This window comes from Rhinoraja longicauda, chromosome 10 (genome assembly GCF_053455715.1).
Source record: "Rhinoraja longicauda isolate Sanriku21f chromosome 10, sRhiLon1.1, whole genome shotgun sequence".
Taxonomy (NCBI): Eukaryota; Metazoa; Chordata; class Chondrichthyes; order Rajiformes; family Arhynchobatidae; genus Rhinoraja; species Rhinoraja longicauda.
The window spans coordinates 18,192,718-18,467,608 of NC_135962.1; the positions used below are offsets into that span (position 1 = coordinate 18,192,718).

Sequence of the window (274,891 nt, forward strand, 5' to 3'; positions counted from 1 at the left end):
CTCGTAACTACATGGTTTCAGCTGGTGAATTTCATCACATTCGCATCCAAGTTTTTTCCAAGTTTTGTTTTTCTTTTTCAAATTAATACTGTCACTGAATACCAATTTTAATATCTAATAGACCAAGTGGACCCATTGGGCCCAAACCTGCATTGTTCCAGCACCCTCTCCTCCCCCACTCCCCCATTCTATCCTCCATAACCACCCCCTTGAACCCCCACTTATCCCCCCTCCTCCCCCACTCCACCCCCATTATCCCCCCCCCTCCCCTCCCTCACCCACTCCATCCCCCCTCAACCCTCTCCTGCATTGGTCCAGCACCCTCCCCTCCCCCACTCCACCCCTTCCCCTCCTCTTCCCCTCTTCCCCTCCTCCCCTCCCCTCCTCCTCCCCTCCCCCCACTCACCCACTCCATCCCCCAACCCCTTTTGTACTTCAACATTTCCCATTACATCACTCTTTAAATAATCATCAGTTAATTTAGAATTATTACCTTGGATTTCACATGCAAACCATTGATAGATACTGTGAATAGCTGAGACCCAAGGACCAGCCCATTTCAATGTCAATTCCTAGTTACTCTCAAAAGATTATCCTCATCTTCTTGAACCACCATTGTCCTTGTGGTCAAAGTGCTCCCACAATGGTCAGAAATTTAACAAAAAGGACTGGCGATGCATTTTCATTCCTGAAGGAGGTGAGCTTCCATCTTCCTGCATCCTTTTGCCTTCTAGGAGATAAAGGTTGCGAGTTCAGGAGGTGATGTTTAAGAAGCTCTGACAAGTTGCTTCAGCGTTTTTTTTGTGGAGTAAACATAGAGAAGCATGATGCGGCAGTGGAACAAGGAGTAAATGTTTAGAGCGGTATACAGGTGTCAAACAGTAGAAACAAAGAACTTCAGATGCTGGTTTATACCAAAGATAGATACAAAGTACTGGAGTAACTCAGCAGGTCAGGCAGCATCCCTGGAGAAAACAGATCCATGACACTTCAGGTTGGAACCCTTCTTCAGACTGAAAGTAGGGGGTGGGGTGGGGGAGGTTGAAGAGCTGGAGACAAGAAAAGACCAGGACCAATCAAATAGACTGTCTTGTCCTGGATGTTGGGGAGTTTCTCCTGTTGCTGAAGCTGCACTCAGAGAGCAAAGTGGAATAAAACTTTGACGGCAAGATGTGAATCACTTTTACTGTCTCTTACCATGAATTGGCCCATGTCTGAATGTTGTCCAGGCCTTGCTCCACACAAATATGGACTGCTTCACAATTTGTGGAGTTATAAATGGAATTGATTATCATGCAATTATACAGTATTATGTGAACACAGGTTCACAAACAAAGATAGAACAGTACTCCTGTGACAAACAAATTAGCAACTATTTGCCAGTTGTAAACAATTCCTGATACATTAAAGTTTAGTCAGGTCAATGTTCCAATAGATATATTTTTAGTCCATTCTTTTCAACAGGAGAAACAAGTTACTCGTGAATTTAAGAGCATTTCTCTGAACTCAAACTAATGAATTGTGAGAGAGTAAAAGGGACATGAAAATACTGAAGTGGTTTCCAAAAATATCTCTCAAACTTCTGTGTAAGAGAACTTAATGACAGTCAACCGGGACACCAATCAACAGAGCCACCTGACCCTCACTTTTCATGCAAGGATATTGTAATACTATTATTGCAATTGTTTTAATTTATAAACAACTAATTTGCCAACAACTAATTGCATGCAATGCTGAACTAACCAGCAGGTACAAAGACTGCATTTGGTCCAAGCTAGAACTAGTAAAACGTATAACCATTAAGTCCTACCTTTCCTGGCAAAGAAAGTGAAGTCAGTTTTCTACTCAAATTAAAATACAGGGAGGGATGGAGTTGCTCTCTTCTCTTTCCTTCAATGAGCTTGGAGGGGGGGGGGAAGAGTTTTGCAAAGACTGGGAAGGAGCTACTGACACCCGATCTGCATCGAGTCTGTTCAAGCAATGAGTTAAATAGCCGAGCATCAACCCCGACCCAATGTCACCGCCGCGCGCGCGTCACCCTTGGAGGCAGCGGGCGGGCGCGCGCGTACCCACTACGCGAGCGCTCCAGGTCGGATCGAGTGTGGGTCTGGCGCGAGAGCGCGCCCCATTTCCCCGGGAGCGCGCCCCCTTTCTCCGGGAGCGCGCCCCCTTCCCCCGGGAGCGCGCCCCCTTTCCCAGGGAGGAGGGGGGGGGGCGGTTTCACCGCTTCACAACTTGTTGCTGGTACCCATGAGTATCAATTGATGCAAACACTTTTATTGACTCCCCGTTGCAGTATCCTTCCTTTAGTCTGCAATGGCACCACAGACTATAACTATCACCACATTTGACCAGGTGATACAATAGACAATAGGTGCAGGAGGAGGCCATTCGGCCCTTCGAGCCAGCACCGCCATTCAATGTGATCATGGCTGATCATTCTCAATCAGTACCCCGTTCCTGCCTTCTCCCCATACCCCCTGACTCCGCTATCCTTAAGCGCTCTATCAAGCTCTCTCTTGAATGCATTCAGAGAATTGGCCTCCACTGCCTTCTGAGGCAGAGAATTCCACAGATTCACAACTCCCTGACTGAAAAAGGTTTTCCTCATCTCTGTTCTAAATGGCCTACCCCTTATTCTTAAACTGTGGCCCCTTGTTCTGGACTCCCCCAACATTGGGAACATGTTTCCTACCTCTAACGTGTCCAACCCTTTAATAATCTTATACGTTTCGATAAGATCTCCTCTCATCCTTCGGCTGTTGAACTGAGGGAGGGCTCAGAAAAGATTTGGCGACCGCAGAATACAATACCGATACATGAAACATAGAACAGTCCAAGCTTACAAAGTCCGTGCGGAACATGATGCTAAGTTAAACTAATTTCCTATTCCATTTCCTGTGCTCTGTGGTCCATTTCACTCCATTCTCTGCACGTCCACGTGCCTATCCAAAAGTTTATCAAATGCCACTCTCATATCAGCCACCACCACCACCCCTGAAGTGCATTCAAAGCGCCAAAAAATCCTTTAAAATAAATCGGCCTGCTCATCTTATTTTAAACGTTGATCCTCGCACCTTAACCCTAGTTCTTTGATATTCCCACTCTGAAAAAAAGGTTTTGACTGTCTACCCTATCTCCATCTCTCTCATAATCTTACATACTTCTTTCCATCAGCTCTAACCTCAGACTCTGACACTCCAAAGAAAATAATCTCAGTTTGTCCAATGGTAATACCTTCTAATCCAGGCAGAATTCTGGTAAACCTCTTCTGCACCATCTCTGAAGCCTCCACATCTTTCCTGCAATGGGGCATCCAGAACTGCTCTAAATACTCCAAATGTGACCTAACCAAAGTTCTATAAAACTGTCACATGACTTCCTGACTCTTATAATCAATGCCCAAACCAATGAAGGCAAGCCTACGCGATCCCTTTTTAACCCCTTGTGTTACCACTTTCACCACAAGATCCGCCCGTACATCAATACTTACGGTTAATAAACAGGTCTTTCCATTAACCTTATACTTTCCCCTTACATTCCACCTCCCAAAGTGCAACACCTCATATCTGAACGGATTAAACTCAATTTGCCATTTGTCCGTCCATTTCTGTAGCTGATCTTTATATAGATAATCAACATCACTCCAAGCCTGCAGTCGCCAACTCTTTAATACCCCATCACTCTCCATCTCTGAGCTCAGCCTCGTGCTCCATTGCAATGAGACTGAGCATAAGTTCCAGGAAAAATGCCTTTCAAGGAAGCAATTGCAATCTTCTAAATGCAACATGAGAAATGGGAGCAGGAGAGAACCATGTATACTCGACTTAATCTATCACACCATTCACGCAAGATTTTTCTTTTAGCCTAATCCATTAATTGCACGATAATCTCCAGTGTTGTCGAGGAGACTACTGAAAGGTTGAAGCAAGGTTACACCTAGTGTGTTTTTACTTCCTGAAAGAATCTCAAGCAAGATTCTCAAGCAACAGGGGGAAATAAAACATCCTCTAATTTAAAAATAGTCTGGAAATATATTTTTTCATTTAGGTGATGCAAAGAATTTCAGCCTAAAGTCTGAGAAAAATGTTTTGGTCATGGCCTGATCAAGAATTCAAAGCCAAAATATTAATCTGGACAGAAGGCAGTATTAACATTGGTTTGATCTACAAGGGAGGTTTTGACAATGTCTGCTTCTTGAATCACAGCAAAACACACAGAACAAAAAGCTTCCTTTTTCAACTGAGGCTTCTTTCAATAGCGCACTACATCAAATTCATTTTCACCTTGAGAAGACCTATCAGATGGAATAGATGACAAAATGGGTAGATGCCAAGTTCATTATCAAACTCAGTTGGAGAGATGCAAAACTTTGCATAAAAATCTAGGTTGATTCTCCAATGTACTACTGTTGTCTTTTGGCTTACGTATAGAAATGTCTGCTTTCTTACATCTATGAAATCCATTGGCTTTAATCCAAAGAAGACCAAGGGAGCTAGCTCCAATGTCCACCAACATTTAACCCTCAGTTAACTTTACTCAAACAGATGATCTAGTTAAAATCCCATTGTTTTTGTGGGACATTCAGAGAATTTGCTGCAGATTTCCTACATTACAGCAGATTTAGATTCAGATTAGTTTATTGTCCTGTACACCAGGGTGCCATGAAATTCCTGGTTCACAAGAAGCTCAGGGAATTTAAAAATAGTATACAGTAATGACAAATATGATCAGTGCAGAACAGAAGAATGGTGCAAGATGTAGTCCAAGTAGTGCAACAAAAAAAAAGGTACAATAACGGAACAGCTGATTGTGCTAGAGTTAAGAGTAAGTATGTGGCAGCACCATCAGGAATGGGTCGTGAAAGAGGTGATTGGTTCAGGTTTTGAGAAGCTGTTGTTAAATTTATCCAACCAAGCTTTCAAGCTTACAATTTTTACCAAAGCCAAATTAAACCTGTACATCTTTGGAATGTGGGAGGAAACTGGAGCAGCTGGGGAAAACCTGCGCGGTCACGGGGAGAACATACAAACTCCGTACAGATAGCACCCATGGTCAGGATCTAACCCAGGTGTAGGAAGGAACTGCAGATGCTGAAGATAGACACAAAAAGCTGGAGTAACTCAGTGGGACAAGCAGCATCTCTGGAGAAATGGAATAGCTACGCTTGCATTTTATGTATATCTTCAGTATAAACCAGCATCTGCAGTTCCTTCCTACACATTTTACCAACCTTGTCATCTTGCTGATGTTAAGGACAATTGCACTTAAATGCTATGGAACCTTCTATTGAGAGCAGTTATTATAAATTTAGTATAAATATTTCAGTGGTTATTCTTCACCATGTGTGATATACCTGTATTTGTATCGGAGGGTTGTGGATGGTACACGTGTGCGTGTGCATGTGTGTGTGTGTGTGTGAGTTTGAAAGCATTAGTGAATGTTTGTGGCTGGGGGGTGGGGGGGGGGGGGAGGAGGTAAAAGAAAGAGTCCACATTGTAGAGATTCCAGACAAACACCGCCATCAACCAGCATTAGAGGGAATGGTGTCAGTTTACCATGGTTGGATCACTTCCCAACTCTTTCATGCTGTCTTCCCCAGAGAGCGTGTAAAAAACAAAAATCACAAAACTAGAGACAAATATCATTTGAATTTTCTGCATATTGCCTTCTGCAAAAACAACTCTCCATTTAAATAATCTTCACCAAAAAGCAGACGGTTGAAAATAGTATAAATCTGGATGAAATCAAAGAGCGCTGGTAGCTCTCAGTAGCTCAGGCAGCCTCTGTGGAGAGCAAAACAATACCGAATGCTTCAGTGATGTTTTTGTATTGGAACATCAGATTTGATTATCATGTATAACTCTAATGTTACATAAATGTTAAAAAATGTTATGTTTGATCCCTTGAGTGAAGTCATGGTGTTTTATCAATTACAGAGCAATGGCGTGACTCATATTTGAGTCATTTACTGATGTATGGTTTCCTTTAACCATTCAAATGCAATTTCAACAGGTTAGTTTAATCCCCACCAGCAGGTCATCAATCAGTCCCTGTAAAAGTATAATAGCTCAGTGAAATATCAGATGAAAGATTAATGACATCTCGGAAACAACAGGCTAGGCTGAGGATTATAGAACTAAATATAAATTATTATTTATAAAACCAGCATGTACAATGATTAACGGTGTAATACTTGTGAGATATTGTTTCTTCCTAAAATACATTGGGGTAGAAATAAACATTATCATTTCCTTTGAAATAATTTCCAGAGGGTATTGCTTCTGTGAATAGAGGATTACATATTGTAATGTACAAAGAATGTTCCTGCCAGTGTTATTTATTCTATGCAGAGAAAACTGCCTGTCGGGAAATATTCGATCAGAGACTGGAAATTGGGCATAGCCGTTGGGTATTTCAAATATTGATATATATTTTGTTGCATGAATCCTCAATACTTGTCAATGTTAAATGCTGAAATTGTTCTGGAATTCTGAGATTGTAATTCTGGGTAAGGTGATTACATGGGATTGCAAAGAGAAAACATATTTATAGAGCACTTTTCACTTTCATTTCAGCAGTTTAAAGTGATTTTTTGCAAATTAGGTTGTTTGAATAGCAGTTGCTATTGAAATGAACAGATACAGCATTAACCAGAAATATCACAGCTGATTTCAGCTCATGCTAATAATATAATGATGAATGGATGGGAATGGATAGACTTGGATGTACCAGCACCTCAACCAAAGACCCACTGCAAATGAGCCCCCTGTTGCTTTTGATGGCCATTCCTCCACTTCCGTGAGCCAAGGTTGCCATGCCCTGCTTCCCGAGCTTACCACAGAACTTCAGGTTGTTTTCCAAGGCTCATTGGGAGATGGGAAACATGCTCAGTTAAAGCCGATAAAATGGAGAATTACAGTGCCCTCCATAATGTTTGGGACAAAGACCCATTATTTATTTATTTGCCTCTGTACTGCACAATTTGAGATTTGTAATAGAAAAAATCACATGTGGTTAAAGTGCACATTATCAGATTTTAACAAAAGGCCATTTTTATACATTTTGGTTTCACCATGTAGAAATTACAGCAGTGTTTATACATAGTCTCCACTCCACCTCCCCCCCCCCCCCCATTTCAGGGTACCATAATGTTTGGGACACAGCAATGTCATGTAAATGAAAGTAGTCATGTTTAGTATTTTGTTGCATATCCTTTGCATGCAATGACTGCTTGGTCTGCAATTCATGGACATCACCAGTTGTTGGGTGTCTTCTCTGGTGATGCTCTGCAAGGCCTGTATTGCAGCCATCTTTAGCTTATGCTTTTGGGGACTAGTCCCATTCAGGGTTCTATTCAGCATATAAAAGACATGCTCAATTGGGTTCAGAACGGGTGACTGACTTGCCCACTCAAGAATTGACCATTTTTTAGCTTTGAAAAACTCCTTTGTTGCTTAGCAGTATGTTTGGGATCATTGTCTTGCTGTAGAATGAATTGCCGGCCAATGAGTTTTGAGGCATTTGTTGAACTTGAGCAGATAGGATGTGTCTATACACTTCAGAATTCATTATGCTACGACCATCAGCAGTTGTATTATCAATGATGATAAGTGAGCCAGTACCTTCAGCAGCCATACATGCCCCACCATAACACCTCCCCACCATGTTTCACAGATGAGGTGGTATGCTTTGGATCTTGGGCAGTTCCTTCTCTCCTCCATACTTTGCTCTTGCCATCACTTTGATATGTTAATCTTCGTCTCATCTATCCACAAGACCTTTTTTCCAGAACTGTGGTTGTTCTTTTAAGTACTTGGTAAACTGTAACCTGGTCATCCTATTTTTGCGGCTAACCAATGGTTTGCATCTTGCAGTGTAGCCTCTGTATTTCTGTTCATGAAGTCTTCTTTGGACAGTGGTCTTGGACAAATCCACACCTGACTCCTGAAGATTGTTTCTGATCTGCCGGACCGGTGTTTAGGATTTTTTCTTTATTATAGAGAGAATTCTTCTATCATCAGCTGTGGAGGTCTTCCTTAGCCTGCCAGTCCCTAAACATTATGGAGGGCACTGTAGCTGGGAACCTCCAGCAAGCTTAAATTAATCTCCAGAAAATTACTGGGAACAACTCAGGAGAAAGAAAATCAGAGGGTTTTATGTATTTTCTATTCTCATTGTTAATTTATTAGTTATAAACATAGATGGGGAATATGTTTGTTTGCCTGACAGTGAAAATTGTCTATCAAATGATAAAGGTACTGTAAAATCAAAATTGGCATCTCTGTGGATTTCTAAGATGCTGTCGAGGTTTCATAACAAGATGTATATGTGGATGCCGGCTGAGGCATTGTTGTCAGTTCAATAAAAGTAGTAAGGTGCCCATCTGAGTTCCCGCAGGACAGGAGTGGAGATGGTGGTAGATTGGGGTGTCTGTTTTCTTTCGAATATCCCACTGCATTTTCAAAGGAAAGAAAGAATGATTTTTGTTTGCTGGATTCTTATTTATTCGTTTTTTGGGCTGTTGGTATTGTTGGCAAGGCCAGTATTTATTGATCATCCCAAATTGCCTTTGGGAATGTGGTGGTGAGTCATCTTCGTGAACCATTGCAGCCTTTCTATATAGAGTACTCCCACAGTGTTGTTGCAGTTCCAGGGTGTAGACCCAGTGACAATGCAAGAACAGAGATATATTTCCAAGGCAGAGTGGTGTATGACTTAATGGGTATCTGCATGTACAATACAATACAATATATCTTTATTGTCATTGTACCCAGGGGTACAACGAGATTGGGAATGCGCCTCCCATACGATGCAATAATTTAAGTAATTTAGACAACAGCAACCCAACGAAACAATTGTAACAGTTTTAGACAGGGTAAAGTGCAAGTTGATCTATGCGTTGTGACCATCCGGCTCAGCAGGACCGGTTCATAGCAGCTATGGCCCTGGGGATGAAGCTGTTCCTGAGTCTGGAGGTGCGGGCGTAGAAGGCCTTGTATCGTCTGCCCGATGGAAGGAGTTCGAACAGACTGTTGCAGGGGTGTGAAGAGTCTTTGCGGATGCTGGTGGCTTTTCTGAGGCATCGTGTGTTGTAGATGCCCTCCAAGTCTGGTAGCTGTGTTCCGTCCGATGGCCCTCTGAGCTCTATGGACTACCCGCTGTAGAGCTTTCCTTTCTGCCTCCGTGCAGCTGAGGTACCACACAGGGATGCCATGCGTTAGGATGCTCTCTATGGTGCAGCGGTAGAAGGTCGTCAGCAGCTGTTGGGGCAGACCAGACTTCTTCAGTGTTCTTAGGTAGAACAGTCTTTGCTGTGCCTTCTTGACCAGCGCAGCAGTGTTATTGGACCATGTAGTGGTGTTCCCTGGTAATAGCTGCCTTCGTCCTCCCCAGTGGCAGATTGTGGGCTTTGGAGGACAGAGAGCAGGGACCAAACAAGTGGCCTGTTGTGTCCTGGATGCTTTTGAGGGTTTTTTCAGTGTTATGAGAGCAGCACTCAGGCAGGGCAATGGATAAAAAAGATTTCTAACATCACTTGAACAGCTGTTCCAGGGAAATGTTGACACTGATGGAATGAATAGTTGACAGAGAGGTTTTACTTTCAAATCATGTCTGGTGAACTAGGAGGCGTAGGCAACACGTCCCCTTGAACTTGCTCTGACATCAATTTCCTGCTTCCTCTGAGAGTGCCCTGCTGCCTATTCATTCCTGGTGGCCAGGATCACATCTCTTCACTCATCATTAGTCCCCCAATTTGACACAACCAGCCTGACCAATGCTGAAAATTCAACCATCCATGCCATAACTGGGAACAGACTTTTTTTTTTTTTTTAAGAGATATGGGGTGGAAACAGGCCCTTCGGCCTACGCGCCGACCAACGAACCCTCTACACCAGTACCATCCTACATACGAGGGACAATTTACAATTTTTACCGAAGCCAATTAACCTACAAACCTGTACGTCTTTGGGGTGTGGGAGGAAACTGGAGCATGCAGAGAAAACCCACGCGGTTACTAGGAGAACATACAAACTCCATACAGACAGCACATGTAGTCTGGATCGAACCCGGGTCTGGCGCTGTAAAACAGCAACTCTCCCACTGTGCCTCCATGCCGCCCTCGGTGTTCAGCACATCCTGCTATCTTAGAAATAAACACTCAGAACCATTAAGATCAGAAATACAATTGTTTAAGTAGCAACGGGGCAGTATTCCCTAAGGGATTTCTTGAGCTGTTTTTAAAGTGCATGCTGTGCTAAGTTTTGTGTGAGTTCAGCATGGGCTTTAAATAACAAGTACCCAGCTTACTGTTTGTAAAGATAAAACTTCTGAGGGTAAATAGCATTAAGAAAGCCATATAAGCGTTACGTTCCCATGTCACCTTCCTACCTGCTCATCGCTCCCACCCCTTTATTCCACATCAGAGAATCATTGAGATGCAGCATAGAAACAGGCCTTTTAGCCCACCGAATCTGGATCGGCCATCACCCTCTTCTTACTCTTATTCCAACCGCACACTTACTGCACTGTTCCATCCCATGTACTTTATTTTTTTGTTACTTTTGTCCCTATCCTAAATTTTTTCCATTGCTCACTTCCCTGTGATGCCCCTAAACTCAAAAGTAAGCACAATATTTTCTCTGCATCTCCAATTTTCACACTGCAAACTACTGAATGATCAGCAGAAGTACCTTATTCATGAAACAATTGACAGAGGCATCATGCATGTTCACAGTGATTTTCTCTAGCCTCTGCGGAATCTTTTGTACCTGAACACCACTGCAACATAAGACAGCCACTCAGTGCACCGTGCTATTTCAGAGGACAAAAGTTTTTAAAGGGGATTTCAGAGGCAGGCTTTTCCACACTTGGTTCAATCCGAAACTTGCAGCCAGAGAAAGCCATGAAATCAGAAACAATCTCTATGTTTCCAGGCATTTAGGCAGACAAACATATAGCCATGGCATGGAAGAATATGGTCCGAATGTAAGGAAATGGGATTCGTGTAGGGCAAAAAGGTCAAAGTTAGACACAAAATGCTGGAGTAACTCAGCTGGACAGGCAGCATCTTTGGAGAGAAGGAATGGGTGACGTTTTGGGTCGAGAACCTTCTTCAGACTCGAGTCAGGGGAAAGGGGGTCAACGTGGATGTAGCTAGTGGGCCAAAGGGCCTGATTCTGTGCCATAGATCTCTATGACACTATGACAAGGCTATATGGATGTGTGGAGCCATATGTCAAAATGTAAATAACCAATAATAAGTTGGTCATTGCCGAGTAAAGACTGTTCAACAGGTGAATTGATTTTTTCCTCCCATCCCTTTGCTAATAATTGTGAGTCAGCTCAAACCACAGAATTGAAACAATAGCCATCTGAGATTCCAGTTGGAGCTGAGACTTCTTAATGCAACAAATTAAAGTAATGTTACTTTAATCCACATCCAGCTTCACATTGCTGCTAAAGCTTGATGATGACCTTTAGCACTCCTGAGAAACAACAGTGATCCTTATTATTGAATCATTAGTACAGAGGAAATCACTCAGCTCCTCACCAAGAGAGCAATCATGTTCACCTTATTTCTCTGCTCTTCTCCAATGCCCTGCAGGTTATTCTTTATCAAACGTTAGCCAATTTCGTTGACATTCCTCGCTGATTCATTTGCGACTACTCCTGCAGGAAGCAAACTCCAAATCTTAACTCTTCTTAGTGCAAAATTGTTCTTGCAAATTTGGGCTAAAATTTAAAATCAACATCCATTGTTCCTTGAACAATCCACTGATGGACCAGCAGGATTTCCTTTGCATACCTTAAATCAGTTGTTATCTTATACATCTCTACCAAATGTCCTCTAAGCCTTATATGCTACAAGGAGAACAATCTTTGATTCTCTGAGTTCAGAGGATTCTCATTCATGGAACCATTTAAGTAAATCTTTTATGCACAGTCTCTGAGACTTTCATATTCTTCCAAACTAAGGTGATCAGAATTTAATGCAATATTTTAGTTGTGGCTTAAATAGTGTTTTTTAGTTTCAACAGCCTCTCTTTCCAAACCCGAAGAATTTGCACAATATTAAGTAGGGCACAAAGTGCTGGAGTAACTCAGCGGGTTAGGTAGCATCTCTGGTGAACATGGATAGGTGACCTTTGGTGAGTTACTCCAGCACCTTGTGTTGTTTTTTTTGTTAACCAGCATCTGCAGTTCCTTAATATTGGTTTGCAATTTTGGTCACTAAAATGTGAATAAAACAATTTATGTTGTCTTAATTCACAATTCAAACTGATACAAGCACTTAGCTAATTAAAGTATTTAAGTTAGGTTTGCTTGTTGCAGGCGCAAATAAGTTTAAATCAGTCTCCCATCTTAATGTTCCATTCTCATCAGAAAATATGTCAATTGTTAAACATTTTAGAGTTTGAATGGATCTTGCATTTTCATTACTATTTGATTAGTCCTGGAATCGTAATTACACAACGTGTAAACAGGCCCTTCAGCCCAACTTGCCCACACTGACCGACATGTCCCATCTACACTAGCCCCACCTGCCTACGTTTGCCCATATCCCTCCAAACCTGTCCTACCCATGTACCTGTCTAAATGTTTCTTAAACATTACGATAGTCCCTTCCCTGACTACCTCCTTCAACAGCTCGTTCCATACACCCACCACCCTTTGTGAGAAAAAGTTACTCCTCAGGTTCCTATTAAATCTTTCTTCCTCACGTTAAACCTCTGGTTCTGAATCTCCATACTCTGAGCAAGAGACTGTGCATCTACCCAATCTATTCCTCTCATGATTTTGTACACCTCTATGTAGGTTAATTGACTGGGTAAAAGTTTTTTAAAAAATTAAAAAATTGTCCCTAGTGTGTGTGTAAGATAGTGTTAATGTGCGGGGATCGCTGGGCGGTGCGGACTTGGTGGGCCGAAAAGGCCTGTTTCCGCGCTGTATCTGAAATATGAAAATATGAAAAAATAAATATATAATCAAAATAAGAGGGACAAAAGACCTCAGAATAAGGGTGTAATTCATTTATATATCACTAGGTGGTGCCATGAGCCAGCAGAAAGGCTTTTTCTGGGAAACCAGAGGTTACATCTGGTCTGACTGACTGGTTGGTTTCACATTTTCTTGGCCTGAATAATTTGATGGAGACGTGTTTTGACAGTGCTTACTCATGTGGCACCACTTTATTCCAATGGCTAATAAATTGTCAATCACACTCACAACAAGCACTGCAAATGTCCCACATCGCTTCAGTGGGTGTTGCTGATAGGCAGAGTAAAATAGATTTAAAATGGGAAGTGGTATACCAACAACTGATGTACAAAATCAGGAGAGGAATAGATTGGGAAAACACACAGTCTCTTGCCCACAGTCGGAGAATCGGGAACCAGAGGACATAGCTTTAAGGTGATGGAGAAAGTTAATATGAACCTGAGGGGTAACATTTTCACACAAAGGGTGGGTATATGGAATGAGTTACCAGAGGAGGTAGTTGAGGCAGGTACAATCGCAACGTTTAAGAAACATTTTGATAGGACAGGTGTAGAGGGATATGTGCCAAATGCAGGCAGGTGGGACTAGTGTAGATGGGACATGTTGGTTGATGTGGGCAAGTTGGACTGAATGGTCTGTTTCCATACTCTATGACTAATTAATTTGAGTTGTTAATTGCAGGGTCAGGTGTAAATAATTTAAAGTGAAGCCAAAAATGTTTATCTGAAGAAGGTTTGAAGACATTGGTGTACACATAGTCATATCATATCATATCATATATATACAGCCGGAAACAGGCCTTTTCGGCCCACCAAGTCCGTGCCGCCCAGCGATCCCCGCACATTAACACTATCCTACACCCACTAGGGACAATTTTTACATTTACCCAGCCAATTAACCTACATACCTGTACGTCTTTGGAGTGAATGATTAAATGTATTTTGCTTTCAAACACGACATGCATAATGTGGAAGAAAAATTAATATCCTTCCTTACTTAATTTTGATTGGAATTGAACAAGGTAACAAAGGGTGCTTGGAAGTGACAATTAGCATCACTCGTCAACGAGGTGCAGAAGAGGATCATGGGAATCGGCAAAGTAAGATGAGACGTATTACCTCGTGTCTGGGAATGTGTTGAAGGGTGGATGGTAAATGTAAATAGTAGAAGAGATGTGAAATGTGAAATAGTAGAAGAGATAACGAAGCTTGTTTACACTTCCTGAGAAGTTTTAGTAGACCACCCGCATCCCCTACCGCTAGTGGCATAGAAATTTTAATGTAAATGTGGGGCTTGTGATCTCCCCATGATATCATGCAATAAAATCTCAAAGCAAATCTGCAAAGTCTCCACTTTTCATTTTCCATTAATTTCCCTCTAAATTAATTTCTTCCACACAAAAAATTAAAACTGCCCTTATAATTTTGGTCACAAAAATGTTATTAATGTTACATCTGCTAACATAATTCCCAGTTCAAAATGACCTCACAATTAAGTCGAACTTCAATTTTAACATTTAAAATGTGACCTATCTTCCTTCCCAGCTGCACGGAGCCAGAGACACACCTCTCTCCTGCACAAATGTATGGTCACTCCAGTCAGGAAAAAACAACCAATTTTAAACATTGCCTGTTTAAAACTAGAACTCCACTAATTAGCCATTATCAATTTACCTTAAGCGACCAGGAAATTATTCAGGGTATCATTTTGGATCGATAACATACTGTAACTTGACACGCACAAAAACTGAGCCAAGAATGTGCATACCTGAACAAAGATGTAGAACGGACACTGATGCTTCTGAACTGTTCCCAAGGATCAAACAGAGTAACTCTGGTGGTTTCTGTATGGCAAATGAAGTTCCTCATATGTTGCAAAACATACTTGGCTAATAAAGTATTATTGTGATTGTGATTGATTGTGATTCATGTCAGTAAAATCTTACTGCTGAAAAGATGGCAAACTAAATGCAAACTGAACGAAAACGCTGGACAGGGAGCATAAAATCTGCAAGAAGCCAAAGGATCAGGAATATCAAGATGAGTTTAGCAAAGGTCCCAGAACAAAATGATAAGTAGACTAAGACTTTGTATCCTGAGCATCCTGTGACTGTGATCTGACCATCTTCTGCCACGTATGATCCAGAATATCCTCGACCTCCCTGAGTTCCTGCAGTGATTCCAAATGTTCCTAAGAATCAAAAATCCTGAGCATGAGCAGGTGTACTTTCTACACACATGGTTGCCTTAAACATCTGAAGCATTATGGTATTCCAATATAATCCAAGAAATACAGGCATATTTAACATATGATGAGTGTTTGTAGGCACTGGGCCTATATTCGCTGGAGTTTAGAAGAATGAGGGGGGACCTCATTGAAAAGTATGGAATAATGAATGGCTTTGATGAAGTGGATGTGGAAAGGATGTTTCCCCTACTGGGAGAGTCTAGGATTGGAGGTCACAGCCTTACAATAAAGGACGTTCTTTTAGAAAGGAGATGAGGAGGAATTTCTTTAGTCAGAGGGTGGTGAATCTGTGGAATTCTTTCCCACAGAAGGCTGTGGAGGCAAAGTCAGTGGATATATTTACGGCAGACTTAGATAGATCTTGATTAGTATGGGTGTCAGGGGTTGTGGGGAGGAGGCAGGAGAATAGGATTAGGAGGGAGAGATAGATCTGCAATGTTTGAATGGCGGAGTAGACTTGATGGGGCGAATGGCATAATTAGAGTCATACAGCCATATGGTGATACAGTGTGGAAACAGGCCCTTCGGCCCAACTTGCCCACACCGGCCACAGCCCAGCTACACTAGTCCCACTTGCCTGCGCTTGGTCCATATCCCGCCAAACCTGTCCTATCCATGTACCCGTCTGTTTCTTAAGTGTTGGGAATGTCCAGGCCTCAACTACCTCCTCTGGCAACTTGTTCCATACACCCACCACCCGTTGTGCGAAAATGTTACCCTTCAGATTCCAATTAAATCCTTTCCTCTTCACCTTGAACCTATGTCCTCTGGTCCTCGATTCCCCTACTCTGGGCAAGAGAATCTGTGCATCTACCCGATTTATTCCTCTCATGATTTTATATACTGCTATAAGGTCATCGCTCATCCTTCTGCACTCCAAGGAATAGAGACCCAGCCTACCCAACCTCTCCCTATAGCTCAGATCCTCTAGTACTGGCAACATCCTCATAAATCTTCTCTGAACCCTTTCAAGCTTGACAATATCTTTCCTATAACATGGTTCACAGAACTGAACACAATACTCTAAATGCAGTCTCACCAATGTCTTGTAAAACTGCAACATGACCTCCCAACTTCTATACTCAATAATCTGGCTGATGAAGGCCAATGTGCCAAAAGCCTTTTTCACCACCTTATCTACCTGGGACTCAACCTTCAAGGAACCATTCACCTGCACTCCTAAATCCCTCTGTTCTACAACATTCCCCAGAGACCTACCATTCATTGTGAAGGTCCTGCCCTTGTTAGATGTCCCGAAATGCAACACCTCACATTTCTCTGTATTAAATTCCATCAACCATTCCTCAGCCCACCTGGTCAATCGATCCAGATCCTGCTGCAATCTTTCACAACCATCTTCACTATTTGCAAAACCACCCACTTTTGAATCATCAGCAAATTCTACTCCTATCACTTATGATATTCACTGTTCCTCCATTCTGTGTAAAAAAAATTACATTGAATAATGTAGTGTTGCTTTAACTTTATCTACTCCAGATTCTCATTTACCAAAATTTTGCAATGCTTTAGTATTATGATCTCTTCTGATTCCTGAAGATCATAATAATTTAAATTTAGTAATGACTTTATTGTAATTATTTCTCTATCTATTATTTTGGGGGCTTCCATTGGGTTTTGTATTTAATTTAAAAACACCGAACTGCAGATGCTGGTTTACAACAAAAAAAAGGACACAAAGTACTGGAGTAACTCAGTGGGTCAGGGAGCATCCTTGGAGAACATCGATAGGTGGCGTTTCGGGTCGGAACTCTTCTTCAGATTGTCGGAGAGAGAGAGAACTTCAAAGTAGGCATACCCTTGTGGAGATTTTACAATGGAGCACTCAAAATGGAAAAACTAGGAACTCCAGCTGCAGGTTTACAAAAAAAGACACAAAGGAGATTGTGATTGACTTCAGGAAGCGAACCAGTACACACACCCCAGTATACATTGACGGCTCTGAAGCTAAGATGGTCAAAAACTTAAAGTTCTTAGGAATAAATATCACCAGCAATTTGTCCTGGACCCACCACATCGAAGCAATGGCCAAGAGATCACACCAATGCCTATACTTCCTTAGAAGGCAGCGCTGCAGAAAGCATTTTATCGGGATGCATCACAGGATTTGGGAACAGCTCCATCCAAACGAGATATTGAAGAGAATCAGGGTCCCAACCATAAGCGTCCCTGGAGAGCATGGATAGGTGATGTTCTTGTAGGGACCCTTCTTCAGACTGCTAGCGGTGACCATATAAACTGTTATAGCAAAAGAAGCTGCTTAATGTGTGGCATCAAAGACTCTTTTTGGATGGAATTAAGAAAAATAATGGTGATATAATGCTGCTGAGTATCTACAAAAGGCTATCAAATAGTGGAAAAGATTTCAAGAAGCTAATTTGTAGGATAAATTACAGAACATTTCAGAACTATTTATACAGATAATGAGGTTTTAATTTGACCTTTTTCTCAGCAGGAATCTTTCACTGCCTGGAAACGAAAAATACATGTACTTGAAGATATGTTGGAAGGATGCAGAGGTGGCACAGTGGCGCAATGGTAGAGTTGCTGCCTTACAGCTGCCAGAGACCTGCATTTGATCCCGACTACAGATGCTGTCTGCACGGAGTTTGTACGTTCTTCCCGTGACTGTGTGGGTTTTCTCCAGGTGCTCCGGCTTCCTCCCACACTCCAAAGGCATACAGGTTTGTAGGTTAATTGGCTTCTGTAAATTGTAAATTGTCTCTGGTGTGCAGGATGGAGCTAGTGCACGCGGTGATCGCTGGTGGGCGCAGACTCAATGGGCTGAAGGGCCTGTTTCAATACTATGTCCCTAGGGTCTAAAGTTAAAAAAATCACCATCCCATCCCCCACACACCTTTCTTGGCTGAAATGTTGTGTTTCAAGTTACGGAATGTCAATTATTGGAAATGGTATTTCAAGAGTCTGCTGTCAGGCTCAGGAGCTACCAATTCACCCACAATGCATTCAATGTGCATTTATACGGCTGATGAGTGCAATTCACCCACAGTGCATTTAATGTGCATTTATACAGCTGATTAGTGCAATTCTGCTTCCAACCAGGTGGTGTTGCAGTAAGATTGTTTACCAGGAAAATCTGTACTGAGCAGCAAGCAATTAGGAAATCAGTATTTTCAGCCACAAGCTATTCAGGAAAAGAAAGGAAAAACACAGTGGGGGATCATATTGACAATGTAAATTATTATAGCAAAAAAAGATGGATAATGCGTGGCATCAAATAATCATTTTGGTTGGAATTAAGGAAAACAGCACTGATATTAGGCTGCTGAGTATGTACTAAAGGCGATCAAATAGTGGAAAGAATTTCAAGGAGCTAATTTATAGGGCAAGTTAGGGAACGTTTCAAGAACTATTTGTACAGATAAAATAAGTTTAGATATGCAAACATATCTACAGTGTGAGTAAAGATCCTGATGGTTGATGGGAAGAAGCTGTTCTTGAACCAGGAGATCACAGTTCTCAGGCCTCTGTACCCTTTTCCTGATGGTAGCAACACCATGAGAGAATGATGTGTGCCTTTGATAAAATCAGCTGCCTGACTCTAGAGTATTAAGGGCAAAAATAGGGCCCATGCATGGTACTTAAAAGATTTGTGGAAGGAAGCAGGGCTGGATTACGTTCTGGGAAAGAAAGTACAGAAGAGCATGTTTTACGGGTGGTGATTATGAAGAAGGGTCCCAACCTGAAATGTCACCTATCCATTTTCTCCAGAGATGCTGCCTGACCCGCTGAGTTACTCCAGCATTTAGTGTCTACTAGAAAAGGGTGGTGGACCCGTTGGGTCCAAACCTCTCCTGAGGGAGCCACTCACCCCGGCCCCGGGCTGCCATGGTCCAAGCCTCTCCTGCAAAGGTTCTTTAGTAGCTGAGCAGCAGGCAGGTCCCACCTCTACCGCTCACCCCCCCCCCCCACCTCCCTCCCTCCCCTCCCCACTTCCCCTTCCTCCTCAACCCCTCTTATCCGCCCTCTTCCCCCCCCTCCCTCCCTAGGAGATAGATTTAAACTTTAAAATGTGAGTAACTTTAAAAATATAACACCGATTTCAATGAAACTACTTGCATTATCACTAAAGTGACAACGGTAAGTAAGGTGGGCCTAAAATCGTGTACGCTATCGTGTACCGTTTTGGCTGTAGTTCGATCACAAACAAGATAACAAACGAGAGTTTTAGTATATATACTAGACCAAGTGGACCCGTTGGGCTCAAACCTCTCCTGCATTGATACAGCACGCTCTCCTCCTCTGCTCCCCCCTCCCCTCGTCCCTCCCCCACTTCCCCTTGCCCCTTCCCCTCTCCATCCCCTTCAATCCCCCTTATCCTCCCCCCCTCCACCCCCCTCCCTCCCTCCCTTCCTAGGAGATAGATTTAAACTTTAAAATGTGAATAACTTTAAAAGTATAACACCGATTTCAATGAAACTTCCTCCATTAGCACCAAAGGGACGACGGTGAGTGAGGTGGACCTAAAATTGTCGCGCTATCGTGTACCATTTTGGTTGTAGTTCAGGAACAAACAAACAAAAAAACGAGAGTTCTAGTATATAGATATATATATATATAGAGATCCTTGATGGAAAAGCAATAATCAAGGGCAAGAAGTTCTTAGCTGGAAGAGGATTTTTTTAAGCGAGCTGTGAAAGGATCTGAGCCGGTGGATTGGTATCAAAAGTTGGAAGTTAAAACAAACATTTGTTTGGAAAATCTTCATAAAACTGGGAATGAAACGTTTGCAAGACCAAAGAGCTGATTGTTGCCTTCAGGAAAGGCAAGCTGAGGATCTATGACCCTCTCTTCATTGGCAGGTTGGCAGTAGACCGAGTGAACAGTTTCAAGTTCCTGGGTGTGCACAACTCTGAAGATGTGCTTTGGCCTCAACACATTAATTCAAACACAAAGAAAACCAGTCTGAAGAAGGGTCTCAACCTGAAATGTCACCCATTCCTTCTCTCCAGAGATGCTACCTGTCCCGCTGAGTTCCTGCTGCATTTTGTGTCCATCTTTGGTGTAAACCAGCATCAGCAGTTCCTTTCAACACAAAGAAAGCTATTGACACCTCCATCTTTGAGATGATTGTGGTGATTCAATATGTTGCCGAATACTCTTATCAAACTTCTACAGTATACTGTAGAGAGGATACTGACTGGTTGTATCATGGCCTGGTTCTGTAATTTCAATTGTAATTCAAAAGGCTTTAAAATTACTTGGTATTAATACCTTATGATGCCCAATTCAAGTGTGGTTTCGAATCAAGATCACCAAATTTACTGAAGGTATTGGATTAGATAATGCAGATACTGTCAGCTTTGGAACATATCATCAAATGGGGTTAAAACCAGAAAATTGCTGAAAACAATCATTGGATTAGGAAGAATCTCTGGAAAAAAACCCAGAATTAGCATTTCAGGACAATGACGTCCTTTGAATTGGAAAAGTAAGGAAACAAGATTATTTTAATTTGCAGAGAGGGTGAGAGAGGGATGGATAAGGCAAAGGAAATATCTCTGTTGGAGTTGCCTCGGTGAGTCCACTGTTTATTGAGCCATCCGGTTGCTAGATGAGGGAGGTTAACACAAGAAAACAAATAGAGACAAGTGAAAACTGCAAAATGCAGGTCAGAACAGTTGCCGAGGCCTGAGACCCCCATAAGGAGAATTCTGGAAATGACCAACACATCAGGCAGTGTTTGTGGAGAAAGAAATGTGTCATGTATTCTCAAAACAAAACGGTACTCATATTATATTGCAATAAGTATTCCAGAAGGCTTATTTTAAATCCGGATTACAAAAGCTGCTTAAATTATGAACAATAATTAGCTTTAATTCAAGGTATAGCAAATGCTAATGTAGGTGGTAGAGTAGGGCAAGTAGTTAATGGCATTATCTCACAGCTGCAGTGATCTGGGTTCAATTCTGACCTCTGATATCGGTGTGAAGTTTGCACATTCTCCGTGTGACTTCCAATATTGACTTCCAAAATATAAAGAAATGCCACATAATCTATCTCATACAAAAATACAACATATATCCCTCCCCTACAGTAATTGGTTTCATCCCAGGTGGTCCAGTTTTCTTTCTCGGCCCGAAAGTCTGCTGGATGTTAATTGGTCACTGTCAATTAACCCTCGTGTAGGTGGATGGTTGGAAAATTGAAAAAAGTCGATGGGCTTGAGAAGGAGAACAGGCTGCAGGAAAATAGTGGGGGAATGGATGCAATGGATCTGTTGAGAGCCCACATAGACATATTTGATGTTAAAGGGTTGAATGTACAAGCTAACAATAACAAGCTAAGAATAAAATATCTACCATCGAAAGATGTTTGAAGAAAATAATAAAATAAGAAAAGTTGCCAATTTAAAATCTTTCCTTCCAAAATAGAAAAGAAATGCCACATAATACATCCCATTCAAATAAAAACTTCTAACAGTTCCCTACAGTAATCGATTTGACAAAGATTGAACAATATAATTGTTATTGTCCCCGTTCACTTTCGATATGAGACATCATGAATGAAAAGGGCTCACTTTATTATCCATTTCTGAAATATTGCAGATTGGAAAGACAAAGCTTTGAACCATTTCTCAAGGAAAGAATCAAATTTAAGGGAGAAAAAAAAGAGAGACATTGAGCTGAGCAGCTTGGCTTAGGAACAAAGGTATATCTGTAAATGATTTATGGTACAGGTGGATCTCTGAAATAACAAGCTAAGAATAAAATATCTACCATCAAAAGATAGATAATAATCCAACACATTCCAGATTTTGGTGGTGCCTGACAAGCAGATCTTCCAGACTATTTCTGCCAGCGATATTAGGTCCGTTTCCCCTCCTCCATTAATACAGCCTGATCTGCTGGACAGATCCCACAGCCACAGTATGAGCAGCACAAAACATGATCACACTATATTTGTCCCTCCTTAACCCTTCTGACCTAAACTGACAGATATTCTCTTTGTTGCACATGCCTACTGCCCTCAAATTAAAACAAGCATTTCTTTCCCTCTTTGCAATTTCTGACTGAGGGTCTCCAACCTGAAGCATTGACCCTGTTTCTCTTTCCACAAATGTTGTTTGGTCAATTGAATGCATCCACCATTTTCTAATTCAAACATCCAGCATCTGCAGGTTTTTGATTTTCATAATATAGCACACCACCAAATGAGACAAATTAACCGATTCAGCACCCGTCCACTCTGCAAATGTTTTTTTCCATTTACTAATGCTGCAGTTTGGGCAGCACAGTGGCGCAACGGTAGAGTTGCCGCCTTACAGCACTTGCAGCGCCTGAGACCCGGCTTTGATTCCGACTATGGGTGCTATCTGTACGGAGTTTGTACATTCTTCCCGTGACCGTGTGGGATTTCTCCAAGATCTTCAGTTTCCTCCCACACTCCAAAGACAGGTTTGTATGTTAATTGGCTGGTATAAGTGTAAAATTGTAAATTGTCCCTAGTGCGTGTGTAAGATAGTGTTGATGTGCAGGGATCGCCGGTCGGTGTGAACTCGGTGGGCTGAAGGGCTTGTTTCTGCGCTTTATCTCTAAGCTAAACTGTACACTTGCTGAGGGAGAAAAAGTTATTGTAATAAGTGGCTCCCAAACGCCTGCTCGACATCACGTCACAAACCCATGACTGCAATCACTTAGAGTGACAATGGTGGCAGATGCATTTGCAACTCATGGTCCATTCTGATTGAGAAACATTTTATTGTTTCTTCATTATTGCTGGGTAAAATCCCGGTATTTCCTAACAGCACTGTAGGTCAGCAGCTACTTCAGTTGTAGATTTGCCACTATCTCAAAAGCAAATTAGGATTGGGAATAAATACTTGCCTTAATAGCAATGGACATGCCGCATAAAAAAATTAAAGCCATGCAGTTTAAATACTGAAATAACAGGGTTTTTTATTTGTTTTAAACTGCAATGTTAAATAATCTTTTTTCCAATATTACAACAAATATAATATAGCACGTTACGTCAAAGTATTAGAAAAGCTATGAATTGTTGGGTAACAAATAGATGTCAATGGTACACTGCAAAATGAACTCAGCAATGAGACACAAATGGGCGGCACGGTAGCGCAGCGGTAGAGTTGCTGCTTTACAGCGAATGCAGCGCCGGAGACTCAGGTTCGATCCTGACTACGGGTGCTGCACTGTAAGGAGTTTGTACGTTCTCCCCGTGACCTGCGTGGGTTTTCTCCGAGATCTTCGGTTTCCTCCCGCACTCCAAAAACGTACAGGTATGTAGGTTAATTGGCTGGGTAAATGTAAAAATTGTCCCTAGTGGGTGTAGGATAGTGTTAATGTACGGGGATCGCTGGGCGGCACGGACTTGGAGGGCCGAAAAGGCCTGTTTCCGGCTGTATATATATGATGATGATGATGAATTATCTTAGGAATGGGAACAACCTCTTCGCTGTTGGACTTCCTTCCAATTGCAACCTAGATCACAACCTAGATTATTAATCATTTGAAACTAGGTTGCAAATTTTTAATCTTTTCTGCAATCAAACTGAGATGAAAACAGCTCAAGAGGTCAAGAAGAAGAACAATAAATTAATCGATGTTCTCCTGATGACTTGTAGGTGTAATTTTGTTTCCTTTCCTCCAAGGTCTTTCCTGACAGTTACTGAAGGAAAACAATACTTTAAAAACCAAAAACCGAAGTGTAAAATGTCTAAAGTCTCATGGTTCAGAAAATGCATCATTCTGCCCAGATGTTTTGACTAATGCAAGCAAATACCACTTCAATTTATTTTATGGTATACTTGCATGTGTTCTCTTGCAGGTAACAGGGACAAGCAATAAGCAGGACATGCAGTCAGTGTCTGGTCTGTATTAAAAACTGTTTAGGTGCCATTTGTATCAACTGTTGCAGCAATGAGATACATCTGAAAATCTTGGACATTTCTTGATACAATAAGGACCAAGAAAGGCCATCAGTGTAATTTTGTGAATCATTTTTTAATTGTTTTATGATTGCTTTAATTAAATGCTCATAATTCTAATTTAAAGCAATATTGCATTGAATTACCATATAGTGAATCATATGCGAGTTTCATTTTAGTAATTATTAAAAGTTTCTGCAAAGGAGAACAAATTTCATGATTCAGAGTGAATCAAAACCATCCTTCATCAGAGTATAAAAATGCAATTTGCTCAATTGAATAACAAACAGAAAATGCCTACCACTGCAGCTCTGAGAGACAGTATTTCATTAGCTAGCTAAAAGGAACACAATTCCCAGCCGTTGACAGCCCAAGACACACTGTCAGGTGATCTTTGTGATGCAAACTCAATTTCATTGATACAATTGTCAATTCAGCTTCAAAGGATAGAGAAATTGCCCAGAAATCTAATTAATCTAAACACAACTGTTTTACTGGAATTACACTACAGATTAGAGCAACATTTAACAAACTGCAGAATTATGTCTCAAATTCTAAAGTGTTTGTTAAATTTACCAGATTATCATAAAAACTAATCTGGGTCACTCACATCCTTCAGAGAAGAATATCTTCCATGCTTAGCCAGCTGGCCAACGCTCAACTTCAGACCCACCTGTGCAATTGACTCTTAACTGCCTCATCCATCTGGGGAACTGGGGTGGACAACAGATGCCAACAATGCTAGCAACTATCACATAAATACATTGATTTAAAAAAGCAAGATGCAATAGAAACCCATTGGTTTTGCACTGAATTCTATCTCCTGATAGCCACTAAATATTCTGGGCCTACAATCAGTCCGAAGAAGGGTTCCAACCCGAAACATTGTCAATCAATCAGTCTGAAGAAAGGTCCCGACCCGAAACGTCAGCTATCAAAGTAGTCTGAAGAAGGGCCCTGACCCTAAATGTCACCTATCCATGTTCTCCTGAGATGTTACCTGACCTGCTGAGCTACTCCAGTACTCTGTGTCTTCTCTTGTAAACAATAATCTGTAGTTCCTTGTTTCTACATTTCTAAATGTTCTGGATCTCTGTGATTAGTACCTCAGCTCACCCAATTCCCAAGGAAAAAGAAACATCTGACCTGTGGGCTCAATGGAAGGCAATTCCAAAAACAAGATATTCATCCACTGAGGAGGTAAAATATATATATAAATGGATATATTCCCTGTAAAATGAATTAAAGGCAGAAGCATTGCTTATCTCCTTTCCTAGAATGCAGATGAGCATGGTTGTACTTCGAAAGTCATGCAAGTTATACATTAGACAGAAAAGTCAGCAGTTTAAAAAAAGTAGAAATACAAGTTAATACTGTTAAATACACAACAATAAATGCAACAAAAAATTGGAAAAGGATGATATAGATTTATTTATGAAACATTCTTTAGTTACAGGTTTAAAATGAAGAGGTTTTTATTTTAGTTTACCATTCATTTCTCCAACTTGCTGCTTCATACCCTGCCCAAATATTTTCCCCAAAGTGTGCAGAAATAGAGATTTCAGAAGAGAGGAGCCATTTGCCGTGGATCATCTGGCAAGACACTGATGGAGTCTTCTGCTTTTCCACACAGCATACACAACATGGTGTATTCCTGGAGGAAAAAGGGGACAAGGCTTAATACTTCAACCAACACCAACACTGCAAATATGACACAGCAATCGGTTCAGTGTGAAAGCAGTTACTTCGCCAAATGTCAATTTGAAGCACACTTGGTCAGAGAATCATTAATAACCAACAATCATTAGGCAACAGGAGAGGCTAATTTTGGAGCCAAGTTGTTCAATACAGACGAAGAATGGTTGGATGATCCTAAAACAACGCAACATGTGTAAAACTTTCCATGGCATCTACTTCAACCATGATAATGATGCACATGAAATTCGACCTAAGTTTTACAGGTGCCTCTGATCACCTTATTTTCCATTATGCAAAAAAAACAACTTAGGGTACATTGATCTTTAGTGTCTGAGTCACAAATTGATACCCACAAATGGCATGGTCCATTTTCTAGAATGTTTTTCATGGATATTGTTCAAGAGCAGATCTGCCAATTGCTGTCATGAGATAAGTCAATTATTGTTAATTTATATAAAGAATACTGGCATACATCAACACCGGTTAAGAGGCAATGATTTAAACCAGTATTTTAAAGTTAATGTTCAAAATACTAAGAACTGCAAAATATTCCAGTTTTGCTTGTTTACCCAACACTGTCAGATAAATCATGGATTACTTGGAGTTGTGCAGCAGAGAAATAAATGTGCCCAGTTAAAGAAGGCCCATACTCAAAATGTCTGTCCATTCTCTTCACAGATGCTTCCTAACCCGCTGAGTTCCTCCAGCACTTTTTTTTTCAAGATTCCAGCAATGCTGTTTTCTTGTGTTTCCAGAGAAACGGGCCCTTTGACTATCGTGCCTCTACTGACTATGGAAATAGACTATGCTGATTATGGTCCAAGCTGCCTATGTGCCTCATTAATTCCATATCCCTCTCAGCCTTCCTAGTTCAAGTACCTGCCCGAAGCATCTTCACGTTGTTCCTGTTCTGCCTCCACCACCTGCTCTGGCAGCTCATTCCAGATATCAACTACACTTTCTGTGTAAAATCCACCCCCCAGATCCTCTTTAAAACTCCTTTCTCTCATGTTAACCCCATACTCTCTGTTTGCTTTATCTATGTCTCTCATAATATCATATACCTCTAGTGTGTCACCTTCAGCCTAATTCACTCCAGGGGGGAAAAAAACAGTCTTTGCAAACTAGTAACGTCCTTGTGAATCATTTTTGCACCTGCTCCAGCATAAACACATCCTTCCTACATTGCAGCAACCAGAACTGCAGACGATACTCCGTGCAGCCTAATCATGTTTTGTACCACTATGACATGATGGCCTAACTCTTATAGTTAATATGTTGGCAGATAAAACAAACATGCCATATGTCCTCCTCACACGATCTACTTTGTTGCCACTTTCAGATAACTATGTACTTGGACCTCTTGATCTCTCTGTTCCACACCATTCCCCAGGACCCTGCCATTCACTGTGTATATCCTGGCTTGATTAAACTTTCCAAAATGCATCATTTCATACTTGTCCAAGATAAATTTAATTTCCCATTCCCTTGTCCACTTTTCCAGTTGCAATAACTAGTTGCTGCAACCTTCAACAATCTTCTTTGGTATACCATCTGTAAACTCATAATCATGCCTCCTACATTCTCATCCAAATCATTAATCAACAGAGCACCCAGTACCCATCCTTGTGCACACTGAAGACAAATCTCCAAGCTGAGAAACAACCCTCCAATGTCACCCAGCCAATTTTGTAGCTAATCTGCTGGCTCACCCTGGATGCCAAGTGCAACTTTTCAGACCAGCCAACCATGTCGGAACTTGTCAAAGGCCTTGCCAAGATCCATGTAGGCAACATCTGTTGCCCTATTCTTGTCAATTCTCTTTGTTATCACTTCAAAAATCTTAATCATATTTGAGAGACACCATTTCATACTCACAAAGCCATGCTGACTCTCCCTAATCAGTCCTTGCCTCCCCAAATGTAAAAAAAATCTGTTCCTCTGAATATCTTCCAATAAATGTCTCACCACTAATGCAAGGCTCCATCAACCTGTAGTTCCTTCTGGAAGTCCAGAACCTACAAGCTTATCCCTGCTCCCCTTCTTCATTAAAAGCATAATAGTAGCTATCCTCCAATATTCCAGTACATCACCCAGAGAGTTGTGGATCTGTGGAATTATCTGCCTCAGATGGCAGTGGAGGCCAATTCTCTGGTCACTTTCAAAAGAGAGTTAGATAGAGCTCTTAAAGATAGCGGGGTTAAGGGATATGGGGAGAAGGCAGGAATGGGGTACTGATTGTGGATGATCAGCCATGATCACAGTGAATGGTTGTGCTGGGTCGTAGGCCCGGATGGCCTACTCCTGCACCTATTGTCTATTATCACTTGTAGCTCATCTAGAATACAAAAATCTCTGCCAAGGCCACAGTAATCTCCTTTGTTAATTCCCATAGCATCCTAGGATACACCTGGTTAATTGCCAGGGATTTATCACCTTTATGCATTTCAAGACCTACAGCACCACCTTGATTGGAAAGATGATATACTCCAGGATATCAGTGCTCCCTCCCTTGGACGCACTAGTTTCCAGTTGTTCCTCCCTCTTAAATACGAACAAAGCATTCATTCAAGATTTATTTGGATCCACACACAGATTACCATACTGTTCCTGAAGTAATCTACTCTTTCTCTTTTGCTCTTAATAGACAAAGAATCTTTGAGGATTCTTCTTTAACTTATCTGCCTGAAATATCTCATGGCTCTTTAATTCCCTCTTAATTTCCACCTTTCACTAAAACAGACTGACATGACTTATCACATTCTATGCAAATGAAACAAGTATGAAATGGGTATAGTACTACAAAAATAAATTATCTTGTGATTTTCAAGGTTTAAAAAAGACAAGACCTTACCTGGTAGTCGTCAACAACAGTGAATGTGTACTCATGTCTTGCTATTAAATGATTGCAATTCTGACATATATCTGGAAGAAATGATAGAACACTCATTGGAGATACAGATGATTCGACAATTTTATATGCAGTCGAATATAGTACATAATGAGAGACTATTTGTCTTTCAATAGGGAATTGTTTGAAACCCAAGGACCAAATTAGTGCTTTGGAATCACTCTGCATACTTTTCTACTACTTGCCGAGAACACCACAGTTATGGTTTTATTTATGTTTTTCGTTTACCCATGGTGATCACATATTGAGCACTCTCAGTCAGTAAAGATGCTGCCTGTGGCCTGTTTAAAAACAGTTAATGGCCATTGCATAATGGATGTTTACGCCAAAAATAATTACAAGAAAATAATGTTACTACATCTCGCAATATCATGATCAATAATTTTACCCTCTCGTGTCTCTTTAAGAAGTAAAAAGAAATCTGTAGGAAATTAACGTTTTATGTCATAGTGTCAATTCTTGGATGTTCACATTATAATAGGACACAAATGCTATTTCAACAATTTAAAGCAGTTTACTATCTGAATTCAAACAACTAGAATTTTGATCAAATATATCAATATTCCTTTATTTTCTGTAATGTCAGTGCTCTGGATCCATAAACTACATTTTGTAAGTCCATGTAAATATTTACAATGCCCTCATTACAGTAAACTCTTGTTTATCTGGTATTCATCAATCTGGAATTCTCTTGCAACAATGAAAACTAATTGTTTTTATGAAGATTTATAAAAATAAATTCAAACAGTGAATTCGATTCAAGTGAATAAATAAGAAATAAATAAATAGAAATAAGCATGAAGAAACTTTTTGGATTATTTATGTTTGTCCGTGAGGGAACTAGAAACGCAGACTGAACATCCTCTTTGAAGATTTGTGCGATGATGAATACAGTCATCCATTTGATTTATTTTCACTAAATTTTACATTAATACTGTTGAGGCTTAAATTCAACAACTGCAAGGTAAACTGTTGTTTAAAAGGGTAAGGAGGTGATGTATTGTTCAGTAATTTATTTGAAGCTTTATGTATAGAATACAAGTGTGTGATGTACAGTAATTTATTTAAGCAATTCTCATACAAGCAGCACACTCCGTTCCAAAGTAGACTCTTATTGTATAAATTTAACATAAATACACTGGATTTAAACTTTGCAATTCATAGGAAAATGCCAAACATTTCTCCCCACCCATGTTAATCCTACTTCATATAACGCACGGTTATTTAAGAAAAATCTGTTGTCCTTTTTTTGCATAAGAATTGTGCTCTTTAATATTGGTGTTCCAAAACTACGCATTGACAAATTTCAGATTTTGAAATACAATCTTTTTCAATGCTTGAAGACCCAAGTTGGATTTCACAGCCAGAACTTACGGTCATACGTAATAATTTCTTCTCCGTCATCGTCGTCCTGGGTTCGATTAGTTATCAGTACAAAGTCTATTTTACTGCACTCAGCACATCCTCCAAAATTCAGTAGATAGGAGCCATTCTCTAAGCATGTGTTACCCTATTGTGGAAAGAAAATTAAGTGAATTTACACAAGAACATTTTTATCAACAATATTGTAGTATTATAATAAATACATTTGCTCCATCCACAACTCTCCATTTGAGATCTCATTCAGGGCACTGTCAGACCATTCCACGACCAGCTACAAGAAGGTAAACCAAGAGGGAGGTTATAGTGACCTGCTCTCCAACTTTCTCGACAAACTACATGAACCTTCTAGCAGCACAAGAGGCAAAGTAACAAATCAGACACAGCAAGGATTTAGGTTGTGGAGGAGAAACTCTATTACAAACACATTGGTCATGGTTACAAGTCCAGGTTCACCACCCTTGGTTCCAGAGCCTTGCTGGATTATCTATTTTGCAGGACCAACAGAGGGCACTTAATAATGATACAACAATGCACCTCTGACCCACTAACTATACTCCTCCCGAGTCTCTAAAGCACCATGGACTGCAAAAAACGTATTAAAAAAAACACGTATTAAATGTAAAGGAAATTTACAGCGAAACTTGCATTCCTTGCATGGGCAGCCCAAGCACCAGTCGGTGAGTTAGTTGCCTTCAGAGGTGTCGTTGAGGGTTGGAGCAATAGCCAGCCACGGGGCCAAGGTGCACTTTCCCAGGAGGACCACCAGGTCGCACCGCCAATCCGAGATTTGACAAATCTGCGGTAATGTAGAATGGGCGTGCCTGCCATCTGAGTTGAACGGTACCAGAACAGTCTACCTAGTCTGCTGGTGGACCAAGATACTGGCTTGCAAAGTGGGCCTCAGTGGTGTGAGAATTGCACCACAACCTGTCTGCCCTTAGACACAAAAAGCTGGAGTAACTCAGCGGGACAGGCAGCATGTCTGGAGAGAAGGAATGGGTGACGTTTCGGGTCGAGACCCTGCCCTTACATTTTGTGCCTCAGCTAATAATGAAGAGACTCCCACATGCCTTTTTCAGCATCTCAATTCTCCTGCTTTAGTTACAAATTTGTGAACATAACTTTTATCTTCCACACTATTTATTGCATACTTCCTTGCTTCATTGCACCTCCACAAATGCTTTACCTAATATTTCCTGGAATTAATTCCACTTGGCCTTAATCCAGACTATCCATAAAGCTTTCCTATTCGTTGACAAACATATGGTACATTTTTGTAGGGAGAGGATGGATTGGCAGAGTATAATCCACAATTTATGGATTTGTGTGGAGGTGATTCCAGGCTTCACCAGTGTTTCTCATTTGAAATCTGTTCCTTTACAATTTTCTCCATCTGCAGCTGTCAAATGGTTCATCGGTTATCTAATAAAAACATGGGTTTCTACTGTCATTTTTGATCTGCCTTGGTTTGTGAATTCACTCAAAATGGTCTTTTGGCTTTGACGTAAGATTATTTTGTTTGAGATTCCAGCATTTGCAGTTACTTGTGTCTCCATTATTTGACATTTTTAACTGTTTCCAATTTGCCACTTACCATTACCATGACGATGCCATCCGCAAATTATAAGCACACACAACACTTTTACTTTATTATTAATGGTTGCACAGCTAAAAGTAAATTTACCTCACTGTTGGGAGAATTATTTTCCAGAGAAAGTTTAAACACCAAGAAACTTAATATCTTGGACTGATTATGTGACCCAAACAGATAGTTCAGACATCACTGCAAATTACAAGAATGGTTTAAACACGGACTACTGTAATTTACCATTGATGTCATGTTTCTCATTTTAAGCAGGCGTGTTCTTTTCCATTCTGAAGTCTGTAACTCATCTTCTCGTTTAGCTTAGTTTAGTTTAGAGATACAGCATGGAAACAGGCCCTTTGGCCCACCGAATCCACACCAATCATTGATCACCCCGCACACTAGTCCCTTGTCATCCCACATTCGCATCCTACACAAAAGGGAAAATTTACAGAAGCCAATTAACCTACAAACCTGCATGTCTTCAGAATGTGGGAAGAAACCAGAGCTCCTGGAGAAAACCCACAAGGTCACATGAAGAATGTACAAACTCCGCACAGGCAGCACCAAACCCTGTGCTGGATCAGGATCAAACCCTGGATTTTGGCTTAAGAGGCAGCAGCTCTACCGCTGCATCCTTGGGATTCTGTGCACCTGCCGCAGTGCCTACTAGACAGCTAGCATCTGAGAAATCAATCTTCTTCCACTGTGCCTCACAGGGAACATGAAAGACTTTCTCCACCACAGACCATCAACTCAATTATGCCCTCACACAACATCCAAAAAACTAGGATACGCCAATAAAACAATCAAGGTGATATCATCATGTTCCTGCCAGCTTCAAGCATGTGGCACGTACTTTCTCAAAATGAAAGGCAACCATGGCTTCAATAAGAAGCAATTATCAGTGATTCTGATAGCAGAAAGGGTAATCAAAACATTCTTTAATCTTGCAAGTTATCTAGAAAACAGATTAACCACAACCCCGATTTCAACAAATACTTGAGTTATCTTCAACACTCCTAGTTATCTTGTTTCATGCTCGTTAAATCATCATGGTTGGGAAAATAAACATGACTTTTCAAATTCTCAGACTTTGTATGCGAACCAATGCTCCAAAGACCAATTCAAATAGTTCCCCAAAAATGCCCAGACAGTAAGTCGACTGCATATTTACAAGTCCCCTTAATTTTTCATTACAGCATGAAAAACAGGCCCACCAAATCCATTCACAACAGTTCTATATTATCCCACAATTGCATCTACTTCCAAGACATTAGAGGGAATTTTACAGAGGCCAATTAACCCTCAAACCCACATCTCTTTGCGATGTTGCAGAAACCCACGTGGTCACAGGAAGAACGTGCAAATGTGCACAGACAGCATCCGAGGTCTGGATCTACAAACTGCACCACTATGCCACCCACTTTCCAGCCTTTTGATTTGCTGAGTGGGATTAATAATTTGTTCTGAATCAAGGGCAGCTTTATGCCGGAGCCCACATGATGCTGAAATTCCCGAAAAGGCATTTTAGGTCATTTGGAGCAATATACTTTCATCTTATTCCATGGGCCATCATGCAGATCTCCCAGATGGAAAAGATATATAGACACAAAGTGCTGGAGTAACTCAGGGGGACAGGCAGCATCTCTGGAGAGAAGGAATGGGTGATGTTTCCCATCCATTGAGCATGAGGGGAGAGGGCAGTACAGAGATAAAATGTAGTCGGAGACAGTAAGACTAGTCGGAGAACTGGGAAGGGGGAAGGGATGGAGAGAGAGAGAAAGCAAGTGCTACTTGAATTTAGAGAAGTCAATGTTCATGCCACTGGGGTGTAAGCTATCCAAGTGAAATTATGAGTTCTTTCCTACGCACTATGGAAAAAATATATAACTCATCACTACTTATTTAATGAAGATTTATTTAATGTCCTCAACCATTTCTGCATTTCAAATATGAATGTGCAATGTTACTTCAGAGCACCTTCAGAGGTACTTAATTTAAAACCAATCTGAACTAACTAAAAAGTCAGAAACCCAATATGATCCAATCTCTAGCTCCCAGTTTATGGCAATGTGATTAATGCCAGCCCAGATAGGAGCAGTGGGATTATTAGCATCAAAATACCTTATGGCAGCCTGGCTTTCTGCAACCAACCACTGCTAGAAACAGTAGTCTGTTGCAAATAGTGTTGGACATCAGGCTGAACTGTGATGACCCATGTCGCTAAACAACCTGCAACAAAGACACATATTTCTGAAGAGAACTGACAACTACAGAACCAAACTTCTCCGGGATTTTTAGCACCAATATAAATTCAACATGAGATTGGATTTCCACTTCACAGTCAAACATAAGAAGCCATATGACTGTACCATATGCACCATTTTACAAATGGAACTTCAAATATACAAGTTCATGATTGTAGCTCATGTCACCGACTGAAACAAATCCAGGTACACATTAACAGTGACCAATCTATGTACTTCTGAGACTTGGTCTACCCACTGCAAGTATCTCTTGGCACTGGATACCACCCATACTTTCTCCTCAAAATTCTTCAAATCCACCAAGGATTTGTGAAACAACTAAATGTTCTCACTATAGAAATATCCCTAGCAATGATGCCCTGATAAAAGATACACTTATCTCCATTGTGCAGACCATGTCATTAACATACCTGATATCAGACTTCCAAAACAGATATTACATTCCAAATGTTATCACTGAAAACAATTACAATGCAGATGGGTTAAGATTCAAGAATCCTTAAAAAATTGCCACACCTGGGAATCCCTGGGTCTTTGACTACTCAGAGCAAGAAGGAACATTTGAGATGGGATTGAAACCCTTAAGTCCATGGACAAGGAGCACACAGCTCTGTATAAGCAGAGAAAGGGGTATATAATACCCACCCACCCACCCAGTCAGCCTCTTCTGCCCCCATATTGGAAGAGTTTGCTGTTCCTATAGTGACCTTATCAGTCACCTCTGAAGGAACCTCAAAATTGAAGCATTTTTGCTGAACCCTCTTTTTCCATAGACATTGCCTAAAACTCTCAGCATTTCTCATTTTATCAGGTTTGTCGCACAACCCCACAACCAGAGTGGAACAAGGTCATCCTCATTCCTCAGAGACGGCTTGAGAAGATACGTCAGGTAATAAGTCCCAAGTCAAAGATGATTCATAATTTTCAATCAAACCCAGTAATAAATCCTATCAGCAATCTTTGGAGAGATTTGAACAGATGGCCTGAAATTAAATTACCAGGGGAAAGATTTAATAGGAACCTGAGTGGCAACTTTTTGCTCAGAGGGTTGGGGTATATCAAATGAGCTGCCAGAGAAGATTGTTGAAGCACGTACTATAACAACATTTAAAATAAACTCCGACCGGTGCATGGATAGGAAAGATTGAGAAGGATATGGGCTAAACGCAGGCAAATGAGACTAGCTTGGATGGGACATCTTGGTCGGCAAGGACGAGTTGGGCTGAAGGTTTAGTTCAGTTTATTGCCACGTGTACCGAGGTACAGTGAAAATCCTTTGTTGTGTGTTAACCAGTCAGTGGAAAAATAATACACTATTACAATCAAGCCATTCACAGGTAAATGATAAAGGGAATAATGTTTTGTGCACGATAAAGTCCAAACAAAGATAGTCTGAGGGTCTCTAATGAAGTAGATAGTATCTCAGGACTGATCTCTAGTTATTGGTAGGTTGATTCAGTTGCCTAATAATAGCTGGGAAGAAAGTATGTCTCTGAATCTGGAGGTGGAAGACTCCAGTCTTCTCTACTTCATGCCTGACGGGAGAGGAGAGAAGATGGAGCAGTTAAGGTTCAACTTGTCCTTGACTATGCTGGTGGCCTTGCCGTGGCAGGGTGAGGTGTAAATGGAGTCAATGGAACTGTTTGTCTCACATGGTTCGTGAGATGGTCCACTGTTCCCTGCAATCTTGAATGAAGCTGTTAGGGGCCTGTTTCACTCCATGGCTGCAGCCCCAATCCACCTGTGAAAACGCAACCAGTTCTCTTCCACTTTTGCACCGTCCTCGCTGCTGCGTTTACCCAGAGCGATCACCAGCACCACAGGCACAGGGCCCGATCCCTACTCACACAGCCCAGGAACTCGCCTCCTGCCCTGAACCCGCCCACTGGCGCAGCTCTGGAGAGCGGCATCACCCCCATACCACCCACCCCCAGCCCCCTTCCCCCCGGGATCCCCACCCTCCCTCTCCCTCTCCCTCTCTCACCCGGTCGGGGTACTCCCTCTGAACGCAGCCCACGCACATCGCCTCTGTGGAGCCGGCGCTTCCGTCTCCGGGGCAACGGTCTCCGGCTGATGAGCTCAGTCTGGGCGGGCCTGGGCCTGGGCCGGGCCTGGCCTGCAGCCGCCTGAGGGTTTGCACAACAAGGGGCCTGGTAGGAAACTACACCCACTTATCCACCCTCCTCTACAATAGAGACACACAAAATGCTGGAGGGACTCAGCTGGAGCCACTGCCTTCAGCATTCTGTGTAAACCAGCTTTCTCCCTACTCGTGTATAACATAACCTATATGAGTAACCTAGATAACCTATATGATGTATCTCGCTTCCACTGTTTCAAATCGTGAGGTGAGTAACAGATCGGAGAGGTGCACAGAGGAATGGGGTACTGATTGAGAATGATCAGCCATGATCACATTGAATGGCGGTGCTAGCTCGAAGGGCCAAATGGCCTACTCCTGCACCTATTGTCTAAGACGGACGGGGGGGGGGGGGGGGGGAGAGATTTGATAGGAACCTGTGGGGTAACCTTTTCATACAACGGGGTGGTGGATGTATGGAAAAAGCACCCAGAGGAGGTAGTTGAGGCAAGTACTATCGCAACGTTTAATAAACAATTAAGATAGATACAAAAAGCTGGAATAACTCAGCGGGTCAGGCAACATCTCTGGAGAAAAGGAATAGGTGACATTTCGGGTCGAGACTCTTCTTCAGGCTGAGGGTCAGGGAAGAGGGAACCGAGTGATATTTAAAATCCAGGTACATGGATAGGACAGGTTTAGAGCGATAGGGGGCAAACAGGTGGGACTAGTGTAGATGGGACATGTTGGCCGGCGTGGGCAAGTTGGGCAGAAGTGCCTGTTTTGACGATATAAGACTATGACAATTCATGACACAGTGAAGAAACCACTGGCATCTCTTAAATATATACATTCCCAGTTTGACTCAAATTCATTGGTTCAGGAAAGTGTCTGGATCCCATTCCGATTATCCATCACTTTGTGAAAAGAATCCTGTGGTTTGGGCATGTGTGAAGTCGAGGATTGAGAAATGTCCCATACAAAAGTTCCTCTGTTCCTTATTCTGCTATTTTAAGTACCATATCAAGTTTTATTTTGCATTTGCACATAACATAAAATGTAGTCAACAGGAACAGTTTATTCTCAGTGATGCCACTTTGGTGGCAAGAACAGGAAAGCAGACTATTACCTGAATGGTGGCCGATTAGAAGGGGAGATGCAACGAGACCTGGGTGTCGTGGTACACAGGTCATTGAAAGTAGGCATGCAGGTACAGCAGGCAGTGAAGAAAACGAATGGTATGTTGGCATTCATAGCGAGGGGATTTGAGTATAGGAGCAGGGAGGTTCTCCTGCAGTTGTACAGGGCATTGGTGAGACCACACCTGGAGTATTGCGTACAGTTTTGGTCTCCTAATCTGATGAAAGACATTATTGCCATAGAGGGAGTACAGAGAAGGTTCACCAGATTGATTCCTGGGATGGCAGGACTTTCATATGAAGAAAGACTGGATAGACTTGGCTTGTACTCGCTGGAATTTAGAAGATTGAGGGGGGATCTTATAGAAACTTACAAAATTCTTAAGGGGTTGGACAGGCTAGATGCAGGAAGATTGTTCCCGATGTTGGGGAAGTCCAGAACAAGGGGTCACAGTTTAAGGATAAGGGGGAAGTCTTTTAGGACCGAGATGAGAAAGTTTTTTTTCACACAGAGAGTGGTGAATCTGTGGAATTCTCTGCCACAGAAGGTAGTTGAGGCCAGTTCATTGGCTATATTTAAGAGGGAGTTAGATGTGGCCCTTGTGGCTAAAGGGATCAGGGGGTATGGAGAGAAGGCAGGTACGGGATACTGAGTTGGATGATCAGCCATGATCATTATGAATGGCGGTGCAGGCTCGAAGGGCCAAATGGCCGACTCCTGCACCTATTTTCTATGTTTCTATCATTACAAAAATGACATCCCCATGACATTGCACAAAGATGATACCCACTCATAACTTATTAACAGGACATGGCAGCATTATGGCAGGGCCGAATGGCCTACTCCTGCACCTATTTTCTATGGTTCTATGCCTAAAGTTTTTTTGAATAATGTTTAATGCCCAACTGTTCTTTAAAGGCTTAATGGTTAATTATTTTTGTACCTGTTCCCTCTTTTTTTTGTAAACTGACATTCTCTGATGAAACAAAACAAAACAAAAACTGCAACTCTTCATACATTCTCAGTGTCTAAACATTCAATAATGTCAATTTCAGTTGTGTCATACCCAGTTGTATTCAGACCCCCGCCACTCAATGGAAGGGAGAATAACCCACACCCCTGGGGTGTTACCTCTTTAATTCAATGATTTTAGAGATAGTGTGGAAACAGGCCCAACACAATCCTACACACTAGAGACAATTTACAGAAGCCAATTAACGCATGTCTTTGGAGAGTGGGAGAAAACTGAAGCTCCCAGAGAAAACTCACGTGGTCACAGGGAAAATATACAAACTCCGTACAGACAGCACCCGTAGGCAGGATTGAACCTGGGTCTCTGGCGCTGAGGCAGCAACCCTACTGCTGTGCGATTGTGTTTCCCAATCACTCAGCACCTGCACCTCACCCATGTCTAATAATGACTCATATATCAGTCAGGGCTCCTGCAATTTCCTCTCTAGCTTCCCACAGTGCACTTGGATATATTTGATCAGGCCTGAGAGATTTATCTTCCTATGCCTTAGGATGTGCAGCACCTCCTTGACCGTAACACAAATTGTCCTCAAGACATCTCCATTTCCTGTTCCAAATTCCCTCGTCTTCATGTCTTTCTCCACAGTAAAAGTAGAGGAGAAATTCACATTGAAGATCTTGCCCATCTCCTGCAGCTGCTCACATTGATAACCACTTTGGAGCCCTGTCCTCTCTCTAGTTACCCACCTTCCCTTACTGTACACAAAATATCTTTGGATTCTTCTTAATCTTATCTGCCGGTGCTATATCCTCCTCCCTTTTTTCCCCTCTTGATTTCCTTCTTAAGAATGCTCCTCAAATTACTAAAATATTCCAGGGATGTATTTGATCCCAGCTGCCGACACCTCATGCATGCCTCCTTTTTGTTTTCCTGACCAGAGCCTCAATTTCTCTCATCATCCAAGTTTCCATACTCCCACCTGCCTTGCCCTTCAGTTTAAAGAAACATGCATATTTTGAATTCTCGCCATCACACTTTTAAAAATATCCCACTTTCTGGATGTCTATTTGCCTGCAAACACCTTACTCCAATCAAAGTGTGCGAGTCCCTGTCCAATACCATCAAAGTTGTCCTTGCCCCAATTTGGAACTTTAAGTTGTCGACCAGCCATGTGCTTATCCATAATTATTTTAATGCCAATAGGACTGTGGTCGGAGTATTTCGATCCCCGGTGTCTTAAGACGCAAGCTGTATATAATGGAGGTGTGCACCCTTGCAAAATCATCAGGTGCATGAAACTGAAACGAGAAATCATTGAGATAAAATACAGCTTTAAAGCCACAATCACATGGGGTATAGTGACCATGTATTATGCAAAGCCCTTAATGCAGATATGACTGTTCAACAGGCTCTTTATAGATTGTGCATTTTCAGCACTGGTCTTGGGGAAACCCCACATTTGGGATGATAGTTTTCATCAATAATTCAGCAGCCCTGAGAAATACATCCAAATCCAACATGGTTAATAACATGGAATTTAAAATAAAAATGATGTTGTGCCCCCAAAACTATTGGCGATTAGTAAAGAACAATCAGGTCACTAAATTCCTTTAATTGTCTTCCTCATTGATTCAAAAAGTTTACTAAAAAACACAGTACATACATTTTTTTAAGGCAGTTTTATTGCTCATTGTTTTTGGTATACAATTACCATACAATTCCAAGAAATCATAAACAGTTACATCCCACAAATTCAGCAACTTTCTGTATTATCAAGTATCCTCCAGATTGGGTTTAGGAGTGTACCTTCATTCTGTAAAGTTCTGAAGATAGGAAGAACTGTTTCATAGAACTTCAAAGAAAGTATGACTGTATCCTGATTTCCCAAAACCATCTATAAATTCAGGTAAAAAATATAGGAATTTCTTTTGGAGAACAGTTTTAAAATACCACCGCGTTTGTCTGAACAGTAGAATATATTGATGGTTCTAATTTAATTTTAGTGCCTTAATGCACCAAATCTTTGGTATTGGAATCATTATTGAATGCACAAAAGACTAAATCCCAGATTGCATTGACCCCTAAGGCAGATAAATAACTTTGGAAATTTCCAGATGAAAGGCAGAAAGGAGCGAAGTAGTATGTCAAGAATGTCCAAGTATTACAAAAATATCTAGTAATCAACTTGATAGAAAGATTTACAACATGCAGCACTGATATGAATTCATCAGCATAGTTTTGCTTTGAAACAGCAGTTCAAAAGGAGTGGAAGACAAGGTAAATCAGTCTGTAATAATCATAAAAACAGAAAGGTAAGACAAAGTTTGAAAAAACTGCTCTGGGAATGGATTTAGCACATTGATACAAGTGCAGTTTGCCTAATGTTAAAGTGTAAAATGATTAGATTGAATATTATTTAAGGTTTGTGTAAATCAGGCCTACTGGAAGATTATGTAGATTTCTCATCAGTGGTAAACGTGTAGCAATCTGATAACTTGGGTTCCCCACAACTTTACTTTGTTACTTTAAGTAATCTTTGGATGTCGGTTTCAATCTGGATGGTTTCAAATGATTTGCTGTAGCGTTTGAAAGGTTCTCCGTCTGGTCCAATGAGGAACTTCTCGAAATTCCAGGAGATATCTGAGCGGCGGACAGGGCTCCATATGATGTACTTGGGATCCTTCATCAAGCTGGTGGGATCATCGGCAGGAACAGGCAGCTTCTCCTTCAGGAACGTAAAGACAGGATGTGTGCCAGCACCATTAACCTCACACTTCTGGAACATGGTGAAGTTGGGTAGATAGCCACCTCCGGGTCGCACATACTTCAGACTGTTAAGTATCTCCACATTCTGACAGTTCTCCTAAAAAGAGGGTTTTAAGAACAATGGTGAAAGTGCTCCATGAAAGCAAACTGGAAATTTGTGTTGGATTACTGCAATTAAACCGCATGGAGATCTGTTGTGGATAAGCTTTACTTCCTCAAGTAACAAAGACGAAAAGGTTAAAAATTAATGAGTTTAATTTCTGGTGTCTAGGTGGGGCACGGGACGGAAGGGGGGTGGGGTGGTCAGGAGGGAGGGGGTGTGGGGGAGATAGGGTTAATCAGAGGCACCCACCTGTCTCCCCAACCCCTCCCCCCCTACATTCTCACCTATTTCTCCCCTCCACACCCCCTCCTGCTACTTTCATCCCCCCAAGCTCCATAATTTGTAACTCTTCAATCCTGCCACACACCTACTGTTCTTATCAAAAGCCTTTGTTCCAACCATCTGCCTGTCAACCCCCTCCCCGCCCCCACGCCTGTGTCAACCTATTAGCTGCCACACTTTGTCCTGCCTCTCCTCTTTTCCAGCTCTCTTCTCCCCATCCCAAATCAGTTTGAAGAAGGGGCTCAACCCAAAATGTCACCTATCCATCTTCTCCAGAAATGCTGCCTGAGCTGCTGAGTTACTCCAGCAATTTGTCCTTTTGTGGATTAACCAGTATCTGCAGTTCTGTTTCTATACTATAACAGGTGAAAGCCTGCTTAACAATTTACCGACTTGGAGCATAAGAAGCCCGTGTACATGACATGCTGACCACATTTCCACTTCCAATACACTTTCCACACTTTACAATGTTTTATTTCTGGAATTTCAATTGATTAATATCAGCAAGAAATTTAAATTATAAAGCACCTTCAATACTGGAAAACATTCCAGGGTGCTTTATGGGGGAGTAAAAGGGTTTATCTTCAGATGCAAGAAGGAAAACAGAGGCAATGGACCTTGATGTTTCTTTTGCTAAAAAGTTCCTCTGCTGAAATAATTATTTGAAAAATGTTGAGCCATTTCAGATTCCAAACATTGTTAACTGAACAAATCTTACACTAAATCACCAAGATGAAATGCCATAAAAATAAAAATGGGTACATATTTTTTAAGCATTCAGAGAACTGGCCTCCACTGCCTTCTAAGGCAGAGAATTCCACAGATTTACAACTCTCTGACTGAAAATGTTTTTCCTCATTTCTGTTCTAAATGGCCTGCCCCTTATTCTTAAACTGTGGCCCCTGGTTTTGGACTCCCCCAACATTGGGAACATGTTTCCTGCCTCTAACATGTCCAACCCCTTAATAATCTTATTTGTTTCAATAAGATCCCCTCTCATCCTTCTAAATTCCAGTGTATACAAGCCTAGTCGCTCCAGTCTTTCAACATACAATTAACCTAGTAAACCTACGCTGCACGCCATCAATAGCAAGAATATCCTTCCTCAAATTTGGAGACCAAAACTGCACACAGTACTCCAGGTGCGGTCTCACTAGGGCCCTGTACAACTGCAGAAGGACCTCTGTGCTCCTATACTCAACTCCTCTTGTTATGAAGGCCAACATTCCATTGGCTTTCTTCACTGCCTGCTGTACCTGCATGCTTCCTTTCAGTGACTGATGCACGAGGACACCCAGATCTCTTTGTACGTCCCCTTTTCCTAACTTGACACCATTCAGATAATAATCTGCCTTCCTATTCTTATCACCAAAGTGGATAACCTCATACTTATCCACATTAAACTGCATCTGCCATGCATCCGCCCACTCACACAGCCTGTCCATGTCACCCTGCAACCTCATAGCATCTTCCTCACAGTTCACACTGCCACCCAGCTTTGTGTCATCTGCAAATTTGCTAATGTTACTTTTAATCCCTTCATCCAAGTCATTAATGTATATACTTATTCTCTTTTTTGGATCTAGAAGTTTAAGTCTTGGATTACAGACATCAGCTGGCACCTGACATGGAAAGAAAGCTTTCAGCAGCTTTAATGAATAATTGATAAACGGAAAGCTTTGAAGTGTAAAATATCCGATTGCGTATCAACCCATATTTAACGAATTGTATCTCTAAAGTATACACTTTATCTTAAGGTGGGGAGGGGCAGGTTGCTAAGGATCCTCTGCCAGACACCAGATTAATTTTAGTAATGGAAGTCATCATCTTCAAACCAACAAAATCTTTTTGCACAAACTGACTGGGCTCCATGCTGTCATCTTCATCTTCTGACTTCAAAACTTTGGCAGGATATCATGATTTCATTTGTTTAACTAATGATTTCATGATTTTATTTGTTTAACTTAGAATTATGTTCCACTCTGAAATTGGGGCCCTGTCTTTACACTGTACTGTTCTATATTCAATGGTAACTTGATATTGTGCGAGCAGTGCAAAAAAAAAAAGGAAGGGAGCCAGACAAATCATAGCCAGCAATAGATGACCTCATTTTGGGGGGAGGGTTACCCTGATAGGTAGATTGCTGGACAAAGTCTAGAAGCAGGTGTGAGCCAAAATAAATACAGTTGAGAAACTGTTGAGCAAGTTGAACTACTTTTGGTGGAAGGGGTGTGGGGGAGGGAAGAAACTGGAAAGAAAATGGTGCAAGGTCAGTCAAGTTTCAGGGGAAGGGAGTGGGATTGGGAAATAAGTAAGGGAAGGAGAGTATCGTGAGGGGAAGGGAGGTGTTACCTAAAATTAGAAAATTCAATGTACAAACAATTGAGTTGTATGCTGCTCAAGAGGACTATGAGGTGCTCTTCCTCCAGTTTGTGTGCCGTCACACTCTCGCAATGCAAGAGGCCCTGGTCCGAAAGGTCAGTATGGGAATGGGATTTATAATGGTTAGCAACCAGGAGATCCAGTAGACCTTGATGGACTGAGCAGTTGCCGAATCTATGCTTGGTCTCACCAATGTACAGGAGCTCATGTCGGAAACACCAAGTGCTGTAGATGAGGTAGAGGAGGTGCATCTCACCTGGAAGACTGCTGGCGTCCCTGGACAGAGTTTAGGGAGGACAGGTGTTATATCTCCTGTGGTTGTAGGGGAAAGTACCTGGAGAGGGGTTGATTTGGGTGTGAAGAGATGATTGGACCAAGGAGTTGAGGAAGGAGCAGTCTTTGCAGAAGGCAGAAACGGGTGGAAATGGGCCGATGTGACGAGTGGTGGGATCACGTTGGAGGTGACAGTAATGTCGGAGGATTGTCCGACCCCCTTTTCTCTCTTCCAGTTTTTTCCCTCCATCCCCCCCACCATCAGTCTGAATAAGGGTCCCAACTTGAAACGTCAGATGCTACCTGACCCTCTGAGTTACTCCAAAACTTTGTGTCTCTTTAGTATCAACCAGCATCACTGTAGTTCCTGGTTATTATCTTTTAGGTCATGTTTTTGTTCTGAAGCTCGCAAATTACCATGTGTGAGAAGAACATTAAAGAGCACAATAGACATCCATAATATTGTTTCTCAATTACAACAAAATCTATGAAAAAAAGCGCACAAAAAATGTTAATTCTCATCAAAACAACAAAAATGGAACTCATTTTGCAGGTAGAGTACCAGTGAAACAAGTGGAACCTGCATTGGACGAAGAAAATTACTTTCCAAATGTGAAAAGCCAACAGCAGTGGTGATCCAGAGACATGTGTTTCATGTCAACCGATCATTAAAATGTCTGTATCAGGAAACAATCCAAAAAGGAGACTAATGGAATAAAAACAGGAAATGCTGGAAAATCTAAGTAGGCCATGTTGCACCTGAAGAAAGATAAAACAGTCAAATTTAATGCTGGTTTTTAAATCTTGATAAAGGGATACATGACCCATTCCTTCTCGTCGGAGATGCTGCCTGTCCCGCTGAGTTACTCCAGCTTTTTGTGCCTATCCACCTGGATTAAATCCTGGTCACTGGTGCCTTGAGGTAGCATCTCAACTAACCATGCCACAGTTGACTTGTGTACTCTGGTCTGGGCTTTGATGCAGGATAATATATATATATATATATATATATATCATATCATATATATACAGCGCGGAAACAGGCCTTTTCGGCCCACCAAGTCCGCGCCGCCCAGCGATCCCCGCACATTAACACTATCCTACACCCACTAGGGACAATTTTTTTACATTTACCCAGTCAATTAACCTACATACCTGTACGTCTTTGGAGTGTAGGAGGAAACCGAAGATCTCGGAGAAAACCCACGCAGGTCACGGGGAGGACGTACAAACTCCTTACAGTGCAGCACCCGTAGTCAGGATCGAACCTGAGTCTCCGGCGCTGCATTCGCTGTAAAGCAGCAACTCTACCGCTGCGCTACACATATATGTATGTATGTATATGCATGCCATATCTCTTCAAAGCCCTGACTGTTGGGTTGTCTGAAGAAGGGTCTCAACTCAAAATGCCACCCATTCCTTCTCTCCAGGGATGTTGTCTGTCCCACTGAGTTACTCCAACTTTTTGTGTCCATCTTGGGCTTAAACCAGCTTCTAAAGCTCCTTCCCACACATTCAATCCAGGTGGTGTCTGTGTGGAATTACCCCCCAAATGTTCGGGTTTCCGCCGTCCTCCCAAAGGCACGCAGGTTGGGAGGCAAATTGACACTGAGAATTACACGGAATACGTAGATCAGTGGTGGAACCTGGGTGATTGAGGGGAGAGTAAAATTGAAGTAACTGCGTGGGCACCTAATAGTCGGCGTAGAACCAAAGCACTGTTTCCCCTCGGTATGAACAGTCCTGGTACCAGCCCTGACCTTGGAGAAAATACATTGTGAAACTAATAATAGCAGATATAAGGGACTACAGATGCTGGCTTCCATAAAAGACACAAAGTGCGAGACTCACTCATAGGTGCCTTTATCAATATTCTCCAGATATGCTTCCTGACACGTTGAGTTACTCCAGCATTTTGTGCCTTCATCCACCCCTGCCTTCATCCACCCCCACCATCGAATTGCAATGAATTACAGATGCTGTAGTGTTGAGTAAACACAAAGTTCTGGAATAACTCAGTGGGTCAGGCCGCATCTGTGGAGAGAATGGATGGGAGACGCTTCACGACGAGTGTAGTGTCTTAGGTTGTGTGCAGACGAGATGGGGATGTTAGAAAAGCGGAACTGTACTTCGGAAACCCTTCTTCAGATAGAGGCCACAATAAAGGTATATAACTAAGTCAGTAAAAAAATGTTCGAAAAATCATTCATTTTAAACCTGAGATTACTTGTCAACGGGAATATTATGAAGTGAGTTTGGGGATTAAGTAGATTTTGACGGGTTAGATCATACGGGGTTCGGGACTTAAATTTAGACGGAGACGTCGTCGAGTTACCCCAACCTAAAATGTTCTACCTCAGACAAAATAAACTGCAGATGCTGGTTTACAAAAGACACAAAATGCTGGAGTAACTCAACGAGATCAGGCACCATCCCTGGAGAACACGGATAGGCGACGGTTCGGGTCGGGAACTTTATTCAGACTGCTAGTCTGAAATTAACCGGTGTTGCAAAATTATCCACCAGTTTCACAACGCTTTGAAAACTTTTTTTTTTTAATTGCGCTTTCTCCAAGGTCAGGCAGAGGTGGTATCAGAACCATTCACATCGCGGGGAAACGGTGGGCTCAGCCGTTCGGCCACTCGTGGTCCGGTCCCAGGACCTTCGTCCTCTGCAAGTAGTTTTGAGTTGTGTGTCCCACCCCACCCCCCATTTTACACCAGTTTCCGAAGTCCACACGACCAGCGAAGTTCCTGGGATTAAAAGACGGTAAAACTCTCGCAACGTCTGAACGATTCTCGCACTGTTTAAGAAACATTTAGACTGGTACATGGATGGGGCCAGGTTTAGAGGGATATGGGCCAAACGCAGGGAGGTGCACTGGGACATCTTGGCTTGGGCGGCGTTGGAAAATTAAGCCGCGGGGCATGTTTCTACCCTGTCTGACTAAGACTCCAAGACCGGAGAGGTCTTGAAAGGCATCAGAGTCTCCACTCACCTGGAAGCCGAACTGGTTACAAGGGAAGCCCAGGACAACGAAGCGATGCGGGTGGCGCGTCTGCAACTCGTTGAGTTGGGTGTAATCCCTCGTGGTCGTGCCTCAGAGAGAAGCGACGTTCTCGATCAACACCACCCTGCCTCTGTAGACATTGAAGTCCACTTTGTCGCCGTCCAGGGTGACGGCGCTGAGGTCGTAGAAAGACTTGACTGCCTGAGACATGTTTGCGCGGCGAACTGGGACTTGCGAGGCGCTCGCAGCAATCCCACCCAATGCTAAACGTCAGCAACAAATTCTGCAAACGCTGCGATGACTTTGCACAAACCACAGTACCTCCCGAGCGCTCAATCCTGTTCAAAAGCAGGAAATAGACACTGCGCCCTTTGAAACCATGGCAATTATCCAAACTACGCATGAGCAGAGGGTGGATTGCAGACAATTCCACACATCTATCAGAAGGAATAATCCTGATTACAGTTTGTGTGGAGTGGGTGGGGAAGATGTTTTCTTTGAGAAAACCTAATAATCCCTATTTATTTTGGACAACACAGTGTAATGGCGAACACCAAAGTATATATAGACAGAGTAGAATATGTTATTTCTCTTTTTTTATTATTGACTAACTTCTGGGAACACCAGAAACTGCAGATGCTGGAATCTTGAATGCTGAAAACATAAAGTGCTGGAGGAACTCAGCTGGTCAGACAGCGTCTGTGGAGGGGAAAGGACAGGCGACTTTTCAGGACTGCGACCCTCCCTCGGACTGTTTTGCAGATGGGTGGTGTAAGTGGCGAAGACGAGAGATGAAAAAGGAAACAAAATGGTGTCAGATGGGAGGTGTAAAATGTAAAGCTGGAGGGAGGTTTGTGGGAGAAAGTGGATAGGATAGAGAGGAAGGAGGTGGGATAAAAGGGAAATGGGGTCTAGGTGATGGGAAATGAGTGTAGGAAGTAGGGGTATGGAGCAGGGTGACTGGGGTATGTGGGAGAAATAGGGGAAACATGGGGACGGGAAAGGGGGGCGGGGGTATTGAACTTGGAGAAGTCAATGTTCATACCATTCAGTTGTATGCTACCCAAGCAGAATATGGGGCTGGGTATGAGGACATGATACCTCCAGTTTGTGTGTGGTCCACTCTGGCAATTGTGGAGGCCAAGAACAGAAGGGCTGGTATGGGAAGGAGAATCAAAATGGTTGGCAATTGGGAGATCCAGCAGGCCTTAAAGGTCAGAGCGCAAGTGCTGGGTGAAATGGTCACTTAGTCTACACTTGGTCTCGCCAATGTAAAGGATCCCACACTGGGAGCACCGAATGCAGTCGACACAGTTTAAATGGGTGCATGTGAACCTCTGTCTCACCTGAAAAGGCTGCTGGAGTCCTCGCATGGAATTAAGAGAGGAGCTGTTGGGACAGGTCTTACATTTGTGGATGTGGGGGAAAGTACCTGGGGAGGTGGTAAGTTGGGTGGAAGGGTTGAGTGGACCAAGGAGTTGCGGAAGAAGTGGTGTCTACTGAAAGTGGAAAGACTTTGAAATGAATCCGTAACCAGCGGTGCTGAAAGAAAAAACAAATTCCTGAAAGACAATAGACAATAGGTGCAGGAGGAGGCCATTCGGCCCTTCGAGCCAGCTCCGTCATTCAATGTGATCATGGTTGATCATTCTCAATCAGTACCCCGTTCCTGCTTTCTCCCCATACCCCCTGACTCCGCTATCCTTAAGAGCGCTATCTATAAAGATTAGGCAGTCAGTCAGCTTCTGTAGACAAGGAAACAGCTGAATATTCAGATTGATGACCTTTCCGCAGAATTAAAATTGAACATATTTTTTAAGCTTTAGAGGGAGAGGCGGAGACCAAAAGACACTGAATGACACAAAAGGCAGCAGAGGGTGGTAAGGTGGTCTGTCTGGGGAAGGTGTAAATAGAAGGGAATGAATGAGAACGGAGGAGGAAAAAGAATTTTGGTTACTGTGAGATACAAAGATGTGCAGTTGTTGAAAATCTGAAATTCAAATGAATGCTGAAAATACCAAAAGGATCCGACAGCATTTGCAGAGCGAAACCAATTGCTAGTATTACATAATATTACATATCGATAAGCTTTGACAAGAACTCATCAATTCAGGCATAGTTCTAACATGGTTTACTGGATTCCTTTGTCCTGTTTAATCTTTTTATTTTTACCTTCTTTTAAATAATCACCTGACCTCTCATACATTCAGAAGGGGAATTGATATGTCAGAAAGAGAATAGATTGCAGTGACATTCAATGGTGACATTCAACCAGTGACCTCCAAGTTAGGAGATGGAATAGGCATAATGAGCCTAATGGCTCCCTTGACAGGTGACCAGGCCACACTAACCACTGACCAGCCATCTACAATGACCAGCCATCTACAATACACTGACCAGCCATCTACAATAATCACATTTTGTTCTTTCACATTCTCATCAAATTCCCACAGACTACTACTAACCTCCACACTCGGGACAGTTTACAGTGGCCAATTATCCTATCAACCTATACGTCTGTGAAAAGAGTAGGAAGGAACTGCAGATGCTGGTTTAAACCGAAGATAGACACAAAAAGCTGGAGTAACTCAGCGGGTCAGACAGGATCTCTGGAGAAACATCACCTATTCCTTTTCTCCAGAATGCTGTCTGACTCGTTGAGTTGCCTCATCTTTTTGTGTCTCATCTGTGAGATAAAACTGGAACCCCCAGAAGAATCCTATGCATTCACAGGGAGAACATGCAGACTACACACAGACAGCACTAGAGGTCTGGATTGAACCCTGGCTGTTCAGGCTGTGACTCAGGAAATGGTGAATGAAGTGACAATCATCAATTAAAGTAAATAAAATGGTTGATTCTGTTAAGTTGTGGGTGTGAAACATTACCTATCATTACAACGTTAATTTGTATTTTCTTGTTTGGTAAGTGAAAAATTACAACTAATCTACAGCTATCTTCCATACCAATAATTGCAATAACCAATACTCTACTGAGAGTAAACCAAGCCAAATGTAAATCACCGGCAAAGATTAGATTGGTAACTGAATTACTTGGTCATGTATACTTCACTTCTCAGATTGCAAGCAGCAGGTGCAAACATACAAACATAGAAAAATAGGTGCAGAAGTAGGCCATTCGGTCCTTCGAGCAAGCACCACCATTCAATATGATCATGCCTGATTATCTAAAATCAGTACACAATTCCTGGGTTTTGCCCATATCCCTTGATTTCTTTAGTCCGAAGAGCTAAATCTAACTCTTGAAATCATCCAGTGAATTGGCCTCCACTGCCTTTTGTGGCATAGAATTCCATAGATTCACAACTCTGCATGATTTTTTTTTCCTCATCTCAGTCCAAAATGGCCTACCCCTTATTATTAAACTGTGACCCCTGATTCTGGACTCCCCCAACATCGGGAACATTTTTCCTACATCAAGCCTGTCCAATCCTTTAAGAATTTTATATGTTTCTATAAGATCCTCTCTCATCCTTCAAAATTCCAGTGAAAACAAACCCAGTTGACCCATTCTTTCATCATATGTCAGTCCTGCCATCATGGGAAATAACCTGGTGAACCTACGCTGCACTCCCTGAATAGCAATAATGTCCTTCCTCAAATTAGGAGACCAAAATTGTACACAATACTCCAGGTGCTGTCTCACAAGGGCCCTGTACAACTGCAGTAGGACCTCCTTGCTCCTAAACTTAAATCCTATCGCAATGAAGGCCAACATGCCATTAGCTTTCTTCACTGCCTGCTGTACCTCCACAATTACTTTCAGTAACTGATGACAATACCCCCCCTCCCCTCTCCCTTACTCCCCCCCACTCCCCCTCTCCCCTCCCCCCTACTCCCACTCCCCCATCCCCACTCCCCCCTCTTCTCCTCATTCCTACTCCCCCTCCCCCCCACTCCCCCTCCCCTCCACTACCCCATCCCCCCTTCCACTCCCCCTCCCCCCTTCCCCATCCCTACTCCCTCCCCTCCCCCCAACCTCCACTCCCCCCCACCCCCAATCACCCTCCCCTACACCCCCTCCCCTTCCCCCCCACCCCAACTCCCCCTCCCCTTCCCCCATTCCCCCCTCCACTACCCACCTCCCCCTCTACTGCTCCCCCTCCCCACCCCCACTCACCCACCTCTCAATGGGCCCCAACTGCGGAGGAGCGGAGCAACAACCGCGCATACGGTAACCGTACTGATCCGTGGACCCGTTGGCGGCGAAAGCCACTTACCTGTGGCTCGTGCATTCAGCACTGTTCGTAGGCGAGCTGCGGGGAATGACGGAGAGTGGAGAGCTGGTCCGTGGACGGTAGCCGGTGGCGTGTGGGCCGTGGGCGAATCAAGCCAACCAATCCGTGGATCCGTTGGCGGAGAGCGGAGAGCGGGTCCTAGGGCGAAGTGTGGGAATAGTGGTTGCGGCGACCCTCCCCACCCCCACCCCCATGTAGGGCGCGGACCAATCGGGCGTCGCTCTTGATTGAATCCCTTTTTTTTTTAAATGGGTGGCGCTCCCCACACGTGGGACGCGGACCAATCGGGCGTCGAGTTGGATGGAAGGAAAATTTTAAAGATTTTTTTTTAAATTTGCGTCACTCCCCCCACGTGGGACGCGGACCAATCGGGCGTCGAGTTGGATGGAAGGAAAATTTTAAAGATTTTTTTTTAAATTTGCGTCACTCCCCCCACATGGGACCCAAACCAATTGGGCGTCGAGTGATATGGAAGGAAAATGTGAAAGATTGGGACGTCACTGGCGGGTCCCGCCCCCCGCTCATCATGAGCCCACCCCCCCCTCATTGGCCGTCACTCGGGCGGGACCCATTGTGACGTCACACGCTGAACATGGCAAGAAATCGTTTTTATAAGGGAATTTAAACTTTAAAATCTCTGTAACTTAAAAAATAAAATACCAATTTGAATGAAATTTGAATGAAAGGGTCCCCAGGACAAAGGTGAGTAAGGTGGCCCTAACATTGTAGTGCTATCGTGTTGATGGGGGCACAAAAACACAGCTGATAACAAACATTCTAATATATACATCAACCCTCATATCAAATAACAAACAAATAGAGTTTTAGTAATTTACTAGACCAAGTGAAACCGTAGGGTTTCCATTTTGACTTGGGGAAATCGCGTTTCTTCTTTAAAATAAATTGTATTTTTTTCAAAATAATATAAATCTCAATGAAATAAATATGTTATGTAAAATGTCCGGTGTGAAAATTATTTAGCCTGACAAACACATATCAATTGAGTGTAATTGGGGCCTCAATCGCAAGGAATATTAGTCTGGGACTCACAGCCTTCCAGTGAATTAAGAGTATTTTGTGGACACAGCATTGTTGGTATTTCCATCCCTGGTGTCTTAATACACCTGCTGTATATAATGGAGGTGTTCACCCTTCCAAAATCATCAGCTGCATGAAACTGAAACAAAATAAATCATTGAGATAAAATACTGCTTTAGAGCCACAATCACATGGGGTATAGTGACCATGTATTATGCAAAGCCCTTAATGCAGATATGACTGCTCAACAGGCTCTTTATAGATTGTGCATTTTCAGCATTGGTCTTGGGGAAACCCCACATTTGGGATGATAGTTTTCATCAATTATTCAGCAGCCCAGAGAAATACATCCAAATCCAACCCTGGCAATTGGGGAAATTAAACATGGTTAATAACATGGAATTTAAAATAAGAATGATATTGTGCCCACAAAATTATTGGCGATTAGTAAAAACCAATCAGGTCACTAAATTTCTTTATTTATCTTCCTCATTGATTCAAAAGGTTTATTAAAAACACAGTACATAAATTTGGTTTTAAGGCAGTTTTATTGCTCATTTATTTTGGTATACAAATACCATGCAATTCCAAGAAGTCACAAATAGTTACATCCCACAAATTCAACAACTTTCTGTATTATCTAGTATCCTCCAGATTGGATTTAGGAGTGTACCTTCATTCTGTAAAGTTCTGAAGATAGGAAGAACTGTTTCATAGAACTTCAAAGAAAGTATGACTGTATCCTGATTTCCCAAAACCATCTATGAATTCAGACAAACAATATAGGAATTTCTTTTGGAGAACAGTTTTAAAATACTACCGCGGTTGCCTGAACAGGAGTAGAATATATTCATGGTTCTAATTTAATTTTAGTGCCTTAATGCACCAAATCTTTGGTACTGGAATCATTATTGAATGCACAAAAGACTAAATCCCAGATTGTATTGACCCCTAAGGCAGATAAATAGCTTTGGAAATTTCCAGATGAAAGGCAGAAAGGAGCGAAGTAGTATTACAAGAATGTCCAAGTATTACAAAAATATCTAGTAATCAACTTGATACAAAGAATTACAACATGCAGCACTGATATGAATTCATCAGCATAGTTTTGCTTTGAAACAGCAGTTCAAAAGGAGTGGAAGACAAGGTAAATCAGTCTGTAATAAACGTGAAAGCAGAAAGGCAAGACAGAAAGTTTGAAAAAACTGCTCTGGGAATGGATTTAGCACATTGATACAAGTGCAGTTTGCCAAATGTTATAGTGTAAAAAAGATTAGATTTAATTTTATTTAGGGTTTGTGTAAATCAGGCCTACTGGAAGATGATGCAGATTTCTCATCAGTGGTAAACATGTAGCAATCTGATAACTTGGGTTCCCCACAACTTTACTTGGTCGCTTTAAGTAATCTTTTGATGTCGGCTTCAATCTGGATGGATTCAAATGATTTGCTGTAGCGTTTGAAAGGTTCTCCGTCTGGTCGAATGAGGAACTTCTCGAAATTCCAGGAGATATCTGAGCGGCGGACAGGGCTCCATATGATGTACTTGGGATCCTTCATCAAGTAGGTGGAATCATCCGAAGAAAGAGGCAGCTTCTCCTTCAGGAACGTAAAGACAGGATGTGTGTCCGCACCATTAACCTCACACTTCTGGAACAAGGTGAAGTTGGGCAGAAAGCCATCTCCGGGTCGCACATACTTCAGGATCTTAGGAATCTCCTCATTCCGACTGTTCTCCTAAAAGTGGGAGGGGGTGTGGGGGAGAGAGTGGAGGGTTAATTAGAGGCACCCCTCCCCTCTCTTTCCCCAACCCTCCCCCCCTGCACTCCCACTTATTTCTCCCCTCCACACACCCTCCTGCTGCTACTTTCATCCCCCTGGCTTCACAATCATAACTCTTCAATCCTGTCACACACCTACTGTTCTTATTTATAGCCTTTGTTCCAACCATCTGCCTGCCAACCCCCCCTTGCCTGTGTCAATCTATTAGTTGCCACACTTTGTCCTGCCTCTCTTCTTTTCCAGTTCTCTTAGAGCCGTAGAGTGATACAGTGTGGAACCAGGCCCTTTGGCCCAACTTGCCCACACTAGCCAACAATGCCCCAGCTACACTAGTCCCACTTGCCTGCACTTCGTCCATATCCCTCCAAACCTGTCCTAGCCATGTACCCCTGTCTAAATATTTCTTAAATGATCGGATAGTCCCAGACTCAACTGCCTCCACCGGCAGCTTGTTCCATACACCCACCACCCTTTGTGTGAAAACGTTACCCCTCGGATTCCTATTAAATCTTTTCCCCTTCACCTTGAGCCTATGTCCTCTGGTCCTCGATTCCCCTATTCTGGGCAAGAGACGTAATCTATTCCTCTCATGATTTTGTACACCCTTCTTCCCCCTCCCAAATCAGTTGGAAGAAGGGGCTCGACCCAAAATGTCACCTGTCCATGTTCTCCAGAGATGCTGATTGAGCTGCTGAGTTACTCCAGCACTTTGTGTTCTTTTGTGTATTAAGCAGCATCTGCAGTTCTCTGTTTCTGTACAGTGGCAGCTGAAAGTCTGCTTAACAAGTTACCGACCTAGATGGAGCACAAGAAGCCCGCAGGCATGTTCTACTAAATATCCACCCATGTTTAACTAATTTTATCACTAAAGTTTTGGATGAAAATTGGTGGTGAAGTTGATGAAGTCCATGAGTTCTGCATGGGTGCAGAATGTAGCACCGATGCAGTCATCAATGCAACTAGATAGATTTCGGGGATAGGGCCAGTGTACGCCTGGAACAGGGATTGTTCAACGTACCTACAAAGAGGCAGGCATAACTGGGGCCCCTGCAGGAGCTCAGGCAGTGACAGGTTGCTCAGGACCCTCTGCCAGACACCAGATTAATTTTAGTAATGGAAGTCATCATCTTCAAACCAAACAAAATCTTTTTTCACAAACTGACTGGGCTCTATGCTGTCATCTTCATCTTCTGACTTCAAAACTTTGACAGGATTTCATGATTTTATTTGTTTAACTTAGAATTATGTTCTACTCCGAAAATGGGGGCTGGTCCCTACACTGTACTCTGTTCTCTGTTCAATGGAAACCTGACAATGTGCGAGCGGTGCAAAACAAATGGAAGAGAGGAAAGGGAGCCGGGAAAATCATAGCCAGCAACAGATCACCTCATTTTGGGGGACGGTTACCCAGATAGGCAGATTGCTGGACAAAGACTAGATGCAGGTGTGAGCCCAAAAGAAATACAGCAGCGAACTGTTGAGCAAGTTGAACGACTTTTGGTGGAAAGGGTGTGGTGGTGGGAAGAAACTGGTGCAAGATCAGTCATGTTTCAGGGGAAGGGAGTAGGATAGGGAAGAAAGTAAGGGAAGGGCAATGTTATGTGGGGGAGGGGAGTGTTGTGGGGGGGAAGGGGGGGGGGATGGACCAAGGAGTTGAGGAAGGAGAGGTCTCTGCAGAAGGCAGAAACGGGTGGAAATGGGACGATGTGACGAGTGGTGGGATCACGTTGGAGGTGACAGTAATGTCGGAGGATTGTCCGACCCCCTTTTCTCTCTTCCAGTTTTTTTCCTCTGCAATCAGTCCGAATAAGGGTCTCAACCTGAAACGTTAGATGTTTTCTGACCATCTGAGTTACTCCAACATTTTGTATCTTTTTGGTTTCAACCAGCATCCCTGCAGTTCCTGGTTATTATCTGTTAGGTCATGATTTTTTTCTGAAGCTCGCAAATTACCATGTGTGAGAAGAACATTAAAGAGCACAATAGACATCCATAATATCGTTTCTCAATTACAACAGTTACTCTATGAGAAAAAGCACCCCAAAAAATGTTAATTCTCATCAAAACAACAAAAATGGAACTCATTTCGCAGGTAGAGTACCAGTGAAATGAGTTGAACCTGCATTGGATGAAGAAAATTACTTTCCAAATGTAAAAAGCCAACAGCAGTGGTGATCCAGAGACATGTGTTTCATGTCAACCGATCATTAAAATGTCTGTATCAGGAAACAATCCAAAAAGGAGACTAATGGAATAAAAACAGGAAATGCTGGAAAATCTAAGTAGGTCATTTTGCATCTGAAGAAAGAAAAATGTTGATATAGGGATATCTATATATATTATGCTATATCTCTTCAAAGCCCAGAGCAGAGTACACAAGTCAACTGTGGCATGGTTAGTTGAGCTGCTACCTCAAGGCACCAGCGACCAGGCTCCAATCCAGGTGGAGAGGCACAAAAAGCTGGAGTAACTCAGCGGGACAGGCAGCATCTCTGTAGAGAAGGAATGGGTGACGTTTCGGGTCGAGACCCTTCTTCAGACTGTTGGGCTGTCTGAAGAAGGGTCTCGACCCGAAACGTTGCCCATTCCTTCTCTACAGAGATGTTGCCTGTCCTGCAGAGTTCAGTATTTTGTGTCTATTTTGGATTTAAACCAGCATCTGCAGTTCCTTCCTACACATTCAATCCAGATGGTGTCTGTGTGGAATTAGCCCTCAAATAATCTGGTTTCCACCGTCCTCCCAAAGGCATGCAGGTTGGGACAAATTGACACTGAGAAATATTTTGACGGATTAGATTATACAGGGTTATGGACTTAAACTCAGAGGCATGGCTCCCCTTGTCTACTTACCCCAACCTAAAATGTTCAACCTCAGTCAAAATAAACTGCAGATGCTGGTTTACAAATGACACAAAATACTGGAGTAAATCAGGCAATCCCTGGATAACATGGATAGGCGACGGTACGGGTCGGGAACTGTATTCAGACTGCTAGTCTGAAATTTACCAGTGTTGCAAAATTATCCACCAGTTTCACTCAATGCTTTGAAAACGTTTTTTTTAATTGTGCTTTGTCCAAGGTCAGGCAGGGGTGGTATCAGAACCATTCGCATCGCGGGGAAACGGTGGGCTCAGCCGTTCGGCCACTCGTAGTCCTGTCCCAGGACATTCGTCCTCTGCAAGTAGTTTTGAGTTGTTTCCCCCCCCCCCCCCCCTCCACCCCCCACCCTCCCCCTTCCCTTCCCTACCCCATATATTACACCAGTTTCCAAAGTCTTCACGACCAATCGAGTTGCTGGGATTAAAAGCCTGTAAAACTATCGCACCTTTTAAGAAACATTTAAAAAAAGGTGCAGGAGTAGGCCATTCTGCCCTTCGAGCCAGCACCACCATTCAATATGATCATGGCTGATCATCAACAATCAGTACCCCATTCCTACTCTTTGCTTACTGTCTGCCAATCAGTTCTCTATCCATGTCAATACCCTACCTCCAATACCATGTGCTCTAATTTTGCACACTAATCTCTTGTTTGGGACCTTGTCAAATGCTCTTTGAAAGTCCAGATACGCCACATCAACTGGCTCTCCCTTATTCATTCTCCTTGTTACATCCTCAAAAAATTCCAGAAGATTAGTCAAGCATGATTTCCCCTTCATAAATCCATGCTGACTTTGACCGATCCTACTTTCCAAATGCGCTGCTGTTTCATTTAAACAGGTACGTGGGTAGAACCAGGTTTAGAGAGTTCTGGGCCAAACGCAAGCAGGTGGGACTAGTGGTCAGCATGAGTAAATTGGGCCGAAGGGCACGTTTCCACACTGTATGACTAAGACTAAAACCGAAGAGGCCTTGAAAGGCATCAGTGGCGGCCGGCCGAGAGTCTCCACTCACCTGGTAGCCGAACTGGTTACAAGGGAAGCCCAGGACAATGAAACGATGCGGGTAGCGCGTCTGCAACTCGTTGAGTTGGGTGTATTCCCTCGTGGTCAAGCTTCAGAGAGAAGCGACATTCTCGATCAACACCACTCTGTCTTTGTAGACATTGAAGTCCACATTGTCGCCGTCCAGGGTGACGGCGTTGAGGTCGTAGAAAGACTTGACTGCCTGAGACATGGTGCGCTGCGAACTGGGGCTTGCAAGGCGCTCTCAGCAATCCCACCCAATGCTAAACGTCAGCAACAAATTTTGCAAACGCGGCAATTTCTTTGCACAAAATAATTCCCTCGCTCACGTTACTTTTTAAAAGCACCACGCCCTCTGAAACCTTGCCAATTATCCAAACCACGCATGAGCAGAGGGTGGATTGCAGACAATTCCACACATCTATCAGAAGGAATAATCCTGATTACAGTTTGTGTGGAGTGGGTGGGGAAGATTTTCTTTGAGAAAACCTAATAATCCCTATTTATTTTGGACAACAGTGTAATGGCGAACACCAAAGTATATATAGACAGAGCAGAATATGTCATTTCTCTTTTTTTAATTGACTAACTGGAGGAGACTCACTGTGATGGATGTTTCTTTTTTTTGTTTTGTGTTGGTTTGTGATTGTGTGTGTTATTGCTTATTTCTATTGCTCTTATTGTTGGTCTGTGGGTAACGGAATTTCGTCCAAAAGACTTGTTTTTTTGGATGACAATAAAGGTTATTCTGATTCTGACTGTTTTGCAGATGGGTGATGTAAGTGGCGAAGACGAGAGATGAAAAGGAAACAAAAGGGTGTCAGATGGGAGGTGTAAAATGTAAAGCTGGAAGGAGGTTTGTGGGAGAAAGTGGATAGGATAGAGAGGAAGGAGGTGGGATAAAAGGGAACTGGGGTTTAGGGGATGGGAAATGAGTGGAAAGTAGGAGTATGGAGCAGGGTGACTGGGGTATGTGGGAGAAATAGGCAAAGCAAAGCTGTTGGGACAGGTGTTACATCTCCTGTGGATACGGGGGGAAGTACCTGGGGAGGAGGTAGGTTGGGTGGGAAGGGTTGAGTGGCCGGAGGAGTTGTGGAAGAGGTGTTGTCTACAGAAAGTGGAAAGACTAGAATGAATCCAAAACCAGCGGCGCTGAAAGAAAACAAATTCCTGAAAGATTAGACAGTCAGTCAACTTCTGTAGATGAGGGAACATCTGAATATTCAGATCGATGACCTTTCCACAGAACTACAATTGAACATATTTTTTAAGTTTTAGAGGGAGAGGCAGAGATCGAGAGACACTGAATGACACGAAAGGCAGCAGAGGGTGGTGGGGGATTGTCAGATCAGTTGATATTCGTACTTGCTCACACAAGCATTGACACACCCAATATGTGCATGCCTGTTTTACAGAAAAACACACAGTTGAAAGAGCACATCAACTTCACTGATATTAAATGCTTAATTGCTGGAGGGGCAATTCCAGCAGGTTGAAAACAGGTCGGTCGAGTTCATTTGGAATCAAAATTCGGCAGAAAAACTGTAATCAATCAGTCGATGGACCTGAAGTAATGTCAGGTAGTGGTAAAATCTGGGCAGGGAAGAAAACCTTTGACTAGGGAAGCAAAATGGCTTTGATGAACAAAAATGGTTAAAATGAAGCAGATACAGGGGTATATGACTGTTGTCAGGTAGATAGGGAAACGTCATTGGGATGATGGTGAGCCGGTCAGCACTCACTGTTAAAATGGAATGTATCTCATGGCAACCTTTCAACCATACATTTAATTACCGAACTCTAACACTGTTGCTGCTAGCGATGCCTTACTCCTTCAATGTATGTAGAGCGGCAGTATTTTCCAGGATAACTAACAGAAATCAGTGGACTTCATCAGCTGCAACTATTTAGAAATATTTCCTGTTGTTAAAAATATTAAAAATATTATGACTCCATCTACACTTCACACTGCCTCAGCAAGGCCACCAGCATAATCAAGGCAGATAGACACAAAATGCTGAAGTAAAGTAACACAGTGAGACAGGATTTTACTCGTTACTCCAGCATTTTGTGTCTATCTGGTTTAAACCAGCATCTGCAGTTCCTTTCTCAGCATAATGAAGGACTAGTCTTAACCTGGTCATTCCGTCTTCTCTCCTCTCCTATCAGGCAAGAAGTGTGAAAACACATACGTCCAGATTCAGGGATCGTTTCTTCCCAGATGTCATCAGGCAGCTGAACCATCCAACCAACAACTAGGGAGCTACCATCTACATCATTGGAAACCCTTGGACTATCTTTAATTGGGTTTTACTGCACTTTATCTTGCACTAAACGTTATTCTCTTTATCCTGTATCTGTACAATGTGGACGGTTTGATATAAATCAAGTATAGTCTTTCCACTGACTCTCCAGCATGTAACAAAAAGCTTTTCACTGTACCTCTGTACACATAACAACAAAAAATATGTCTTGTTGAATGAGGTGTGACTTGGTTTTGAAAGGTCATTTTTACTGCTGAATGACACCTCCAGACAGAGAATAATTTCATCTATATGCAGATGATAATTTGCTTGGAAAATTACTTCAAATATTCCTTGCTTTTAAAATTATTTAAAAATAATGATTTGATTTTTGTTTACCTTCATTAATCTTACATGTATGTGTATCATTATTTTTTCTCTGTAAAATGTTTCACAAATTACTTTCTGGTTTAGTTTAGAGTGCGGAAACCGGCCCTTCAGCCCACCGAGTCCGCACCGACCAGAGATCACAGCACATTAACATCACCCTACACACACTAGGGCCAATTTACACTTATACCAAGCCAATTAACCAACAATTCTGTACGTCTTTGGAGTGTGGGATGAAACTGAAGATCTCGGAGAAAACCCACGCGGTCATGAGGAGAATGTACAAACTTCGTTCAGACAACATCCGTAGTCGGAATCGAACCCGGTACACTGGCGCTGCAAGGCAGCAACTCTACCGCTGTGCCACCATGCCACACTAGTTTGAGACTTATTGAGTTTGAGACTTAATTTGGGACTTATAAGGCTTCATCAGTGTGACAGGTTGTTCGGCCCATTCAATGTTGCTGAGAGATCTTGTACATTGGACTTGCACTAAGATGGATAAGATGAGCTTTTCCAATCTTCGAGGATAGCTTTTTGGTGGGGGCTGCAAAATGTAGGCTATTGTGAAGAGGGCTTGATTATTCAAATTTATCTTGGGCCAGATCAGGGTGTTTTTTTAATTTTATTTTTCATTAGTATTTGACAAAATCAATCAATGTAATTGCTTAAAAGAACTTGAGCTCAATGCACCAACCCCTTGTCTCTGAACAGACTAATGTCAAAATAGTAACCCACAATATGTCTGGAAGCTCATGGTAAGCTCTGCAGAGATGCCTTGAAATATACTTAGCAGATTTTAGAGGAATACAGTTCTGAGAACATTAAAAGCACCATTAAACCAGCGATATTTGTCTCGACACGATTTGTGGTACAGGTCACAATTTTTTTATTTATGGGAAAGTAATTGAACTTGCCATGCATTTTAGTGCCTTATTTCAGCAGCAGAAGCAAGCTCAAAAGTCTCAGTCAAAATATTCCTTTGGTTTTCGTTTACCAAAGCTGTAACCGAAAAACTGAATACCTGAAATCACTCAAACTTTCTGCATAATGGCCCAAAAAATCATCAAACATAATAGGTTAAGGTGTTCACAACTCTGCATGTCATTGTGCATACTTTCATTTGTTTACTGCCCATTTGTGTTGCGCTTTTAGCCTTTAGTTTTTTTCCCATAAGCATCATGCTGACCAATGCTTGCCATGGTGAAATTGGTCTGTAAGCTATGTGAATGCTTTCAAAGCCATTTACAGCATCCTGAAAAGCAAAATGTAAAATCTGCAAGGCAGCCTTTTTTTCACAAAGATATTTTACTGGAACAAAAATATAAACTCTTTTTCGAGGTAGACCTTGTGGGTATTGTCTTGTTTGTGAATTAAAGCCCAAAAAACAATTATGCACAACTTGAAAAATACATTCACACTTTATATTCAAAAGATCATTGAATGAAATGACAATGGATTAAATTTGTGTAGACATAAATATTATCGCTTCCAATTGTAAATATTAATATTTGTATTAAAAATATTGAATTGCACCAACTCAGAGACCTGGACCTTAAATCACCATGGCACAATTCAAAATTCACATTGCTCCGCATGTTGAAATTGACTTTCGTTGCAATTGTACAAGTGGCATGTTTAATGTTCATGCTAGCAAATGAACCCAGTTTGGAACACATTTAGAAGATTAAGCAACAAATTGAGTGATGTCTTTACTTCAATAGATCTAATTCCAGTAGATCTCTCTTCAACATTACAAAGAACTAGAGCAAATGATCAGAAGACATTATTGGAAATATATTTTTCCTTGTATATGTAAAAAGTACACCAATGTTCCTATGTACCTCATGCCTTTTGATTCATGCCATTGATGCCATTGACGATCTGTACACTGCAAGGGCCAGGAAGCGAGCGGGCAAGATCATCTCTGACCCCTCTCACCCTGGCCACAAACTCTTCGAAGCACTTCCCTCTGGAAGGTGACTCTGGACTGTCAAAGCAGCCACAGCCAGACATAAAAACAGCTTTTTTTCCACGAGTGATAGTTCTACTCAATAACCAAAGTCTGTAGTCTCTTTTTTGCTCTGGTTTATTATCACCCACATGTTTAGACCGTAATGTTGTATCCTTATTGTTTTGATGTGGTTATGCTTTATTCTTAATTGTTAACTGTGTTGTCATTTGTGAGCGGAGCACCAAGGCACATTCCTTGTATATGCATACTTGGCCAATAAACTTATTAATTCATTCATTAAAAACCAATGTGGATTTCCACTGATCATTCCTTCAAACTGCACAGATCTATCACATCACTGTCAGAGGGCTTTGAACTTTGGATGTAAATATTACGGGAATTCAAGAAAAAGACCAGAATTATAGAACACACACTCCGCAGAATTTTCAATTTTAAAAGTAGTTTTCAGCTTTCACAATGAAAAAAAATCCTGTCCTATAATTTCACAAGATGCTCCAAATTTAAACCTGTAAGGCTTGGACTTGGAACGGAATGTTGATTGGTTTAACTGCTTAGCAAAATGTATATTGTTTTTGTTTTTGACATGTGCAGTGGTGGGATGGTAATGTTTTGAGTGGATGCCATATCAGTCTCCTATTTAATCCAAGCAGCAATACTTTCCTTATTTTCAGATCTCCAATGAAGACCAAAAATAGATGGACAAATGGCAAAATATACATTTTAAAATGAAAGCAATTTACAGCTATGATGCAAAATTAGTTATAGGTATTGCTCAAAGCTATTAATCCACAGCACAGCTCTGGACAGAAAATAAGTAAGAGAATGAGCTTGTTCATTCATGAAAGTATTAATTTAAATTAGCCTTTATTAAAGCCATCTTTTCATCATGTCTTGAAATTATTGTCATAATCCCAAACCCTTCTTGCAATTCTAAAAAGAGTCGTGTGTGTGTGTGGAGATACACTGGTCTGAGAAATTATTGGTCAAAAAAAACAACAAACAACATTTTTATTGAGCATGTTCAAAGAATAATAATAGCATTTTGCAGAAACTAACGACACAAATGGGGGATATTTCAGGAAATGGGCATATTGATTGATCTTGAGACGCTTTATCTGGAAGGGTCATTCACATACGAAACAAATACTGAAACTGCAGTCTTGTGGAAACTGGGCTACTGGATCAACATTCGGTGATCTGAACATGAATCACAGCACAGTAACTGTACAAAAAGCACAGCAGACAAGCCTGGTCCAAGAAATTGTTGAATCACAGAGCCAGGACAAAATACAACACCGATAAAAACTGACTGTAAGAATTAATCCAACTCAAGGGAGAGGCAGGATTCAGATGAATATTTGAGATGACACAGTGTAGGAGCAGGCAACCAGGTCTTGAAAGTTTGAGGCGTGACTCAGTCAGCTGAATAGGACTTTTCTTATTTGCTATATTTCTAGCACCAGCAAGCTTTTTGTGAATCATCCATCCGCTCGGTTTTGCTGTCATCTTCTTCTAAATCGCCAATGACAAGTTCATCGGGAGTTGACAGCCTAAGTCCATCAAGCTCCTTCTTGTGGGCCTGTAACACTAGTTCCGTCAGTCGAGTGAATGACTATGGAAGAGAAGCACATCAAAATACCATGGGGTTACAAGAGCAACAAAACAATGCCAATAAAAGAAAATCATAAAACAGTAGAGGCTGGAAATTTGAAACAAAAACGGAAAATGCTGATTTTTTTTTTTTAAATGTCAGGCTACGTTTGCGGAAAGAGAAACAGTTAATGCTTTGGGTCAGGGGCTTTTCATCCGAACGCTGTGCAATTTGTACTGTTCTGCCAAAGGGTCTCGGACATTAAATGTTAACTATTTCACCCTCTACAGATGCTGCCCAACAACAAGCTGAGTGTTTCTAGCATTTTCAGTTTTTGCTTCAAAGCAACTACGATATTAAATTTTTGATCTGTCATAAATACAAAAATACCTATTCATCTTTGGTTCCTGCTGCCTTATGTGTGGGACAGGTCTAACCACAGGTTGTACTTACGGTGCAAATGGGAATGAATCCAGACGTACAGAGATGAAGGTGATGGCGAAGACCTTTGTGCACAATTAGTGCACTGATGAACACATCCGCCCCAATCAGTCTGAAGACTGAATCATGCTGAAGAGGGGTCCCGACCCAAAATATCACCTATCCATATTCTCCAACGATGCTGCCTGACTCGCTGAGTTACTCCAGCACTTTGTGTCTACTTCCACCCCAAATACTTTTCTTCTCTTCCTCAGCAATCAAAAATGCTACATTTCAATATTCAAGGAATGAGCAGGGTAATGATTCAGTGCTAAGTCAACACCTATTCTCATCGGTGCTTTTAAGAATGATAACTTTGTTAACACAAAGAATGAATTGTCAACCGAGTTCAGAAAATAGAGATTGAGTGAGTTAATGGTGGTATTCTTCCTGTCATGTTCCTTGCCAAAGTCATGCCCCAAACAACATTTGGCACAGATGAGCCATAGAATATTTATTCACAAAATGCTGGAGTAACTCAGCAGGTCAGGCAGCATCTCGGGAGAGAAGGAATGGGTGACGTTTCGGGTCGAGACCCTTCTTCAGACGTCTGAAGAAGGGTCTCGACCCGAAACGTCACCCATTCCTTCTCTCCCGAGATGCTGCCTGACCTGCTGAGTTACTCCAGCATTTTGTGAATAAATCGATTTGTACCAGCATCTGCAGTTATTTTCTTATACTACTTGAGCCATATAATATGTTGGTCAAAGTTTGGGTGCTCTTAAAATTGAGATTTTTTAAACTTCAAAATATTACTCTATTCTCAGAATTGACAAAGGTTTAAGATATAGAACATTTGAATGTCACCACTTTTAGTACCAGCCATGTTATTTGTTTATATCATGTCAGCATGACATCAATTTCTCTTTAGAAACAGTCCAAGGAGTATTTGCATGGTTGCAGCCCCTCAGTACATTATGGCCAGAGGCAGTAAACTGTGACTGTTCCCAAAAGAACCTTTGTGGCAGTCACACTGAGCTTCAGCGAGTCATCAGCTAGCAGTCTTGGAGTTTAGAGTTTGCCAATCTGATACAATTGGTTGTGAACTTGATCCAGAAGACAAGAGTTCACAAAATGTATCTTTCACCAGACTGATAATTTCGAGCAGCTGATGTTTGTCTCAGTTTGTCGCTGGCAGTGGCCCAGGCAGCAGAGCTGTGTATCATGTATTTGTTTGGGATGTATCTTGAAAAAGACCATCACATTACTTTTCATATTGTTTCAGAAAAGTTGAGGACCAAAGAGCATATTGTAGCGACCATGGAGAATGGTCTAGGTCGTCGAACCCTCGGATTGGCCAGCGAGGTCACGTGGGAACGCGACCATGGGGATTGGTCCAGGGAAGGACATCGCTGATTGGTCAGCGATGTCATGGGTGCGTTTGGCGCCCGATTTAGTTAGTTCGTCTGAGTCTTCAAGGAGGACAGTAAGTTTATATTGGTTGTCCTGCGACTTGTTGTTTTGATTCTGTATTCGTGTATTGCGGTTGCAATAAACTTCATCTACAACTACAAGTCTCGGACTCGCCATATTGGTGACCCCGGACGTGATCTGGACGATCACCGACTGAGAAAAACCCGACGCCTCGTTGACGATGACTGAGCAGGGCGCACCGGAGTCAAGCGCGGCGGACGTTCATCTTCCGTTATTTTGGACGTACGCACCGCAAGCTTGGTTTATCCACGCCGAGGCCCAATTCCATATAAAGAAGGTGTCGGATGATTCCACGAAGTATTTCTACCTCGTCAGCGCGCTATCGCCGGACACAACCAAGCGCGTGATGCGGTTCATAATAAATTCACCTGCGGAAGACAAGTATGAAACCATGAAGAAGGTATTACTGCGGACCTTCGGGTTAAAAAAGCATGGTGGTGCGGCAAAACTTCTGCACCTACCGGAGCTTGGAGACAAACTGCCTTCCGTCCTCATGGCCGAAATGATGGTGCTAGCCGGTGAGCATACGGATTGCCCGATGTTTGAGCAGGCATTCCGCGAAAAACTCCCCGAGGATGTCCGATTGCTGCTTACGGATTGTTCTTTTAAGGACCCCGAAGCATATGCAGCGAAAGCGGACGCGCTCATAGCGGGAAAAAACAAGGCAGGGGATTCCATCAACAAAGTCTCGACATCGGTGACCACGCCACAGCGACGGCAAGATGGCGCCACGTCTCCCGCCAATTCTCCGAAAGCCCGCCAAAAAGATCCGCACAAGCGCGGCTGGTGCTATTATCACCTACGATGGGGTAACGAATCCCGCAACTGCCGCTTGCCTTGTACCTTCGCGGGAAATGCCTCGGCCGATCGTACATAGGGGCAGTTACGATTGGCCAGAACCGGCGCCTCTATGTCCATGATCGATTCACGGACACAGAATTTTTGGTAGACACGGGAGCCATCGTCAGCATAGTGCCGCCGACCGACCTCGAAACCAGATCGGGTAAGACAGGTCCCACCCTCATCGCGGTGAACGGCAGCCCAATTCGCACTTTCGGTACACGGAAAATGTCCCTGGGTTTAGGCCTCCGCACGTACGAATGGCCATTCATCATAGCCGACGTCAAACAAGCGATCCTGGGCGCAGATTTTCTCTGGGCTTTTTCACTGGTTCCTGATGTCCGCGGTAACGACCTCCGACCTTCCGCCGAAGACGAGCACGTCGCTCCGACAATCGCCTCCTCGCTCAGCCCTACTGTCCAGGCCGTCGTCGCGGCCCCCGACTCGTATGCTGCGATTCTGGCCGAGTTCCCAGAGCTGCTCGTTCAACGTTTCGACGCACCTTCGGCTAAACACGGTGTGGTCCATCATATCCGCACCGAAGGCCCTCCCGTTTTCGCTCGGGCCAGGAGACTGCCGCCAGACAAACTGGTGGTGGCAAAGGAGGAGTTCAGGAAGATGGAGGAAATGGGAATTGTCCGTCAGTCTGACAGCCCGTGGGCCTCGCCGTTACACATGGTCTCCAAGGCATCTGGGGGGTGGAGGCCATGTGGCGATTATCGGCGTCTCAATGCTGTCACCACGGCTGATCGCTACCCCATACCGCACCTACAGGACTTTTCATCTGGGCTGGAAGGTGCGGTAGTGTTTTCCAAAATCGATTTGGTGCGAGGATATCATCAGATTCCGGTGCGACCGGAGGACATACAAAAAACTGCAACTATAACTCCGTTCGGGTTGTTTGAATGGTTGCGTATGCCTTTCGGTTTAAAGAACGCGGCACAGGCTTTCCAGCGACTGATGGACCGCGTGGGCCGGGGTTTACCCTTTTTGTTTATTTATCTAGACGACATCCTGATAGCCAGCCCCTCCGTGCTGGAACACCAGGCCCATTTGAGGACCGTGTTCCAGCGGCTCCAAGACCACGGGCTCATTATCCAACCCTCCAAATGTCAATTCGGCCTGCCTGCCCTTGATTTTCTAGGGCACAGAATTACTCCTGCCGGTGCCGCCCCTTTACCCGAGAAGGTGGAAGCCATCCGGGCCTTTCCCAGGCCCACCACTGTAAAAGGGCTGCAGGAGTTCGTCGGTATGGTTAATTTCTACCATAGATTCGTTCCGGCAGCGGCGCGAGTCCTGCGCCCGCTTTTCCAATGCCTTGCAGGGAACCCGGTAGAGTTGTTGTGGTCCCCGGCCGCAGAGTCGGCTTTTACGGCAGCTAAGGCAGCCCTGGCAGACGCCACCATGTTGGTCCATCCGAGCCCCTCCGCCCCCACGGCCCTGACGGTTGACGCCTCTGACGTGGCGGTGGGTGGGGTTCTGGAGCAGCAGGTTGGTGGCCATTGGCAGCCTTTAGCCTTTTTCAGCCGGCAACTAAATTCGGCCGAGCTGAAATATAGTGCATTTGACCGAGAGCTTCTAGCTCTCTATTTAGCTGTCCGTCATTTTAGGTATTTCCTCGAGGGCCGCCCATTTGTGGCATTTACGGACCACAAGCCATTAACATTTGCGTTTTTGAAATTGTCTGACCCATGGTCGGCCCGCCAGCAGCGGCACCTGACTGCTATCTCCGAATTTACAACAGATGTTCGTCATATCGCGGGTAAGCTTAATGCCGTTGCTGACGCCCTGTCTAGACCTGCTTTTCCCCCTATTTCGGCGGTGGACTGCGAGGTGGATCCCCAGGAGCTCGCGGAGGCGCAGCTTCTGGCGGATACCGTTTCGGCTTACCGGTCCACCACTTCGGGATTAAAGTTGGCCCAGGTGGCTTGTGGGTCGGAGGGCACGAAAGTCTGGTGCGATATTTCTCTTCCTCGTCCCAGGCCGGTAGTGCCGCCTTCCCTTCAGCGCCGAGTTTTCGATGCCATTCATGGGTTGGCGCACCCGTCCATCCGCTCCACCTCTGCCTTGGTAGCAGCGAGGTTTGTCTGGCATGGCCTGAGAAAACAGGTAGCGGGGTGGGCACGTTCCTGCGTGCCCTGTCAGACCGCTAAAGTCCAGCGCCACGTCCAGCCCCCCGTACAGGATTTCGAGGTCCCGGCCTTTCGTTTTTTTCACATCCACGTGGATTTGGTCGGACCTTTGCCTTCCTCCCAGGGCTACACCCACCTCCTCACGGTGGTGGATCGGTTCACCCGGTGGCCAGAGGCTTTCCCATTGTTTGATATCTCGTCAGCGTCTTGTGCTAGGACTTTGGCCCTCCATTGGGTAGCTCGTTTTGGGGTCCCGGCAGTTATTACCACTGACAGAGGGCCACAGTTCACTTCGTCCCTCTGGGCCGCGCTGGCGGAACTGTACGGGTCCAAGTTACAACCCACAACTGCATATCACCCCCAGGCAAATGGACTCGTAGAAAGGTTCCACCGCCAACTTAAGGCGTCCCTCAGTGCAAGGCTTGAAGGCCCGGACTGGGTGGACCAACTCCCTTGGGTTCTTTTGGGCATCCGGACTGCTCCTAAGCCAGATCTCGGTGCGTCGTCTGCAGAGCTAGTATATGGCTCGACACTTCAAGTACCCGGAGACCTTTTTTCGGACCCTTCAGCCCTGCTCCCTTCGGTCCCATCAGCGTTAGCATCTCTCCGGGAACGGGTGGGCTCCCTGGCTCCAGTGCCGACTTCACGCCATGGGTGTTCCATGGTGCATGAACCGGCTGCCCTGAAAGACTGTGAGTTTGTTTTTCTGCGTAAGGATGCCCATCGCGCCCCGTTGCAGAGGGTCTATCAAGGGCCGTTCCGGGTGTTACGTAAGGGAACGGCTACTTTCACCTTAGACATGGGCGGCAAGAGCGAACTAGTCTCGGTGTCCCGGCTCAAACCTGCCCATTTGGACCCGGATCAACCAGTTTTGGTCGGTCAAACCCCTCGGAGAGGCCGACCTCCGTTAGTTCCGCCCAGTCCAGAAACCCCCGTTCTGACAGTTCCTTCAGGACCTCCCGTTTCGGCAGTTCCTCCAGAGCCCCCCGTGCCGGTAGTTCCTCCAGAACCTCTCGTTCCGGCTGTTCCACCAAGTCCGGAACCTCCGGCTCCTGTGGTTCAGGCTGTCCCTCTCCGTACTCGTTGTGGTCGCGAAATCAGGCTCCCAGCTAGGTTCCGCACCTCGGGTTCTGGGGGGGGTCATGTAGCGACCATGGAGAATGGTCTAGGTCGTCGAACCCTCGGATTGGCCAGCGAGGTCACGTGGGAACGCGACCATGGGGATTGGTCCAGGGAAGGACATCGCTGATTGGTCAGCGATGTCATGGGTGCGTTTGGCGCCCGATTTAGTTAGTTCGTCTGAGTCTTCAAGGAGGACAGTAAGTTTATATTGGTTGTCCTGCGACTTGTTGTTTTGATTCTGTATTCGTGTATTGCGGTTGCAATAAACTTCATCTACAACTACAAGTCTCGGACTCGCCATAATATGAGAATTCTGCATGGCTTGTTAATCAGCAGAATTTAATAGACTAGACCAAGTTGGGCCCAAACCACTCCTGCATTGGTGTAGCACCCTCGCCTCCCCCAATTCCCCCTCCCCTCTCCCCCCTCAACTCTCCCCCCCTCCCTCTCCCCCTCCCTCCCCTAGGGTTGCCTCTCCTGCATTAGTGCAGCACCCTCTCCCCCCCACTTCCTCCTCCCCCACTCCCCCCTCCCCTCTCCCCCACACTCCCCCCTCCTCTCTCCCCGTCTCCTCCCTCCCTCCACCCCCCTCCTCCCCCCCCTCACTCCCCTCCTTACCCCCTCCCTTCCCTCCTCCCCTCCCACACCCCCTCCCTCCCCCACCCCACCTCCCCTCTCCCTCCACTCCCCCATCCCCCCTCTCCCCCATCCCCGCCTCCCGACCCGGGGGGCCGCCATTGGAGGAGCTGGGGTGGGGGGTGGTGTGGGGGAGAGTCCTGTCCCGTCCCGGTGCGGGGATGTTCAATGGTAGATGGCGGCGGCTATCCCACTGTTGCTGAGCTGCTGGGCTCTGGGCGGCGTGGGAAAGGCGCTGAGCCGGCCGGGGAGAGGAGGAGGGATGGGGGAGCCGAGGGCAGGCCCAGCACCAGGCCCAGGCCTCGGCCTCCACCTCCAACAAAGCCCGGCCTCACCGCTGCCGCCGCTGCTGCCGCCTTTCCCCTTGGCCCACCTCAGGCTCGCGGTTACCTGGTCACGTCCAGGCCCAGGCCCAGGCTCCGGCTGCTTCCTCCGGCACCAGGCCTGACTCTCCCGCCCCCAAGGGACAGGCGGCCGAGCCCTGCTCAACAGGCCCCAACTGCGCAAGCACAGACGCATTCGTTCTGCGCACGCACGGATGCGGCGGCCATCTTACGTAAGTATCAGATCAATGGAGCCCCAACTGCGCATGCACGGTTTTTAAAACATTAAAATGTGAATCACTTTAAAAACAACACTGATTTCAATGAAACTTCTTCCATAGGACCACGGGACGACGGTGAATAAGGAGAACCTAAAATCGTCACGCTCTCGTGTACCATTTTAGCTGTAGTTCAGGAACAAGCGAACAAATGAGAGTTTTAGTATATAGATTGAAAGAAGAGCCTGATCAGTTGGAGGTTCCTTAGGAGCCGAGTTGCCAAGCCACAGAGTGGACAAAATAAGGAAAATACAAAGTAAAACTTTTACATGAAGCTAATAGAAAAGACAAGGTTATGAATTCTACAATATGCTTGTTTTAGACAAAATGCTGGAATAACTAAGCAAGTCAGGCAGCATGTCCGGAGAACACGGATAGGTGAGGTTTCAAGTCGGGACCCTTCTTCACCTATCAACCTATTGATGTTCTCTAGAGATGCTGCCTGATCCGTTGAGTTACTCCAACATTTGTGTCTTTCTATGGTTTCAACTAGCATCTGCAGTTCCTTGTTATTACATAATGTTTCTTTTACACTTCATTTTGTCACAGTGATCATCCCTTTGAAAGACGCTTTAAATGACTTTGCGTATCTTGACACTATATTCAATTTACATCAAACCACAGAGCTGTGGCACTGGGTCCCACTGGGTTACATTTGCAGACTTGTATCACCACAGATTGTGAACCAGAGCCAGTCCAACTGATCCATTAATCCTTTAATTCTTGGCCAATGCCACCAAATAAACAATGGATCCAATGGTCTTCTGTTGTGTAAGCCTTTACAGTTCTTTAAATATAATGTTTCCACTCACCTCTTTGATGTTATAGTTGGTGCAGGCACTTGTTTCAAAGAAGTCCATTCCATATTCTTTTGCAAGCTTTGCAAGGAAATATTGAAAGGATATTTAACAATAGATCAAACAGTGAATACACAATTACCACCCCTACTATGCTCCTTTAACAAAACACAAGGAATGTATGTCATGCTCATTTATTTTAGTACTTGGATGTATCCTTACATACCAATTCATATTGTGCTCATCAAACATACCCTAATGTTGCACAACGTTCTGCAGATATGAGTCAAGAACCTAAGACTCAGAGCAGGAGTTGGTCATCTGGTCAAACAAGCCTGCTCTGCCATTCAACAGGATCATAAGGAATAGGAGTAGAATTAGCCCATTTGGCCCATTGTCTACTCCGCCATTCAATCATGGCTGATCTATCTCTCCCTCCTAACCCCATTCTCCTGCCTTCTTCCCATAATCTCTGAAACCTGACACCAAGATAGTGGCTGATTTTCTACTTCAGTTCTATATTCCTACAAACTCCCCAGAATCCTTGATTACCTTAATATGAAGAAATTCTATCGTTCTCTAGATTGAACAAACTCAATGAATGTGCCTCTACAGCCGCCTAGGGTAAAGGATTCCAATCTTGGTTGCATTCCTTCCAAATATCTCCCTTTGTTTTTGGAAAGGAGACCAAACCTGTACATAATACTCCAGATGCAAGTATCACTTCAACAACACGGCTGGTTTGACATGCTTACATTTGGTCCCACACTTACAACAGCAGCCACGCACATTGCTCAGTACAGTGAACCCTTGTTTTAACAGACACCTTCATACGGATGTAGCAGACGGGTCTGTCGCTGCCACCCCAGGCTCTCACCACAACCCCCAGCCGCTAACTCCATTCCTGACTCGCAAGGTGCACCAGCGATCCCTTCTTCACCCACCGCACGGTCCAGTTGACGTGGCTGTTGGTGTGACTCACGATGTAGCCCCTGGAGATAGAGCTTTCTTTGGACCACCACCACTGACAGGACCTACTCGGTCACTGTAGGACTCCCTCCCCTATCACCTGCTGCTGCTTCTTCACGTTGGCCATCATTTTGCCTGCTCTCCTCCCCACCCACCCCCCCCCCCCGCCACACCCCCCCCTCTCCTCCTCCTCTTCCGGAGTCGCCGACATACTCCACCTTGGAAGCAGCAGCAGGTGAGAATGGAGGGAGCCCCATAATAACCGAGCATGTCTTGTCGGTGGCAGCTGCCTGAAGAAAGTTTTGCCCCCAGCGCTACAATGTGAGCCGCAACAATAGTGTGTCACTGGACCGTGCGGTAGGTGCAGAACGGCCCGCTGGTGCAGAACGGCCCGCTGGTGCAGAACGGCCCGCTGGTGCAGACCAGCAGCATCAGTGCCTAGTTTTAAGATGAAATGGCACAAAATGATGCAGTAACTTCGCAGACTGAATCAGTCCAAAGAAGGGTCCTGACGTCACCTATCCATGTTCTCCAGAGATGCTGCCTGACCTGCTGACTTACTCCAGCACTTTGTGTACTTATGTGTAGTAACCATCATCTGCAGTTTTTTGTTTCAACTACATACAATTATAATACTTCACTCGGTTAGAATGGACAACCAGCAATAATGGACACCATTCCCCCCTCCCCCCTTATAGTCCATTATAACGAGGGTTTACTGTAATCGTAAAGAAAGATAGCTACCCATTTATAAATCTAGTTTGGACTCTTATTCCCATAACTTATTCTTAAGGATTCAACATTTAGATTCAAGACAACCACTGCAAAAACTCCCCAACGAGCCCCTCATACCTCGAGCCCTTTAGTTCAGCCATACCAATAGACCAAGCACAGCAGATGTGGGTAGCACAATCGTGATGGTTTCTGATTGGGAAATGATCATGATTTTCTACTAGTCTTATATTTTAGACTTGTTCCTGTTATTGAACCACAATATCATCACCAGGGCAGCAAGGTGGAACCACAATATCATCACCAGAGTCGCTGCCTAACAGCGCCAGAGACCCGGGTTCAATCCTGATTGTGAGTGCTGTCTGCAAGGAGTTTGTACGTTCTCCCTGTGACTGGTGGGGTTTCTCTGGGTTCTCCAGTTTCCTCCCACATTCCAAAGATTTACAGGTTCGCAGGAAATGGTTTTGGGTAAACTGATGGGACTGAAGGCTGATAAATCCCCAGGGCCTGATGGTCTGCATCCCAGGGTACTTAAGGAGGTGGCTCTAGAAATAGTGGAAGCATTGGAGATCATTTTTCAATGTTCTATAGATTCAGGATCAGTTCCTGTGGATTGGAGGATAGCAAATGTTATCCCACTTTTTAAGAAAGGAGGGAGAGAGAAAACGGGTAATTATAGACCAGTTAGTCTGACATCAGTGGTGGGGAAGATGCTGGAGTCAATTATAAAAGACGAAATTGCTGAGCATTTGGATAGCAGTAACAGGATCATTCCGAGTCAGCATGGATTTACGAAGGGGAAATCATGCTTGACAAATCTACTGGAATTTTTTGAGGATGTAACTAGGAAAATTGACAGGGGAGAGTCGGTGGATGTGGTGTACCTCGACTTTCAGAAAGCCTTCGACAAGGTCCCACATAGGAGATTAGTGGGCAAAATTAGAGCACATGGTATTGGGGGTAGGGTACTGACATGGATAGAAAATTGGTTGACAGACAGAAAGCAAAGAGTGGGGATAAATGGGTCCCTTTCGGAATGGCAGGCAGTGACCAGTGGGGTACCGCAAGGTTCGGTGCTGGGACCCCAGCTATTTACGATATACATTAATGACTTAGATGAAGGGATTAAAAGTACCATTAGCAAATTTGCAGATGATACTAAGCTGGGGGGTAGTGTGAATTGTGAGGAAGATGCAATAAGGCTGCAGGGTGACTTGGACAGGTTGTATGAGTGGGCGGATACATGGCAGATGCAGTTTAATGTTGATAAGTGTGAGGTTATTCACTTTGGAAGTAAGAATAGAAAGGCAGATTATTATCTGAATGGTGTCAAGTTAGGAAAAGGGGACGTACAAAGAGATCTGGGTGTCCTAGTGCATCAGTCAATGAAAGGAAGCATGCAGGTACAGCAGGCAGTGAAGAAAGCCAATGGAATGTTGGCCTTCATAACAAGAGGAGTTGAGTATAGGAGCAAAGAGGTCCTTCTACAGTTGTACCGGGCCCTGGTGAGACCGCACCTGGAGTACTGTGTGCAGTTTTGGTCTCCAAATTTGAGGAAGGATATTCTTGCTATTGAGGGCGTGCAGCGTAGGTTCACTAGGTTAATTCCCGGAATGGCGGGACTGTCGTATGTTGAAAGGCTGGAGCGATTAGGCTTGTATACACTGAAATTTAGAAGGATGAGGGGGGATCTTATTGAAACATATAAGATAATTAGGGGATTGGACACATTAGAGGCAGGAAACATGTTCCCAATGTTGGGGGAGTCCAGAACAAGGGGCCACAGTTTAAGAATAAGGGGTAGGCCATTTAGAACGAGGATGAGGAAGAACGTTTTCAGTCAGAGAGTGGTGAAGGTGTGGAATTCTCTGCCTCAGAAGGCAGTGGAGGCCAGTTCGTTGGATGCTTTCAAGAGAGAGCTGGATAGAGCTCTTAAGGATAGCGGAGTGAGGGGGTATGGGGAGAAGGCAGGAACGGGGTACTGATTGAGAGTGATCAGCCATGATCGCATTGATTGGCGGTGCTGGCTCGAAGGGCTGAATGGCCTACTCCTGCACCTATTGTCTATTGTAGGTTAATTGGCTTCTGTAAAATGTCAATTGTCTCCAATGTGTAGATTAGTGATAGTGTATCAAGTGATTGCTGGTCGGCGTGGACTCACTGGGCGGATGGGCCTTGTTTCCACGCCCTATTTCTAAAGTCTAAAGTCTAAAGTTTTTTTAAAAAGGGAGAGTTCATCATTTTAACCCTCTTCTATAAATAGCTGCAGTGTGCAGCAAGAACTTACCTTGTGACCTTGCCTTGCACCTACTTGCCTCTTCTGTTCCTCGTCAGCTTTATTGGCGATGAGAATTTTCTGAACCCCTTCTGGTGCATACTAGGGGGCAAATATACAATGTCATGTTAAAATCGGAGTAATATTTATTCAAGGTGAAATAATGTAAAGCCACTCTCTTACCTCATCAACATCACTGGCCCACTTCATGATATGCTGAAAGGACCGCTCGCTTGTGATATCGTACACCAAAAAGATTCCCTGTAAGTAAAGGGCAATACAATTTGTAATACAGAGGTTCGTGGAGCACAGTCATTACTTGGATTGAGAATGTAGACCATAGTTGTAATGTTGAGATGTAAAGAGGCCTGTGCTGCTGCATCTGTCGCTCGTTTAAGACTCTCTTTAGATGGATAGCATTTTTGAGTTGCTGAATGATTTTACCTTTATTTTGTTCAAAACAGCAGTTAGTAATGATTGCAAGCAATGAATTAGCACTGCAGGACGGCACAGTGGCGCAGCAGTAGAGTTCCTGCCTTACAGCGCCAGAGACCTGGGTTCAATCCTAACCACGGATGTTGTCTGTACGGAGTTTGTACATGACCACGTGGGTTTTCCCAGGATGCTCTGGTTTCCTCCCACAATCCAAAGATGTAAAGGTTAATTTGGCTTTGGTAAAAATGTGAAATGGTCCCTAGTGTGTCGGATAGTGTGAGTGTACGGGGATTGCTGGTCGGCGTGGACTCACGGGGCCAAAGGGCCTGTTTATGTGCTGTATGTGCAGTATCTCTAAACTAAACAACACTCAACTCAACTAGATTAAAAAAAATGAAAGCACTGAGTATACTCAGCGGCATTTGCAGAGGAAGAAACAGAGTTAATATTGACCTTCCTTAAGAACCAGGAAAAGCTGATGATAATAAAGTTTCATACTGCAGAGAAAGTTGGGCTGGGCAGAGAATGGAGGGGGAGGCAGAGAGAACAAAAGGTGGGGGAAGGAGGGGCAGGAGAGACTTGATGGCGGGTGTGATGTTGATGCTGATTGGAAGCTGTTGAACAACAACAGTCTACATGGATATGGTGTAACGAGAACTCTATGAATAAATCTGAAATTACCAGAGAAAGAAAGGTAAATGAAATACGCTGGTCATGCGAAATTCAAAGCTGGATAGCTAATTAACTGAAGCTGTTGAATTCACTGTGAGCCCTCAGCCTGCAATGTCCAGTATTGGATGAAGGACATCTATTCATCACGCTTAAGTCTGAATAGGGTCCTGACCCAAAACATCATCAATCCATGTCCTCCAGAGATGCAGACTGACCCACTAAGTTATTCCAGCACTCTGTGGGGGGTTTTGTTGGTAAACCAGCAGCTGCAGTTCCTTGTGCGTCCAAGCTTATGTTCAGCTTTGTTGGAACAGTGCAGAAGGCAGAGGTCAGAGTGGGAGTGGGATTAAGATTTAAAGTGACATGTTGCTGGAAGCTCAACTTCTATTCCGTGACCACATTTTAATCATGTTTCAGAGGGGGAGAGCCAAGTGGCCAGTCATTATTCAGGACAGTGGGCTTTTCCACAGTCGGAGGCTGCAGTTACAAAGCTCAGCTCCTACACAGACAAAATAATAAGCAAACTAGTGAATTTGGGTACACTTTCAGCGCTTTGGATACATCATATTACCGTGGCAAAGACCCAATGAATTCCTCTTAAGGAACAAGGCAACCACAGCCATGCAATAAATTCAACCACAGGTAAATACACACCTGGGTTGTTAGTTTTTTTCTGATTTCTGTCCCATCCTAACTTTTGGTGCAGTTCATGAACTTGTTTTCAATTGAAAATATTCTGGAAGCCAATAGGGCAATCACTGCTACTTCCCAGGAACACAGAGAGTAACGTCGCAAAGCTCACCTGGGCCCGCCTGTAGTACTGCTTTGTAATAGTCTGGTATCGTTCCTGCCCTGCGGTATCCCTGGGAACATAATTTAAAATAACAATAATTAAATTATAATTACCAGACCCAAGTTAAATTGAAATATGTGCACACAACTCAACTGTCAATAGCTTCCAATATTTTCAACAGCCCAAGAACGCTTCAATCCCTCTGTATTTCACTCAGGTGCAATCTTCCTCCATTATGATAATAGTCTGCCTTATGATTCCTCTTATCAAAGTACATAACCTCATAATTTCCCCATTAAACTCCATTTGCCTTGTTTTTGCCCGCTCACTCAACTCGCTTATATCCTGTTGCGATGCCCAGATATGATCATCAGAACATGCCTTTGAAACTATTTTCACGTCATCAGCAAACTTGGATGCCTTACACTCTGCCCCCTCAGGTTCAGATTAGTTTATTGTCATATACTTCAGGGTGCAATGACATTACTTATTTGCATGAAGTTCATGGAGTGAATAAATAGTATATATGGTAATGATAGATATAACGACAAATGTAAAATAGTGGCACGATGCAGAAAATTGTGGAATTTTTCAACCTGATGAGGCACAAGTATTTTTAGACTTTGATATGTAGTGTTCTGTAGCAACAAATTGATTTCATCCCAGTGCCATAAGTACCTTAAGTTTGTTATATCAAAAGAGAAATGTCTTCATTAAGAGTGTTAAGCAAACCATTTTTGCTTTTTTTATGTGTGGCCAGAGGATATATTTTCATTACCATCACCACAAGGTTTTGAAAGGTAAATCTCACCACAAGTGCATGGTTTGGCTTGCCTCAATATGATTTTTTGTAAAACATACTATAAAGAGTTTCCCAAATGCACTTTCAGTGAATTTTCAAAGCTCATGGATTAGACAAGAGTGGGAAATGGAGATATTCGAGACAGGGATGGGATAAGTGGATCTGTGTTCATGGGAGAAAGGCGAGTGAGATAGAGCTCGAGGGGTTAGTGGAATCAAGGGATATGGGGAGAAGGCAGGCACGGGTTACTGATTGTAGATGATCAGCCATGATCACAATGAATGGCGATGCTGGCTCGAAGGGCCAAATGACCTCCTCCTGCACCTATTTTCTGTTTCTATGTTTCTATGTTCAGGGGGGTACAGCAACAGTGACTTAAAGCAAGCGGAATAAAGGCTGAGAGATGACCTTAAGGAGCCGTTGTAAGCATTGGCCATGGCTACTGCGGCTCCCCACAATGTAACGTGTCAGAGAAAATGCCTCACTGATGAAGTGTGGCAGTGCTGCACGTTTGCTCATGACCCCAAGCTGAGGAGGGAGGCAAGAAAGGACTCAATGTGACTGCCAACCTAATCGACACGGTGACCCCAGGTCAAAATCTGATTGCCCCACAGTGTTGAGTGACTTTATTTATTTTTCCCCCATCTAAATTCTGCAAATTTTATTCCCTATCTTGGATTACCTTGGATTCCGTCAGGGCGAATTTCCCTGATGGCCTCATAATCCCACTAAGAATTCACAATCCCACTAAATTTTATCAGAGGAAACTTGAAAACATAATTCGGTCCCGTCAGCTTAGCGTTTGTATAATTGGGGCACAAGCAGCGATTCCTATGATTTCTAACAAGTCACAGTCTGCCACCAAAAGGAAGATTCATTTTTTCCCACTCTTTGCTTTCTGACTGTTAACCAATTCTTAAACAATTCAAATCAAAAAGGGGCTTTAATCCTGACAATGCAGAGGCCGGTGCCCAGGGTAATGTGAGTCCACACAAATCTGGGAGTTGATAGGGGTTTGTGGCTGAACGCCAGCGGTGCCACATCCAGTGTGATTCAGCTCAATCTCACAGTGCAGAAGGTTTGCTCGGCACTGGGATATAGGAACCAGGAGCAAGGGTAGACACTGCCCCCTTAACCCCACATGCATACCAATCTATGGCTCCCCACTGATGATTTCACGGAAGTTAGAACGGAGACAAGGCCCTCACTTTGTATCCGAGCAGCAGAGTAAGATGGGCATTTTGCTTGGCATGGACGAGTTGTGCTAAATAGAGTCTTTTCATGCTGTATTATTCAATATCTCCGTAATCATGCCCATGTTTAAAAAGACATGCATTTATTTTGAATAGTTCACTTTAATTTCACAACTTCCATGATGTAATTTTTTAAGGGAGTGTCGATTGTAATTTATGAAACCCAGCAGCCAGTTGATGCGTGCTGAGCTCCCTCAGGCAGCAACATGTAAAGACCAAACATTTTCTGTTTTATTGAAGTTAAATGAGAGACAAACATTGGTCACATCACCAGGGATAACTCCATTGTTGTTGTTCAAAATATTGCCTGGGGATCTAATGTGGAGAAAGGGCTCTTCCATCCAAAGATTGTTCCATCCAAAGATTACCTCTGATCACGCAGCATTCCCTCAGCACTGCATTCGAATGTCAGCATACATTTTAATGCTACTGCCTTTGCATGGGGTTTGAACCTGATATCTTGAGTTACAGGAGTGCGAGTGATATTGTACCTCATCAACCATGGTGGAGTATCAGACAATTGAGTGTGACCTTTGTGGTAATATTGTGTCATGTGACACACGGTTATTACTCAAGGTTCTGTTATTACATCGTTTAGCTTGGAATTTGCCAATTGGCTTCGGTAAAGATTGTAAACTGTCCCTAGTGTGTAGGATACTGCTAAGGTACAGGGATTTTACTGGTGGGCGCAGACTCAGTGGGTCAATGGACCTGTTTCCACACCGTACCTCTAAACTAAACACAGACATTATCAATGCTTGTTGATCCCTTGGAAATTGACAGAAGCAGAATAAGCAACGATTTCCATGACAGTGCAATGTTTACCCTAGAGGTGTGCTGCAGACCCCCTGTGCAATTCCTGTGTTACTGGCTCCCCCAGTGAACTGTAACTTCCAAAGGACCTGTGCACTGTTTAAATTACACGACTCTCTTGCACGTTAATGGCAAAGATAACCCAGCCCTCCTCTCCTTTTGATGCCTCACTTCATCGGTAACCATACGTTCATCTTTTCCTTTGATCACTTTCTCCTCTTCTACCAAGTGTAAAATGTCTAGCATGGTTCAAAATGTGAACCCACCACAGACGATGGACGCATTGTGACTTAGTTGATTTAGTTTATTGTCACGTATACTGAGGTACAGTGAAAAGCTCTTCTGTTGCATGCTTTTCAGTCAGCGGAAAGACCATCCAGTTGGTGAGAGGTGGTTCAATTGCCTGATATAAGCTGGGAGGGAACTGTCCCTGAATCTGCAGGTGTGCCTTTACAAACTTCTGTACCTCTTCCCTGATGTGAGACGGGTGTGACTCGTCCTTGATTATACTGGTGTGCTTGCCAAGGCAGCGTGGTGTAGATGGAGTCAATGGAAGCGAGGTTGCTTTGTGCGATGGTCTTGTGATGCATCCACATTTCTCTGCAATTTCTTGTGGTATTGGATGAATGAACTCCCTTATTCTCCTTGAAGTCTACTGGCCATTTCGATTTACCACCATGAAAGAAACACATTTATTTTTAAGAGTTATTTTCTATTCAAATTGGTCTCATGAGGTCTCACATGTTTGTCTCACAGGTTCAGGTTCTTGCAGGAAACCTGGGTCTCCGTAACCTTAAACTGCGAACGCTGGGTTAGTAAATGAGGCTAAAGAAAGTGCTCGACCCAAAAAGTCACCCATTCCTTCTACCCAGAGATGCTGCCTGTCCCGTAGAGTTACTCCAGCATTTTGTGTCTATCTTCTAACATACCAGATACCAATTATTGTAAGAATTCATGGGGCCAAATCCTTACATTAACTTTGCTATTATTCAAGTAACGTCTTCTGTTTCTAAAGCAAAGTACAACAGCTAAAAACTGTTTTTAGAAAGCAGGCACTTGATTTGACGACAGAATCTATTTGCATTTGCATCAAATGTGCTGGCATTTAATGCCCAGGTGACTGATTTATTGCCTTCTCACCTCTTGACAGACTAGGGCTGAAATTAATTATACTTTTAAACTGCTCAACACTAAATGGCTTCAGATTTTATTTTCAGTCAGTCCTCAGCAAAGTCTGACACTGAATGTTCTAACGTATGGATCTCAGAACATATGAGCATAACAAAAATGTAAAAATATAAGAGCAGGAATAGAAACATAGAAACATAGAAAATAGGTGCAGGAGGAGGCCATTCGGCCCTTCGAGCCAGCACCGCCATTCATTGTGATCATGGCTGATCGCCCCCAATCAATAACCCGTGCCTGCCTTCTCCCCATATCCCTTGATTTCACTAGCCCCTAGAGCTCTATCTAACTCTCTCTTAAATCCATCCAGTGATTTGGCCTCCACTGCCCTCTGTGGCAGAGAATTCCACAAATTCACAACTCTCTGGGTGAAAAAGTGTTTTTCTCACCTCAGTTTTAAATAGCCTCCCCTTTATTCTAAGACTGTGGCCCCTGGTTCTGGACTCACCCCAACATTGGGAACATTTTTCCTGCATCTAGCTTGTCCAGTCCTTGTATAATTTTATATGTTTCCATAAGAGCCCTTCTCATCCTTCTAAACTCCAGTGAATACAAGCCCAGTCTTTTCAATCTTTCCTCATATGTCAGTGTGCACTTTAACCACATGCGATTTTTTCTATTACAAATGTCAAATTGTGGAGTACAAAGGCAAATAAATGAATTACGGGTTTTTGTCCCAAACATTATGGAGGGCACTGCATCTCCTCTTCTGCGATACTTCCTCACGGCCCTTAATTCCTATATATTTCAAAAGTGTATCAACTTCCTCTTTAAATTACCCAATAAAGTAGCCTTTACAACTCAGGATGAGAAATGCATTATTCTATGAGAATATTCATCACTCTCTCTGAGAATATATTCCTACAAATCTCAGTATTAAATGACCAGTATTAAATTTAATTAAGTTCGGGCAGCATAAGGCACAGCAGTAAAGTTGCTGCTTAACAGTGCCAGAGAGCCATGTTCAGTCCTGACTAAGGGTGCTGTCTGTATGGAGTTTATATGTTCACCCTATGACTGCGTGGGTTTTCCCCAGGTGTTCCGGTTTCCTCTCACACTCCAAAGATGTACATGTTAGTAGGATGATTGGCTTCTGTAAATAGTTCCTCACATGTAGGATAGTGCTAATGTACGGGGTGGTCCCTGGTCGGCCTGTTCCCATGCTGTATCTTTAAACTAAACCACCCTGTAATCTTGTAACTATCTCCCCTTGTTTGAGATTCCTGTTTGAGAACATTGGAGACTGAGGGGAGACATGAAGAAAATAGATCTAATTTTTTCGCTGCATATTCCAGGACAATCCTTTCAACCCAGAAATTGTTACTACTGGCTACTTTACAACCGGTTGGATTATGAAAATTCATCCTTACAGAATTCACAAATAGGGATACAAGGAACTCACAAATCACTTTCAAAAATTGAAATAGAGAATTATATTTGCTCTCACAGAATTTATGTGAAAAAAGTAAGTACTGTAAATCTACACAATATTAACTTTTTTTCCAACTCCCTCTTCTTGACTTTCATGCAGATAATGTTGCTACACGATGTGGAAAATTGCAATAGTCTGTATTTTAGAAATGCATTCCCCCCCCCCCGCCCTAATATGGGGGTTACGTGTAAATACATTCTTAAATAAGGGACAAAAATCATGGACAGTACTCTAGTTGCAGCCTTACCAGTACTCTGTAAAATTGTAACAATACTTTCCTATTTCTAAACACCAACCATTTCTGGTATCTTTTTGTCTGCACTGGAACACCTCTATCCCTCTGTACTTTGCGAATGTGCACTCTTTCTCCATTTGGATAATAGTCTGTCTTAAGATTCCTATTACCAAAATACATGATCTCACACTTTCCCCCATTAAACTCCATTTGCCAGTCTTTGCCCGCTCCCTCGACCTGTTGCAGAGTCCAGATATGGTCATAATGACCTACCCCAACAGTCTGTCTTGCCCTTTTCTTTCTTTATTGTTTTTTAGTATGTATTAAATGTATGTTTCAGTGTTTTTTAGCTTTGTATTATGTAGGGGGGGGGGGTCGGGGGAAACTTTTTTTGATCCCTTACCTCGACGGAGATGCGATTTTTTTCCATATGGTATCTCCATCCGCATTGCGGCCTAACATCGAGGAGTTGGCGGCCTCTTGCTGGGGATCGACTTTGGGAGCTCCAACCGTGGGAGCCTGCAGAACTTAACATCATGGAGCTTGCGGTCCCTGTCGGGGATCGACCTCGGAGCTCCAACCACAGGAGCCCGTGGACTTTAACCTTGGTTAGGGACCGACTTCTGGAGCTCCACGCTGCAGGAGCTTCGACCGCCCCGATCGCGGGAGCTTCGACTGCCCCGACGTGGGGGCTTCGATCACCCGCTGTGGGATCTTTGATCGCCCCGACTGCAGATGGCTCGACTGCCCCAACCACGGGAGAATAAAGAGGGAAGCAGATTAGACTCTATTTCCTTCCATCACAGAGGAATGTGGGGAATCCGCTATGGATGTTTATGTTAACATTTATGTAGTTGTGTGTCTTGTTGCTTTTTTATGGTATGACTGTATGGTAAATTGAGTTTCACTGTACCTTAAATGTTACACGTGACAATAAAATACCTTTGAACCTTTGAGCCTTTGAACCCCTCAGTCTACTTTTGTGTCATAAGCAAATTGGTTACTTTACACTCCTCCCTCTCAGATTTAGATGAGTTTATTGTCATATACACCAGGATGCAACAAAATTCCTTGTTTGCAGGAAGCTCATAGAGTGAACAGTAAAATGGTGATGACAGATACCATCACAAATGCAAAATAGCAGTATAATGCGAAGATGGTATTGCAATCTGAAGTTGTGCCAAATAAAATATTAAAATGTATGAGTAAGAATACGCCCCGATCTTTATCAACGGGGATAGTGTGGAGAGAGTTTCTGGGCACTCACATTTCGGAGGACCTAACATGGTCCAATAACACTGCTGCGCTGGTCAAGAAGGCACAGCAATGACTATTCTACCTAAGAACACTGAAGAAGTCTGGTCTACCCCAACAGCTGCTGACAACCTTCTACCGCTGCACCATGGAGAGCATCCTAACACATGGCATCCCTGTGTGGTACCTCAGCTGCACGGAGGCAGAGAGGAAACCTCTTCAGCGGGTAGTCCATAGAGCTCAGAGGACCATCGGAACACAGCTACCAGCCTTGGAGGGCATCTACATCACACGATGCCTCAGAAAAGCCACCAGCATCCGCAAAGACTCTTCACACCCCTGCAACAGTCTGTTCGAACTCCTTCCATCAGGATACAAGGCCTTCTACGCCCGCACCTCCAGACTCAGGAACAGCTTCATCCCCAGGACCATAGCTGCTATGAACCGGTCCTGCTGAGCCGGATGGTCACATCGCACAGTGATCCGGCACAGATCTACTTGCACTTTATTCTGTTTTAAAACTGTTACAATTTGTTTCGTTGGGTTGTTTAAATTAATACTGACTAGCTAATTAAATTATTGCATCGTATGGGAGGCGCATTCCCAATCTCGTTGTGCCCCTGTACAATGACAATAAAGATATATTGTATTGTATGTGGCAGCACCTCTGGGGTGTGAGATTTCATGGTTCTCATATGAAAAATAACATTGATTCAGAACTTTAGGCTTTAGAGATACAGTGCGGCCACATATCTGTGCCGACCAGTGATTACCCCATACACTAACACTATCCTACACACTAGGGACAATTTACAATTTACCAAAGCCAATTAACCTGCAAACCTGTACAGCTTTGGAGAGTGGGAGGAAACCAGAGAAAGCCCACGCGTTCACAGGGAGAATGTACAAACTCCGTACAGACAGTCCCGTAATCAGGATCAAATCCAGGTCTCTGGCATTGTAAGGCAGCAACTCTATCGCTGCACCACTGTGCCTCCCTTAGGAGTCTGATAGTAGTGGGGAAGAAGCTGTTCGTGAATCTCCTCTTCCCCTCTTTCCATTCCTCGCAGTCCCAACACTTAATGGCCCAGGGAATATTGCCTCATTAATAAATCCATCAACTAAATCTGCTTTGATAATAATGAAGTTATTTTGAGTTGTGAATAGATTCTGTTTTGATCTATTTGTTCAGAAAGCAATCACTGTGCAACTTTGTTTGCATAAAAACAACACATGACTCAGGGGAAAAACAATGGAAAGACAAAGGTTAAGCAAACACAATCTAACTCATCCATGACAACAGAATGACATCATTGGTTGAAACACTGGGTATGAATGGGCCTTGATAATTTACACAAAACAGATGAATCCATTTTCTTTTCCATTCAGCTCCAATCTGACCTGACTTCCTGCAACCATCAAGTTCTCAAACCAATTGCACAAACCTAATCTCAATAACAAAACACTACAGACCCTCTCTAACACTACCACGCACATGTGCTAATTGTGTTTTGCACTAATGTTATTTCTCATGTGCAGTCTTTTCCTGCAAGCAAGATTTTAATTGTAGGAAACACACAGGCTGTATCCCTGGAGAACATGACTAAGCGATATTTGGGACCCTTCTCCTATTCATTGAGTTACTCCAGCACTTTGTGCCTTTTTTGGTAAACTAGCATCTGCAGTTCCTTGTGTCTGTTTTTTTTAATGTGCATATGACAATAAACTTGACTTGACATCAGTTTAGGGTCTTCAATAATATCTTCAAAACTTATAGATACATATTTCTGATTGGATTCTTCCTCCACTTTCATGGAACTTCTATACCAGAGCTCCAAAGTTGAAGTTGCATTTAACATTGGATGCCTTCACCAGGTATCAACCCTATCAAATCCCTTAATCGCTTAAAATACTAAACATGAATTGGATCATTCTCTTCATCTTGTAATTGCAAGAGCAGCAAACCAAATCTCAGCATTCTGCTTCCAGATTTCAATTCCACAGAGATTCCAACGTGTCCAATGGAAAGGACATACCTTTGGAAAGGAGATGAGGAGGAATTTCTTTAGCCAGGGGGTGGCGAACCTGTGGAATTCATTGCCACAGAAGGCAGTGGCCAAGACATTGAGTATTTTTAAAGCAGAGATTGAAAGATTCTTGATTCGTAAGGGCATCAAGAGTTATGGGGAGAAGGCAGGAGAATGGGGTTGAGAGGGAAAGATGGTTGAGCTTTGATCAAATGGCAGAATAAACTCGATGGACCAAATGGCTTAATTCTGCTCCTAAGACTTATGAACACTTGTCCCAACTCGTGAATATTTGTATTTAACCTCACTTAAGATGTCTTCCCATTTCAACATGACATCTCTTCATGTTCTTTTCCTTAACCACCCACCTAACTTAATAATAAATATTGAGAAACTTCTGCTTCTATCACTGGCTCCAATTATATATTCTACAGATATATGATTTATCTTGCTCTATGGCTGCAGGCCCTTTTCATATTAACTCTCTATATAATTAACCTGCAATCACAATGCAAAAACCAAATCAGATGCTCCTTTGAAATTAAACAATCTCTAGTAATGGAAATTTCAGAACTATATTCCTAATTAAATTAATGTGACAAGAGAAAAAAAGTTCCAATCTGTGAAAGCCAAATTTAGGGGCAAGGTGAGAAAATGATGAACAGATGAAAGATTGGAGAAACAAGGAACATCAGATGCTGGTTTATATAAAAAGGGACAAAGTGCTGGAGTAACTCAGTGGGTCAGGCAGCATCTCTGGAGAACATGGATCGGTGGCATTTCGGGTCGGGACCTTGTTCAAACCGAAAAAGGGTCCCGAACCGAAATGTTGCCTATGCATTTTCTCCATCGATGCTGCCAGATCTACTGAGTTACTCCAGCACTTTGCGTCCTTTCAGATGAAAGACTGGTACAGTTATCTATTGTGCTGAAAGGAACCCCTGGTTCTTTAACTTTGGATTAAAGCTGAATATCTGAGAAAATGGTAAAGGTTATACAAATTAATTCATAGTCACAGAATGCTGAGACTTTGTTTGCTGATCTTGCAATTACCAGAAGCATTTGGACAATATCCCTCTAAAGTTTTCTTATCCACGTTCAATAACATTTTGTCAGGACAGGAAGGTATCTGTGGAGGGAGAAATCGAGGCAATGTTTCAAGGCTGTGGCATTTTGTCAGAAGGAAAGGAGATCAGAGATGTATATCTGATGAAACCCAAAGGGGTATAACAAGTGCAGAAAGAAGGGAAAGGTGGCAGGCTGGAGGAGTAGATGGAGGGGAGGATAGGATAGTGGGGTAGAGCGTGGTCTATGGAATCACATCATCTCATCCCTGCCAACTTGCTTTGTTTCTGCCTTTGCTCAATAGCTGCTACCTCTCGATAGCCTTCCCTTCTTACAAAATGTCACAGCCTTGAAACATTGCCTCTATTTCTGCCTCCGCACACATTGCATGACCTGGAGAATGTTTTCAGCATTAGTCTGATTACCGGAGGCATCAGCTTTGGTGACCTGTAGTCGTTGACCTACAGGAGTCCCTTGTGCCACCACTAACAGAGTGTGTTTCTCTTTAGAGTAACTATAAACATTCCACTCCCCACTGTCTCAGAATCAATTTTGATTATCTGCCACCAGCTTCAAGCAAAAGACGGGAGGAAATCATGAACACGCTAATCGTTCAGTTCAGGATTGTTGTACCAATATTACAGAAATTGTTCTTCCCTACTCAGTCTCAAGATTCCATTTATTGCACCAAAGACTTCAATAATTGGCTACAAAGGCTGCAGAATTTAGTACATTTTTCATGGTACCAAGGACAATTGATTTGTGGCAATGTGCAAATTAATTTCATGTGGCTGTTGTAAGTGATCTGTAAAAACTCAAAAACTCTGAGCTCACACAGAACCGTACAACATTGGAAACATAGAAACATAGAAAATAGGAGCAGGAGTAGGCCATTCGAGCCATTCAATATGATCATGGCTGATCATCAAAAATCAGTACCCCATTCCTGCTTTCTCCCCATATCCCTTGATTCCATTAGCCTGAAGAGCTATATCTTGAATTGGAACAGGCCTTGGGCTCAAAATGTCTGTATCAAACATGATGCCAAACTAAAGTAATCTCCGCTGCCTGAATATGTTCCAGAGCCTTCCATTCACGTGCCTATCTAAAAGCCTCCCAAATGCCACTCTCATACCTGCTTCCATCACTGCTCCTGTGAGGAACAAATGCAGACCTAAGCAGTGCCCTTCGCAATCTCACAACTTTCTAAGATGTTTCATAACCAATTGATTGTTTTCAAAGTGCCTGCAACATTTAAAAAATACAACAAGCAATTTTCACACATCAGAGGGCGGCATAGTGGCGCAGCAGTAGAGTTGCTGTCTTACAGCGCCAGAGACCCAGGTTCGGTCCTGACTATCAGTGTTGACTGTACGGACTTTGCATGTTCTCCCTCCGACTGTGTGGGTTTTCTCCGGACACTCTGGTTTCCACCCACATCCCAAGGGCGCGGAGGTTTGTAGGTTCATTGGCTTCTTTAACTGAGGATTGAACTGGTGCAGGAGTGATCGTTGGTCTGTGTAGACTTGGTGGGCTGAAGGACCTGTTTCCATGCTATATCTTTAAACTAAACTAAACTAAACAGCGTCCCAGAGCACAACGTGAAATTACTGATAAAGATACACTGATAAAGATATGCATTAAAGAGGAGGTATCACAAAATGCTGGAGTAGCATTAAGGAGGATATACTTAAAATACTGGGGGAAAAAGACAATGTGGTGTTGTAGTAGCAAGACAAAAATTCTTTCAGATTGCTGCTGAGCAGCTTTTTACATAACACAAGAAAGGAAGATCATATTTCTGCATTGCACTGAATTTATCCTGGTGTTGTTGGCTTGATGCCCAAAGGATTTCAGGTAGACTGAAAATTAATAACCGTATTTCATCAGACACACAATACCCTTTTGTTTACTTGCAGCTGGCAGCATCTGATAACCTGACCAGCAGCAGTGATGATTGACGATTGTTACTCCCTGTTGCTTTTAATTAAAAAAGATTGTTTGGGTTGACAAAAAGGCTACAATTCAAATGTGAGAGATCATGCAAAGTTTCCATTGTTATTCAATATTTATTTCTTTATCTCTATGCCAACACTGAGTTGGTAAAGTGCCCTTGAAATGACTTTAACCAGGGTTGTTTAACTGATCACACTACACATTGTCTTTTCTCAACTATTGGAGGTTCCGACAACACATCACAGGTTTGTCGTTGGCTACAAACAGAGCAACAGTAAAATAGTCTGAAGGGTCTCGACCCGAAACATCACCCATTCCTTCACTCTATAGATGCTGCCTGTCCCGCTGGGTTACTCCAGCATTTTGTGTCTATCTTCAGTTTAAACCCACATCTGCAGTTCGTTCCTACACGGTAAAATAATCTCATCAAGGAACTTAGAAGGAAATCTGAGTGAGAATTGACTAGAATCATCATAACTTGACATTGAGTTTATCATTGGAAGCTAATTAGAATGAACATTTGCAGTGGGCGCTGAGGGCAAAACATTTACTCAAAATATCTGTGTCCTAAGACGTGATTCTTGGAATTGAGAACCAGAGGACATAGCTTTAAGGTAAGGGGGAAAGATTAAATAAGAACCTGAGGGGTAACTTTTTCACACAAAGGGTGGTGGGTGAATTGAACAATCTGCCAGAGGAGGTAGTTGAGGCAGGTACTTTTGCAACATTTAAGAAACATTTGGACAGGTCCATGGATAGGATAGGTTTAGAAGGATATATGGACCAAACGCAGGCAGGTGGGACTAGTATAGATAGGACATGTTGGTCAGTGTGGGAAAGTTGTGCTGAAGGGCCTGTTTCCACACTGTATCAGTCTATGACTCTAAAGGCTTCATGTCCATCTGTGCTATTGTAAAATCACTGGATATTTTACTACGTTAGAGGAGTTATATACATGCAAAAAGAAAAACAAAGGAATTTTCATTCAGCATCACTTATAGAGATCATGCAGCAAAATTATTTTAAAATCCCTATTTTACAATTGCTCTTCTTTTCTTCGGGGGAATGTGAAAAAGACTTTGCAGACTTCATTGAATGTAATAATTTTGCTTTTATTCATTCACAGCTCATGAAGTAGCTGCCAGAGCAGCATGCATCACCCATTCTTAATTCTCCAGCTATGGCACTGGCTTTGCCATCATTGGAATAGGGGGGGGAAATGAAAATGCTGATGGATATGCTGGACAAAAGTAATAGAGTAGGAAGAGGACATGTCTTCTTCCTACTCTGTTACTTTTGTCCAGCATATCCATCAGCATTTTCATTTCCCCCCCTATTCCAATGATGGCAAAGCCATCGGCTGGTTAATTAATAATAGTTGCATTAATAATAGTAGCATTTTCATTTTTCCCCCTATTCCAATGATGGCAAAGCCTTCGGCTGGTTAATTAATAATAGTTGGCAAGTTAAATCGGGGAGCACAACATTGCTGCAGATGCAAGAGAATGCTGTGGCAATGCATGAGTAACCAATGCTGTCCTCAATTATGCCTCTTGTATAATGAATAAAGATTTCTGCTTGCAGTCAAATTACTTTTCCTGTCATTTCAGCATGATTCAGACAATATCCCACTGATCTTGCTTGATTCCTGCTTATTGTTTTGAACTGCTTATTTTAGTAAGCAATTAATTTTGAATAAAGAAAAATGTAGGTGTGTGTTTGAGACAGTGGCACAGTTAATATTTCAGCCCACACCACTGCACCACATGCAGAACATGATCCTTTTTATACGCGCTTAGTCTTCTTAGCCTTACTGACATTTGTCGCTTGCTCCCAGTTGTCCGAAGAAGGTAAAAGCAATTTGATGCAACATACTGGAACCTTTCAGGTGGCAGATCTAAGAATCAGCCACGCCAACTGGAATCAGACAGTAATAGGCTGACCAGATAAGCACAATTCATTATCATACAACATTCCAGCAACTTCAAGATCACTTTTAAGAAAAAAGAATCAATGGAGCAACTAACACATAATATGGGAAAGAGAATAAAGTAACAAATCTCACACCCTTCCTTCCGCCCATTTCAGTTTCCACTGATGCAAGCAGAGACTGGTAACAACATGGCCTCGTGTTTATTAGGAACTCTTGTTTGCCATGGATGTTTTGGACTGCTCCAGGGTCCTGGCACAGTTCCAGATCCCGATGAGAAGTTCCAAAGACTCAAAATAAAACTCCCCCAATGATATACCAAGACTGAGATAAACAACTTCTCATGACAACTGCTTAGGCCATAACGACAGTTTTAGAGAAAAAAAAGTAAAAAGGAAACAAAATTCAGACAGCTGCATCTGCTACTCTGCACGTACCAATTTAACCCGCTAGTTGCTGGATATCATGACGGTTCAAGAAACAAAAGTCAAGGGAGTTTTATTGTGAAGCTAGACCAAGTGGACCCAAACCACTCCTGCATTGGTGCAGCACCCTCTCCTCCCCCACACCCCCTCCCCTACCACTCCCCCCTCCCCTCCCTCCCACCTGTCCCTCCCACCCTACCCTCCCTCCTCTCCCTCCCGCCCTACTCCCCCTCCCACCTCTCCCTCCCCCTACCCTCCCTCCCACCTCACCCTCCCCCCCTCCCTCCCCTCCCTCCCTCCTCCCCTCCCCCTTTCCTCCCCCTCCCTCCACTCCCCTCCTCCCCCCACTCCCCCTCCCATCTCCCCCTCTCCTCCCTCCTCCCTCCACCCCCTCCTCCTGCCTCCCTCCACTCCTCCGCCCTCCATCCCCTCCCTCCCCTCTTCCCCTCCCATCCCTTTGTTAGCTACAAACCTACTGACTCCCACAGCTATCTTGACTACACTTCTTCCCACCCTGTTTCCTGTAAAAACTCTATCCCCTACTCCCAATTCCTCCGTCTATGCCGCATCTGCGCCCAGGATGAGGTGTTTCATACTAGGGCATCAGAGATGTCCTCATTCTTTAGGAAACGGGGGTTCCCCTCTTCCATTATAGATGAGGCTCTCACTGGGGTCTCCTCTATATCCCACAGCTCTGCTCTTGCTCCCCCTCTCCCCATTCGTGGATAGAGTCCCCCTTGTTCTCACCTTCCACCCCATCAGCCGTCGTATACAACAAATTATCCTCCAACATTTCCATCACCTCCAACGGGATCCCACTACTGGCCACATCTTCCCATCTCCACCCCTTTCTGCTTTCCGCAGAGACTGTTCGCTCTGTAACTCCCTGGTCCACTCGTCCCTTCCCATCCAAACCACGCCCTCCCCAGGTACTTTCCAAGAGAGACTTTCCAAGGGAGACTTGGGAGTGCTAGTGCCGAATTCCCAAAAGGTTAATTTACAGGTTGGGTCAGTGGGAAGTGAGGCAAATGCAATGCCAGCAATCATTTCGAGAAGACTAGAATATAAAGGCAAGGATGTAATGCTGAGGCTTTATAAGGCACTGGTCACATCACATTTCAAGGTTTCAAGGTCAGTTTTATTGTCACATGTACCAGTTAAGGTCCAGTGAAATTTGAGTTATTGTGAGTAGTTTGGGCCCTATATCTGAGGAAGGAAATGCTGGCTTTGGAGAAAACCCAGAGGAGGTTTACGAGAATGACCCTGGGACGATTGGGTTAACAGAAAAGAAGGCTCTCGGCCTCGAGTCTCTGGTGTTTAGAAGGATGAGGGAGGATTTCAATTAAACCTACCAAATAATGAAAGGCCTGGATAGAGTAGATGTGGAGAGGATGTTTCTAGTAGTGGGAGAGTCTAGGATCTGAGAATAAATGTATGTATGCTTAGAATGGAGTTGAGGAGGAATTTCTTTAGCCAGAGGGTGGTGAATCTGTGGAATCCATTGCCACAGATGGCTGTGGAGGCCAAGTCTTTAGGTATTTTTAAAGCGGAGGTTGATAGGTTCTTGATTAGTAAGGACATCTAAGGTTATGGAGAGAAGGCAGGGGAATGGCGGGAATGAGGGGGAAAAATAGATCAGCCATGATTGAATGGTGGAGCAGAGTAGACCTAAATCTGCTCTTATGTCTTATGGTTTTATGGCTCAGATTCATTTTGACCTGGTCTTCTACAAGGGGTGTGATGGAATCCTGATACTCTGGGATGCAACAACTGTTATTGGGTGCATCAGGAAGGTGTACCTTGGCATCACGAGTAAAGTGGAATTGATGCACTGTGGGGCACTAGCCCTAACCAAACATTTTAAAATAACTTTTCTTGCACCAGATGTCTATCCACAATGCAGATTCTGAATCGTCCAAGAGAGTGGGTGGTGGCATTTGTTAAAAGTCTATGTTGTCAGCCGATAACAAATTACCGTGTAGAACAAAATACCTTGGGGATTTTCAACCACCCACGTTATCTAGCCTCCCAATAAATTATTTCAAAGTACATCACTTTTTGCATACTACAAATAATAAACTTCTGAAGAAACTACTCGAAAGAAAATGCTGCAAGCTAACTCTTCAAAGTAGCAGCTCCATCTGCTGCACCCGTAAGAGGAGTTCATAAGTTCATAACTTATGGGAGTAGAATTAGGCCATTCAGCCCATCAAGTCTACTCTGCCATTCAATCATGGCTGATCTATATTTCCCTCTCAACCCCATTCTCCTGCCATCTCCCCATAATCCCTGACACTTGTACTAAACAAACTACTGAAGGAGTTGCAAGTTAAGGAATTGAGGACAAGAAATTCTATCATGAAAAGCAACATTCATTTAAATTCCAAAAAGATTTAAGAAAAAACCCCACACCATCTCATTAAAGTCAGGAGCTGAATATTTATTTTATTCCAGTTTGTTAACTTGCAGTGCCCTCCATAATGTTTGGGACAAAGATCCATCATTTATTTATTTGCATCTGTACTCCACAATTTGAGAATTGTAATAGAAAAAAATCACATGTGGTTAAAGTGCACATTGTCAGATTTTAACAAAGGCCATTTTTATACATTTTGGTTTCACCATGTAGAAATTACAGCTGTAATTATACATAGTCCCCTCATTTCAGGGCACCATAATGTTTGGGACACAGCAATTCATGTAAATGAAAGTAGTCAGGTTTAGTATTTTGTTGCATATCCTTTGCATGCAATGACTGCTTGAAGTCTGTGATTCATGGACATCACCAGTTGCTGGGTGTCTTTTCTGGTGATGCTCTGCCAGGCCGGTATTGCAGCCATCTTTAGCTTATGCTTGTTTTGGGGGCTAGACCCCTTCAGTTTTCTCTTCAGCACATAAAAGGCATGCTCAATTGGCTTCAGATCGAGTGATTGACTGGGCCACTCAAGAATTGACCATTTTTTAGATTTAAAAAACTCCTTTGTTGCTTTAGCAGTATGTTTGGGATCATTGTCTTACTGTAGAATGAACTGCCGGCCAATGCGTTTTGAGGCATTTGTTTGAACTTGAGCAGATAAATTGTGTCTATACACTTCAGAATTCATTATGCTACAACCACCAGCAGTTGTATCATCAATGAAGATAAGTGAGCCAGTACCTTCAGCCATAACACCCTCACCACCGTGTTTTACAGATGAGGTGGTATGCTTTGGATCTTGGGCAGTTCCTTCTCTCCTCCATACTTTGCTCTTGCCATCACTCTGATATAAGTTCATCTTCGTCTAGTCTGTCCACATGACCTTTTTCCAGAACTGGTTGCTCTTTTAAGTACTTCTTGGCAAACTGTAACTTGGCCATCCTATTTTTGTGGCAAACCAGTGTTTTGCATCTTGCAGTGTAGCCTCTGTATTTCTGTTCATGAAGTCTTCTGCGGACAGTGGTCATTGACAAATCAACACCTGACTCCTGAAGATTGTTTCTGATCTGTCGGATAGGTGTTTGGGGATTTTTTCTTTATTATAGAGAGAATTCTTCTGTCATCAGCTGTGGAGGTCTTCCCTGGCCTGCCAGTCCCTTTGCGATTTTTAAGTTCACCGGTGCTCTCTTTCTTCTTAATGATGTTCCAAACAGTTGATTTTGGTAAGCCTAAGGTTTGGCTGATGTCTCTTACAGTTTTATTCTTGTTTTTCAGTCTCATAATGGCTTCTTTGATTTTCATTGGCACAACTTTGGTCCTCATGTTGATCAACAGCAATAAAAGTTTCACAAATGTGATGGAAAGACTGGAGGAAAGACTAGGTGCTGAGAGCTCTCTTATACCTACATTAAGGGGGCAATTAAACACTTTGGAGCAATTACAAACACCTGTGAAGCCATGTGTCCCAAACATTATGGTGCCCTGAAATGGGGGGACTATGTATAAACAGAGCTGTAATTTCTACACGGTGAAACCAAAATGTATTAAAATGGTCTTTAATAAAATCTGACAGGGTACACTTTAACCAAATGTGATTTTTTCTATTACAAATCTCAAATTGTGGAGTACGAAGGCAAATAAATAAATGATGGGTCTTTGTCCCAAACATTATAGAGGGCACTGTAGAAAATATGAGAAAAGACATAAAGAATCAACAGAGGGATACTGATAGGTTATGTGAATGGGCAAAAAAAAATGCATCTGGACTATAATTTGAGAAAAAAATGAATTTACCCACTTTGTCAGAATAGAAAAATAGAATATTATTCATTTGGATAGAGATGAATGGTCATAGAGATCTTGAACAAGAAATTCTGAAAGTCAGTGTGCAGACTGTTTTCGCACTGTATCTCTAAAACTAAAACTAAAGATGAAATATATTGTCCCTAAATACAATCAAGTCAAACTCAAGTACAATAGAGCAAAGGGGAAGATACAGAAAACAGAAAATAGTTCTTAGAATTGAAGCCCATTACTTCCAAAGACAAAGTCCACTGTCCACTGTCCACAATGGGGTAGTGGTGAATTGGATAGTACCCTAACTTTTGGAAGGACCATTCAGAAGCCTGATAACAGAGGAGAAGCAGCTGTTCCTGAGTCTGGTGGCGTGTGCTTTCAAGCTTCTGAAGGATGGGAGCAGGGAGAAGGAATGACCAGGATGGGACAAATCTTTGATTATGCTTGCTGTTTTCCAGGCAGCATGAAGTATAGGTGGAGACAATGGTAGGGAGTCTGGTCTGTGTTATGGACTGCGCTACATCTATAACTCTCTACAATATCTTGCGGTCTTGGGCAGAATTGTTCCTAAACAAAGCTGTGATCCAACCCAACATTATGCTTTCTATGGTGCATTTTCAGAAGGTTGTAAGAGTCACTGAAGACATGCCAAATGTCCTCCTCAGTAGAGTCTTTGTTGTGCTTTCTTGGCTGTCGTGGGCGTGCAGTGTAGGTTTACTAGGTTAAATCCCGGAATGGCGGGACTGTCGTATGTTGAAAGACTGGAGCGGCTAGGCTTGTATACACTGGAATTTAGAAGGATGAGAGGGGATCTTATCGAAACATATAAGATTATTAAGGGGTTGGACACATTAGAGGCAGGAAACATGTTCCCAATGTTGGGGGAGTCCAGAACCAGGGGCCACAGTTTAAGAATAAGGGGAGGCCATTTAGAACGGAGATGAGGAAAAGCTTTTTCAGTCAAAGAGTTGTAAATCTGTGGAATTCACTGCCTCAAAAGGCAGTGGAGGCCAAGTCTCTGAATGCATTCAAGAGAGAACTAGATAGAGCTCTTAAGGATAGCGGAGTCAGGGGGTATGGGGAGAAGGCAGGAACGGGGTACTGATTGAGAATGATCAGCCATGATCACATTGAATGGCGGTGCTGGCTCGAAGAGCCGAATGGCCTACTCCTGCACCTATTGTCTATTGTTGTATCAATGTGGTTGGTCCATGACAGATCATTGGTAATATTCTCGTCAAGGAACAGCTTTAGGGGTTGGCCATTTTAAACAAAAATTAAAAGAAATGTCTTTTCTCACTCGGTTATGAATTCTCTACCCAGAGAGCAGTGAATGCAGAGGCATTATCTAAAAAGGAGAGGTATAATCATGGCTGTTGCTGAACTACTCCTCCTTCCTCCCTCCCTCTCTCCCTCCATTTCTTCCTCCCAATGAAGCTCTTCCTGTTTGTGTCAGAACTGGCCGGTTGTATGAAAGGTTGTCCATCTGTAATACTGGCTCCGATTTTCCCTTCCCTTTAACATACCCTGACCTACTTACCATTCTCCACAGCTCTGCATTTTGCAGATTTTGAACTTCTTTGCATCGTCTCTCTCTAACTGTTCCCATTAATTCATTTTCTATTTTTAATTTCAGATTTCCTGCATGTGCACTTTCTTGATTTTCATTTATTCTTTTTAATAACGTGTTCAGTGGCACCTTATTGAAGACCTTTTCAAAGTCTAAATACAACAGTGGATCCTGCGTATTTAATCTGCTGGTTTCATCCACAAATAGCTCCAGCTAAATTGTCAACCATGATTTTCTTTTCATAAATCCATGTTGACTCTGCTCAATCTTTTTATTACTATCTAAATGTCCTGCTATCAGTTTATAAATAATGAATTTTTGCATTTTCCTTCTTCAGTGATTCCTCAATTTTTCAAATGTTTGATTTACACATTTTTCAAACATTTTTTTACCATTTGCAGTATCTTTGATTTATGAAGCTGATTTTCTCTTCAGCAAATAATGCCTCACTATCTGTGTGCAAGGATGCTCTGTAACAATATGGCCATGACACACTTAGCCCAGTGCATTTATGAATCTTTCTCTTAGCAAAATGTTTTCCAGGAATATATTCCTTTCGTCAATTGAAGAAAGACTGTACTAATGTCAAGTTAAAATGTCGATGATTCCCCATTTTCTCTCCCAGACCTTTATTAAATAACATATCCAATTTCCTTGTTATACTTTGTCTTACATTACCATTACTCTTTGGTGTTTTACAGATAACTTTCATCATTGTTTATGCCCCTTGCTCTTTCTTTGCTGGACTCAAACTAATTCGACACCTTGGTTTTTGAAATTAATATCCATTCTCTCCACTGCTTTTATCCCATCCCTTACTCTCAGGGCAGTGCTTCCTTCTTTTTCATTTTGTCTATCTCTTCTGAAATATCACAGAATATTTCATTCTTAACTTTGACACTTTGCAACCATATCTCTGCAGTAGTTATTAGATCGCACCGATCATCTGTCTTATTAAGAATGCTGTCTGCATTCAGATAGAGTTTTCATTTTATTACCCTGCACTATTGCTTTGTCCTTTCTCTTAAACTTTCTACATTTCCCCTCACCTGAATATTCAGCTCCAGTGGCCAATTTTAAACCTTTTTGAATACTGACTATTGCCATTCACAGGGCCATTTTTCCAGGTTTGACATTACACTGTAGGATTCTGTAGTTATATTTCTTCTGCAAATATACTATATTCTGAGATATTTAATTTCAAAGAAAGCTATATCCTGCTTAGTTTCTCTTATTGGTGGTACAAGCAGATAACTGTTGAATGAAATGTGAGAAGTGTAACTTTACAAATGTTTAAACAATAGACTATCTGTTAGCAACGCCAGGTCATTCAGGAAACATTAAGCATTGTGAAACTGACAGAATTACTCAGCTTACTGCCAATCTTTATAAGCAAGACTTTTTAAAAATCAATTCTGCACACATCCATTTGTGCAGTACTGAAACGCAGCAGTGGAGTTGCTGTCTTACAGCGCCAGAGACGTGGGTTCGATCTTGACTACGGGTGTTGTCTGTATGGAGTTTGTATGTTCTCCCTGTGACACCATGAGTTTTCTCCGGGTGCTCTGGTTTCCTCCCATACTCCCAAGACGTACAGGTTTGTAGATTAATTGGCTTTGGTAAAAATTACAAATTGTCCCTAGGATAGTGCGAGTGTACAGGGTTCGCGGACTCGGCGGGCCAAAGGGCCTGTCTCCGTGCTGTATCTCTAAACTAATAATCAAAACATCAGCAGTCAGGATATTTAGGGCAGCAGAACGATTGTCAAAATTGGAAAAAAATCAGATCGGATGTGAGTGGGACAGAGATAACATCACGTATTGGGTCAGCAGGACAAATAGTCAAACCAAACTCTTAGCATTAAAATCTTATCTTCCTCTGATGCAAAGCTAGGAATGTCAATTTCAAAATGTTTTAATGGTGTAAGTTGAACCAATGACAGCAAGTCTCATTATAGTCTGTAACGTATAAGTGGAATAGCACACTCTGCAGGTCGGAAAGAAAACAGGAAATTTGTTCAAAATTGTGTGAATACAAATGCTAACAAAAGCACTGCCCAAGCGTTCACTTGATCTTGGAGAAAAATTTTCACCATCACAGGACATTTAATGCTGTGCATTTGTAAATGCACCTCAAGAACCACAGTGAATTGACCTGTGTTCCTTGATGTCAATGCTGGACTTCAGAAAGAGGTAGCGCTGAAATGCCACCATTGTTGGTCGCCATTGATGGGCTTTCGAAGAGTGGCAAGATGCGTCTGACTTCCAACGAACTGAGAACAGATCAACCCAAGAACAGGCCCTTTGGCTCACAATGACTGTGCCAATCATAATGCCGGGATCTTCACTTATCAACCTGTACATAACCAATATCCCTTCAATCCCTGCATATCCATGTGCCTATCCAAAGGTCTTTCAAATACCACTAACGTATCTGCTTCAACCATCAGCCCCAGTAGTGTATTCCAGGCCCTCCCCACCCTCTGTGTAAAAAACACAGTTCGATGCTCCTGCCTGCACAATCTCCATCCTAGGTTAAAAATGGGGCCTGAATAATAAACAATTTAGGTGCAGAAATCAGATGTTGGCAAGTAGCAGTTCATTCCACCACCCATGGTTTTGACTGCAGGGTTATGAATATTAAAAGTTGAAATCTTCATTTCACAAACTGATTTAGGGCCTAGGGTATCATCACAACCTATTGCAGAAATAAATTATCTTCTCAGCTAAAGTTTATCACTGGGAAAACAAATCTGTGAAACAATGCCAATGCTATTTCAACACATATGGCAAAACTTAGTGCAGAACATGAGGCTCAGCTCCTGAGGGGGATTTCTCACATACTGGTTAATGAGTTGGTGCAGAATCCATCCCTATGTGTACCATTTGAATCAACTCATTAACTTGCTTATTGCAAAATAACATTTCCCACGTTTACCAGAAACATTATAAGCAGCAGCACAAATAATTCTGGAACAAATAATAAAACGCTGGAGGTAAATAGTTCCAGGATCTTACACGTCATAAATGATGTAGAAAGGTTATTTATTGTGGAAATGTAAATGTCAGTATCTCTCTTTTGGCCTTGGTAGGTTTGCTTGGCATTTAGTTGGACATTAAAGCTCTACTCTACATCATCTACACTATAAAAAGGGTCCCAACACACAGTGACCCATACTCCAACAGCAGCATTTCACGTTTTAACTATGCTCTTCTTAATCTCCTCTCAGATCTGACTGCACACGGTGGACGGCTCGATAAGTAATCATTTGTAATCATGTATTGTCTTTCTGCTGATTGGTTAGCATGCAACAAAAGCTTTTCACTGTACCTCGGTACACGTGACAATAAACTAAACTGAACTAAGAAGTTGCCAGAAGGGAGGTTTTGATCAGCGTGCAAGAAAAATGATGTTCTACTGGGATTACAAATTAATTAATGCATTCATTCAAATAAAGTGTGGGGCAAAAGCTCCTGTGTAATGCAAAAGATGAACATTGCAGGAGATCAACTTCAAAGTATTTAACCAAAAGTGGGAATACCACAAATTAAGAAGATTATGGAATTACTCAACAGCTCATGCGGCATGTATATTTATGGAGACCCTGGACCTTCCATCAGAAGTTAAACGTTTTCAAGAAGAAAAGTAAAAAGAAGGGTGTCTGGAAGTTGAGCATGGCAGAAGATTTTGATAGTAAGAAATAAAGCAAAGGTCTGTGAAAGGATGGAGACGAGGAGTAATGATATGACAAATGGAATTGTAGTGTAAGGCCGAAGGTAGGTAGTAGTGGGGCATAGAAAAGGAACAAAAGTAGGTGTAAATAGTGTAACCCTAGGTTTTTGCCTTTGATTTCCTCCAGTCACTCTGGGTTGTGGGTAATAATCATTTCTTTATTTTTCTTCAAGCACAGGAAATCTCAATAGCAGGTAATTCAACAGCCTATGTCCTGCTTGTGACTTTCTTCACGACACAAAATAAGTCTCAACGTAACTATTGCCAGTTGGAACCAAAATTAAGGTGGGATGAGACTAACTAAACAAAATCCCACACAATAATCCAAAGAGTAGTTATACAATAAATATAGCAACAATAGCAACATTATTACTGTACAATAAACAATAAAAATGCAACACAATAAACTCAGATCACAATAGCAACAGCAGAATCTTTGCTTGCAACTAGTCATAGAGTCACAGAGTCATACAGCATGGATCAAACCCTTCGGCTCGATTGCCCATGTCGACCAACATTCCACCATCTACACTAATCTCACCTGCCTGCATTTGGCCCATTTCCCTCTAAACCTATCCTATCCATGTACCTGTCCAAATGTTTCTTAAATATTGTGATATTACCTGCCTCAACTACCTCCTCCGGCAGCTCGCTCCATATACCTACTATCCTTTGTGTAAAAAGTTGCCCCTCACATTCCTATTAAATTTTCCCCCCTCTCCTTAAACCAATGCTCTCTGATTCTTGTGCTGACACTGTGCATTTACCCTATCTATTCTTTCATGATCTTATACACCTCTACAATAACACCCGTCATCCTCCTGTGCTCCAAGGAATAAACTCATAGTCTGCTCAACCTCTCCATATAACTCAGGCCCTTGATTCCTTGCAACATCCTTGTAAATCTTTTCTGTACTCTTTCTCGGTTAACAACTAACAGGGTGACCAAAACTGAACAGAATACTCTAAATATGGCCGCACCAATGTCTTCTACAACTGTAACATGATCTCCCAACTTCTCTCCTCAGTACTCTAACTTCAGCACAGGCCAATGTGCTGAAAGCCTTCTTGACCACCCTATCTACTTGTGATACTACTTTCAAGGAACTATGTACCTGCACTCCTAGATGCCTCTGCTCCACAACACTCCCCAGAGCCCTGTCATTTACTGTGCAAGTCCTGCTCTAGTTAGACTTCCCAAAATGCAGCACCTCACACTTCTCTGTATTAAACTCCATCAACCATTCCTCAACCCACCTGCCCAACCGATCAAGATCCTGCTGCAATTTTTGACAACTATCTTCACTATCTACAACACCACCCATTTTATGAAATTGGAGGATAGCAAAGTACCTAATAAAGGATGAGTTGCTGTTTGTTAAGTTTCTGTTGGGTTGTATTAAACTGAAAGTGAAATACTGTATCTGGCTTACCTCACTTCAGTGTCAAAGATCGCAACGTGGAGCTGGACTGGATTGATACAAAAGTTGAGGAAATAATTATGTTGATTCTAACACGTGTAATCCAAAAAAAGCATGGGAAAAGATAGATAATAAAGAGGATTAAATGAACAAAGACGACCCTGTGTTTTGCCACCGGGACTGTTTTCAAAACAAAATGGCATACACTTGTGCATTAGAACTAAGATATAAACTCCAAACACAAGGTAATACCAAAGAAAAGTGCTTCCCTTTTCCATTCTTCCAAGTGGAAAGAATGGGACTATGGCACAGTGCCGTACTGGTAGAGTTGCTGCCTTACAGTGTCAGAGACCGGGTTCGATCCTGATTACGGTGCTGTCTGTACAGAGTTTGTACGTTCTCCCTGTGACCTGCATGTGTTTTCTCCAGGATCTCAGGTTTCCTCCCACAATCCAAAGACATACAGGGGGTTTAATAGTTAATTGGCTTGGTCTCATTGTAAATTGTCCCTAGTGTGTGTACAATAGTGTAAGTGTGGGGGGATCGCTGGTCAGTGAGGATTTGGTGGACCGAAGGGCCTGTTTCCACTGTATCTCTAAAACTAAAACTAAATAAAAACTAAAAGGCATCATGCCATTTACTGTCTTAGAACATAAAATGTAGAACAGTACAGCACAACAACAGGCCTATCGGCCCACAATGCCCGTGTCAAACATGATGCCAAGATAATCACTTATATACCTGCATATGATCCATATCCATTCATTCCCTGCATATCCATATGCCTTATCAAAAAGCCTTTTAAAGGCCACTAACATACTGTATCTGCTTCAACCATCACCCTGCCACCACGTTCCATTCACTCACCACCCTCTGTGTAAAAAAGTTGTCCCGCACACCTCCTTTAATGTTTAGTTTAGTTTAGAGATGCAGCATGCTCACAGACCTTTCGGCCAACTGAGCCTGCATTGACCAGCAATCACCCAGAAACTAGTTCCTTCCTATAACGAGGGACAATTTTACAGAAGCCAATTAACCCACAAACCTGCATGTCTTTTGGAACTTTGCCCCTCAAAGCTATGCCCTCTAGGTTTCGACTTTTCCATCCTGGGAAAAAGACACTGACTGTTTCCTTAATTTATGCCTCTCATAATTGTATATACCTTTAATTCCCTCAGCACAGAGATCTTAGCTCAATGTCAAATGGTTCAATGGTACTTAATTATCACTTGAACCGAGGAGCAGTGAAATTTATTTATTTTTGGACACAAGAGCAGGGTGACAGGGATGATGGAAGAAGTTGAGATGACATATAACTGGGATTAGAGAGTAAGAGGAGTGAGAGGAGGGGAGGGGGGGGGGGGGGGGTGCAGTGTGGGGGGTGGGGTCATACCGTAATTGATCTTGCTGGAGAGTTAGACAATAGCCAGGTAACTGGGAATGACTCCCCATGCCTTTTTCAAAATAGTGCATGACATTTTTACCTCCAGCTTGGAGAGACAGGGCCTCACTTTAACATCCCATCCACAACACAACATTGCACTCAGTGGTGCATTGGAGTATCATCCTGAAGTCTCTGAAGTAGGAATTAATCTCACAACCTTTCGTTTCAGAGACAAGTGTGCTACCAAATGAACTCTTCCCAACCTATTCCTTTAATTCTAGCATGGAATTGTCATACCAGTGAAGGTGTTTCAGAGAGGAAGGCAAAATGTCATCTCTGTGACAAAGACCAAAGGTCAAAATTCAGTTCATAATTATAATATAATTATCATAACCAGTTTAACACTAACATTTCATGATAAACAGTTATTTTTTATTTATCTACACAAGGTATCAAACCAGCTGGGGCAAAAATACTTCACTATGTGGGAAAACAAATGTTGCTGAATGTTCAGCTTAAAATTCAGTGCAAACAGAAACTAAATGATTGGTTGCGAGATGCAGCATGAAAACAGGCCCTCTCCGGTCTGCCGTATCCACATGAACCATCGATCAGCTGTTTACACTAGTTCCATGTGATCCCACTTGACTCTCTACACATTAGGAGCAGTTTTACAGAGGCCAAATAATCTACAAACACACATGTCTTGGGGATGTGCACCCCACGCTTGTAACACGGAGAATGTGCAAACTCCACACAGACAGCACCCAAGATCAGGATCGAACCTGGGTCTCTGGAGCTGTTAGGCAGCAGCACTATCAGCTGCACCACTGTGCCTATTTTCTGAGGAATCAGATAACCATGATCAATAAGAACAAACAGCCTTAAGTTGAAACCTCCGGTAACTGGTGTAGGTGATGCCAAGTGTACATAATCCTTAATTGTGGTAAGCTACACAAAGTTGACTGTGCTGGGAAGAGTCCAGGGCAGAGTTAATTATTGCTGAAAAGACCATGTCACTAAATGACAGCCATAATTAAAGCAAATTTTCTTGGACAAACTTGACTGAGATCTTTAATGAAATAAAGGAGAGGAGAGCCATTGATGCGGATCCACGTAGATTGCCTAAAGATAGACAATAACTCTGCTGCTTTAATAGACGGCAAATCCATGAGCTTCACATGTTAAAGTGCTGCTGGTAGAAAGGGCAGAAAAACCAAAAACTGGTGACTGTTTACTTGACAGAATGTAATGAAGACAAACCACAGGGATAGGCGGGGCAGTTGGAATAACCAAGTGATGCTAAAATGTCGGAGAGACCAAAACAACACTGAGCCATCAGGTACGCTGCACAGATGGGATTCAGCGTTATGGTTCTATACAATCTTTTATTCTGCATTTATATTTAGAAATTCACCAAGCATCAATTCTGTTCACAGAAATCTGCTCAACTCAGCATGTTTGGGAGAGCAAAATGAGACTGAGATAAAACTCAGAACAAGATTGTAGATTTTACAAGTTAATCCCATAGTGACACAAAGGGCAGAAAGGCACACCAAAGCCTCTACTTCCTCAGAAGGCTTAGGAAGCTCAGGTCATGTCCCCAAACAACTTTCACCAACTTCTACAAATGTGTCGTTGAAAGCATTTTATCGGCATGCATCAGAGCATTGTTTGGGAACAGCTCCATCAAAGACCGTAAGAAATTGCAGAGAATTGTGGACGCAGCCCAGACCGTCACACAAACCAACCTCCCTTCCGTTGACTCCATTTACACCTCATGCTGCCTCGGCAAGGCCACCAGCACAACCAAGGACAAGTCACACCCTGATCGCTCCCTCTACTCCCATGTCCATCAGGCAAGATGTACAGAAGTGTGAAAACCCACACCTCCAGATTCAGGGACATTTTCCTTCCCATTTGTTATCAGGCAACTGAACCATCCTACCAACAACTAGAGAGCAGTCCTGAGCTTCTACCAACCTAATTGGGGACCCTTGGACTATCTATGATCGGACGTTACTGGTCTTTATCTTGCACTGAACGTTATGAACATTATTCCATTTACCATGTATTTGTACACCGTGGATGGCTCAATTGTAATCATGTATTGTCTTTCCACTGACTAGTTAGCATGCAACATAAGCTTTTCACTGTACCTTGGTGCACGTGACAATAAACTAAACTTAAACTCAGCTTATTAACTCTGAGAAGATGCTAAAATATATTCAAATCAATGCCATTCTGGTGCTTTGGAATGGATGTAACCTCAACGGTGTGCTCTCTTGAATGCTCCCGTACTGTTTCGGAGGATATTTTCTCTTTCTCTCTCTCGCTCTCTCTCCTCAAAGCTTTTTGCATCTTTGGGGAACATGGGGACCATGGGGACCATGGGAAAAGGGAGATCCAGAGTGACTCAGGATTCAGTACTTTCTTTCTTTTCCGTAACTTCATCACACATACCCAAATATACATAACACGTATAGACATACACAAATCACAATTTTTTAATTGGCATCATCCTTATTTCTTCCCATAGGCAATAGGCAGCAGCTTCCCTGTGAGTTTAGCACAAGAAGCTGAGATGCAATCAGGTTAAACATTGATTTTACCAATACCAGTCCAAAGATTCAAATGCAGTGCTGTAAATAACACAGGAAGAATCGTGGAATGGTATGGGCTGTGCACACTGGTACAACTGCAAACTACAACACAAAAATGAAGAATCTGATCTGGTCATGGAGCATGAAAACAGGCCCTTTTGCCCAACTGGCCCATGCCAACCAAGGTGCCCCATATATACTACTCCACCCTGCCCGCATTTGGCCCATCTCCCTCTAAGCTTTTCCGATCCATGTACCTGTCCAAATGTATATAAATGATCTGCACGAAAAACAAACCTTGTTGCTGTACCTCAGTATACGTGATACTGATAAACCTAAACCTAAATATGTAAGGCCATTTATTGTTTTATTGTTTATGGAACTGAACTGGTTAGTTATAAACCTTCTGAAAGACCAGGAGACCAAAAATTCAATAAGCAGAACAATATTCCAAAACATCTTGAAATGTGAACAGGTATTTTCTGTTTCTCTTCCCTTTGTTCTGTGCAGAGAATCAGAGAATCAGAGAATCCCTGGGCCAGATTATGGGAGCACTTCAAAAATCAGTTCCAAAATATAAAATGGATCTTCACCGAATTCGCTTGTGCTGTTACTTTTGCCACAAACTATGGACCAGACCGTTCTGAAGGAGGACCCTGACCCGAAACGTCACCTATTCATGTTCTCTCGAGATGCCACCTGGCCGCTGGGTTACTCCAGCACTTTGTGTCTTTTTTAAAAATGGACTAACCTGTTCTTTACAAAGCTAATTAGCATTGAGAAAGTTAAGAGGGACTAAAAGAGATGAATGTTTTTGCTGTCCAATCTGGTAACCTAAATTTATAAAAAAGATAATCTGAGTTACAGTAACAGCAGCAGAGGTGATTAAGATTTTAATGGTAGCAAAAGTGTGAAAAAAAATACACTTGTCAAGTTGTTTAAATCCCTCTAAACCTACCCTAACAAATGTAACAAATGGGTGAATTTGAGGTGGTGTGGGTGGAGTGTGGGGGAATTTCCCACAGGGTTTGCTGGTGTCGATCTGGCACAACAGAACATGAAAGATATGGAGTATATGAGCTTACCACCAAAACTTACCTTGACCAATGCCTCAGCCAAGATGAAGAGAACACACACATTCTTGTTGACCCATTATTTGAGACCCAAAAAAGGACAGAATGATATGGTGTTTATAACATCAGAGCCAGATACCAAGGTAACCAGCCTTTAAGGTCCTTAATCTCTTCATTGAGTTTCTAATATCTACAGGAACAAAGAGTTCTTACCTCACAGATGCAACCTGAGACAGGGATCACAATAGCCTGCTTTTTTATCACGACCAAAGCATGTGTTGCATGGATCAAGTCCATTCACACCAACAATGGACTTCAGTATCCATAACAATGCTTAAAGTCCCTGATAAATGTAAAGGATCACTGATATTTTCTGAGCTCTAGCTGTCCGAATGGAACAAATTTGCACTTAATTCGCAGGGAGAACTAGAGTGTGCTATAACTGCAATGATAATCCTTTTGAAGCTCAATAATTGAATTGAATTGAATTGAATTGAATTGAATTGAATTGAATAAATTTTATTAGCCAAGTATGTTTTCATACAAGGAATTTACCTTGGTGCTTTGCTCGTAAGTAACAACATGACATACAGTAAACAATTAAGAATAAAACATTATGATTTAAACATGTGAAGAATGAAATAAAATACCAGAGCAAAAGGAGGCTACAGACTTTTGGTTGTTGAGTAGAGCTACTGCTCGTGGAAAAAAAAGCTGTTTTTATGTCTGGCTGTGGCGGCTTTGACAGTCTGGAGTCGCCTTCCAGAGGGAAGTGCTTCAAAGAGTTTGTGGTCAGGGTGAGAGGGGTCAGAGATAATCTTACCCGCTCGCTTCCTGGCCCTTGCAGTGTACAGTTCATCAATGGGGGGGGAAGTTGCAGCCAACAACCTTCTCGGCTGATCGAACGATGCGCAGCAGCCTCCGGATGTCATGCTTGGTGGCTGAGCCAAACCAGACCATGATGGAGTAGGTGAGGACAGATTCTATGTGGCAGATTGTCTTTTCTCAGCAGCTGCAGGAAGCACATCCTCTGTTGGGCCTTTTTGACTGTGGAGTCGATGGTGGCCTCCCATTTAAGGTCCTTGGAAATGAACTGACTTTCTGTGATAGGGGTATTTGGAAACATTCAGCAGGTCAACCAGAGATGCTGCCTGACCCGCTGAGTTACTCCAGCATTTTGTGTCTATCTTCGGTGTGAACCAGCATCTGCAGTTCCTTCCCACACAATCCTGATCCTATCTTGGGAAGGGAGCACTACGACCATCGCTTGCACTACCGTGGATCTGTTTTCTCTGTGTCTTTTGCACTAATATCTTATTTTTTGCAGAGTCTTTTCTTTTTGCACAATTCATGTATTATTTCTGTTGTGCATGCTTTCTGACGTGTCCATGTGCCAATGATGCTGCTGCTGCAAACAGGATTGTACCTGTACCTTACTATACCTGGGCATCTGACAATAGACTTGGCTCAATTTCGGCAATGTCACCTCACCTTTCACAGCATTCATTGGCCTCAACAAAATCATGACAATATAAAAATAAGCATTTTGCTTGGGCAGCTTAAACCCCAGCAGTATGAACATTGACTTCTCTAACCCTTGCTTTCCCTCGCTCTCCACCCCTCCCCTTTCCCAGTTCTCCGACCAGTCTTACTGTCTCTGACTACATATTACCTCTGCTTTCTTTGTGCTACCTTCTCCCAGCTAACAATGGTCTATTCTACATTTTCTTTGATCTAAATTTACTTTGTCCTATTTTCACACCTTACACTTCCTTATCTCTGTATATTCTCAAAATGCTGGAGTAACTCAGCAGGTCAGGCAGCATCTCGGGAGAGAAGGAATGGGTGATGTTTCGGGTTGAGACCCTTCTTCAGTCTGAAGAAGGGTCTCGACCCAAAACGTCACCCATTCCTTCTCTCCCGAGATGCTGCCTGACCTGCTGAGTTACTCCAGCATTTTGTGAATAAATCGATTTGTCCCAGCATCTGCAGTTATTTTCTTATACTTCCTTATCTCTGTATCCCTCTCCCCTGACATCAGTCTGAAGAAGGGTCTCCACCCGAAACATCACCCATTCCCCTCCAGAAATGCTGCCTGTCCCGCTGAGTTACTCCAGCATTTTGTTTCTATCTTCAAGCTAAATCAGGTAATTGTTTCACTTTGTTAAGATTACTCGTATAATTCCAGGAGAGCAACAAAATGCCCAGATATCGACATCCCGTTCAGAACTCACCAAATCTGTATTCGGACCTTGATTCCATCCACATCTATTGTCTTCATTTTGAAGTCGACTCCTGTGAATCAGACAAAAAGCATTTGAATTTGAGTAAGTGCTGGTAACAAAGACAAGATCAGATCAATATGACAACTGCAAGTCAGACTCCAGAGCAGGTTTACTGTGTTTGTCCTTGGTTTGAAGTAGCGCATCACTGATTTTCCATTTCCCACTTTTGCACTCTCTCTAGTCAGTCACTCTCTCACACCACCCATCACACAAAGTATTTTTTCATTTTGCAGTCATTGACTTAAAAAAAAATTAGGATCCGTTGGAGTGAATTTTGTAATCTAGTACATGCAATCAGGACTGGATCCTTTTTTTCCCCATCTGTAAGTCTATCACTACCCACAATGAGCTACAATGCTGAGAACTATATTCTGCACTCTGTATCTTCCCCTTTGCTCTATCTATTGCACTTGAGTTTAACTTGATTGTATTTAAGTGTGGTAAATTTGATCAGATTCGATAGGAATAGTTTCTTCCCAGCTTTTATTAGGCGACTGAACTGTCCTCTCACCAACTAGAGAGTGGTTCTTACCTCCCATCTACCTCCTGGGGAACCTTATCTAAATAATCTATCTTTAACTGGACATTACTGGACTTTATCTTGCACTAAACATCGTACCCTTTATCCTGTATCTGTGCATTGTGGATGGCTTTATTGTAATCATGTATAGTCGTTTCGTTGACTGGATAGCAAGCAACAAAATACTTTTCACGAGATAATAATAAACTAAGCTAAGCATGCAAAACAAAGCTTTTCACTGTACCTCTGCATATGAAACATTAATAAACAAAAATAATGCATGATTTTAACAGTTCGAGTATTATCTATATTTTTTATTGCCCTTTTGAGGCAATCTTCTACCATTTTACCTACTGCAAGTGGTGTGAACTGGATACTGATTTCCAACATTTCTTTCTTTTACATTAATGTAGAAGCTCCTTGGGGCATTGTGTAAATCCTCCTATCTTCAGCTGCTTCATCAATAGCCACTCTTCTACATTAGTCATAAGCACAGTTGTTCTTTGATGATTATACAGTGATCAATTCCATTCACATCTCTGTAAATGATGCAGTCCATGCCTGCCTGCAGCAAGACCTAGACAACATTCAGTCACAGTCAAATTCAGTCATGGCAAGCAACATTTGTACCACATAAGTGCTCTATTGTTGGAGGTGACCATCTATCAGGGAGAGTCTTAAGCACGTACTTTTGACATCCAGCTACATTACCATCACAAGTAGCCCACTGTCAATATTTGAGGAGTCATCACTGAACAGAAAATCAGCTGGACCTCTCACATACAAATGATGGCACAAAGAGCAGTTTTTTTGTCTGCTGCGAATGACTCACCTCCTCATATCTTCAAACCTTTCACTATGTACAAAGGTAAAGTCAGGGGTGTCATATAAATATTCCCCACATGCCTGACTGGATGAGCACTGTTTCATTTTCTGATATTTGAAAAATCGACACCATCCTGGACAAAGCAGCCTGCAAGACTGACACCATCCACACCATCCTAAACAAATATTCCCTTCATCGGTGGTGCATCATAGTTATCATCCACAAAATACCCAACATTTACTCAATTGGACTACTCTTACACCAGCTCCCAAACCTACTACCTGCAAGCATGTTTGATTTAAACCAATTGCACTTGTTGTTTACCACCCTGATTTGGAAACACATTGCCAATACTTCATTGGATCTGTTCCCTGGACACTGTGATCATCAATCAACACTGTAGGAATAAGTTAATGTGAAGGACTGCAGCTGTTTATGGCTCAATGCCACCTTCTCAAGAACAATTATGCTGGGCAATAATGGTCGTTCTTCTCAGCAGCACTCGGCACGGTGGCGCAGTGGTAGACTTGCTGCCTTACAGCACCACAGATCCGGGTTCGATCCTGACTGCCAGTGTTGTCCGTATTGAGTTGGTACCTTTTCCCTGTGACTGTGTAGGTTTTCTCCGGGTGCTCCGGTTTCCTCCAATGTTCCGAAGATGTGCAAGTTTGTAGGTTAATTGGCTTCTATAAATTGTCCCTTGGGTGAAGGATAGAACGAGTGTATGGGTTTCATTGATTAACGTGGATTCGGTGGGCCAAAGGGCCTGTTTCCACGCTGTACCCCTAAATTAAACTAAACTAAACCCATGTCCAAGAAATTATTACATTTTTAAAAAGCACAAGTGGTTCCTTGACATGTTGCTTCTTGACCATAAAAATACAATTGCTGTGTCGAGGGCCACGTCAGAGTTAACCATAACTTTGAGACACAAGGAACTACACATGCTGGTTTGCAGAAGGCACAAAATGCTGAAGAAACTCAGCAGGTCAGGCAACATATCTGGAGACCCGCTAAGTTACGACAGCACTTTGTGTCTTTTATTTACCGTAAGTTTAGCAGACGTCGTTTGTAAATTGGCAGTTCCATTCAAGCATGACTAATGTGGGATACAGAGAAATTCGTAAGATGCAGGATCCAAGGCACTTAGTTGCAGGAGAGTTACTGAAAATTTATTCTGCGTCTAAACTGTTTTGGACCCCAGCTATAAATGAGACACACCAACCATAATCCAAAATGTTCTGTCCAATTATAGTGAACAGAATGTTTGACATTGCATTATTTCATTTCCTTCTTACAAATAGTTTAAGTTTTACAAGGCAGCTGTTTGATATCACAATGAAGAGAATTCAGAATAACTCAGATTTATTATAAATATTCTGTGCAACAAAATTTTGTGTCACTGTTTTGTTTCTCTGGGAATAAATTATAGTGGTACAAATGACCATTAGCGAATGGTAGGCCTGGCTGCTGAGGTAAACAAACCTTCTGGTAATAACTTCCCTCAAGGAATGAAGTGAACGCTTCCACGATGCAGTGCTGAACCAATCTTTGCTTCTGAACACTGGGCTTCTCTGTGAGTGTTCAAGATGCCATGAATGTTTTATCACCTGAAGCACTGACAGGATGCAGCATTAAAGCTCACAGGGTTCATCAATTTTATTGGCAACAAAAGACTTCAGTTTAAAATACGTGATTGAAGTATCGTCATCCCTTCACCCCTCCTTGGTTCATCGATCACCTCTAGCTTCTGACTCACCACTCCCCTTCTCCTCTCTATAATGGTTATCTCCCTTCTCGACTCTCAGCTCTGATGCAGGTTTTCAACCGGAGACATCAACTATTCCTTTCCCCCCACAGATGTTGCTTGGCCCACCAAGTTCCTCCGACAAATTGTTTGTTGTCCCTGTTTCCAGCATCTGCAATCTCTTGTGTCGCCATTTTTCAACTATTCCCTTATCAGCTTGAGGTTTTTGCAGGGTAGATACAGTAGGTCTGAATCCCACAACATCATTGATAAACGCAAGCTGCTTGATCTCAGGTTGAATTGAAGAACGTATGGCAGGGTTTCGTTTAGTTTAGAGATACAGCATGGAAACAAGCTCACCGAGTCCACACCGACCATCACACTAGTTCGAAGGTATCACAAAATGCTGGAGTAACTCAGCAGGTCAGGCAGAGGGAATGGGTGACGTTTCGGGTCGAGACCCTTCTTCAGACTGATGTCAGGGGGGCGGGACAAAGAAAGGATATAGGTGGAGACAGGAAGAGTGGGAGAACTGGGAAGGGGGAGGGGGGAAAAAAGAGAGAGACAGAGGAACTATCTAAATAGACAATAGACAATAGACAATAGGTGCAGGAGTAGGCCATTCAGCCCTTCGAGCCAGCACCGCCATTCAATGCGATCATGGCTGATCACTCAATCAGTACCCCGTTCCTGCCTTCTCCCCATACCCCCTCACTCCGCTATCCTCAAGAGCTCTATCCAGCTCTCTCTTGAAAGCATCCAACGAACTGGCCTCCACTGCCTTCTGAGGCAGAGAATTCCACACCTTCACCACCCTCTGACTGAAAAAGTTCTTCCTCATCTCCGTTCTAAATGGCCTACCCCTTATTCTCAAACTGTGGCCCCTTGTTCTGGACTCCCCTAACATTGGGAACATGTTATCTGCCTCTAATGTGTCCAATCCCCTAATTATCTTATATGTTTCAATAAGATCCCCCCTCATCCTTCTAAATTCCAGTGTATACAAGCCCAATCGCTCCAGCCTTTCAACATACGACAGTCCCGCCATTCCGGGAATTAACCTAGTGAACCTACGCTGCACGCCCTCCATAGCAAGAATATCCTTCCTCAAATTTGGAGACCAAAACTGCACACAGTACTCCAGGTGCGGTCTCACCAGGGCCCGGTACAACTGTAGAAGGACCTCTTTGCTCCTATACTCAACTCCTCTTGTTACGAAGGCCAACATTCCATTGGCTTTCTTCACTGCCTGCTGTACCTGCATGCTTCCTTTCATTGACTGATGCACTAGGACACCCAGATCTCGTTGAACTCCCCCTCCTCCTAACTTGACACCATTCAGATAATAATCTGCCTTTCTATTCTTACTTCCAAAGTGAATAACCTCACACTTATCTACATTAAACTGCATCTGCCATGTATCCGCCCACTCACACAACCTGTCCAAGTCACCCTGCAGCCTTATTGCATCTTCCTCACAATTCACACTACCCCCCAACTTAGTATCATCTGCAAATTTGCTAATGGTACTTTTAATCCCTTCGTCTAAGTCATTAATGTATATCGTAAATAGCTGGGGTCCCAGCACCGAACCTTGCGGTACCCCACTGGTCACTGCCTGCCATTCCGAAAGGGACCCATTTATCCCCACTCTTTGCTTTCTGTCTGTCAACCAATTTTCTATCCATGTCAGTACCCTACCCCCAATACCATGTGCCCTAATTTTGCCCACTAATCTCCTATGTGGGACCTTGTCGAAGGCTTTCTGAAAGTCGAGGTACACCACATCCAAAGTTGGAGAAGTCAATGTTCATACCGTTGGGCTGCAAGCTGCCCAAGCGAAATATGAGGTGCTGTTCCTCCAATTTGCTGTGGGCCAAACTATGGCACTGGAGGAGGCCCATGACAGAAGGGTCAGACTGGGAGTGGGCGGGGGTGTTGAAGTGCTCAGCCACCGGGAGATCAGGTTGGTTAAGGCGGACTGAGCGAAGGCGTTCAGCGAAACGATCGCCGAGCCTGCGTTTGGTCTCGCCGATGTCAATTTCTCTTCTCTGAAGAGTGGTCTCGACCCGAAACGTCACCCATCCCTTCTCTCCAGAGATCCTGCCTGTTGCGCTGAGTTACTCCAGCATTTTATGTTTACTCATTCACATTAGATTAATATTATCCCACTCCCTCATCCACTCCCTACACTTTAGGGACAATTTACAGAGAGAATTAACCTACAAACCTACACGTCGTTGGGATGTGAAAGGCAACCAGAATACTCAGAGGAAACCCACACGGTCCCAGGGAGAACATTCAAACTCTGCACAGGCAGCACCCAAGGTCAGGATTGAACCTGGATCTCTGGCGCTATGAGGCAGTAGCTCTACCAGTTGCGCCACTGTGCTGCCTTTGAAGTACTTTCCAAGCTGTTCCCACTCACTGTACCTAACTGCTGACTCTTCTCCATCACCCAGTGCTGACTTTGATTTACATTCCCAATCTACTTTCCCAAATCTAGTCCTCATCCCACTCCACCATTATCCCTGGGCTGCCACCCCTTCTCCAGCCATCAAGAGGCTTGGTGTGTTAGGCTTATTCTGGCACCCAGGTCAACTTTTGAATAGAATCAGGCTGATGGTGGGAGTAGTAGGAGATTGCCCTTGCACAAAACTGGGATGCCTTTAACATACCTTCTCTAGTGGAGAAGAACTTCTAACCAAGGGCTCGCAGGTTGGGCTGTTTACGATACAATACGATACGATACGGTAAAACTTTATTCATTCCCGGAGGGAAATTGGTCTGCCGACAGTCACAGCTCACAAGGTACACAAAAACCTTGAAATTAAAGTTAAAACAAGAAGAAAAAGGCAAACGACTGTTGGCTGGCTGCCGCGTGCACAGCGCCTTCAAATGAACAAATGATCACAGACGTATCCCCAGGGCAGAGGATTCTAAAGCTAGTGCCTCCCTCCCCCACACCGGGTTCCCCTTTGTTCTCCCACCGCCCCCCATGGCGGTCCCCCCATGCCGGGTCCCCATGGGGGGGGGTTGTCTTCCCCTCCCCCCTCACGCTCATCGACCGTGAGGCTCCCGTTGCCCACGTTGCCGCCGAGGCCCACGTTGCCGTCGAGGCTCCTGCAACTGCCGAGGCACCCGCTGCCACCGCTGAGTCTCCTGCTGCTGCCGCCGAGGCTCCCATCGCCGCCACCGCTGAGGCTCCTTCAGCCCAGACAGGCCTCGCCACCCGGCTTCACCGCAACCCCCTGGGAGGCCTGTGGTACGAGTTGGGCCAACCGGGGTGCGTTCCCGTCTTCGGTCATCGCTACGGTCGTCGGCATCGTGGTTGTTCGGCGGGTGGATCAGGCCCACGCAGCTCCAAGGGTCACTTATCCTGACAATTATCCCTCAGCAACCTCCTAATACAAGTAATCTGATCACTTATTCATGCCATTTGCAGTACTTGTTATGCCTATATTAACTGCTGCATTTCCTGCATTACAACCCTTGGAATTCCTTTGATCGGGAAAAGCACCATGGGCGGAGTTTCTTCCCACAGGCCATCAGGACGGTCAACTTTTATAACTCCCGAGACTAAATTTTTGTCGACACTATAGTAACTTATTAACTTTATTTATATGCTGTAACTGTAATTCTTTTTTGTGCACAATCTGCAGGCATTGCCACTTTCATTTCACTGCACATCGTGTATGTGTATGTGACAAATAAACTTGACTTGACTTGACTTGTAAGTTTGTCTTCTGGAGTATATCACACTGTTTATACTGGGATAGATTCATAGTTTCAATTGCACTGCGAGGGGTGGTGGGGGAGATAGATACAACCGGGGCATTTAAGAAACTTTCAGATAGATACATGGATGGACAGGGAATGGAGAGACATGGAAAATGTGCAGGCAGAGGAGATTACATTGGTATTTTGGGCTAACGTGCCTTGACCTGCACTGCACTGTTCTATGTTCCATGCACTGTTGGCAAGAGTGGAATAACTGGTCTTGGCTGGTTGCCTGAATATCCCAAACTAGTGGCCAGGTTCTTTAAAACATCAAAGGCAGCCCTGAAGTTAATTCACTTCATAAATCCACTGCAATTACAATAAGGAGGTCATATGAAAAGGGGCGTGGCTGTGTTCTGCAGCTGCGGCTCACCGGCAGTCTCTCCGGGTTTTTTTGGTGTTTTTTTGTCATTGTTGATGTTAAATGTACGTTTTGTTTTATTTTTAATTCTGTGTATGTAGGGGGGTGGTGGGGGGGTTGGGGGAAACCTTTTTTTAAATCCCCTCCTCAACGGAGATGCGACCTTTACCGTGTCGTATCTCCGTTCGCGCTACGGCCTAACATCGTGGAGTCGGCGGCCTCCAGCTGGGATCGACCTTGAAGACTCCGGTCGCAGGGCCTGGACTTACCATCTCGGAGGCTTCGGCCGTGGGCCCTGCAGACCGCAACATCGGGAGTTCGCAGGTCCCTGGCTGGCGACCGGCTTTTGGGAGCTCCAGCCGTAGCAGCTTCGACCGCCCCGAAGCACGAGGCACGATCAACCCGCCCGCAGGCCCTTCATCACCCTGCGTGGCCTGGCCGCGGCACTTTACATCGCCCGGTGGGGGCTCAGGACTCTCATCGCCCTGCGTGGCTCGGCCGCGGCATTTTCCATCGCCCGGTGGGGGCTCAGGACTTTCTTCGGCCTGCTCGGCTCGACCCTGGGACTTTCCATCGCCCGGTGGGGGCTTCAAGGGGTTGGGAGCCTCGATCGCCTCGTGGCGCCACGGGAGAAGAACGAGGAGGAGATAAGACTTTGCCTTCCATCACAGTGAGGGTATGCCTAGAGCAATCACTGTGATGGCTGTTTTGTGTAAAAAATTGTATCTGTGTGTCTTGTGTTCTTTAATGTCTACTGCCGGACCCTGACGTGAGAGGACGCTGGCGTTGATTATTCGCCGCTTTTCCGTCAGGATAGTTTGTCTGTTTGTCTGTTTGTTTCTATGTTAATTGTATTTGTAAAGCGCTTTGTGCATGTGTTAAGGCGCTATATAAAATAAATATATTATTATTATTATTATTATTATAACTGCTGCTTATTTAATGGCTATAAGATTGTCACGGTTCAGTATTAAAATGTAAGTAAATAAAGGGAATTGCTGCACAATATGTTAGCGCAGCTAATATAGTCAAAGATAATCTTGGTGATGAACTGTCAACTTGTTTATTTTACGATTCAGTTGCAAAGCATCTTTTTATTAAATGATCTGAATCTTCCCTTGGAAAACAGCAATGCCAGACAAAGTACAGAGTGAATGAACACATGATTTGTTCTGAGGCCTCTACCAATAAGGCACACACCTCTGGGCGGCAGAAGCAAGGTGCTGAGATACTCAAGTGTTGATTTCCAATTACACCTTTATTTGTTTGGGGCTTGGAACCTTGGCATCTGATGGGTTCAGCTGTTGCTACTTTCGGATATTCTTGACATATTTAAGGGCTAATAAATGATGCAGCATGCTTTAGTTAATGTTTTTCAGCTGCTATATAGTCAGTCCCATCAATCTAGTTTATATTTTGTTGGAATCATCTCACTTTAATGGTTGGTTTGGCTTCTGGATGAGCAGAAGGGGATTGTCAAATGCAATCAAACTCTTTCCAACGGGATGTGCATTCCAATCAGCCATGCCCTCATTGAATGGTGGAGCAGGATCCAAGGGCCAAGTTGCCTCTTCCTGTCCCTACTTTGTTCGTCTGTAGGTTTTTACATATTGACCTGTTCATCTTCCCGAACGCCCCAAAGCCCGTCAGCTAATTATTTCCAATATGACCTATAAACATCACTATTTGATCCAACCAGTGTGCTCACAGCCAAGTTGGCTAAACACACATTGAAAACATTCCTTTGTCGTAATCATTTTGCAAACTGCCCTACTTTTCATTTTTACTTGGCAAAACTTTCTCTTCAATTCATTAATGAGTTATATAAGTCTAATAATAAAGTTAAGAAGTTGGAATGTAATTGCAATCAATTAAATTGCTCTCTCATTTAAAGATTAATGCAAGTCACATGAAAAGGAAAAGGAAGGTCAAAAATATTAGATTCCAATTCCTGAAACTGGTTCTATTCTATTTTATACAAATAAACTATTTAAAAAAATGTATATTCTGTTCAACACCCCAGCCATTCTTTCTCTCCTCTCCTATCAGGTAGAAGATACAAAAGCTTGTAAACAAGTACAACCAGAAGCAGGAACAGCTTCTTCCTCACTGTTATCAGACTACTGAATGATTCTCCCATAAGCCAGGGTCTAGTCCTGATATCACAATCTACCTTATGCAGACCCTGCGCTCTTTTCTATCTGCATTTTCTTTGTAACTGTAACACCATAATTCTGTAACACTATATTCTGCACTCTGGTATTTTTCTCTTTGCAGTACTTGTTGTACGTGTATATGACTCGATTGTACTCAAGTATAGTATGATTTGACTGGAATAGCACATAAGCAAAGCTTTTCACTGTATCTCGGTACATGTGACAATAATATATCAATACCAACAATGGCCATCCATCTGGTTTAAGAATATGGAGTTTGTTGTATGCTTCGATAACATTTCTGGACAGAATCCAGTGGATTGATAAAGTACTTCTTTCACTTTTACAAAGTGGTTTCAAATTCAGCATGGTTTGATAGATTTAAAATTTCCGATGTGGCTTGAGTTTTGGTGCAGTTAAACCTTGTTGACTGTGGGCAGAAGACTATAGTATTCTAAGTACCACACTGCTTACACTTATAAAGTACTTATCTACCAGTTAACAGTTTTATACATCCCAAAACACTTAAATATGTAAAATAAAACATGTCTTTATTTTCTGTGCAAAAGAACTTAATAGTAAAATATCAAGTTTGTACGAGTAGCAGACATCTTTGCACATTTCCATATTTCTTGCCTCAAACAGAATAAAAATAATTGATAACATTCACACTCCTTCAAAAAAGGATGATTCCTCTGACATTAGGAATTACGTTATTGATCAAAAGAAAGTACATTGGGTCCAAGTAAAATGAGCTTCATTTTGAATTTAATCCAAAATATAATGTAAAAATAATAAAAATCCCATCACTGTCATCATCCTTCACCTCTTGAGTACGAGGAAAATGTCATGAGAAAAAAAAAGCTTTCTGTTCCAAAACTACCGGCCACGATTTTGAAACAACTGTCAGAAGCAAGGACACCAATAAATGTCAAAGAAAGAACGTTCAAATGTATCTCATATCAGTGGCTAAAAGTAAAGAAATATTTAACCCAATACTATGAATGATATTCACTCTGGTAACATTTCAGAAAATTGATAACTATTAGTCATTAACAGGCACAAGAACAGCAGCACAATCTTGACATTTCTGACAGGTCTCCTTGTTTGCAGTCCTAATTATATTTTCATAATGTATCACAGAGTTCATGCTTATTCACCATACAGAAATTCATATCTTATTCAAACGGGTTTGTTTTTCTCCAGCTAGCACTCAAGTCTGTTCAGTGTCAAATTAGAACTTAATCCATTAACAAAACCTCAAAGAGTTATCATAGGCATTGTCAATTACAAATTTGATGATGAAAAGTTCAACTCCTGTTCTAATGTAAAGACCTGAAAACTCATCGCAGGAGAAATAAAGGATAAGTGTGTTGAAAAGTGACATTTCCTCAATTGGCCGTGTGCTGTCTCTGGATTGAAGGTGGTTAGCAATGCTCTGATGAAGGGTCTAGACCAGAACGTCACCTATTCCTTTTCGACAGAGATGCTGCCTGACCCGGTGAGTTACTCCAGCATTTGGGTCTATCTCCTGTAATCACAGGTCATATTGTACTTGTGGTTTGTGAACCTAATTCCTTTGACAAAGTCTGAGGAAAAGAGAAGCACAAAATAATATGACAAGCAGCTCGGAGCACATTGCAGTCTTCATTGCAGTCTTCTCCTGTGGGAATGGCCGCTATGGAAACAAGCCTGACTGATTGTAAGTAACTTCTCATTGCATATACTTCTGGGAACAGATTCGCACAAGCAATGCAATTGGTTCAGATAAGTGCAAGGTCAGCTTCCTACAGCAAGTGAGAAAATAGATACCTCAAGGGTACAGCACAGGCAGGTTTTGTTTTTACAGTTGATCGTTTAGAGCCATTTTCCCAAAGACGTGTTAGTAGGTTGAAAATAATGTAAGCTCATAACAATTTACATTTATTTTAAAAGGGAGGTATCACAGAATGCATCATCTCCACAGGCTCAGAGTTAAATGATCTCTGCGTGAGCAGCATTAAGAGGACTTTGATTGGAAATTAAAATAACTGCGTATGCTGGGAAACTTAAAGAAACACAAAAAATACTGGAAACACTGAGGGGTGGCAGTGACGTAATGGTTGAGCTGCTGCCTTACAGCTCCAGAGACCCGGGTTCATTCCTGACTGCGGGTGCTGTCTGTGACTGCGTGGGTTTTCTCCGGGTGCTCTGGTTTCCTCCCACACTCCAAAAATTACAGGTTTGTAGGTTAATTGGCTTTTGTAAAATTGTAAATTGTTCCTTATGTCAAGGATAGTGTATGGGGTGATCACTGGTCGGCACAGACTCGGTGGGCCAAAGATTCCATGCTGTATCTTTAAAGTCTAAAGTCTAGAGTCACTCAGCAGATATATGAAAAGTTTAATATTTCATGCTCAGCACCTTTCATCAGAATTAGCAAAAAGAAAAAAACAACAAACAACTTACTGCTGCAGAAAACTAACCTGTTTCCTCTCATTCCCATTTCTGATGAAAAGTCATGGAGCTGAAACATCAAGTGTTTCTATTTCCATAGATGTCCCCTAACTTGCTGAGTGAGTCAATATCAGGTTTGCTGCAGTGAGAAATTAACCTTGGCTCTCATTTCTGATCACCATTCACCAACATGCAAAGGAAGAGCAAGTGCGAGGATGTCAGGTAAACACAGGATTTGACCGCCAGGAGATTGACTGCCATGTTCTTGCACATCAAATAAAGCGTATTAATTGAATTGATTTAAAGCAAGAACACAAGCCCCTCAGCCCACCAAGTCCACGCCGACCATGGATCACCCGTTCACACTAGTTCTATGTTATCCCACTTTCGCATCCACACCCTGCACACTCGGGGTAATTTAAAGAGGCTAATCAATCTACAAACCGGCATATCTTTCAAATGTGGGAATAAATCAGAGCACCAGGGAGGAAACCCACATGGTCCAGGCATGTGAGTGAGGTAAAAAAAAAGAGGGGTAAAGAGCCGAGCGCTTGCGTGGGGCATACAACGGGGGTCAAAAAATTGGAAACATTTTGAAAATTTACACACAAAATTACGTTTCAAGCCTCTTTTAGTGCATTTCAAACTAATAACGGACATTACAAAATAATGTGAATATGTCACTGTATACTAATAACATTTTGAAGTAGGACAATAGACAATAGACAATAGGTGCAGGAGTAGGCCATTCGGCCCTTTGAGCCAGCACCGCCATTCAATGTGATCATGGCTGATCATTCCCAATCAGTACCCCGTTCCTGCCTTCTCCCCATCACACATTAATTGATAATCAGCTCAAAAAGGTGGTAATTGGCTTTTCTGTTTTATATTTTAACCCCGTCTTAATTATATAGTTATATAATCTTGCACTTAAATTTAATATTTACTGATTACAGTTCCACCACTGATTTTCTGGCACTCTTGGTTCCAGAGCTTTGCTGGTTTATCCAGCCTGCCAAGGAAGTCAGCTATGGGAATGGATGTGCTCGCTCCAGCTGGGCTGGAGTTCCAGAGCCCCGGCCGCAGGTTGCAAATTCAACCCACCGATCGGCCGTGGAAGTCCCGATGAGGTCGAGATTGGCTGCCTTGCCCAGCCTAGGTGCCACATTTTCGGGGAGACTTCCAGGGAGAGGGGAATTTCTCGCGGACCTCTAGTGGACCCCTAGTGTTCATTACAAGTCTATACATTGTTTATTTTCTTTTTTTTTCTGATCCGATTACTCCGTTGGTAAACGCGATTTTGGCAAAGTGAAAAACGCGGAAATCATGCAAAAAGCGCGGAAAATGGATTGAAAAAATACGGAAATCTGCGAACATTCGCATGCCTGATGGACACAGGGAGAACGTGCAAATGCCACATGGACAGCACCTGACGTCAGGATCGAACCTGAGAAATTAGATCTACTCAGTCCATGGTACCATGTTGTCATACACCAGCACAATTTAGATGGGGGCAGAGGAAAATACCATGAGCAAATATGAAAACATGGAGGTACTTGCATTTGAACAAAATTCAGCCAATTCAATGCATGCCAGCTCTCGGGAAAGCAATCCCTTTACTCCCGCTCCCTTCTCATTTTTTTCCCCTTATACCACTGCAACATTGTCTTTTGCACATGTGCCATCAATTCTCTTTCGATACTTTTAATTATTAATGTGTAGGAAGGAACAGCAGATGCTGGTTTACACTGAAGGATGACACAAAATGCTGAAGTAACTCAGCAGGACAGGCAGCATCTCTGGATAGAAGCCATGGGTAACGTTTCGGGTCAGGACACTTCTTCAGACTGAATAAGGGTCTCAACCCAAAACGTCATCCATTCCTTCTATCCAGAGATGATGCCTGCCCCACTGAGTTACTCCAGCATTTTGTGTCTATTTTCTTTTAATTATTGACCTGCACTTAATGGTAAGTTACAGTAGCCAGTTGCCCTGTGGGAGAAAACCTGAGCTCCTGGAAAAAGCCCATGCAATCAGGAAGAGAATGCTCAAACTCCCCACAGTCGGCTCGCAGGGGCAGGATTGAACCCGGATCCCTGGAGCTATGAGGCAGCACAACAAACTGCACCACCAAAAGCACATCATCTTTTCAAGTGTAGAATCTTGGTTTGATTACTGGGTTAGTTTTGCAAATTTCTGCTCTACCATTTCCCACTGTTAAATTTGCAGAAAGTGAAGATTGTTTTAGTGCTGCATTATCTACTTTAAATTTTACTGCCAATATAATAATTTCCATAATATTTTTTGAGGAAGGGTGAAATGGGAGCACAATATTACACACATTTCTGTTGAGCAAAATACTCACTGAAATTGATTTTAAGCATGCTTGAGCAATATATATATTCAGAATTGTGTTTTGCTTGAAGTACATCCTTTTCATTATTTTTACTGTATGTCATATCATCTTTCAGTTCCAGCACTCCCGCATGGTCATTTCTGCAGGGATCAGTCCTAGGGTTATGTTTTGAATATTTTTCTGACTATATTTGTTTTATAATTGCACAACTGTATTCCAGGGAAGGGAGGGGAAAAGCAGGGCAAGAAGAAGGGGAGAAACAAGGAACTGCAGATGCTGGTTTATCCCAGAAAAACACAAAATGCGAGAATAACTCAGCAGGTCAGCCAGCGTCTCTGGAGAATAGGAATGGGTGACAATTTGGGTCAGAACCCTTCTTCAGACTGATTGTACAGGTCAGTCTGAAGAAGGGTTCCCACCCAATATATCACCTATTCATATTTTCCAGGGATGCTGCCTGACCTGCTGAGTTACTCCAGCATTTTTTTTCTTTCCAATAGGAATGGGAGGCCGGGTGAAATTGTGACTAATCACCATTATTTGCTTGTTCTGGCCCCACATTTCACATATATATTTTTTCATGTATTGGGTGGCAATGACAAATAGATAGTCCATTTATGTATTTCTCAGATCTAAATTGTAGCACTGCAACATAACCTGGACAAATTTGGGTCAGAGCGTATAGCAATATTTAATATTGATAATTGGAAAAGCCTCGTCTAGGAATCATGAAATGGGTGACTCATTGTGAAACAGTTAAGGTAAAGTTCAGAGAGATCAACAGGTTTCTAGTCTGAAGAAGGGTCTCGACCCGAAACATCACCCATTCCTTCTCTCCAGAGATGCTGCCTGTCCTGCTGAGTTACTCCAGCTTTTTGTGTCCAACAAATTTCAAAAGATGTGGCACTCAACGTATCTAACCACTGTGGGGCAGCAGAGAGGATTAGCAGAAAGATCAATCGGAAAACCAGATGAAATTATCATTGATGTCACCCACTTAACAGAACCAGACTTTTCTTTTTTTAAAGAAAATCAATGAACATTTTTGAGAGAAGTGAGAGGTTTTTTTGGGAGCTTGTTTTCTTCTGTAATTACCTACTTGGGCTCTTTGGCAAAAACAGGCTTTCGCACCCAGTAGAATGGTTGTAGGAACTGTTTTGGGATTGGATCACTGAAGTGTCTACACATCATTACAGCTTTGGAATCGTCCTATCTCCACTCATGTTCAACAATAAAACACCAGCATAAACCTTCAGGCTCCCCATCGGACATATTCTGGATTCTAATTGTGCTGCCCAAGTCACTATTTCGAGCGTACGGCAATCAAAGAACAATAAGTCCATGTAAAACTAGTATTTTCAATGCGGTACATAATGTTTCTGCAGCAAAGTGCAGGTGGTGCAGATTCTACTGGCACTCCCATCCCATTACTGGAACTTGCCCACATTCCCACTCACCACTCTTCAGCAGCTGGAAGAGCACTTGGTTATGTTGTGGTATGAGCACATGGGGACTACTTTCTGAGATCTAAGTTTTGAGCTGTGGTGAGAGACTCAACCTGTAACATGCTGCTTTTGTAAAACTTATGTTACCTGAGGGAGCCCAATTGTGCGGTTTCTGAACAGCTGACACAAATTTCACGATCTTTACCAGAGTTTTTCATGCAGCTTTAGGGAGATTGTTAATGTTATGGCGAGTCTGGAGGCTTGTACTTTGTTAAAGAAGTTTATTGCGGCAGCAATATTCAATTACAAAGGATAACAAACGAGATTACAGACAACCATTAACTCAAACTGTTCACATCGAAGTTCTCTTCCCACTGCCTGGTTTTTGGGCCCCAAAACCACCACCTGACCTAGCTGGCCAATCAGCGGGTTCCTCTCTCAGGAGCAATCCCTATGGTCGCACCACCATGTGACCTTGCTGGCCAATCCGAGGGTTCGACTCTCAGGACCAATCCCTATGGTCGCTACAATGTCCCTTTAATGAAGGGATAACAATGCAGATGAATTTCTAGGTCCTTATCTCTTCCTGCAGTTACGTTACTCTTCGGATTTTTTTGCTAATGTGTTTGCCATCTATTCAGCCACATCCGACTTGCCTTTTCATGCAATAACAAAGATTTTTTCATTTTTCAAAGAAAATGTTGACTTTCAAATTTTGCAACAAAAGTTTTCTTCCTCAATTGAAGCAGGGCTTTCTCGATCTAATCAGACACATACCAACATTTTAATCTTAAATCAGTGTTTCCAGCATTTTTTGTTGTCATTTCAGACTTGCAGCATCTTCAGTATTTTACTTTCTTTAATAATTTTACCCCATGATTTAACTTTCTGCCTTGTTTGTGGCAGAAACATGTTGAAGAGATATGTGTTGCCAATACCCCTCGCTGTAATCATTTAAAAATATATACTTGTCCAAATCAACTTAACATGTGTGCTTGTGTTAAGATAACCCTCCAAGCATAGTCACATTTAACTTCTTGTGCATGCTCTTAAATTATTGATGTATTCTAAGTGGATGACTAACAACGAATGTAACATTGCTTGACAATTCAATCTTTTTAAAACCACCATTTAAAATGTAAGTGATACGCCCAAACGTGTGAAAACTATTCAATTAACAGCCAAAATCATCTTAAAATATTTTCACCCCTTCCATAAAGCATTTATTTAAAAATGTCTCACAACTATACTTCATTAGGACTTTCACTGAAACAGCTGAAAATAGACCAAACAAGTTCCAGCATTTCCATGTAGAAACAAAGAATTGCAGATGCTGGTTAATACATAAAGTGCTGGCGTAACTCAATCTGAAGAAGGGTCCCGATCCCAAAATATCACCTATCCATGTTTTCCAGAGATGCTGCCTGACCCGCTGAGTTACTCCAGCACTATGTAACATCCAGTATTTCTATAAACCACAGCCTTTACTACATGGAAGATGGAACACTTCAGAATGAGTTGTTCCAGCGCTTTATATCCTTTAGTGTGTTAACCAGCATGTGTAGTTCTTTGTTTCTACATGGAAATGCTGGAAGTTGTTTGGTCTACTTTCAGCTGTTTCAGTGAAAGTACAAAAGAAGAAGAATCTGAAGAAGGGTTTCGACCCGTAATGTCAGCCATCCTTTTTCCCAAGAGATTCTGCCTGATCCGCTGAGTTACTCCAGCACTTTGTGTCTATCTTTGGTATAAACCAGCATCTGCAGTTCTTTGTTTTTATATGAAGTAACTGATGTGCATTTGGGCTGCTCACAAATTTGTCATGATGTTGTTAGAATCAGACAGAGAGCGACAATGAAAGCCAGTCATGTGACATTGCGTGACTCAGTGCTATCTTGCAGTAATCCTTTGTTGGATTATATTCAGGGCTGAAATACCTGTATTCTTGTAAAATAGTGCACTAAACATTGACTTACTCCCTCAGAATTCCAATTTATAATTTCAAGAGAATTAAGGTGTTCATTGATGCTAAAACTATCTAATTAAATATCCTGACCCTTGATTTCTGGAAGCAACGTCAAAACTAGAGTTTTGCACTGCAGCGCTGAGTCATAAGATGAACAAGTGGGATTCATAAGATTAATACGAGCCTCATTCATACAAGCAGAGAATGCTGGAAACAGTTAGCAGGTCAGGCAGCATCTAAAAGAGTTAAACAGAGTTAGCATTGCAGTTTGTTGACCTTTCTTCCGAACATTCGCTGATGATTATTCACTCATCATCGATTTAACTTTCCTCTCTTCACAAATGCTGCATGACATGCTATATATTTCCACCATTTTCAGTGTTCTGCTTCAGACTTTCAGGAAGGCCTCAGTAACAGGAAAAATTGTCAGGATGATCATTTGGAATTGAATGGATGAAATGAAAAAAACTGCCAATGCTGAAAATCTGAAATAACATCCCCCGCAAACAAAAGGAGTTACTGTTATTGAATTCCATGAACAAAATTGTAAATACACAACCGGATCTTTATGGACCTGAGTAAACTACTGAAGGGAACATTGTGAAGATTTTTAAGTTGCGTGTCATGCGTGTGTGTTTCTTATCTTTCTAAATTTGCTTGGTCATTTTCTCAGTCTCTCCAATATTCATCCCTCCCATGTGCATCTTAACTTTGGGATTTTACCCAAATTATGCAGTATCTAACTGTAAGATGATACAGTAAGAGTCCCTTGTGATCTGAATTGGTATGTTTGCTTCTATTAAATGTGGTTTACAAAAGTTGTTTTGAAGGTAGACCCAGAGGTCAGCACAGTGACACAGCTAGTAGAGCTGCTCCTCACAGCACCAGAGACCAGGGTACAATCCTGACCTTAAGTGCTGTCTGTGTGGAGGTTGCTCGTTCTCCCCGTGACCGCATGAATTTCCCCCGGGTGCTCCAGCTTCCTCTCACATGCCAAAGGCATGCGGGGGTGTAGGTTAATTGGCTTCTGTTTGTCGGGAGTAGATGCAAAAGTTAGAAAACGTAGAACTAATCTAGGCAGATGATCGCTGGTCGCCGTGGACCTGGTGGGTCAAAGAGCCTGTTTTCCATGCTGTATCTTTCAATCAATCAAAGAGGAACTCGTGTGACATGAGGCTGGATACCAATCAACAAGCAATTTATTTCACGGTGTAAGCGATTCAGACACATTTGGTTCAATCACTGCAACTCACTCTCCTATGAAAATATGAAATGACAAACTTATCACATTTCCCTGCACTCGGGGACAGTCTTGAAAATGTCTGATTGGCGTAAGGCATTAAACCCAGGGTCCTTCCACAATATCAGGAATATGTGCAGGAATGTCATAATGCTACTTGAATAAATATAGGAATCTTTCAGTGTATTGTCAATACTGGAAATTATTTTATTGGGGATGTAAATATTTTGTCAGTATCTAGATCCCAATAAATAAATATCACAATCTACCTTATCAATTATCTCAAGAGTGTTAATGAGAGACCTTACTCTTTTTCCCCACATTAATCCAAGACTACAAGGTAGTAAAGAGAGGTGATATACAAATGTTATTTTTAAAGCCAGGCTAACGTTGCCTTATTCTGAACAAGTGAGGTATTCATTGTTGTTAAAACTATCTAATGAAATGTCGGACCCTTGATTTCTTGAAGCAATGTAAAACTTGAGTTTCACAGTGCAGTAGAAATATAGAAATATAGAAAATGGGTGCAGGAGTTGGCCATTCGGCCCTTTGAGCCAGCACCGCCATTCAATATGATCATGACCGATCATCCAAAATCAGTACCCCATTCCTGCTTTTTCCCCATAACCCTTGATTTCATTAGCCCTAAGAGCTACAACGATGAGCCAAAGCATTATGACCACTGACAGGTGAAGTGAATAACATTGAATATCTTGTTACAATGGCACCTGTCAAGGGGTGGGAGATATTAGGCAGCAAGTGAACAGTCAGTTCTTGAAGTTGATGTGTTGGATGCAGGAGAAATGGACAGGAGTAAAGACCTGAGCCACTTAGACAAGGGCCAAATTGTTATGGCCTGACGACTGGGTCAGAGCATCTCTGAAATGGCAAGGCTTTTGGGGTGCTCCCGGTCACCAGTGGTGAGTACCTACTGACAGTGGTCCGAGGAGGGACAAACCACAAACCGGCGACAGGGTGATGGGCGCCCAAGGCTCATAGATGCGCAAGGGCAGTGATGGCACCAGGATGCACTGTGGGAAGACGACAAGCTGGTGGAGGGAGTGTGATGCTCTGGGCAATGTTCTGCTGGGAAACTCTGGGTCTGGCCATTCATGTGGACGTCAATTTGACACGTGTCACCTACCTAAACATCATTGCAGACTAGGTACACCCCTTCATGGCAATGGTGTTCCCTGATGGCAGTGGCCTCTTTCAGCAGGATAATGCACCCTGCCACACTGCACGCATTGTTCGGGAATGGTTTGAGGAACAAACCAGGCCCAGGCCTCCAAATTCTCCAGATCTCAATCCGATTGAGCATCTGTGGGATGTGCTGGATCGACAAGTCTGATTCACGGCGGCTTCACCTCGCAACTTACAGGACTTGAAGGATCTGCTGCTAATGTTTTGGTGCCAGATACAACAAGACACCTTCAGGGGTCTTGTAGAGTCCATGCCTTGGCGGGTTGGCGCTGTTTTGGCGGCGCACGGAGAACCAACAGCATATTAGGCAGGTGGTCATAATGTTTTGGCTGATCGGTGTACATCTAATTCTCTCTTGAATACATCCCTCAACGCTGACGGATTATGTCTTCTGAAGTAATCTCACTGGGGCAACACCCTGCTTGATGTTGCCAATACACAAAATACATCTGCATTTAAAATGATAGATGCAGATGGATAGTTTTATGTTTATTTACAAATGTGGTCACTAATGTGATCTTTGGAGCCCTTTTTGTAATATCTGACATGACTGAAGTTGAGCATGCTTTTGTATGTTTCTTTTTAAATTACACTTTCTGGTTCTGTTACTTTTCGCATTTTTACCTATGATTCTCCACTGGCTTTGTTTTTTCTGTGTGTGGCTGTTGCCAGGGAAACACAACAAGGTATAGAATGGAAGCACTGCCAACTTAAGGGGCAAGCAAGAAATGGCACTTTTCACAAATAGCCTGAGCAAAGGGACATTCTGGGAAATTTCAAAAGGCTGGGTCAGTAAGTAAATTGTCACTTTCCAATTTTTTACCATATAGTACAGGGGTGGCCAAACTTGCTTAATGTAAGAGCCACATACGATAAAGTTCAGATGTTTGAGAGCCGCAAGACATGAACAAAAAAGCCGCAAGACATGAACTTAAATATTTTTACTAACCATGAATATTAAACTTATGTTTTATTCCAATGGGGTCTCAATTCATACCCAGTAAATAATTATAAAGCTTGAAATTTTTTCTTATTTACCTTTTATATTAACTGTGATGAAAAAAGAAGCCCAGCCAACATATTTCCACGAGCCGCATATTAAAGGTCAAAGAGCCGCATGTAGCTCGCGAGCCGCGGTTTGGCCACCCCTGATATAGTACAATAAAACAGCACACACGAGAAATGCAGGAGGTTTAATTGAAAGAGTCCTCAACTTATAATTACAATTAAAAATGTTGCATCAAACCAGAACATAAAATCATGAGAGCAATAGATCGGGTAGGCACACAGAGTCTCTTGCTCGGAATAGGGGAATCAAGAACCAGAGGGCATAAGTTTAAGGTGAAGGGGTAAACATTCATAGGGATCTGAAGGGTAACTTTTTCACACAAGGTGGTGGGTGTATGGAACGAGTTGTCGGAGGAGGTAGTTGAGGCAGGGACTATTGCAACTTTTAGAAACATTTAGACAGGTACATGTATAGGACAGGTTTAGAGGGGTGCTAAACCAAGTGGACCCGTTGTGCCCAAACCTCTCCTGCATTGGTGCAGCACCCTTTCCTTCCCCCTCCCCTTCCTCTGCCTGTCAACTGGGATGTTAAAGAAAGGCCCTGTCTGGTGGATGGAAAAGACACTATGATGTTATTTTGAATAAGAACATAGGAGCTATTATTGATGTTCTTAATGCAATACTTTAAAAAAAATCATCTGGTGATAATCACATATTTGCATGTTTCAATTAGCTGCCTCATTTTCTGCATTACAAAAGTGACTATGCTTCAGAAGCCCTTCCATGTCAGTTAGTGTAGGAAGGAACTGCAGATGCTGGTTTAAATCGAAGATAGACACAAAATATTGGAGTAATTCAGTGGGCCAGGCAGCATCTCTGGAGAGAAGGAATGGGTGACATTTTCAGTCGAGACCCTTCTTCAGTCCCCACCAGACTCTATCCCTCAACGCCTGGCAACAGAAGGACCCTAAACTGTGGTCCTCCCCTACTACATTCTGAGGCACTTTTCAGGAAAATAGCCAAAAGTCTCCTGAAATGACACAGAAAATGGCAGCCAAATGTACAGAAATATTTTGAACAAATCATGGCTGCATTATTCTCCAGAGAAAAGGATTGCATCATTAATATTGAATTCAACAAGTTTGGGTAATATTGCAGTCAGTTGCCAAATCATTTGGAAAAACTGAAGAAACTGAAGCAAAGCACAGGAACAGGAAAATAAAAATCAATAGAAAGTACATGGAGAGGCAAGTGAGTGAGGATCACTAAAAGAGGTAGTTCTTTTTCAATTGAAAAATTGCCTGCAGGCAGTCGTAAATTTAAATAAGAATAAATTTCCCCTGACATTTTGTTTTTTTCTTGATGCACTTAGAAATATCAGCCAGGCACGACCTGCTGAGCTATTTAAAGGAGGATTAATTAACAGCCCAGCTAAAGACGCCGCAATTTTCTTTGGGGAGGGAGATGAAAATGCACAACAGAATCTTGCAGCAGTTCCTGTCACCCTCATCTAATTTTTCAGAAGTTCGAATTGCATTTACAATGTGGAGTAATAATCCAGGGAATGAGATGAGGGATTAATTTATCCCCAAAGGAACTGTCACAAAAACTCCCTCCTGTTAGGTAATGCACTAATTAATATATAGCTGGCAAAGCTGCTGGTTGTAACATTAGCTTGTCACAGCGAGCAGCTGCATTGTTACTTATTCCTGGCAGGGATGCATTATATACCCTGATAATGCACACTTCCCTAATGGTTAACTCAGCCATCAGTCTCTTCAAACAGGAAAGTAATATACAGCTGGTCAATGCTCTTTAGCAACAAAGGCATATATTTAACCACCTGTCACTGAACTCATTCATAACATGTTCAGATGATGAAACTATTGAAGACTGACCTAGATTGGCTCGAGTCAGGTGACGCCAGTCCAAACATCCTCTTCATCATATATGACTTATTTCTACCTCTGCAGCACTGCTCATTAAACTCTATGCTTCAGCATTCCCATTGCCATAAATCTCACGTAGAAGCAAGGAACTGCATATGCTGAATCATTCATGAGATATATGGCAAAAAAAGACACAACGTGTTGGTGTAACTTAACTGGTCTGGGAGCAATTCTGGAGAACATGGATAGGTGACGTTTCAGGTCAGGACCCTACTTCAGACCCAACCCGAGACGTCACCCAACCATGTTCTCCAGGGATCCTGCCTGACCTGCAGAGTTACTCCAGCACTTTGTGTCTTTTTTTGCCATAAATCTCATGCAAACTTTAATTTCCTTCACAGTTCCTGCTTCTCTCTTTAACCCGCACTCTGCTCATGGAAATCTCTGCTGCCCGTCTCCAAAGGAGAAGTTGTTGAGGGTAAGAACCAGCTCTGCTAGGTGGAGGAGAGTGTTGGTCGATGGGGATTGGCTGGTTCTACGGTCGAGGAAGAAACGGAGGGCTTCGAGACCAGCCTTGTGGGGGATGGAGGTGTAGAGTGACTGGACATCCATGGTGAAAATGAGGGAGTGGGGGCCTGGGAACCGGAAGTTATCCAGGAGATGGAGAGCGTGTGAGGTGTCTTGGACGTAGGTGGGGAGGGATTTAACCAGGGGGGATAGGATGGAGTCGAGGTAGGTAGAGATAAGTTCGGTAGGGCATGAGCAGGCAGAGACAATGGGTCTGCCGGGACAGTTGTGTTTGTGGATTTTGGGTAGGAGGTAGAATCGGGCCGTGCGGGGCTGGGGAACTATGAGATTGGAGGCACTGAGGGGTAGATCGCCGGAGGTGATGAGGTCGGTGATGGTGCTGCTGATAAAGGTCTGGTGTTTATCGGTGGGGTCATGGTCCAGGGATAGGTAGGAAGAGGTGTCTGATAGTTGTCGTCTGGCCTCGGTGCGGTAGAGGTCAGCACGCCAGACTACCAGCCCCTCCCTTGTCAGCGGGTTTAATTATTAAGTCCGGGTTGTTGCGGAGTGAGTGGAGTGCTGCACGTTCAGGAGGGGAGAGGTTGGAGTTAGTCAGGGGAGTGGAAAATTTGAGGCGGCTGATGTCACGCCGGCAGTTTGAGATAAAAAGTTCTAGTGAGGGTAGTAGGCCATACTGGGGGGTAAAAGTGGAGGGGGTCCATTGGAGACGGGAGAAGGGGTCATCAGTGGGGGGTCGGGACTCCTTCCCGTGGTAAAAGGCTCGGAGGCGGAGGCGGCGGAAGAAGGGCTCCACGTCATGGCGGACGCGGAATCGTTGATGTGGGGGCGGAGGGGAACAAAGGTAAGGCCTCTGCTGAGGACCGACTGTTCGGTGTCTGAAAAGGGGAGGTCAGGGGGGATGGTGAACACCCGGCAATGGTGGGGGTTGGGGTCGGATGGAGGCAGGGGGGCAGGTGGAGGGGATGTATGGTGGGGGGGTGGTGGGTTAGCTGGGCAGAGGGGGGCATGAGGACCGATGTGGGGAGTACTGCGGGTCAACTGGCTGGAGGGGGAAGGGGGAGACCCAGTGGAACCCCTGCTGCAGTTACCTATAGTAGAGGGTGGGCAGTAGGACCCAGCAGTGCTGAGGGGCTCTGCCTGGTGGGGGCTGTGGGCCAGTTTGGATACTGTTTTGTATCTTTTCTCCAGTTTTTTTAGTGAAACAATGTTTTTATGAATAAAGTTTATTTTCAAAGTTTAAAAAATTCCGGGAATCCCTTTCAAAATAGGGCATCAGGATGAATGGATTACCTGCTTATTTGTTTTCACAGCCGTCACTGTTAAATTGAAATTTAACAACAAATTATAGGATATCAAAGATGAAGGGAAAATACATCTATGGATGTAACCTGTTGATCTTGATGACTTAAACCTTCAGGCATTTTGTCAAGATCTATTAATGTTGGATAATTTAGCAGAGGGTCTCTGAACCCCAACAAGTGATGTCAACATGACTAATACCACAGTCGGATTCTCACATTTAGGTCACTTCATGACCCCTGTGTTCTGCAGACAATTTTAGCAGGTACCCACTGCTATGTTTGTTTTCATATCAAATCCTTCTTTTCAAACATGTGCAGGGATATCAATGAAAATTGACCAGATTACCTTGTTTACAGTTGTTCCCCATAGTCACCCTGGTTTTATACCATCAGGGACATCCCCCTTACCACACAGCAGCTTAGCAAATTATTTTCTCTCTTTCCCTGTTCTGACAAAGTGTCTTTGACCTGAAACATTAGTTCAATTTCACTTTCCACAGATGCGGCCTGACGTTTTGAGCATTTTCAGCATTTTCTGTTGTTAATTTAGCATCAGGGGGACATATATTTCTAAGATGAGATTACTCAATTACAGTAATTCTGAGATATATTGATAAAAATAATAACACAATAAACAAAATATTTTGGATGTTGGAAATCTGAAATGAAATCAGAAAATGCTGTAAATTTTCAGCAGGTCAGGCAGTTGATCTGCAAGGGTTGAAGAAGGCAGCTAACTATACCTTACCAGGGACATCAAGATCCATCAGTGGCTGTCAACAAAAAAAATTCAGAGGATGAGAATTAACATTTCAGCTGAATCTTTTGTCATCATAAGATTCTGAGGTATTCTTATCAATCTTAATCACTAACTTCACTTCTCTTTCACGGATGTTGCCTCACCCAATGTCTATTTCTGGCATGTTGATTAGAAGATTGCATTTAGTAACGTCATAAAGTCATGCAGCATTGAAACAGATCCTTTAGCCCTACTTGCCCATGCCAACCAAGATGTCCATCTACACTTGTCCCACCTGCCCGCTTTTGGCCCATATCTCTCTAAACTATATTTCTCTATCCAGGAACCTGTCCAAATGTATTTTAAATGTTGTTATAGTACCTGCCTCAACTACCTCCTCTGGCAGTTCGTTCCATATACTGTCTGTGCATAAAGGTGGCAAAAATTGGTGCTATTGATAACAATATTATAATTTGCTCCTGTGGGTGTTGGAGATTATTCCATGTTCTTGAAATACATTGAGAAGTTGAATGATTTTATCCAGAGATAATATACCAGTGGGCCAGAACTTCTTAGGCCCAGTCACCAGCCAGACTGGCTACCTATGGCCACTTTCTGCACAAATTTACCCATGCGTCAGGGCAAACCTTCAGGCTCCATGTACTCCAAGTCAATGGTGAGGTTCCGGTGGCTGCTGTGCCTTAGGTGACACAGTGGGAAAGCTCCTGGGGAGGGAATAGCTTGTATGGGAAGGGCTGAACAAAACAAAGATTGTGGTGTTTATGGAAAGCAGGATGGGTGGGGACAGAAGGATGTGACTGTAAACTTTAAATGGTATTAATTTACCCATATATTTTAAATAAACAATTAAAAAATGAGCAAAATAAATCTTAAACACACTGATAGTTTGATTGTAGCATTGTTTTTCTGTGTTGAAATATACATGTTTGTCTTGGAAATGTATGCGACTTTTAAAATGGATTATGAACCCTGCAGTGATTGACAACTTTACTTAATAGTGAAGGATAACTCTTTAACGATCTACGTCTCTGGTGAGAGGTTGATTGGCAACTCCTTAGCCATGCACAGAGATATTTGCAGCTTTTTGCCAGCTGAGCTGAAGGGTGATAAGAGAATTGATGAAGATGTACAGAATTATGAGAGACACAGAGTAAATAGGAAGGAAATATTTCCCTCAGGAAAGGGGCCAAAACCTAAAGGTTCAGAGACCCTCTGCTAAATTATCCAACATTAATAGATCTTGACAAAATGCCTGAAGGTTTTGGTTATCAAGATCAACAGGTTACATCCATAGGTTTAAAGTAATTGGTAGAAGGATTCAAGGAATGATGAGGAAAATGTTTTTCCCTCTGTGAGCAGAGGCAGAAGCTCTCGAGACACTTGGACATCACAATGGCACAGCTGGTAGATCTGCTGCCTCTCAGTGACCCAGGTTTAATCCTGATTTTCGGCGCTATATGTGTGGAGTTTGCATGTTCTCTGTGATTATGTCGATTTAGCCCAGTGCTCTGCTTTCCTTATGCATTCAAAATATGTGTGGATTGGTAGGTGAATTGCAAAGAAAGGAACTGCAGATACCGAAAATAGACACAAAATGCTGGAGTAACCCAGCGGCACAGGCAGCATCTCCGGAGAGAAGGAAAAGGCGACCTTTCGGGTCGAGACCCTTCTTCAAACTGTTTGAAGTTTGAAGAAGGGTCTCGACCAGAAACATCGCCCATTCCTTCTCTCCAGAGATGCTGCCTGTCCTGCTGAGTTACTCCAGCATTTTGTGTTTATCTATGGAAGGCGAATTGCTCCAGTTGTGTTGGGTGTGTTGTGGGATATCGGGGGAGTTGAGGGGAATGCATGAATAATAAAATTAGTTTCATGTACGATTAGTGCAAATAGTCAGGGTTGACTTGGTAGACTAAGGCCTGTTTTTGAGCTGCATGACTTTATAACGATAACAATTAAAAAGTACTTGGACATGAACCTAAAGAACCCCGATCTGTAGGGTCATGCAGCATGTTCCAGAAGATAAGATTTAGTCAGATGGTTCATTTCCAATCAACACAGGCCATAAATAACTGAATAGTCTCCTTCTAGGGTAGGAAAGAAAAGGTTCACTCTCATTTCACCCCTGCCATCAGGCAGAAGGTCCATGAGTCTGAAAACCATGGCTTCCGGGATCAGGAACAGCTTTTTCCCAACGATCATTAGACTATTGAACACCTCGAACTCCAACTCCAAACGACAAACTGCCTTGGTTGCACTCAGAACTTCGGGCTTTGTTTTGTTTTTTTGTGCTATATTGGGGTTTTTCAGTTATCAAACTTTTTTTAATGTTCGTTTTCTTGTGTTATCTATTGCAAAACTGTGTTTACACACATGTTGTGCTGCTGCAAGTAAAAAATCATTGTTCTGTTTCCGTATATATGACAACAAAACTCCTTTGACTCTTGTTCATTTATGACCATGTTATGACAAGTGGTGTTACAATGGGAACAAAAGACAGACCTAGTGTGGTCTTTTTGATTCACAGTTTAAACAGAAGGACCAGAATGAAGAAAACATTTCCAAGTAAGTGACTCCCCATCCAAGAAAACCTTCACATGCGAGTTAAGAAGTTCTTTCTTTCAAGTGTTTCGGTGCACTGTCGATTTTTAAACTGGTGTCCCGTTACGAAGGCCAATGCTAAATTTCAAGCTTGGTGCAATCTGACAGTTGATGATAGAAAATACAATTTGGAAAATATCAGCAAACATAACGAGTTAATAGTAACAGAAACAAATACAAACAAAACTGGATTTGTTTCTGTTACGTTATTCAATTAAGAGAGTAAGGGCACCAAAGTGACAAAAGCCATTTGAGCAATGGACAGTTTGCTTCTCGATCAACAACTTCAATGATCATCAAGATTTAGATTTCTGCATTCTAATATCTTCCCTTCCCCCTCCCCTCCACTCTTACATTATTGTGTCCAATCATTGTGAAAGGGCAATTTATCAACTTATTTAACTGTCAACACAACCTGTCACCCAGCATGACTGTAAAGCAGTAAACATTTCCTCATTTCTGTTTGCCATTGAACATCAGACAAAAACAAAATCATGCATTTCATTTCCTGAATAAACTGATGAATATTCAAGAGTCAACTCACGGATGTATAATTGTCATATGTACTGAAATGGAATAATGAAATTCTTACTTCTCGCAGCACATCAAGTTTGTAAAACATCATACTCAGTACTCCAGATGTAACACTTGGAAGGAAGGATGTGTACATGCACAGATGTGGAAGGCAAACAATCTCCAAAATAAATTCCTTAAATCTCTCATTGTAGAAATCCTCTTCTAACTTGCAAAGTTTCAGAAAATCATGATTTTTACCTTCTGCCAAGATTAATCATTAAGTTTTTGATGTAGGAAATTCTGAAAATTATAAGAAAAATGAGCAGTTTGAATATGTTTAAACCAAGAGCATACATATTGTGGAAACATGATGGGAAAATAAGTCAACACAATGAAGGTAACTTGGAGGTCATTTTAGGAGAGGCAATAGACAGATTTAGGAGATGTGTAGACTACAATGAATGAATGAATGAATGAATGAACGAATGTTTATTGGCCAGGTATGCATATACAAGGAATGTGCCTTGGTGCTCCGCTCACAAATGACAACACAAACACAGTTAACAATTAAGAATAAAGCACAAACACATCAAAACAATAAACACATCAAAACAATAAGGATACACCATTACGGTCTAAACATGTGGGTGAAAATAAACCAGAGCAAAAAAGAGACTACAGACTTTGGTTATTGAGTAGAACTATCACTCGTGGAAAAAAGTTGTTTTTATGTCTGGCTGTGGCTGCTTTCACAGTCCGGAGTCGCCTTCCAGAGGGAAGTGCTTCAAAGAGTTTGTGGCCAGGGTCAGAGGGGTCAGAGATGATCTTGCCCGCTCGCTTCCTGGCCCTTGCAGTGTACAGTTCGTCAATGGGGGAAGGTTGCAGCCAACAACCATCTCAGCTGTGCGAACGATTCGTTGCAGCCTCCGGATGTTGTGCTTGGTGGCTGAGCCAAACCAGACCATGATGGAGAAGGTGAGGATGGACTCAATGATAGCAGTATAGAATTGGACCAACCTTGCCTGTGACAGATTGTGTTTCCTCAGTTGCCGCAGGAAGTACATCCTCTGTTGGGCCTTTTTGACTGTGGAGTCGATGGTGGTCCCCCATTTAAGGTCCCTGGAGATGATGGTTCCAAGGAACTTAAATGACTCCACAGATGTGACTATGGTGTTGTTGATGGTGAGTGGGGGGAGGGGAGGGGGGATCTCTTTGAAAGTCTACAATTAGTTCCACTGTCTTGAGAGCATTCAGTTCCAGGTTGTTGCGATGGCACCAGGACGCCAGCTGTGTCACTTCCCATCTTTAGGCAGATTCCTCCCCATCCTGGATCAGTCCAATCAGGGTAGTGTCATCCGCAAACTTGAGGAGCTTGACAGAGGAGTCTGTGAAGGTGAAATCGTTGGTGTAGAGAGAGTTAAGGAGAGGGGAGAGTACGCAGCCTTGCAGTGCTCCTATGCTGAGGGTCTGCGGGTCCGAGATGTGCTTTCCCAGCCTCACATGCTGCTTCCTGTCCGTCAGGAAGTTGATGATCCACTGACAGAGGTTCAGGCACAGTCAGCTGGGAGAGTTTGTAGTGTAGTAGCTCTGGCACAGTGGTATTAAAAGCAGAGCTAAAGTCCACAAACAGAATCCTGGCATAGGTCTCCTTGCGGTCTAGGTGCTGGAGGATGAAGTGCAGGCCTAGGTTGACTGCATCATCCACCGATCTATTGGCCGTGTATGCAAACTGCAGGGGGTCCAGATAGTCCAGATAAGGCATAGATAGCTGGAGTAATAATAATAATAATAATAATAATAATAATAATAATAATAATAATAATAATAATAATAATAATAATAATAATAATAATAATAATAATAATAATAATAATAATAATAATAATAATAATAATAATAATAATAATAATAATAATAATAATAATAATCCTCTATTCATCCCACAACGGGGAAATTTGCAGGGTTACAGCAGCAAATTGGATGGCAAAAATAAATAGCATTCATTAAAAAATAAAATAACGGTAATTATCTTTATTTACTGGTCTGCTGGGAGCAGAGCTGATTGTGCAGTCTGACGGCAGCAGGAAGGAAGGACCTTCGATATCTCTCCTTCACACACTTGGGGTGAAGAAGTCTGTCACTGAAGGAGCTGCTCAGCGCAGTGACAGTGTCCTGCATGGGGTGGGAGTCATTGTCCAGAAGTGATGATAGCTTTGCCCCCTGCACTGAGTCGAGGGGGCATCCCAGGACAGAGCTGACCTTCTTGATCAGTTTATCAAGTCTCTTCCTGTCCGCAGTTGAGATGCTGCTGTTCCAGCAGACCACTCCATAGAAAATGGCTGATGCCACCACAGTGTCGAAGAAGGTCCTCAGGCGTGCCCCCTGCACTCCAAAGGAACTGAGTCTCCTCAGCAGGTACAGTCTGCTCTGGCCTTTCTTATACAGTGCATTAATATTATCAGTCCAGTCCAGTTTATTGTTCAGGTAAACACCCAGGTACTTATAAGAGTCCACTCTCTCAATGTCCATTCCCCATAAACATAGAATATTGTAAACTAAGCTATGAGCAATAAAACTGATCATGAGCTAAGAAGGGTTCTTTATTGTACCCATTGTCAGATAATTGGGAAGATTTTTTTTTTTAATTCAAAGGGAACATAAAGTTGATTGTTACTCAAAGAGGGAGAAAACAAGGACGTTTTCCACATGTAAGCATTGAAACACAGAATATGAGAGACCTTGATAAACTGATTTGTTTGAGAAACTCACCACTGTTCTACAAGATTTATTTTGTTATCAGGTGTAATTAAGAAGACAATTGTGTCTCATGTGACAGCCAGATTCAGGGTACAAGTTAAAGACACAAATCCCTCCAATAGTTCCAAAGGCCAGTCGGATGACTGATGAAATATGAATCAAGTTGACCATTTGTATTTATTTACACCATTCTAATACTAGGCAGTTATCTACACAGCCTTGAAGCCCGTCTCAACTCAAGTATCAGAGTTCAGCTGCACTTTGCTTTTAACATGATGGTGCAACTCACTTCAACCTATGTACAAAACCCGAAGCACCAAACATTACACAGAGATCACAGCCTCCGTGACACCTTGGTCCATTCCTCCCTTTCCACCTAGATAATAAACCTCTGGTTTATTTTCACCCACATGTTTAGACCGTGATGGTGTATCCTTATTGTTTTGATGTGTTTATGCTTTATTCTTAATTGTTAACTGTATGTTTGTGTTGTCATTTGTGAGCAGAGCACCAAGGCACATTCCTTGTATATGCATACTTGGCCAATAAAGTTATTCATTCACAAGATTCACAGTTTGTCTTTCTAACACTTTCCTTCTCATTGTTTAGGGTTCAAATACTTCATCCCAGGCTAGTAGACGGTGAGATAAAAGTCAACAATGGGGGAGGAAGGAATACTTGACTGAGGGAAAAGGAAGACTTTTCAACAGCAACAGGTTCTTCCTTGTCTTGAGCAGACCACATGTAGAATGAGTGGCAACTTTTCAAATAGTAGAAAGATCCTGAGCTTCTGGTCTCATCATGTTAATTCTCGTCCCACCCCACTCTGGATTCTCTATCCTCGGCTCATCGCAGGCTGAAGAGAAAGCACCTCCTCATTTGACTGGTAACAGGTCTCTGAACTCGACACTGAGTCCAATATTTTTGAAAATCCTATTATTCCAAATTACACCTCAACACAAATCTTTTGTTCCAAACATATCTCACAATCATTCATTAACGTCTTTGCATCAAAAATCCTTTTGTCTTTTATTCTCTCCTACTTTCCATCCTTCACATTCTTTCTATTTTGTTATTTCCCTTTCTTCCCCACTGTGTGTACATTAAAACCAATCTTAACTTTCTTCTATTCTGTGGTAAGGACATCAGCCTGAAACATTACATCTTGCCGTCTGAGAAAGGATCTCGACCCGAAACGTCACCCATTCCTCTCCAGTGGTGCTGCCTGTCCCGCTGAGTTACTCCAGCATTTTGTCTCTATCTTCGATTTAAACCAGCATTTGCAGTTCCGACAGATTACATCTTGCCTGACCCTTTGAGAATTTTCAACAATTGCTGCTTTTAAAAAATATTTCAGTTTGAGTTGATATCTTTTTTTCTTCATTATGTTTCAAATTATGTAGCATTTTAAAATAATTTCAGAGTACATTTCAAGGCAAACCTCAATCATATCCCTATCCACTAATAAGACCAGATCTCTCCTGGGTATAATCTAATAATGAATACTGTATTTTTAAAATAACATTATGCTTCCATCATTTAGGCTGACGAGAAAGAGAGATTAGCAATAAAACAGGTTGTTACATACTTTACACACCTCACTCCATTTTTTTAGCAAAGTGAACTTTCAATGCCTAAATGCTAAATTTCAAGTGCTAAATTCACATTGTTTGGTTTCAATAAATTTACAATTCCAGAGAAAGCAGTTCTATTGTTACATTTATAATGCAGGTGTATTTCAAATATAAATTGTACTATATGGGTCTTTTAGCTTTTGAGGTTTTGGATATGAGTAGTCTGTGGATAATTATTTCACAATAAATTAAATTAAACTTGTTGTTCTGGCCATTATACATGCCAACCCAATGTTAATATTGATTCTGGGCACTGCACATTGGAATTCACCAAACCAGGCTTGACAATTCTCTGAATAAAAATTCAGGATAGATTTCAACAAATTGAGTAACTGTAAAGCAATATTTCCACTGATAATGATGCCCTCCAGTCCTCAAATCTTAGTTGTCAGCTGGGGCTCCAGGTCACAAGGTTCTGGATCCATGCCCATTTTAGAGGTTTGAGCACAAAACCAAAGCAGACGTCCCAGTGTTGACATGAGAGTGTGCTGCACTATTGGAGATACAATCTGTCATGTGAAATGTTTCACTGAGGCTATGTCTGTGGTGTCAGGTGAAGTAAAGGTTCTCATGATAATCTATTGAAGAAGAGAAAGGCATTTATCTCCATTATCCGAGCTGATATTTATCCCTCCATCAACATTTCAGACAAATATTTCCTAGTTATTGTAACATTGCTTTCTGTGGGAGCTTGCCGAGTACAAATTTCCCATCACTATGCTGCAAAGAGAGTAGAATGGTCTTAGACAATAGAGATCCAGTCCCCAGACAGTCCGAGCTCACAGCATGGAAACAAACGGCCAGAATAGTGCTATTGAATTGACAACCATGGCAAAGTGAAATAAAATTGTACTCTTCCATGCTGAAATGTACCTTAAAGTAGGTGTAGAATAAAGGATGTATTCTGCTCTCATTACACTTAATCTGAACAATGTCTGTAAACAGAGATGCAATAATGGGAAAAGTTGTGAACTGTAGCTTAGAGGTGTCATCTACTGGGTCAGATGATTATGGATTCAACTCTCATTACAGGCACAAAGGGCAGGTGGGCAGTGACTGTGGAGTACAGAAACAATGTTACACCAATGATCAAGGAGACAAATGGGCACTGGTATCAATTGTGATAGACAGTGGCTGTGTTAATGTATAAAACTTTCAGTACTGACCCAGACTAGATTGTGTGTTTGAACCCAGGCCCTCCAGCTTGGATATAAAAGCAAGTAAGGAAACAGAATGAGACACTAGTACATTTGTGGCTTCACAAGTAGATAGAGTGATTCAGAAGGCCTATGGTATAAGCATACCAAGTGCTTTCGTAGGTCAGGACATTGAGTATAAGAGTCAGGGAGTCATGATGCAGCTTTATAGGGCTTTGGTTAAGGCCACGTTTGGAATATTGTTGAAATTCTGGTTGCTGCATTACAGGAAGGATGTGAAGGGTCTAGAAAGGGCGCAGAGGAAGTTCACCAGAATGAAGTCTGGTTAAGGAGGTATTAGACAAAGGAAAAGGTTGGACAGACTTGGTTTGTTTTGTCTGGAATGTCAGAGTCTATCGGAGTCCTGATCGAAGTGTATAAAATTATGAGGCGTAGATGCATTTTAACTCCAACAGTGCAACTTCTAAATGGATGTTATATATTTTCAAATTTTGTCTCTACTACTCCATATATCATACTCTGTTACATTTTACAACAGCAGTCCGAGACGCAACTTGTTACAAAACCACCGCCTTTATTTTTTTCTTTCATCGCAGTTTAATTTAATTTTCTAAGCTTTATTATTTTTAAAAGACTTAACAATCTTATGTACCTGAATAAAACTACACATCAGTGCATCTTCTTTCCCAGTCAAAAAGCCACAATCTCTCCAGTCTTTGCTCATAATTTAGACTTGGACTTAGATACCAATAGTCTCCACCAAGCAACAATAACCTCTACTCTAGTTAGACACAAAGTGCTGGAGTAACTCAGTGGGTGAGGCAGCATCTCCGGAGAAAAAGGATGGGCGACGATTCGGGTCAGGACCTACTCAAGGCCAAATGGAACAATCAAGTCCAAGACAGTCTTCCTCTTTATGTTCCAGCCACTCATGGTCAGATACATCAACATTACCCTGGTGATAGACACAAAATGCTGGAGTAACTCAGCGGGTCAGGCAGCATCTCTGGAGAGAACGGACATATAATGTTTCGGGTCAAGACACTTCCTCAGACTGAGAGTCAGGGGAGAAGGAAACGAGAGGTATGCAAAGGTTCAGAACAAATCAGAGCCGGCACTGATGACCAAGGAAAGCTGGTGGTGCATTGTTGGCCATTGAAGTGGTGATAACGGATGGATACAAACAATGGATCTAGCAGGATGACTAGGGTGGGGGACGGGCGATTGCCCACACCTCCATCTTCTGCTCCACAATCTTACACTGGTGTTCCTCTCTCATCACTGTCTCCTAGTGGGGGTTATGGGAATTGAATGTGAAACTGATGACTCAGTTCCAATCCACCATGGAACAGATTTTCGATGGGTATCCCTGTGCGGTCATCGTTGACGATATCAATATTGCGGGTAAAAACACTGCGGAACATGACACAAATTTGAGGTGAGTACTTAACCATGCCAGAGAGGTGCATTTGAAGCTTAATCCTCTCAAATGCAAGTTCCGGGTGAATCAGGTTACTTATGTTGAGCACATCTTTACGAGCGAGGGCCTTAAGGCTGACGTTTCCAAACAGTCCATTATCGGTGAAATGACGGCGCTGGCAGATGTCCCTGCCTTGCAAAGGTTTCTGGGAATGGTCAACTACCATTTATTCCTAATTTCAGCCAGCTATCAGCTCCCCTGTGACAGCTCACCCTTAAAGATACTGCCTGGACGTGGCATGAGCAGCAGCAACATGCCTTTGACGCACTGAAACGGCATATGTCTTGCCCACCTGTCCTATCTTACTATGATGTCAATAAGGCAGTCACACTCATCTGTGATGCCTCACAGTACGGCCTTGGTGCGGCATGTCTGCAGGACGGAAGGCCTGTTGCGTTTGCCTCACAGATTATGATGGACACTGAGACCAGGTATGCACAAATTGAGAAAGTTGTTGGCGGTGGTTTTTGCGTGTGCCAAGTTCAACGACTACATCCATGGTGTAAATTAATACTTCACAAACTCTTAAAGCGTACAACATCTTTTAATGATAGCACAGCGTATTACATACATCTTCAAGCACTGGCTACGTTCCTCTACTGAACTGTACCCAGGAAGGGAAGGCGTTATGATTGATGTTAACTAGGCGGGGTTAATGGTACTGAGGTAACTATGTTATTGGTTGCATATAAACCATCTACATCCTTCCCCCTAGAAAATTAAACAGATTGTTGTCACAACAACAGAATTAATAACAGAATTAAGCAAAATCGCCATAGCGCACAGGTGGCTTACTAATCCGGCCCGAGCGCGTACGAATGTCTCCCCCTCCCCCCGAAAGAGCAGAAGAAACCGGAGGACACGAGGCAGCAGGGGAACCAGGGAAGGGAGGTGCGGTGGTAGAACCGGGAGAGTGGGAACCGGCAACAGGGGACCCGCGCAGAGGGGAACCGGGCGCGCGATATGGGGACCGAGGCATACAAGGAACGCTGGCCGGGACGGCAGCCGGCTGCTGGTATGAGAGCGGCGGGGCATAGGGTCCCGGGGGCTGCGGCTTTGGCTCATTAACCGCAAGCAGGTGTTGTCGGCTTCTTCGGTAGATGGTGCCCTCATGGTCCACCAGGTACGAACGAGGTGAGTCGGCCACCCCAACCACGGTGGCCAGACGGGAGTGACCGCCGGCGGTCTGCAACCGAACAACCTGTCCAGGCAAAAGAGGATCGAGTGGTCTGCACGACCGATCGTGGGAACGCCGCTGGCTGTCATGCTTCTCTTGAATACGCCTCTGCACGGAGGCAGGCTCCAGCACCCGAGGTTGCAGCTGGCGCTGGGCAATCGGGATAGTAGATCTGGTATTCCTTGACATCAGACGCTGAGCAGGTGACCCCATGGCCGGATCCCTGGAAACATTCCTGAGGTTTAGGAGATCCAAGTACAAATCAGTGTTGGAAAGTCTCGCCTGTTCCATCAGATGCTTGGCGCTGCGGACGGCCCGTTCTGCAAGTCCGTTGCTCTGTGGGTACTCAGGGCTGCTGGTGAAATGCACAAAATTCCACTTGTCCGCAAAACTTTTGAATTCTCGGCTGGTAAACTGCCTGCCGTTGTCAGTCTGCAGCCTGACAGGGGACCCAAAAGTGGAGAAGTGTTTCCGCAGCTTTCGGATCACCATCTCCGACGTGAGGGATGTCAGTAAATCCACCTCGAACCAGTTTGAGTATGAGTCGACCAGGACAAGGTAGTGGTTACCACGCCACTCGAAGATGTCAGCAGCCAACGAGGACCAGGCCAAGGCAGGGGCAGGCTGTTGCAGCAGGGGCTGTCGCTGCTGGTGTGGAGCAAGACTGTTGCACGTGGAGCAGGCAGAAACTCGGTCTCGGATATATTTGGCCATTCCGGGCCAGTAGAATTGGCACTGAGCGTGGGCGAGTGTTGCATCGACCCCAGGGTGTCCGCTATGGGCTGCGCAATAGTAAGAGTCAAACAGGGAGGACGGGACCACAACTTTATGTCCCTTGACGATGACGCCATTCTGGAGCACCAATTCGTCGCGGACCAGGAAGAAAGGCTGTGTTTCAGATGGCGCAGCGGAGCGCTTTGTTGGCCACCCTGCTTTAATCACAGTGGCAAGCCGCTGCAAAACTGGATCGGCAGCGGTGTGCTCGGCCAACACCTGTAGCTGCTTGGTGGGAATGAAATTAACGCCCAGTACAAGTAAGTCCTCTGTTTCGTAGGGGTGGCGATCACAGGAGGTCCGCGGGGCGCGCGATAGGGTGTCCGCAATGTGCATCTCGGTGCCCTTCTTGTAGATGATGTCGAATTCGAAACGCTGGAGCTGTAGCATCATACGCTGCAGCCTGGCGGGGGCAGTGTGAATTGGCTTGTTTAGGATGGTCACCAGTGGCTGGTGGTCGGTTTCGACCGTAAATCTGCTGCCGAACAGGAAATCTCTGAACTTGGAGCAGGCGAACACCACCGCGAGCAGCTCTTTCTCGATCTGAGCGTACCGCTGCTCGGTGTCCGTCATGGTGCGGGAGGCATAGGAGACAGGATGTAACGATCCATCGACAGACTGAAGGCAAGCCGCACCCAGACCGAACTTGGAAGCGTCACAGGTGACGGTGATGGGGCGACTTACATCGAAGTACCGCAACGTCGGGGTGTCAATCAATTTCGACTTGAGGCAGTCAAAGGCCTGCTGGTGATGTTGGAGCCAGGCCCAGGCAATATCCTTTTTTGTCAATTGCCGCAGGGGAGCACTCAGCTCACTGAGGTTTTGTATAAACTTCCCCAGGTAGTTCACCATGCCTAAGAATCGTTGTAGACCTGGCACGTCGGTGGGGGCTGCCATCTCGGAGATGGCAGCTGCCTTCAAGGGGTCGGGTTTTAGTCCGTTAGAGGTGAAGACGTGTCCCACATACGTGACTTCTGGGACGCGGAACCGGCATTTCTTGGGATTCAGCTTCAGATTGACCTTCCGCGCCCGATCCAGGATGCTGCGGAGGTTCAGGTCGTGCTCCGCAATGTCTTTCCCATAAACCAGGATATCATCCACGATGATGGCACATGGCAGGCCCGAGAATATCTGCTCCATAGTTCGCTGGAACACCTCGCTAGCGGAATTAATGCCGAATGGCATTCGCAGGAACTTGAATCTGCCAAACGGTGTGGCGAAGGTCGTTAGGTCAGAAGACTCTTTGTCCAACGGGATCTGCCAAAACGAGTTCTTAGCGTCTAGGACCGAAAAGATGGTGGCCTGCCCGACCTGAGCCGCCACGTCCTCAACAGACCGCATGGGGTGGTGTGGTCGCCTGATTGCAAGGTTCAAGTCCTTCGGATTGATACACACACGTATTTCATTCTTGTCTTTCTTTATCGTGGCAACCATAGTGGAGACCCAAGCGGTGGGATCGCTAACCGCTTCTAGCACCCCCTTTTCGACCATGTTATTCAGCATCGCCTCGACCCTGTCTTTCATGGCGTGAGACACCCTGTGAGCTGCGCGGGCTACAGGTTGTACGTTTGGGTCAACGGAAATACGATATGTGAGTGGTAACTTTCCCAGGTCATCGTTGAACAGGTCCTGGTATTCCACAACAGGGTTGAACGACAGTTGCACTTTGTGGACCGTGCGGTCGAAGGACACCAGGCCAAGATCTTGGCACGCACGGTTGCCCAGCAGGGTTACACAGTCAGAGTTCAAAACATAGAAAACGAGGTTTCTCGTTGCCTTTTGCAGCACACAAGTTAAAGCAGCCCTCCCCACAGGCCTTAGAATTTCTCCACCATAGGCATGCAACGTAGCGTTGTCAACAACCAGGGGCTCATTATTCCTTATCTTATTGAAAAGATTTATTGACAATACGTTGACCTTCGCACCTGTATCCAGCTTTGCAAGGAAGGACACACCATTGACAGTCAGAGCTACAGAGGGATCAGAGCGTTGGGCGGTTGTGTGTAGGAGGGTAAACACATTCGAATTCTCAGGAGGATTAATTGGATCTGCCTCGTAGGAGTCGACCAGGCTGGGCTGTAAATCGTAACAGCCATCAGATTGCCTCAGCATGTTTAGACTGGGTCTGGAAATCTGTGCCTGTCTCCCACGGGAACGGATCGAGCGACAGGCCGCAGAGAAGTGGTTTAACTTTTTACAAAAGTTACAAAATTTGCCATAAGCAGGGCAGGTAGACAGTCTATGGTGCATGTAGTTACAGTTTGGGCACCTTTTTTGGGGCACTTCACCAGGACCTGGGTTGGCACGCGGCAGAAAAGCATTGTTTACCATCCGAGGCTGGGGTCTCCTACACCCAGCCAGGTTGATAGACTTATTGGCCGAGTCTCGGTGGTCATCTGGCAATACAACGACCTCAGACAATCTGCAGGCATGCATAGCTTTTTCCAACGTTAGATCCGGATCCCTTAGAAGCTCACATCGTAGCTGCTGGTCACGCATGCCAGTTACTAAAATGTCTCTAGTGAGCTGCTCCGTCATGTCACCAAAACGGCACCGCTGGGCGAGATAACGCAAATCAGCAATAAAACATTCAACAGGTTCATCCGGCAACTGTTTTCTTGTAAAGAACCGTGCCCTCTGCAGAATGCGGTTCGAGGGCAGGTCACAAATCTCCCTGAACTTACGTAGCAGGCAAGCGGGGTCACTGGCAGATTCTGCAGGGGTAATCTCTACGTCGTCGTCGCCCAGGACCGCTGGAGCATAGGTGAAAGTTCTGGCTCTCTTCATGGCATCAGGTCCGACAAGGTTGAGTAGGAGGGAGGCTTTAAGGGAGTCAGGATCAGCGCGATGTGCGACGTTGACAAAGTGGGTGAAATCAAACTCAAACGTGTCCCAGCGCTCAGAAATGTCAGCATCAAAGACAAGCTGCGCGGGCTTTCTGCAAGAGGACGCCATGGTCAGAGAGATTAAGCACAAAAAGGCACAAATCAAAAAAAAGAAATAAAACCCGACAGACAGGAGACGCAAGTGTCTTCCACTTCCGACACCATGTAAATTAATACTTCACAAACTCTTAAAGCGTACAACATCTTTTAATGATAACAAAGCGTATTACATACATCTTCAAGCACTGGCTACGTTCCTCTACTGAACTGTACCCAGGAAGGGAAGGCGTTATGATTGATGTTAACTAGGCGGGGTTAATGGTACTGAGGTAACTATGTTATTGGTTGCATATAAACCATCTACACATGGCAAGCCGGTAACCATAGAAACGGACCACCAGCCGCTGGTCCCCATTCTGAACAAGCCCATCCATGCGGCTCCAGCAAGACTTCAGCGGATGATGCTGTGACTTCAGAAGTGCAGCATCACACTTGTTTACAAATGTGGTAAATTCATGTACTTAGCAGACACTCTGTCTCAGGTTTCCAGGAAATCTACAGCCCAGCTTGCAGCAGAGAAGGACAACTTTGATGTTATGGTGGTCAATCACATTTCTTCGTCTCGCCTGGAGGAATTGAGGGTACACACAGCAGAGGACTCGACTTTATATACGCTTCTCACCATCATCAAACATGGATGGCTCAGCTAACCACGCATGCTCCTGCATGCTATTCAGCTGTATTTCCTTTTCAGGGATGAATTGACCATTGAAGATGGAGTTATAACGAAGGGTACAAGGCGGTTATTCCGGTCTCACTACGGAAAGAGTATGTCGGCATCATGCACAGGGGGCATCCTGGGGCAGAAGCCACTGTAAGAAGAAATTGCCTGCTGTCAGTTTGATCTGATTGCAACTGGTGAACAAGCTGTTTGGGTTTCTCCCTGCGATAAGTCTGTTGTGTGGATTTGCAGCATCTCCTGAAGTGATTGCGTTTTCTACAGGCATAACACTGCTGACCAAAAGCTGGACACTTTTCCCTTTGAGCTGCATGGCTACCTCCACAATTGTCGCAGACAGTATTAAATCGTGTCCCAGCCTTTTCCGACTGGATTCCCATCGTTATCTCAGGCTTACGTGCCCTCCTGAACCCACCCTGAACAGCATCAACACGTGGCAGATCGCTGCACAATAGTTAGCGTTTCATTATGCACTTTGGTCATCTCATGAACTTGACAGGTAGAAATAGCCTTAACTAACGTCAAGTCGCAGTAACACAGAAGAATCTTCCTTAGTTTATCATCACAAATGCCACAAACCAGTCTGTCTCTGATAAGCTCTTCACAGAGCCCTCCGAACCTGCAGCTCCTCAAAGGCGTGCCCTGTAAAACCCCTCCGCAGTATCCTTCACAGGTGATATCCTGGAAAACCCTTCCACGGTATCCTTCACAGGCGATTTGACCACAGACACAGGTACCTGAACTTGCTCAGAGTCCATTGTTACTTATCCATCACCGATGAGAGCATTCTCACATAGGTTTAAGGTGAGGGAATAAAGATTTAATCGGAACCCAAGTGGTAACTTTTTTGCACAAAGGGTGATGGGTGCATGGAATGAGCTGCCAGAGGAGATAGTTGAGGCAGCTCCTATTGCACCATTTAAGAATCATTTTTACAGGTACATGGATAAGACAGGTTTGCAGGGATATGGGCCAAATGCAGCAGGTGGGACGAGTGTACTTGGGACATGTTGGTCAACGTGGACAAGTTTGGCTGGAAGGGCCTGTTTCCACACTGTATGACTCAATGAGTCTACAAAATTCACACAAAGGGCTCTGTGATCATTAGGCTTAAAGAAGACGATGACTCAGTGATGTCCTTGCAGCTTGACATATTAAGGATCCGCAAATCCTTCTCAGCTCGCCTTTACATTTTGAATGTCACAAAAAGCACTGCCCAGAACTTTCTGTCCAGAGGCTTTAAAAGATAGCAAATTAGCAAATCTGTGCTACCCGTTAACTCTGGATGTGCTTACAAGATCCCCCCTTTCCTTCAAAATTAAATTAAACATGAAAGCAAAGATCCTGAAAAAGGGTTGTGCTTGCCTCCATGGATTTGGACCATTCAGGGTCTGCTGGAAGCATTGCAGAACAAAGCTTCTGGAAAGCAACATGCCAGAATCCATGAATAAGGACATCATCACCCTCATCTGCAGATAGAAGGGATCACTCATCACACTGCTTAATGCAAATTACAAATTCCTGAAGATTAAACAAATTCCTGATTTGAGTCAAATCTTCTTGAGAAATGGAAGTTCACCTGATCCAGGTCAAGATATGACAGGTTTCAGGATATGGCAACCTATATGTGGGACACGTGGACACTTACTTCATTAGCATAGATCGTGAGAAGCATTTACTTTAGATATTTGAGATACAGTGTGGAAACTGGGCCCACGCCCACTGAGTCTAGCCGACCAGCGATCGCGTACACTACACACTAGCGACAATTTACTATTTTACCAAAGCCAATGAACCTACACCTGTACGTCTTTGGAGTGTGGGAGGAAACCAGAGCACCCGGAGAAAACTCACGTGGTCACAGGGAAAACATACAAACTTAGCACAGAAAGCACCCGTAGTCAGTATGGAAACCGGGTCGATGGTGGCGCAGTAAGGCTGTAACTCTACCGCTGTGTCAAAGCGTTGCCCTTATCAAAGGCTTTTATCAAAATATCGCAAATATATATGACATGCAGTTCATAGATGGCTTAAGGAAGGAATGTGAAAGTAGATAGCGCTGCTTTACATAGGCATCAGCAACTCAGTCCAGATTAATGGGCGTAAAAGGGAGTGAGGTCATGCTGGCCTCTCTCCTCTGCTTTGTTTGTACATCAAGCTCTCTGCTTGTCCCTCCCATTCCTTAAATGTGAGAAATAATAACAAACATCCAGTTGACCATTAAAAGGCAGCACTAGCAGGTTCCTCTTTACCTTCAAGATAACATTAATAATTAATAGAAGATTTGCCAACATTTTAACATTCAATGGGAATGAAATCCTTCTAACTTAATTGAATCTTATAGGGTGGGCAATATTTTTATTGCAAAATAATGATGCTAGATAAAAACTCATTGGATCTCTGGCCTTACGAAGCCTCCATTGTCAGTAGTCCTGGGCTACATTGGAACAAAGGGCAAAAGTGTGTATATGTGTGTAGGGGGAAATTGAGGTCTACCTTTCATAATAAGTATCACTCTTTAGTCATCTCCATATTGCATTGATTGGAGCATTGAAATCATCAAAGTCTGATATGGCAAAAAACATTAATCACGTCCTTTTCTTCTGGTTGTCTTGCAATAACAAACCTCTACATCACGGGTTTCGGTTAAAGCGGGGCAAGGTTCCTGTTGGACTTCCCCCATTTCCGCTAGTTACACAATGGGCTGGCGCCACGTGACGTGCTTCCAGTTGCGGGAGTGGGGAGAACGATCAGCATGAAGGTTGGCATGAGCATCGGACCCGTCCCTGGTGCACTGAGTATGGGATCAGGGACTCTGCGGCTCCTGGGCCTGTGAATTCTCACTTGTTAAACCCCTCCCCAACGCCACGTTTCTTCCCTCCTGGTCTTGGGATAAACTTTACCCCCCCCCCCTTTCACTTGGTTATAGTGGACAATCGGCAAAAAAGGACATCAGCCTTCCCCCCGTGGATCGTTATTGCGAGGGTTTACTGTATGAACAAGATGAAGTCATATTGCTCATTAAGCTTGTAGCATCATTCATTTAGATCACAGCCCACCTTTATGTTTCGTTAATTTATTCACCTTTTCGTTCACATCGCTTGATACCCTCAACTAATAGACACTGAATGATCACAGATTTTCATTACCCTAGAATTGAAAAGTGCTTTCTGATTTCACTCCTGAAGATCCAACTTTAATTGAATGTTTTTTGTCGTGGGAGAAAATTGCTGCGGTCTATCTTAGAAATTCAGTAAGGTCATCATTTTAAAGATATTCAAGAGATTATCTTGCTCTCATATGAGGTTTATAAAACTTGAAACAATTTTTATACAACTTATCCTCATAATTTAATTCTTTAACCTTAAGAAACTCTCAATAAGAGCCTTCCAAAGCCAACATAGTTTTTCTGAGTTATATATCCAAAATTGAATACAGTAAAGTCGATCAAGTTGAGTTTATTTTCGTATGCACAAGTTTGGTGAGGTGCAGATACAGTGAAAAGTTTCACACGGGCACATTGGCTCAAACAACATGCTAAAACATAAATTATACATAAATTACATATATATTTACATATAAAGTATCATTCAGTTTTGACGTAGGCACCACTACTGTGAAAAAAATGAATGTGCAATAAAAAGACATTTGTGCAAAACACGATTAGAAAATAAGTCCATGGTAGTGCAAGAGGTGGCCTGTGGTGTTTCATTGCTGAGGTGGGATTAAAGTTGTGCAAGTTCTCTCACGAACCTGGTGGTTGCAGGAGAGTAGCTATTCCTGAATCCTGTGAGACGTGGGGCTCCTGCCCATTGGTAATTGTGAGAAGAGGGCATAGCAGGGATGGTGGGGAGCATTGATGATAGATGCCGCCTCATGAAGGTTGTGTGGGCTGCACCAGAGATGCACTGGGCCGAGTCCATCACTCTCTGCAGCCTCCTGGGCTCCAGTGCGTTGGAAATGCACACGACCAAGGCTCTGCACAACAGTAATTATGCTTCTAATGCCTCAGTTGATTACTAGATATTCAATAGATTACACTTTGTCTGCAAAATTATCAAAATCAGCATCGACACTTTTTGTGCTATGTTTAGTAACTTATTAACTTTATTTATATGCTGTAACTGTAATTATTTTTGTGCACAACCCGCAGGCATTGCCACTTTCATTTCACTGCACATCGAGTATGTGTATGTGACAAATAAATTTGACTTGACTTGACTTGACTATCAAATATTAATTCTGATACTCCAAATATAAGCAGACCTGGCTATTACTCAATTCTTAGACAATATACCAGCTGAAAAGGTAAGATTTGCAGTTTCCATGGTAACTCATGTAATTTCATGAGTTTTGAACAGCATTTAGATATAGCATATATTTTTACACATATTCATCAACTCTATACTTTGTATGCTACAGTCAATACAAGCAAGCAGCATAAACTTATGTCAATGCATAATAAATCATGACATAGAATATTATAAATTTATGCTGGCTTCTATTGACTGTTGCATACCAAGTGCAGTCTGGTTATTTAGGGCATGCAAATTAATCCAACATCTTTAATACACAAGGAAGTACCTTTAATTTATATCCAACGGGTTTAATATATACACATGCTTGTGCACAAACTGATCTGTGCTCTCATAGCTCTGAAACTGGAAACTAACAATTGCTACATTGATCCTTGTATTTCAGTGTATTTTTCATGAGTAGCTCTAGATTGGAAACTAGATTTGAGTGGGTATTTCATTAACTTTGCTATCCTTCAAAAATATTGTGGTACACTACAATTTATTAAATGCCGAAGGAAATGAAATTAGACTTGTGCTCACCCAACTTTGCTGGATTATCACATTGAAAAAAAATCACTGAGTTCAAAAACAGTTTTGACATGGGACCACAACTGTGAAACGGTGAACAGCAGATTCCACCTATATAGGGACAACCTAGGCAGGTGTAAAAATGGCAGATGAATTAAATTGATGATATTTTTAATTCATCCATGAATATCAATTGCATGAAGTTCTCTCATGTTATCAGTTAATGATTACCAATGAGGAACATTATTCACTATTTCAAATTTGTTAACCCAAGAAATTTTAACATCTCTTACAATGCAACTTCCAAATGGTTCCTAAATATTTTCAGATTTGGTCTCTACAATTCCATAACATACTCTGTTACATTTTACGATGCCAGTCCTAAATGCAACTTGTAACAATATTACACCCTTATTTCTTATTTCATTACAGTTTAATGTAAATGGTACAGCGGTAGAATAGCTGCCTTACAGCACCAGAGACTTGAGTTTGATCTGGACTACGGCTGTTGTTTGTACGTTCAAACTTTGACTGTGTGGGTTTTCTACGGGTGCTCCTGTTTCCTCCCACATTCCAAATAAGTGTGTGTTTGTAGGTTCATTGGCTTCTGTAAATTATCACTGGTGTGTCGGATAGAACTAGTATATGGGTGATCGTTGGTCAGCGAGGACTTGGTGGGCCAAAGGGCCTGTTCCCAAGCTGTATCTCCAATCTAAACTAATCCTCTAAGATATTTTTTTCTTTTCAAAGGCCTTAACAATCTTATCTAACAATTATGTGTCTGAATGAACCCATGAGTGCATTTTTCTTTCCAGCTTTGAAAGCCACAATCTCTCCAGTCTCTCCTCGTAATTTTGCTTAGTTTACTTTAGAAATACAACGTGGATACATGCCCTTTAGCCCACTGAGTCCATGCCGACCAGTGATCACCTACACATTAGGGACGATTTACCGAAGTCATGACATTATATTTAGAATATTATACATTTATGCTGGCTTCTATTGACTGTTGCATACCAAGTACAGAGTCTGGTTATTTAGGGCATGCAAATTAATCCAACATCTTTAATACACAAGGAAGTACCTTTAATTTATATCCAATGGGTTTAATATATATCCAATGGCTTGTGCACAAACTGATCTGTACTCTCATAGCTCTGAAACTGGAAACTAACAATTGTTACATTGATCCTTGTATTTCAGTGTATTTTTCATGAGTAGCTCTAGATTGGAAACTAGATTGGAGTGGGTATTTCATTAACTTTGCTATCCTTCAAAAATATTGTGGTACACTACAATTTATGCAATGCCGAAGGAAATGAAATTAGACTTATGCTCACCCAACTTTGCTGGATTATCACATTGAAAAAAAATCACTGAGTTCAAAAACAGTTTTGACATGGGACCACAACTGTAAAACGGTGAACAGCAGATTCCACCTATATAGGGACAACCTAGGCAGGGGAGTCCAATGGAATACTTTTACAAGTAAAAATGGCAGATGAATAAAATTGATGATATTTTTAATTCATCCATGAGTATCAATTGATGAAGTTCTCTCATGCTATCAGTTAATGATTACCAATGAGGAACGTTATTCACTATTTCAAATTTGTTAACCCAAGAAATTTTAACATCTCTTACAATGCAACTTCCAAATGGTTCCTAAATATTTTCAGATTTTGTCTCTACAATTCCATAACATATTCTGTTACATTTTACGATGCCAGTCCTAAATGCAACTTGTAACAATATTACACCCTTATTTCTTATTTCATTACAGTTTAATGTAAATGGTACAGCGGTAGAATAGCTGCCTTACAGCACCAGAGACTTGAGTTTGATCTGGACTACGGCTGTTGTTTGTACGTTCAAACTTTGACTGTGTGGGTTTTCTACTGGTGCTCCTGTTTCCTCCCACATTCCAAATAAGTGTGTGTTTGTAGGTTCATTGGCTTCTGTAAATTATCACTGGTGTGTCGGATAGAACTAGTGTATGGTTGATCATTGGTCAGCGAGGACTCGGTGGGCCAAAGGGCCTGTTTCCAAGCTGTATCTCCAATCTAAACTAATCCTCTAAGATATTTTTTTCTTTTCAAAGGCCTTAACAATCTTATCTTATCTTATCTTATCTGTGTCTGAATGAACCCATGAGTGCATTTTTCTTTCCAGCTTTGAAAGCCACAATCTCTCCAGTCTCTCCTTGTAAATTTGCTTAGTTTACTTTAGAAATACAACGTGGATACATGCCCTTTAGCCCACCGAGTCCATGCCGACCAGTGATCACCTACACATTAGGGACGATTTACCGAAGCCAATTAACCTACAAACCTGCACTTCTTTGAAATGTGGGAGGAAACTGAAGCACCTGGAGAAAACCCACGCAGTCACAGGGACAACGTGCAACTCTGTACAGACAGCACCTGAGGTCAGGATCAAACCCGGTCTCTGGTGCTGTAAGGCAGCATCTCTGCATCTGCACCCACTATGCCGCCTTTGGACTCATTAAATACAAAATCAGCTTTATGTTTTTTTCATCAGCAAACTGGCCCTTCACCCACAACAGGAGTGGCTGTTAAAGTGTGACTGAGTGTGGAATAAGAAAGCTCAGTTTTAGCTACAGACAAATTTTTCTGTGTTTCTGGCAACATAGCTCAACATTGACTTGACATTTTAATGTTGTCTTCGTGAAACAACAAAGGAATTTTCCAAGTTCAGCCTCAGTTATTTAAAAAAGCTATTCAACAAGCTCATATTTTCCAATGTAGGGCATTTTACACTTATTACATTTTGTCATCATTGGTCTTCTTTGAACATATCTCATTCAACTCATTCTGCAATTTATGAATTACCTCCTTCAAGCTTTGTGTTTCTCTTGATTTGATATCTTCTGCAAACTTCTCCACAACGTATTTAGTTTCAAACAGGTCAGTTATGCAAACTTGAAATCATCATGGTTGCAACGTCAGACTCTGAAATATGCCACTCAAAAACCCTCCCAGCTTTGTTAGAATCATTGGTTACCAGAATTTATTCGAGCTGCCACGAGTTATCATTTTATTTGCTACGTGCAGTGACAATGTTATTCTCCAACAGAATGGGGATGATTGAATAATTCCCCAGTTAATTAAACCTGTTTCCTGAACTGCTGTAATAACTCAGAATAATTTTATGCACATGATTTGCATGTCACTTTCCTCCATTTGCTGCATTTTTTCCTTGTGGAGTGACCATCCACTTATTAGAAATTACTGTAATTTCTGTTCTGTTCCCACTTTCCGAGTAAATTGCCTTTATCTGCTGTGCAATTGCTGTTCATTCTCAGCCACACCTCTCACAACGCAGGGTTGTCAATGGTTACTCCTTTTTAATAAGCAGCCTTTCACTTGTTATTAACAAACGATCTATTTAAGTTATACCGTGTCACAGAGCTTTTGACATAGCACTGTTTCAGACCTGATTGACCAGTCAAGATCCTTCACTTCCACATCTGATCACAGAAAACTAGCTAAGTCTTGTAATGATGACCCTCACTACAATCCGAGCAATTTATTTCGTCATTTCGCATGGAATGAGATGATTAATGAGTGGAAATGATCTGTCACTTTTATCATCCTGTTAGAACAAGGATGCAGAGGTGCCTGTTATTTTAAATCTACTGACACCTCCTGACTTCAAGTGGTTCTCCTGTGGGTATTGTTAATGGCTAGCTTGGGAAAGGACCATTTATCTTTTTTTTTTTTTTTTAATTCATCTAATTTGTCTGAAACAGACACAATATGAATGTAACATAGCGTCTTTAAACAGGATGGGAGGAACAAACCCAGCAACAATAGACAATTTTTCTTATGGTTAGCAATGAGGAGGCTTTCAGAGACCATAAAGGGCCAAAATCAGTCAGCTGTGAACTAATAACTTAAAGGCAACGCAGATTTGTCCAAGTTCAATTGTATTTTGTTGTTTGAAATATTTAACCGAAAGATCAAAAGAGTGTTTGGCACAGCAGGTGCTGTTGTATGTCTGTTGTACATCCTCTCCAACAATCGTCAACACCGGTGCTGCACAAAGATGTGTTCTCAGCCCCCTTCTTTACTCCTAATAAACCCACAACTGTGCAGCCAAATACAAATCCAACTCAATTTACAAATTCGCAGACGTCAACGCCGTAGTTGGGCCAGATATCAAATAATGACGAGATGGAGTCATCAGGAAGGAGATTGAGAACCTCGTAACCTGGTGCCAAGACACCAACCTCTCTGTCAGCAAGACAAAGGAGATTGTGATCAACTTCATGAAGCAAAGCGGTACACATGCCCTGAAGGAGAGATTTTTGAAAGCTTCAAGTTCTTAGGAGTAAACTTCACCAACAACTTGTCCTGAACCAGCATATTGAACCAATGGCCAAGAAGGCACACCAATGCCTTTACTTTCTTTCAAGGATTAGGAATCTTGGCACGTCCCCAGCAACTCTTACCAACTTCAACAGGTGCATTGTAGAAAGCATTTTATCGGATTACATCACAGCATGGTTTGGAAACAGCTCCATCCAAGTCCATTAGAAATTGCAGAGAATTGTGGATGCAGCCCAGACCAACACACAAACCAACCTCCTTTCCATTGACTCCATCTACACTTTATATTGGCTTGGCTGGCCCTCAGCTCATACACTTTGCTCTGTTCTAGGTACCACATTTCAGGAAGAATGTCAAGAACAAATTGCTGGATAAAGAATAAGAGATTTGAGGGAATATTTAAAATCATGATTTCTTTTTGACAGCATAAATAAGACGAGACTCTCTGCAGTAGAAGAAGATTCAGTAATCAATGGTTAAAGATATCAGATGAATGGTAAAAAGCCAGATGCAGCAAGAAGATTTATCCTTCACTAGACCAAGTGGACCCGTTGGACCCAAACCTCTCCTGCAGGTTTGGTGCAGCACCCTCTCCTCCCCCACTCCCCCTCCCCTCTCCCCCTCACTCCTCCCTCCCTTCCCCTTCCCTCCACCTCCCCCCTCCCCCCACTCCCTCCCCCTCAATCCCCCCTTATCCTCCATCCTCCCCCTCCCTCCACCCCTCCCTCTTCCCTCCCCCTCAACCCCCCTTATCCTCCCTCCTCCCCCCTCCCTCCACCCTTCCCTCCCTCCCTCCCTCCCCCCTCCCTAGAAGATAGATTTAAACTTTAAAATGTGAATAACTTAAAAAATATAAAACACCTATTTCAATGAAACTTCTTCCATTAGCACCAAAGGGACGATGGTGAGTAAGGTGGGCCTAAAATTGTCGTGCTATCGTGTACCTTTTTGGCTGGAGTTCAGGAACAAACAAACAAACAGAGTTTTTGTATATAGATTGTGTCAAGGCCACTTAGTGTAATGTTCATGCTTGCTAAATCCCTTCCCTTTTTATTATGAGAGGCAAGAATGCGAGAGGCATTTCATGATTAACCCTGGGTCACAGCAGTTTGAGGATGGAAAAGAATTACAAAGCATGGCTTATATAAATAAGCAGATAATAAACTAGACAAAACTGCTGTAAGCTTTAATTACTTCTCCCACAATCGGGTCCAAAAATGAATGATTACTGAAGCTGTAATGATATCGGAAATATTAACCATCTAGGAGCATCAAAGATTTAACCAACTCTGTTATTGAAAACCTCACAGAAAATTAATGGTTTTTATTAACTTCAAAAATTAAAATATTTCACATAAATTTGTGAACTTTTTCAACTTGCCAGCATCAACAAACTTCTGAGGGGTGTTGGCTGAACTTTTAGCATCTATGAACAGCAATATCCATAACGACAGCCCAATTTTATGATTTAGTTTTGTTTAAATTTTATTTTCTCTGTTGGGTTTCATTTCCTCATGTGGCCTCCATTTTTATAGAAGCACTCGGCCAAGTGGACCTGTGGGGTCCAAGCCTCTCCTGCATTGGTGCAGAACCCTCTCCTCCCCCGCTCCCTCCTCCTTCCCCACTCTCACCCCTCCCTCCCCCTCCCTCTTCCCCCCTCCCTCCTCCACCCCTCCCCACTCCTTCCTCCCCTGTCCACTCCCCCTCCCCCCCTCCCCCCCACTCCATCCCCCCTCAACCCCCCTTATCCTCCCTCATCCCCCCCTTGCTCCCTCCCTCCCCTCTCCCTCGCTAGGAGATAGATTTAAACTTTAAAATGTGAATAACTTTTAAAATATAACATCGATTTCAATAAAACTTCTTCCATTAGCACCAAAGGGACAATGGTGAGTAAGGTGGGCCTAAAATTGTCACACTATCGTGTACCGTTTTGGCTGTAGTTCAGGAACAAACAGACGAGAGTTTTAGTATATAGATATCAAGACTTGATCTGGAAATCACTGGCTGAATGGAAGCAGGTTCAGTGATGATATGGGGAGAACTGTCAAATGCTCAAAGGGAAATGGATCACAGAGCTATGAAAATGAAGAGGATGGGGTGGGGGGCAGCAACTTGAATAAATCTACCAACAAACCGGCTGGCACAGTGGCACAGCTCATAGAGCTGCTTGCCTCACAGCCCCAGAGATCCCGGTTCGATCCTGACCTCAGGTGCTGTCGGTGTGGAGTTTGCATGCACTCCCTGTTTTTCCTTCCGGTACTCCGGATTCCTTCCGCATTCCACAGACGTGTAGATTTGGAATTTAATTTGCCTCCGTAAATTGCCCCCTAATATGTAGGGGGTGGATGCGAAAATGGGAAATCATAGATCTATCTGGCCCAGGTGTGATGGTCTATGACCCTTTGCAATATTCACTCAATTTTGGGGATAATTCTGTTTAGGAAGGATATGATGTTTAGTCCTTCCTCTGTCAAAAACTGCTATGTTCATCATTTAAAACATTTGTTATTTCATGCTTATCCATCATTTATATAAAGTCTTTTTGCAACCCAGCATTTGCTGTTCCTTGTGACTACTATTTTTCATAGCTTTCACCTCTTATCCAATTAATACTATGAAGTTGTGACATTTATCTCATCTGGATTTTTATACTTTGACTTTATTGGCCTAAAGTTGTTAGTTTGGGTGATGCTCTTTTTGAATATCGGCGTTTTTTAAGCAAGCATTGTATCTCTTCTGAGTAGGATTATTTTGTGGGTTTCTACCTTCTAAAAGGACAACATGTTTAATTCCAAGGAGTCACTGATATTGAACACTACACTGCTTCCTCTGTGTCATAGAGTCATACAGCATGGAAACTTTCCCACACTGACCAACATGTCCCATCTACACTTATCCCATCTGCCTGCATTTGGCCCGTATTCCTCTAAACCTGTCCTATCCATGAACCTGTCAAAATGTTTCTCAAATGTTGCCAAAGTACCTGCTTCAACTACCTTCTCCGGCAGCTTGTTCCATACACCTTCCACCCTTTGTGTAAAAAAGTTACTCCTCAGGTTCCTATTAAATCTTTTCCCCCTCACCTTAAACCTATGTCCTCTGGTTCTCGGTTCCTCTACTCTGGGCAAGAGACTTTGTGCGTCTACATATAGATTGGGTGAACCAAATTGGCAGGGGTGCTGAGGAGGAGGATTTCTTGGAATGTTTGCGAGATGGTTTTCTAAACCAACATGTCGAGGAACCAACGAGAGAGCAGGCCATTCTCGACTGGGTATTGAGTAATGAGGAAGGGTTAGTTAGCAGTCTTGTTGTGCGAGGCCCCTTGGGCAAGAGTGATCATAATATGGTGGAGTTCTTCATTAGGATGGAGAGTGACAAAGTCAATACAGAAACAAGTGTTCTGAACTTAAAGAAAGGTAACTTTGAGGGTATGAGGTGTGAATTGTCCAAGATAGACCGGCAATTGATGCTGAAAGGGTTGACGGTGGACATGCAATGGAAGGCATTTAAAGGTCGCATGGATGAACTACAGCAAGTGTTCATCCCAGTTTGGCAAAAGAACAAACCAGGAAAGGTAGTGCATCCGTGGCTAACAAGCGAAATCAAGGATAGTATTAAAACAAAAGATGAAGCATACAGATTAGCCAGAAAAAGTAGCATACCAGAGGACTGGGAGAAATTCAGAGTCCAGCAGAGGAGGACAAAGGGCTTAATTAGGAAAGGGAAAATAGATTATGAGGGAAAACTGGCAAGGAACATAAAAACTGACTGCAAAAGCTTTTATAGATATGTCAAGAGAAAAAGATTAGTTAAGACAAATGTAGGTCCCTTGCAGTCGGAAACAGGTGAATTGATCATAGGGAACAAGGAGATGGCAGACCAATTGAACAACTACTTTGGTTCTGTCTTCACTAAGGAAGACATAAACAGTCTGCCGGAAATAGCGGGGGACCGGGGTCTAATGAGATGGAGGAACTGAGGGAAATCCAGGTTAGTCGGGAAGTGGTGTTAGGTAAATTAAATGGATTAAAGGCAGATAAATCCCCAGGGCCAGATAGGCTGCATCCCAGAATGCTTAAGGAAGTAGCCTCAGAAATAGTGGATGCATTAGTGATAATGTTTCAAAACTCTTTAGATTCTGGAGTAGTTCCTGAGGACTGGAGGGTAGCTAATGTAACCCCACTTTTTAAAAAGGGAGGGAGAGAGAAAACGGGGAATTATAGACCAGTTAGCCTAACATCGGTAGTGGGGAAAATGCTAGAGTCAGTTATTAAAGATATGATTTGGAAAGTGGTGAAATCATCGGACAAAGTCAGCATGGAGTTACAAAAGGCAAATCATGTCTGACGAATCTTATAGAATTTTTCGAGGATGTAACTAGTAGAGTGGATAAGTGAGAACCAGTCAATGTGTTGTATCTGGACTTTCAGAAGGCCTTCGACAAGGTCCCACATAGGAGATTGCTGTACAAACTTAAAGCACACGGTATTGAGGGTTCAGTGTTGAGGTGGATAGGAAATTGGTTGGCGGACAGGAAGCAAAGAGTAGGAATAAACGGGTCCTTTTCGGAATGGCAGGCAGTGACTAGTGGGGTACCGCAAGGCTCAGTGCTGGGACCCCAGTTATTTACAGTGTATATTAATGATTTGGACGAGGGAATTGAATGCAACATCTCAAAGTTTGTGGATGACACGAAGCTGGGTGGCAGTGTTAGCTGCGAGGAGGATGCTAGGAGGCTGCAGAGCGACTTGGATAGATTGGGCGAGTGGGCAAATGCATGGCAGATGCAATATAATGTGGATAAATGTGAGGTTATCCACTTTGGCGGCAAGAACAGGAAAGCAGAGTATTACCTGAACGGTGACCGATTAGGAGAGGGGGAGATGCAACGTGACCTGGGTGTCATGGTGCACCAGTCATTGAAAGCAAGCGTGCAGGTGCAGCAGGCAGTGAAGAAAGCGAATGGTATGTTTGCATTCATAACAAGAGGATTTGAGTTTAGGAGCAGGGAGGTTCTACTGCAGTTGTACAGGGCATTGGTGAGACCGCACCTGGAGTATTGTGTGCAGTTTTGGTCTCCTAATCTGAGGAAAGACGTTCTTGCCTTAGAGGGAGTACAGAGAAGGTTCACCAGATTGATCCCTGGGATGGCGGGACTTTCATATGAAGAAAGACTGGATAGACTAGGCTTGTACCCGTTGGAATTTAGAAGACTGAGGGGGGATCTTATAGAAACATATAAAATTCTTAAGGGGTTGGAGAGGCTAGATGCGGGAAGATTGTTCCCGATGTTGGGGGAGTCCAGAACCAGGGGTCACAGCTTAAGGATAAGGGGGAAGTCTTTTAGGACCGAGATGAGACAACATTTCTTCACACAGAGAGTGGTGAGTCTGTGGAATTCTCTGCCACAGAAGGTAGTTGAGGCCAGTTCATTGGCTATATTTAAGAGGGAGTTAGATGTGGCCCTTGTGGCTAAAGGGATCAGGGGGTATGGAGAGAAGGCAGTTACAGGTTACTGAGCTGGATGATCAGCCATGATCATATTGAATGGCGGTGCAGGCTCGAAGGGCCGAATGGCCTACTCCTGCACCTATTTTCTATGTTTCTATGTTTCTATGTTTCTACCCAATCTATTCCACTCATGATTTTGTACACCTCTGTAAGATCACTCCTTATCCTCCTGCGCTCCAAGGAATAGAGTCCTAGCCTTCTCAACCTCTCCCTATCGCTCAGGCCCCTGAGTGCTGGCAACATCCTCGTAAATCTCTGCACCCTTTCCAGCTTGTCAACATCTTTCCTCTAACCTGCTGCCCAGAACTGAACAAAGGTCATTTGACCTTTCTACATATCCTGTATCACTAAACGTTACATTAATTTACAATTTGTGGATTTTGCTATGTTCCTACTATCCCTCATCTTGATGCTTCTTGCTGCATCAACTTGTTCCATTTATGTTACTTTATTTCTAATATTAATCACAATAGAAAGCCTTTTAGTCTTGCAGTTTTATGTCTGCCTGTTTCTGATGTGCCTCTGTTTGGAATGCTGCATTCCACACCTACTCCACATATTTGAACATTTGGCACCCACCCTCCATCAAAGCTTCCATTGCATTTTTATACTTCTCTTATCTGCCTTACTTTTGTATGTCATACATTTTCCATCGCCTCCATTTAATTTTAATATTCTCCCTTCGGGTAACCTCTTTGATTTTGGACCTTTAGAACACCTTTAAAAAAATTAGCTTTGTCACATATGTTCTTTTGTTTACTTTCAACTGTGGTGCTTTGCTATAAAATTCAATTATGTGCTAAATAAATGGGGTTTTTTCAGTGTTCTCTCAGCTCCTTTTAATGCTCAATAGAATGTGATGCCTTTTCTGAAAAACTGAAGCTTCTCCTCACTATCTTTCCACCACTGATAATTCACGTTCTAACATTGTGCACAAGGTAACGTTCAGTGCTGTTTGTCATTCTTACACTAAATATGTTAGTTTTATCTATTTCACACCAAAGGGAGACCAGAAGCTTGCTGTTGTGCCAGTGAACAGAAGAACGACCTTGTGCTAAACCTCATAAACCCTTTAGGAAATAACTGCTGAATTATGAAAAAGAACAAACTTGGAAAACAACAAATGCTACTGCTGCAAGTAAGAATTTTATTGTTCCACTTTGGGACATATGGGAATAAAACACTCGACTCTTGGCCTAGAAGTCAAATCAGAATATTATAAGAAAATAACTGCAGATGCTGGTACAAATCGATTTATTCACAAAATGCTGGAGTAACTCAGCAGGTCAGGCAGCATCTCAGGAGAGAAGGAATGGGTGACATTTCGGGTCGAGACCCTTCTAATATTATGTTCTACTCAATGATGGAATTTAGTATATATTTACCAACAACTCCCCGGCGGAACCATTTTGCTGCTTTAATGCCATACTCAACTCAACAAAGACGGGGCTTCTAACCATGTACCTGTACTGCCATCTGTAAGATAACTTGATTCCAATTCAGCCTCCGCTCATCTGGTGCCAAAACTCTCATCTTCGGATTTGTGACTTCTGCATTTAATTCTTCCAGGAGTCTCCTGGCTTGCATTCCAGTCCATTCACCATACACTGGAACTCCAAATTTTCTTTCGTTCCAACGGGTGAATGGTTTTCCCCTGGTTCCACAGTCTATTTAATTTATGTTAATTCCATATCTGCAACCACCAATCTATTCCTATCTGGATTTTAACCAGGATTTTTGATGAGTTTGCATCAACACAATACCAAGTAATTCCACTGAGAGTCTATATATTTGTAATTTGCACTTCAGTTTAGAACATCCTGTTCATCACTTATCATGCAATGTTAATAGCCTCCTCCTTTCCACTGCTGTTTAATACCTTTTTGTCCCCTGTTCAATTCCATTTTAGCTTTAACACAGTCTCGCTGATCCAAAAGTCAAGTACCAAGGCACCAGCTTCAACTGCTTCAGCAAAGACAACATATCAGATTTAATATCTTGCTTGTCTATTTGGCTCTGCAGCAAAGTCCACAATGCATTAAACAGTGTGATACCAAGCCAAAATATGTAGTGTATAACTGATCCAGTCACCTGGACAAGATTTCAGTGTAGATATCTGGTTTGTATTGAAGACATTGAAACCAGATGCCTGTAGAAAGGAACTGCAGATGCTGGTGTTTTACTGAAGATAGACACAAAGTGTTGGAGTAACTCAGCGGGTCAGGCCGCATCTCTGGAGAAAAAGGATGGCTGACATTTTGGGTCGGGATCCTTGTTCAGACTATTCTTCTTTTGCACTTTCACTGAAACAGCTGAAAGTAGATCAAATAACAAACAAAGGATGGATGACGTTTTTGGTCAGGACCCTTCTTCAGCTTGAAAGTAGAGGGGAGGGAACTAGTAGTGAGAAAAGAAGGTAAGAAAGAAACCAGTGGTGCCCACTTAAGTTGGACATCAGTAGGACTGTGTTAGAGCTGCAGTGGATCGAAAGGGTGAGATTTCACAATATGGTAATTGGAAAAGAAAAATATCTTAACATTGTATGATGCATTGAAAATGTAAACGATGTGCTAAACTTAAACAAAAATGGACTCCCAGCACAAGTTCTTTGTGCTGAGATAATTAACCTGTCCACCAGTTTTAAGTTGGGAAAAGCCGAGTCAAGATTGCTTGTCACTGTAGAGATCCAGAAAGGCCAGAACCAGGCTTGGAGCCAAGCTTGGTAAGTTCATAAGTCAGAATTAGGCCATTTTTCCAATCGAGTCTGCTCTGTCATTCAATCATGGCTGATCTATCTTTCCCCCTCAACCTCATTCTCCTGCCTTCTCCCCGTACTAATCAAATATCTGTTAATCTCCGCCTTAAAAATAGCCAATCACTTGGCCTGCACAGTTGTTCATGGCAATAAATTCCACCGATTCACCTCACTTTGAGTAAAGAATTTCCTCCTCATCTCCTTTCTAAAGGTTCGCCTTTTCATTCTTGGCAGCACCCAATGCTCCAACATCTATCCAGTGAGTTGGGCAGCAGACATTATTTAAAAATGCTGCTGTGTGCACACTGGTCTCTTTTCCTACTCTCTAACTGACGCATGTGAAATCAACAGTGGGAGGAAAAGTTGGCACGGGTGAGGAACTATTGTTGATTCAGAAGGGCTGTAATTCCCCCTGGCCCCTGACATTAAGATGAGAGGGTCATTCGCAACCGCCTGAAGGCAAGTAAATTGTAAAATGGCTATTGAAACAGTGGACCTTGAGAGTCGAATTCACCCCTCTCCCAGGACTTGCATGGGAAGCTAACTCTGTTACAGCTGACTGCCCATGAGACTGTGATGGTCATGGTAATCCATGAGTCAATTAACTATTTCTAAAATATGTGAGCAGACATTTTTTCTATTATTATCCTTATTATTATTCTATTATCAGGCTATTATTTCACTGTTTCTGACAATGACCCACATGGACATCGCAGTTGAGAATCACAGATCAGTGAAATTCTAGAATGTGGTACCAATAAAAATAATCAGATATCATTGCTAGAGTGAGGCCACATGCAAACTAGTGCAACAGCACCTCATATTCCACTTCAGTAGCTCACAACCCAATGGCATGAATAATAATAATAATAATAATAATAATATTCATTTATTGTCATTGCAACGAGTACAACGAAATTAAAAAACAGCCAATCCTGACGGTGCGTACAAACATATATGCAATAAATGCAAAAACAAATAAATACATAAATACAATTAAATTAAGTACAAGATTTTTTAACGGTGTTGCCTAGTGCACAGGTAGTGTTCAGTTCTCGTATGGCCCTGGGGTAAAAACTGTTCTTAAGTCTGTTTGTTCGGGATTTGATTGACCTGAAACGTCGACCAGAGGGCAGATGAACAAACAGACGGTGGCCGGGGTGGGATGGATCTTTTATTATTTTGCCTGCTCTACTGAGGCAGCGCAGGCTGAACAGGTGCTCCAGGGAGGGCAGTGAGCAGCCGATGATTTTCTGGGCCGTCGTGATGACCCTCTGAAGGGCCTTCCTGTCCTTTTCTGAGCAGCTGGCATACCATGTGGTTATACAGTATGCCAGCACACTCTCGATGGAGCAGCGATAGAAGGACAACATGAGCTTCTCCTGCAGGTTGGTTTTCCTGAGGATCCTCAGGAAGTGGAGTCTCTGCTGTGCCTTCTTTACTGTGGTGATGGTGTTGGTAGACCAGGTGAGATCCTCTGCGATGTGCGTACCCAGGAACCTGAAAGCTGGTACCCTTTCCACGCAGACCCCATTGATGTAGAGTGGGTCGTAATCTCCACTGGTTTTTCTAAAGTCAATTATAAGTTCCTTTGTTTTGGAGGAGTTCAGGACCAGATTGTTCACTGAACACCATGCTGCCAGCCTTTGGATTTCATCCCTATAGGCTGTCTCATCTCCTTCTGAGATAAGTCCAACCACAGTCGTGTCATCCGCGAACTTGATGATGGTGTTGGTGGGATGGGTGGGGGCGCAGTCGTGAGTGTAGAGGGAGTAAAGGATGGGGCTCAACACACAGCCCTGTGGTGAGCCGGTGCTCAGTGTAATGGTGGAGGAGAGGTGAGGGCCTATTTTGACTGTCTGGGGGCGGTTGGTCAGGAAGTCCTTGATCCATTTGCAGATGGTTAGGGAAAATCCAAGGTCGGAAAGTTTGGTGACCAGTCTGCTCGGGATGACCGTGTTAAAGGCAGAGCTGAAGTCGAGAAAGAGCATCCTCACATAGCTCCCCTGGTGTTCAAGGTGGGTCAGTGCAGTGTGAAGAGCAGTGTCGATGGCATCCCCTGTAGACCTATTTGCTCTGTAGGCAAACTGGTATGGGTCGAAGGTGGGTGGGAGGCTGGCTTTGATGTGCTGCAGGACCAGTCTCTCGAAGCACTTTGTGATGACCGGTGTGAGTGCTACCGGACGGTAGTCGTTAAGACCGCTGATGACAGGCTTTTTCGGCAGTGGGATGATTATGGCGGACTTCAGGCAGGGAGGGATGGTGGATTTTAAAAGGGACAGGTTGAAGATTTTTGTGAAGACCTCAGATAATTGGTCTGCACATTCCCTCAGCACTCTGCCCGTCACACCATCGGGGCCTGCAGCTTTCCTGGGATTCACTGCTCTGAGCACTCGCTTAACGTCATACTCCTGCACAGTGAAGGTGTTGCTCTCAGGTGCTGGAGAGGGTGTAATGTCTGCCACTGTAGCTTTCACCTCGAAACGAGCAAAGAAACAGTTAAGTTCCTCAGCCAACGAGGCGTCGCCGTCGGCAGTCGTGCGGTTGCTGGTCTTGTAATTGGTGATGTGCTGGATGCCTTGCCATACCCGCCGTGGGTCATTGTTGGAAAAGTGGTCCTCAATCTTCCTCTTGTAGGACGCTTTGGCATCCTTGATGCCTCTCTTCAGGTTGGTTCTAGCAGCACTGTATAGAGCTCTGTCACTAGACCTGAAGGCGGTGTTACGGTCCTTGAGGAGAGACCTGACATCCTTTGTCATCCAGGGTTTTTGATTGGGGTACAACCGGATGCGTTTGTCGACGGTGACATTGTCAACGCAGTTTTTGATGTAGCAAAGTACAGTTGATGTGTACTCCTCCAAGTCCTGATCCTCAAAAATATCCCAGTTGGTCCTTTCGAAGCAATCCTGCAGCTGCGAGGAAGCTCCTTCAGGCCATGTCTTCACAGTCTTTATGGTGACTGGAGCTTTCCTCCTGAGTGGGGTGTATGCTGGGGTTAGGAATATGGACAGGTGATCTGACTGCCCCAGGTGTGGTAGTGGTGCTGACCTGAACCCCTTCTTAATATTTGAGTAAACCTTGTCTAGTGTGTTTTTCCCCCTGGTAGCACATCTTATGTGTTGTTCAAGTTTCGGGAGAACTGACTTTAGGTCTGCATGGTTGAAGTCCCCGGCTATGATGTGGGCTGCTTCTGGATATGTGCTCTGTTGTGAGTTTATTGCACCTAGCAGGTAGCCTAAAGCTGTGCTAGCGTTAGCATTCGGTGGGATGTAGACTGCTGTTACTATAACCCCTGTAAATTCGCGAGGAAGGTAAAAAGGCCTGCATTTAACTGTTAGGGACTCCAGATCAGGAGAACAGTGGCTATCTATGGTTTGGATATTAGTGCACCAGCTGTTGTGCACATAAATGCATAACCCCCCCCCCTTGCTCTTACCGGAGTCGATGTTTCTGTCCCAACGAAACGCTGTGCGCCCGGCTAGCTCAATGGCTCCGTCTGGGATAAGTGGATGAAGCCATGTCTCTGTTACTAAGAGAATGCAACAGTCCTCCACGAGTTTGTTTGCTGATATCTGTAGTTTAAGTTCGTCCATTTTGTTGATGATGGATCTGGCGTTGGTGAGGAACATGCTAGGTAGCGGTGGTTTGTGTGGCTGTCTCTTTAGCTTGGCAAGTATACCGGACCGGCATCCTCGCTTTTGCTTCCTGTTTCTCCTCCGTCTGCGACGCCTGTTCGCGCCGACAACTATCCACGGAGCGCCCGGTGTCCTGGCAATCTCTTCCGGTATATTTCGCGGGTGTGGAAATTCGCGCACAAGGTCCCGATTGCACTGGAATCCGATGATCAGAAGGTCCTTTCGGTTGTAGGTAGGATTTGCCTGATTTTCCTGGTTTGAATGACTAAATTTGACTAACAGACATAACACAGATAACACACATAAAACGCACCGAAAGGGAGAGCTGTGAGCCGCTGCGTCCGTGCGCGCCGCCATCTTCGATGGAACATTGAATTTTCCAATTTTAGGTAACTACAAACCCTCCCCTGTCTCTCTAGCCTCACACATCTTTCTCCCGTCCCTCTACATTCCTTCCTCTAGCTTCACAATTCGCAACTCTTCAAATAATTTGTCGCACACCTTCTGCTGTTACATCTCTGGAATTTGTCCAACCAGCTGCCTCTCAACCCCCCCTTACCTGTATCCACCTATTACCTGCCAGTCTTTGTCCTGCCCCTCCTCTCTTTCAGATTTCTTCCCCACTCATCCCCTCAATCAGTGTGAAGAATGGTCCTAACAAGAAACGTCACCTATCCATAATCTCCAGAGATGTTGCCTAACCTAATGAGTTACTCCAGCCCTTTGTGCCATTTTCTAATAGGATTAAAGGTAGATAAGTTCCCAGGGCTTGATGAGATGCATCCTGGGCTGTTATGGGAGGCATGGAAGACATTGTTGAGGCGTTGACAGAAAATTTTAAATGTTCATTGGCCACAGGTGAGATACCAGATAACTGGAGGATAGCAAATGCCATGCCTTTAATCAAGAAGTGCTGTGGAGATTGTTAGTTGAATTTAGTTGATCGTCATATGTACCGAGGTACAGTGAAAAGTTTTAGCCATTTAATATAAGGCTGGTGAGTCAAAGGTTAATGATAGGGAAGATATTCTAAAAATATTCTGAGGGACTGGATTAATCTCCATTTAGAAAAGCAGGGATTAATCAAAGGTATTTAGCTTAGATATGTTTAGGGGAGATCATATCTGAACAATGTAATTGAATTTTTTGAAGAAGTAGCAAGATGCATTGATTAGGCTTGTGATGTAATCTGCACGGATTTCAATAAGGCCTTTTACAAGATCCCATTTGGGAGATGGGTCCAAAGTGTTACAGCCCATGAGATCAATGCAATTTGACAAATTGATTCGAAAACTTGCTTGCTGATAGGAAACAGAATAGAATGGTGGGTGATTCATTATCATATATATACAGCGCGGAAACAGGCCTTTTCGGCCCACCAAGTCCGCGCCGCCCAGCGATCCCCGCACATTAACACTATCGTACACACACTAGGGACAATTTTTACATTTACCCAGTCAAATTAACCTACATACCTGCACGTCTTTGGAGTGTCATTGTTTTTGTGACTGGAAGCAGTGGTGTACTGCAAGATCTCTGCTGGATTTCATTTGTTATATACATAAATGATCTGGATGTGAACATCAGAGGTACAATTAGAATGTTTGTAAATGAAAAGAAAATTAGTGTCGATGTTGAATCTAATGAGAATAAGGCTACAGAGCGAAACTGATCCATTGATAAATTGGGCAGAGCAATGGCAAATAGAATATAATCCTGATTAGTACAAGGTGATGCATTTTGAGAGGACAAATAGGATACAAAATACACAATGAATAGTGGAGCTCTTGATATTGAAGAACAGAGGGACCTTGATGTACAAGTCTCAGGATCTCTGATGGTGGCTGCACAGGTGGTGAGAGATTGCTGGACTGCTTTCTCTTTCTATTGATCCTGCTTGACAGGCTGAATTATTCAGTATTTCTGTTTTTGTCTTCTGAATCTTTCCTCAGGGCACAACTCAGGAATCAATCTAGTTAACTTTTGCTGGACTGCCATCAACACATGTATACCCCCCTTTAGACTGTACACCGTACTTCAGATCTAAGACTTCCTTATTTTCTTATTCCTAACCACTTTTAATAAAGGCTAACATGTCAGCCATGCCTCATGCCAATAGCATGTCATACATGCAGGCTAACTGTTGATGATTCTTCTCCTAGGATCATCAAATTTCCCTGAACACCAATATTTAATATCTATTCTCCTTTAAAAACATATTCTGTTTTTCTATTTTTCTTCCTAAAGTGATTAACATTATATTTGCCCTCATTATACTCACCCACTTGGTTAACCTATCTATATTACTTTGGAACCACATGTGCTTAGTTTAGAGATACAGCATGGAAATAGGCCCTTCGGCCCACTGAGTCCATTCTATCAATCACCCGTTCACACCAGTTTGATGTTATCCTACTTTATCATCCACAACATATGTAACAGAGGCAATTTCCAGAGGTCTACATATCCGCACGTCTCTGAGATGTGGAAGGAAAGGACTGTCCAGAGGAAACCCGCGCGATCACAGGGAGAACATGCAAACTCCATGCAGGCAGCACCCAAGGTCAGGATCAAACCCGGGTCTCTGGCACTGCAGGCAGCAGCACTAACAGCTGGCCATCTTATTGTCTTTCTTTATCTTTCTATCAGCTGCAAACTAGGATATATTACATTCAGTCTCTTCACCTGAGGTCCAAGTTCCATATAAATTATTATAGACACATCTGTTTATTCCTCTTCTCTTTTTTTTGTCTGTTAACATATCTATTATCCATATTATTCTCAATCCCATGAAACTTTTGCTTTGTATTACATCTTTTTATGCGGTATCTTAACTGGCCTGCGGTCTCTCTACCTCCTCTCTTGAATAGTGAAGTTACATTTATTATTTATTATTTACCAATCTGTTGGGAATGCTCCAGAATTTAGGGATTCTTCGTCAATCATAACAATGCATCCACTATCTCTGTAGCCATGCCTTCTACAATCCTAAGCTTCAGGCAATTTCATCCAGAAGAAGTGAAGTTTTTTTTAAAAAACTTTTTACGGTACTTTTCCGACACGAATATTACATTAATTTCTACTCTTACTATACTCCTTGGTTCTCCACAATATCTAGAATACTTTTGGTCTCCATTACTGTGAAGACATACAAAATACTTCATTAACATCTCAATCATTTTCTTCGTGGCTTTTACATTTTCTTCTCTCTCACCCTCTCAAAGACATGCATTTACATTCATAACTCTATTTCATTGTTTTTTTTATTATCGTCACGTGTACTGAGCTACAGTGAAAAGCTTTGTTTGCATGCTACTAGTCAAATCAAATCATATACATGAGTATAATCTAGCTGCACACAAGAACAACAACCAATGCAAAAAGAAACACAGAATATGGTGCTATAGGGTTTATAGGGTTGCAATTACAGGGGAGCGCAGTAAAAAGAAAAGCGTAAGTGTGCAAAGAGATAGTTTGGAAGATCAGGGCTACACCTTAGCTAATGGAAGCACAATTCAGTAGTCTGATAACAGCAGGAAAAGCTATTCCTACATCTGGTAGTACGTGCTTTCAAGATTTTGGATCTTCTGCCTGATGGGAGGGGTAAAGTGGGAATGACCAGGATGAAAAGAGCCTTTGATAATGTTGGCTGCTTTCCTGAAGCAATGTGAGGTGCAGATGGAGGCAATGGAGGGGAGGGGGTGGGGGTAAGGTATGCTGGTTTGTGTGATAGACTGCGCTACATCCACAACTACCTTAAATTTATTACGGTCTTAGGCAGAGCTATTGCCAATGCATCCCAATAGGAGCATTTTATGGTGTATCTGTAGCAGTCAATACAAGTTGTTGGAAGCATGCCAAACAAACATACTTAGCCTTCTGAGGAAATAGAGGCATTGGTGTGCTTTTTTTATCATAGCTTCGATGTGGTTGGACAAACTGTTGGTGGTATTTATGAATGGGAACTTTAAAGCTCTTGACCATCTTTACTGTGGCACCATTGATGTTGACTGGGGCGTCTACACTACCTTGCTTCCTTGTCAATAACTAGCTCATTCACCTTACTGATATTGTGGGAATGGTTGTTGTCTTGCCAACATGTTACCAAGTTCTTTGTCTCCTTCCTGTAATCCGTTCTCGTCATTGTTTGAAATCTAGCCCATTATAGTGGTGTTATTGATAAATTAAATGGAATGAGGCTGAATTTGGCCTCACAGGTGTGAGTGTATAGGGTGCATAGTCGGGGGCTGAGGACATATCCTTGTAGGTGTTGAGAATTATCATTGTAGACATTTGTCTATTCCTACCTATTATGGTTAATGGGTTAGGAAGTTGAAGATCCAGTTGCAGAGATGAGTGCTGACTCCTAGGTCAAGTAGTTTGGAGAAGAGTTGGGATGGGATTATGGTGTTAAAGGCAGAGCTGTAGCCAATAAATAGGAGTCAGACATATTCTCGTGACCATGGTTCAATGGTCCTACATTTGACACATGCGCAACTGCACAGTAATATTCTTTTTGCATATTTACACACGCATGCACAGCCATGTTTTGGCACCATTTCCACAGTCCAAAGTCCAGTCCGCCGGCACACTCAGTCCACTGGAGCCAGTTCCCCAGGCTCCTGCAAGGTGTTACATCGTCCGGTTCGGCCGGCGAATCAACATCCCTCTCCTCGCCCAGCCATCGTGGTGTCCCAGGGACGAGTCCTGCAGCCGATCTTGCAGGCACTCGAGGCATTGTTCCGGTTCACCCTCCTATCGGCCTTCGTTCGTCGCGTCCAACGTCTCCAGAGGTTCCTGCGGTCGGCTGAGCTTCTGCTTCTCAGGGCGGGGACTTCCTCCTCAGACATCTCCCATATCAAGGCCTATCGTGAGAGGCATTGGTTCCTATTACTCGGCTCATTGGCTGGGGACTGACCACAGATCACCTCAAAACCTGGGATTAGCAGAGAAAGAACTGATGATGAATGTCGTAGCTTTGGGTGGAACTCTTACAGTTTTCCTGGCAATTAGCAACTCGAAGATGCCAATTAGAATGCACAAGAAGGAATAGTTGCTTGCATATATGATAATTTCATGTAACATTGGGAACTGCGTGAAGGCAGGACAAGGCATTTTATGATGATCTATACAACTCAATTTTGCCAACATCTATTGCGAGTCACGTACATAAAAATAATCTACATGGGCAACATTCTACGGCCAATGGAGTTGTACATAGTGTGAAGCATGTTGCAAGATGGCTGGAGGGGTGCACAGGGAGATTGTTAATTTACAGCCAGCTCAGAGAATCTTGGCTTAATACTCCCCATCCAAGTGCCCTTCGCTGATTTCAATGGAGAACAAAATGGAGTAGAGTGTAAAGCCAGTGTAACATCCAATCCTGTCAATTTCTGAATAGGCTGGTTAACTTAGAATTGCTTCCATGGCCTTTGGGAAAAGGAAATTTGCTTCAGTATTTTCTTTAACAAATGACAGTCATATTCCCTTTATATCTGTTTGGCATCAGATCTCCTCTGAGCTTCACCATTTCTGCCTTGCAATTACACATGGTAAACTCCTCAGAATGTCAGCAAATTCGTGCGTCATTCCAGTTGCTATAACAAATCCCAGGAGAAAGGTGAATTTGTGAATGAGATCATTCATCAATTGGTCAAGTCTCATTTAAACAGATGACAGCGCAGGCACAATAGGTGGTGAGTCAGCCCTGAGTTTAAACTTGCCATTGTCTGAGTTTGTGCAGCATCTTCTTGGCGAACTTACTGAAGATGAATCTTAAATGATGAATGGGAATCCACAGTATTCAGTCCTTTGGGTTACCGTCCTAACCAATCGGCAGTCTTTTCATAATAAATCAATAATACGAAAGAAGGCACACGTTTTTATATTGACCCCCCATTTTAGGGCCAGTTACAAAGTGCCCCACTCGCCTCAATTAAAACTGACCAAAAAAGTCCAACAATCTCTGTGATATCCTGACCAGGTGCTGTTTGTGTGGTTTGCTCTGGTTTTCTCCCACATCCCAAAGACTTGCAAGTCTGTAAGTTAATTGTCTTCTGCAAATTGCCCTTCATGCGCAGGGAAAGTAGGGTAACGTAGAACTAGCGTGAATGGGTGATCAATGGTTGGCATTGTGGGCTCGGTGGGCCTGTTTCCATTCTGTCTCTCTAAACTACACATGTATATTTCCCCATGTTTGTTGTTTGGCTCTACTCTACAGAATTGGTGGAGTCCAGCAACAGTAATTCCGATTGCATTGAAGAATCTTCCCTGCAGTAAATTGGGAAGTAACAACTATCATTCTTAACCAACATTTCAAACGTTTTTGTGACAATTAAATAAAAATTGACGCAAGTTTAAGGTGGAATTTGAAATATCATGTAAAAGTAAAAAATTCTTTATATTGTGAAAACACAGAATTTTGAAATAATGAAATGAGTGAATGACAATCCACACATAAAAAAAGTTTTCTTTCAGGGCAGAGAATGTTAAGTTCACATGTTAAGGCACAGCATAAAAGGGTCCATGAAATTCATGCAAAATGCTTAAAAGTTTAGACACGATTTACTTACAATATTTCGAGAGCGATAGACACTGCCCTGTCCACCTGAAGAAGGGTCTCGACCCAAAACGTCACCCATTCCTTCTCTCCAAATATGTTGCCTGTCCTACTGAGTTACTCCAGCATTTTGTGTCTATCTTCGGTTTAAACCAGCATCTGCAGTTCCTTCTATCAAAGATATTCACCTTCCTGGCATTGAAAGGATCTATTGGAAGCACTGTCTCATAAAGGCAGTCAGTGTCATCAAAGATCCATATCACCATGATCATGTTCTCATTGCACTCCTATCATCAGGAAGAACGTATAGGAGTCTAAAAACCTTGAACACCAGGTCCAAGAATAGTTTCTTCCCAAGAGCCATCGGGCTCCTGAACACTACGCAACACTAACCTCAAATATGAACTTCCATGTACTGTCTTTGGTTGTATTAAGGACTTTGGGTTTTTATTTTGCACTAGTATTGGGGTTATTAACTAACTGATTTTTGTTTATTATGTATTATCTACAGTATATGTATTGTGGTTACAGGCCTGTTCTGCTGCTATAAATAAGAATTTTGTAGTTCCATTGTCGGTATATATGACAATTAAACACTCTTGACTCTTGAAGAGAAAAATATTCAAAATTACTTTTAGTTTATCATCAGTCTACGCATTTTTTCAGACCATGTAGAGAACATTACAGAACAATGTTCCTTCTACAGAAGCTGGGAATCTCGGACTGAATTTACAGAAATCTGGGCTCACAGTTGTCGCTGTTAGTTTAATTTGTATTTATGGTGAATACTCATCTGCATCACTAAAACTACAGAAAACAGCCCATTGTTAAGTTGAAGAACATACAGGACCATTCAGATTTTTGATCCTGAGATTATGGTCCTGTATGTTCTTCAATAAATATCCTTTAATAATGTTCCTTCAATAAATATCCTGCAATCATCTTTTGCAGACACACTCCGAATGTAACAGTAGAGCTTAAAAGGATTGACATCAAATGAAAAACAGAAATAAGCCCTCAGGAAATAAATTCCAGCCACACATTTGGATCAGGCAGTCTCACCTAACTTGCAGTTTAATGCATGGATTTCACCGTAGTAGTAGTCGTTATCTATGAGGCAACCAAAAATAATCTTGTACTTAAGGCCACATAAACCATTTACCTATCTTTTTATCTCTTTCCAAGTTCTGGTTGATGTGATCTTTGATTTTACGTTTATATATGTCAGACTTCCAGCATTTTAAGATGGGGTTTTTTAATGAGTTATCAAATGTAGAATTTGTCCCAATTGAGCTACTGACAGAATGTCATGACTTTCAGGAGCAAAGGGAAGCAAGCGATGAAAAGAAAAGCAGCGTTGTGTTACTCTCTCAGATCCTCCAAGAAATATGAATCCTGTGTTCTTTGCCTTTCCCCAAAATAACTGATATTCAGAAATTGTAAGAACGAGGCTGCATTGTTTGGCAAAATTCCTCTATAGCTGTGAGCTACAAGTAAAATGAGCTTTCCATCATAAATTATTCAAAATGGTAAATCCAATATTCAATTTGTGCCCTTTTCTAAGTGTAAACATTGCTGCTACGAGTTACTTTCTCACGGAGAATTAGCATTTCTCAAAATTTGAGCGAAGTCATCAAGAAATAAATTACGGACTAAGTGCACAGCTCTCCATCCATTTGCCCCTCACCTCACTCCGGATGTTGCAAGCATGGAAAAATTACAAGCAAATCAATCATGATCAAGCAGAGAGCAACAATAGATCAAAGGCCTACTCTGTTACCTATGTAGATACTGCATTAACGTGCTAACCTGACAGGGGTTTTGGCCACTTTAGAGAAAGGGACACAATCAAGTGGAGCAGGATATCAACATACATCAATCATGAACAACACATGTGCATCTGGATGATGCAACTGTTCTTCAATTGCTCCAAATGACAAACTATGCATTTATTTTTATGGTCAACTGAAGACAATTATTTCAAATCCAATCTCTATGGACAAGTTCAATAGCTACAGGCTTCCAAATGAGCTTGGGAAAAGACCCAATAAAGATGGCATTCTAAAATATCCCCTCACTATGATTTGAAATATACCTGTGGTTACTTTAATCACTGAAACATATAGTGTTAACTTCTTTTATCAAAATAAATGTATTGTGATGTCATTTGTTCCAGGAAGATAACTTCTTTAGTTAACTTCTTTTACACACAATAAATGCAACTAACTTTGAATGAATTACCATATTCCAGGAGACTTCTACGTCTATATGTCAAGAAAATGAATCTTGTTTGCAACAGACCCAGCCCCTCACATCTACCATCATATGTCCATGACTTGCTATGCCAGCTGTAGAGCAAACATTTATCTTGCTACCAACCGAGTGAATCTTAACTCTAGTCCACAAACACGAAAAGCAGCCTCTCAGCATTTACCCTGGCAGTTTCACTTAGAATCTAATGTTCTCCAAGGATCAGATTTGTTCTATTCAATCATTTAGAGTCAGAGTCCTACAGCATGGAAACAGGTCCTTCGGCCCAACTTGCCCACACCGACCAACATGTCCCATGTACACTAGACCCAACTGCCTGCGTTTGGCCGATATCCCTCTAAACTCGCCCTATCTTTAGATATGTGAAGAGGACAAAATATAGTTAAGACAAATGTGGGTCCCTTGAAGACCGAAACAGGTGAATTTATTATGGGGAACAAGGAAATGGCAGACGAGTTGAACAGGTACTTTGGATCTGTATTCACTAAGGAAGACACAAACAATCTCCCAGATGTACTAGTGGCCAGAGGACCTAGGGTGACAGAGGAACTGAAGGAAATTCACATTAGGCAGGAAATGGTGTTGGGTAGACTGATGGGACTGAAGGCTGATAAATCCCTAGGGCCTGATGTGCTGCATCCCAGGGTACTTAAGGAAGTGGTTCGAGAAATCGTGGACGCATTGGTGATCATTTTCCAATGTTCTATAGATTCAGGATCAGCTCCTGTAGATTGGAGGGTAGCTAATATTATCCCACTCTTTAAGAAAGGAGGGAGAGAGAAAACAGGGAATTATAGACCAGTTAGCCTGACATCGGTGGTGAGGAAGATGCTGGAGTCAATTACAAAAGATGAAATAGCGGCACATTTGGATAGTGGTAACAGGAATGATCTGAATCAGCATTGATTTACGAAGGGGAAATCATGCTTGACTAATCTTCTGGAATTTTTTGAGGATGTAACTCAGAAAATGGACAAGGGAGAGCCAGTGGATGTAGTGTACCTGGACTTTCAGAAAGCCTTTGATAAGGTCCCACATAGGAGATTAGTGGGCAAAATTGGAGCATGTGGTATTGGGGGTCGGGTACTGACATGGATAGAAAATTGGTTGACAGATGGGAAACAAAGAGTAGGGATTAACGGGTCCCTTTCAGAATGGCAGGCAGTGACTAGTGGAGTACCGCAAGGCTCGGTGCTGGGACATAAGCTATTTACAATATACATTAATGATTTAGATGAACGGGTTAAAAGTAACATTAGCATATTTGCAGATGACGCAAAACTGGGTGGCAGTGTGAACTGTGAGGAGGATGCTATGAGGATGCAGGGTGACTTGGACAGGTTGGGTGAGTGGGCATGACAGATGCAGTTTAATGTAGATAAATGTGAGGTTATCCACTTTGGTGGTAAGAACAGGAAGGTAGATTATTATCTGAATGTTGTTAAGTTCGGAAAAGGGGAAGTACAACGAGATCTGGGTGTCCCTGTTCATCAGTCACTGAAAGTAAGCATGCAGGTACAGCAGGCAGTGAAGAAAGCTAATGGCATGTTGGCCTTCATAACAAGAGAAGTTGAGTATTGGAATAAAGAGGTCCTTCTGCAATTGTACAGGGCCCTCGTGAGACCACACCTAGAGTATTGTGTGCAGTTTTGGTCTCCAAATTTGAGGAAGGACATTCTTGCTATTGAGGGAGTGCAGCGGAGGTTCACAAGGTTAATTCCTTAGATGGCGGGACTGTCATATGTTGAAAGAATGGAGCAACTGGGCTTGTGTACACTGGAATTTAGGATGAGAGGGGATCTTATTGAAACATAAGATTAATAATGGATTGGACATGCTAGAGGCAGGAAACATGTTCTCGATGTTGCGGGAGTCCAGAACGGGGGCCACAGTTTAAGAATAAGGGGTAGGCCATTGAGAATGGAGATGAGGAAAAACTTTTTCACCCAGAGAGTTGTGAATCTGTGGAATTCTCTCCCTCAGAGGGCAGTGGAGGCCAATTCTCTGGATGCTTTCAAGAGAGAGTTAGATAGAGCTCTTAAAGGTAACGAAGTGAAGGGATATGAGGATGAGGCAGGAACGGGGTACTGATTGTGGATGATCAGCCATGATCACAGTGAATGGCGGTGCTGGCTCGAAGGGCCGAATGGCCTATTCCTGCATCTGTTGTCTATTGTCTATCCATCTACCTGTCGAGATGTTTCTTAAATGTTGCAATAGTACCTTCTAAGAGGATTAGTCACCTATTCTCAAGTACTGTTCTTGTGAACCTTTGTTGCACCCTTTCGTGGATACAGAGAACAAACAGCGCACAGTCCTCCTCTAAAGGTTTGTCTTTCAAAAGTCCATGGCAACAAAATGTCTCCAACTGCTGCATGTTAACCCTAATGTAATAAAGACAGACTTTCTATTTCTGTAGAGACATCTAAATTTCTCTCTATGCCAACATTTAACAGACTCTGATCATTTACAAAATAATTGTTTTTCTTTTCTTCCTACCAAATTAAGCAAGTTCAGTTTTCCACACGATACTGCATGAGCCACCTCCTACGCCACTCTTATAATTTTTCTCCATCTATTTGCAGTTATTGAATGCACACAGCATTTTCTCTCATCTGTGTTGCATCTCTCTGTGATTCTAGATGTATCAAAGAAGCAGCAAAGGGTCTGAAACAGATCCCAGCAGAACTACTGTGAGTGACCTCATTGTTTTTATTATGCAGCCCTATCGTTTGAACGCTATCGTTTGAACGTTTGGCGGCACGGTAGCGCAGCGGTAGAGTTGCTGCTTTACAGCGAATGCAGCGCCGGAGACTCAGGTTCGATCCTGACTACGGGTGCTGCACTGTAAGGAGTTTGTACGTTCTCCCCGTGACCTGCGTGGGTTTACTCCGAGATCTTCGGTTTCCTCCCACACTCCAAAGACGTACAAGTATGTAGGTTAATTGGCTGGGTAAATGTAAAAATTGTCCCTAGTGGGTGTAGGATAGTGTTAATGTACGGGGATCACTGGGCGGCACGGACTTGGAGGGCCGAAAAGGCCTGTTTCCGGCTGTATGTATATGATATGATAACGCTTTACCAAATGCACCTTAAGCACAGATTGATGCTATTGTTATCACTATGCTGTAAATAAAATACTTTGTCCTATTTCATTGTTTCGTTGACATGCTCCAATTTAAAATAATGCAATTAACTGTGGCCAAATTCTGATCTAACTCCATTTACAAGTCGAAGGTATTTATTCACAAAATGCTGGAGTAACTCAGCAGGTCAGGGAGCATCTCAGGAGAGGAGGAATGGGCGACATTTTGGGTCGAGCTGGATCTCAAACAATGGCAAGACAGAGTACAGGATGGAGATAGAGAGCTTGGAAACATGATATCAAGACAATAACAGTTCTCTTGGCATCAGCAAAATAAATTAGCTAGTTTGTAACTTCAGGAATTGTGTACATTGTGTCAATGGTGCCAAAGTGGAGATGGTCGACAGCCTCAAGTTCCTCTGCATAAATATCACCAACAGTTTGTCCTGGTCCAGCCACATTGAAGCTACAGCCAAGAAAGGACTCCACATTGCCCATGAGCTAGGGTGCAGACCCAATCCTACAATCTATCTAATTAGGGACCTTGCATTATTCTTTATTTGCACTTTCTCTGTAACTATGCTTCAATGCTACAATACTAAATTTACACTCTGGTATCTTTTCCTTTGGACTACCTGCTATACTTGTGTAAGGTTTGATTGTCCTCATGTAAAGCATGACTGAACTGGGTAGCATGCAAATAAAAGTTATTACTGTTTCTCACTACTTGTGGCAATAATAAACCAGTACCAAAGCCAAAGGTATTTGGAAACATGACTAATACTTTAGATTTAGGAACTGAAATAGAATTTAGTCTCAATGAAAAACATTGCTGTTTTTCTAACACCGAGAACTAACAAAACTAACACCACCATAATGACTCAACTAGTGGGATTATGACAAGCCTCCTCGTGGCGAACCCCGGAAACGACGACACGATGCACTCTGTAACGCGTCGGGCGACCAATTCTGTGAACATGTTAGACGATGACAAAAGCCAACAGTGAGCTGCGTCGCCTGACACACGAGCGAACGAACAAACTCAACTAGTCATATTATGTTGCCTTTCAGAGGTTGCAAATGTACAAAAAGCTGCAGCATACAATCTACCTAATGCACTGACGACACTCTAGGGTAAAGATGATGTGTGAGGTGACTTGAGGTCGTTCTCAGATAGGATGTCAGGCGCTCACATTACAACTCTTAATTGCACTGAGGACACATGGCTTTGAATCATGGGTTTCAATTGCAGTTTCAGTTTAGTTTATTGTCACGTAGACCGAGGTACAGTGAAAAGCTTTTATTACGTGCTTTCCAGTCAGTGGAAAAACCTGTGCGTGACTGTGTTGGCAAACTAAGGCCACAGGAGAGCTTGAAATTTAGGTTCTTCTCTAGAGACTGCTTAATTTAGTTTAGTTTAGAGATGCAGCGCGGAAACAGGCCCTTTGATCCACTGAGTCCGCACCAACCAGTGATCCCCGCACACCACACACTTGGGACAATTTACAATTATACAAAGCCAATTAACCTACAAACCTGTATGTCTTTGGAGTGTGGGAGGAAACCGGAGAAATCCCACACAGGTCACAGGGACAACATGCAAACTCCGTACAGACAAAAACACCTGTAGACAGGATTGAACCCAGGTCTCTGGCGCAACTTTACCCCTGCGCCACCGTGTTGCCCTGACCACTGAGAGTCAAAGCTGCTTGTTCACACCTCAAGCACACAATTAAAAAGAATGCACTTGAGCATCATCTGAATCGACTGAAGGTCAAGAAGTAGAGAATGTCAAAATCAGATGAATCAATTTAACGTTAAAAAGTAGAGGACACAACTAAATATCAGCAGGGACTTTCAGTTGGTGGAGCCAGACAATTGACACACCAAGAAACAAATTTCATACTTGAGTATCTCTAAACCACACAAAAACCTAATTTCTCGCACAGAATTGTTATTCTCCTTTCAAAGGTAGCATATTTTGTGCAGAGCTAATATCTTTGCGAATTTGGGGAGGCTTTTGATTGTACAAGCGCTATCTAGACAAGTTGGTTTGCAATGGTGGAGTTGGCCAACTTGCAATAAAAATGCACTTGAAGAAGTGGTGGAAATCTGAAACAAACGTAGAAAACATCCAACAGGTTGTGAAGGGGTTGCTGGAAAATCAGGTAAGCTAATATTTCACATAGAGATCTTATATTAGTATTGGTAAAAATTATGGTTGCCAAAAAAAGATTTGAAATGCACACTATAAGAGAGGGAACAATTATTTCACTGGATAACAGAATGGGCTGCGAATAACTAATTGTAGGCAGGCAAAGAATTGTTTCAATCAAAAGGAAGTAAAATTGTGAAAACTGTAACCAGATAATGACAATACTGAGCATATTATAACTCTGGCAGCATATAAAATAGTCCAAAAATAGTAAGTGGTAAGATTAGGATTGTTAGACATTTCTTAAGTCCTGAGATCTTCACCAGCATTTCCTGAAGTATGGGAAGAATGTACTGTGTTAAGGTAGAACATGGTGCAAAGACATTATGGTCTTCTTTAAATAATTCTGATTAAAAGATCATCAACCTGAAATGCTAACTCTGTTTCTCTATCTACTGATGCTCCCCGATCTGCTGATTATACCCAACGTTATCAGAACACTGGGGCATTATTTCAGAAAAAGAAGCACTAACATTTAATAAATTCATAAAAATGAAGGGAAGTTGCTGACAGTAATACATAGTAGCTGTTACAGAGCAGGAATAAAGTAGAAAAACTGTTATGGTCCAGCCATGATCATGCTTGTTTTACGTGGCTCCGAGATGAGAATATATTCTCAAAGTGGATTGTCCTCTTAATACAAGGAAACATGCTGATGCAAGAACATCATCGGCAATGCCAACTCTGTATCTCTATCTCCTTAAATGCTGCTTGAACGATTGAGTGCTTTCAGCAAATTCTGTTTTTACATATACTTGAACTCTTCTATGAATAAATATTAATTTCCACATGACTTGACTTTGAAAAGAGGGCAGAGTATTTGGAAGGTAATCTATTGCTTTTTCTGGAGCCATCGTAACAGCAAATGATGCTGAAAGATTGAGATGCAGTCGGTGCAAGTTAGCATATCAGTAGCTTATAAAATGTGTAGAAAGGAACTCAGATGCTGGTACTAGACACAAAATGTTGGAGTAACTCACCGGGTCAGGCATCATCTCTGGAGAAAAAGGATGGGTGGTTTCAGGTTGGTAGAAGGTCTGAAGAAGGGTCCCGGCCTGAAATGTCACCCATCCTTTTTCCCCAGAGATGCTGCCAGACCCACTGAGTTACTCCATCAGTTTGTGTCTGTCTTCTATATCAGTAGCTGACTTCATTTACAGAGGAAAGAACAAGGGAGGCCAGCCGGGAATGCTTTAAGACACAGACATGGATGTACCTTTTGGCAGCAGATGAGCTGAGACAGTGGCAAAGTCTTGTAATGCTACTGAGACACAAATAATATTTTCCAGGTGCCCACTGCTGCACAATCCGCACTTTATCTTCGTTCAAACCTTGTCAGATTCTATTCCACTTTGTCAGGTTTTCTCAGACTCTCTGTATCTTTCAGTCATTCCTCTTGTAATCATTTTAATTTCATGCTAATCTTACTTCAACCACTTAATCAAGTCTGTCTTCACACTTGAGTATTTCACAGCTACATTCAGTCTCTCCACAAATGCTGAATAACTGATGTCCGTATCCAATAATCAAATGCTGATAAACCCCTTGGCTTGTCTCAAAGAGAAAACAAAACTACTGTTAACACTGTGCTTTACTGTAGGTTATGCTGAGTCAATTGGTAATTATGCCCAATGGCAGATCTGCTGCCTAACGGTGTTTTCTCTTATTAAACATATTTTTACTTCCACCTTGACTGTGCATTGTGTTAAAATGTATCCACTGTAAGCAGTTGAGACAAAGGAGACTGTGGAAAAAAGATGGCAATACATGCTGGTAACAAGATTCCTTTGGATAGGAGCCGCGAGCCAGAAGCTGCTTTCAACTAATAACATTCTCCCTTGACTTATCAAGGATGATGTGGAGCTATTTGAATGTTATTCGAGCTGCTGTCAGGCAGGGAAGTGGAGACTGATCTGGTACACTCCTGACTTGTTGCCTGCCAGTGGCAGAAAAGCCCTGGGTGTTAGAACATGAATCACTAAGTATCTCTGATGTATCCGTGGAGTTAATGTGTGGGCACAGTTGAATTTCCAGTAAATGGTGACCCACACAAGGTTGATGGTGGGCTAAGGAATTCTGGGCGCATAATGCAATTGAACCTCAAGGCTAGGTGGTTGCAATCACTCTTTGCTGGGGAAATCATTGCTGGCACTTCTCTGGCAAAAGAGTTACCTGTCACTTCACAACCCATATCAGAAAGTTATCTAAATCTTGCTGCATGCAGACATGGGATGCTGAGGAGTTGTGGATGGCAATGACAAAATGAGTCTTTAATCTCTAACAAGCAAAAACACTGGATATTTTTCCTCCTTGATGCCATTTGATTTCAGTTTTATCAGAGGTTCTTGATGCCCCCACATGCAGACAAACATTGGCTTGGCCAAGCACTCTCACCTCACCCCCGGAATTCAGCCCTTTGCTCTTTGTTCCAGGTTTGTCCAAGCAGAAGTTTACTGTTAAGACCTAGACTGGATATTGGTGAGCATTTTTTGCCATTTGCCATTGGGGTGTGCAATTTGATAGCACTGTCAGCAAGACCCTCCGTCACTTTGCTGATGATTACAAGTAGGCTGACTGGGAAGTAATTAGCCAGATGGAAATGGCCCAGCTTTTTGTGAACACAACCTAACATCACCACTCACGACAGGATGAGGCAGGACTGCATAGCTTTGGTCTTATCTGTCTGCCAGAGGGTCGCTTAGCCCTGTCCATTGGGTGTCACATTTGTTATTTACAGAGCACCAGCTTCAACAAGTTGGGATCTTGTTTTAAGTGTGCCTGATATTATCCCTGCCATAACAATCTGCATTTACCATTAAATTACAGTTCACCCCTTGTCCTGACTTGCATGATGGTGTGGCATATAACTGGCTGCAACATTACAGAGTATGGTGGAGTTACTTATGGTCAACAGTAAGGGGGGCACAGTGATACAGCGGTAGAGTTGCTGCCTAACAACGCCAGAGACCAGGATTTGATCCTGAGTAAGGTTGCTTTCTGTATGGAGTTTGTACGTTTTCCGTGTGACAGCGGGGGTTTTCTCCGGGTGCTCCGGTTTCCTCCCACATTCCAAAGATGTGCAGGTTTGCAGGTTAATTGGCTTCTGTAAATTGTCCCTAGTGTGTAGGATTGAACTGGTGCACGGGTGATCGCAGGTCGGCGTGGACTGGGTTGGCCGAAGGGCCTGTTTCTACACTGTATCTCTAAACTAAACTAAAGTGTCTCGTGCAGAGGTCCAGTCTTGACCTACCAAGTTTTCTGTGTCGATACCATTTTGTGCAATTGTACTATCGTCGGGCATCCTTGATGTGAAATCAGGACTCTGTTTCCTCAAGGGAGCCCTACCTTGCATATCTTTCATTCATTTGCTCTATATCTCACTACATCACCATCCGTGTCTCTTGTTTCCTTTTCCCCTGACTCTGTCTGAAGAAGGGTCTCAACCAGAGATGCTCTCTGACCCGCTGAATTACTTCAGCTTTTTGTGTCTATCTTTTTTCTCTTCACAAGGAATGGGTGGTGGTTACTGCTACTAACTTTGTCATGGATGGATGCATCTGTCATATGTGAACCAAAGTCAAGTAGGTTTGTCCCTTGTGTTGATAATCTCACATCAGATCTGTTCAGGACTCAGCCCCCTCAGTCAATGGCAGTGCTGCTAAGTACACTTGATGTTGGTCACCAAAGTCAACAAGTTGGCATCTTGTTTTAAGTGTGCCTGATAGCCAAAGCTCATTCCATGTTCTTTCAGCTTTCAAGTGAAGCGTTTTAAAAACTGCAGATAGTGTAAATCTAAAACAAAAACTGAAAATGCTGAGAATACCCAGCAGTTCAGGCCACATCTGTGGGAAGAGAAACAGAATCAATGCTTCAGGTCTGAAACTCTAGTTTCAGATGACACCTTCAGTTCTGATGAAGAGTCTCTGACCTGAAATGTTAAGTCTGTTTCTCTTTCCACTGAGGTAGCCTGACCTGCTGAGTATTTCCAGCAATTTTAGCCCCAGTTATTTCACGTCCTTCAAACCAAGTTCATCTTTTTGATATAATTTTCAGGCATCACACACACACACACACACACACACACACACACACACACACAATTTAATTACTTTAAATGTATGTTTGTTTCGCGCAAAAATTCTATCGGTCCAGGGTTCTTGCAAGCAGGTGATGTGTTCGTGGATTCACAGGGTACGTTGAGTTCAATATTGACCCCCTGGGTGTTCACAACCCGCAAAGGGAATCTCCATACATTTTACATCAAACTAGACAGGTAACTCGGCCAATCTAAAATGCAGCAAGTGGGAACTTCCAAAAGACTGCCAACCCCTCCCCTCCTTGGCAAAGCCAACACTCCTCCACTGGACCGATCCTTGAGACAAAAGGCTTGAGATCCCGGTACATTGTCTGGTGTGATAGTATCGCAACATAGAACACACACACACACACACATACATACACACTCACACGCCTTCCTCGGTCTCACTCGCTCCTACCTATAGTGGAAATGTGTGAAGCGTGGAATTCATTGTCCGTGAAGCGGCAGAGCAAGCAGGTCTTGCCCACCCCGGAGTCTCCGATCAGCAGTAGTCTGAATAACACATCGTACTGTTTGGCCATCGTGCGTCCTCGTGGGCTGGCGATGGGGCGGGCTGGATGGCCAAGTCGTTCGCTTAACCGCGCAGCGACAGCCCGCTCCCGGCACTTCTTCCCGTCCGCGCCAATCCCATATCTGCCGCGGATCCGCAGCTTTGGTTCTCTTGAAACAAAAAAATAAACCTGTGGTGATTTTTTTCACCACAACTCCCCCTTTCCCCTTTCCCCTTCTCCTTCTCCTCCCCGCTTCCTTAAACTGGAGGCACTTTGAGTATATTTAAACAGGTGTTCATGACACCCCCCTCGCCTCCGCGACTCCCCCTGCTACCTGTCAGCCAGCACACAAGGACGCGGAGAGGAAGGACTCTCCCTGCATCCAGCGGCTGGAAGATGCTCAGCGGCCGCAATCAATGACGCGGATTCTGGGACTCCACCTCATCCACGCTGCAACCCAGGCAGCAGCTCTCCACTGGCCCCCACCCCCACCTCATCCACGCTGCAACCCAGGCAGCAGCTCTCCACTGGCCCCCACCCCCACCTCATCCACGCTGCAACCCAGGCAGCAGCTCTCCACTGGCCCCCACCCCCACCTCATCCACGCTGCAACCCAGGCAGCAGCTCTCCACTGGCCCCCACCCCCACCTCATCCACGCTGCAACCCAGGCAGCAGCTCTCCACTGGCCCCCACCCCCACCTCATCCACGCTGCAACCCAGGCAGCAGCTCTCCACTGGCCCCCACCCCCACCTCATCCACGCTGCAACCCAGGCAGCAGCTCTCCACTGGCCCCCACCCCCACCTCATCCACGCTGCAACCCAGGCAACAGCTCTCCACTGGCCCCCACCCCCACCTCATCCACGCTGCAACCCAGGCAGCAGCTCTCCACTGGCCCCCACCCCCATCTCATCCACGCTGCAACCCAGGCAGCAGCTCTCCACTGGCCCCCACCCCCACCTCATCCACGCTGCAACCCAGGCAGCAGCTCTCCACTGGCCCCCACCCCCACCTCATCCACGCTGCAACCCAGGCAGCAGCTCTCCACTGGCCCCCACCACCACCTCCCCACCTCCCTTCCTCCCAACCCAGGCAGCAGCTCTCCACTGGCCCCCACCCCCACCTCATCCACGCTGCAACCCAGGCAGCAGCTCTCCACTGGCTCCCACCCCCACCTCATCCACGCTGCAACCCAGGCAGCAGCTCTCCACTGGCTCCCACCCCCACCTCATCCACGCTGCAACCCAGGCAGCAGCTCTCCACTGGCTCCCACCTCCCTTCCTCCCAACCCAGGCAGCAGCTCTCCACTGGCTCCCACCCCCACCTCATCCACGCTATAACCCAGGCAGCAGCTCTCCACTGGCCCCCACCTCCCTTCCTCCCAACCCAGGCAGCAGCTCCCCACTGGCCCCTTCCCCACCCCCACCTCATCCACGCTACAACCCAGGCAGCAGCTCTCCACTGGCTCCCACCTCCCCACCTCCCTTCCTCCCAACCCAGGCAGCAGCTCCCCACTGGCCCCTTCCCCTTCCCCTTCCCCACCCCCTCCCTTCCTCCCGACCCAGGCAGCAGCTCTCCACTGGCCCCCACCCCCACTTCATCCACGCTACAACCCAGGCAACAGCTCTCCACTGTCCCCCTCCCCACCTCCCAACCCAGGCAGCAGCTCTCCACTGGCCCCCACCCCCTTCCTCCCAACCCATTGTTAAGGCATTTCTGCAAGGCTGTCGGTATCACGTTTTCTGTTTGTAAAATCATGCTCTCGGTTCATTCTATCTTGTGTGCTCCTTTCTTGCACTTCCTTTATCCTCCCCCCGTGCTCTGATCTTTCCTCGCCTTTTGTCTTCCTGGGTACTTTTTTTTATGCTCCATCCTATTTTTTTGGCACACATTTAAGGCAACCGTGTTTAATCCCAGAGTTAAATTGGAGAATGGGCGCTGAACCTGAACCCCCCCCGCAGTCCCAGCCTGCTAATGGGGCATTTAAAGAAATCTGGAAAGCAGGGCTAAAGTCATCGCTGCCTTCCTCACCGGGAACAAAATAACCTAAATTATTGATATAATAACTTTTTTATGGCAAGTGCAGTTAATGGCCTTAAAGAATGCTCTATGATTAGCTGGCTATACAGAAAACTTGTTATCTGACATGATGTGACTTGATACAGTACAAGAGAAAAAAGAGAGAGAACTGAAACATTCTACATTACATTACAATGTTTGTAGCTGATTTGCACTCTATTTGATGTTGTTGCTTTGTACCATTCACTTAAATTGGATGGTTTGAGGAATCTGAATAAAAACATCCTTAGCTTTCAAGTATCCAATGGTTCTGTGTGGTATTTTATTTCTAATTAATTGGGCCGTTTGGCTTTGGAAATTTAAGCAAGTGGCCAAGTTTGCACTAATTTGTCATCATCCGTCATTTTATACAAAATGTTTTGGATGTGGTTTGGAGCAATGGTTTAAGATGGGAAGAGGGACCCACAGTGTTCACTCCACGCGAAGGCAGTTTGTGTGATTCATTAAAAAAAACCATTGGGATGGGGAGCTGGAGAGCTACTACAGCAGCAGAAGAATTGAAAATAGGCGATCAAATAAATGCAGTGATAAGGCAACACAAGAAAGGGACCTGCACAAGGAAAGGGCCAAGAATTTGATGTTTTGCATTCAGTGATGTTCCACTTGCCCCCCCTCTTGGGCTCATAAACAGTTTGCAAGTCATCCAAGGTCAGCTTGTGCTCCTCGGACAAACAGAAAATCTTTGTACATGATAAACATATGCTTTTAAATTGAGATTTAACATGAATGGTCAAGTTAAATGTCAAATGATCAAGTTCATTATGAGTCTGTCATCAGTCTGAAGAAGGGTCTCGACCCGAAACAACACCCATTCCTTCTCTCCTGAGATGCTGCCTGACCTGCTGAGTTACTCCAGCATTTTGTGAATAAATACCCCGATTTGTACCAGCATCTGCAGTTATTTTCTGACACAAGTTCATTATGGCAATTAGATATGCAGCTAACTATGTCAGCTATTTACTGATTGCCAAATACAAAGGAATGTTGTCTATCCTGACTGGTGTCTGTTCATACCTAACAATCCAAAAAATATCCTAATCTTAGCATGTGATGTTACTTTTTTCCCCACTGCTTGTTTTATTTCCAATTTAGAATATTAAATGCAAGTGTAGAGCAATTCTTGACCCGTTCCTGAAGTATCATAGTACTAAACAACACCAGCAATTCATTGGAAACACAAAGAACTGCAAATGCTAGTTTACACAAACAAAATGTCCATCAGAGATGCTGCCTGACAACCCTCAAGATTCTTGATAAGTCAGGGTGTCAGTGGTTATGGGGATGAGGCAGGAGAATGGGGTTGAGAGGGAACGATAGATCAGCCATGATTGAATGGCGGAGTAGACATGATGGGCCGATGGCCTAATTCTGCTCCTAGAACTTATGATGCACTCCATGACCACAGTCATTTTCTGGTCACCAGGGGAGATGCTGGCTGTGCCTTAACTTCCCCCAAGAGAAACAGTAAAGCAAGCTGAGGGATAATTATCACCCCAGATAATAGATAAGGATGTATGGAGGAAGCAATATTGCAACCATTTTAAATTCTCAATAACAAAATTCTTACATTTTGTTTTCCTTGTTCCAGGTAAACAGAACCATTGGAATTGCTACAAGATAATGATAACCATCGCTAAAATTATATTCTTGCCGAAAATCACTTTTTCTCATCTGCTTCCAGCTGCTAAATATTTGGAATATTGTGGAAATATGAGAAATTCTGTTTTCTGCATATGCTCTGCCAATAGTTTGTGAAAACCAGTTTGTAAACTCTGCGTGTGCATTGCACCCATTGAAAAATTGTGGCATGATGCAGTTACACACAAAGACTTATACAGGTTGTGAACAGAGAGATTCAACAATGTGAAACTTAACTTTTTTTCTCCCTTCACACATTGGCTGACCTGCTGAATATTTCTAGCATTTTTTGGTTTTCTTACTGATTTTGAACTTCTCATGATTTAGACGTACAGGTATGTAGGTTAATTGGCTGGGTAAAATGTAAAAAAATTGTCCCTAGTGGGTGTAGGATAGTGTTAATGTGCGGGGATCGCTGGGCGGCACGGACTTGGTGGGCCGAAAAGGCCTGTTTCTGGCTGTATATATATGATATGATATGATATGATTGCAGAGACTACAGGACATGTGGATCAGTGTGCAACACATGGCTGAATTTCCTGTTTGGATATACTAGTCCAAACACCTACTTGATGAATGATAGTAGAATAAGAGTAGAATCCTGCTCTGGGACAGTGTAGTTCAATGTACAAGTCAGTGTTCAGTGTTGTACTTCTGTAGTTGAAGTGCTCATCCCAAAGTGAAGTACTGTCAATGAACCTGCAAAGATTGCTCCATTTCCCTGGTAACTTCCACTTGATTGCTGGAAAAACTTCGACTTGGTTGCTCACATCCGATGACTCGATCATCCTTTTGGAACCATACACGTGTTTTTTGCCCCCATTAGCAACCTGCCAAAGCACCCACTTTATTTGAAGTATTGATACCTGCTTATTGCATGGCTTTGGGATTAATGTTTGTGCACACGTTTGTGCATCTGCCCCAGGATTTGCAATTGTCATGCACAATATGGATTGCATGCTGTCTGCCTTGGCAGATTGCTGAACCACTGTCTTATATAAAATTGATACAGGTCCCTTGCTCAGTATAGCTTTATTGCATACTTTATATATGGAAACATTGCTTGGCCAGTAGTCATACCTAGACTCAGATGCACAGAGATAACATTATGATTGTGCACACAGGTTTTGGTTGACAAGGGAGAAAGTCATTGTGAGCTTTTACATATGTAAACAAAATGTTCGCTATATTAAAAAATAATCACGAGTTCAAAAGTGTTTCCTTGTGATGTGCACTAGATATGAACTGGAACAATGAAATACTTACTTGCTGAAACATTACATTAGACCCATCTACAATGATAAATATACAATAAATTAACAGTTATTAACCATATAATAACCATATAACAATTACAGCACGGAAACAGGCCCGTTCGGCCCTACCAGTCCACGCCGACCACTTTCTCTGACCTAGTCTCATCTACCTGCTCTCAGACCATAACCCTCCAATCCCCTCCTATCCATATACCAATCCAGTTATTCTAAGTAAACCAAGCTGAAATAATCTTACATTTGTTACAAAAATACAAGGTCAAGCCTGTATGTAGCAGTAATTATCTCTGTAACAGTTGGTGCCCAAGATATAAGTATAACAGGCGTAAAGCCAGATAGTTCGGAAGTTAAGGAAATCTTTATTATGAATATAGCAAGTTATAGAAGTACTGGGAAGAGATATAGAGGGAAGGCCAATACTGATATTTAATGTTTCAATTAAGTTCCAAGAACAGGAAACAATTGACGATGCCCAAGCACGTTAGAAAGGATGACTCATCAAATGAGTTTTTAAGCTGTACTCATGTATTTTGCAATGCACTAGTATCGACTGATGTAATAGCACAACATTAGAGGTCATGATTCACAACATAAGGATATGACACAACAGAACTCTTTGTGGATTTCAACTTAAACTTGTTAAAACTTGCACATACAGTTAAATTTGGTAAGAGATTCATGGACAACATATGTGAAGACTAATGTAAATAATTTGAAAACAAATAAATATTGGAGGTTTCAAGGTTATCCAACGTGCCAAGAATAGCAGGTTTTGATGAGCAGATTACATTATCATTTGATAATATCTCAATCTAAGTACTTTACAAGTGCGTTACGATAATATTTTATTAAAGCTTAGCAATATTGGTCATTTCAAAACAAATATAAGAGTGATAGCTTTGAGCAAACTATCTTTGATTATTGTGCATACCTTTTCATCATTCCCAAACGAAATAGAGGTTTCTCTCTGCATTATAATCTCTTCTTTCTTTCTTGTCACAGGCAGCAGTGATCGCAACTAGATGAAAACCAAACAAAAGTTCTGAATAAATGAAAGGGAAGGAAGCAAAACTGTTTCAAATTGCTTCAAAAGTGAATGAAGGCAGCTAATGTCACACCACTTAAAGATACTGTTGGGCAGATTCTAAAATCTGGTCATGATCATTGGTTTTGAGCACAATCCTAAAGGGGAAGACAGTTAGAAAAGCAAAGGGATTTTGGGAGAGCATTTCAGAGCCTTGAATCTTGGGACCAAAAGGAAGTCACAGTCGTCAATGATGGAGAAATTAAATTCAGGGTGGCTCACTAGGTCAGAGATAAAAAGAGCAGAGAACTCAGAAGATGAAAGAACAGGCAAGAAATACAGATAAAAGGAAGGAAAAGGCTTTGCTTAACTGAAATCCATGTATGTCAGCTGGCCACAGGGTATAAAAGTGATGACAAAAGAAAATACAAGAACATGGTATTGGTCTGTCTCAAGGGAAGAACACAACTCCAACAATGAAGATGTGTAGGACAGAACTGGTTTATACCGAACATAGGCATAAAGTGATGGAGCATCTCAGGGGGTCAGACAGCATCTCTGGTGAAAAGGAACAAGTGACGATTCAGGTCAGAACCCTTCTTCAGTCTGAAGACTTGTGTCTGAAGAAGTGTTCCGACCCGAAAAGTCACCTTTGCCTTTTCTCCAGAGATGTGCCTGACCTGCTGTGTTGCTCCAGCACTCAGTGTCTATTTCCAACAATTAAGATATGAGGCATTTAGTCATTCTAGCATAACATTATGTTCCCAGCTGTTGGAAGTTACAAAATAAATACTAGGTTATCATAAAATAAATGTTTGGTAGTAGGTAGCAGAGCGACAGATTTAGATTTTTTGATGGCAAAGAGTTAGCATGAAGTAATATGGCTAAAAATGCAATCCCTGCTAAGTTTGGAGAAAGCTATTGCGTATTCCAAGTTATCAAAGCAGTTAGATTTGGTCAACTGCTGGTTGTAATTAAAACAAGAGTTAGAATGGTTGGAGAGTTTGAAACTGGTTCCTTTTCGGAGGCAGATGGTAGGGAAATCAAAATAGGAGCATCTCTTTTTTTTAATGACGACCTACCTATTGGGCTGCAATAGTGGCCGAGGATGTGTGGAAGGAAGCTACAGGGGACTATCCCTAAATGGTACATTAAACTGGTGGTTTCTTGACTTGAGTCATTGTATGAAAGGATATCTTTGTGCTCAGCTTGATGCATGCACCCTGGCAGACTACGACAAGTTCAATTCAGAATTGACCAAAAACTTCACGGATTTTCAATCATTAACCAAGAACGTCAAAAGAGGCAATTAACTGAGAGTAATTTAAAAAGGTCCAAGGTCTTCAATGGATATAAAATTAACTGAATTACAAACATCACAAAAATACAAATGAGGAAGACCATGAGACCATTTTTATTCATTAATTCAGAATAAGTTCACACTCCACCAACCTTTCCTTAAAAAGAATCCAGGACTTGCCTTCACTTTGCCCAGAGATTAATTAAAATGAGTCCAGGAATAGGCTAATATAAATTTGAACTGATATCTTTATGTCCTTGTCCCTTCATATGAAATTGGCATTCAGAATTGGCCTTCACTCTTGTCATTCAAGCTAAGATCACTGCTAAGATGCAGGAGGGACACACAGAGGACCTAATGGGAGCTCAAGAAGAGACTAGCCATGACGAGAGTCTGATTTTGTCAGCCATACAAGCACTGAGAAATGACTTTTCCACACAGTTACATGAAGTAGTTTCCTCTAACAGAGAGATTAAAGAAGCTATAGGAGCTTTCTCCGAAAGACTCACAATGGCAGAGACCCGGATCAACACGGCGGAGGACCAGATTACATCGCTAGCAACGGAGGCCGGTGCCACAGAAGCTAACCTTAAAGGTGGAAGAGATGGAGAACCGCCAACGCCGTTCAAACCTGAAACTGATTGGGTTACCCGAGGGGTCAGAGAAAGGAGATGCACTTACATTCTTAATGGAGTGGCTGCCTAAGGCTCTCAATATGGATGTGGAACCACAAGTGACCATTGAGCAAGCCTACAGGATAGGCAAGATGCTCCAGATCCAGGATGGGTCCGGTGGGACACGGCCACGGATTCTCCTCGTGAAACTCCTGATGTACCGAGACAGAGACCGAGTGATGAAAGCAGCACGCCTGAAAAATGCAGTCACTTTTGGAGACAGCTGCGTTATGTTCTTCCCGGATTTATCAGCTGAAGTTCAAAGACAGCGGAATCTTTTTGACGGAGTGAAACAAGAACTGCGCCATTTGAATATGGAGTTTGGACTTGTGTTTCCGGCGAAAATGCGGATTCTACACAACGGCTGCTGGCACTACTTCAGTTCCCCAGCTCTGGTTGAGGATTTCATCCGAAAGATACAGAATGAGTGCCCCAGCCATCATGACGCACGGCCCGGATCGTCAGTCAGCTGAAGAGCAGCGAGCAGCGGAGCTTTTGGTCTTTGTGGCAAATAAATATGTAATGGTAGGAATAACTACCAAAATAATTTAACAATGAGTCTGTTATAACTTGTATCGACAGAGGGTCATGTTTATTAATACATGTTTCGTGAGCTTTACACAACTTGATTCAGAGAGTAATGTAAACCAACGGATAACTAGTCGAGTGTATTAAGGTCTTTGTTACATTCATTTTTTCTTCGATATTAATATACAATTCGTCGGAACAAGTCCGATTATATTTCTTTTTGTTTTCAGTGTCAGTTGTTAAACTGCTCCTCTTGGAGGATCAGACTACAGTCGAATCGAGATCCTGCAGAATGGGCAGGAGGGAGGAATGTGCGCATTCAGCTGCACAGGGATTTTTCAATGTCCCATTTGGGGAGATGATTTTGTTTTGTTATTCCTTGTTCTGTTTGTTCTTTTGTTTTAAAGGCACACTCTTTATATTACCACAAGGCACAGTTGCCTTGGTAAAAGGACGGCTGCAAATAAAGTAGTTTACTGATTATATCATGAGTGGTGATACTAAAATTAGATTTTTTAGATTTAGAGATACAATGCAGAAACAGGCCCTTCGGCCCACCGGGACTGCGCCACCCAGCGATCCCCGCACACTAACACTATCCTACACCCACTAGGGATAATTTTTACATTTGCCCAGCCAATTAACCTACATACCTGTACGTCTTTGGAGTGTGGGAGGAAACCGAAGATCTCAGAGAAAACCCACGCAGGTCACGGAGAGAACGTACAAACTCGGTACAGACGGCGCCCATAGTCAGGATCGAACCTGAGTCTCCGGCGCTGCATTCGCTGTAAGGCAGCAACTCTACCGCTGCGCCACCGTGCCGTCAAATATGATTTCGTGGAACGTTAGAGGTCTTAGGAAGATAGTGAAATTAAAGCAAGTAATGTCTAGGCTGAAGCAGCTGCAAACAAAGCTGGTTTTCATTCAAGAAACTAATTTACTTTCTGGTGAATTCATCCCTTTAAGAAGGAGATGGCCAGGTCAATTCATATCCGCTTCATATTCCTCTTACACAAGAGAAGTTGCAACACTTGTGCACAAATCTGTTCCACTACGGATTCATAAAACCACACAGGACCCAGCAGGCAGGTTTGTAATCATCCAGGGCTCATTACTAAATCAAGAAATAAATTTAGTAAGTGTACATGGCCCTAATAGTGACAATACAAATTGTTATAATAATCTGTTTCTTACTTTATCAACATTACATGGTTTCATCTGTATAGCAGGAGACTTTAACAGTACATTTAATCCAAGATTGGATAAATCCTCAGGCGTGGATACTTCTCATATGCAGTGTCGGAAAATAATACAACAGTTTATGTGTGAGTTGAACCTTTGTAATATTTGGAGAAATAAAAATCCTTCAAGGCGGGAATATTCATGTCACTCTGCTACTCATAATTCCTATTCACGCATAGATTATTTACTCATCTCTAAACCAATGATAACCTGTGTGAACGATTCAGTGTATAAAAGTATTGTCATTTCAGATCATGCTTTACTACTAGTTAATTACACCATTAGGATAGCTTGCTGTGTGGCGATTAAGCCCACGAAGGTTACATGATAAAAAATTCCTCGAATTTGTTGGAAAAAATATTGATACTTATTTCCAAATGAATACAACTCAAACTTCAGCATCAACTAGACGGGAGGCATTTAAAGCCTTTATTCGAGGGCAAATGATCAGTTATACAAGCAGCAGTTCAAATAAACAACATCTGAAATTGATAGAGTTAGAAAAAGATATTAAAGAACTTGAGATAGAAATTAATCTTTACGATATAAAAGAGACCAGGCGGAAATTGGCAATTCTCAGAGCACAGTACAACGAATTATCCACAAATAAAGCAGCATCCAGCCTAATGAAACTGAAACAGACATTTTATGATCAAGGAGAGAAGGCAGGGAAGCTACTGGCCTGGCGTATAAAATCATTGCAAAATGAAAGATCAATTTTGGAAATTGAATCTTAGGGACAACAATAATAAATCCACAAGAAATTAACAATATTTTTCAATCATACTACTCAAAACTCTATACATCAGATGGTCCCATCTCACAGACCCTCCACAACTTCCTAGACCAGTTAGAGATACCTGTTCTAGAAGAAGGAGCTAAAGATGAGCTTAATTCTCCAGTTGTACTATCAGAGCTGTCTGAGGCCATTGTCAGTATGAAAGGAGGAAAGGCATCAGGACCAGATGGTATACCTATTGATATTTATAAAAAGTTTAAGGACAAGCTACTCATCCCATTATTAGACATGTTTGAAGAATCGGTTGGAAAGGGTGAGCTGCCACCATCACTACGGAATGCACTTATAACTTTAATATTAAAGCCAGGAAAGCCCTCCACAAAGTGTCAATCCTTTTGCCCTATCTCTTTGATTAACTCCGATGTGAAAATAATAGCAAAAGTTCTTGCACGGAGGCTTGAGAAACATCTGCCATCTATTGTTGCACTAGATCAAAATGGTTTTATTAAAGGAAGACAGGGCTTCCATAATATACGTAGAGTGTTGAATATTATCGATGCAAAGAAAGAGGCACCAGACGCGGCTGTGGTAGGACTTGATGCTGAAAAAGCCTTTGATAGGGTCGAACATGAATACCTATTTGAGGTGCTTAATCGTTTTGGAATTGGCAGTTACTTCCTCAATTGGATCAAAATCTTATATTATGATTCAAGGGCTTCAGTAATGACCAATTATATGGTATCAGAACAGTTTTCTCTCTTCAGAGGCACGTGGCAAGGGTGCCCCCTGTCACCTCTACGTTTTGTTCTGGCCATTGAGCCTTTAGCTATTGGAATTAGAAGCAACAGCAGGATAGCTGGTATTAAAATTAATGATATTGAGAATAAAATAGGAATGTACGCGGATGACATTGTACTTTTTTTAACGGATCTGAAACAATCTATACCCAATTTACTAGATTTAATTGAAACATATGGACGTTTTTCAGGTTATAAAGTTAATACATCTAAATCTACGATCCTATTTCTTAAAAGTTCTGAAAGACTAACCCCTCCGCTACATACTCCTTTCAGAAATGTTTTGGAAAATTTTACATATCTTGGAGTAAAAATCACTCCAACAATAGAATCCATTGTGCCCACTAACTATAATCCGGTGGTTGACTCAGTGGTAGAATCTTTTAACAGATGGAAATCCTTACCATTATCCATGATTGGACGTATTAATGTTCTCAAAAAGAACACCCTTCCTAAGTTCCTTTACCTCTTTCAGACCATCCCGCTGGCTCCCTCTTTAAATGTTTTTACTTGAATGAAAAAGCTTTTTTGTAACTATATTTGGAACAGTAGACGTTCAAGGCTTCGCTTAACCCTGTTGTACTTCCCGTATGACAGAGGTGGGTTAAAACTCCTGAACCTCCAGGGATACTATTGGGCGGCCCAGCTGAGTGCGGCCTCTTTTTGGTTTGAGCTTGAGTCACCCCTACATTGGATAAGGATGGAGGAGGCCACAACTTCTAAATTTCCTTTAAATCTTTATCTATATTCAGCAAATATATCCCCACTGAAAAAATACACTTTAATTCCCTTTGTAAAAAAGACACTGTTAGTGTGGCATGAAGTGTTAAATTATCTGAGGAAAAATCCTCCTCTATCCCAATTTTCACCAATCTGGGGAAATAGAAACTTTACGCCAGGCACTAATGACTTGGGTTTTAAGATATGGGCGGACAAGGGTATCCGTAAAATCTCAGATTTATATAATAATGATATTCTTTTAAGTTTCAATGAAGAAAAACAAAAATTCGGACATGACTTTAAACATTTTTTTAAGTATCTCCAGATTAGAAACTTCATAACAAAGACGCAAAGCTCACTAGGTCTGCCAAGTCAAAACTCTTTAGAAAAGGCGGCTTTAAACCATCATTCGCCCGACCTAAGGTCCCCGTGCCTTGCTCTGATCCCTTGACCAGGCCGCGCACACTGGTTCCCCGTGAGTGGTTCGACCCACTCACCCCCTTACGGTTCTAGACACTGGACTTAGATGCAGGAGCGTTTATAGTGCAGAAAAATTCAACCAGACCAGATTTGAAGACCAGGGTTTAAATGGAAAAGGCTTTTATTGAGCGCTTGGGACTATTGTCCATGAATACTTATACAGTTCTATAAGACATATCTATAAGACACATACCGAATTACATGAATACTTTTGACTATGAATCATAAAACGCACAGTTCTACGGCCATCATATTTTCAAGATGGCCGCGCCGTTGTGTTTGGCTGCCTGTCGTCGCTCACCTGGAGATCGTAGTGTTCTTCGAGCCACTTTGGTTTACGACCGCCGAACCCTCCTGTTGATCCGACCCTCCGTCGTCGACTTCTTCAGTCCAGGTCCCGGACAAAGTTTCTTCCAGCGATCGCTCCTCGATCAACTCCCGGTAGATGTGCGGGCCCAGCCTTACATCTACCGCCGCACGCACCGCGCTAGGAGGCGGGGTAAACGCGCGGGAACATTCGAAAATTTAAAAAACCTCGCCCGCGCTCATCCAACAGAGGCCTACCTCGCCCAGCGCTGCGAAGTCAGACCTGGTCGACCTTACAGCTCCATCCACCGGCGCTCCCTCGAGCTCAGGTATGCCGCTCTTCGACCGATCATCCCGGTCCCTGGACTGCCTGCCCGTGGGCTCCCAGCAAGGCCATCTGTGAAGCGCAGCGGCGTGGTCTCCCTGAACCTCCGCCCGCTGGCGTGGGAGCCGCTACCGGACCGAAGCTCACCTGCTGTCCCTGCTGTCCCTGCTAAAGTAGCCCTGATCAACGTAAGATCCCTACAGAACAAGACCTTCATCCTCAACGACTTCTTCATCACCCGTGGATTGGACTTCTTACTGCTCACAGAATCCTGGCTTAACCCTGGTGAGCTTGCTCCACTCGTGGAACTCTGTCCTGATAACTGTCACTTCTTCACCTCGCCTAGGCTCTCCGGACGCGGTGGGGGCTTAGCCACTGTGTTTAAGAAACATTTCAACTGCCGCCTCCTGAACGCTGATTATTTCTCCAGTTTCGAGGTGCAACTAATTAAAGTAGGCCTAGCCTATCCCCTCTTAATTGTTCTTGTGTATCGCCCACCAAAAATGCATAAGGACTTCATCACCCAATTTGCTGATCTGATTTCTAGCATTTTGCCCAAATTTGACCGGATCATGATTCTTGGTGTCTTTAATATTCATGTTTGATGTCCCACTAAGCCTCTTGTGAGTGAATTTATGCACCTGGTTGAGTCCTTCAATCTGACTCTTCACACCACGGGACCCACTCACAAGTTAGGCCATACTCTCGACCTAGTGTTATCGTCCGGATTCCCAATCAACAACATTGAAACTACTGAAGCCTGTCTATCGGACCACAGCGCTATCATTTTTGACGCATCTCTGCCTTTATCTCCCGCAAAATCTCATCTCCCTGTTCGCTACTCCCGCGACATAAATTCATTGACTGCCAGTAAATTCTCCGAGGCTCTCACAGCTGCCCCCAACATCTGCACTATTGAGGCCTCTCCCCCCCCATCTCAGCACTGAGGATCTCGCCTCTTTATTTAATATCACTTGCTCTTCCATCCTGTATTCTATCGCTCCCCTTAAAATGAAAAAGCCTAAGCCCAAAGGTCGGCCGTGGCTCAATGACTCCACCAAAGCCCTAAGAAGGGAGTGCAGAAAATCAGAAAGGAGGTGGAAATGTGACAAGCTTCAAATTTCCTTCGAAATTCTGAGAAACAATCTTCTCAAATACCAGGAAGCAGTAAAGTCTGCTAGAGCACAATACTTCTCCGACCTTATTTCCAAAATCTCTCATAACTCCAAGGTCCTATTTAGAACAATTACCTCTGTCATATGTCCCGCCCCCAGTACCAGCTTAGTTGGGTCCCCTGCTAAGTGCGAAGAATTCGCTAAATTTTTCACCAACAAAGTTGAGAATATTAGAATGAACATTTCCCCTCCCACCCGTGACCTAGCTGTCTCACTAGTCTGTTCATCTAAATTGGACTGCTTCCAACCCGTCACTCTATCCTCCCTTGCAAAGCTTGTCTCCGCTATGAAACCTGCAACCTGCCCCCTTGATCCAGCCCCCACTGCCCTTCTGAAGGATGTCATTGCAATAGCCGGTCCCAGCATCCTCTCTATTATCAACAGTTCTCTGGCCACTGGCACTGTTCCAACCAGTTTCAAGCACGCGGTGGTCCAGCCCCTACTGAAAAAACCTAACCTAGACCCCACCTTGCCTAGCAACTACAGACTCATTTCCAAACTGCCATTCCTGTCAAAAGTCCTTGAAAAGGCAATCCTAAACCAATTAGTGCCCTACCTGCACCAAAACACCATCCTGGAAAGTTTCCAATCAGGTTTCAGAGCCCACCACAGCACAGAGTCTGCCTTGTTGAAGGTACACAACGACCTGCTTCTCGCCATCGACACCGGCGACTGTGCAATCCTGCTCCTTCTCGACCTCAGCGCAGCGTTCGATACAGTGGACCACACCATCCTTATTGACCGTCTCCGGTACGCGGTTGGCATTGATGGCACTGCCCTGAGCTGGTTCGCTTCGTACCTCAAAGATAGGAGTTTCGCCATCAACATAGGCAGTTATTCCTCTGCTCCAGCTAGCCTCTCCTGCGGAGTTCCACAAGGCTCCATCCTAGGCCCCATTCTCTTCTCTCTATACATGCTCCCCCTTGGCCAAATCATTCAAAGGCACGGCATTTCTTTCCACTGCTATGCCGATGACACTCAGCTTTACCTCCCCCTGAAACCCAACAACCAGTCAAATTTAAACAGCCTCTCACACTGCCTTGAGGACATAAAATGTTGGATGGCACAGAACTTCCTCCAATTAAATGAGAGCAAGTCTGAGGTCATCCTATTCGGCCCCCCCGACTCCATCAAATTGATAACAGGCAGTCTTGGAAGCCTATCCTGCCTAGTCAAACCGCATGTTAAAAACCTCGGCATGGTATTTGACTCTGCATTAAAATTTGATAAGCAAGTCAACGCTGTGGTAAAAGCCAGCTTCTTCCAACTTCGAACCATAGCTAAAATCAAACCTTTCCTCCAATTCGACGACACAGAAAAAATCATTCACGCTTTCATTTCCTCCCGCCTAGACTACTGCAACTCCCTATACACTGGGATCAGCCAATCTTCCCTGTCCCGCCTGCAACTGGTCCAAAACGCCGCAGCGAGACTCCTGACGGGTACCCGTAAAAGGGACCACATCACCCCGATTTTGGCCTCTCTCCACTGGCTCCCTGTACGGTACAGAATCAACTTCAAGCTCCTCCTATTCACGTATAAAGCCCTAAATGGACACTCCCCCCCCTACATCAAAAATCTTCTAACCCCCCTCTCTAACTCCAGGTCCCTCAGATCGGCCGACTTGGGGCTATTCACTATCCCGCGGTCTAGGCTTAAACTCAGGGGTGACCGCGCTTTTGCGGTTGCAGCTCCTAGACTGTGGAACAGCATCCCTCTCCCCATCAGAACTGCCCCCTCCATCGACTCCTTTAAGTCCAGGCTCAAAACATATTTCTACTCCCTAGCGTTTGAGGCTCATTGAGGAGGCGCTGTGAACTGTTTGCGTGCTACTGTATGTTTTCATTTTTTTTCTATTGGAACCTAATCAAATGTACAGCACTTTGGTCAACGTGGGTTGTTTTTAAATGTGCTATACAAATAAAATTGACTTGACTTGACTTGACTTGACTTGACAAGACATATACATGAATACCTTTTACTCTGAATTCTAAAACGCACAGTTCTACAAGACATATACACGACTGTAAGATGGGGAACGTACGACACATCGCAAAATTGACCAACACATATTCCTTTACACACCCACGTTTATTCAAACCACCCTCCCCTCTACACTAAACTATGTCCAGGATATGCAGGATTGGGGTACATGCTCACCATGGGGCTATTACTGGGGTTACTGGCTGTTCGTGCTGCTTCTCCGCTGCTTTCCGTGAGGGTCGTGCTTGTCCCCTGAGTTTCTTCCTTCCGTTTCTTGCGTTCCTTGCAGGTTTTCTTGCAGTATTTCTTCTCGAGTTGCGTGCCGGTTCCTCTCTCTTGCACTTCGCTTCTTCTTGCCTGTCTTTTCTTCCTCCTGCATCCGTTTGACTTCTTTCTTGCATTATTTCTTCTTGAGTAGCTTCTTCTTGCAGTATTTCTTCTTGAGTTTAAAACCCAAAAGTCGTGGCCAGTTATACTATTCTGACCCATCCTATCTCCCGCCAGATCTCGGGATCTCTTTGTTTAAAAGATATGTATTGAGTTTTCCCTTTGACGGTGTTAATTGGTATTTCGTTGCGAGGTGATGGGTTTAACTGGTTTCCCATCACCTACCAGGTAGTTTTCTATGGGCAATTGTGCCCCCTTAACGAGATTAACTGTGTAGGTCGGCTTGGGGCATTGTGAGTATGCTGATGTCAGCGCCCCAGTGTCTGGACTTCGACCTGGTTTCGCAGGTTTCTGCATGGCCAATATCCATCCATTGTTCTGGCCGTGGCTTTGCAGAAACCTAGAGACTGGGCTGTAAGATTTTTGCTTTTGTGGCTGGTCACGAGGTCCTGTGGCCATCTTAGGACCCACGGATTGTGACATCCCTTGGTAAACTGACCGCAGCCTTTCTCCGCTATCAGCCCCAGTCTCCCGTTTAAAATGTCCAAACTGCAGCTCTTTGGTTTGGTGTTGCTTGCAGAATGAGGGAAAACTTCTCAAATCTTACAATAGCAGAAACGTGCCTTACTTCCTTTATATTTAAAGTGCCTTTAGGTGCCTAAAAGTGTCCTTGCTGTTGATGTGCCTGGTTATGTTATGTTATTTTATGTTATGTTAAATGTTTTTGTATGCTATTTGAAAAAGCAATAAAAATAATATTTTAAAAAAACTGTCGGTCAGCTGATGGACTTTCAAACAAATTTGATCACTTGACCTGAAATAAAAACGATCTGTCATTGTCACCAGTTTTCATATTTGTTTAACAGTTCGTGCCTTTACATCTGCAGTGATTTTGAAGTATTTCTCCTTGAATGTCAATCATGCTATATTCTTGAGTAATCACGTTTACTTCTGGAGTGCTGCTTGTTTTTGAAATCTTCAATTTCTCTAAATGTCTTCAGGTTCTCAACCTCTGAATGCTGGCTCTGATGTTAATTTGATTGAGTTGGAAGTTCAGTTGTAAGGTTTAGTTGGCAAGGTTGAAAGTCTTTGGCTTACCACACCGCCAATGGATTGGCACCTTTTTATTTCAATAGGCTCATTCTTCCATTTCTCATGTAGTTTTTTCTGTTTTTTCCTTAAATAAAGGATACTATTTGATACTGATAGGATTTCTTTGTACGCAGCTTTCTTTGATGCATGTTATATATTTTTGCCAAGTTTGTGTCAGTGTCAATTCCCCTTTTTTTTCTTTTTTGCTGCCTTACTTGCAGTCTTTCCAAATTTGTCACCATTGTCAATGGTGTCGATCCATCAAATTGTTTCTCAAATTCGACAACAGCACAGTTTCCTCTTCAAAGCAAATGATTTCCTGCCCTGTTTCCATTCATCAACAGAGTTGCTACTCTCGTCTCATTCCTTACTTTACCTATTGGTGGTGGCACCCACTCTTTCTGGTTAGCTGAAACTCATCTTATGTGGGAAGATTTACCTTCAAACTGTTCTCATTTGGCCCATGGAAGCTTTACATAATAATGTGCAATCCATTAAAACTCACCCATATTGCGCATTGGCAGCAGGTGATCTTTAATAAGAATACCTGATGCCATTTGGTTACGTGTATTCTAAACAGATAGTTGCAAGTACATTGTCCCATTTCTCAATCACGAGCTGGTCAGCAGACCAAAATCTTGGCCGATATTCTCTCTCCAAGTGGACAATGTTCCGTGCATTGATGAAGTTCCTCACTGGGAGACACTTTGGTACCTTCCACCAAAGGTCCAGCTTCCTCTGTAATCCATGGCCTTGCCCTCATCTTGGTAGTAGTGAGTGTGGGATTTGGTCAGAGTGCTTACCATCTCATTTTGGGATTTATTGCACTCTTTTCTCAATCTCATCTGGGCCTTAACGTTTGCCGTGAGCCTGTCCAATGTTCCAGGCAGCAAAAAATGTTGTTGAGCATATCAGTGGTATGCTCATTACATGTGGCAGCAATGACAGTCATTGCATGCACATTTCCCTTGCCATTGTGACAAATGGGGCATGCAACAAGCTGTGTATTGTCTCAGATTCTCCTCATTAGTCCGGCTGGAGGAGGAGTTTCCACCAGACCTGCAAGTAGAGAATCAGCATTTGTGTAGAGCATGCATTTTTCAGTTATATTGCAAGCATTGCTAAGGAACCAAATCTTCATCCAACTTTATGTGCATGGATTTTGACACATTTAATCATATTTTAAATGAGACATGCACTGTGTTTGTTTTGCTTTCAAGGTCTCTTCAATGACCATTACTCTTAGGGACTAATGTCTTGAAGTCATTTTTCTTGAAAGGTAGGATGAGCAGAAGAACATGGAAAATACGAACTGCCAGAAGCGAGGCAGAGACCAATGGAAAACAATAATCAGCAAGTATTCAGAAAATAAATCTGCATGAGCACCTCTTCAAGATGAACTTGCAATTTACGAAGGATACCCTCACTGAGATATGCCACAGGTTCCAACAACTATTGTACAGTAGAGTGAGGACCATATGTTTTAATTTAGTTTATTGTCACGTCTACCGAAAAAAACGTTTTTATTACATGCTATCCAGTCAGCGGAAAGCCTGTACACAATTACAATCAAGCCGTGCACAGTGTACAACTACGCGATCACCCGGCTGCTAAACACTTTAACTCCCCTTCCCATTCTCATACTGACCTTTCCGTCCTGGACCTCCTCTACTGTCAGTGTGAGGCCAAATGCAAAGTGGATGAATAGCACCTCAGTTAGCTTGGGCAGCTTACACCTAACGGTGTGAATATTGAAGATGGGCACAAAAAACTGGAGTAATTTAGCGGGACAGGCATCATCTCTGGAGAGAAGGAATGGGTGACATTTCGGGTCGAGACCCTTCTTCAGACTGGTTAGGGATAAGGGAAACGAGAGATATAGACGGTGATGTGGAGAGATAAAGAACAATGAATGAAAGATATGCAAAAAAGTAACGATGATAAAAGAAACAAGCCATTGTAAGCTGTTTATAGGGTGAAAATGAGAAGCTAGTGCGACTTGGGTGGGGGAGGGATAGAGAGAGAGAGAGGGAATGCTGGGGCTACCTGAAGTGAGAGAAATCAATATTCATACCACTGGGCTGTAAGTTGCTCAAGCGAAATATGAGATGCTATTCCTCCAATTTGCGTTTAGCCTCACTGACAATGGAGGAGACCTAGGTCTGTGTAGCAATGGGGAGGAGAATTAAAGTGTCCAGCAACCGGGAGATCAGGTTGGTTCACGCAGGCTGAGCGAAGTGTTCTGCAAAATAATCGCCCAACTGCGTTTGGTCTCGCTGGTGTATAAGTCCACATCTTGAACAACAGATACAGTAGATGAGGTTGGAGAAGGTACAAGTGAACCTCTGCCGAACCTGAAAGGACTGTTGGGGACCCTGGACAGAGTCAAGGGATATTGATATCTCTAACTTCAAATAACCCTTGCTTACCCTCTTTCTCCATCCCTGTCCCGCCCTAGTTCTCCTATTACTTTCACTGTCCTCCTGATTAATTTTACTGTTTGTACATCTCATTGTCACCTTCCCTTCAGCCAACAATGAACCATTGCATATTTCCTTGATCATCGTCTGCTTTGATCTGCCTTTCTGCACCTTACATGCTCTGTATCCTTCCATATCTCCAGTTTCCCTCTCCCCTGACTCTCAGTTTGAAGATAGGTCTTGACCCGAAACGTCACCCATTCCTTCTCTCCAGAATTGCTGCCAGTCCTGCTGAGTTACTCCAGCATTTTATGTCTATCTTCGTCCACAGTGCACAGATACAGGATGAAGGGAATAACTTTTAGTTCAAGATAAAGTGCAGAAAAGTCTGGTGAAAAATAGTCCGAGGGTCTCCAATGAGGTAGATGGCAGCTCAGGACCACTCTCCAGTTGACAATAGGATGCCTCAGTTATCTGATAACAGCTGGGAAGAAACTGTCCCAGAATCTGGAGGTGTGCGTTTTCACACTTCTGTACCTCTTACCTTATGTAAGTGTGGAGAAGAGGGAGTGATCGGGGTGAGACTCGTCTTTGATTATGCTAGTTGCTTTGCCGAGACAGCGTTTGCAGAAATTGCTCAGAAGTCCAGACAGCATCTGCGGGAAGAGGAACTGGGTCAAATCATTCTATGCACCTGTGCCGATCCAATTGATTTGATGCAGCGGCACCTCAGGTACTGTTAGCTCCACAGATGGTCTTACATTATGACCGAAACTGTGGATTTTGCTCGACTGACTTGGGTCTGTCCTCCTTCTCATGAACAGCAGCAGTCTAGATGGCTGACTAATAAGCAATATGCAACAGGGGAGGAGAATTACAATCCAAAGAGAAAGCAGCAGACGTGCTTTGCAGAGTCCTGGAGCAATGTTTTTTCAATGCTGATAATTTAATGGGGAAGAGATTGTCACAAGACTCTATGCCTTTGTAAACGTCGGTACACATGGCCAAAGACTTTTAAAAAAATCTCCCACATAGGAGATTGGTGGGCAAAGTTAGAACGGATGGTATTGGAGGTAGGGTACTGACATGGATAGAAAATTGGTTGACAGACAGAAAGCAAAGAGTGGGGATAAATGGGTCCCTTTCAGAATGGCAGGCAGTGACTAGTGGGGTACCGCAAGGCTCGGTGCTGGGGCCGCAGCTATTTACAATATACATCAATGACTTGGATGAAGGGATTAAAAGTACCATTAGCAAATTTGCAGATGATACAAAGCTGGGTGGTAGTGTGAGCTGTGAGGAAGATGCTATGAGGTTGCAGGGTGACTTGGACAGGTTGTGTGAGTGGGCGGATGTATGGCAGATGCAGTTTAATGTGGATAAGTGTGAGGTTATCCACTTTGGTGGTAAGAATAGGAAGGCAGATTATTACCTGAATGGTGTCAAGTTAGAAAAAGGGGACGTACAACGAGATCTGGGTGTCCTAGTGCATCAGTCACTGAAAGGAAGAATGCACGTACAGCAGGCAGTGAAGAAAGCCAATGGAATGTTGGCCTTCATAACAAGAGGAGTTGAGTATAAGAGCAAAGAGGTCCTTCTGCAGTTGTACAGGGCCCTAGTGAGACCGCACCTGGAGTACTGTGTGCCATTTTGGTCTCCAAATTTGAGGAAGGATATTCTTGCTATTGATGGCGTTCAGCGTAGGTTTACTAGGTTAATTCCTGGAATGGCGGGACTGTCATATGTTGAAAGACTGGAGCGACTAGGCTTGTATACACTGGAATTTAGAAGGATGAGAGGGGATCTTATTGAAACGTATAAGATTTTTAAGGGGTTGGACACGTTAGAGGCAGGAAACATGTTCCCAAAGTTGGGTGAGTCCAGAACCAGGGGCCATAGTTTAAGAATAAGGGGTAGGCCATTTAGAACGGAGATGAGGAAAAACTTTTTCAGTCACAGAGTTGTGAATCTGTGGAATTCTCTGCCTCAGCAGGCAGTGGAGGCCAATTCTCTGAATGCATTCAAAAGAGAGCTAGATAGAGCTCTTAAGGATAGCGGAGTCAGGGGGTATGGGGAGAAGGCAGGAAAGGGGTACTGATTGAGAATGATCAGCCATGATCACATTGAATGGCGATGCTGGCTCGAGGGGCCGAATGGCCTACTCCTGCACCTATTGTCTATTGTCTATTGTCTCTAACAGTCAAAGACATTCAAAATGTATTCAAGTAGATTCAATAAAATTAAAATTTTCTTTAATTTTCATTAAAACTTTGACCAATAATTCCATCAAGATAAATCAAATAAAGCATTTCACTTTATCTGAATGATTTGCCACAGATGCATGGTGCCACAGTTCATCCCTGAAATCAAGCTGAAGGGTTGGATGCAACATGCATATGAATTCTGTCTGCTGTATAAAATCGTTTCACTACTGGTTAACAGCTCTGCCCTCCAATTTCTAGTAAGTGTCAGGTTTCCACCTTTCATTGCACATACATACATGTCTATGACATGCTGAGGTGTTTGTTCCAAGATGCACGCCAATCAATAATGAATGACTGGAAGTGTGCGATTGTTGTCAGATATGGCTGCAAGGCTTGGCACAGCTAACACTTAAGCATTTAAACATTTTTTGTCACTGCTCATTGCCAAGAGATAGCTGAAAAGGGCTTGGTGCATAAAGCAGTATATATGAGGCAAGTGATAGAGTTGATGGGATGGGATAGTTGAACCTTCACTTGGTGACTTTGAGCATGTGTGAGAGATCATTGAACATTTTGTGGCATTTTGTGCCACACTCCCAATGTCTTCAGTTTTTAAAGAAAACGTATTAATCTTCTGGCATCTGGACATCGCTGGCAGAGTCAACATCTATTGTCCATCCTATTTTGCTTTGGTGGGTAATGATGAGCTACCTTCCACAACTGTTGTTGTCCTTCTCTTGAAATGTGGTAATGTACAGATTTCCTGAGGTGATGGGAGGAAACGAAATGGTGATTTATTTCAAGTGAGGATGGTGGGTGACATAGAAGGGAACCTTTTTCGCTTTGACCATTGTAGTCCACCTGTCACCTGCATCATTTTCACGCAGAGGAATGACTTAGTGAAGTACTTGCCTAACATTCAGTTTGCATCTGCTGGAATTGATAAATGATTAGAGTGATGTACAGCTGTAAAACTATATTTCCTCCTTTAATCCCAGTGGCATAGACAATTGGGCTGTCTGTTGTACTTGAGAGACAAGTGATGAGAGTGTTTTATTGTAATATGGCCCGAAACAGAACAATGAAATTTTACTTGCTGCAGCACAACAGACATGTACACATAGTACTTGATAAACACTACAACAAACAACCATAAAAGTTCAGTGTTTTATATATATCTATATATCTATATATATATAAAACAAATAAAGAAACAAACAATATTAATCCAAAGACAAAAATAATGTCCCAAAGTCTATATAGTTCAGACCTTATTTTGGGGTGGCTGTGTTTAGTAGGCTGATGGTTGTTGGGAAGAAGCTGCTCCCGAACCTGGACCATTCCATTTAAGATTTTACTCTGATTAAATGGGTAAACTAAATTACTGAAAAATGTAAGGGACAGCATTAATCTGAAAGAACTTCACGTGATAATATTAGAAATAGTTCTTCTCAAATGAATGTGTGGTATTAACAACAACCCACTCTTAATAAAACAGGTTATAAGAGGATGAATATGGGAAAATAAAGAGGTATTTGCAAAAGGTCAGCAAAATCAACACAGAATGTTTAGAATCACATGAGGAAAATGTATTCAGGAGCAATGTGGTGGTACTGATAAATCAATCCAGATATGTTACAAATTACAATTACTTTGTGCCAGAATTTAGAGTTTAGAGATACTGTCGGGAAACAGGCCCTTCGGCCCAACAAGTCCATGCCACCTGCTTAAGATATTGACAGATAAGAAGGAAATAGAGGGAGGTGACAATGGATGGGCACTTTGATGAGCATTTTTTGACTCACGGTGACTCACAAAGGTCTGTAATGGCAGAAAGCCACATACATAATGAAGACATAAAGTACAGTATAGATAAAAACATACAAGAAAATACACATAGAACAATTGTATAATAAAATTATTTCAATGTCACTTCTATTAGGTCACTTCAAAAAGGTAGGACTGAGAATTTTTTTAATAAGTGGCCGGCATGATGACGCAGAGTTTGACTTGCTGCCTTACAGCGCCAGTGACCCGGGTTTGATCCTGACCACAAGTGCTGGCTGTATGGAGTTTCTACGTTCTTCCCGTAACTGGCGTGGGTTTTCTCTGAGATCTCCGGTTTCCTCCCACACTCCAAAGACATACAAGTTCGTAGGTTAATTGGCTTGGATAAAATATAAATTGTTCCCAGAGTGTGTAGGATAGTGTTAGTGTGCGGGGACCGCTAGTCGGCATGGATTTGGTGGGCCTGTTTCCGCGCAGTATCTCAAAACTAAATGAAACAAAAAAAACAACAACGGGCAAGGTCACAGACAGGTGCAGAACATGATCAAACAGGCTGATAGAATGCTGGCCATATATTTGTGGGACAAGAGGACATGCAGTTAGGGGGGAGGAGGGGAGGAGGGGCATGGCATTTCACTGTTTGAGCTTACATTTGTAGAAATACATTTGAGTAGTGTAAAAACGGGGGTTTGGACTGTTATGAAAACTAATACGTTCCATCTTATGACTGCATGACATTAATGGAACCGCATGACATCCATAACTGAGATCGCTATCAACCTCAATACATTGATTCTCATCCCCGGTATCACAAGTTAAAGAGCTGCTGAGCAAAGAATGCCCATGTCAACCGGATTCAGTGGCTGGTCTGCTATGACTGACTGCAGTGAGTATTTTAGTTCATTAATTGAAATGCTATCAATAAGATTTGTTTCCCTTGGGCTAGTAAAAGATGAAAGTGGGAGAGTAGGTCAGCCAAGAATCTATTCATGATCACCATCTACTTATCACCATAGGTAGCTGGATATTCAGTGAGAACATGATCATCTTTTATTGATATTTTCATGATGGACTTTACAACCAAGCCCATTGCATGGACTCCCTGACATGTGCACAGTTTGTGGAGATATGTGAAACTATCTAAGTGTCTGCGGGAATCCAGGGTTGTCGGCCCTCTGGCATGGACTGGAGTTCTCAGGAATTAAAAAGATAACGATGCACCGTTGTGAGCATCCCAGGAGACAAAAAAACATTGACTTCTACAAAATAAAGCATTACTCTCTTCCCTTCTTTCACTGAGACAATTTGTTTTATTTGCTTTAAAAAATCTGTTGAGATTGAAGACTATTGACTGGGTAGAACAGTTGGGTGGATTTAAGATTTAGAAACATAGGAAATAGGTACAGGAATAAGACATTTGGCTCTTCGATTCTGCTCTGTCATTCAATATAATCATGGTTCATCATCCATCTCGGTACAAATTCCAGCTCTCCCCATGTGTCCCCAATGCCTTTTCAGAATGAGGAAATTCTCCTTGTCTCAGCCCTAAATTTCTCATCCTATAATTTGAGACAGTGAAAAACAATTTCTTGACATTGTCCATCCCTTTCCCTATCATTAGTTGGACTCATCACATCCCTCGCCCTATCTGGTCCAACTGCCCATCACTCACAAACCTGCCTACTTGGGTTTCCCATCCCCTTCCCCAGCCAGTTCTTTCTGCCCATCATCCCTGCTTTATCTGGTCCCACCTGTTACCTACGAGCTCCTTACTTTCACTTCTGTATACTCTCCATCTTCCCTCTATTTCACGTTCCCGAAACAGGATACTGGCCCGAAATGCCAACCATCGCTTTGCCTCCATTGACACTGCTTGACCTGCTGAGTTCTTCAGCAGTTTATTTATTTTTGCATACCATTTGCCTTCTTAATTGCTTGCTATACCTGCATGTTTACTTCCAATGACCGTTGTAGAAGAAAAGTCATGTTTCTTTGCAAGTAAACAGTTCCCTATCAATCCCTATTTAAATAATATGTTGTCTTTTGGTTTCTCTTATGAGAGTGGATAATGTTACATTTATCCAACTGAGACGGTGTTTTTGACCAATCATTAAACCTATCTCAATTGTCTTGAAGCATCTCTGCTTTAAGACAATCCAGTCTCTCCTCATAACTGATACATTCCGGCCTGGCGATTCTCTTCTAATGATCTAACTAAAGTTTTATATGGTCAAACTATAATAATTATAATCCGAATAAAACTTTGGGAGTTATTATAATCGGAATAAAACTTTAGTCACTTTCTTGGGCAGTATGTTCCACAGTGCAACCACCCTCTGAGTGAATATTTTTCTTTCTCTTCAGATTCCCTCTAACCTTCTTATTGCTCACCTTAAACCTACGTCAATCTGAATGGAGAGAGGACCTCAGTTAATGGCTTTTCTGAAGGTCAACACTTCCACCAAACAACTTACTGACTCAGAAATGAGTCACAGAACCACAAGCAACATAATGTGCAAAACACGAGCAGTTAAGCACATATCCTTTGCAATTCTTTTCTTCATGCAAGGATCTATTTAACCATAAATTAGCAATTATTTTTCCTTCAGTGAGATTTAACGGCAAGCTGAAATCTCAGACTTTGCTCATTAGGTTGCAAATGCAATTACAATGACAAATTTGTAGGATATCTCAATGTTAAAAGAAATTATAAAAATTATCCTATATCATGCTTGAATTCAATTAACTTTCATCAATATTGCTCTGTTGTTTCCAATAACGCAAACTTCACTATGAGTAAGGTGAGTAGGTTTCCTTCCTAACTCTGACATGAAGAATGGCAGACGGTTGCAGATTTGATCCATGAATTAACTGACTTCAGTCAAGGCAGACAGTATGATTACTGTCACATTCTGAGATGTGGGAGAGACATCAGTCGGAGATACTGCTCCGAGTCAGTCAGAGATTCAGCCCATCCTCGCTCAGCTGTAGAAATCCTTCAAACAAAACCTTCATGGTGTGCTGCTTCCGTGAAATGATTCTTGTCTCCATTCTCCAAGCAAGGCGATGATTTATCTGTTGAGCATCAGTCACTGATTTACGTTGTACTAATTTGAACTTCCTCAGTGTGGAATACATCTACTGTATCCGTTGTTCTCGGTGTGGACTCCTATATATTGGCGAGACCATGTGCAGACTGGGCGATCGTTTCACTCAACATCAAAGCTCAGTCCGTCTTGACCGACGCCATCATCTGGCTGCCAAACATTTTAACTCCCCTTCCCATTCCCATACTGACCTTTCTGGCCTGGGTCTATTCCACAGTGATAGAGTGAGGCAACCCATGCAAATTGGAGGAAGAGCACCTCATATTTCATTTGTATTCATTTCATTTAGTCATGAGAATCATCTGTGGGTTAAACGTATAGTTATGGGAAATAGGATATAGACAAGGACTAAATATTAAAAGCAGATCTATCGCCAGGCTTTTTATCAGCCCAGCGGAACATCAATATTCCAATGGGTTGTTTCCGGAATCATAGTCATCTTTAGTTTGCTGCTTCTTTGTTTCATTTAACTGAAAGTGATATAGCTTCCATTTAGTACTGAAATATAAAATAAATGAAGAAATGTGGCAGATCAATAAATTGTACAATGATTATAAAATGCTGGAATAATACCCACAGCTACACGGGGGCAGTCATATTTAATTTTTTTGTTCATTTTGATCATGTATTCTCTGGAGTTTAGAAGATGAGAGGGGATCTTATAGCGACATATAAAATTATAAAGGGACTGGACAAGCTGGATGCAGGAAAAATGTTCCCAATGTTGGGGGAATCCAGAACCAGGGGACACAGTCTTAGAATAAAGGGGAGGTCATTTAAAACTGAGGTGAGAAGGACCTTTTTCATCCAGAGAGTTGTGAATTTGTGGAATTCTCTGCCACAGAGGGCAGTGGAAGCCAAATCACTGGATGGATTTAAGAGAGAGTTAGATGGAGCTCCAAGGGCAAGTGGAATCAAGGGATATGGTGAGAAGGCAGGCACGGGTTATTGATTGTGGACGATCAGCCATGATCACAATGAATGGCGGTGCTGGCTCGAAGGGCCGAATGGTCTCCTCCTGCACCTATTTTCTATGTTTCCATGTTTAAGGGAATCAAGAACCAAACGGCTTATGTTTAAGGTGAAGGGGGAAAGATTTAATAAGAATCTGAGGGGTAACTTTTTCACACAAAGGCTGATGGGTGTATGGAATGAGCTGCCGGAGGCGGTAGTTGAGGCAGTAACTATTGTAGTGAGATTCTTCGTTTTGCATATCATACACAAAGTATGCAAAGAGTCGCCATGTATATGGTGCTGACAAAGTAGCAAAGTGTTCAATGTAGTCCCAATGGTTCTTATTCGATCTCGGCAGCCTACCCCATGTCGGTGGCCCCCTTCACGCCAGGTCTCTCTTTGTTCTCTTGGTTCCACGGCGCTTGCCAAGAGCTTCCGACGGTGTCACTGTGGCGCACGCCGGGCATGTGACCAGGGATTGGACAGGTGACCAGAGCCTTCCCGTTGTCATTGTAGTGAATACGAGGGTATGAGTGGTCCTTGATAATATTGGCTGCTTTCCCGGGGCAAATGGAAGTGCTGATGGAATTGATGGGAAAAAAGGCTGGTTTATGGGAACTGGCTGTGTCCACACCTTTTGTGGTGTTGAGCAAAGCAGTTGTCATACCAAGCTGTGATGTATCCAGAAAGATATTTTCTCTGATGCAAATGTAGAAATCAGCAGGAATCATTGGAGACATGTCAAATTTCCTTAGTCTTCTGTAGAAGTTCAAGCTTAATGTGCTTTCTTAGCTATAGCATCAACGTGGTTAGAAGACGCCAAATTGTTGGTGATATTTACACCCAGGAACTAGAAGCTCTCGACTATTTTCACCTCTTTTTGTGACACGATGCTCCTAAACTCTCCATCTCCTTCCTGCGCACAGTCTCATTCCAACGCATTGTCATTTTGAGTACACCGTATCCTTGATTTGCAGTGTGACAATTATGTGGCAACGTCTGACATTACTGCAGAGCCAGTCATGCCATACCTGGAAATGTTGCTCAAGTCCTGCATATCTTGTCAATGGGGTTGAACAAAACATTAAACAAAAGGTTTCAAAGGTCTTTTATTGTCACGTGTACCAATTAAGGTACAGTGAAACTCTATTTACCCTACAGCCATACTAAAAAAAGCAACAAGACACACAACTACATCAAAGTTAACATAAACATCCACCACAGCGGATTCCCCACATTTCTCACTGTGATGGAAGGCAATAAAGTCTAATCTTCTTCCCTCCTTTTCTCCCAGTCAGGGCAGTCCAACCATCCGCAGTCGGGGCGATCGAAGCTGCCACGTCCAGGCGATCGAAGCTCCCGCATCGGGGCGGTCGAAGCTCCCGTGGCTTGGAGCTTCCGAAGTCGGTCCCTAACCAGGGACCGCGAACTCCACGATGTTAAGTCTGCAGGCTCCCGCGGTTGGAGTTTCCGAGGTCGAAGCCCGACAGGGACCGCCGGCTCCACGATGTTAAGTCTGCAGGCTCCCGCGGTTGGAGCTCCCGAAGTTGATCCCCAGCAAGAGGCCCCAGCTCCTCGATGTTAGGCCGCAGAGCAGACGGAGATACGATACGGAAAAAAAATCACATCTCCGTCGAAGTAAGAGATTAAAAAAGGTTTCCCCCAACCCCCCACCACATAAAACAAGCTAAAGAACACTAAAACATACATTTAACTCATACTATAAAACAACAAAGAAGGAAAGGACGAGACAGACTGTTGGCACCACCCACTGGTGACAATTAATGAAGCATTCCCCTTGAAAATTATAAACACAACTGCAGCTGACCATATGGTTGAGAAATTATGAACCTCATGACATTGTTGTAATGTTACTCTAGCAGTGATTGCCTGTGATCACTGACATCAAGACAGATACTATCATACGCCTATTATTCCTTATAGCCACTGCTCTTAGAATGCTTACTATGTCCACCATTGAGGCAGGGACTCCTCCCACAAGCAGGCAAATGTTAGAGCGGTTACATCATGATTATGTAGAAACAAGGAATTGCAGATGCTGGTTTACCAAGGAAAGATACAAAATGCTGAAGTAACTCAGGCAGCAAACCTGGATCCATGAGGTTGAGGGTCAAGATGCTTCTTCAGACTGATGATTATGTAACTTTAGTTTAGTTTAGTTTAGAGATACAGCGCGGAAACAGGCCCTTCGGCCCACCGAGTCTGTGCCGACCAGCGTTCCTCGCACACTGACACCATCCTACACACTAGAGACAATTTACAATTTTACCAAAGCCAATTAACCTACAAACCTGTACGTAATTGGAGCGTCGGAGGAAACCGGAGCATCCAGAGAAAATCCACACAGGTCACAGGGAGAACGTATAAACTCCGTACAGTACCCATAGTCAGGATCGAACCCGGCTCTCTGACGCTGTAAGGCAGTAGCTCTACCACTGTGCCACCCTCAACTGTTCTGTGTTACTTTTTCTCCAGAGAGCACTCCGTGTCAGTGATTGAAAGTGTCAGAAATAAGTGAGAGAATGTTAATTAAATATTAGTTCTTGTGTAGGAATGCATGATGATACAAGTCAGATACAATTGTTGTGAATTCATTAAAATGTTGTGCTGTTGCCATCGAGAGTTGCCATTGATCAGTCATGACCCTACGGTGTACCTTGAAATAGTTAAATGGTGCAGTGCTCTAAAATGAACCTCAACTATTGTCCCACAGGAGAAATATCATTAGACTTCATTGGCTTGTAACATTAGCCTCACAATCCATCTCCATCATTGAATGCTAACCTGATCAACATGTTGTTCTATGCATAACCATCAGCTGCTGTGATATCAATGGTGACTCATCAGCATTGACATTGAGCAGCGGACCAGAGAGGTCAGAATTTCATTCAGTTTTACACATGCACAGCAGAGTTGTTTTGATAAAATGTATTCTGTGGTGATGTCAGAGTTCCTTAAATTAGATGACATTCATCAGGCAACAACTTGTGTCAAAATCCATTGATGTTATCGGAGCAAGCAATCATTCGTAGATGTGTTAAAAGCAACATTTGTCCTGCAAAAGAGGATGCAAGGGAATGTTATGCTTCATCTGAAACTCTGGAGATTAAAGGTGATCTATGTTGGTGTTTAGGATTGCATTCTGGATTCATGTTTAGAAGGCTCCTTATGAAAATCATCTCTCCCTCAGATAGTGTCTTTCAACCCAAGCAGACAATGTCTCCCTCTTCCACTCTGTGAGGAGATAAAGCTTTTACTCTTCAGCCAGGATTTTACTCTGATTATCTTCCTTGTTGACCTGCTCCTGGTGCTCTTTGGCCTGTGCAGTGTGGCCTCTGTGCCTCCTAGCTGTTCGTTCTGTCTAACCAGCTGCATGTCAACTTGTCCGCATGTGGCTTCCTTTGTTTCGCACTTGCCCACAATATTTCTCACGTTGTCGGTGCCTCAACTTGGAAGCCCTAGGCGAGGTAACAGATATGAATCTGAAAGCTGGATTAACCAAAGCAGACACTGGAAAGATATCATCAATGCTGCCTCAGTAATACCCTCCAAATTAATTGGAAAGATAAGCAAACCAACTTCAGTATCCTCTCTCCTTGAAGGCGAGTAATTACACTCAGTCAACTCCAATGGGTGAGCCACATTGCCCATCTGCCCAAACACCTGAAAAACAGACTACATTCTAAGTACTGTTAAGGGAAGAGATTAGTAGGTCGACAGAGGAAATGATACAGGGGTGTGCACAAAACAAAATGCAACATCCTCACTGATTCCTAAGAATCTCTCACCCATCACAATTCAAAGTGGAGAAGGAACATTCAGAAGGGAATTAAGAACCTCAAGTCTGTGCATTAGGAAAGCACAGCAGCTCAATATAAAGCGGAGAGAGTGCACCACTGTGCAAGCTATCTAGGCACCCATCCCATCGGGTATCCATGGAAGGGTCCCCACAACATTTGCATCAATCACAAAAAGTCCACAATCTACAATGGAAGTAAGCTAACCTCAATCCTGAAGGTCCATCTAAGTAGAGGATAAGACTGTCAGTATTTTAAGAACTTCGGAGTAGCTCCCTGTGAAGCTAGTAAAGGAGGCGCAGCTGCCATTTATCATGGTTTTTTACCATGGGAGGTTTTGAAAACATTCTTCCATCCACTTACCACTCACCTGGGGGGTTAGTCAGAGTGTTCGATTAAATACACTAGGTCTTTATTTGGTTCATAAGGATGAATATGTTAAATGAGTCATGGAAATACAGAGGTTCATTGTACATTAATTAAGGCATAATATTCAAGATTTAGAAATATTTCAAAACTTGTTTGTTTCAAAAGAAGTATTATGTTTTCCTCTTTGCTAAATTACTGTCCATTCATACATTGTATTGGTGAGCAAACATTAAAAGAAGCATCAACTTCTATTAGCTATGGTAGTAAATGACATAGCTTGTGTGCAATTTCTCTGTGGAGTGGGACATAATATCTGATCATGCTGAAGTAATAACGTCTTTAAATAGATTATGGTAAACTTATTTCTAGTGGAAGACCAAAAGGGTCTTGTACCATTTTTAAACAGCTAAATCAGTAATTAAAAGCATAAGGAGCAGTGTTACTTCATGCAGCATTACTTCATCAAAGTGAAAATGTGGACAAGTAACAGTGGTTCCTTTTATATTTTTATGCTTATCCTTCTGATAAAATTGGGGATGACAGGAAATTTTGCATGCCCTCCAGCTTTTTGTCCGCTGCACTAATATGCTGATGGCTTGCTACAAACCATCACTTTAATGATGTCCCGAGGCGAAAACAAAGAAAGTTGAAGCAGTCATTTATTTTCTCAAAACGTTCATTGGATTCTGTGATTTCTTGGTGAGCTTTCATGGAAACTTGTGCATGTTCCTTCATTCAATTTGTCCATGACTGATCTTTGAGTTTGAATTCACCATAAGACCATAATGTTTTGTTAGTGTGTTTCCTTTCTGTAACCTGCTACAGTACAGCTACACAACTAATTAACAGAGGCTTTACACTCCAGTCTTGGGTTCAGCCATTTTAATTCAGGATCACTCTGGCTACAGCCTCCTGGGTAATATATCCCCGGTACTGCACCACCGGGTGCGCTATTCCCATAACATCCCCCTTTATATACAAAACAGATATGTACAGGAACTTTACATGTATAGCCATAAATTAAATTCTTCCATGGTATCTTATTTCACTGAGTCCAACATGTCTCCAACAGTCCATTTCCCAACATGCCTTTGACAATCCATTTCCGTGGTAGCTTCCAAATTTTCCTCCCTTGGATCTGCGACAGTTCAGTGCTCGGAATTATCCAAACTTTGAACAACACATGTCTGGTTCCTCATTCCCTTTCCCTTTTTATCTATTAATTTGTTTGTTTATTTATTTCGTTTTATTAGCCATTACATAAAACAATGCATATCAAACTATAACCGAAAATATAACATTAACTTTTTAAACATAACCTAATAGCCTTTACATCTATATTTAACTACATGTACAGGCCCTATCCTTATTTGGGCACATAATCCTGCAGATAGCGTGGTTTTCAAACGCATCTACCAGATCTTGTTGTCAGGGTTTGATGCTCCCTGGGGACCGGTGGTCGGCTCATAGGTCGATTTCCTCGCTCTGGTTCAGGCAACGTCACCAGGTCATCTAGGTCAACATCAACGCGATGAAATGGCTCGTTGGTCTTCCTCAGATGGCGCCGATTCCGACGATAGATGACGCCGTCCTCGGTTCTGACTTCATAAGATCTGGGTTGCGCAACACGGCCTACAACCACAGCCTTCCTCCAGGACTGATGTCGATTATCGGTCGGCTTCACTCGAACTGGATCGCCAGCTTTCAGGGGAATCAGATCTTGAGATCCTCTGTTGTAGTAGTCTGCTTGTCTGTCTCTAGCTGCTCTCAACTCATCTCTTACTTTTTTTGGAATTTCAGGTTTGAGCAGCCTCTGAGTAGTCGGTAGAATGGTCCTGGTACGTCTGTTCATCAATCTTTGAACTGGACTGCTACTCATGCCGGGTGTTGGTGCGTTGCGAAAAGCTAGTAGGCTCAGGTAAGGATCAGCTCCGGCAGCCTTAGCCTTCCTCAGCAATGACTTCGCAACTTTCACACTGCTCTCCGCCTTTCCATTACTCTGTGGATAATAGGGTGATGTGCTCGTATGTTCAAACTGCCACTTCTTGGTAAAACTCTTGAACTCCTCAGCTGTGAACTGTGGCCCATTATCTGTGATGAGCTGATCTGGTATTCCATATCTTGCGAACTGGCCTTTCATTTTATGGATGACATTCACTGCCAGTGTTTTCTCTAGATAGTCTATTTCCCAATATCCTGAGAAATAGTCCACAGTGATCAAATAGTTCCTTCCATCCAAGTGGAACAAATCTGCACCCACCTTCGCCCATGGTCTCTCTGGAATTTCATGGGAATGCAGCGTTTCTTTTGGTTGCTCTTTCCCTTGAGCTTGACATGTCTCACATTTTTGTATGAAGTCCTTGATTTCTGCACTCATTCCGGGCCAGTGCAGACATTCTCTTGCCCTTCTTAGACAGCCATTCACACCAATGTGGGAATCATGTACTCTTGTGAGCATGTCGCGTCTCCTGGCTTTAGGGATGATTACTCTCTCTCCCCTAAATATGAGACCATCTCCAACACTCAGCTCGTCCCTCACATGGAAATAGGAGATGAGCTCTGGGTCAACATCCTTCTTATTCTCTGGCCAGCCTCGTTTGATCACCTCTTGCAGTTTCTGCATAGTCTCATCTTCTCCTGTTGCATCCCTTATGCCATTTAGCAGAGGCTGTGCTATTGGGATGTGCCTTGCCAGGTTTACAGTCTCCAGTTCTCTCATGGTCTTGTCAGTCTTGCCAGTCTGAATATATGCTCTGCTCAGCGTGTCTGCAAGGTGCATCTCCTTCCCTGGTCTGTATCTTATTGTCACATCATCGGTCTGCATCCTCACCAGCATCCTCTGCAATCTCTTTGGTGCCCGATGAAGTGGTTTTGTGGCGATTATCTCCAGTGGCTTATGGTCTGACTGCACATTCACTGGCCTTCCATATGTGTACACATGGAACCTCTCTAGACCAAACATCACTGCCAGCAATTCTTTTTCTATTTGTGCATATCTGGTCTCCGCATCCGTCAGGGCCCTGCTGGCATAGGCAACTGGATGGCCCTCCTGCATCAGCGCCGCACCAAGTCCAGTTTCTGACGCATCGGCCTGTACTGTCAGCTCCTTGGATGGATCATAGTATCTGAGTACTGGCTCGGCAGTTACTAGCTTCTTTATGTCCATCACCGCCCTGTCATGCACATGTGCCCACCACCAAACTACATCCTTCTGTGTCAGCTTGCGTAGCGGTTCACATAAGTCGCTTAATCCAGGAAGGAATTTGCTCAAGTAGTTAACAAAGCCAATAAATCGCTGAACTCCTTGGACATCCGTTGGGTTAGGCATATGTAGCACGGCTTCTACCTTACCTGTATCTGGTTTTAGTCCTGCAGCAGAGACTCTATGTCCTATGAAAGTGACTTCCTTCACCTTCAGCTTTGCCTTCTCTATGTTCAGCTTCAGGTGATGGTCACGACATCTCTCCATCAGAGCTTTAACCTTCCTGTCATGGTCTCTTTCTGCTTCCTCTGCCATTTTTCCTTTCCCAAACACTAGGATGTCGTCAGCAACAGACCTCACTCCTTCCAGGCCCACCAGCACTTGGTTCTGTCGTTGCTGGAACTCCTCAGGGGCCGTGGACAGACCAAACGGCATGCGTCTCCACCTATATCTACCATATGGTGTGTTAAATGTCGTAAGCTGAGAACTCTCATCATCCAGTTCCACATGCCAAAACCCGTTCTTGGCATCAAACGTGCTAAAGACCTTGGCATCATTCAAGTCGGTGAGGACATCTTCGATCGTCGTCATTGGGTAATGACTTATTTTAAGCCCCTTGTTCAGATCCCTCGGGTCTAAACACACTCTCAACTTCCCATTGGGCTTTTCTACACACACAAGGCTGGATACCCATGGTGTGTGGGTCTCTACTGGGTCAATTATTTCTGCTTCTGTCAGTCTGCCTAACCTCTTTCAGCTTACTCCGTAAGGCTACAGGGATTCTTCGTGGTGGGTGGATCACCGGCGTTATGCTGTCAGCTACCAGCAGATGGTACTTGCCCTCAAATTTACCTGTCCCTTCAAACACATCAGCATACTCCGCTATCAATCTTTCCTTGGTCAGAGGGATTTCACTGCCATTCAGTGTCATTATGTTCTCTGTACAAACTGAGATGAGCCCCATCTGCTGGGCTGCCCTGCTTCCCAGAATTGGAATGCAGTCATCCTCCAGGACTACAAACTCTACTTTGTATTTCCTTCCATTCTTCGGGTTCACCAGTCTCATCGTGCTTTTCCCAAGAGGCACCACTGTCGTATTGTTGTACATGGACAATACTTGCTTGGTTTCATCCACATCCTTCGCATACATCATATCATCATATCATATCATATATATACAGCCGGAAACAGGCCTTTTTGGCCCACCAAGTCCGTGCCGCCCAGCGATCCCCGTACATTAACACTATCCTACACCCACTAAGGACAATTTTTTTTAACATTTACCCAGCCAATTAACCTACATACCTGTAAGTCTTGGGAATGATGTTACATGTGGCTCCACTGTCCACTTGGAATTTTACTTCCTTCCCTTTCAGCATCATGGTCGCAAAGATTTTCTTTGGGAATTGAGTCTCCTCAACCCTGTGCACACTTTCTGCTTTTCCTGCTTCTGGTTGCAGTTCCATTGTGTGAATTTCATCAACCTCTTGACTGTCATCATACTCATCACTGGAACTCTCCACTTCCACCACTGCATGCAAAGGTTTTTTCCCTTTCTTTTTTTTCTTCTGCTGCCCCTGCTTTTCCATGCATTGTGAGGCGAAATGATCTTTCTGATGGCATTTGAAACACTCCCTGCCATATGCCGGACATTTCTCCTTCTTTCTCTCATGTTTGTATCCACAGTATTTGCACTCTATGGTTGGCTGGTATCGTTTCCCCTCATGTCTCACTGCACAGACATCTTGTCGCTGGTCCCCTAACAGGACATCAACTCTGGCCTTGGCCAGCACCGAAGCCTGGCATGCCTTCACACACTTTTCTAAGTCAAGTGAGGTTTCTCGGAGAAGTCTTTCCCGCAGCATGTCATCCCTTATGCCACATATTATTCTATCACGTATCAGTGAATCCTTCAACTCTCTGAAACCGCAATGAGCTGCCAAGAGCTTCAGTTCTATTAAAAACGAATCAAAAGTCTCCCCTCTCTCTTGGCTCCGCATAAAGAATCTATACCTGCCGACGGTCTCGTTCCTCACGGGTTGACAATGCTTTTCGAAAGCATCGAGTGCCTGCGCTAGCGTAACTTCTTGTATGTTGCCCTCCGGCGTCCGTGTCTCGAGCGTTTGGTAGAGCTCCCTCCCTTGCGGTCCAACTAGGTACATTAGCAGTTTCCTCATTGTCTTGTCCTCCTTCCCTTCCATGCTCAAATCAACATAGAGCTCAAACTCTTCCCTCCATTGTCTCCACTCCATTGGCAGGTCCCTTGCCTCAAAATTCATTTGCCTAGGGGGCTTCAGCTGCTCCATTTTCCTGATAAATCCGCCCCTCTATCAATGGAAACAATGTAGGCCCCACAGTCGTCTCTCAGCAGTAATTACTGACAAACATCGTCTGCTGTCGTCCTTTCGATTGATCCTGAAGCAGGCCCCGATCTGACACCATGTTTTGTTAGTGTGTTTCCTTTCTGTAACCTGCTACAGTACAGCTACACAACTAATTAACAGAGGCTTTACACTCCAGTCTTTACACTCCACTCCAGCCAATTCAGGATCACTCTGGCTACAGCCTCCTGGGAAATATATCCCCGGTACTGCACCACCGGGAGCGCTATTCCCATAACACATAAGACATCGGAGCAGAAATAGGCCATTCAACCCATTGAGTGTCGACATCGTTTCAATCATGGTTGATCTATTTTTCCCTCTCAACCCCATTCTCCAGCCTTCTCGTAAGCTTTGACGCCCTTCCTAATGATAAACATATCAATCTCTGCTTTAAAAATACCCAATAACAGCCTCCACAGCCATCTGTGGCAATGAATTCCACAGATTCAACACCCTCTTGCTAAAGACATTCTATGTCTTTTTATTCTAAGGTTGTGCCATCTGATTCTAGACTCTCACACTACTCTAAACATCCTTTTCAAGTCCATTTTATCTAGGCCTTTCATTACCTGGTAGCTTTCAATGAGATTCCCCCTCATCCTTCTAAACTCCAGCGCGTACAGGCCTAGAGCCTTCAAATGCTCCTCATACATTAACCCACTCATCTCCGGGATAATTCTCGTACACCTCCACTCCACCTCCACTAGCCAATAATATAAAGGAGGATAGTAAAAGCTTTTTTAGGTATGTAAAGAGGGAAAAAATAGTCAAGGCAAATGTGGGTCCCTTGAAGACAGAAGCAGAGGAATTTATTATGGGGAACAAGGAAATGGCAGATGAGTTGAACCGGTACTTTGGATCTGTCTTCACTAAGGAGGATACAAACAATCTCCCAGATGTTCTAGTGGCCAGAAATCCTAGGGTGACAGAGGAACTGGAGGAAATCCACATTAGGCAGGAAAAAGTTTTGGGTAGACTGATGGAACTCAAGGCTGATAAATCCCCAGGGCCTGATGGTCTGCATCCCAGGGTGCTTAAGGAGGTGGCTCTAGAAATTGTGGACGCATTATTGATTATTTTCCAATGTTCTATAGATTCCGGGTCAGTTCCTGTGGATTGGAGGGTAGCTAATGTTATCCACTTTTCAAGAAAGGAGGGAGAGAGAAAACGGGAAATTATAGACCAGTTAGTCTGACATCAGTGGTGGGGAAGATGCTGGAGTCAATTATAAAAGACGAAATTGCGGAGCATTTGGATAGCAGTAACAGGATCGTTCCGAGTCAGCATGGATTTACGAAGGGGAAATCATGCTTGACTAATCTACTGGAATTTTTTGAGGATGTGGCTAGGAAAATTGACAGGGGAGAGCCGATGGATGTGGTGTACCTCGACTTTCAGAAAGCCTTCGACAAGGTCCCACATAGGAGATTGGTGGGCAAAATTAGAGCACATGGTATTGGAGGTAGGGTACTGACATGGATAGAAAGTTGGTTGACGGACAGAAAGCAAAGAGTGGGGATAAATGGGTCTCTTTCAGAATGGCAGGCAGTGACTAGTGGGGTACCGCAAGGCTCGGTGTTGGGACCGCAGCTATTTACAATATACATCAATGACTTGGATGAAGGGATTAAAAGTACCATTAGCAAATTTGCAGATGATACAAAGCTGGGTGGCAGTGTGAATTGTGAGGAAGATGCTATGAGGTTGCAGGGTGACTTGGACAGGTTGTGTGAGTGGGCGGATGCTTGGCAGATGCAGTTTAATGTGGATAAGTGTGAGGTTATCCACTTTGGTGGTAAGAATAGGAAGGCAGATTATTATCTGAATGGTGTCAAGTTAGGAAAAGGGGACGTGCAACGTGATCTGGGTGTCCTAGTGCATCAGTCACTGAAAGGAAGCATGCAGGTACAGCAGGCAGTGAAGAAATCCAATGGAATGTTGGCCTTCATAACAAGATTAGTTGAGTATAGGAGCAAAGAGGTCCTTCTGCAGTTGTACAGGGCCTAGTGAGACCGCACCTGGAGTACTGTGTGCAGTTTTGGTCTCCAAATTTGAGGAAGGATATTCTTGAGATTGAGGGCGTGCAGCGTAGGTTTACTAGGTTAATTCCCGGAATGGTGGGACTGTCATATGTTGAAAGACTGGAGCGACTAGGCTTGTATACACTGGAATTTAGAAGGATGAGAGGGGATCTTATCGAAACGTATAAGATTATTAAGGGGTTGGACACATTAGAGGCAGGAAACATGTTCCCAATGTTGGGGGAGTCCAGAACCATGGGTCACAGTTTAAGAGTAAGGGGTAGGCCATTTAGAACTGAGATGAGGAAAAACATTTTCAGTCAGAGAGTTGTGAATCTGTGGAATTCTCTACCTCAGAGGGCAGTGGAGGCCAATTCTCTGAATACATTCAAGAGAGAGCTAGATAGAGCTCTTAAGGATAGCGGAGTCAGGGGGTATGGGGAGAAAGCAGGAACGGGGTACTGATTGAGAATGATCAGCCATGATCACATTGAATGGCGGTGCTGGCTCGAAGGGCCGAATGGCCTACTCCTGCACCTATTGTCTATTGTCTATTGTCTATTGTCACCCTCTCCAAACCAGCACATCCTTTTTCAGAAATGGGGTCCAAAACTGCTCAGTCCGAAGAAGGGTCTCGACCCGAAACATCAACCATTCCTTCTCTCCAGAGATGCTGCCTGTCCCGCTGAATTACTCCAGCATTTTGCATCTACCCACAATCCTCCAAATGTGGACTCACCCTCACCTTATAAAGCCTCAGCGTTACGTTGTTGCTTTTGTATTCTTGTCTCTGGCATTGCATTTGCCTTCTTTACCACTGATTCAACGTGCAATTAACCTTTTGAGAATCCTGCACCAGCACTCTCTTCCGCTCACCTCTCTCCACCCCCTCTCCCACTCTTAACGTCCCACTAGTTCCACTGTTTACATCCTTGTATCCCTTTCATTTAGGGTTGCCAACTTCCTCACTCCCAAATACGGGAGAAGGGGACGTCACCGCCTCACGTGACCTCAAGTGACCTCACTCAGCCAGCGGCCACATGTTCCCGCTCCACCAATGATGGCCACCTGGGCCGGGAGGCGCGTTGCTACGAAACCTCCGTTAGGCGAACACACTCGGCCCCACTCCCCGAACACACTCCGTTAGCCTACACTGTCCGGGTCTACAGCGGTCCCCGGGCCTACAGTGCTCCCCGGGCCTAATACGGGACAAGGGCCCGGGGGGGCGCTGTAGACCCAGATGCCGTAGGCCCCGACACTGCAGGTCCCGACAGTTTAGGTCCTGGCACTCTAGGTTTCCGACATTTTGACAGTCTAGGTCCGGAGGCCCAGGCACAGCCTAACAGAGGTTGCATAGCAACCCGCCTTTCGGCCTGGACGGCCACCATTGGTGGAGCGGGAACACGTGGCCGCTGGCTGGGTGAGGTCACGTGGGGCACTGGGCGGTGGTGTTACCCTTTTTTCCGTTATTTGGGAGTGAGGAAGTCGGCAACCCTATTAATACGGGACAAAGGCGGACCCGTACGGGACAAACTAATTTAGCCCAAAATACGGGCTGTCCCGGTTAATACCGGACAGTTGGCAACCCTACTCTCATTAGCACATCTTCTCCAGCCAACAATGGGCCATTATGGACTACACCTTTCCTGAGATTATCTGTTGCTGATCCCGATTTGTTCTGACCCTTTCCTAACCTCCAGTTCCCCCCCCACCTCGCTACCTCTATCTTTCAGTCTGAAGAAGGGTTCTGACCCGAAACGTCACCTATTTCTTTTCTCCAGAGATGCTGCCTGACCCGCTGAGTTAAGGGCCTGTCCCACTTTGGCGATTTTTTAGGCGACTGCCGGCGACTGTCAAAGTCGTAGCAGATCGCCAAAAAAAATAACCGTACGACAAGTCCACGACAATGACCACGACAATCCCCGCGACAAGCTAAGACAACCTACCACATAGGCGACGGCAAGCTGACGAAAACCGGCGACTCAGTCTTCGCTACCTAGGACGTCCACTACAACAGGGACCACGGCAAGCAAGACAACCAACTTATGTGGAGGTGTCACAAGCACAACTCACACGTGAACAAACCGACAGCAAGGTCCGTCCAGTGAAATTTCTAGGTATATTTTGCATTTGTTTGAAGTGCCCGTTTAAAAAAAAATCTTTGCATGCAATTACCCATCTTTCATAGGAATATGTTGTTTTTGAATAAAGTTGATTTTGTTGATTTCTTAAAACATAGCTGTCGGAATTTATTGAATTTCTAAGTACTTTATCATGACATGTCATTCACAGAATCTAGTAGCATTCAATTTGACCATTAAAATCAAACGCGGACACACGCGCCGTGGGTGTGTCAGCGTTTGATTACAATCTAAATAAATGAATGAAAAGAGTTCTCTTAGCGCAGCGGGTGTGTCAGCGTTTGATTTTAATGGTCAACATGAATACTAATAGAATCTGTGAATGACATGTCATGAAAAGGTACAGGCGACAACCTTGCATACCTGGGGACAGCATGCGACAATGCCCGCAATAAGCTCCGGTACCGGGCGACAAGCCAGCTGTCGCCGAGAAATTTCAAACCGTTTGAAATCTTCACGACTTGCCGCGCCTAGATCCACTACGATTCTTTGAAGACTTGCCACGATCATGCCTGCGACACCCCGGTGCACTGTGGGGACAGCAGAGTGGCCGTCAGTGGCCATAAAATCACCTAAGTGGGACAGGCCCTTGGGTCGCCGGTTTTCGTCAGCTTGCCGTCGCCTATGTGGTAGGTTGTCTTACCTTGTCGCGGGCATTGTCGTGGTCATTGTCGTATGGTTATTTTTTTCGCCGATCTGCTACGACTTTGACAGTCGCCGGCAATCGCCTAAAAGATCGCTAAAGTGGGACAAGCCCTTAACTCCAGCATTTTGTGTCTATCTCCAGCACTCCCAAATCCTTTTGTACCTCCAATTTCTGAATACTGTCCACATCTAGAAAGTCGTCTATGCTTTTATCCTTTAGATTCTCTCATACCAGATCTCTGTATGCCCTTTTATTCACAAAATGCTGGAGTAACTCAGCAGGTCAGGCAGCATCTCGGAAGAGAAGGAATGGGTGACGTTTCGGGTCGAGACCCTTCTTCAGACCCGAAACATCACCCATTCCTTCTCTCCCGAGATGCTGCCTGACCTGCTGAGTTACTCCAGCATTTTGTGAATAAATCGATTTGTACCAGCATCTGCAGTTATTTTCTTATATCTCTGTATGCCCTGATATGCTCAAAATTTTGCAAATCTCAACAATGAACAGACTAAGTGAAGGTCTTTTCCAGATCTCCACATGGAAAATTCTAAAAATTAATAAGCTATTCAAGGCAGCAAATTCCACTCACGTTAGAAGTTGCCATCACCTTACTGTGAGAGAGTGCACCCTAGGTTCAGATGTGAAGGTTGAGATGCAGTTTACCACTGTCTACTTTCTCAGGCTCTTATGGATTGCAATGAGATCATCTTTTATTCGTCCAGGAATCCAGCTCAATCTTTTATCATCAAATATGATATCTATGCTATCTCAAAGATATCAATCCAGTCACACTTTGTTATAATTGGATACAGAGATCAAAACGGTATTCAACTTGTAGTTTCACCAAAGCACTGGAGAAATATAATTAAAATTCCTTAATGCAAATTAATTTTCCATGCCTTTGAACTTTACAGTTGAATAGCTTTCCAAGAATAGTTCAAAGACATTTTTCTATATATATGAAGAACCTAATATCTGCCAATATTTTGCGCACTCATTTCTAATCCTCCAAGGAAGTCGATCCATATGAAGGAACTTTACTGCACAGCATATTGTAGGAACAACCTTGCTATGAAATTTAATTCTTATGGCTCTGACTTCTGAATATCAATCAGAAATATCTGCAGTTGATTGATAAATCATGCAGTATCCCATTTGATTTATTGACTAAATTCCTATTAACTATCACATTATATTATCTCAAATATGGTGGGGATTATTTTATAACAATGTTGATGTAATAACTTTAGATAGACTTGCAGGTCTCGCACACCTAATCAAAGCATTTGAAATTATGTTGCTCGTAAAATATCTGATTCAATTACCATGGTATGGCACATTAATCCAATTTCTTCTCTCTAATGGATGCAATCACTAAACAAATGACACAAAATAAGCCATTGTTTCTTTACACTAATTTGGACTTTGTGTCTCTTTGGTGTCACTTGGATCAGCCAATACATTATGACCACTGACAGGCGAAGTGAACAACATTGATTATCTTGTTTCAATGGCATCTGTCAAGGGGTGGGATATATTAGGCAACTCGTGAATATTCAGTTCTTGAAGTTGATGTGTTGGATGCAGGAGAAATGGGCAGGAGTAAAGACCTGAGCGACTTTGACAAGGGCCAAATTGTTATGGCCAGACGACTGGGTCAGAACATCTCTGAAACGGCAAGGCTTTTGAGGTGCTCCCGGTCAGCAGTGGTGAGTACCTGCTGACAGTGGTCCGAGGAGGGATAAACCACAAACCGGCGACAGGGTGTTGGGCGCCCAAGGCTCATCGATGTGCGAGGGCAACGAAGGCTCTCCCATCTGGTACGAAGCGACAGAAGGTCTACTGTGGCACAAGTCACAGAGAATTTTAATGGTGGTCACGGGAGGAATGTGTCATAATACACAGTGCATCACACCCTGCTGCATATGGGGCTGCACACGGAGGACCAACAGCATATTAAGCAGGTGGTCATAATGTTTTGGCTCATCAGGTCATAATGTTTTGGCCGATCGGTGTATATACCCAATATTATATCTGAAAATTGCCAACTTTATCTTACAGGTTAATGCCAGCAAATCCAAAGTGTCCATCTAACAAAGGATCCTCAGGACACTAAACACCATAATTTTCTTGACTACACCGAAGATAGTCACAAAGTGCTGGAGTAACTCAGCGGGTCGGGCAACATCTCCGGAAAACATGACATTTCGGGACATGGACCCTTCTTCCTTCATTGCTTGCCATTTGATCGCCCCTGAAATTAATTGCTCCATTATTTACAATTGCACTTTTATCTACTTCCTCACCAAATTCTGGAATTCCCTCTTCTCTCTACTTCTCCGTCGCTTTTTAAAGATAATAGCTCTTTAATCATATATTTGGGTACCTACCTTAATATCACCATGGGTTGGTAGAATAATTTTGTTTGATAACATTCCGAGGTGCCTTTGTGCATTTTTGGTGCATATACGTCACTTTGTAAGAGCAGGATGTTTTATTAGAAACTTGCAGACCCTTTCTCAAGGGCATGGTTTGAAAAGCTATATCGCAATATACATCAAAATATACTTATCCACAGGAATAACTGCCCTCCTGAGGGCCTCTGAAGATAAAATGATAGCCCAGCAAGACGTTTGATGCTCTTAGAAATGCAGCAGGATCTCCTGTTAAATCCACCGCATGCTGGCTGCCCTGGCAGCTCAGTGTAGTTATATACTCTGCCAATGGAGAATTAATGCAGACTCAGACATCACAATGCATTGCCTTTTCAATGCAAAGACATTTGTCAAAAGTGCCCTGATTGCTGGAGCAAGATGCTAAACAAATAATGCCATGGATCCTCACTGTACGTTAATATCCAAAAGTCTATTAGTCAACGTGATAAGGAAGGCAAATGGAGCTGATGTTGAAATCTATCCATAATCTTGCTGTGCAGCAGGGAATGCTTGAGGAGCTGTAGGGCATCGACCTCCTCTTATTTCTTATGCTTTTACACTGTCACAAAAAAATATAAAAGAGCAATGTGACTCAAATTACTCACTTGCAACTGTGGGCAGCCCAGCAACAGTCGACAGAAATCTGATGAGAGGAAAGATAGAGAAATACCAATCAAAACAAAGGCATATCCAGACAATAAAACGTGTTATTAGCAGTTATGAAATATTTGTTTCAGCTTTATTATTATTGCCGTATTGTTTTAGAACCTCTGGAAAGAATTGTGGAAATTTTCATTAATCATTAATTTATTTTTAAAGGCAATAAACACATGAAATAAGCCTTTGTACATGATGATTTATAGTATTTGGGGAAGAGAGAGAGAGAGAGAGAGGAGAGAGAAGAGAGAGAAGAGAGGAGAGAGAGGAGAGAGAGGAGAGAGAGAGGGGAGAGAGGGGAGAGAGGGAGAGAGGGGAGGAGAGGGGGGGAGAGGGGGGAGGGGGGAGAGGGGGGGAGAGGGGGGAGAGGGAGAGAGGGAGAGAGGGAGAGGGAGAGAGGGAGAGGGAGGGAGGGAGGGAGGGAGGGAGGGAGGGAGGGAGGGAGGGAGGGAGGGAGGGAGGGAGGGAGGGAGGGAGGGAGGGAGGGAGGGAGGGAGGGAGAGGGAGGGAGAGGGAGAGGGAGAGGGAGAGGGAGGGAGGGAGGGAGGGAGGGAGGGAGGGAGGGAGAGAGGGAGGGAGAGAGGGAGGGAGAGGGAGAGGGGAAGAGAGAGGGAGAGGGAGAGGGAGAGAGGGAGGGGGAGGGGAGAGGGAGAGAGGGGAGAGGGAGAGGGAGAGAGAGAGAGAGAGAGAGAGAGAGAGAGAGAGAGAGAGAGAGAGAGAGAGAGAGAGAGAGAGAGAGAGAGAGAGAGTTTGCGAAGTTATTAATTAATTTGGTTTTGTAAAGAAAATTCTTGATATTTGTTGAAGATATTGCTTTCGTCCTGGTCAATAAATATAGTATTTAGACAATAGACAATAGGTGCAGGAGTAGGCCATTCGGCCCTTCGAGCTAGCACCGCCATTCAATGTGATCATGGCTGATCATTCTCAATCAGTACCCCGTTCCTGCCTTCTCCCCATACCCCCTGACTCCGCTATCCTTAAGAGCTCTATCTAGCTCTCTCTTGAATGCATTCAGAGAATTGGCCTCCACTGCCTTCTGAGGCAGAGAATTCCACAGATTCACAACTCTCTGACTGAAAATGTTTTTCCTCATCTCCGTTCTAAATGGCCTACCCCTTATTCTTAAACTGTGGCCCCTTGTTCTGGACTCCCCCAACATTGGGAACATGTTTCCTGCCTCTAACGTGTCCAACCCCTTAATAATCTTATACATTTTGATAAGATCTCCCTCTCATATTTCAATGATATGTGACCAAACCACCTATTAACTTCAAATTTTTTGGTAATTATTTTGAACATTAATAGGTTATTCAGAATATCACAAGAAATTTGACAAGCACATTAGTGTGGAGTTGACAGAATAGTTGATGTAAAGAACCTTATGGGTGGAGGAAGAAGTAGTGAAGTTATTTAAAGACCACAAACCCAAATTGATATGGGAAGCATCAATCCAATCGAGAAGGTAGTGACAGCATAAAATTGTATATGTTTGGTTGGGAATAAGACCAAGAGAGCAAGAGGAGAATCTCATGGTCAAGATTAGCATGGAGAGGTTTTGAGGACAGATAGGAGAGCAGGGTGAAAGCTCAAAGTGGGAGCAGGGTGGAGCTTGGAGGCAATCTGTCCTGATGATCTCGGGCAGGAGAGGGAAGTGCAGAAGCAGCTAAATAGATGGTTGAACAAATGAGTCTGTGAACTCATCAGACGGTCTTGGATGCGAGGACAATGAGATTTTTGAGGGGTATATTGGACGGTAAACGTTATCTCTGCATGCCAGAATTTTGCTGGAATAGTGAGCAGATTTGGCTAATAATTTCAAAGAGTTCACAACTACAATGCTGGAGGATTTTCAAATCCTGAGCAGTCAAGTTTACGCACTTCTACAAAATAAATATGTTAATTAAGTATTTGACAACTTGAGAAATGTGGTTCTACTTTCTATGTGATTTGTACACATTCTTTTCAAATCTGGTACGTTCTAGTTCTATGCTCAAATCAACCACTATCCTCCTGTACACTGTCAACCGGCTTCCCTCTCACCTTAAACATTGAAAAGAAAAGCTTTACAACTCAAAACATCGAACAATAAGGCACGAGAACAGACCTTTTGGCCCACAATATCTGTGCCAAACATGATGCCAAGTTAAATAATCTCCTCTGTCTGTCTGGATGCATATCTCTCTACTCCAGCTTTGGTTAGCCTCAACTTTCTTTCATCTTTTGGTGGACTAAACGACTGTTTGACTGGAACTTGTGATGGCATTAGATGGTGGGTTGAGCAATCCAGCCCATTTATACACAACTGAAGTCTGAGCTTGAATTTGACCCAGATCAATAAGATCACATTAAAAAAAAATTTGATGATAAATTATTTTAATTCTTATCATGATCTGGTAACTCCATTAAATTCCAAACAGGCCAAACATGGTCTTGGTAAGGTTGCCAAATGTATTTAACACAGTTGCTAAGTGCACTGACATACTCCTCTGAGCCTGAGGTGTCGTGGGCCTAACTCAACGAAACACCAATGAAGGGAGGTGCCCACTTGATAACCCCAATGATATACTTGCATCAACAGGATCAGTTTTTTTTAAAGATAATTAATTAGCAACAGGGAAGAAATGGACTCCAGCAGCAGTGGTACAAGACGCAAAATCTGCCCTCCGACACCGGGACATAGTGGGCCATGTCCAACAAGGCCGAGGGGGCTTTGGCCTGGGAGTAATGAAACCTACCTGGCAAAAGGCTACTCCAACTGAACGTCGGCACCTGGTGGTGGAGGAGGTGCGCTGCCAAGAAGAAGCAGCCAGGTGTGCCAAAGCCATATCTCAAGCCAAGCAAGGCCGCTGGATGAGGTGGGATGGCATTGAGAGGAGGAAGATCACATGGAGTGAGCTGTGGAACATGGAGTCAAGTATGTTGAGCTTTATTTTCAGAGCCACATATGACGTCCTTCCTTCTCCCACAAACTTAAATCTTTGGCTGGGAGAGGATCCAGCCTGCCCCCTGTGTGCAGTTCCAGCAAACCTCAAGCACATCCTGATCGGTTGTAAGACCAGCCTAACACAAGGCAACCTGACGACACAACCAGGTGCTGAGGTGTTTGGCAGCTTGCCTCGAGTGCAAGAGAGTTACCACCAACGCCATGCCTATCAATGCCCAGCTAACTTTCCCACAAATCCCATCGTTCATCCGGGAAGGAGAGAAACGGAAGACTACCACCTCGCCTCTCAACTCATGCCCACTGAGCACAGCCAGAGACTGGGAAATGCGGGTTGACCTAGGCCAGAGGCTTTCCTTCCCAGTTGAAATCGCAGCTACCAACCTGCGACCAGACCTCGTCCTCTGGTCCAACTCCTGTCGGCGTGTTTTCATCATTGAGCTGACGGTGCCCTGGGAGGAGGCTGTGGACGAGGCATTTGAAAGGAAAAGGCTGAGATATTCCAACCTTGCAGTAGAGGCAGAGGAGCGAGGTTGGAGTGTATGAGTGCGTCCAGTGGAGGTGGGGTGCAGGGGCTTTGTAGCCAGTTCCACTGCAAGGCTCCTGAGGGAAGTTGGAGTCAGAGGGCAGGCCCAAAAGAGGGCAATCAAAGAACTTGCAAATGCCGCCAAACGGAGCAGTCACTGGCTGTGGCTGAAAAGAAAAGATACTGTCTGGGCTGCCACGTGACCATCTAGAGGCTAACCATAAGACACACACCCAGGTCTGATCACCCTGCGATGGGCCTGCCTCGACTGAGGGTGTCTTGTGATAAAAGGCCGAAACACCCAGTGACGTTGAGGTACACAACTGAAGATATATCTGAATGGTAGCAACATCACCTAGTGGTCATCCCCAAGAACAACACCAGTCAATTGTAGTGCAAACCGTAGGGATTGTAACATCTAGTCCTACTAATCAATATGATCTGGTAACTCCATCAAATTCCAAACAGGCCAAACATGGTCTTGGTAAGGTTGCCAAATGTATTTAACACAGTTGCTAAGTGCACTGACATACTCCTCTGAGCCTGAGGAGCGTGTTGAATCTCAGGATTTCTCTACTCCAGTGGACTGTGAAGGCTCAATCACGGAATTCACTGAATATTCAAAGGCAAAGAAGAATGGAGGAACAAGAGGGTATAATAGCACTGGGCCATGAACTGAACACCATCTTCAAGAGACAAGGAACTGCAGATGCGGATGTAGGATGTTGCCTGATCTGCTATGTCGCTTCAGCATTCTGGACCATCTTCGAGAACATTGTTTAAAATAGGTTAGAGTGTTGAGATTTTCCAAAAAGAAAAAAAAAGAATTGAGAATAAATTAAATACCTAAGAGGGAAGAGGTGGAAAGTTACAGAAATACTACAAATTACAACTAAAACACAAAGTACTTGTGCTATAACCAGGATAAGCACTCAACTGAGAATACCAAGCCCAAAATCAAAGTATTATCTAACTAAATACATTAACTTACAATAAATGACTCAATTTGCACAAAAAAAACGTTACCTACACATTAATTATCTTTAAAAAAAACCTGATCCTGTTGATGCAAGTATATCATTGGGGTTATCAAGTGGGCGCCTCCCTTCATTGGTGTTTCATTGAGTTCGGCCCACGACACCTCAGGAAGGCTTAACAGTTGGTTCTGACGTCCCAGAACCACCTACTACCTTGCTCTGCTGCCTCTGACATTTGCTTTACAGCCTGACGCAAACTCTGTCCGCGAATTCCTAGCTCTCCAAATAGCGACATGTTTGATCTCGCTATGAAACCTCTACAACCTACCTCTACAGAACGTACTCTTGCTCTCCATTCTCACTGCTAAACCTCTGCTGCCAACTCTACATATCTAAGCCTTTTCCTTTCATAAGCTTCATCCACTAAGTTCTCCCAGGGAACCGTCAGTTCTATAAAATACACTCTCCGCTGTGTCCTCATTCTTTAGGAAACCGGGCATCCCCTCTTCCAATATAGATGAGGCTCTCATTCGGGCCTCCTCTATATCCCGCAGCTCTGCTCTTGCTCCCTCCCCCCATTCGTAACAAGGACAGAATCCCCCTTGCCCTCACCTTCCACCCCATCAGCCAGCGTATACAACAAATTATCCTCCAACATTTCCGTCAACTCCAACGGGACCCCACCACTGGCCATATCTTCCCATCCCCTCCCCTCTCTGTGTTCCGCAGAGACCGTTCCCTCCGTAACTTCCTGGTCCACTCGTCCCTTCCTACCCAAACCACCCCCTCCCCAGGGCACTTTCCCCTGCAACCGCAGGAGATGCAACACCTGTCCCTTTATCTCCCCCCTCAACTCCATCCAAGGACCCAAACAATCTTTCCAGGTGAGGCAGAGGTTCACCTGCACCTTCTTCAACCTCATCTATTGTATCCGCTGTTCCAGATGTCAACTTCTCTACATCGGCAAGACCAAACGCAGGCTCGGTGATCGTTTCGCTCAACAACTTCGCTCAGTCTGCCTTAACCAACCTGATCTCCCGGTGGCTCAGCACTTCAACTCCCCCTCCCACTCCCAGTCTGACTTTTCTGTCATGGGCCTCCTCCAGTGTCATAGTGAGGCCCACCGCAAATTAGAGGAACAGCATCTCATATTTCACTTGGGCAGCTTACATCCCAGCGGTATGAACATTGACTTCTCTAACTTTAGATAGCTCCTCTGTCCCTCTCTTCCCCTCCCCCTTCCCAGTTCTCCCACTGTCTTCCTGTCTCCACCTATATCCTTTCTTTGTTCCGCCCTCCCCCTAAATCAGTCTGAAGAAGGGTCTCGACCCAAAACGTCACCCATTCCTTCTCTCCTGACATGCTGCCTGACCCGCTGAGTTACTCCAACATTTTGTGATATCTTTGACCATAACACTATATCAGGCCTCAAACTAGTAGTAATTATTTCCTGCAGAACAACAAGCTTTCCTCCTAAATCTACCGGCATCTCCCAATCACTGGCTCCCTGTAACTGGCCTGACTCATACCTATCTGCAAATTTCCCTCCTCTACCTTTCTGTCCATCATGAACAAAATGAATTGGTACACTCCCAGTCCTGATGCGTACTGAATTCACCTGTACTCTCCTCCTCTCAATTGCTGCAGCAATGCACTTCAATACCTGGTTATGCTGCCAAGTATACCAACCCTGAGAAAGACTAGTCCTACATCCTGACAAAATATGTCTCAACGTTGCCACCTCTGAGCACAAGGGACACGCCGGGTCCCCACTTACCCAGTGTTTGAGGTTCTGTGGTGATGACAGCACATCATAAATAGCCCTTATAAGGAAACTTACGTGACCCACCTCCATACACTACAGGTCCCTCCAGCTAAACCTCCTCTTTTGTCCACTTTCCCAGTTCATCCACTGTCCCTGCTTAACCTGAGCTACTGCCCTTACACCTCTCACTGCTTCCTCCTGATGACGTAGCTGCTCTACAACCAATTTCCTCCTCTCTGTTGGACCTGCCTTACTCCACACTGGTTTCCCAGTGCTGAGCCCTAAGCCTCCTTTCCCTTGCTGAACCCTACCGACAATGTCTGTATGCCTCAGAGCTGCTTGTGCTTCTCCTACAGCCTGCTTTGAGTTCCACTTCCTCCTTCTTGGCACCAGATTACACTTGGTTATACTTGGCACCAGATTACACTTGGTTATACTTGGCACCAGATTAGTAACTAAGGTATTGTTACTCCCTGATAATGGCAACTCTAACCTCACCTAAGCACACTTAAATTCCTCTGTTAGGCGAGACAATGGTAAATGGAGAATACCTTTCCCACATAAAACCACATTACTTCGACACCATGGAACTCCAAATCATTTCCTAATATATGAATTAACCAATCTCTCTAACCTTTCCACCTTAGAAATTGGCACCTTATGTACTGTCAATGACCACATCTACCTGGGGAATAGCCCAAACTGCAAATATCACAACTTCAACATTGCCTAGAAGCCCTGACTTCTCTATCCATTTCTAACCCGTCAGTAACATCCTTTCTAGGTTGCTGAACCTGTTCAGTGTCATCCAACTTTCTGTTATACTGTACCACCTACCCAAACTTTTAACTGGTTTCTCCATTATCGATGGGATTTCTTCTTCATCTACACAGAACCTTTTCTCTATGACCTTTCCTCTTGCCAAAGAAATACTCCGTGACTTACTAGGCTTAATCTTCAATCTAGCCCATTTAAGATTATCATTTAACTTCTCTAACAACCTTTTTGAACAAGCTACTGTTGTGATCACCAAGGTCATATCATCCATATAGGCCCTGATTGGAGGGAAGTGCAGCCCGTCCTGCCGTCTTCTCCCCTCCGATGACCCACCGTGATGCTCTAATCACTAGTTTCATCGCCATTGTAAATGCTAATGGGGAAATAGTACACCCTGCCATAATGCCCATCTCTAGTCTCTGCCATGCTGTCGTAAAGTCTGATGTACATTCGGACATCTTGGAAGTATGCTTTCACTAAATTTGTTTGTAACTTCATACACACGAGACAAACAAATGTCTTGATATGCAAATCAATGCAAAATGGCAAGTATTTCTGAAAGCTTATTCCATTCACCAGAATTCCATCAAATTTCCATGTATATTTTGCTTTACCTGAGGAATACAATTTACATACCACAAAATACTGGTACATTTTGTCATAAAGGCTTTACTCTCTGCATGCCTCATTTTTTTGATTATTTTAAACAACTTTTTAGTGCAAGACAAAATATGCAGAGGCTAGTAACCAGACATACTCATCAAATCTTCTACCTCCCAGCAATTCTTCCTATGTGATGGGGTTTATACTGCCATTTTTTTTAATGCTGTAACAGTTGCTTATATAACAAATAAAATTGTAGACGGCACACAATAGAAAGACTTACATTTGAAAGTTCAAAAGACCGATGACCCAACTAAAGATAAAATGAGACGGACACAAACCAAACAGAAAATAATTGTGTGCCTCAATGTTGAGGGGAAGGGAAATATAACAGCTTAATTAACATGCTACATTCATTAACTTTGTACATTAGCATACCATGGTTTATTTTTAATTTAACTGATTGAAAAATTGAAATCTCGGTAATTTTCTCACTGTTGTAGCGACCATAGGGATTGGTCCTGAGAGTCGAACCCTCGGATTGGCCAGCAAGGTCACGTGGTGGTTTTGGCGCCCAAAACCAGTCAGTGGGAAGAGAACTTCGATGTGAATAGTTTGAGTTAATGGTCGTCTGTAATCTCGGTTGTTATCCTTTGTAATTGAATATTGCTATCGCAATAAACTTCTTTAACAAAGTACAAGCCTTCAGACTCGCCATACTGTATATATTGATGCTTCATTAAAATATAACAAAATATGAATTACTTAGCTCCTTCCAAACAACTGCTTGCCCCTGTAATTTAGCTACAGTGTGAGTGAAAGATAAGTGATTTTAAAATAGTTCCTTATTTAGTTACAATTTAGTTACAAAGGTGGACAGAGTCCCGACAGGATGCTCACTGCTTTGTTGGGAACTGGGCAACTCCTGACGGTCATGTGAAGAGGCCATCATCTCATCTCCACCAGCAATTCAGAATCCACAAAGAATTTTGACTCATAAATAGCTGGAGGTCTCAGGTTAAGTGAGACCATCATATCATATCATATCATATCATATATATACAGCCGGAAACAGGCCTTTTCGGCCCACCAAGTCCGTGCCGCCCAGCGATCCCCGTACATTAACACTATCCTACACCCACTAGGGACAATTTTTACATTTACCCAGCCAATTAACCTACATACCTGTACGTCTTTCGAGTGTGGGAGGAAACCGAAGATCTCGGAGAAAACCCACGCAGGTCACGGGGAGAACGTACAAACTCCTTACAGTGCAGCACCCGTAGTCAGGATCGAACCTGAGTCTCCGGCGCTGCATTCGCTGTAAAGCAGCAACTCTACCGCTGCGCTACCGTGCCACCATGGAGGATGCAGGGTCTCTAACTCAGTCCAAGGCATAGCTGGATGAAGGAAAACTTTGCCACAAAGCCCGATTATTAATGTCACGTAATGTCCTGTCAAGTGAAATTCTTCAACCACGTGAAAAAGCTTTTTTTTTGCACCCATTTAACGAGTCCACGAAGTTGAAAACCATAAGATCAAACATAAGAGCAGAATTCACCCATTCCAGTCTGCTCCACCATTCCGTCATTCCACTGATCTATCTCTCCCTTTCAACCCAATTCGCCTGCCTTCTCCCCGTGATCTTTGACACCTTTACTAACCAAGAACCTATCAATCTCCTCTTTAAAAATACCCCCTGCTCCACCGCAGTCTGCGGCAATGAATTCCACAGATTCACCACCCTCTGGCTAAAGAAATTCCTCCTCATCTCCATTCTAAAGGTATGCACTTTTATTTTGAGGCTGTGCCCTCTGGTCCTGGACTCTCACACCACTGGAAACATCCTCCCTAGATCCACTCTATCTAGACCTACCCAGTCCATATTCCCAGACCTAAACTGTGGTCAAGGCATATGAGGTCCCCCCAAAAATTAATGTTGTTTCAAAACATTAACTTTGATTATCAACAAGACGTAATTTAACAAGGATAAAAGGTAATATTGGGTATTCCAAACTGTGCACATTCCTGGGGCCCCTTGCTCCAGGCTCACCCCATACCCTAAATGCCAGGTCTGTGGTTCTGGCCCCACACTTGCCCATGTTCCCGAGCCTCTGGCTCCAGCTTCATACCCTGCTCACATTCCTGGTCACACTCACAAGTTCACAAGTTATTGGAGTAGAATTAGGCCATTCGGCCCATCGAATTTACTCCGCCATTCAATCATGGCTGATCTCTGCCTCCTAATCCCATTTTCCTGCCATCTCCCCCTAACCGTTGACACCCGTCTAATCAAAAATTTGTCTATTTCTGCCTTAAAAATATCCACTGTCTTGGCCCCCACAACAGCCCTCTGTTGCAATGAGTTCCACAAATTAACTACCCTCTGACTAAAGAAGTTTCTCCTCACTTCCTTTCTAAAAAGAACACCCTATAATTCTGAGGCTATGACCTCTGGTCCTAGACTCTCCCACCAGTAGAAACATCCTTTCCACATCCACTCTCTCTATGCCTTTCATTATTCTGTAAGTTTCAATGAGGTAATTTCTGCTCCCACTCCCCTGGCTTCGGTCTCACAACTGGTTATTAGGGTCGAGTGGTCTATCTTGCTCTGCTCTATTATCTTTGCTTCTCGTGTTCCTGGTCCCCCCTCTCTGCTCCCATTCCTGCCCACACCCGAGTCCCTGGTTTTGGCCAGACCCCACCCATGGCCACATGTCTGGATCCCTGGCTCTAGCCCCACAGCAGACTATGTTTACAAGGAGTAAAATTAGGCCATTCGGCCTATTAAGTCAACCCTGCTATTCAATGATGGCTGATCTCTGCCTCCGAATCACATTTTCCTGCCGTCTCCCATAACCCTTGACACCGTTCTAATCAAGAATTCGGAGGATAAAACTGCAGATGCTGGTTTAAATCGAAGTAGACACTAAATGCTGGAGTAACTCAGCTTCGAGTTCAGTCTGAAGAAGGGTCTTGACCTGAAACGTCACCCATTCTTTCTTCAGTCTGAAGAAGGGTCTCGACCTGAAACGTTACCCATTCCTTCTCTCCAGAGATGCTGCCTGTCCCGCTGAGTTACACCAGTATTTTGTGTCTACCTAATCAAGAATTTGTCTGTCTCTGCCTTAAACATATCCACTCACTTGGCCTCCACAGCCCTCCGTGGCAAAGAATTCCACAGATTCACCATCCTCTGACTAAAGAAATTCTTTCTCATCTTTGCGGTTCCCAACTAAATCCGGTCGCATGCTTGTTTGTATCCTGAACCTTGAACCAAGCAAAGAAAGTAACTGTGACATTAAAATCTTATAGTTATCAATTCCAATGAACATTGGCCAAATTTGAACAGTTTTTCATTCATTGGCTCACTTCACATAATATAATTTTATAAACCTCTGTCTGTGATTCAAGTAGACAGCCATTGTTGGCTTTTTTACTTCAAATTGTGCATGGGGAATAAATATGTAAACAGTATATATCTGACCATTACATCCAAAATCCTGTTTTTTGTTGCATGTGGCATTAATGCCGATATCCTGACTGTGAAAGCTTATCCCGAGACACCAATGGTTCAATGGTACTTTAACGTCACATATACCCAAGTTCTGTGAAATTCTCTTTTTTGTCTGCAGACAGCTCAGTGACAATCCCACTGTGCATTAGGTGGAATCATACCAGTCTCAGAGTATAAGATAGTTGACCACACTGAGTCAGTACAGAAGAGTTGCACGTTGTCGGTGCCATCCTGTGCGCTTCAAGTTCAAAATTTAAAAATAAAAGAGTCTTAACTAGGCCGTATAGGCCCATTGTCCTGCCAGCAGCACTGGCTTGGAGTTGCAGGGGTTGGTTGCACCAGTTCACCTCACTGTGTGGAGCCTTCCTTGGGGTCAGCTTGTCAAACTCGGGTCTGGAGTTCTACAAGTTGAGTGAATGCTGAGCGACAAGGGTTGTAATCACAACATACATGTAATAGGTGGGCAGATACAAGGTCGGATGATCCAATGCACAGTAGCCCATCTCCAGCTGCGAGAACAAAGCTGCGACAAGTTTCTGGAACTGTGCCATTCCTCCTTTAGGGCCTGCGCTGGAAGATGTGGATGTGATTCCTGGACAAATTTTCTGCTTCACTGTCCCTTGTTCAGAGTGCAGAGGCACATTGTATCCACCACACATGCCCGAGGCCCTCTGATCAAAACTTGCAACTTCTCGCATAAAAATTCAGGGACCTCTTCAATCACATTCCAGCAAGTTGGACTTTTAATGTAAATGTGAGCAGGAAATTGACCGATTCAATGGATTAAACATTTCACCATTAGAATGGACAATATAACAACATCAATAAAATTAATAAAACACAAAATGCCCAAGAGATACGACGATGAATTATTCACCTTATAACTAAGCACAAAATTCTATCAGAATCATGCAATTCCACTCTCCTGCTGTGTCGATCGATTTCCTCAACAGAACAACATACTTGAACTTCCTGATAGTAGTGAAGATTAAACCTCATGAGATTAGCTCACAGATAGAACTCTGTTTAACCCACATTAAGATCACTGTGGAAGAGTTGTAAAGTGCTTGTTCTTGCACTTTTCCTTTTTTTAAGCCTGTGTTGATTGAATTTGTGAAACATCCACAAACCCCCTGTCCCCGACAACATACTCCCCATTAAAATCTAGGAGACAGCAGAATATTCAATTTTCTCACAATATGTGCAGGCATCAGATATCAACTTCCAAATTAAAAGCATTTTCTGATGTTACAGTTCAAAATGATGATTCAATTGACTCTACCTGGCACTTACTGCAACAGAAGCTTTCACTTGAATTCCTCACTGCATGGTGGGCATCATATTCACGGAAGAGGCCATCCAATTTATGAAGTCACTTTGAAGTAACTACATAGAGATTTTCAGCAGATAGATTTCAAGATTAGGCTTTCTATTCGAAGATATCCAAGATGTCCGTTGTCTTTAGTAGACATGGTTCTCCTCTGCTGTCATAGATGGATTCCTCACCCACATCTCCTCTGTGTCCCAAAGTTCTGGTCTCGCTCCTCCTTCCCCCCAGACAGAACAAGGATGCAGTTCTCCTGGTCTTCACCTTTCACCCTATCAGCCTTCGTATCCGACAGATCTATCTCTGACATTTCCGCCACCTCCAACATGACCCCCCACCAATCACATGGTTCACTCATCCTTTCTCACCCCTTCCCCAGGGACATTCTCCTACAACCGCATGAAGGTAATACCTCTGTCTACCTCCTCCCTCACATCTATCCAGGGACCCCAGCAAACCTTCCTGGTGAGACAGAGGTTCACATTCACCTCCCCTGACCTCATCTATTGCATCCGGTGTTCCCGATGTGACCTCCTTTACATCGGCGAGACCATGCACAGACCATTTCACTGAACATCTGTACTCATTTTGTAAATGCCTACTGGATCACCAGGTTGCTAACTATTTAAAATCCTTTAGACTTTAGAGATACGGCATGGAAACACGCCTTTAGCCTACCAAGTCCGCACCGACCAGTGATCACCTGTACACTAGCTCCATCCTACACACAAAGGACAATTTACAATTTACAGAAGTCAATTAACCTACAAACCCGTATGTCTTTGGAGTGTGGGAGGGAACCGGAGCATCTGGAGAAAACCCACGTGGTCACAGGGAGAATGTACAAACTCCGTACAGACAGGGCCGTCTTAACGCATGGGCCTAATGGGCACTTGCCCCGGGGCCCCACGAGCATAGGGGCCCCATGCTGATCTGTGTATGTTAAGTGACTTGCAATAAATAAATACTACTTTAAAAATGTAGGTTCAATAAGTGCTTTTTTCGCAACATTTTTGATCCCTAAGTGTTTTTTTCGCAACATTTTCCATCCCCAAGTGCTTCTCACAGCGATCTGTTTCGCAACAATTAGCCCCCTAAGTGCTTTGCTTTTCCATCCCTAAGTGCTTCTCACAGCGATCTGTAAGTGCTTTTCGCAACAATGTAGCCCCCTAAGTCCATCGCTAAGTGCTTTTTGGTAAGTGCTTTGAGTGAGTAGTTGTCGTAGGGGCCCCAGTACACTGCTTTGCCGGGGGCCCATAATGCTGTAAAGATGGCCCTGCGTACAGACACATCTGTAGTCAGGATCAAACATGGTTCCCTGGTGCTGTAAGGCAGCAATTCCACTGCTGCGCCCCTGTGCCACCCCAAACCATCTTCCCATTCCCATACTGACCTTTGTATCCTGGACCTCCTCCTTGGCAGAGCGAGGCCACGCATACACTGGAGAAACAGCCTCTCATATTTCTCTTTTAAGGTATGCTTACAACCCAACAGTATGAATTTTGAATTCTACAATTTTAGGTAACTAACCAAATCCCCAACACCCCCCCTCCCCCTTTCTTCCCACCCTCCCCCCCATTTTCTTTCTTCCCCCACATTCCTTTCATGTGCCCCACATGGGCTTTCCTTCTTTCAACTTTGCAATTTGCAACTTTTCAATCCTTATTTTTTCTTCTCTGTCCTTTGTCCAAGCACCGGCTTGCCAATCCCCCCCTTCTTACCTGTATCCATCCTTCATTTGGAGCATTTTATAAAGATGATGAGCGTGTGAGGCGTCTTGGACATAGGCAGGGAGAGATTGGACCAGGGGGGATAGGATGGAGTCGAGTCTGAGATTGAGTCTAAAGAAGAGTCGACCCGAAATGTCACCCAGGTCTGAAGAAGGGTCTTGACCTGAAACGTCACTCATTCCTTCTCTCCAGAGATGCTGCCTGTCCTGCTGAGTTACTCCAGCATTTTGTGTCCATCCTTCACTTGCCAGTCTTTGTCTTGCCCTCATCTCCCAGGTTTCTTTCCCCCACCCTCCTCCACGATCAGGCTGAAGAAGGGTCCCGACCCGAAACGACTCCTGTCCATGATCTCCAGTGATGCTACCTGACCCACTGAATTACGCCAATACCATGTGTATTTTATTGTAAACTAGCATTTATGTTTCCTTGTTTCCGTTTTCAACAACTTAAAGGATCTGAGGTATTTATTCACAAAATGCTGGAGTAACTCAGCAGGTCAGGCAGCATCTCGGGAGAGAAGGAATGGGTGATGTTTCAGGTCGAGACCCTTCTTCAGATTGATCAGTCTGAAGAAGGGTCTCGACCCGAAACGTCACCCATTCCTTCTCTCCCGAGATGCTGCCTGACCTGCTGAGTTACTCCAGCATTTTGTGAATAAATACCTTCGATTTGTACCAGCATCTGCCGTTATCTTCTTATACTTCAAGGATCTGGCTACTTTAGTGGCATATCAATGTTCTGGCTAAATAGAAGTCTACCATGCACGGATTTTTCTCTTTTTGAACATCAGGCTGAAAACCTAAGATCAAATATGGGCAATTACCGCCTACTCAGACAGAAAATAAAATATTGTTTACATTACATTCATTCTGAGGGATACTAGGCAGCTTGGTAGGCCGAAGGACTAAACTAGACTTGAGAGATACAGTGTGTGGGCAGGCACTACGGCCCACCGTCTGCACCAACCAGCGATCGCCCCATACACCAGCACTATCCTGCACACTTGGGACAATTTACAATTAACAGAAGCCAATTAACCTACAAACCTGTACGTCTTTGGAGTGTGGGAGGAAACCGGAAAGAACCCACGCAGTCCTGAAGCTGTAAGACAGCAAATCTACTGCTGTGCCACTATGTCGCCCAAATCCATCTTCCCATTTCCATACCGACTTTTGTGGCTCAATATGTAATTACTGAGTTATTTTTGTTGCAGATGAAGGTTTATGTCTTATAACATTCACCTAAACAAAAACTTGATCAATAAAAATCTGTTCAATAAACAAGTAATATTTCATATTATGAAATGTCAGCACGAATCGCAAAACAGCCACCCACACATTAGAAGCATCACTCGAGTTGCTAATTTTTAATTTCCTGCGCCCGCTTTTATACTCTGTGCACCAAGGCATGATTCATGATGCTCGGAGAAGTGATAATCGCACATATCTCTGATGAATATTCAGGATCATATCTAACAAGATGTAATGTGTGCTTTCAGAACTAAAATTAAAATCCCATCCACTTATGGAGGTTTTTTTAAATGAATTTCTAAGTTCAAACATTAAGACTCTCAGAGAAAGATACAAGGTGCTGGAGTAACTCAGCAGGTCAGGCAGCATTCCCGGAGAACACGGATAAGTGCCATTTGGTGTCGGAACCGTTCTGCAGACTTCTTCAAACAAAAACCCTCAGTGAGTTTATTTGCATCATTTTCAGCCCAAATACTGTGGGATTATTTTTCACAGGGTTCCAGACGCTAAGATCCTGTTCTTCGGGCTAATCAATGACTTAGACCCCAAATGTCAGGGTCTAACTTCGTACATCGATATCTTGCAATCTCTCCAAATCCACTTTGCATTCTATGGACAAATGGAAGGGCTGGCTTGAAAAATTAATTGTGTTTCATAAGTAAAGTACTGAACATTTATGATTGTGCGTGTAGGAAGACACTGCAGATGCTGAAGATAGACAAAAAAAGCTGGAGTAACTCCGCGTGACAGGCAACATCTCAGGAGAGAAGGAATGGGTGACGTTTTGGGTATAGACCTTTCTTCAGACTGGTTAGGGGTAAGGGAAACAAGAGATTTAGACGATGATGTAGAGGGATAAAGAACAATGAATGAAAGATATGCAAAAAGGTAACAATGATTAAGGAACCAGGCCATTGTTAGCTGTTCGTTGGGTGAAAACATGAAGCTAGTGTGACTTGGGTGGGGGAGGGATAGAGAGAGAGGAAATGCTGGGACTACCTGGAGTTAGAGAAATGAACAGTCATACCACTGGCTGTAAGCTGCCCAAGTGAAATATGACATGCTGTTCCTGCAATTTGCGTTTAGCCTTATTCTGACAATGGAGGAGACCTAGGTCAGAAAGGTCTGTGTGGGAATGGGAAGGAGAATTAAAGTGTTTAGCAACCGGAAGAGATCAGATAGGTTCAGGCGGACAGAGTTCAGCGAAACGATTGCCCAGTCTTCGTTTGGACTCGCCGATATATGAGACCACATCTTGAACAACGGATACAGTAGATGAGGTTGGAGGAGGTGCAAGTGAACCACTGCCTAACCTAAAAGGACCGTCGGGGTCCCTGGACAGAGTCGAGGGAGGAGGTATAGGGACAGGTGTTGCATCTACTGTGGTTGCATGGGAAGGTACCTGGGGAGGGGGTGGTTTGGGTAGGAAGGGATGTTAGCCAGGGAGTTGAGGAGGGAATGGTCTCTGCAGAAGGCGGAAAGGGGCGGAGAAGGAAAGATGTGACTTGTGTTGGGATCCCGTTGGTGGTAGCGAAAATTTCAGAGGATTATGTGTTCTATGCGATGGCTGATGGGGTGAAAGGCAAGGACTAGGGGGTCTCTGTCTGTGTTGCGACTAGGGATAGGGGTAGCAAGGGCGGAACTGCGGGGTACCGAGGAGACATGAGTGAGACCCACATCTATGATGGGAGAGGAGAACCCCTGTTCCCTAAAGAACGAGGTAATCACGGATGTCCTGGTATGAACACCTCATCTCGGGCGCAGATGCAGTGTAGATGGAGGAATGTGCGTGCTTTTATGACTGTGCTTTTAGTTAAATTTACAAAACCCAGTAATTATTTGCACCAAAGAGCTCACTGTCTGGTTATGAAATTCAGACACAGCATAATTCTGTTGGTCTACCAGGCAGCAATCACTGCCTTTCTATCCATTCCAAAAAATGGACAATCTGCAGCAGGCACTTCAAGCATTGGAAAGATACTACGAAAGCTAAATCCTCCAAATCCATTGGAAGGACAAACAAACAACTAGACCGCCACCATTTCCCCAGCAGCGAGGATTTAATTGTATATTAACATTGAATATATTTAGTTTTAAACAGCAAAAGATGGGAAAGCAATAGCAATACAGTGGAAGTCTTGAATTTACCTTATTCTTGGACTGAACTCTGAAGAAGGGTCCTGACCCGAAACATCACCTACCCATGCTCTCCAGGGTTGCTGCCTGACCCACTGAGTTACCCAGCACTGTATCTTTTTTGTTATTGATCTTGCTGATCATACTTTCAAAGACCACAACTCCAACACAGATTAATCTCCTTCATATTGCAGAAAATTGTTGAGATTGCACATTTCATCCTACCTTTCAGGAAAAAGCCATTTCCTTTCCCATTACCCCATTTTCCTGCTCGTCTAAATATCAAGTTGTGCAAATTTCATATATCAGCACAATTGTTTCTCACATTAACACACGTGAACAAGTGGAAAGTACCTTGATAACAGCGACTATTATTTGTAAGGCAACTTGCGGCCTTTGCACATCACTCCACAGTGCTCATCATGAATTTGGGGTATGTGATCGGATGTTTTATTACTTGCAAGCCTTCTTCGAGAGCCCTCTCATCCTTCTAAATTCCAGTGAATTAAAGCCCAGTCGATCCATTCTTAATTTTATATTTTATAAAATATGTTTGTGTTATATTTTATAAAATATAGTCTTGTAAATATAATATAATTCGTTTTATATTTAGTACTATAATTAGTTTATATTTTGTTTCATATTTGCATAAAAGTGCACATCGCTGGCAAAGTAATCCTTAATGATCCTAAAGATATTCTTGAATAAGGTGCACTTTCCGCAGTTGGGCTGCAGTGTTTCTGCCAACAATGGAAATGCAAATCTCACTCATATGATCAAAAGAAAGGTAAAATTAGAAAAATGTTTTAAGCTTGCCTTATTCATCATATTGTTGCAGTCCAGCTTGCAGGTAATAAAACATCTGATTACATGCCCCAAATGCATGATGAGCACTGTGGAGTGATGTGTAAAAGCCGCAAGTTGCTTTACAAATAATAGTTACTGTTATCAAGGCCCTTTCCACTTGTTCAGGTGGGTTTGAAGAGTATCTACCAAGTTTTATCTGGCATTCTTATCCTCATTTGCTCTCCGACCATCCCTGCTGAAGGATATCTACTTTGGTATAAACCAGCATCTGCAGTTCCTTTCTACACACCTGCTGAAGATAAACTGTCTGAAAATGTATCTTACTTTATTGCTTTGAATAACCTGTGTAATCTGCTTACCTTTGAAGCAACAAATCAATTGAATGGTTTCTTAAAAAAGAATGTAAAAACTTGTTAATTTTCAATTGTGTTAATTAATTGTGCAATTGACAGCCTTATTGAGAAACATAGAAAGTAGGTGCAGGGGTAGGCCAGTTGGCCCTGCGAGCCAGCACCACCATTCAATATGATCATGGCTGATCATCCAGAATCAGTACCCTGTTCCTGCTCTTTCTCCATATCCTTTGATTCTGTTAGCCCGAAGAGCTTGATCTAACTCTCTCTTGAATACATTCAGTGAAATGGCCTCCACTGCCTTCTGTGGTGGAGAATTCCATAGATTCACAACTCTCTGGTTGAAACAGATTTTCCTCATCTCAGTCCCAAATGGCCTACCCCTTATTCTTAAACTGTGACCCCTGGTTCTAGACTCTCCCAACATCGGGAACATTTTTCCTGCATCTAGCCTGTCCAATCCCCTAAGAATTTTACATGTTTCTATAAGACCCCCTCTCACCCTTCTAAATTCTAGTGAATATAAGCCCAGTTGATCCATTCTTAATTTTATATTTTATAAAATATAAGTTTGTTTTATATTTTATAAAATATGTTTGTTTTATATTTTATAAAATATAATAGTTTTGTAAATATAATATAATTAGTTTTATATTTTATATAGTTTTATTAGTTTATATTTTATATTTAGTTTTATATTTGCAGGAAAGTGCACATCGCTGGCTAAGTAATTCTTAATAATCCTAAAGATATTCTTATATAAGGTATACTTTCTACAGTTGGGCTGCAGCGCGCTATTGAATAGCTAGTTACTGGGTTATAAAGACACCAGGAACTGTAGATGCCGGTTTAAAAAAAAGGCACATTGGGTTGGAGTAACTCTGGGTCAGGCAGCATCACTGGAGAACATGAAAAGGCACCATTTCCATTGGGACCCTTCTTCAGACTGAGTAGTGGAGAGGATAAAGCTGGAAGAAGCGGGGCAGAGACCCTTCTTCAGACTGAAGCGATACGTGGATGCAGGTGAGAGGGTTTTGATTGGCAGATGGTTGGAAAAAAAATGAGAAGACAAAAGGATTTAAGGAGCGATGAGACGTGAAATGGAAAGCCAGAGGAAGGAATATAGGCGTGGTGACCATGGTGATAGGGAGGGGGAGGGGAGGGTGAAATGGGTGCTTCGGGGAAAAAAAAGAAGGGGGGATTTGTTTGTAAGTTAGGTACCTAAAATTGGAGAATTCAGTTTGTGCTGTTGGTTATAAGCTACCCAAATAGAATACGAAGTGCTGTTCCTCCAATTTGTATGTGGCCTCTCTCTGGTAATAGCGGAGACCCAGGACAGAAAAGTCAGTATGGGAATGGGAAGGGGAGTTAAAGTGGTTAGCAACCAGGAGATCCAGCAAGCCTTGGCAGACCGAGAGCATGTTCAGCGAAACGGTTGCCTAGTTTACGCATGTTGTCGGCCGTTGTAAAAGAAGGCCACATCAGGAGCACCAAATGCAGTAGACGAGGTGGGGTACAGGATTGTGAACTTGTGGTGAAGTGTCAGTCACACATTTCTAAATCAGGATGATGCATGCCTCAAGGGGAACACACAGATGGTGGTACTCTCACATCTACAACCTTTATCCTTCTTGGTGACAGATATTGGAGATGCTGTACGCGTGGCCTTGGTAGGTAACTGGAGTGTGGTTTGAGGTTAGTGCATACTGCAGTCATTGTCCACCAATGCTGATAGGATTGAATATGGTGGAAGGTGTCACCAAATTAAACTGGTGACAGTTCAATTCTGTCACTAAACAGAAGTGTCAACAGTTCAATTCTGTCCTAAAAGCTGTTGAGTTTCTGGAGTGGCACAGTAGAGTTGCTGCCTCACAGTCCCACATTCAAAAGGGTTTGTCGGTTAACTGCTTTCTGTAAATTGTCCCTAGTGTGCAAGATAGAACTAGTGTATGGATGATCATTGGTCTTGGTGGGCCAAGGAGCCTGTTTCCATACTGTGTCTCTCAACCAAACTCACCATTGTTCGACTTGTCTAATTCTTGCTGTTTGCAAGCAAGGTTACTTGTTTTTTAAATGTTCTAAATAGAATTAAACATGGGTTGATTATGTTTGTTCACACATCAGGCCTTTTTTTATGGAAGGCCAATGATGATGTAGCTAAGATGGTTGAGTCTTGGAAAGATACTCTGAAGAACTTAAAGATTTCATCAAATTATGATTTATATAAGTGGTGGCTCATCTTATCTTATTTATGAATATTAAAATAAATCTGCCATTGGCATTTGTGACATTTGTTGCCAGTCTCACCTTTGAGCTAAAAGGCTCCATTCCATTTCCAGCCAGTTCAGCACAAAAATATAAGCAGTAATTCCAGTGTAGTATTGTGAGAGTGCTACAGTGCTAAAGGTTCAACTTTCCAGATGAAACATTAAACAGACAGACTGCTGCCCTCTTGTGGCATTCATTTTATCATGGCCAATATCCCTCAATTAATGTTACGAAAACAAATTATTCTGTTACTGGCACATTTCAAGGGAAGTGACCTTCTTAGGAGGTGAAGGAATGTCATTCTCTAAGACACTTCCTTGCACAAAATAGCACAATAAAGAGCTGGGAACAAATGCATGACGTGCAAGTAGATTAAAATGGTGAAATGCAAAGAGAAAAACTGTAAATGTTAAATGTTTAACTGCAACAACAAGTCATAAAAACAATTTTGTTGAGACTGATCAACTTTCCTAGTTCTTCCTTGTGGAAGTTTGTGTAGCAACAACTAAACATTTTTTTATTCCAGAGAGGGGAAACTCGGGCTGGCAGCAGTTCAGTTGAATCCAGATGCGTCATTCTCCATTTATTGTTTGCACAATGAGTTGCATCCAGTCACAGGTTACAGAACAGACAGCAATACAAGACTTTAGAATGAGCATTTACAGTATAGATGCCATGTTAACATATCTGTTGGAGTAAATAGATAGACTTAATTTTAGATGGACTTAATTTACTTAATTGTCTGAAGAGGGGTCCTGGCCCGAAATGTCACCCATCCTTTTTCTCCAGTCTATCTTCGGTACATACCAGCATCTGCAGTTCCATTCTACATGTTTAATTTTACTATCTTAGTCTCTGTCTGAATGGAAGAACCTGCTGTTGCCATGGAAATCAGCTTCTTAAGTGAAAGATGACAGCAAGAAATAACAGTGTCTGAAGGTTTTTCCTGAAGCAGGATCTCTGAACGATACTTACAGTAGATACATACAGTAGAATATAGAAGTATGATAAATAACAGCATGTACATTATCAAAAGTCATAAAGTTCCTGGACTGCATGAAAATCTATAACTCAAACCAGAGACAGAAGTAGGATCCTCATCAGAAACATCGTCAGTCCACTCCTTCCACAGATGCTGTCTGACCAGCGGAGTTCCTCCTGAACTTTGTTTTTTTTCTTTTAACTCAAACAAATATGTTTCAAAGATATTCAGAAGACTCTGAAGAGTGAAGAAGGGTCTCGACCCATCTCCCATTCCTTTTCTCCAGAGATGCTGCCTGTTCCGCTGAGCTACTCCAGCATTTTGTGTTTATCTTTGATTTAAATCAGCCTCTGCAGTTCTTTCCAACACATTCAAAGATATTACCAAGTGTGTGTGGAAGATATGCATTGTGCACTTAAGTTTGACTGTTTACATTACTTACACCTTCAAGGATACCATCTTCCGGAAGACAACTTCTATCGTCAGACCCTGCTTACATGGGCACCAGAACTTAAACATCTGCTTCTGTCTTTTCATTGTACCTCTACCTCACAATACCTGTGCACATGGCAATAAATTCCACTTGACTCCAGCCTGGGACATGTCAGGGTGTAGAATTTAGCTTTTTACAGAAAACATGCCGACCATCAATCACCCATTTACACCAGTTCTATGTTATCTCATTTTCTCATCCACTCTCTATAAACGAGAGGCAATTTACAAAGGACAAACCCGCACGTCTTTGGGATGTGGTAGGAACCAGAGCACCAGGAGGAAACCCACGTGTTCACAGGGAAAATGTGCAACTCCACAAAGACAGCACCCAAAGTCAGGATTGAACCTGGTTCTCTGGTGCTGCGAGGCAACAACTCTACTAGCTGAGTCACAGTGCCGCCCCAAATTTATAATTTCAGTGCAGTACTTTTTAAAAAGGACATATTTATGGATGTAAAAATCACTGGCAAGGGGGGGGGGGGGGGCGTGGCGAGGCACGCAATGGAGTAGATGCACCATTAGACAGCTCCGCATATAACCGATTTAAAACACAGGTTTTTTTTCACTTTCCGCCCTAAATTCTTTAAACAATGGCTCCTAAATTTATAACCAAAAGACTGAGAAAACTGCACCGAAAGGGACAACAGCAGACCCCTATTTGAACGAAGAAAAGTTTGGCGAGCTAGTTACAACCCACGAGACTAATCCTGCATCTGTGGAGAAGGTCTCTACAGCGCCATGAAATGAACCCTCGCCATCAGATCTGCTTCTTGCAATCACAAATTTGAATAACAACCTGGAGGTCAAATTTGTCAATTTATCAACTCAAATTCAAAAGCTCCAGTCAGATGTCAAGGAGACCAGAGAACGACCCCAGTCACTTGAAACAGGCGTAAACAATCACGGCAGCCGGATCGATGAACTGGAGTCACTTTGCAACTCCCTCAAGACGGACAACAAATATATGAAAGCAAATCTGGAGGACCTGGAATCCAGGTCAAGATATCAAAACATCAGAATTGTTGGGATCCCCGAGGGTGCCGAGAGATGACGACCTACCAAGTTCATCATGGAGCTGATACCCACTGTTCTGGGACAGGAATACTTCGGAGCGGATTTCAAAGTTGATCGCGCTCACCGTTCCCTCGCTGCCAGATGCCCCAGCAAGACCATTCATCGCCAGGCTCCACAATCCCGGGACCTCATCTTGAGACTGACCAGCGACAACCATCCCATCTACCACGACAACAAAAAGATCTCCTTCTTTCCGGACCTGACCCAAGAGACGAGGCGCCAACGTAAACTATTGAACTCCGTTTGGGAGAAATGTAAAGCGGCTAAAATCCGCTACGGATTTTTCCATCCAGCTCGCTTCAGGATGGCGGTGGACTGCTCGACCCGCACATTCACCGACCCTACTGAGGCTGAAATAAACTTGGATTTAACAAATCTCGAAAATTCATATAAAATAAACCCTGCTGATGCAACTTTAGAGGCAATTACCAAATTGAAATTTGGACACAATACCATCTCGACAAAACATGTTGGCTCTATGCTCCACAAGACACAAGTACTTTGAGTTTGGAGATGAGCCACACAATCTGTTAGCAAGACAACGAAGACATACACAAGCCTCCCACACCATCCACAGAATTAGAGATAAGAATGGCAAGTCTACAACGTCCCCAGGTGAGATTAATGAATGCTTTGCTAAATTCTACCAAGAATTATATCAATCGAAATGTACTGTCGACCCAGAAACTATCATTGAATTTCTAGCGAACAGTAAGCTTCCTACGCTGGATGCTGAGGCAGTACAGACCCTAGATGCCGAGATAACCCGAGAAGAGATCAAGACTGCTCTTATGCAATTCCCAAATAACAAAGCCCCAGGCCTAGATGGGTTTTGCATTGAATTTTATAAATCATACATTGTCTAATATTGCCCCACTACTCCTACAGATGCTAAAACATTCAAAAGAAACCTCGGTACTGCCAAACTCGCTCTACCAGGCAAATATAGCCATTATGCTGAAAAAAGACAGGGACCCTTTAAATATGTCTTCTCACCACCCCATATCCTTGCTCCAGATGGAAATGAAGATCCTGAGCAAAGTGCTGCCAACAGGTTGTGTAACCACATTCATAAATTAATACACCCTGACCAATCAGGGTTTGTACCTGGCCGCCATATCGACTCTACTATGCCATCTTTTCAACATAATGTATCACGATCACAAAGAGGAATGTGTGGTCATCGCCTTAGACGCAGAGAAGGCGTTTGACCATATAGAATGGAAATTCATGTTAGCCACCTTAAACCACTTTGGCTTTGGTACTACGTTTATACATTGGACTAATATAATTTACACTCGACCCCAAGCCTCCATTATTACCAATGGGGAGATATCACACCTATTCTATCTACATAGAGGCGTTCGACAAGGCTGATCTTGTTCGGCGCATTTATTTAATTTATGTATCAAAGTGCTTGCCAGTCAAATTAGAGTAAACCCAGATTATAAGCCTATTCAAATACATGAAACAAACCACCACCAGACACTTTTTGCGGATGACATAACATTGTATTTATCGCACCCTAAAATGTCTCTTCCTCCATTTTTGCATTTAATTGAAACTTTTGGTTGCCTTTCGGGATACACTATTAATTAGGAAAAGAGTGAATTGTTTCCTATATAGGATAAGGTAGACCGAGAGTTTCTACGCACAATGCCCTTTAAAATTGTGGATACGCAAATTAAGAGTTTAGGTATTATTGCTACGCGTAAATATGGTGATCTCTTAAAGCCTAACTGGGAAAGCAAGACCCAACAGTTGTGCCATAATATTGAATTCTGGAATACGTTACCAATCTCTCTAGTCGGCCGCATTAATGCCATTAAAATGGTTGCGCTCCCTAGATTCCTGTACATGTTTCAGTCTCTACCGGTCTATATACCATTATACTACTTCAAGAAAGTGGATTCCATCATCTCAACATTTATTTGGTTCAATAAAGTGGCCAGAATATCAAAAAAACATCATATAGAGGACAAGTTAAAAGGTGGTTTTGACCTCCCTCGATTTCAATTTTATTACTGGGCTGCAAACTTAAGAATTTTGTCCCTCTGGCGCAAAAGCCTATCAGCAGACCCCACTGTAATAACCAGACCCCACTCTAATATCCAGACCCCACTCTAATATCCAGACCCCACTCTAATAACCAGACCCCACTGTAATAACCAGACCCCACTGTAATAACCAGACCCCACTCTAATAACCAGACCCCACTGTAATAACCAGACCCCACTCTAATACCCAGACCCCACTCTAATAACCAGAGCCCACTGTAATAACCAGACCCCACTCTAATAACCAGACCCCACTCTAATAACCAGACCCCACTCTAATAACCAGAGCCCACTCTAATACCCAGACCCCACTCTAATAACCAGACCCCACTCTAATAACCCGACCACACTCTAATAACCACGGCTTCTTGGCTTCAGATTGAACAGGCGGACTGCGGGTATACAACTCTTCCTGCTCTTTTGAATAATCCCGTCAAGGTAAAAATTCCATCATACATAACCAGCCCTGTTATTTTAAACTTGTTAAGAACAAGGAGGCAAATTCAATCTTTCCTGAATTTGCCCAAAGTTTACATGGATAGTCCTATCTGCAAAAACCATGCTTTCCCTCCAGGTTTAGATGACTCCTTTTTCTCCGTCTGGAAAAATAAACATAGTCACAATCGGAGACTTATATATTGAGGGTAACCTGTCATCCTTCCAACAATTGCAACAATCCTATAGCCTACCATCAACACACATTTTTAGATACCTCCAAATAAGGAGCTATGTCAAGACTCACTTACCACATTATGAAAATATGCCTGAACACACCATACTTGACAGCCTTATTCGCCATGATCCCAACAGTAAGGTGTCAATCTCTTTTCTGTGTTCATTCTTGTAAGCCCATGTTGTACTGTCTGATGCCAAATTAAGGAACACGTGGGTAGAAGAGCTGGACACTGAAATCACTGACGATACATGGAAGGCAATTCTTATTAAGATATACAACAGTTCCATAAATGTTAGACATAGACTTATACAATTCAAGATTGTACACAGACTCCACTACACAAAATCGAGACTCCATATCCTAACGTCTCTCCCCTCAGCGATAAGTGTAAACAGGACACAGGTACGCTTGCCCACCAGCTGTGGCTTTGCCCCAAGCTCCACTCCTTCTGGTCTCTTATATTTGATTATATATCAAAGGCTTATAGTACTACAATAACACCAGACCCCTTTCTCGCGATGTTTGGGTTACCTGTGAACTCTGTCTTCGATAATCTTACTGCACAGGCCATCTCACTCTGCACTGCTAGCGAAACGTCTCATTTTACAACAATGGAGATCTGAGTCGAGCCCCACATTCCACCAAGGGCTGAGGGAGCTGGAAAATGTGATTCACATGGAAGGCCTCCGATATAAACTTGCCAACAAGGAAAATGTCTTCCTGAAAATCTGGAAACTGCTTCTCGACAAATGGTCAATAACCCAGCAGAAATGAACTGACTCATATGCCTCATGTGCTTGACAGGATGAGATTAGGTCCTAGTCATGGTGTATCACATCCACATATCTTGGGGCCCACACTTGTTTCAATCCTTATGCTTTGTTTTAACTGGACATTACTTTACCTTGCCTCGATGTTTAACACTGAGTGCTGCCATTGTAATGTACACACTACCTGTCCTTAAGAAATTCAATAAACAGACTAAAAAAAAACACTGGCAAGGCCAATGTTTATTACTCATCCACATGAAGTGAATAAATAGCACATTGACAAATGAAGTATATGTCGGGACAAGTTAAGTGGGAGAGCAAAGTAGTACTTCGGTGCACCTGTCGATATGAAAATCAGACTTGAATGTCCAGCGAGTGGCAGTCTCTGGGGATTAGGCCACTCACTGGGTCGAACCCCTCGGCACTAGATGGACAGGTCTGGGGGGATGGCCCTAGGCTACGGGGTATCTTGGAGGGGCAGAGATCATCCCTTTGTCTGTCTCGTGGCTTGGAGAAGAGCAGTCGTTAATAAACAGCTTTCCTGAATCTAACCGGCGTCCAGCCTCATTCCATACCCGACACAGCTACAAGAGAATCAATTTTCGGCAATTTATGAAATCGCGTGGTCAAGCTTCACATGAAAAGTCATTCCTTGTGAAGCTTTGACTCATCCATCATGACGCAGTACAGCAGAACTGCACAGATAATGAACACAGGGTTCCAGCCCAATTATAGATCCCTCGTCCACAGCTGAACTATCACAACAAATGATTAATTCAAACTTACTCATTTGAAATAACTTCATGCAGTTACAAATAAGAGGCAAAGTGGAATTTCAAATCCTAACAGTTTAAACAAACCTTGCCAACACTGTTCCTCAACAGTGCTAATCTCTCAACGCACAATTTAGAAAAGTGATCTGCTTATCTTATTAGGATGTGTGGGATCTTGCTGTGTGCAAACTGGTTCTCATTTATCCTTGATAACTTGAAACAAAGTTGAAGTTGTAGATTAAAAAAATGATTAAAAAGAGTAGAGCAGAATTTAAATGTGTAGGAAAATAATTGCAGATCAAATCAAATCAAAAGTATCACAAAATGCTGGAGTAACTCAGCAGGTCAGGCAGCATCTTGGAGAGAAGGAATGGGTACTGGAGTAACTCAGCAGGTCAGGCAGCATCTTGGTGAGAAGGAATTTAAAAATCTGTATCATGAGAGGATACGAATGATCCCAATATTGAGTCTGCAATATTAGTGTGAAAGGGGCAGCACAGCAGTTAGATAAATGTAGAGATAGTCCACTTCTTTGTATAATTTTTTTTTAAAACCCAGAATATATGTTTTAAATGTTAAAAGTTTAGGAATGCTCAAAAGCATTTTCATGGGTTTCATGGGTTATTACAAACAAATAAATTGCTGCAACAAGCAAGTGAGAGGCAATTTGAGTGCTGGAGTAATTGTGATTTTCTGCAACTGATGTATTGTGAGCAGTTTTGGTCTTCAACCCTAAAAAAGGAATATACTTGCCAATGAATCAAGTCAAGTCAAGTCAAATTTATTTGTCACATACACATACACGATGTGCAGTTAAATGAAAGTGGCAATGCCTGCGGGTTGTGCACAAAAAAGAATTACAGTTACAGCATATAAATAAAGTTAATAAGTTACTATTAGTGTCGACAAAAATTTAGTCTCTGGGGTTATAAAAGTTGACAGTCCTGATGGCCTGTGGGAAGAAGCTCCGTCTCATCCTCTCCGTTTTCGCAGCGTGACAGCGGAGGCGTTTGCCTGATCGTAGCATCTGGAACAGTCCGATACTGGGGTGGCAGGGGTCCCTCATGATCTTGCTTGCTCTGGATCTGCACCTCCTGATGTATAGGTCCTACAGGGGGATGAGTGTAGTTCCCATGGTGCGTTCTGCCGAACGCACTACTCTCTGCAGGGCCATCCTGTCCTGGGCAGAGCTGTTCCCAAACCAGACTGTAATGTTGCCGGACAGGATGCTCTCTACAGCCCCAGAGTAGAAGCAATGAAGGATCCTCAGAGACACTCTGAAGTTCCTCAATTGTCTAAGGTGGTAAAGGCGCTGCTTAGCCTTACCCACCAGTGCGGCAATGTGCGTTGCCCACGTCAGATCCTCTGTGATGCGGACTCCCAAGTATTTAAAACTGCTCACCCTATCCACAGTAGACCCATCTATCTCCAGTGGCGTGTACGTCCTTGGATGTTTAGCCCTTCTGAAGTCCACAATCAACTCCTTTGTTTTAGTGACATTCAAGAGGAGGCTATTGTCCTGACACCAGAGTGCCAGATCAGCCACCTCCTCCCGGTAGGCCTTCTCATCGTTGTTGGAGATCCGGCCCACCACCACAGTGTCATCAGCAAACTTGATGATAGAGTTTGAGCTGAACCTGGCCCCACAGTCATGTGTGTAATGGGAGTACAGTAGGGGGCTAAGGACGCAGCCCTGGGGGGATCCTATGTTCAGGGTGAGGGAGCTAGATAACAGTATAACAGTACAACAGAGCTTTATTTGTCGTTCGGCACCGAAGTACCGAACGAAACTACATAGCAGTCATAGAAAAAAAGAACACAAGACACATAGCCCCAACACAAACGTCCATCACAGTGACTCCAAACACCCCCTCACTGTGATGGAGGCAACAAAACTTCCACTCTCTTCCCCACGCCCACGGACAGACAGCTCGTCCCCGACCGACCCGCACAGTCCCCGCAAGGGGATGGAAGTCCCCCCGGCCGAATCGCACCGGGCGCTGAAACGTCTCGCGGCCAAGTCCCGTGGTCGAGCCGCACCAGCGATGTAAAGTCCCGCAGCCGAGCCGCACCGGGCGATGTAAAGTCCCACAGCCGAGCCGCACCAGCGATGAAAAGTCCCATGGTCGAGCCGCACCAGCGATGTAAAGTCCCGCAGCCGAGCCGCACCGGGCGATGTAAAGTCCCGCAGCCGAGCCGCACCAGCGATGAAAAGTCCCGTGGTCGAGCCGCACCAGCGATGTAAAGTCCCGCAGCCGAGCCGCACCGGGCGATGTAAAGTCCCGCAGCCGAGCCGCACCAGCGATGAAAAGTCCCGTGGTCGAGCCGCACCAGCGATGTAAAGTCCCGCAGCCGAGCCGCACCGGGCGATGTTAAGTCCCGCAGCCGAGCCGCACCAGTGATGAAAAGTCCCGTGGTCGAGCCGCACCAGCGATGTAAAGTCCCGCAGCCGAGCCGCACCGGGCGATGTCAAGTCCCGCGGCCGAGCTGCACCGGGCACTGTTAAGTCCAGCGGCCAAGCCGCACCGGGCGATGTAAAGTCCAGCGGCCGAGCCGCACCGGGCGATGTTAGGCCCCGCAGCCGAGCCGCACCCCGCGCCGTGAGGAAGAGAAAAGTTTCCCCCACCCCCCCCACCCACACCACCACCCCCCACACATACACAACCAAAAAAAATACAAAAACCATCCCAACACCGACACACAACAAAAAAAAAAAGGAAAAAAGACGAACAGACTGCTAGTGAGCCGCTGCCGTTAGGCTTCCGCAGGTGTGTTCCCCCATCCTGACCACTTGGGGCCTGGCAGTGAGAAAGTCCAGGACCCAGGCACACAGAGGGGTGCTAAGCCCCAGTTCCAGCAGCTTCTCAACCAGTCTGCTGGGGACTATTGTGTTGAATGCTGAACTAAAGTCAATGAACAGCATCCTCACATAGCCCCCCTGGCTGTCCAGATGAGAGAGAGCGGTGTGTAGAACCTGGGAGACCGCATCATCCGTGGACCTGTTCGGACGGTATGCGAACTGTAGTGGGTCCATGTTGCGAGGAAGGAGGGTGCAGATGTGCTTCTTGACTAGCCTCTCAAAGCATTTCATGACAACCGAGGTGAGGGCCATCGGTCGGTAGTCATTTAAACACGCTGGAGAGGCATTCTTTGGCACCGGTACACTGATGGATCTTTTGAAGCATGCAGGGACCACGGACTTTGCCAAGGAGAGGTTGAATATTGTGGTGAGCACTGGAGCAAGCTGAGTAGCACAAGACTTTAGTACTCGCCCAGATATACCATCTGGGCCTCCAGCTCTCCTCGTGTTCACACGCGTCAGAGCCCACCTCACCTCATGCTCGGACACCGAGAATGTGTGCACATCCCCGGGGGTGGATCCCCCTCCAGCCTCGCTAGCCAGCGCCCCTTCGGTACTGTTTTTAGACGGCGAGCTGGTGGTGTTACCCGTCTCAAACCGTGCATAAAAAGAGTTCAGGTCATCAGCTAAGGAGGAGCCGGCACTTCCGGTTGAGGGGGTGCTGGACCTGTAGCTAGTTATAGTCCGTAGCCCCTGCCAAAGGCGCCTGGTGTCCTGCTGCTCCATCTGTGACTCCATCTTGTCCCGGTACCTCCTTTTTGCATCCTTCACTGCCCTTCGCAGTCGGTAGGACTCTCCCTTGTAGTGGTCCATGTTGCCGGATGCCAGGCCGGAGTTGTAAGCAGCGGTGCGAGCATTCAAGGCCACGCGAATAGACCTGTCCACCCAGGGTTTTTGGTTAGGGAAGATACTGACCCTTACCGTGGGGATGATGGTATCGGCTATTGTGGCAATGAAGTCCGTAACCGCTTCCGCAAACTCATTTACGTCTCTGGAACTTGCTTGGAACATGTTCCAGTCGACTTCGCTCAGTGCATCTTGCAGCATGGCCTCTGAATGGTCAGCCCACCGCTTTACATCCCTCGTCACTGTCGCTTCCCGTACTATCCGTTGTTTGTACTCCGGCAGCAGGAAAATGGCAGCGTGGTCAGATTTTCCAAAAGGAGGGAGAGAAACGGCCTTGTAGCTTTTCCTGAACGGCGTGTAGCAGTGGTCCAAAGTTCTTTCCCCCCTGGTGACACACGTGATGTGTTGGTAGAAGTTGGGCATGACCTTTTTGAGATTTCCCCTATTGAAGTCTCCAGCCACCAGCACAGCCGCATCAGGGTTCTTGTTTTGGTGTTGACAGTGCAACAAAGATTATCCGAAAGATTCATCGGAGAAAAACAACTCCTTTTATACACTGAACTGTAAAGCACAAGAACAGCCCACAGTTAGTGCTGCTGCCTCTCACCTTAAGGGTTGTGGGTTGAATTCTAACCTCAAGTTCTGCCTGCGTTTAGTTCACACATTTTGCCTGCCACTGCATTGGTTTCTGATGGGTCCTCTGGTATCCTCCAATATCACAAAGATTTGCTGGTAGGTTAATTGGCTACTGTAATCCCTTAATTTATGCAAGAGGCATATGACTCTACAAGAAACTAGTGCACATGTGAGAGATGTTGCTGCAGGGTGCAGGGAAATGAGGAGGAATGGAAGTTGGGATTGGCTTGACATGTCAGTATTATGATAAGCTAAGAAGCTCATCTGGTTTTACAGCACCAGCAGGTAGAGGGCCTCGATTTTTGAGATGCCACTCCAAGGAAGTGGCAGTGGTTCAAAGAAGAACAAACATTTAAATATCTCGCAGAACTACAGTAGTTATCCTTCCCCATTACCACTGTGCTTGTGAGTTTAAAAAACAGACTGAAGCTACAAATACCCGAGTTTGTCAAGACGACCTTTATGCAGATCTCTGCACGTTCCTTCACCAATCCTTTTAGCAACTAAGCAATCACGAGAACAAGGAAAGGCTGTGTTGGTCACATTCCTATTCAATTAAGCATTGTTAGATTTATAAAACAGTAATATGTATGTTCTGTTGTTCTCCAGTAGTAGGAGCATTGGTCTTTCAACAGCCTGGATGGCCGTGCCTCATGTGTAAACTTTATCCAGAAGGATTAAGGAAATAGGGTGAAAAGTGGTCAAGTATAAAATGTAATGCGCTGTACATATTTTCAAGAGGTGGGGGTGGGAAGATGAGCTGTGGGACCACAGTGGCCTCAAATCATGCGTCCACATTTGTGATATTTCATACCACACGCTCCAATGGTGAAATAACGTAATACACAGCTGATAAAGAAAAGACACAAAGTGCTGGAGTAACTCAGCGGATCAGGCAGCATCCCTGGAGAACATGGATAGATGACGTTTCAGGTTGGAACCCTTCTTCAGAGTGATCAGTCTAAAGAAGGATCCCGACCCAAAGCATCACTTATCCATTTTCTCCACAGTTGCTGCCTGATATAATGAGTTACTCCAGCACTTTGCTTCTTTTTTTTTGTTGTAAACTAGTATCTGCAGTTCCTTGTTTCTAATACATAGCTGATATCATAGTCAACACAGATGTCAATCAGCTCTGCACGTTTGAAGCTAATGGCCCAGTGAACTCCTTCGCACTCACACCCGAGTGAACCTGTGTTCACCAGTAAGAACATCTCCTGTTCAATGAGGTTGTCAACTACTTTCATGTCCGTGTCTAAAAGATTTCCACTTACAGCTGTTACGATTGCTTCTGGATTTTAAAGTTCCTACAGTCTCCACAGAGTGGTGCAACAGGCGTTGAAAGGATTCACTTTTCACTGGACAAACCATTTCTTCTGAGACAGGGTGCATTTGTTGGCAATTCTCTCAAGCCAGGATGGATTGGAGAAAAAAGCAGAGTCACGGCTCAACAGAGCAAGCTGCTGGATGAAGCGGGAAAAAGATTAAAAGATCATAAATACGTTTGGCATCAAAGGAGCCTGATACAGAACAGTTCAGAGCCATTGCCACCATGACAACAGCAAAATTCAGTGTAAAAGAATCTGAAGAAGGGTCTCGACCCAAAATATCATCTATTCCCTTTCTCCAGAGATGCTGCCTGACCCACTGAGTTATTCCAGCATTTTGTGTCTATCTTCAGTGTTAACTCTGCTCTTGGTTCCCAGAATAACTACAGCAGGTGGCTAGTTGCCATGTACATGCCTTTGGTGAAATCCCACTGTGACACATAGCATCTCTCTGAGGTTCAAGCAGGAATATTTTTTAAAGGTGTCAACATAAAACTACTGAAGAAACCACCAATATCAACTACATATCAAAACCAGTTTCACCCCACACAGAGTAGTTGAGCTGCAGTATACAGAGGACACATGAGCACAGGTTCACTCAATGGCTATGAGTGCAAGCACAAGGAAACGTGGACCCCATATCTCAGGAGTTACCTTTCTGCAAAGTCAGTTGTCATTGATAACATTCACAACTGCTTCATTGCATCAGCACAGACTTTGGTAAATTCAAGAAAAGGATATATGAGGTGCGGTCTCACTAGGGCCCTATACGAGGGGAGAGGGGGAGGATGGGGGGAATGGGGGAGGGGAGGAGAGGGAGGGGAGGGGAGGAGAGGGAGGGAGGGGAGAGGGGGAGAGGGTGCTGCATCAATGCAGGAGAGGTTTGGGCCCACTTGGTCTAGTATAGAAATAAACAGGAATAAATGACTGAATTCAGGGTGTTTATACATTTCATACATGACCTAAAGCAAAAATGAACAATGGAAAGCAATTTTTACTTTGTGACCTGCATAGCATTGCTTCGAGGCTGCGTGTGGTGCATTTGATGATTGTGATAAGATTCTATCAGCTAGGGACCAATGTTGTTATGGTTACCAACAGAAGGAAATCTTTGTCCTCCTTACTGGAAAAGAACAACTAATGCTAGTTAAACCAGTGCAGTCTGATGTATTCCATGATACTGCAAATACCTAGTGCTGCAAAATGTGAACTTGTTCACATCTTAGCAAACCTTATTAAAATAATGTCCGAGAGATCCACGGGACTCTTTTGTTTATTTGGCCATGTTTAGACTAAAAGAATGTGGATATAAAAATGTTACAAGCAAAATAAGATCAACAAATGTATTCCTTCTATTTTACACTAAGTATTTTTACAATTTGAAGATGACACTTTAAGAATCATTGCTAAAAGAGAGCTTGCAAAACTTCCCAGATTGTGCCTTAATTGTAGGTGTACAGAGGAAGAAACTACTAGGGCAAATCTGGTTGAATGTTAAACTTTACTCTGAAGTTAATTAATGAGTTGTAATTATCATTCAGAAAATAAAAATTTTAAAACCCAGAAATCATGTTGGTGCACAATAAATGCATGCACGTCACAGTAATCACTGCTCAGCCCTGCCTGCTTACATCGGCGGCAAGTTGTCTGGCAGAATAACGGAACAGCAGCTTCAATTAATAGTATTTGCAATATCATAACTTTCAACAAGCATCAAAATTCTTCCACGCCATACCTACTATCTCAACAGTTTGAGAAACCCACCTGGGTTCGAGATGTAAGGGCATACAGATGTGAGAGGCATAGCTCTGGCAATTCTCTGGCAATTCTCTGGCAATTCTCCAACATTAACTCCAAAGACGTACAGGTATGTAGGTTAATTGGCTGGGTAAATGTAAAAATTGTCCCTAGTGGGTGTAGGATAGTGTTAATGTACGGGGATCGCTGGGCGGCACGGACTTGGAGGGCCGAAAAGGCCTGTTTCTGGCTGTATATATATGATATGATATGATGATGATATGAATGTCAAGATTTCAAAACTAGCACAACGCTGTATACAAAGCAACAGTCATCCCTTCCTTTATGCTTCTCAGACCTACAGCAGACACTTCAAGGCACTGGAATACCACCAATGCTGTCTCAACAAAGTTCTCCAAATGCACCAAGGATAAGCAACCAATGCTAGTATCCTCTCAACATTCCCAACAGCAAGGCCTGACTGTATTCAGATGGCTATGACGGCAGGCCACATTGCTTGCACACCTACAGTCTCCAAATGCTAGCAATGAAAACAGGAAATGTTGAAAACACCTAGTTGGTCAGGCCACATCTGCGGGATGTGAAACACAATGAATGCTTAAGGGTGAAGTCCTGACGATGTGTCTTCATCGTAAGGATCTTCAAACTGAGCAAACTGAAGGTTGCTCTGCTTCTTTTCTCACAGATTGATTAATACAGGTGTCAGAGGTTATGGGGAGAAGGCAGGAGAATGGGTTTAGGAGGGAGAGATAGATCAGCAATGATTGAATGGCAGTGTAGACTTAATGGGCCGAATGGACAAATTCTACTCCTATTCCTTATGACCTTATGAGATGCAGCCTGAGGTGTTGGGTGAATCAAGCATTTGATTTGATCCTAAAATAGACAAGCTATTCTTAACTGAGTCATGGGAAGAGATCACCAAGCACAAAGCTAAAAAAAAAAATCATGGATGTGTTCTAAGCCTCCCTGATAAACAATGCAACATCTCCACTGATTCATGGGAATGTCTTACCTATGACCACTCTGAGTGGAGGAGCATTCAGAATAGTGTGAGAACCTTGTGTTTATGTGCTGGGAACACAAAGTAGTACAGTGTAAAGATTTAAGGAACAACCATCTCACAAACTCCTCACCTTTCATCAGGCTCCATCTGTGGATGAGCTTGGGCACATCAGTCACCTCAGGACTGGAAACAACTTATCTTCAATCCAGAGGTACTGCCAAAGACATCAATGACCATGAGATGATCTAATTTATTTCCCTCAATCTCTCCAGGGAAATTCATCTGATAACCATGATGCAAGCGACTTTAAACTCCCTCATCTATAAAGAACACACGAAGCAAGAATTTGAATAGAATGGTGACATTAGACCAAATAAAAATGCCTGTGAATTAAGTTTTTAGAACCCATAATTTCATTTTAAATTCAAGAATCTGTGGTATATTTAAATAAATGTCAGTAACAATTACAAAGATCTTGTTAATAAGTTTTAGGCATTAGCATTTGATTTCCATTAAATCAAAATGTCATAATTATTCCAAGAAACATTTAATATTAATTCATATTAACAATATCATGTAAAATTATGCCATGCATTGGAAAGATCTTTGGAATTCTCTACTCCATTGGACCTTGGAGGCTTTGTTATTGAATTGATTTAAAACATAGATCAATAGATTTCTGAATATGAAGGGATACAAGGAAAATGGAAATGGTGCTGGAAATCGGTGATGTGATTGAAGATTAACCATGATCTCAAGAAGCCGTTGAACAAGTTTGCTGGGCCAGATGTTCTACTCCTGCTGCCACTTCTTAAGTAAATTAAAGACGGTAAAACTTGACAAAAGTTTTTAAAGTAAATTAATAACAGTAAAACAATCAAATGCATGCTATCCAATTCAATAGATTCAATTCAATTAG

The 274,891-nt window shown here is 43.3% G+C and overlaps 3 protein-coding genes and 1 pseudogene across 5 annotated transcripts; all 4 read right to left on the minus strand.

Annotated features, from left to right (window-relative positions):
* Positions 1–23,166: 23,166 nt before the first annotated feature.
* Positions 23,167–36,143, minus strand: churc1 (churchill domain containing 1). The gene is made up of 4 exons (XM_078406308.1): positions 36,004–36,143; positions 30,156–30,291; positions 28,725–28,795; positions 23,167–25,826 (listed from the first exon to the last, which is right to left on the minus strand). Exons 1-4 carry the CDS (start codon positions 36,040–36,042, stop codon positions 25,734–25,736), a joined length of 339 nt encoding a protein of 112 aa, XP_078262434.1. The 5' UTR covers positions 36,043–36,143; the 3' UTR covers positions 23,167–25,733.
* A 3,676-nt stretch (positions 36,144–39,819) lies between these two features.
* LOC144597243 (glutathione peroxidase 2-like) lies at positions 39,820–47,374 on the minus strand. Its single transcript, XM_078406306.1, has 2 exons — positions 47,017–47,374; positions 39,820–41,075 (listed from the first exon to the last, which is right to left on the minus strand). Exons 1-2 carry the CDS (start codon positions 47,236–47,238, stop codon positions 40,725–40,727), a joined length of 573 nt encoding a protein of 190 aa, XP_078262432.1. The 5' UTR covers positions 47,239–47,374; the 3' UTR covers positions 39,820–40,724.
* Positions 47,375–52,873: 5,499 nt separating this feature from the next.
* Positions 52,874–58,270, minus strand: LOC144597617 (glutathione peroxidase 2-like; annotated as a pseudogene). The gene is made up of 2 exons (XR_013547767.1): positions 57,999–58,270; positions 52,874–54,060 (listed from the first exon to the last, which is right to left on the minus strand). The product of XR_013547767.1 is annotated as a glutathione peroxidase 2-like (transcript).
* A 5,337-nt stretch (positions 58,271–63,607) lies between these two features.
* On the minus strand, positions 63,608–192,279 carry rab15 (RAB15, member RAS oncogene family). Of its 2 annotated transcripts, XM_078406312.1 has the most exons (8): positions 192,154–192,279; positions 191,726–191,988; positions 110,734–110,794; positions 78,136–78,196; positions 76,410–76,487; positions 76,239–76,328; positions 72,266–72,331; positions 63,608–64,229 (listed from the first exon to the last, which is right to left on the minus strand). In XM_078406312.1, the coding sequence occupies exons 2-8, from the start codon at positions 191,847–191,849 to the stop codon at positions 64,071–64,073; spliced, it is 639 nt and encodes a 212-aa protein (XP_078262438.1). In that variant the 5' UTR covers positions 191,850–191,988; positions 192,154–192,279; the 3' UTR covers positions 63,608–64,070. The 2 variants fall into 2 exon arrangements, with proteins under 2 accessions (XP_078262438.1, XP_078262437.1); XM_078406311.1 differs by having other exon boundaries at positions 191,726–192,235.
* Between the last annotated feature and the right edge of the window lie 82,612 nt (positions 192,280–274,891).

What these genes read in the sequence shown, in the direction of transcription:
- churc1 (XM_078406308.1), bottom strand. Translation starts at nt 36,042, where the DNA reads ATGTGCGTGGGCTGCGTTCAGAGGGAGTACCCCGACCGG. An exon ending in AGAAATTATTACGTATGACC is followed by an intron (nt 28,796 to 30,155) that starts GTAAGTTCTGGC and finishes CATTTCTTCCAG; the next exon opens with ATATATGTCAGAATTGCAAT. An exon ending in CTGTTGTTGACGACTACCAG is followed by an intron (nt 25,827 to 28,724) that starts GTAAGGTCTTGT and finishes TTTTTCCTCCAG; the next exon opens with GAATACACCATGTTGTGTAT.
- rab15 (XM_078406312.1), bottom strand. Translation starts at nt 191,849, where the DNA reads ATGGCCAAACAGTACGATGTGTTATTCAGACTACTGCTGATCGGAGAC. An exon ending in AAGGTCCGAATACAGATTTG is followed by an intron (nt 78,197 to 110,733) that starts GTGAGTTCTGAA and finishes TTATGTTCCCAG; the next exon opens with GGATACCGCAGGGCAGGAAC. An exon ending in AGTACTACAGGCGGGCCCAG is followed by an intron (nt 76,488 to 78,135) that starts GTGAGCTTTGCG and finishes CTTTACTTACAG; the next exon opens with GGAATCTTTTTGGTGTACGA.